The 276341-nt window shown below is 42.9% G+C and overlaps 3 protein-coding genes across 13 annotated transcripts; 1 reads left to right on the top strand and 2 right to left on the bottom strand.

Moving 5' to 3' along the window:
* Nucleotides 1-69091: 69091 nt before the first annotated feature.
* dntt (deoxynucleotidyltransferase, terminal) lies at nucleotides 69092-215090 on the bottom strand. Its single transcript, XM_021607961.3, has 11 exons — nucleotides 214748-215090; nucleotides 201799-201973; nucleotides 192468-192578; nucleotides 172211-172381; nucleotides 160061-160132; nucleotides 159713-159836; nucleotides 136228-136360; nucleotides 102987-103089; nucleotides 96833-97087; nucleotides 96074-96157; nucleotides 69092-69293 (listed from the first exon to the last, which is right to left on the bottom strand). The coding sequence occupies exons 1-11, from the start codon at nucleotides 214939-214941 to the stop codon at nucleotides 69207-69209; spliced, it is 1509 nt and encodes a 502-aa protein (XP_021463636.2). The 5' UTR covers nucleotides 214942-215090; the 3' UTR covers nucleotides 69092-69206.
* An 8503-nt stretch (nucleotides 215091-223593) lies between these two features.
* Nucleotides 223594-255795, top strand: blnk (B cell linker). Of its 11 annotated transcripts, XR_016496536.1 has the most exons (25): nucleotides 223692-224083; nucleotides 224278-224340; nucleotides 228872-228918; nucleotides 237199-237264; nucleotides 240837-240883; nucleotides 241061-241101; nucleotides 241271-241391; nucleotides 241631-241743; nucleotides 241875-241944; nucleotides 245361-245444; nucleotides 247500-247525; nucleotides 247629-247654; nucleotides 248193-248246; nucleotides 248404-248434; nucleotides 248579-248627; nucleotides 249161-249224; nucleotides 249351-249378; nucleotides 249478-249508; nucleotides 249695-249770; nucleotides 249989-250020; nucleotides 252150-252205; nucleotides 252383-253900; nucleotides 254000-254207; nucleotides 254936-255091; nucleotides 255199-255795. XR_016496536.1 is itself a non-coding variant. In XM_021607904.3 (24 exons), the coding sequence occupies exons 1-24, from the start codon at nucleotides 223910-223912 to the stop codon at nucleotides 255313-255315; spliced, it is 1656 nt and encodes a 551-aa protein (XP_021463579.2). In that variant the 5' UTR covers nucleotides 223594-223909; the 3' UTR covers nucleotides 255316-255795. The 11 variants fall into 11 exon arrangements, 6 of the variants coding, with proteins under 6 accessions (XP_021463579.2, XP_021463603.2, XP_021463607.2 ...); XM_021607904.3 differs by lacking the exon at nucleotides 254000-254207 and having other exon boundaries at nucleotides 223594-224083; nucleotides 252383-252466; XR_016496535.1 differs by having other exon boundaries at nucleotides 252383-254207.
* A 3996-nt stretch (nucleotides 255796-259791) lies between these two features.
* LOC110526727 (uncharacterized) lies at nucleotides 259792-265838 on the bottom strand. Its single transcript, XM_021607888.3, has 3 exons — nucleotides 265406-265838; nucleotides 261994-264405; nucleotides 259792-261780 (listed from the first exon to the last, which is right to left on the bottom strand). The coding sequence occupies exons 2-3, from the start codon at nucleotides 264389-264391 to the stop codon at nucleotides 261017-261019; spliced, it is 3162 nt and encodes a 1053-aa protein (XP_021463563.3). The 5' UTR covers nucleotides 264392-264405; nucleotides 265406-265838; the 3' UTR covers nucleotides 259792-261016.
* Nucleotides 265839-276341: the final 10503 nt, after the last annotated feature.

Here is a 276341-nt window from a genome sequence, read left to right as displayed (position 1 = left end):
AGAAGAGCTACCAGGGGGGCTGGTACATTATAATGACTCAATCGCCATGGTGACAAAGAGGCCATCTCATCAACCCCTCACATAGCGATGGAATACTTTTCCTTCCTAAAAGACAGGCTCAAGAGCTGTGAACCCTTGTTCCTCGCCCCCACTCACGCTCCCAATTCTGCCTCTCTCGCCCCAACACACAGAGAGGACACATAATGGAAAGCTCTCCCCTGCTATCCTGTTAACAAAGCGCAATCACTCCATAATGTCAAAAGGTGACCTTTGAATGTTTGAGGCTTGCACTCCCTTCCAGTGTACCATCCTGGAGGGACCGCTGGAGCTTCAAAATAGTTTAGAGTGGTATCATTCCAAATATTCTGCATGTAGAGGAAAATCATCAGCCTTGGGTTGTACATAAGCACCCTGCTCAGTAATGTGTTTTGTTGGAGGAGGTGAATCACAGCAAGACACTTCACCTTTCCAATGTTGGACCTTCATTTAGTGTTTGTTTGATACTGATGGCAATCCACCATTTACAGTGACTTGAGAAAGTATTCAATCCCCTTGGCATTTTCCCTATTTTGTTGCCTTACAACCTGGAATTAAAATAGCTTTTTGGGGCATTTGTATCATTTGATTTACACAACATGCCTACCATTTTGAAGATGCAAAATATTTTTTATTGTGAAACAAACAAGAATAAGACAAAAATACAGAAAACTTTAGCTTGCATAACTATCCCCCAAAGTCAATCATTTGTAGAGACACCTTTTGCAGCAATTACAGTTGCAAGTCTCTTGGGGTATGTCTCCATAAGCTTGGCACATCTAGCCACTGGGAATTTTGCCCATTCTTCAAGGCAAAACTGGTCCAGCTCCTTCAAGTTGGATTGGTTCCGCTTGTGTACAGCAATATGTAAGTCATACCACAGATTCTCAATTGGATTGAGATCTGGGCTTTGACTAGGCCATTCCAATACATTTAAATGTTTTCTCTTAAACCACTCGAGGTTTGCTTTAGCAGTATGCTTAGGGTCATTGTCCTGCTGGAAGGTGAACCTCTGTCCCAGTCTCAAATCTCTGAAAGACCGAAACAAGTTTCCCTCAAGAATGTCCCTGTATTTAGCGCCATAGAGGTGAAATAATTACAATTTAGCATTAAATTGTGATAGATGTGCAGATGATGATGTGCAAGTAGAGATACTGGGGTGCAAAAGAGCAAGAAGATAAATAACAATATGGAGATGAGGTAGTTGGGTGTGCTATTTACAGATTGGCTGTGTACATGTGCAGTGATCGGTAATCTGCTCTGACAGCTGATGCTTCAAGAGAGGGAGATATAAGTCTCCAGCTTCAGGGATTTTTGCAAATCATTCCAGTCATTGGCAGCAGAGAAGTGGAAGGAAAGGTGGCCAAAGGAAGTGTTGGCTTTGGGGATGACCAGTGAAATATACCTGCTGGAGCGCATGCTACGGGTGGGTGTTGCTATGGTGACCAGTGAGCTGAGAAAAGTTTGGGGCTTTACCTAGCAAAGACTATTAGATGACCTGGAGCCAGTGGGTTTGGCGGCGAATATGTAGCGAGAGCCAGACCACGAGAGCATACAGGTCTCAGTGGTGGGTAGTATATGCGGCTTTGGTGACAAAACGGATGGCACTGTGATAAACTACATCCAGTTTGCTGAGTAGAGTGTTGGAGACTATTTTGTAAATGACATCTCTTGGCAGCATGAGTGAATGAGGCTTTGTTGCGAAATAGGAAGCCGATTCTATATTTAATTTTGGATTGGAGATGCTTAATGTGAGTCTGGAAGGAGAGTTTACAGTCTAACCAGACACCTAGGTATTTGTAGTTGTCCACATATTCTAAGTCAGAACAGTCCAGAGTAGTGATGCTAGTCGGGCAGGCCGGTATGGACAGCAATCGGTTGAAGAGCAAGCATTTCATTTTATTAGCATTTAAAAGCAGTTGGAGGCCACGGAAGGAGTGTTGTATGGCATTGAAGGTCATTTGGGTGCTGATTCAGTAGTCGCTACTACGTTAGGCGAGCTGGAGACACAGCGATTCAGACAGCTAGCGGGCCGGGGCTAGTAGATGGGCCTTCGGCAACCTCGCAACGTTAGAGCCTGTTGAAACCACTTCAGACAATTACGTCGGCAGACCAGTCGTGATTGATCGGTGGGGCTCCATGTTGGCAGTAAAAGGTCCAGGCCAATTAGCAAAATAGGTATTGTAGCCCAATAATTAGCTGGTGGACCTTTTCGGCTAGCCGGGAGATGGGCCTAGCTCGAGGCTAGCTCAAGGCTAACTGGTGCTTGCTTTGGGACAGAGACGTTAGTCAGGAGTAGCTAGCTACCTGTGATGAATCCGGAATTGTGGTAGAGAAAAAGCAGTCCGATATGTTCTGGGTTAATATCGCGCTGTGAAGACTGGCAGGTATTGACCAAGCTGAGGCTGGCTGGTGTCCGAGTTAACGGTGAAGACCGCCAGCAGTGGCTAACTGACTACTAGCTAGTAGCTAGTTAGCTGGCTAGCTTCTGGTATGGGTTCCAGTTCTAAAGTATGATGACATCAGCAAACCGGTTGCCCACACTATTCCATACACGCTGACTGCCATCTGCCCGGTAGAGTAGGAAACCGGGATTCATCCATCCACTTCTATAGCATGCCAGTGGCCATCAAAGTTGTGCATTTGACTACTAAAGTGGGTTATGACGCCGTACGGCAGTCGGGTAAAGACCCTGGTGAGGACAATGATCTTCCCTAAAAACGGTTTCTGACAGTTTGTGCAGAAATTCTTAGGTTGTGCAAACCAACAGTTTCTGGGCATATTTCCTTTGGTGTTTTTCAGAGTCAGTAAAAAGGCCTTGTTAGTGTCATAAGTTTTCATAACTGTGACCTTAATTGCCTACTGACTGTAAGCTTAACGACCATTCCACAGGTACATGTGCATGAATTGTTTATGGTTCATTGAACAAGCATGTGAAACAGTGTTTAAACCCTTTACAACGAAGATCTGTGAAGTTTTTCGGATTTTTACAAATTATCTTTGAAAGACACTGTTCTGAAAAAAAGGACGTTTCTTAGTTAGCGGTGCTCTATATTTGCTTTTCAATCTGTGACATCACTTGCTCTGATAACTTAAAGTGGTTGTTTTGTGGAACTATATGCTTCGTGGGAGGCAGTTGGTTATGTGTTTAGAGGGTCTCTGGTTCAAGCCCAGGATGGAAGCGAAACAGTTACAGTTGAAGTCGGAAGTTTACATACACTTAGGTTGGAGTCATTAAAACTCATTTTTCAACCACTCCACAAATGTCTTGTTAACAAACTATAGTTTTGGGTTGTTGGTTAGGACATATACTTTGTGCATGACACAAGCAATTTGTCCAAGAATTGTTTACAGACAGATTATTTCACTTATAATTCACTGTATCACAATTCCAGTGGGTCAGAAGTTTACATACAGTAAGTTGACTGTGCCTTTAAACAGCTTGGAAAATACAGAAAATTATGTCATGGCTTTAGAAGCTTCTGATAGGCTAATTGACATAATTTGAGTCAATTGGAGGTGTACCTATGGATGTATTTCAAGGCCTACCTTCAAACTCAGTGCCTCTTTGCTTGACATCATGAGCAAATCAAAATAAATCAGCCAAGACCTCAGAAAATAAATGTAGACCTCTGCAAGTCTGGTTACTCATTGTGTGCAATTTCCAAGTGCCTGAAGGGACCACGTTCATCTGTACAAACAATGGTATGCAAGTATAAACACCATAGGACCATGCAGCTGTCATGCCGCTCAGGAAGGAGATGTGTTCTGTCTCCTAGAGATGAACGTACTTTGGTGCGAAAAGTGCAAATCAATCCCAGAACAACAGAAAAGGACCTTGTGAAGATGCTGGAGGAAACAGGTACAAAAGTATCTTTATCCACAGTAAAACAAGTCCTATATTGACATAATCTGAAAGGCCGCTCAGCAAGGATGAAGCCACTGCTCCAAAACCGCCATAAAAAGCCAGACTACGGTTTGCAACTGCACATGGGGACAAATATTGTACTTTTTGGAGAAATGTCCTCCGGTCTGATGAAACAAAAATAGAACTGTTTGGTCATGATGACCATTGTTATGTTTGGAGGAAAGCGGGGAAGGCTTGCAAGCCGAGAACACCATCCCAACCGTGAAGCACTTGGGTGGCAGCATAATGTTGTGGGGGTGCTTTGCTGCAGGAAGGACTGGTGCACTTCACAAAATAGTTTGGCATCATGAGGATGTACAATTATGTGGATATATTGAAGAAACATCTCAAGACATCAGTCAGGATGTTAAAGCTTGGTCACAAATGGGTCTTCCAAATGGACAATGACCCCAACCACACTTCCAGAGTTGTGGCAAAATGGCGTAAGGACAACAAAGTCAAGGTATTGGAGTGGCCATCACAAAGCCCTGACCTCAATCCTATATAAAATTTGTGGGAAGAACTGAAAAAGCGTGTGCGTGCAAGGAAGCCTACAAACCTGACTCAGTTATACCAGCTCTGTCAGGAGGAATGGGCCAAAATTCACCCAACTTATTGTGGGAAGCTTGTGGAAGGCTACCCGGAACGTTTGACTCAAGTTAAACAATTTAAATGAAATGCTACCAAATACTAATTGTGAGTGTATTGTGAGTGTATGTAAACTTCTGACCCACTGGGAATGTGATGAACGAAATAAAAGCTGAAATACAGTGCCTTGCGAAAGTATTCGGCCCCCTTGAACTTTGCGACCTTTTGCCACATTTCAGGCTTCAAACATAAAGATATAAAACTGTTTTTTTTTGTGAAGAATCAACAACAAGTGGGACACAATCATGAAAAGGAACGACATTTATTGGATATTTCAAACTTTTTTAACAAATCAAAAACTGAAAAATTTGGGCGTGCAAAATTATTCAGCCCCTTTACTTTCAGTGCAGCAAACTCTCTCCAGAAGTTCAGTGAGGATCTCTGAATGATCCAATGTTGACCTAAATGACTAATGATGATAAATACAATCCACCTGTGTGTAATCAAGTCTCCGTATAAATGCACCTGCACTGTTATAGTCTCAGAGGTCCGTTAAAAGCGCAGAGAGCATCATGAAGAACAAGGAACACACCAGGCAGGTCCGAGATACTGTTGTGAAGAAGTATAAAGCCGGATTTGGATACAAAAATATTTCCCAAGCTTTAAACATCCCAAGGAGCACTGTGCAAGCGATAATATTGAAATGGAAGGAGTATCAGACCACTGCAAATCTACCAAGACCTGGCCGTCCCTCTAAACTTTCAGCTCATACAAAGAGAAGACTGATCAGAGATGCATCCAAGAGGCCCATGATCACTCTGGATGAACTGCAGAGATCTACAGCTGAGGTGGGAGACTCTGTCCATAGGACAACAATCAGTCGTATATTGCACAAATCTGGCCTTTATGGAAGAGTGGCAAGAAGAAAGCCATTTCTTAAAGATATCCATAAAAAGTGTTGTTTAAAGTTTGCCACAAGCCACCTGGGAGACACACCAAACATGTGGAAGAAGGTGCTCTGGTCAGATGAAACCAAAATTGAACTTTTTGGCAACAATGCAAAACGTTATGTTTGGCGTAAAAGCAACACAGCTCATCACCCTGAACACACCATCCCCACTGTCAAACATGGTGGTGGCAGCATCATGGTTTGGGCCTGCTTTTCTTCAGCAGGGACAGGGAAGATGGTTAAAATTGATGGGAAGAGGGATGGAGCCAAATACAGGACCATTCTGGAAGAAAACCTGATGGAGTCTGCAAAAGACCTGAGACTGGGACGGAGATTTGTCTTCCAACAAGACAATGATCCAAAACATAAAGCAAAATCTACAATGGAATGATTCAAAAATAAACATATCCAGGTGTTAGAATGGCCAAGTCAAAGTCCAGACCTAAATCCAATCGAGAATCTGTGGAAAGAACTGAAAACCGCTGTTCACAAATGCTCTCCATCCAACCCCACTGAGCACGAGCTGTTTTGCAAGGAGGAATGGGAAAAAATGTCAGTCTCTCGATGTGCAAAACTGATAGAGACATGCCCCAAGCGACTTACAGCTGTAATCGCAGCAAAAGGTGGCGCTACAAAGTATTAACTTAAGGGGGCCGAATAATTTTGCACGCCCAATTTTTCAGTTTTTGATTTGTTAAAAAAGTTTGAAATATCCAATAAATGTCGTTCCACTTCATGATTGTGTCCCACTTGTTGTTGATTCTTCACAAAAAAATACAGTTTTATATCTTTATGTTTGAAGCCTGAAATGTGGCAAAAGGTCGCAAAGTTCAAGGGGGCCGAATACTTTCGCAAGGCACTGTAAATTCTCTCAACTACTATTCTGACATTTCACATTCTTAAAATAAAGTAGTGATCCTAACTGACCTAAGACTGGGAATTTCTACTAGGATTAAATGTCAGGAATTGTGAAAAACTGATTTGAAATGTGATTGGCTAAGGTGTTTGTAAACTTCCGACTTCGACTGTACATGTGCATGTGTGTGCAAACGTGTGTTTACATCGGTATACTGTTGTCACCATCATAACATTTTTATGCAAAGCACATTTAAATATCTAATGAGATGTTTTTCATATGCTACGTATGCATATTTTCAGCTTTTTGTTGCTTTTAGTTGGCGAAACAAACAAAACACAACATTGATGGGTCACTGTAGATATATAAAATGTCATTATGCAATGATACAAAGAATGTAAATGGTCTCATACCCTTATTGCTCATTGTAGTTGGTCCAGGAGTCAGAATTTACATATCACCAATGCTCTGGGCAAATGACACATATTTTGGGAGACTATTTGCTTGATATAGATTTGTTACAGGCCCTGTTGTACAGCAATGTCTCCCTAACACACAAAGCCATAGCACCATATTGATAATGCATAGCATATTGCTGCTGGTATGCAAAATGATTCTTGCTGACAATTTGTTATCTTGTCAGTGCTGGGGGCTGTCCAGACTATAGCTTTAATCACCTCTGCAGTCATAATCACTGAGGCTACGCCACCAGATATCCTCCCAAAGATGGCCCCAACCTCCCATTTTCGGTTCTGCCCTCAAACCGTTTCCCACCTCTTTTTTTGTCGCCTTTTTCCAGAGACCTTTGATGTTATTTGTGTCCTGAGGCGATCCAAAAGTACAGAGCAAGATGGCTTTTTATTCACTGTTAGATTTTGTTTTGTCTCGTTTCTCCTCCAAGTTTTTCACCAACATAGCACATTTATGGCTGAGGGGATTGAGGCAGAGCCTCAGGGAGGTATTGCTATAGAAGTGTCTCTCTGTGCAAACCACTTGAAAGGATCAGGTTTTAGTGGTGTGGCTCAAATGTCATCTCCTCAAAAGTTGTTGAAATGGAATAAGACCGTTGCCAAAAAATATTGTTTTTGCTTCAACATTGCATTTCAACCAAAGGGATGAGTCACTTGTACTTTCTCGAAAACTATCTCTGCTCTGCTTTGAGTGAGCCATGTTTTGAGTGAGCCATGTCTGTAAGGACCCTGATGTATGGCAGTAAGCCTGCGTCAACAAATCAATTTGACCTCTGTCATCAAAAGTGGCTGTCTGTTGTTGAATGGTACTAAGGGAACTCTGCTGTTATATAGCTCTGTACTATCGGCATCTAAACTGTAATGGGTTCACCAAGGCCACATCTTTGTTAGTGTTCCAACGCAATTCCAAGAAATTAGCTGAACCAGATAGAATATTGACCGGAACTGGGTTAATACCCAGTGCACAATATGCAACAAGACAAAGGGAGCTAGTGTGATGACACATGGGTTCCTTCTGCTGTTTTAGAAGGTAATTTCACTTGATCAACCATGGTAAGCAACAATCTCTGCAATTCTCTCCATCCCCTACATGGTTCATAGAAATGTAATAACCCACTGGGCACACACTGGTTGAATCAATATTGTTTCCAAATCCTTTCAATGAAATTACATTGAACCAACGTGGAATGTTGAATTGACGTCTGTGCTCAGTAGAAAAGTACAATAGCAAACCACACGCATGCAAATGTGCCCAGTTGCCCCCACACACAAAAACACAATGCAAATCATCACTTACACAAACACGTCAGAGGCTCACAGAAGAGTGTGCACACTGAGTTTTTCCACAAGCAACACCCACACACCGGTATTCAAATGAACAGGTGCCAATTGCTTCTCTAGCCAGCCATGGGAATACCGAGTCCACCTGCGCAGAACGCTTGTTTTATGAACTCTCTTTGACTCCAATGTGTGAATGTGCGCGGCAGCATACAGCCTCAATAATTTGTGGCCTGGCAGCTGATTTAGGGTAAATGCTCTTATAGCCCTTCAGTAGGGAGGCCCTGAGGGCAGATACAAGCTCCACAACACAACGAAAAAAACGTTTTGTCACAAAATGGACGCACGTGCGTGTGTACAACTATGAATGTTAAGTTCGTATCGGCCCTAAGGTGGAAAGTAGCTTTCAAAGCTGCATCCCGATAAGCTCAGAGGAAATATTCTGAATTTTGCACCACATCTGAGCTTCATGATTAAACCAAAACGGGGTCACAAAGTGGCAGTTATACATGTACATGTGTTTAAAAGTTTTATAAGAGCCCAATTCAGATTTTTTTCCTATCATGTCTTAAAGTAATGATGGACTGTCGTTTCTCTTTGCTTATTTGAGCTATTCTTCCCAAATAGGGCTATATTCTGTATACCACCGCTACCTTGTCACAACACAACTGATTGGCTCATTAACGCATTAAGAAGAAAATAAATTCCACAAATGAACTTTTAACAAGGCACACCTGTTAATTGAAATGCACTCCAGGTGACTACCTCATTAGGCTGGTTGAGAGGATGCCAAGAGTGTGCAAAGCTGTCATCAAGGCAAAGGGTGGCTACATTGAAGAATCAAAAATCTAAAATATATTTTGATTTGTTTAACACTTTTTTTGGTTATTCATTATTCTGTATGTGTAATTTAATAGTTTTGATGTCTACACTATTGTGCTACATATAATGTAGAAAATCATTGGAAAAAAAATAATAATAAAAAAAATAAACTTGAATGAGGAGCTGTGTCCAAACTTTTGACTGGTACTGTATATACAGGGGTCGTAAAATTCGAAATAAAATAGCTAAATGATCCTTGGTATGACCATCATAAAACAATTCCAAAGGTGAGGTTTTAATGCATACTTTAAACCGAACTGAATGTAAAAAAATAATAATAATAATGAACAACAGAACCATTCTTAAAGTCAAATTTGTTGATAGTACCCCATGTTACTGTCCCCACTACAACAAATAAATACTTAAATACATGTAATTTTGTCTGGAAACATATAACTGAAATACTGTAGAATTCCATTCATTCAAATGAAAAATCTTCCTTTTCCCTGTAACATTATTATGGTGGCGTTGGCTGTCTCATGATGAGGTATAATTTTCCCGCTCTGTACGCACCAGACTATAATCACAGACTCTTATCTCTCCCCACAATATATCACTAAGATGTAAAGCTCTCTGCTGATATGCTTTGTGAGTTGTAATTCATTCATCTGTGGGAGTTCCTATTGCGGTAAGCGATGGGCCATGGATGACAGAGTAGGAACAATGGGGATATCAATTAGAGCAGAAGGAATCGCCCACCTGTCTCCCTCTATACTCCAAACTCTCCATACACTCCAACACATGGGCGGGTTAACAGTAGAGTGCTGCTCTGCCACCTCCATCCCAACGAGAGATCTTCAAATGATCCAAATCGAAAAGAGGAAAGACTGGCTTCACACCCCATTTATCCCAATGCAAACATAAATCATTGGAATTAACTCACATTGCCAGCCAGGAAGCTCCATGCTGTGGTTCTACAACTCTCTGCATCCTCCCACTTTCCTTTCCTGTAAGTGCTTTAATTCAGGGGATTATTCTCTTTCTTCATAATTGCCTAGTGTTCTCATTTTTAGAAACACATTTTCTGTACATTTTTGCTCTAAAAACATTGTGATTGCTACATTTGGCTGCCAATCATTGGTGGAACAATGGGGGTGAAACATGTTGGAAGTGTTCGTGTAAAATTTTAACCCATAAGAGTCTAAACCCTGTCTAAGCCAGGGGGGTTCCACTAAGCTATATGGAATTGTTTTAAGAAGGTCATACAAAGGATCATTTAGCTATTTGTTTTAGAATTTTAAGGCCCTTTGAAGTATCAAAACAAAAAAATCTTAAAGAAGTGTCTGTCCTATATCTTAGAAATATAAGAAAGATCAGGAAATATACATACATATATATATATATACATTTTTTACATGTATTTATCTTCTTATTTTTGGCACTAAACATTCTCCATATATACATTTTTCAACTGGTACTGGGGGACCTTCAGACAAGTCTTATGAGGCTTGTGTGTTGAGGCCTGTGTGTTGAGGCCTGTGCATAATAGTTTCTAGGCCAAACCATTCAGACAGACGTTTTTGTGAGAAGACCGATTTTTCGTGTTGTCTCATGGTCTGATAAACACCGCTCTAGCTCTGTCACCTTTCACCGCAGATGCGGAAGTGAAACATAGAGAAATATCTCTATCTTAAACTGGCAGATTTTTATGGGGATTTTTTTATTATGCTAATTCAATTTCTGAGAGGCGCAGACATTGACTTTAGGAGGTTAATCACTGCCCTTAGTACTGTCTTGACTTTCTCTCTGCAAAGTAATGGGAAATTACATTTATGGGCCTTTTTTTTTATCTTGCCTAAGCATTTACCCAACATTTAGTGGAAAAATACATCAAAATATTGGGAGAATTACCTTACGCAAGCGATCAGCGTTGACCTAGTCTTGGAAATTCCAGATCTAGGGCAACAGCACTAGGTTTGGGAAACATGAGGGATTTTCTCTGCAAATTCAAAAGGGGAGAAAAAAAATCAGGGGAGGCTGTTCTTCAGACAGATCATTCTCCCAACAAATGATGAGTTTGGGTTGGTGAGTTTTAAATGTGAGCGGGAATTGTGTTCTTGAGAAATAATCCCCTCGGAAACATGACAGAGGTGGACACAATGCTGACGAAGATAGCTAGGCTAATTATAGCCAAAGCCCGTCAGTGGATGTAAACTCACTACGCTAACGTTAGCTGTTGTGGAGCATGCAAACTACTGACTTTCGAAATACATTAATTGAAAATATCCTCCACGAGCTCCATGTAAGCTAGCTACCAATTTTGTGTCCAGTGGGGATGTTAATACCAGGACACAAACTGATAAGGCTCTAGATAGATTTCCAGCACGTTCAGTTCCGCCTAGACCAACCAATGCTAGCACATGTGCAGACGTATAAAGCCACCCCCCGCCCCTACTTCGGCCAATCAGATCACGTCTCTCTGTTCCTACTCCCCACCTACAAGCAGCAACTGTAGAGGGAGTCACCAACACAGAGAATAGCGAGGCACTGGACAGAGGAGGCATACTCAGTACTGCAGGATTGTTTTAAGAATACTGATTGGAATATGTTCAAAGATTCATCCACCCAGGACTCATCCATCAACATTGGGGAATATACATGGACTTCATTAGGAAATGTGTTGATGATGTTGTACCCACAATAACAATCCGGACATACCCCAACCAAAAACCCTGGATGAATGAAGATATCCATATAATTCTGAGAGCCCTTACAGCAGCATTCAATGTCAGCAGAATGAACCCCGATGACTCGATCGCGCGCAACGCGTACAAGGCAAGCAGATCCATTAGGGACGCAAAAAGACAATGCAGACTCAAACTTTATATGATGTTTGACAACTCAGACTCGTGTCGCATGTGGCAAGGACTACAGACTATCCCAGACTACAAAGGCAAATCCAGCTGTGCAGTGCCCACCGAAGCCTCCCTAGCTTCGAGGCAGACAATACCAAGCCATTCAGGAAGACTCTCGCTGCACCGGACGACCAGGTGACATGAGGAAAACTCTCCAAAGAGTGAATATTCACAAAGCCGCCGACCCAGATGGCAGCCCTGGCGTGTCCTCAGAGTGTGTACTGACCAGCGGGCGGGAGTCTTCTCTTATCTTCAACCTGTCCCTGTCTCAGGCTGTAGTCCCCACCTGCTTTAAGGAGACCACCATCACCCTGTCATGCTCACCTTAGTCATCATGAAGTGCTTTGAGAGGCTGGTCATGGCCAAAATAAAGGTAGCGTGCCAGGCACACTGGACACACTCCAATTTACCTATCACTAACAGATCCACGGATTATGCCATTTCCATTGCTACTCACACGGCTGCAGCACATCTGGACAAAAGGAACACCTATGTGAGAATGCTGCTCATTGACTATAGTTCAGCATTCGACACTACTGTTCCCTCCAAGCTTGACAACAAGTTCAGAGCCTGGGTCTGCAACTGGATCCTGGAATTCCTGAAGGGCTCACCACAGGCTGTGAGGATTGGCAACAACACCTCTCCAAATACTACCGCTGCACCATTGAGAGGTGGTACGGGAATGGCTCCGTCCATTACCGCAAGGCCCTCCATTGGATGGTGATAACCCATAATGACAAAGCGAAAACAGGTTTTTAGAAGTGTTTGCAAATGTACCAAAAAACAAAAACACCTTATTTACATAAGTATTCAGACCCTTTGCTATGAGACTCAAAATTGAGCTCAGGTATATCCTGTTTCCATTGATCATCATGTTTCTACAACTTGATTGGAGTCCACCTGTGGTAAATTCAATTGATTGGACATGATCTGGAAAGGCACACACCTGTCTATATAAGGTCCCACAGTTGACAGAGCATGTCAGAGCAAAAACCAAGCCATGAGATTGAAAGAATTGTCCGTAGAGCTCCGAGACAGGATTGTGTTGAGTCACAATTTCTGCAGCATTCAAGGTCCGCAGGAATACAGTGGCTTCCATCATTCTTATTTGGAAGAACTTTGGAACCACCAAGACTCTTCCTAGAGCTGGCTGCCTGGCTAAACTGAACAATCGGGGGAGAAGGGCCTTGGGTAGGGAGGTGACCAAGAACCTGGTGGTGACTCTGACAGAGCTCCAGAGTTTTTCTGTGGAAATGGTAGAACCTTCCAGAAGGAAAACCATCTCTGCAGCACCTCACCAATCAGAGCTTTATGGTAGAGTGGCCAGACGGAAGCCACTACTCAGTAAAAGGCACATGACAGCCTGCTTGGAGTTTGACAAAAGGCACCTAAAGGATGCAGACCATGAGAAACAAGATTCCCTGGTCTGATGAAACCAAGGTTGAACTCTTTGGCCTGAATGCCAATCGTCACATCTGGAGGAAACCTGGCACCATCCCTACGGTGAAGCGTGGTGGCAGCATCATAATGTGGGGATGTTTTTCAGTGACAGGGACTGGGAGACTAGTCAGGATCGAGGGAAAGATGAACGGAGCAAAGTACAGAGTTCCTTGATGAAAATCTGTTCCACAGCGCTCAGGACCTCAGACTGGGGCGAAGGTTCACCTTCCAACAGGACAACGGCCCTAAGCACACAGGCAAGACAACACAGAAGTGGCTTTGGGACAAGTCTTTGCATGTCCATGAGTGGCACAGCCAGAGCCCGGACTTGAACCATATTGAAAATCTCTGGAGGGAGAGACCTGAAAATAGCTGTGCAGCGACGCTCCCCATCCAACCTGACAGCGCTTGAGAGGAGAGAAGAATGGGTGAAACTCCCCAAATACCAAGCTTGTAGCGTTTTATATACTTGGGAAAAAAACATGTTAACTGTTTTTGCTTTGTCATTGTGGGGTATTTTTGTATAGATTGATGAGGGAATTTTTTTTCTCTGCATTTTAGAAAAAGGCTGTAACGTAACACAATGTGGAAAAAGTCAAGGGGTCTGAATACTTTCCGAATGCATTGTATACATTCCTGCCACACACTCATCACAACTACTGCTAACAGATTCTTATTATTCTGCTCAATTTGTACACTTTCCCCCATCCCCCCCTTCCCCAATACATGTGTAAATTTTGGGCTACGAATTGTGCCTTCCTGTCTTATACTTATGCTAAAATGTGTTATTCTATTCTTCTGCCATTTACTTTATGTTCATATCTTTTATTATTTCTTATTGTTGTTTCAATGTCGAGAAGGAACCTGCAAGTAAGCATTTTGTTGGATGATGTACAGTATACCATGTGTATCCCATCCGGACGACTAATACAACTTTTCCTGACCAGAAAATAGGACAAAAGACCTCACTTGATTGTCAGGAATGCTGGCAAAGCTGGGGGGTTGGGGAGAATGTTGAGTCTGGTTTTCACATGAAGAAAGCAGCAATACACCCATGCAATGATGGATGAATTCAATCAAGCTCCAATAAAAAATATCCTAACTCAGTCCAGAGAGAGAGATATATATCATTTATTTAAGAACGACTGCCCCTAAAAAACAACTTCTCATTTTGAAAACGGCGATATGTCAGAAACATTGATTCTAGTTTCAAGCTTCAATACAAAGTGTAAATGTGATAATTTCGGTAAAAAATGATGATAGGAAAAAATATGTAAAGGAATGAGGGGTACAGTAACAGTTTTCCTTGGTAGCGCCCAAGTCGGGCCCGGTTCCACAAAGGGGCTAAAGGGGGCTTAGCCCCCTAAGTCCAAACTTTAGAACCCTCAGTTTTTGTTTTATGTCCCTATATAAAAATAGCTAAACAGTTAAGAGGATTGAGTGACAGGTTGGCGCGCTATCTCCGCTGGGTCAGCATGATGGACAGGGCACACCGCGGTGTGTGTAGGGAGGCAAGGGGTGCTAATGGAAAGCCACTGGGCAGTTACGTATGACTCCTTTGGGTACCCTAAAAAGTGTAAAAAAATGCTTCTCATCTTTCATTTTTGTGGTAGGCTAAGTGAATAACGTGATATGCCTCCACCTGTCATATTTGACTTTGTCGGTGTCAAGTTTACTGTTGAAGCTGTTTTACTCTTAGCTAGCTAGCTGTAAAAAGCATTAATGTTATTAGCCTTAGCCTATTTAACTAGCTTGAACCAGCTAATCGGCCACGATGGAGATCAGAAATGGGCTTTGCCAAAGTACCCAAACTAAGGAGAAGGAGAGCGATGAGCAGCAGCAGCATCAAACCACTGAGGCCGCGATGGTGTTGCCGAGCTCCAGCTAGCTCTGTGTGCATATCCTACACATTCTTCCACAAGAGCCACCAGGATAATTCTGGCTTCACAGTCGCCTCCACCTCCGACTGTTCTTGATGATATTGGAACAGAGAAGCCAGTCCAGGGTAGTATAGAATCATATCTTAACCGGTTTTCTGTCCAAAAACGCTTTTCCGGTTTACTAGCCACCTGTCCTGGCAACCATCATTACGTGCACCTGACATCAATAATTACGCGCACCTGTGCTTCATCATGAGGCACACCTGGACTCCATTGCCTCACTCATTACCTCCCCTTTATCTAGTACTCCCTTAGAAGCAATACTGCCTGCGGAAAGATCCTATGTTTTATGTCTAGACGCTACGCCTATGTTGCATCGTTCCATGTACTTTGTTATATTAAACTTACCACCTGCATGTGCCTCTCAACTCCCAGCGTCTACTTTACAGAATACTGCACGACCAGCTGGCGCAACTGGGGATGGCTATGGAAGAGGTTCTTTGCAGTGTTCAACGTCACGAACATACCCGAGAGGCATTGCATTCAACTAGTATACTCAACCACCAGTCGAGCCAGCACACCAGCCCATTCAGCAACCTGCAAAGGTTGGCGATGTCTGTTTGTCCCTCCCAGATAAATATTACGGCACCCCATCTAAATGCTGTGGCTTCATACTACAGTTCTTCCTCTACTTTGCACACCAGATGGGAGCCCCCACCACCGAAGAATTCCAAGGTTGCCACAATTATTTCTCTGCTGACTGGGCGGGCATTGGAATGGGCCACGGCCATCTGCGGGAGCGGAGGAGTTGGATTCATTTGAGGGGTTCATGGCTCTGTTCAGCTGTATCTTTGATCATCCACCGGAGGGCAGAGAGGGGGATCAGTGCCTACTATGGCAGGAGTACCAGACTAAAGGAACGAGCCGGCGCTTCGTACAATATTCAGAATAGGACTGCACGAGGAGGTCCAGATGGCACTGGCCTGTTGAGACAACCTCTCCTTGGATGCACTCATCGTGATGGCCATCCGTCTGGATAACCTACATCGGGAGCGTCGGCACTCATCGATTCTCTCCCTCCCTCAGTGAACACTTTGGATCCGTGCCTGAACCCATGGAGGTAGGGGTCACACTCCTCCCCACGGTGGAGCGTTGCAGACGGAGACAGCTGTGGCTCTGTCTCTATTGTGGTCAAGGAGGGCACCAGCTTCAGCAGTGTCTGATACGTCCTAACTTGGGATCCACGAGAGCCGAGGGATGGTCACGTGATCTTCCACCTCCTGGGGGGCAGGTGTGACTATCCCCTCTTCATCACTCTCTGCCATTTTTGGTGTCGATCACACTAGTTGACTGTCCCAATTGTACTGTTTCTACAGCGTTAGTGGATCAGGTGCCTCGGGAAACTTTATTGACCAGACCTTGCCTCCTATCTTAACATCACTTCATACCTGCTCTCCTCTCCTTTCCCAGTTCAAGCCCTCGATAATCGGCCATTAAGATCCGGAACCATCACACACATAACCAAACCACTCACCCTCACCATGGAGTCCGTACATCAGGAGAACATTCTCTTCTTCATCACCAGTGCACCAGCTCACAAGATCGTCCTCGGCCTCCCCTGGCTTCAAAGCCATAACCCCACCATCTCATGGTCGAGGAGGAAAATCAGACTAGGCACCCGAATATCGGAAGACCTGCTTTCCTGTTCCCTTTGGTTCCACGTCGGTTGAGAGTCCTGTGGTTGCCCTTCAGCCTAACGCCAGGTGGTCTTGTATATCGACGACATCCTGGTCTACTCGGCTACCTTGGAGGATCACATCGCTCATGTCCGAGTAGTCCTGGAACGCCTCTTGGCTAACCAACTGTTTTTTAAGTCTGACCTCTGCTCCATTGCTCAAACACCCAGATCCCATGAAATCCTTTGTGGTGGTGAACGCTTCAGAGATGGGAATTCCCACTGGGATAGTCTGCTAACCTGGGCGCATCAAGGTAATCCACAAAAATTGTATCTGTTTGCGTATTACTCTAAGAAACTGTCCCCTGCAGAGAGGAACTACGACGTTGGCGGTGAAGTTGGCATTAAAGGAGTGGAGACACTGGCTGGAGTGCGCCAAGGACCCATTCGTCATCCTTATGACCATCGGAACCTGGAGTACATATGGACAGCGAGGAGGCTGAATCCGAGCCAAGCAAGGTGGGCCCTTTTCTTTATGAGTTTTATAAAAAAAAAAAAAAAATTATTTTACCCCTTTTTCTCCCCAATTTCGTGGTATCCAATAGTTTTTTTAGTAGCTACTAGTACCTACTATCTTGTCTTATCGCTTGTCTTATCGCCTGAAAGTCAGGTTGAAAGTCATGCGTCCTCCGATACACAACCCAACCAAGCCAAGCCGCACTGCTTCTTAACACAGCGCGCATCCAACCCGGAAGCCAGCTGCACCAATGTGTCGGAGGAAACACTGAGCATCTGGCAACCTTGGTTAGCGTGCACTGCGCCCGGCCCGCCACAGGGTCTCTGGTGGCACAGCTGGCGCTGCAGTACAGCGCCCTTAACCACTGCGCCACCCGGGAGGCCCCTTCTTTATGAGTTTTGACTTTACGCTGACCTATTGCCCTGGTTTAAAGAACACCAAAGCCAATGCCCTGTCCCATATCTATGATTCGGGAGAGGGTCCTGTCCAGAATGCACCCATGATCCCTTATTCTCGAGTCATAGCCCCTGTGGTCTGGGACGTAGATGAGGACATTCGCCAGGCTCTGGAGAGAAAGCCTGCACAATCTACCTGTCCTCCTGAGCGCATCTACCTTCCCACTGGGATTGTCTGCTAACCTGGGTGCATCTACCTTCCCGCTGGGATTGTCTGCTAACCTGGGCGCATCTACCTTCCCACTGGGATTGTCTGCTAACCTGGGTGCATCTACCTTCCCACTGGGATTGTCTGCTAACCTGGGCGCATCTACCTTCCCACTGGGATTGTCTGCTAACCTGGGCGTGCACAGCTGTCGTCGCTGGACATCCAGGTATTTCCTGTACTACTCAATCTATCTCCGCAAAGTATTGATGGCCTACCTTGGCACAGAATGTTATTTGCTACATCCTGTTCTGTATGTGCTCAAACCAAATCCCTTACCGCTCTTCAGGTTGCTGAGGCACTATTCCAGCAGGTCTCTGACATTTTGGCCTTCTGGAGCACATCGCCTCTGACCGTGACCCCCAACTCACAACATGGGTATGGAGAGCCTTCATGGAGAAGCTTGAGGTCACGGTCAGTCTCACTTCTGGATATAGGACTCAGTCTAACAGGCAGGTGGGGAGGATGAACCAGGAGCTGGGGACGTTCCTGACGAGTCACTGCCAGGACGGGGGGGGGGGGGGGATTCCGGTGGAGGACATTCTGGATCCCAACATCATCCATGATTTCCATCTTCGAGGGGAGTACTGTTATGTCTACTCCCGCTTCTCACCTCCAGATTTGACGTTGCTGGTTCACTAACCACCGGTCCAGGCATCAATCATTACGCGTACATGCGCTTCATCATGAGGTACACCTGGACTCACCTGGACTTACCTCAGTCATTACCTCCTCTTAATCTGGCACACCGTTTAGGTTCTTTCCCCAGGCAGTACTGTTTCATGTCTAGATGCTACTCCTATGTTGTATCGTTCCAGGTTCTTTGTTATATTAAACTTACCACCTGCTTCTCGACTCCCAGCGTCTACGTTACAGCTGTCAACACAACACAGTTAATGATGGGCAGATTATGGACATTACTGAGTTCCTTGTTTCAATCCAGCAACCACTGAGGGGGACATTGGACGCAAGAGAGACAAGAAGGGAGGGGGGGAAGTGGAAATGTAACGTCGATTATCGGATATACTTTCAGAAAAGAAAATTAACTTTTCAAGGTGTTTAGTGCCATAAACCACAATACCACATCGATACAACTTCTGAAAAGGTAAGAAACAATCTAGCTGGTTGGTTTATCAAAATCTTGGTGGTATATCCAGTGGTGTCATTTCATGGTATGGAATGGCAAATCTAGGTTATGTAATGGCAATATGACTTCCTTACCCAGCTGAGGTTTTCAACGGCCCTGCTTAGTGTGTAGGGCGCTGTCCATGGCGCTGATAGGCCACAGCAGAGATTTTGCGCCAACCTGTATGGTCAAAAGCACTCAATGGTCTCAGCATTGACATTTTTATGTTTATTGTGGTAGTGTGATATATACAGAATTCAATATAATTCCACTGCATTACACAAATGACCTCCCTGGGTATAGTTACATGTTGGTATGATTCATCATAGAAATAGATATTCTATTATGGTTTTCTTGGTAGCCTGTTGGTTTTCGTGGTTGTAAATGGAACTGTATGTATTGGAATCGTGTTTATGGTAGGCTGGCATTGCTGAATTGGTGAATTGGTGGCGAATTGGTGGCATGCACTTTGTCATTTCAGAAGGTTTAGCTGAACTCATGAGCGGCATTATTTTCCATGTTTAAACAGGCCTATTTACTTGGCAAGTCAGCAGTGCGTTGCTGCATCTCACTGTTATTCACCTTTTGTATACTGCATGTTGTTTACTGTTAATTTAACGAGCTGTAACAAGTGCGCTGAGAGTCGGGTAGCAAGTTCAGGGAGTGAGTGATTTAATAAATAAATGAAACATGAAACACAAATGCACCGCCATGAAAATAGAGTCAATAACACCTGAGGAAAGAACCAAGGGGAGTGACAGATATAGGGAAGATAATCAAGGAGGTGACGGGAGTCCAGGTGAGTGTCATGAGGCGCTGGTGCGTGTGACTTGGGGACAGATGTGCAGGATAATCAGCAGCCGGATGAGCTTGAGGCCCGGAGAATGAGTATACGTGACACGAGCCTAAATAAAGATTGTGTCAAGGCTTTATCGATCTGATATTTTGATTATAGACCTATAGTACGCCTACCGCTGTTTTGTTCTGTTCACATTCATTCGTTCGCATTTCTATGCCAAACTGCTGTTCAGCATTTTTGTTTGCATGTATGAATAACCAAGCAAAAATATAATTTAGCTCTCTCATTTAGCTATTTGTGCCTTACGGAGTGTGGTTGTTGTGGATGGCTGTTCACAAATCGAAATATATATTTGAACCCAATAATGGTTGAATTTAAGCTGCCTATCAATCGTTGTTTTTGAAACAAGTGAAAAATGCGCTCTGGCAACAGCTGCATAGTGCGGATCCCAGCCTCTGAATTAAAAGTAGGGCCTTTATTACGCAATCTAAATCATGCTGATGAAAAACAAAAACACATCCACAGGCCTAATGGACATATGCTCAAGCTTACACACTTTTTCGATAGACTTAAAGGGGCAATCTGTAGTTGCTACATCCATTTTTGGACTTATAAATGTATACATGTAAAGATTTAATTGTATTAATATAAGTAATAGAATATAAGGGCACAAGGCGAGACCCAAATGCAGACACAGGAGGCAGATGTTAGAGCTCCGATATTTATTATAACAAAGGGAGTAGTCAGAGGCAGGTCGGGGACAGGCGAGAGTTCATAAACCAGGTCAGAGTCCAAACAGTACCAGACGATAGGCAGACTCGAGGTCAGGCCAGGCGGGTCAGAAACCAGATCCAAGTCCGAAACAGTACAAGGGGATAGGCAGGCTGCTGGTCAGAGCAGGCAGAGTGGTCAGGCAGGCGGGTTCAGAGTTAGGACAGGCAAGGGATGAAACCAGGAGGACTAGAAACAAACAGAGACTGGGAAAAATAGGAGCAAGGAAAACCGCTGGTTGACTTGGCAAACAAGACGAACTGGCACAGAGAGACAGGAAACACAGGGATATATATATATATAAATACACCCGGATAATAAGCGACGCCTGGAGGGGGTGGAGACAATCACAAGGACAGGTGAACCAGATCAGGGTGTCACAGCAGAAAGCAATGGGTTAGAAGAAGCCTACAAAACCACCCCGTAAAGTATAATTTTACATCTACAGTTGAAGTTGGAAGTTTACATACACCTTAGCCAAATACATTTAAACTCAGTTTTTCACAATTCCTGACATTTAATCCTTTGTTTTCCCTAAGCCATTTTTCCACAACTTTGGAAGTATGCTTGGGGTCATTGTCCATTTGGAAAACCCATTTGCAACCAAGCTTTAACTTCCTGACTGATGTCTTGAGATGTTGCTTCAGTACATCCACATAATTTCCTTCTCATGATGCCATCTATTTTGTGAAGTGCACCAGTCCCTCCTGCAGCAAAGTACCCCCACAAGACTGCTGCCACCCCCATGCTTCACGGTTAGGATGGTGTTCTTCGGCTTGCAAGCCTCCCTCGTTTTCCTCCAAACATAACAATGGTCATTATGGCCAAACAGTTCTATTTTTGATTCATCAGACCAGAGGACATTTATCCAAAAAGTATGATCTTACTCCCCATGTGCAGTTGCAAACAGCTGCAGACTTTTTATGGTGGTTTTGAAGCAGTGGTTTCTTCCTTGCTGAGCTGCCTTTCAGGTTCTGTCGATATAAGACTCATTTTACTGTGGATATAGATACTTTTGTATCCGTTTCCTCCAGCATCTTCACAAGGTCCTTTGCTGTTGTTCTGGGATTGATTTGCACTTTTCGCACCAAAGTACGTTCATCTCCAGGAGACAGAACGCGTCTCCTTCCTGAGCGGTATGACAGCTGCGTGGTCCCATGGTGTTTATACTTGCGTACTATTGTTTGTACAGATGAATGTGGTACCTTCACGCGTTTGGAAATTGCTCCCAAGGATGAACCAGACTTGTGGAGGTCTAAAATGTTTGATTTCTTTTGATTTTCCCATGATGTCAAGCAAAGAGGCACTGAGTTTGAAAGTAGGCCTTGAAATACATCCACAGGTACACCTCCAATAGGCTTAAATGATGTCAATTAGTATACAGAAGATAGCTCTATTTGGTAAAAGACCAAGTCCATTTTAAAGGCAAGAACAGTTCAAATAAGCAAAGGGAAATGAGTCCATCAATATTAAAACAGTTAATAGCTCCAAATTTCAATGACAACCTCAAACCAAGTATAAATGGTAGAAATTCATATACACATATTGAAAGCATTTAAAGAGACAACTAAAAGATGTGCATTTACATTGTGTAATTTATTGACAGTCCCTAACTAGCCCCAGCAATAGGCTATCCAGTGTCAAACCAACTTTGGTCAGCACACTAGCCAACTGAAGCTAAATGGTGAAAGAAGTTGGCTAGCATTAGCTAGCCTAGAATACTTCAAGACACGAGACCTGGTTAGACTGTTTCAATTTAGGAGAAGGGTGAATGACTGTAAGTGTCTACTGTTTTGGCAGAGTGAATGTGCAAACTCTTGCCATGTGCGAGCACAACCATATTAAACCCCCCACCCAAGACAACTCTCATTTGGCTTCAGTCATGGCCACTGCATTAATTAATGACAATGTTGATAATTAGGCCAAATCAAGAATTTCAGCCCAAATTAATTATCACCTTTTGGCAGAACCCCTATTTCCCTATCTCCCCCTGCACACCTGATTTATTGATTCCTCCCTGTCCACAGCACCCCAAACCAGCATTAAATATAGACAAAAGAGAATTAGAAAATGACCCTTCATCACTTTTTGAAAGTCTACCATTAAATATGAATGGCCTTTCTTCTCCTTTAGTCCACTGAAATGTAGACAGAGATTGTAGTCAAATCAAAGGCATTTGGAGAGAACATAAAACTTTACAAGTCCAGTTGCTGAACATAAATGTGTACTTTTAATTCCCCATTTGAAGGTCTATGTAGTAACAGTACGTCTTACAGTGAAGTATACTTCTATCCTATACCTCCAGTTTTGTTTTTTTACAATGGTTGTCCCCTATCATTCCTCTTGATACTGGTAAACCTAAAAGGTTTGTAGGGAGACGTGAAGACGGTATACAACAGGCTCAATTCATTCAAGCGTTGCCATTGTCAAACAAAACACGACCCAATCAAGTTATCCGTTATAACGCATTTGTATGGAAGCTGTATCCTTTTCCTTCAGAGAGCAGTAATAATGACAGAGGGTTCCCTGCTAACATATTTTGTTGCTTGGAAGTCGTGGGAACATGAGTTTCCTGACCGTTGAAACAAATATTTTTAAAGGTCCAATGCAGCCGTTTTTACGTCAACATTAAATCATTTTGAGGTATAGATTCTTAGCGAAAATAGCTTCTTAGCAAAAACCACATTTTCAAGAAAAAAAAAGCTAGAACTGTCTGGAAGATGTCTCAATTGGGAAGGGAAAACTGAAAACTACTCTAGCTGTTATTGCCAGAGGTTTGGTGCTCTTTTTCTTATTGGTCTATTAATTGGTGATGTCACCAGGAAGGCCAAAACTTCAACCCCCCGCAACAGGCTGAACTTTCAGGCTGTCTTTTCAAACAGCTCTTACACTAAAAGGGAATTATCATCATTTCACAGTAATATTCTAACCTCAGTGTGGACGGACGGACGGACATACATACAACTCAGGGAAATCACGTTTTTGACACGCTGGGCCTTTAATCATTCGTAAAACAAAAGCTATCATTCCAAACTGTTCTGGGAACGTTTGTTTTTAGGTTACAGGAAGGATATGTGAACATTTCATTGGAGTTCCTTGAAGGTTTACCTGGAACGTTCCCACAATACAGAGAGAAGATACATAATAACATTAGGAATACAGTGCAATCGGAAAGTATTCAGACCCCTTGACTTTTTTCCACATTTTGTTACGTTACAGCCTTATTCTAAAATGGATGAAATATTTTTTTCCCCCTCATCAATCTACACACAATAATGATAAAGCAAAAACAGGTATTTAGAAATGTTTGCAAATGTATCTTATTTACATAAGTTTTCCGACCCTTTACTCAGTACTTTATTAAATAGCCTTTGGCAGCGATTACAGCCTTGAGTCTTCTTGGGTATGACGCTACGAGCTTGGCACACCTGAATTTGGGGAGTTTCTTCCCAAATACAAAGTCATCAGTAATTTGATTTTCTCTAAATAATCAGGGTATTAAAGCCAATGACGAATTATTTTAAACTGCTGCTTTGCCTACTTGTGTTCTGGCTCTGGCCCAACCCATTGGTTTCTGGACCAATCAGGCGGCCTATAATTTGTTCGCATTCGGTGAAGGGTTGGGGAGGTACTCAGATCGAGACTCATTGCGGAGAAACTAACGTCCGTGGGCATGGTGTTGCATGGTGGCTGGAGCAAGGAGTCTGGGTAGCCAGGCAACAACCATCCTGCAACATTTCCAGAAAGTTGTGGGAAGGTCTTATGCCAAATTACCATAGTACAACCATTCTCTAACCATGCTCTAATTGTTCTTTTAACGTTTTGTGCTAGCTGGGTGATTACAGGTGCAGTCTGCTTCAGGTGCACCCATAGTTATGGTTTGGGGTCAAGGAGCGTTAAACAGGCCTCCATCGTTTCCCACTGAATATTAAAGGCTTTCTCGTGAATTTGTGTGTTAATGCTGCAAAGAATCTCAGGCTCACAAATGCATGAGTTCACACGTAAACACAATATCACAGATATACACAAACATGCTGTCTTTTAGATTGTGAGTTCTAATGATTTCTGCATTTCTGAGTGTTTCTGGTCCAAGTCAAGGTTCTAGCGGGACTGCAGAGGAATTCCAAACTAAACTCATAGGGAGGAGGAGGCTTTGGAGAAGGGGCAGAGGTGGGGGGGTCCAGACATCAGAGGATGAAGGCTGCAAAAAAAATGTATCTTTAGTCGTGCAGCTGTTTATACTTCATCCCACTTGTAGTGGAAAAGCCTGTGCGGTGCAGAAACCTCTGCATTAATTATGCTCAATTTCACGATGATGCGTGGAGGAGAGCGCCCTTGGTAAACAAAGTCTTTACACCGCCTGCAATGAAAGTTACATCAAAGTGGCATCAAGAGCTCTTCACAGAGCTAATTACCTTCAAGTTAAACTGTTGGATGTCACTCACAAAGCATTGTCACTCACTCACTTAACTGGGGCACATAATCTGACTGAAACAAACAGAAGAGTGAGAACAGGGTGGATAATGGATCGCAGTGCTGCCACCAAATGTGAGAACAGACAAGTGTCATTGTGGCTGAGATCTAGGTAATTTGCTGGGATAAGAAATTAGTACTTAGATCGTTAACAATCTCATGTTGAAGCAGAGATTTATCTAATTCTTCAGACAAATTAACAGATGGCGTAAGCATACCAAAACCATGGGAACACAAACCTTTTGCTTAATTAATAGTAATGATGAGAATAATATTGTTATAATAATTGGTGCTATAAATGTCAAAAACTTTACTGAAAGAGTGCTGTCAAATCCATTTAGATTTTATAGGCAATTAAAGTATTTGATTTCAGGCATTTATAAATAATAATAACCCACTGGGCACAGATGTCAGTTCAACCTTTTCATTAACATGTGATTGAGTTGTCAACCAACGTGAATTCAAAGTAAAATCAAGAAAAATGTTAACGATGTCATTGGATTTAGGTTAAAAAAACAATCATTCAAAAACAATTCCTTCATATTGATGCTTTTTTTTGCAAATCCAATCAGTTTTTCACGTTGATTCAACATCAAACATATACATTTTAAATGGCGTGGAAATGTCGTTTCAACCAGTTTGTGCTCACTGTGAACTCTGAACTCAAATCATAAAGTTGGCTCAGCAAGTATGATCAATTTAACCATTCATAAACACGCATCATTTTCACACAAGTGACGGCGCAGTGAAACAATTAACAAAGATGCAAGAAGATATTACATTGTTAATAGTCCAATTAAATTTCCTCTCCTATTTTGTCCCGTACCATGTTGCTTGACTTTTGTGCTCTGCTGTACTGTGTCAAGGAGCAGCAGTCTTCTGATTGGTAGAAGGTGATCCAATCGCTGACAAATGTGGTTGGCAAAACACCACTCATTACAAACATAGGAACAAGTGTGTGTTGATGGAGGCATAAGCAGACTGAATCAGGGAAGTTAAACAGTAATGAAATAGACAAATTCCGCCTGGATTCTGTACAAGGCCCAAGACGGTGTGAAAAAACTGGCTGCTGCCCATCACTAATGACAACCACGTCAATCGGTGAACGTATGTCAATGAGATGAGCGAAGAGATTGAGTGTTGTACGTCTTCCCACGGTGGCAGCACGGCTAACATGATGACACTCGCTATAGGTGAGGATGACAAAACACCATGTCCAGATTGCTGCCATGAATACACTTCATCATTGTTTATCCGCTAACATGATCTATCCTCTATCAGAACAAAGTAAACATCTATGGTGAAACATTCACATTCATCAGACTCTTAGTGGTACATTGATTGGGAATGTTTTTTTAATATATTTTTTATTAATTTAACTAGGCAAGTCAGTTAGGAACAAATTCATTTTTTACAATGACAGCCTAGGAACAGTGGGTTAACTACCTTGTTCAGGGACAGAACGACAGATTTTTACATTGTCAGCTTGGGGATTCAATCTAGCAACCTTTCGGTTACTGGCCCTACGCTCTAACCACTAGGCTACCTAATGTGACAGATTATTATTGTCATTACATGAAAGGACACTAAATAATATGAATACACTATTATTAAGACACGCATCCAGTGATACAGAAAGGTGCATGTTGGTAATGATAAGGGTGATGCATGAATCCCATGGTGTCCATTCTAAATAGAGACAGGAAATGATCCTCAAATGCAGCTGTCTACACAACCAGACCTATTTTTCGCATTATGGCAGTGCATTGTTATTATAATTTAACCCCCCCCCCACCCAATAAAATCTAGACTCTATTGTCCCCAAGTAATTGTTCTTATCTAGGAAGTAACAATAGAATTAACTGATGCCAATGAGATACAGTACACTGACACTGAAAATACGATATAAGAGAGGAAATATGGCATGTAAGTCAATAATTGTCAATTGTTCTATGGGTGGGTGGGTGGGTGTGTGCGTGTATGTGTCTGTGAATATGAATATGAGGGCGGGAGAGAGAGTGTGTGTGTGTGTGCGTGCGTGCGTGCGTGCGTGCGTGCGTGTGTGTGTGTGTGAATGAAAGAGAATGGATGAGTAAGTAGATGAATAGAGTGGTGTAAATGTGTTTGAGAAGAAGAGGGCGGGAAGACAGAGGTTGAGATGAACGTGGCCTGGGTGGTTAAGGGAGGGCAAGGAGGGGAGGTGGTGGTAAACTTGGCCAGGGGGGGGAGGGAGCAAGTGAGGGTAAGGATGGGAGGGTGGGACAAGCTTGGCTTGAGGGGGGGAAAGGGCGAGTAAAGATGGGGAGTGGGGATAAGCTTGGCTTGGGTGGGGTAAAGGGTGGAGAAGAGGGAGGGGGGAGAAAAGGGATGGATCTGGTGGTTTGGGAGAGAGAGAAGGAAGGACTTAATTATACTACAATGTCATATATATTTTTTTATGACTTGTAAACCAGTTGCAAAATTAAGACGAGTTCTGGACAGATTAGGAAAGGATGTCGAATCAATATTATTCCTTGTTTGTCATTACAACTAAGATTTAGTGGTGGTTATTGGTGAGAATGGAGAGGTGCTATATTCGGGGGATTGGGATGGGGTGACTGGGAGGGCATCAGACACTTTTCTGAGGTGTGTGTGGGGCCTCTACTCATCCCATTTCAGTCTCTTGGAGGAAAACACAACATGGTAGCAACACATGACAACATGGTAGCAACACAACCTGGCAGCAGCACAACATGGTACCAGCACAAAACATGGTACAAACATCATGCAATTTATAAAGCATTACAAACAAACTACAGTACGACCTTTTACTGCAGTGGGCCAAATCAGGGTCACACAGTGTTTCTTCGTAGTCTTCAACAAATCTACTTTGAAACAAAAGTCTACACCTCACACACATTGATATGGGCAAAAAAGAACTGTACCATTTCAGATATAGAGTTTAAATGTACTCACATTTTTTATACCAATATTCCACTTTACAGTGCATTTGGAAAGAATGCAGACGCCTTGAATTTTTCCCAAAAATGTTACGTTACAGCCTTATTCTAAAATTGATTAAATTAAATTGTTTTCCTCATCAATCTACACATAATACCTCATAAATGTTTAAACATTTATTTAAAAAAAAACATAAATACCTCATTTACATAAGTATTCAGACCCTTTGCTATGAGACTCTAAATTGAACTAGGTGCATCCTGTTTCTATTGATCATCCATGAGATGTTTCTATAACTTGATTGGAGTACACCTGTGGTAAATTCATTTGATTGGACATGATTTGGAAAAGCACACACCTGTCTATATAAGGTCCCAGAGTTGACAGTGTTACGGTGCGTGAATGAGGACCCAAAAGCGAATTAACTTAAACAGAGCTTCTTTAATTACCAAACATAGGTAGGCTCAGACGGACCGGCAGATTCCGACAGGACAAGACAAGGTTACAGCAAACATGACGACAGTCTGGTTCAGGCATGAAACACAACAAACAAGAATCCGACAAGGACAGGAACAAAAACAGAGAGAGATATAGGGACCTAATCAGAGGGAAAAAGGGAACAGGTGGGAAACGGGGTGACGAGGTGGTTAGGAGGAGACAAGGCACAGCTGGGGGAAAGAGGGGGAGAAAAGGTAACCTAACAACGACCAGCAGAGGGAGACAGGGTGAAGGGAAAGGACAGAGACAAGACACAACATGACAGTACATGACAGTACCCCCCCACTCACCGAGCGCCTCCTGGCGCACTCGAGGAGGAAACCTGGCGGCAACGGAGGAAATCCTCGATCAGCGCACGGTCCAGCACGTCCCGAGAGGGAACCCAACTCCTCTCCTCAGGACCGTACCCCTCCCAATCTACGAGGTACTGGTGACCACGGCCCCGAGGACGCATGTCCAAAATTCTACGGACCCTGTAGATGGGTGCGCCCTCGACAAGGATGGGGGGGGGGGGGGAAGACGAGCGGGGGCGCGAAGGACGGGCTTGATGCAGGAGACATGGAAGACCGGGTGGACGCGACGAAGGTATCGCGGAAGAAGAAGTCGAACTGCGACAGGATTAATGACCCGAGAAATACGGAACGGACCAATGAACCGCGGGGTCAACTTGCGAGAAGCCGTCTTAAGGGGAAGGTTCTGAGTGGAGAGCCAAACTCTCTGACCGCGACAATATCTAGGACTCTTAGTTCTACGCTTATTAGCAGCCCTCACAGTCTGCGTCCTATAACGGCAAAGTGCAGACCTGACCCTCTTCCAGGTGCGCTCGCAACGTTGGACAAAAGCCTGAGCGGAGGGGACGCTGGACTCGGCGAACTGAGATGAGAACAGCGGAGGCTGGTACCCGAGGCTACTCTGAAAAGGAGATAGCCCGGTCGCAGACGAAGGAAGCGAGTTGTGGGCGTATTCTGCCCAGGGGAGCTGTTCTGACCAAGACGCAGGGTTGCGAAAAGAAAGACTGCGTAAGATGCGACCAATAGTCTGATTGGCCCGTTCTGCTTGACCGTTAGACTGGGGGTGAAAGCCGGAAGAGAGACTGACGGAAACCCCAATCAAACGGCAAAACTCCCTCCAAAATTGAGACGTGAATTGCGGACCTCTGTCCGAAACGACGTCTGACGGAAGGCCATGAATTCTGAAAACATTCTCGATGATGATTTGTGCCGTCTCTTTAGCAGAAGGAAGCTTAGCAAGGGGAATGAAATGAGCCGCCTTAGAGAACCTATCGACAACCGTAAGAATAACAGTCTTCCCCGCTGACGAAGGCAGTCCGGTGACAAAATCTAAGGCGATGTGAGACCACGGTCGAGAGGGAATAGGAAGCGGCCTGAGACGGCCGGCAGGAGGAGAGTTACCGGACTTAGTCTGCGCGCAGACCGAACAAGCAGCCACGAAACGACGCGTGTCATGCTCCCGGGTGGGCCACCAAAAACGCTGGCGAATGGAAGCAAGCGTACCCCGAACGCCAGGGTGGCCGGCTAACTTGGCAGAGTGAGCCCACTGAAGAACGGCCAGACGAGTAGGAACGGGAACGAAAAGAAGGTTCCTAGGACAAGCGCGCGGCGACGGAGTGTGAGTGAGCGCTTGTTTTACCTGCCTCTCAATTCCCCAGACAGTCAACCCGACAACACGCCCCTCAGGGAGAATCCCCTCGGGGTCAGTGGAGGCTACTGAAGAACTGAAGAGACGAGACAAAGCATCAGGCTTGGTGTTCTTAGAGCCCGGACGATAAGAAATCACGAACTCGAAACGAGCGAAAAACAGCGCCCAACGCGCCTGACGCGCATTAAGTCGTTTGGCAGAACGGATGTACTCAAGGTTCCTATGGTCAGTCCAAACGACAAAAGGAACGGTCGCCCCCTCCAACCACTGTCGCCATTCGCCTAGGGCTAACCGGATGGCGAGCAGTTCGCGGTTACCCACATCATAGTTACGTTCCGACGGCGACAGGCGATGAGAAAAATACGCGCATGGGTGGACCTTGTCGTCAGAGAGGGAGCGCTGAGAAAGAATGGCTCCCACGCCCACCTCTGACGCGTCAACCTCGACAACGAACTGTCTAGAGACGTCAGGTGTAACAAGGATAGGAGCGGATGTAAAACGATTCTTGAGGAAATCAAAAGCTCCCTGGGCGGAAACGGACCACTCAAAGCACGTCTTGACAGAAGTAAGGGCTGTGAGAGGAGCTGCCACCTGACCGAAATTACGGATGAAACGACGATAGAAGTTCGCGAAGCCGAGAAAGCGCTGCAGCTCGACGCGTGACTTAGGGACGGGCCAATCAATGACAGCTTGGACTTTAGCGGGATCCATCTTAATGCCTTCAGCGGAAATAACAGAACCGAGAAATGTGACGGAGGAGGCATGAAAAGTGCACTTCTCAGCCTTCACAAAAAGACAATTCTCTAAAAGGCGCTGGAGGACACGTCGAACGTGCTGAACATGAATCTGGAGTGACGGTGAAAAAAATCAGGATATCGTCAAGGTAAACGAAAACAAAGATGTTCAGCATGTCTCTCAGGACATCATTGACTAATGCCTGAAAGACAGCTGGAGCGTTAGCGAGGCCGAAAGGAAGAACCCGGTATTCAAAGTGCCCTAACGGAGTGTTAAACGCCGTCTTCCACTCGTCCCCCTCCCTGATGCGCACGAGATGGTAAGCGTTACGAAGGTCCAACTTAGTGAAAAACCTGGCTCCCTGCAGGATCTCGAAGGCTGAAGACATAAGAGGAAGCGGATAACGATTCTTCACTGTTATGTCATTCAGCCCTCGATAATCTATGCAGGGACGCAGAGACCCGTCCTTCTTCTTGACAAAAAAAAACCCCGCTCCGGCGGGAGAGGAGGAGGGGACTATGGTACCGGCGTCAAGAGCTACAGACAAATAATCTTCGAGAGCCTTACGTTCGGGAGCCGACAGAGAGTATAGTCTACCCCGGGGGGGGGGTGGTTCCCGGAAGGAGATCAATACTACAATCATACGACCGGTGTGGAGGAAGAGAGGTGGCCCTGGACCGACTGAACACCGTGCGCAGATCGTGATATTCCTCCGGCACCCCTGTCAAATCACCAGGCTCCTCCTGTGAAGAAGAGACAGAGGAAACAGGAGGGATAGCAGACATTAAACATTTCACATGACAAGAGACGTTCCAGGAGAGGATAGAATTACTAGACCAATTAATGGAAGGATTATGACAAACTAGCCAGGGATGGCCCAAAACAACAGGTGTAAAAGGTGAACGAAAAATTAAAAAAGAAATGGTTTCACTATGATTACCAGAAACAGTGAGGGTTAAAGGTAGCGTCTCACGCTGAATCCTGGGGAGAGGACTACCATCCAGGGCGAACAAGGCCGTGGGCTCCTTTAACTGTCTGAGAGGAATGTCATGTTCCCGAGCCCAGGTCTCGTCCATAAAACAGCCCTCCGCCCCAGAGTCTATTAAGGCACTGCAGGAAGCTGACGAACCGGTCCAGCGTAGATGGACCGACAAGGTAGTGCAGGATCTTGAAGGAGAGACAGGAGTAGTAGCGCTCACCAGTAGCCCTCCGCTTACTGACGAGCTCTGGCCTTTTACTGGACATGAAGTGACAAAATGACCAGCGGAACCGCAATAGAGACAGAGGCGGTTGGTGATTCTCCGTTCCCTCTCCTTAGTCGAGATGCGGATACCTCCCAGCTGCATGGGCTCAGCACCCGAGCCAGCAGAGGAAGATGGTAGTGATGCGGAGAGGGGGGCGACGGAGAGCGCGAGCTCCTTTCCACGAGCTCGGTGACGAAGATCAACCCGTCGCTCAATGCGAATAGCGAGTTCAATCAAGGAATCCACGCTGGAAGGAACCTCCCGGGAGAGAATCTCATCCTTTACCTCTGCGCGGAGACCCTCCAGAAGACGAGCGAGCAAGGCCGGCTCGTTCCAGCCACTGGAGACAGCAAGAGTGCGAAACTCAATAGAGTAGTCTGTTATGGATCGATTGCCTTGACATAGGGAAGACAGGGCCCTGGAAGCCTCCTCCCCAAAAACAGATCGATCAAAAACCCGTATCATCTCCTCCTTAAAGTCCTGATACTGGTTAGTACACTCAGCCCTTGCCTCCCAGATTGCCGTGCCCCACTCACGAGCCCGTCCAATAAGGAGAGATATGACGTAGGCGACACGAGCAGTGCTCCTGGAGTAAGTGTTGGGCTGGAGAGAAAACACAATATCACACTGGGTGAGGAACGAGCGGCATTCAGTGGGCTCCCCAGAGTAACACGGCGGGTTATTGATTCTGGGCTCCGGAGATTCGAAAGCCCTGGAAGTGGCCGGTGGATCGAGGCGGAGATGGTGAACCTGTTCTGTGAGGTTGGAGACTTGGGTGGCCAGGGTCTCAACGGCATGTCGAGCAGCAGACACTTCCTGCTCGTGTCTGCCTAGCATCGCTCCCTGGATCCCGACGGCTGAGTGGAGAGGATCCGAAGTCGCTGGGTCCATTCTTGGTCGGATTCTTCTGTTACGGTGCGTGAATGAGGACCCAAAAGCGAATTAACTTAAACAGAGCTTCTTTAATTACCAAACATAGGTAGGCTCAGACGGACCGGCAGATTCCGACAGGACAAGACAAGGTTACAGCAAACATGACGACAGTCTGGTTCAGGCATGAAACACAACAAACAAGAATCCGACAAGGACAGGAACAAAAACAGAGAGAGATATAGGGACCTAATCAGAGGGAAAAAGGGAACAGGTGGGAAACGGGGTGACGAGGTGGTTAGGAGGAGACAAGGCACAGCTGGGGGAAAGAGGGGGAGAAAAGGTAACCTAACAACGACCAGCAGAGGGAGACAGGGTGAAGGGAAAGGACAGAGACAAGACACAACATGACAGTACATGACAGACAGAGCATGTCAGAGCAAAAACCAAGCCAGGAGTTCAAATGAATTGTCCGTAGAGCTCAGAGACAGGACTGTGTTGAGGCACAGATCTGGGGAAGGGTGCGCAAAAAGGTCACTGAAGGTCACTAAGAACACAGTGGCCGCCATCATTCTTAAATGGAAGAAGTTGGGAACCACCAACACTCTTCCTGGAGCTGGCTGCCTGGCCAAACTGAGCAATCTGTGGAGAAGGACATTGGTCAGGGAGGTGACCAAGAGCCCAATGGTCACTCTGAGAGAGCTTCAGACCTCCTCTTTGACCTCCTCTTTGGAGATGGAAGAACCTTCCAGAAGGACAACCATCTCTGCAGCACTCCACCAATCAGGCATTATGGTAGAGTGGCCAGATGGAAGCAACTCCTCAGCAAAAGGCACATGACAGCCTTTATGGAGTTCGCCAAGAGGCACCTAAAATACTCTCAGACCATGAGAAACAAGATTCTCTGGTCTGATGAAACCAAGATTGAACTCTTTGTCCTGAATGCCAAGCATCACGTCTGGAGCAAACCTGGCATCATCCCTACAGTGAAGCATGGTGGTGGCAGCATCATGCTGTGGGGATGTTTTTCATTGGCAGGGACTGGGAGACTAGTCAGGATCGAGGGAAAGATGAACGGAGCAAAGTACAGAGATCCTTGATGAAAACCTGCTCCAGAGTGCTCAGGACCTCAGACTGGGGTGAAGGTTCACATTCCAACAGGACAGAAATCCTAAGCACACAGCCAATACAATGCAGGACTGGCTTCGGGACAAGTCACTGTCTGTCTCCAAGATGGCGTAGCAGTAGGACGTATTGTCGTGTTGTGTTGTGTCCCTTGTATATATCGTTTGTTTTCGTTTTTTTTTCTTCACATATCTTTAAAACTTTTTGCTGAACCTCAACTTCTTCTAAATACTCTCCTGCAACCCGCCTCACCCAACGTAGCTATTTTTCCTAAAGTATTTATATTTACTTCGGACCTTGGAACCCCTCAACTGAAGCTAGCCAACGAACTACCAGCTTCAGCAAAACATTGCTAGCGGTCTTCAGCTAACCGGTCATCAGCTAACCTTTAGCTCGGAAAGCTCTCGCCAGTTCGAACAACGCGACTCTAACCAGAGCATAACGGACCTATTTATTATTTTATTTTATTTTTCATCCCCGGATTCCCATCGCAAACGGAACATTTTGAGCTCCTGGGCTACAATATCCAGACCCACGACCGGTCCATCGATGTCACTGCATGAAGAGGAATAAACAGATACCCCCATCGCGACGTCCCCAAAGACTAACTCTCTAGCCCTTGCTATCTCCTTGCTTGCAAATTCGGCCTGCTAACTGCTAGCTTGTTTAGCCCGGTCCGCTAACTGCTACCGTGTTTAGCACCGTCTACTAACTGTTAGCTTGTTAGCACAGGCCTGCTAACCGTCTGAATCGCCGCGTCCCAAACACTCACTGAACCCATATTTACTTTCTATCCCTTTTCGATTTTTAATTTGTTTATACTTTCCGGTAACCTGCCTCACCCAATGTGATACGGAACCGCTATTATCTTTACATTTTTAGAACACACTCAAGAACCTCCAGAAGCTAACCAGCTAACTGGCTACAAGCTATTTGGTCATTGTTAGTTTTCTAACCTGGATAACACTCGCCAGTCCAGCTTCCCTGCCCCATCCACCGCTGCCCCTTGGACACTGATCACTTGGCTACATAGCTGATGCATGCTGGACTGTCCATTAATCACGGTAATCCATTCTGCTTGTTTATGTTTTATCTGTCGGCCCCAGCCGCACTTAGGCTCTGTGTGTAGTTAATCCGACCCTCTCTGCCTAATCAATCGCCATTCTACCTGCTGTTGTTGTGCTAGCTGATTAGCTGTTGTCTCACCTACTGTTTTAGCTAGCTCTCCCAATTCAACACCTGTGATTACTGTATGCCTCGCTGTATGTCTTTCTCAAATGTCAATATGCCTTGTATACTGTTGTGCAGGTTAGTTATCATTGTTTTAGTTTACAATGGAGCCCCTAGTTCCACTCTTTATACCCCTGTTACCTCCTTTGTCCCACCCCCCACACATGCGGTGACCTCACCCATTACAACCAGCATGTCCAGAGATACAACCTCTCTCATCATCACCCAGTGCCTGGGCTTACCTCCGCTGTACCCGCACCCCACCATACCCCTGTTTGTGCATTATGCCCTGAATATATTCTACCATGCCCAGAAACCTGCTCCTCTTATTCTCTGTCCCCAACGCCCTAGGCGACCAGTTTTGATAGCCTTCAGCCGCACCCTCATACTACTCCTTCTCTGTTCCGCGGGTGATGTGGAGGTAAACCCAGGCCCTGCATGTCCCCAGGCACCCTCATTTGTTGACTTCTGTGATCGAAAAAGCCTTGGTTTCATGCATGTCAACATCAGAAGCCTCCTCCCTAAGTTTGTCTTACTCACTGCTCTAGCACACTCTGCTAACCCTGATGTCCTTGCCGTGTCTGAATCCTGGCTCAGGAAGGCCACCAAAAATTCTGAGATTTCCATACCCAACTATAACATCTTCCGTCAAGATAGAACTGCCAAAGGAGGAGGAGTTGCAGTCTACTGCAGAGATAGCCTGCAAAGTAATGTCATACTTTCCAGGTCCATACCCAAACAGTTCGAACTACTAATTTTGAAAATTACTCTCTCCAGAAATAAGTCTCTCACTGTTGCCGCCTGCTACCGACCCCCCTCAGCTCCCAGCTGTGCCCTGGACACCATTTGTGAATTGATCGCCCCCCATCTAGCTTCAGAGTTTGTTCTGTTAGGTGACCTAAACTGGGATATGCTTAACACCCCGGCAGTCCTACAATCTAAGCTAGATGCCCTCAATCTCACTCAAATCATCAAGGAACCCACCAGGTACAACCCTAACTCAGTAAACAAGGGCACCCTCATTGACGTCATCCTGACCAACTGGCCCTCCAAATACACCTCCGCTGTCTTCAACCAGGATCTCAGCGATCACTGCCTCATTGCCTGTATCCGCTATGGAGCCGCAGTCAAACGACCACCCCTCATCACTGTCAAACGCTCCCTAAAACACTTCTGTGAGCAGGCCTTTCTAATCGACCTGGCCCGGGTATCCTGGAAGGACATTGACCTCATCCCGTCAGTTGAGGATGCCTGGTCTTTCTTTAAAAGTAACTTCCTCACCATTTTAGATAAGCATGCTCCGTTCAAAAAATGCAGAACTAAGAACAGATATAGCCCCTGGTTCACTCCAGACCTGACTGCCCTCGACCAGCACAAAAACATCCTGTGGCGGACTGCACTAACATCGAACAGTCCCCGCGATATGCAACTGTTCAGGGAAGTCAGGAACCAATACACACAGTCAGTCAGGAAAGCTAAAGCCAACTTCTTCAGGCAGAAGTTTGCATCCTGTAGCTCCAACTCCAAAAAGTTCTGGGACACTGTGAAGTCCATGGAGAACAAGAGCACCTCCTCCCAGCTGCCCACTGCACTGAGGCTAGGTAACACGGTCACCACCGATAAATCCATGATTATCGAAAACTTCAACAAGCATTTCTCAACGGCTGGCCATGCCTTCCGCCTGGCTACTCCAACCTCGTCCAACAGCTCCCCCCCCCCGCAGCTACTCGCCCAAGCCTCTCCAGGTTCTCCTTTACCCAAATCCAGATAGCAGATGTTCTGAAAGAGCTGCAAAACCTGGACCCGTACAAATCAGCTGGGCTTGACAATCTGGACCCTCTATTCCTGAAACTATCCGCCGCCATTGTCGCAACCCCTATTACCAGCCTGTTCAACCTCTCTTTCATATCGTCTGAGATCCCCAAGGATTGGAAAGCTGCCGCAGTCATCCCCCTCTTCAAAGGGGGCGACACCCTGGACCCAAACTGTTACAGACCAATATCCATCCTGCCCTGCCTATCTAAGGTCTTCGAAAGCCAAGTCAACAAACAGATCACTGACCATCTTGAATCCCACCGTACCTTCTCCGCTGTGCAATCTGGTTTCCGAGCCGGTCACGGGTGTACCTCAGCCACGCTCAAGGTACTAAACGATATCATAACCGCCATCGATAAAAGACAGTACTGTGCAGCCGTCTTCATAGACCTTGCCAAGGCTTTCGACTCTGTCAATCACCGCATTCTTATCGGCAGACTCAGTAGCCTCGGTTTTTCGGATGACTGCCTTGCCTGGTTCACCAATTACTTTGCAGACAGAGTTCAGTGTGTCAAATCGGAGGGCATGCTGTCCGGTCCTCTGGCAGTCTCTATGGGGGTGCCACAGGGTTCAATTCTCGGGCCGACTCTTTTCTCTGTATATATCAATGATGTTTCTCATGCTGCGGGCGATTCCCTGATCCACCTCTACGCAGACGACACCATTCTATATACTTCCGGCCCGTCCTTGGACACTGTGCTATCTAACCTCCAAACGAGCTTCAATGCCATACAGCACTCCTTCCGTGGCCTCCAACTGCTCTTAAACGCTAGTAAAACCAAATGCATGCTTTTCAACCGTTCGCTGCCTGCACCCGCACGCCTGACCAGCATCACCACCCTGGATGGTTCCGACCTTGAATATGTGGACATCTATAAGTACCTAGGTGTCTGGCTAGACTCTAAACTCTCCTTCCAGACCCATATCAAACATCTCCAATCGAAAATCAAATCAAGAGTCGGCTTTCTATTCCGCAACAAAGCCTCCTTCACTCACGCCGCCAAACTTACCCTAGTAAAACTGACTATCCTACCGATCCTCGACTTCAGCGATGTCATCTACAAAATTGCTTCCAACACTCTACTCAGCAAACTGGATGCAGTTTATCACAGTGCCATCCGTTTTGTCACTAAAGCACCTTATACCACCCACCACTGCGACTTGTATGCTCTAGTCGGCTGGCCCTCGCTACATATTCGTCGCCAGACCCACTGGCTCCAGGTCATCTACAAGTCCATGCTAGGTAAAGCTCCGCCTTATCTCAGTTCACTGGTTACGATGGCAACACCCATCCGTAGCACGCGCTCCAGCAGGTGTATCTCACTGATCATCCCTAAAGCCAAAACCTCATTTGGCCGCCTTTCGTTCCAGTTCTCTGCTGCCTGTGATTGGAACGAATTGCAAAAATCGCTGAAGTTGGAGACTTTTATCTCCCTCACCAACTTCAAACATCTGCTATCTGAGCAGCTAACCGATCGCTGCAGCTGTACATAGTCTATTGGTAAATAGCCCACCCATTTTCACCTACCTCATCCCCATACTGTTTTTATTTATTTATTTTTCTGCTCTTTTGCACACCAATATCTCTATCTCTACCTTTACATAACCATCTGATCATTTATCACTCCAGTGTTAATCTGCATAATTGTAATTATTTGCCTACCTTCTCATGCCTTTTGCACACAATGTATATATAGACTCCCCTTTTTTCTACTGTGTTATTGACTTGTTAATTGTTTACTCCATGTGTAACTCTGTGTTGTCTGTTCACACTGCTATGCCTTATCTTGGCCAGGTCGCAGTTGCAAATGAGAACTTGTTCTCAACTAGCCTACCTGGTTAAATAAAGGTGAAATAAAAAAAATAAAAAAAAATAAAAAAAAGTCTCTGAATGTCCTTGAGTGGCACAGCCAGAGCCCGGACTTAAACCCAATCGAACGTCTCTGGAGGGACCTGAAAAAGTCAAGAGGCCTGATGGCATTCCGTATGCACTGTATATAAAGATAGCTTTATTCCGTTACTCAACAATATAATAGCAGATTTAATGAAATGGAATTATCTTCCCATCAATCTTAAAGGTAGAAAAAAACTATTTAGAATGGCATAGCTACCAAAGTAATTGGTAATACCAATTACCCCACCGAATACATTCTTTAAAAAAGTATAATCAGTCTTAAGGTCATAACAGACTTTATTAGGGCAAATCAAATTCATATAATTATTTTCTTAAATGTTTTAAAATGTTCCTACATCTGAGGGAGGTTTTAACCTTCCAGACCTGGAATTGTATCACCTACACAAGGCTGTTACTTACGACATATAGTTAAATACACTAAAGAGGAACAATGGGTACAAATTGAAGAAGCACATGCTCATTCACAGAATGTTTTTACATGTCTATTTTCAAAAGTATAACGCTAAGAACATTCATATCTTCATAGTTAAGAACACTAGGGCCTCCCGAGTGGCGCAGCAGTCTAAGGCACTGCATGCTTGAGGCGTCACTACAGCCCCAGGTTCGATCCCAGTCTGTCACAGCCTGCCGTGACCCGGGAGACCTATGAGGAGGCGCACAATTGGCCCAGCGTTGTCCAGGTTACGGAAGGTTTGGCCGGCTAGGATTTCCTTGTATCATCGCGCTCTAGCGACTCTTTGTGGTGGCCAGCCTGAAAAGCTGACATCGGTCGCCAGTTGGACAGTGTTTCCTCCGACACGTTGGTGCGGCTGGCTTCCGGGTTAAGCGAGCATTGTCAAGAAGCAGTGCGGCTTTGCAGTGTCACGTTTCGAAGGACGCATGGCTCTCGACTTTCACCTCTCCCGAGTCCGTAGGAGAGTTTCAGCAATGGAACAAAACTGTAACTACCAATTGGATGTCAGGAAATTGGGGAGAAAAAGGGGTAAAAGTACAAGAAAATAGGAACACTAGTTGAGAACACAATATGGAACGAAATGTATTCTACAAGGACCACTTCCTAAGTACATAACCTTATGGAACAACCCTTGGATAGCTTTTCAGAATTCACAGATACATTTGTCCACATGGAAAACCTAAAGTCATAGAAACCGTAAATGACTTGGTAACAGGAGAAACATTTATTTCCATGACAGAATTCAAAAGTAATTGTGTAGTGCCTTCAGAAAGTATTCAGTCTCCTTGATTTATTCCAAATTTTGTTGTTACAGCCTGCATTAAAAATGGATTAAAGATTTGTTTTTTTCTCTCCCATCTACACGCAATACCCCATAATTACAAAGTGATAACATTCTTTTAAAAATGTTGGCTAACTTATTGAAAAGGAACTTTTTGAAATATCTAATTGACATAAGTATTCACACCCCTGAGTCAATACTCTGTAGAAACACCTTTGGCAGCGATTACAGCTGTGAGTTTCTGGGAACACCTGGATAGTGCAACATTACTTGAGTGTCTTGTGGCAAACAGGATGCATGTTTTGGAATATTTTTTTCTGTACTGACTTCCTTCTTTTGACTTGGTCAATAAGGTTTGTATTAGTACAATGTTGTTGATCATTCCTCAATTTTCTCCTATCACAGCCATTAAATACAAACTGCTTTAAAGTCCCCATTGGCCTCATGGTGAAATCTGAGTGGTTTCCTTCCTCTCCAGCAACTGAGTTAGGAAGGACGCTTGTATCTTTGTGTAATTCACCATGCTTTTGCGAGGCATTGGGCAACTTCCCTGGTCTTTGTGGTTGAATTGTTTGAGATTCACTGCTTGACTGAGGGACCTTACAGATAATTGTATGGGTGGGGTACAGAGACTAGGCAGTAATTTAAGAAATATATTTTTAAACACTATTATTGCACACAGAGTGAGTCCATGGAACATTTTTACTCCTGAACTTATTTAGGCTTGCCATAACAAAGGGATTGAATACTTATTGACTCAATATAGATTTTCATATTTAATTAATTTGCAAACATTTCAATAAACATCATTCCACTTTGACATTATGGGGTAATGTGTGTAGGCCAGTGACAAAATTAAATTCAGACTATAACACAACAAAAAATTCAAGGGGTGTGAATATTTTTCTGAAGGCACTGTAGATAGGCAACTTTTAAGTTGCATGTATTTGAAACTATCACAAAATGTTGATTTTTAAATCTTTTGGACAACCTTGCAGAGAGCATATCTAACTGACAATCTCTTGGAAAAAAATATAAACTATTGGAACCGAGACTTTAAAAGAACTGACGTTGGCACAAGATGGAGGGAAAGTTGGATCATAACTAACGAAATGACATTAAATTAAAATGTATGCTTTATCCAGTATGAATGAGCGTATTATACAAGAGACAAAATTCAGAAACTCTACAGCACAATGGAGGAGTCATGTCTTAATTGTAAAACAAATAATTTCTGTATAATCCATGCTTTCTCGGAATCCTATGAAATCCAGAAGTTGTGGGTTTTAGCGAGAAATTTGAAAGTATTACAATGTAAACTTACTTTTAATCTGTCTGTCTGTATATTTCAACACATGGCATAAGGGAGTGCAGTGAGATACCCGACAATTCTCTTCTCATCCCTCATCTTGAAAAAACATATACTAAAAACTTGGTAATCAATCCGCCATCATTAACACAATGAAAAAATTCTAAATATTTATTGTTGAAATATTGCAAGAGTGTATGCTACGGAGACAAACAAAATGGTCCAGTTTCAGGCCATGTGGCAGAAAGTGATGTGGGCACTGGAGAGGGGGGGGGGGGGGGGGGGGGCTGGGCAGGTGTGATGTAGCTCATGTTTATGACGTTTTCGTTTGCACGTTTTGTATTGTTTAAAAAAGACATTAAAATCTTAAACCTCAAAAATCACGATCATTATCCATAATCATTGTAGCATTCACATGAATGCAGAAGGGTTCAGAAATATATTCTATTCTGAAAACGTGACTCCAAAATGACAAGACATTATTAAGTATTCAGTTCCTATTCGGCAAAACACAACCAAAACAAACTGAAAATGCGCCCAACGAATTTGTAGACTCACAAGTTGTCATTGCATACAAGGAATATGGCACCAAATACTAAACATATGACTACTTTAATACACTACACTCTTAGGAAAGAAAGTGCTATGTAGAACCTTAAAGGCTTAAATGGTTCTTCGGCTGTCCCCATAGCAACCATTTTTGGTTGCAGGTAGAACCATTTTGGGTTCCATGTGGAACCCTTTCTACAAAGTTCTACATGGAACCAAAATTGTTCTACCTGGAACCAAAAATGGTTTTCCTATGTGGACAGCCGAATAACCCTTTTGGAACCCGTTTTTCTAAGAGTGTGTATACACTACATGACCAAACGTATGTGGACACATCTCATTCCAAAATCAAGGGCATTAATAAGGAGTTGGTCCCCCCTTTGCTGCTATAACAGTCTCCACTCTACTGGGAAGGCTTTCCACTAGATGTTGGAACATTGCTGGGGGACTTACTTCCATTCAGCCAGAAGTGCATTAGTGAGGTTGGGTCTGATGTTGGCCGATTAGGCCTGGTGAGCAGTCAGCGTTCCAATTAATCTCAAAGCTGTTAGATGGGGCTGAGGTCAGGGTTCTGTGCAGGCCAGTCAAGACATTCCACACCGATCTTGACAAACCATTTCTGTATGGACCTCGCTTTGTGCAGGGGAGCATTGTCATGCTGAAACAGGAACGGGCCTTCCCCAAACTGTTGCCACAAAATTGGAAGCTCAGAATAATCTAGCATGTCATTGTATGCTGTAGCGCTAAGATTTCCCTTCAATGGAACTAAGAGGCCTAGCCCGAACCATGAAAAAAAAACCCAGACCACTATTCCTCCTCCACCAAGCTTTACAGGTGGCACTATGCATTAGGGCAGGTAGCGTTCTCCTGGCATCAGCCAAACCCAGATTCATCTGCCAGATGGTGAAGCATGATTCATCACTCCAGAGAATGCATTTCCACTGCTTCAGAGTCCAATGGCGGCGAGCTTTACACCCCTCCAGCCGACGCTTGGCATTACGCATGGTGATCTTAGGCTTGTGTGCAGCTGCTCGGCCATGGAAACCCATTTCGTAAAGCTCCAGACGAACAGTTCTTGTGTTGACGTTGCATCCGGAGGCATTTTCTAACTCGGTATTGAGTGTAGCAACCGAGAACAGACGATTTTTGCGCACTACGCACTTCAGCACTCAACGGTCACATTCTGTGAGCTTGTATGACATTTCCACTTCATAATAACAGCACTGACAGTTGACTGGGGCAGCTCTAGCAGGGCAGACATTTTACGAACTGACTTGTTGGAAAGGTGGCATCCTACGTTGAAAGTCACTGAGCTCTTCAGAAAGGCCATTCTCGATTTTATAACTGTCAGCAGCAGGTGTGACTGAAATAGTCAAACTCACTAATTTGAAGGGGGTCCACATCATTTTGTATACAGTGCATTCGAAAAGTTATCAGACCCCTTGACTTTTTCCACGTCTTATTCTAAAATGGATGAAATCGTTTTATTCCCCTCATCAATCTACAAACAATACTCCATAAAGATAAAGCAAAACAGGTTTAGACATTTTTGCAAATTTATTAAAAATAAAAAACTGAAATGCCCCATTAACATAAGTATTCAGAACCTTTACTCAGTACTTTGTTGAAGCACTTTTGGCAGCGATTACAGCCTCAAGTTTTCATAGGTATGACACTACAAGCTTGGCACACCTGTATTTGGGGAGTTTCTCCCATTCTTCTCTGTAGATCCTCTCAAGCTCTGTCAAGTTGGATGGGTAGCGTCGCTGCACAGCTATTTTCAGGTGTCTTCAAAGATGTTCGATCAGGTTCAAGTACGTGCTCTGGGTGGGCCCCTCACAGACATTCAGAGACTTGTCCCGAAGCAACTCCTGTGTTGACTTGGCTGTGTGCTTAGGGTTGTTGTCCTGTTGGAAGGAGAACCTTCGCCCCAGTCTGAGATCCTGAGCGCTCTGGAGCAGGTTTTCATCAAGTATGTCTCTGTACATTGTTCCGTTAGTCTTTCCCTCGATCCTGACTAGTCTCCCAGTCCCCGCCACTGAAAAACATCCCCGCAGCATGATCTGTCACCACCATGCTTCACCGTAGGCATGGTGCTAGGTTTCCTCCAGATGTGACACTTGGCATTCAGGTCAAATGTTCATTTGGATTGGCAAACCAGATAAAGGGGTACAATTGTTGAGTACTACGGCAGTAAACCTCTCTTAATCTGTTTACAAATGTTTCCCAGACATGCCACTATGCAAATCTTATGCCATTAGTAACCATTACATGTAATCCATGTTGCCTTTTAAAAATATAATACTGAAAAGTATGTGAAAAAAGTATGTTTAATTTTCACAATTGTGACTGATAAAATTAACAGACATTTACACCTATTCCTCAGCCCCAATATCAAAATATCTCAGTCCACTTACCTACACGCCTTATCCCAATTCACCACGCACCCCAGCCCTGTTACCCCAATTCCCTAATCCTAACACCCACATGCCAACACCGTAATATTGTACAATCAAGATATATAGCCACATCCTAGCCCTATTTCTTACCCAGACTCCAGTTCCTTTGCCAAAACACCTCAGCCCTGTTACTTGCCTATCTCAGCTCTGTTACACACTTTGCCAAGGCCTGTATTCCTCCAAGTCACCAATATTGACCTATATCCAACTATTCACTGTACCATGCCTTCACTACATGCATCTTCTTTGTATTTGTCAAGGTAGGCTATAGCCAGGGTTGTTGGAGTAACAGTACTGATTTTTTTTGTAAATACAAGCTGGTTGGGTTGTGTATCGGAGGACGCATGACATTCAGCCTTCGTCTCTCCCGAGCCCGTACGGGAGTTGTAGCAATGAGACAAGCTACTACAACAAACCACGAAATTGGGGAGAAAAAGGGGTAAAATTAAAAAAAATAAAAATAAATACTCCCTCGCTATGAGGTGGGGATGAAAAATACAATCGCTGGTGAAATAGTCAGCCAAACATTTAGGCTAACATTAGCTATTAGCTAATATTTTAAAAACATATACACACACACACACACACAAAGAAGGGGCTCTCTTCCTATTCAAAACGCTGAATGTCGCCTCCCGGGTGGCGCAGTGGTTAAGGGCGCTGTACTGCAGCGCCAGCTGTGCCATCAGAGTCCCTGGGTTCGCGCCCAGGCTCTGTCGTAAACGGCCGCGACCGGGAGGTCCGTGGGGCAACGCACAATTGGCCTAGCTTCGTCAGGTTTAGGGAGGGATTGGTCGGTAGGGATCTCCTTGTCTCATCGCGCACCAGCGACTCCTGTGGCAGGCCGGGCGCAGTGCGCGCTAGCCAAGGTTGCCAGGTGCACGGTGTAGCCTCTGACACATTGGTGCGGCTGGCTTCCGGGTTGGATGCGTGCTGTGTTAAGAAGCAGTACGGCTGGTTGGGTTGTGTATCGAAGGCTGAATGTCATGCGTCCATCCAATGTTTGGCTGACTATTTCACCAGCGATTGTATTTTTCATCCCCACCTCATAGCGAGGGAGTATTTTTATTTTATTTTTTTAATTTTACCCCTTTTTCTCCCCAATTTCGTGGTTTGTTGTAGTAGCTTGTCTCATTGCTACAACTCCCGTACGGGCTCGGGAGAGACGAAGGCTGAATGTTATGCGTCCTCCGATACACAACCCAACCAGCCGTACTGCTTCTTAACACAGCACGCATCCAACCCGGAAGCCAGCCGCACCAATGTGTCAGAGGCTACACCGTGCACCTGGCAACCTTGGCTAGCGCGCACTGCGCCCGGCCTGCCACAGGAGTCGCTGGTGCGCGATGAGACAAGGAGATCCCTACCGACCAATCCCTCCCTAAACCTGACGAAGCTAGGCCAATTGTGCGTTGCCCCACGGACCTCCCGGTCGCGGCCGGTTACGACAGAGCCTGGGCGCGAACCCAGGGACTCTGATGGCACAGCTGGCGCTGCAGTACAGCGCCCTTAACCACTGCGCCACCCGGGAGGCGACATTCAACATTTTGAATAGGAAGAGAGCCCCTTCTTTGTGTGTGTGTGTGTATATGTTTTTAAAACATTTGTGTCTTCATGACAATTTACTTTATTGTGTACACAAATAAATCACACTTAATAAAGCACAGAAAAAATGCTTTTTTTCCCTCAGGGTAAGATCATGAAGGGAAAGGGAATGGGCTCATGGATCTGGTGGCTAGCGCTGGAACCAAGGTGGTTGTCACCATGGAGCACTCAGCTAAGGTACAAATGATGACCTAGTTTGTGTTTGTGTGTGTTTGAGATTGAAAAATTGTATGGTTGAGAGGAATGAGGCAAAAGGAATGGCAATAAGTCTGGCTGCACAACAGATTGGCAAACGTACTGCAACTTGAGAAAGCATGTGACTAAACTGAATAAAAGTAGAAGAAATTATACTATGAAATAAAGATAAATTATATAAAGAATGATAGTAAAAAATCTTTGGAACAGCTTAAATAAAGTTTTGGGCAAAAAGTCAAACTTAGCTCCATCATTCTTTGAATCAGATTAATCACAAAATCCACTGATATTGCCAACTCCGTTTAGTGATTTTTTTTCATTGGCAAGATTAGCAAATTTAGGCATGATATGGCAGCAACAAAGGCCGACCCTATAACCCAAGTATAACTGACCAAATTATGAAGGATAGCATTTACATTTTTTTATTCCATAAAGTGAGTGTGGAAGAGGTGAAAGACAACAATATTTTTTATCAACACTGACAAACCGCCTGGGTCTGATAACTTGGATGAAAATGACTGAGGATAATAGCGGACGATATTGCCACTCTTATTTGCCATATCTTCAATCTAAGCCTACAACAAAGTGTGTGTCCTCAGGCCTGGAGGGAAGCAAGCCATTCCACTACCCAAGAATAGTAAAGCTCCCTTTACTGGCTCAAATAGCCGACCAATCAGCCTGTTACCAGCCATTAATAAACTTTTGGAAAAAATTGTGTTTGACCAGATAGATACTATTTTACTGTAAACAAATTGACAACAGACTTTCAGCAAGCTTTATAAGGAAGGCATTCAACATGCACAGCACTTAGCCAAATGACTGATGATTGGCTGAGAGAATTTAATGATAAAAAGATTGTAGGAGCTGTTTTGTTAGACTTCAGTGCAGCTTTTGACATTATCCATCATAGTCTGCTGCTGGAAAAATGTATATGTTATGCCTTTACACCCCCTGCTATATTGTGAATAAAGAGTTACCTGTCTAACAGAACACAGGGTGTTTTTTTAGCTCTCCAACACAATCCAGGTAGAATCAGGCATTCCCCAGGGAAGCTGTATAGACCTCTTCAATCTTTACTAATGACCTGCCACTGGCTTTGAGTAAAGTGTGTCTATGTATGTGGATGAATCAACACTATACACGTCAGTTAGTACAGCGAGTGAAATCACTGCAACACTTAACAAAGGGCTGCAGTCAGTTTCAGAACGGATGGCAAGAAGTAAGTTAGTCCTAAGTATTTCAAAAACTAAAAGCATTGTATTCGGGACAAATCATTCACTAAACCTAAACTAATTATTGTAATGAATTTTTTTTAAATTGAGCAAGTTGAAGTGACTAAACTGCTTGGAGTAACCCTGGGTTGTAAACTGTCATAGTCAAAACATGTTGATGCAACAGTAGCTAAGCTGGGGATAAGTCAGCTCTGCCTTCTTAACAACACTATCAACCAGGCAGGTTCTACAGGCCCTAAGTTTGTCGCACCTGGACTACTGTCCAGTCGTGTGGTCAGGTGCCACTAAGAGGGAATTGGCTCAGAACAGGGCAGCACGGCTGGCCATTAAATGTACACAGAGAGCTAACATGAATAATATGCATGTCAATCTCATGGCTCAAAGTGTATTTGTAAGACGCATTGAATGACATGTTGAATGCACCGAGCTGTCTGTTTAAACTACTAGCACACACCTCAGACACCCATGCATACCCCACAAGACATGCCACCAGAGTTCTCTTCACAGTCCCCAAGTTCAGAACAGACCATGGGAGGAACACAGTACTACATAGAGCCATGGCCATATGGAGCTTTATTTCACATTAGGTAACTTGATGCAAGCAGTGGAATCAGATTTTTTTTAAACAGATGAAAATACACATGGAACAGCAGGGACTGTGAAGAGACACACATATGCACACACACACACACACACACACACACACAGATACATATGCTAACACACACACACTCCACACACGCATGGATTTTTGTATTGTACACTCGTGTAATGTGTTGTGAAAAGGGTTATGAAATGCAACGTCAACTCATATTGTTAATTGAATATAACTGCCTTAATGTTGCTGGATCCCAGGAAGAGTAGCTGCTGCCTTGGCTAATGGGGTTCATTAATACATACAAATACAAATCTCTTTGTGTTTGTTTGTCAGAGAGAGAGAGAGTCAAATGAATTCATACCAATATGAATTAAATCCTTCTTGCCCACTACTATCTGGGTCTTCAACAACACCAGGTCGCATTCAACACATACTGTCACACTACACAGTCACCGTATTTGCTTTTGCACACTAGTACTGTACTGTTTTACTTGCTTCTCTACAGTTATATTTATGGTTTGTGTGATTGTCTTGTAGTGTTGTGAGCATTTGTATTGTTTTTTATTTACCCGTATGACAAACTCATTTTATCTTATATCTTGGCAGAAGAGATTGTTCCTCTTGGCAATGGAGACTTCGGTAAGTTGTTCCCATTCCTGCAAGCTGAATTTAAATAATTATAATTATTTTTTGCCATCTTTCATGCCATCCAGTGTTGTGTATATCAAATCAAATAGATCTTACTTTAATAAAGTCCCCTGGGTATTTTTTTTAGACCAGAGGAAAGAGTGCCTCCTACTGGCCCTCCAAACACCACTTCCAGCAGCATCTGGTCTCCCATCCAGGACCAACACTGCTTAGCTTCAGAAGCAAACCAGCAGTGGTATGCAGGGTGGTATGCTGCTGGCTCTTCCGACTGTCCATCAACTCCTGGCTGAACCCTATGGCACAGCCACTGACAAAGCACATTCCTGCAATGCTTACATCGTAGCGCAGTAGGAGAGAGTGGTTTTGTCACCCTAGCACAGTGATGGTAAACTCCAGTCCTTGGGGCCTGATTGGTGTCACACTTTTTCCCCTGCCCCAGCTAACACACCTTAATCCAATAATAAAATAATCATGATCTTCCGTTTAGAATGTAATTAGTTTAATCAGCTGTGTCTGCTAGCACCCGAGGACTGGAGTTTCCCATCCCTGCCCTAGCACATTCAGAAATCAATTTATAGCGAACTTGATCAAATTAATCTAAAATAATTAATAGATTTTAAACAAAAAACACTTTCTGTTTTTCAGACAATATATTTCAAATCAAATCAAATCCAATTTTATTTGTCACATACACATGGTTAGCAGATGTTAATGCGAGTGTAGCGAAATGCTTGTGCTTCTAGTTCCGACAATGCAGTAATAACCAACAAGTAATCTAGCTAACAATTCCAAAACTACTACCTTATAGACACAAGTGTAAGGGGATAAAGAATATGTACATAAAGATATATGAATGAGTGATGGTACAGAGCGTCATAGGCAAGATACAGTAGATGGTATTGAGTACAGTATATACATATGAGATGAGTATGTAAACAAAGTGGCATAGTTAAAGTGGCTAGTGATACATGTATTACATAAAGATGCAGTAGATGATATAGAGTACAGTATTTACGTATGCATATGAGATGGGTAATGTAGGGTATGTAAATATTATATTAGGTAGCATTGTTTAAAGTTTAAAGTGGCTAGTGATATATTTTACATCAATTCCCATTATTAAAGTGGCTGGAGTTGAGTCAGTGTGTTGGCAGCAGCCACTCAATGTTAGTGGTGGCTGTTTAACAGTCTGATGGCCTTGAGATAGAAGCTGTTTTTCAGTCTCTCGGTCCCAGCTTTGATGCACCTGTACTGACCTCGCCTTCTGGATGATAGCGGGGTGAACAGGCAGTGGCTCGGGTGGTTGTTGTCCTTGATGATCTTTATGGCCTTCCTGTGACATCGGGTGGTGTAGGTGTCCTGGAGGGCAGGTAGTTTGCCCCTGGTGATGCGTTGTGCAGACCTCACTACCCTCTGGAGAGCCTTACGGTTGTGGGCGGAGCAGTTGCCGTACCAGGCGGTGATACAGCCCGACAGGATGCTCTCGATTGTGCATCTGTAGAAGTTTGTGAGTGCTTTTTGTGACAAGCCAAATTTCTTCAGCCTCCTGAGGTTAAAGAGGCGCCGCTGCGCCTTCTTCACGATACTGTCTGTGTGGGTGGACCAATTCAGTTTGTCTGTGATGTGTATGCCGAGGAACTTAAAACTTACTACCCTCTCCACTACTGTTCCATCGATGTGGATAGGGGGGTGTTCCCTCTGCTGTTTCCTGAAGTCCACAATCATCTCCTTAGTTTTGTTGACGCTGAGTGTGAGGTTATTTTCCTGACACCACACTCCGAGGGCCCTCACCTCCTCCCTGTAGGCCGTCTCGTCGTTGTTGGTAATCAAGCCTACCACTGTTGTGTCGTCCGCTAACTTGATGATTGAGTTGGAGGTGTGCGTGGCCACACAGTCGTGGGTGAACAGGGAGTACAGGAGAGGGCTCAGAACGCACCCTTGTGGGGCCACAAAGTTGAGGATCAGCGGGGTGGAGATGTTGTTGCCTACCCTCACCACCTGGGGGCGGCCTGTCAGGAAGTCCAGTACCCAGCTGCACAGGGCGGGGTCGAGACCCAGGGTCTCGAGCTTGATGACGAGCTTGGAGGGCACTATGGTGTTAAATGCCGAGCTGTAGTCGATGAACAGCATTCTCACATAGGTATTCCTCTTGTCCAGATGGGTTAGGGCAGTGTGCAGTGTGGTTGAGATTGCATCGTCTGTGGACATATTTGGGTGGTAAGCAAATTGGAGTGGGTCTAGGGTGTCAGGTAGGGTGGAGGTGATATGGTCCTTGACTAGTCTCTCAAAGCACTTCATGATGACGGAAGTGAGTGCTACGGGGCGGTAGTCGTTTAGCTCAGTTACCTTAGCTTTCTTGGGAACAGGAACAATGGTGGCCCTCTTGAAGCATGTGGGAACAACAGACTGGGATAGGGATTGATTGAATATGTCCGTAAACACACCAGCCAGCTGGTCTGCGCATGCTCTGAGGGCGCGGGTGGGGATGCCGTCTGGGCCTGCAGCCTTGCGAGGGTTGACACGTTTAAATGTTTTCCTCACGTCGGCTGCAGTGAAGGAGAGTCCGCATGTTTTGGTTGCAGGCCGTGTCAGTGGCACTGTATTGTCCTCAAAGCGGGCAAAAAAGTTATTTAGTCTGCCTGGGAGCAAGACATCCTGGTCCGTGACGGGGCTGGTTTTCTTTTTGTAATCCGTGATTGACTGTAGACCCTGCCACATACCTCTTGTGTCTGAGCCATTGAATTGAGATTCTACTTTGTCTCTATACTGACGCTTAGCTTGTTTGATTGCCTTGCGGAGGGAATAGCTACACTGTTTGTATTCGGTCATGCTTCCGGTCACCTTGCCCTGATTAAAAGCAGTGGTTCGCGCTTTCAGTTTCACGCGAATGCTGCCATCAATCCACGGTTTCTGGTTTGGGAATGTTTTAATTGTTGCTATGGGAACGACATCTTCAACACACGTTCTAATGAACTCGCTCACCGAATCAGCGTATTCGTCAATGTTGTTGTTTGATGCAATACGAAACATATCCCAGTCCACGTGATGGAAGCAGTCTTGGAGCGTGGAATCAGATTGGTCGGACCAGCGTTGAACAGACCTCAGCGCGGGAGCTTCTTGTTTTAGTTTCTGTCTGTAGGCAGGGATCAACAAAATGGAGTCGTGGTCAGCTTTTCCAAAAGGAGAGCGGGGCAGGGCCTTATATGCGTCGCAGAAGTTAGAATAGCAATGATCCAAGGTTTTACCAGCCCTGGTTGCGCAATCGATATGCTGATACAATTTAGGGAGTTTTGTTTTCAGATTAGCCTTGTTAAAATCCCCAGCTACAATGAATGCAGCCACAGGATATATGGATTCCAGTTTGCAAAGAGTCAAATAAAGTTTGTTCAGAGCCATCGATGTGTCTGCTTGGGGGGGAATGTATACGGCTGTGATTATAATCAAAGAGAATTCCCTTGGTAGATAATGCGGTCGACATTTGATTGTGAGGAATTGTAAATCAGGTGAACAGAAGGACTTGAGTTCCTGTATGTTGTTGTGGCCACACCACGTCTCGTTAACCATAAAGCATACGCCCCCGCCCCTCTTCTTACCAGAAAGATGTTTGTTTCTGTCGGCGCGATGCGTGGAGAAACCAGCTGGCTGCACCGACTCCGATAGCGTCTCTCCAGTGAGCCATGTTTCCGTGAAGCAAAGAACGTTACAGTCTCTGATGTCCCCCTGGAATGCTACCCTTGCTCGGATTTCATCAACCTTGTTGTCAAGAGACTGGACATTGGTGAGTAGAATGCTAGGGAGTGGCGCGCGATGTGCCCGTCTCCGGAGCCTGACCAGAAGACCGCTTCGTTTCCCCCTTTTACGAAGTCGTTTTTTGGGGTCGCCGGCTGGGATACATTCCGTTGTCCTGGGTGAAAGGCAGAACACAGGATATTCTTAGTCATATTCTTGGTCGTACTGATGGTGAGTTGACGCTGCTCTTATATTCAGTAGTTCTTCTCGACTGTATGTAATGAAACCTAAGATGACCTGGGGTACCAATGTAAGAAACAACACGTAAAAAACCTAAAAACTGCATAGTTTCCTAGGAACGCGAAGCGAGGCGGCCATCTCTGTCGGCGCCGGAATATACAATGGAAGGTGAAAGGTGAGTTCCTACTGAGTTCAGGAAGCCAAGCTATCGCTCTATGTGATGTTCACAGCAGTGGGGGCAGATGTTTTGATCAAGAGAGATCTTTAGAAAATATGCACAATATCTCTAACACTAAACATACAAATATGTATTTTAGAGTTATAAGGAAGGCGAAATCTTATCAGTTGTCATTTTATAATTTGATTGTACTATATTTTTAAAGGTGATTTATATGTGATTTCAAGCCTTATTCATACAGTTTTGTTGAACATCATATTCAATATTTTATTTTCGTATCATATTTGTACTGTGTTCTTGAGCTTGTGTCCTCAAAAGTGACGACACCTCAGCAATTTATAATTTTTTTTACCAGAAACGTGAGAATTGAACCTCTCTTGGGGTATGCAGCATTATTCCATAAGAATATACAGTATGTATAATTAGTTAAGAATATGTACCATACATGTGAGCGAAAATTGCTGTAAGTACTGTAGCAGTAGAAGTAGTGTTGTCTGTAAGTTTACTCCAATCAGGGGAGGTGTAGTAGGGTTGGGAAAAAAATAACAAAATAATTTGCGAAAGAATGGCTCTTTTTGAATGGCTTTTTTTTGGTGAACATCGGGAACCGAATCGCATCGTGAAAGAGACGATAATTTTCTTCCCTGATTTGCATACTGCTACTACTGCTCTTTGAGCTCCAGACAACGATTATCTACAGATAAGATAAGAAATATTCTCTGAAGATGCTGAATCCTCACTGCAGAAACAATAAATAGCTGGGAGAGCGCATCATCCTGGTACATGCCCATTGCTGTTCGAAAAATAATGTATATATTTTTGCCGGCGATCTAATAATTTGCCCATGTACATTTTGTTTTAAATGCACTTTTCCTGATCCAACATAATGTTTGGCCACTTTTTTGGCTTTACAGATTAGCATTTGTTTCATGGTTCTAAGTCAATTTTGAAACATAACTGAACAGAGCCTTTTGGGAGCCAAATGAATGGCTCTTAGGTGAATGGCGCCAAATGAACTGACTCACAGAAAAACTGAATGCCTATCATCAAAATGTATATCTTCAAAATGTCTCTGTTTAAAAGTCATTCACCTACCAATATGATGGCTTTTGTTTCTGGACAGTTAAACAATTTTGTAAATGTGTATGTGAGGACTGTGTGTTTTTAAGAATAAATGTGACTTGGTCCTAGTTGTGGAATGTATAGGATGATCAGATATATCTATAACCATTTCCAATAAAGTTGTACATTTTGGCGACTACTAAGTCTTTTTAAACCTTCCGCCTTTGGGCTGGATGTGTTAATGTGTAGTTCATACATGAATGGAAATATTAACGCAACATGTAAGGTGTTGGTCCAATGTTTCGTGAGCTGAATGAAAATATCACAGAAATCACATCCCTGTTAGTGAGCATTTCTTCTTGGCCAAGATAATTAATCTACCCGACAGGTGTGGCATGTCAACAAGCTGATTAAACAGCATGATCATTAGACAGGTGCACCTTGTGCTGGGGACAATAAGGCCACTCTAAAATGTACAGATTTGTCACAACACAATGCCACCGATTTCAAGTTTGGAGGGAGCGTACAATTGGTATGCTGACTGCCGGAATGTACACCGGAGTTGTTGCCAGAGAAGTGAATGTTAACCATAAGCCGCCCCAACGTCGTTTTAGAGAATTTAGCAGTACGTCCAACCGGCCTCACAACCCACAGATCACGTGTGTAGCGTTGTGTGGGAGAGCGGTTTGCTGATGTCAACGTTGTGAACAGAGTACCCCATGGTTGCGGTGGGGTTATGGTATGGGCAGGCATAAGCTACAGACAACAAACACAACTGCATTTTATTTATGGTAATTTGAATGCACAGAGATACCGTGACGAGATCCTGAGGCCCATTGTCGTGCCATTCATCTGCCGCCATCACCTCATGCTTCAGCATGATAATGCACGGCCCCATGTTAATAATGATAATGCACGGACCCACGGCCACATGCCAGGATGTGTGCACGATTCCTGCAAGCTGAAAATGTCCCAGTTCTTCCATGGCCTGCATACTCACCAGACATGTCACCCATTGAGCATGTTTGGGATATTCTGGATTGACGTGTGTGACAGTGTGTTCCAGTTCCCACCAATATCCAGCAACTTCGCACAGCTATAGAAGAGGATTGGGACAACATTACACAGGTCACAATCAACAGTCTGATCAACTCCCTACTCCCTTCTTTAAAGCTATCTGTGACCAAAAGATGCATACCTATATTCCCAGTCATGTGAAATCCATAGATTAGGGGCTAATGAATTGTAACTCAGTAAAATCTTTGAAATTGTTGCGTGCTGCGTTTGTATTTTAATTCAGTATATGAGCAGAATTACTCTTACCTCTATTAGCCACAAAATCCCTAGTTTGAAATCGACTGTTTTTCTGGAAGTTGTGCTGCGCCATTTTCCATCATGTGGGCCAGCCAACTAGCAATTCAAGTTCTAGCCAATGAGCTTCAGCCCCTTGCCATTTGAGTGACAGCTAGCAAGATGCACACTTTTATTTTTTTATTTCACCTCTATTTAACCATGAAGGCCAGTTGAGAACCAGTTCTCATTTACAACTGCGACCTGGCCAAGATAAAGCAAAGCAGTGCAACAAAAACAGCAACACAGAGTTACACATAAACAAACATACAGTCAATAACACAACGCAGAGCAGAGGCAGAGAGAAAGCAATGACGTGGTGCACATACTGTATCTACACATATGTGATGTAGTTTGCAATTTTCAGGGTCCACTTTTAGCTTGTGAGCTCTATTTTCAGAACTACTGGCTAAAAGGTATACAAAATTACTGGAGAATTACTTCAGGACTTTTTAACAACTCCAGACAGAAATCTTGTACAACGCTGTGTACTACTCCCTTCACAGAGCAGCGCAAACTGGCTCTAACCAGAATAGAAAGAGGAGTGGGAGGCCCCGGTGCACAACTGAGCAAGAGGACAAGTACATTATAGTGTCTAGTTTGAGAAACCGACGTCTCACAAGTCCTCAACTGGCTTCATTAAATAGTACACGCAAAACACCAGTCTCACGTCAACAGTGAATAGGCGACTCTGGGATAATGGTCTTCTAAGCAGAGTTGCAAAGAAAAAGCCATATCTCAGACTGGCCAATAAAACGAAAAGATTAAGGCAAAAGAACACAGGCACTGGACAGAGGAACTCTGCCTAGAAGGCCAGCATCCCGGAGTCGCCTCTTCACTGTTGACGTTGAGACTGGTGTTTTGCAGGTGCTATTTAATGAAGCTACCTTGTGTCTTGTTGCTGTGCTCAGTCTTGCCATGGTGTATGACTTTTGACAGTAAACTGTTTTCAGCAACCTCACCTTGTTAGCTGAGTTTGGCTGTTCCTCACCCAGTTTTGTTCCTCCTACACAGCTGTTTCTGTTTCAGTTAATGATTGTGTTTCAACCTACATATTGAATTGATGATCATTAGCACCTGTTTGGTATAATTGTTTAATCATACACCTGACTATATGCTTACAAAATCCCTGACTTTGTGCAAGTGTACATACAAGAATTGATGCTGTTTTGAAGGCTAAGGGTGGTCACACCAAATATGGATTTGATTTAGATTTTTCTTCCATTCATTAACTTTGCATTTAGTTAATTGATAAATATAATCTATTAACATGTCTATTTTTGAAAGCATTCTTACTTAACAGTATTTTTTCACACCTGCCTAAAACTTTTGCAAAGTTCGTGTTGATCTACACACAATACTCCATATTGATAACCATCATCTTTGCCCATGTTGCCAAAGCAAAACATTTTTTTAAATATTTTTTTTACGTATATAAAAATAAAAACGGATACCATTTACATAAGTATTTAGACCCTTTACTCTGTACTTTGTTGAAGCATCTTTGGCAGCGATTACAGCCTCGAGTCGTCTTGGGTATGACGCTACAATATTGGCACACCTGCATTTGGGGAGTTTATAACATTCTTCTCTACATATCCTCTTAAGCTCTGTCACATTGGATGTGTAGCATCGCTGCACACCTATTTTCAGGTCTCTCCAAATATGTTCGATCGGGTTCAAGTCCGAGTACTGGCCGGGCCACTGTCTTATCTGTGTGCTTAGGGTCATTGTACTGTTGGGAGGTGAACCTTTGCCCCAGTCTTAGATTCTGAGTGCTCTGGAGCAGGTTTTCATCAAGGATCTTGTACTTTGCTTCTTTCATCTTTCCCTCGATCCTGACTAGCATCCCTGTCCCTGCTGCTGAAAAACATCCCCACAGCATGAGGCTGCCACCACCATGCTTCACCGTAGGGATGGTATTGGCCAGGTGATGAGCGCTGCCTGGTTTCCTACAGGCGTGAAGCTTGGCATTCAGGCCAAACAGTTCTATCTTGGTTTCATAAGACCAGCTAATCTTGTTTCTTTTGGTCTGGGAGTCTTCAGGTGCCTTTCGGCAAACTCCAAGCGGGCTGTCATGTGCCTTTTACTGAGGAGTGGCTTCTGTCTGGCCACTCTGTCATAATGGCCTGATTGGTGGAATGATGCACGGATGGTTTTCCGCAGAGGAACTCTGGAGTTATGTCAGAGTGACCATTGGGTTCTTGGTCACCTCCCTGACCAAGGCCCTTCTCCCCCGATTGCTCCGTTGGGCCCGGGTGGCCAGCTCTAGGAAGAGTCTTGGTGGTTCCCACCTTCTTCCATTTAAGAATGATGGATGCCACTGTGTTCTTGGGGACCTTCAATGCTGCAGACATTTTTTGGTAACCTTCCCCAGATCTGTGCCTCGACACAATCCTGACCTCAGAGCTCTATAGGCAATTCCTTCAACCTCATTACTTGGATTTTGCTCTGACATGCACTGTCAATTGTGGGACCATAATGTGCCTTTCCAAATCATGTCCAATTAATTTAATTTACCACAGGTGGACTCCAATCAAGTTGTAGAAACATCTCAAGGATGATCAATGGAAACAGAATGCACCTGAGCTCAATTTCGAGTCTCATAGCAAAGGGTCTGAATACTTATATGAATAAGGTGTTTCTGTTTTTAATTTTTTTATACATTTGCAAAAATGTATAAAAAACTGTTTTTGCTTTGTTGTTATGGGGTGTTGTGTGTAGATTGCTGAGACATTTTTTATTTAATCAATTTTGTAATAAGGCTGTAACGTTAAAAAAGTGGAATAAGTCAAGGGGTCTGAATACTTTCTGAAGGCACTGGAACATTCTATTGGTTGCGAGAATTTTGTATAATTTAAATTGAACAATTCAACATTTTGAATCCAGCAACATTTTGGGTATCAGTTCATTTGGTTTCAACTAGAGAGACTATAAAACAGTATGTAGAGCCTCTATAAGGCTCTGCTAAAACAGAGGAATCTGTTTTATGTGCTCCACGATGATTTAATCTGCCTTCCTACAAATGCAGAGATACAGTCCTGAAAAGAGGAGCATCATCTCTGCCCGTACACACATTCCCAACTGCTGCATCTGATTTTGGAAAGGTCATCTCTCTTTAAAACGTAGATGTACTCTCGTAGAAATAGAATCACAACGTTCCATCCCGTGCCTTCAGGTGGATGATTTGATAGTGCTTGTTCTGAGCTCAAGATGAGCAGTAATACGTTATATTATCCGTGTGCCAAATGGCCTATGAAGTATGTTATCCATGACGGTGCACTCATCTCGCCGCAAGCCCTGTTGTCTCCAATCATGTCCCATGACTATAAAAGATACTCTGAAGGTCCTGCCGCTTATTTCATGTATCTTTAGAGTGGATCTGAGACCTCCCTTGTGTCATGGACAGGACAGTCAGAGTTATATCATCACTTAGTCATGGCCCGCACAGTAGTGCTGAATCTTGTATTTTTTCAATCGAGCGGGGATCTTATAGTACTGATCACGGTGGACCTATGATAAGGAAAAAAAAATTAAAGGCTACATCCATTTAGTTGAGGAGTCAGGTTCGGCATGAGTACATGAGTGGGGAATACAGCTGATGTTAGAATGGTTATTATAACAGAGACATAGAAAACCATGGTGGTCCTCTGTAGCTTAGTCCTCTGTAGCTCTTTTGCAACGGCAGGATAGTTAGTTTGATTCCCAGGACCACTGTCACGTCTAACCACTGGTCCTGGGATCCATCTCTACGCACACCTGCAGATCATTATGATACTCACCTGGACTCCATTACCTTCCTGATTTCCTCCCCTTCATCTCTCACTCCCTCTGGTTCCTTCCTGAGTTGGTATTGTTCCTGCGTTCTTGTGTTATCGCCACTGTTAGGTTGTCTCGTTTCATGTTTGTTGTTCTATTAAACGTTTCACCTGCACCTGCTTCTCGACTCACAGCGTCTCCGTTACAACCACCCACACATGAAACAAATGACTGTAAATCGCTTTGGATAAAAGCGTCTGCTAAATGGCATAGATTAAGAATCAAATTATTGCCAGTGAATTTACAGCTAAGCATAGGAAAAATAGTTAGTCTGCTATACCATTAGCGCTAAATAGTGAACTTCATGGTGTTAGGTTTCGTCGACAGTAATATGAGTGGTTGTTTGTCCACAGCATTGAACAAGCAGAGGTATTGCCGGTAAATATTTGTCTTGTCTGTGCAGCCATTATATAATCTGTCTTAATAAATAGGAGGGAAAACAAACCATGTGAGTGGTCTAGTACCTCCCAGCTATCTTTATCGCTCTGTGTGTGTGTGTGCATGTGTGTTTGTGTTTGCATGTGTGCATGCATATGTACGTGTGCATGTGTGTTTGTGTTTGCATGTGTGCATGCATATGTACGTGTGTGTGTGTGTGTGCATGTGTGTTTGTGTTTGCATGTGTGCATGCATAGGTACGTGTGTGTGTGTGTGCATGTGTTAATGGAAGACACAGGAAACCTTGGATTAACTCAACAGTAGCAGACGTTCACAATTCATTACCACACGTTGCAACAATATTAATTGGATACAAGTCACCCCAAGGAAATAGTAATGTACAGTAATTGGTAAGGTTTCATTTGATTTTCACTGGTGATAACAAGTCTTAACAATTACTTTTTAACCTCGCAAGTCCTGGGTTCGATTTGCAGTAAGTCATTCTGGGAGGCAATTCTTTCTGTTACTATTTTGGGTTGCAGTATCATGTGACAAATGATCATCGTTATTGTCATCATTGTCCAAGGTCCATCACGCTCAATGTGAAATCATCTCAAAGCAAACCATAGTGTTACTGACAGAATGTTACTGCACATCGTGATTCAGGTATCAGTCAACACAGACCTAATACATTACACAGTTGTATATTAATTACTACTTATGAGGATGAACAGATCACACTGAGATGCATTTTAATTTCTGTAATTGAATTACTAAGTAAATCCATTACATCAAACGCCACTAATAGCTGGACGTAACAGTTTAGGAGTAATTGGATAAGGGCATATTTCATAGGGACAAACGAATGGATTGAGAAGCAAAGGAACAGAACAACTGAGTAAGGGAAAGGGATTATTTTTCTCTGCTGGATACAGTAATAAGAAAAGAAAATGTTTAATTCCATGCGGGTATGGGCTGTGTAGGCCTGTCTTCACATGATGATCAATAGCTCTGCATAAGGTCTGTTCCCATGCTCGTCTTAATAATGAGACCTGAACACAGCCAAATTCTCTCATTTTGTTTGGCTTTGAAGAATAACAAGGTTGTTAGTTGTAAAGGTTACATTGATTAATATCTCTTTTCTCCCAGCCGTAGATGAGTAATTCTCAGTAATGGAACTTGCTTTGCGGGAAGAATCGATTGGGATTCATGAGAATGATGAAAATCTATCTGTGTGGGATATGGGAGAAATTAACCAGGAGACCAATAGAGGAGGAGATCCAGGCAGAAAATACCTCTGCCCCTTTCTAACACTTTGCATGCTTAACTGAGGAACATGCTGGGAGAAGGTAGTTTATTTTCTCACATTAACAGTATCTAAAAAACGATTTATGGTCATGGGCATTGGCCGTACAGTATTCACTAAGATGCGGCCTCTGCAGGAGTCAAGGCATCCATATTTCTTGCGCTCCACGGAGCAGAGCAAAGCTGTTGTGGAAGAAGTTGTCAAGGAAGTGAGTTTGTGTTTATCTAGGATGTACCGCCCCCAACCAATCATGTCAATGCAGAGCTATACGGAACCCTCTGCATTGTTACAAAATTTGGGAGGAGCACCGGGATGTGGTACGGAGCTTGATTTGGCCTCCGTAAGCCACTGGAGGTTCCACATTTGCGTCAAACGGTGCCTCCAGGCCGCACATTCTCTGGATCACGCAGAAATCTGCTTTAAGCATAGGTGAGACACATTATGCCTTACAAGATGTTTTCTAAATAAATTATATATTCAGGGCTATACAATAACTATTGTAAGCACACTACCAGAATCAGAGTAACAGTCGAACCATATGGTTAGGCTTATGAAGATGGTATTTGTAAAGATGAGGTCACGTTGAGTGTGTTTATAAGGATAAACCACGTTAACCCAAAAGGCACGTTTTGCTGGTGCGTTTCAGTGATGTAGCCAGTTTTCAATGAGAACAAAACCTTGCTGCAGATTTATTTTGGCTCATACACGGACGGCACTCCTCTTGAGTTAGAGGAGCAGAATCAGCATACCGTCTTGAGTGATGCCATCCATCGATCCTCCCCCTTCGCTGCGTCTGAAGCGCCAGACACCGGTGGAGAGCCAGATGGTGTGTGTTACACTTGTTTTCTTGTCGTCGCGGTAACTGTTATTTATACGCTACCACAGCAATGACTGGGCCCTCCAGACTAGAGCTTTTGTTCTCCTCCGAGCTGGAGAGGAGTGGAGGAAAGGAAAGGAGGAGAGGAGCGAGAAATGAGTGGGAGACAAAAAACAAATGTCCCGATTAGATTATCACCTCCTCAGCCCCATGTGGAACAAGTCATTTCTGGCTTTCTGTAACTCTGGCTGTGTGGGCGTGGGCCCTGCCAGGAAAGTAGAACAAAAAAAAATCCTGATAACTCAATATCACTTCTATTAGCTGGGGGGTACAAGGCCATGGATCCTTATCATGTCACCATGTACAGGAAGCTTAGGGTTGGAGATCAATGATAGATTTTGCACCAAGATCTAGCACCCCAACCTTTACATTCGCTAATCCCCTTCTGTAAGCTCTGGGAAAAAGCAATATCACTCTTGAAGGCAGCAAAATATGATGAATTATTTCGCTTAGACATAATCATCAGCAGTGAGCGAAGTAAGGCAAACTGAATTACCCGGCGCTGCCATAACCTTTCTCCAGGGCTCTGGAGCACAGTGTCAGGGGCCCGCTGTTCTAAATATCTATGATGTTCATAATAGGGGATAGGGGATGGGAGGTGGAAGGAAACTTGTTTTGCTTTCCCAAGTAACATTCTAGCAATTGGTCATCTGTCTCAGCATGACAGGTAAGGTTGTCTTCCAGTCTACCTCCTGATATTACAGCAAGGGACAAACTTAGTGAGAGGGCTTTAACACTTCTACCGGTATTGTTGGCAATGGCATGATTCTTTGCACGAGTTTGTTCTGCGACACAAACAGGGACTACTGGGGATGAAAGTTTGGTATTTTGTTAACTCTGGCATATTTAAATTGATTTGGAAACTGAAATGTTGATTCATGCCATTCGTGATTTGATTTGATGTAAACTGTCCCTGTCACATAAATGCCAAAATAAGTAAATGTGCTGATTGTGGTTCAGAATGACTGATTCAATGTCTTTGCTACTCAGCTCGCTTAATTCTCAGTGTGTCTGTGCCTCACACCTCCTGTGATTAGTCTGTGAGAACAGTGTTTTGCGTGTTGATAAGAGAGACATGGAAGGTCACAAGCTTAGTCAATTCAAAGATGCCATTTACTCGGTTAATCCCACACATTATTACATCTCCTGTTATTGTCAGAGAGAACTGTATGGAGGGGTGGGGTTGGTGAGAAAGTTATACACACTGTCATTATACAATCTTTAACCTTACTTATTGAATTGTCATGGGTTTTTGCGGTCCAACTGCAAAATAACACTGTGGCTCAGAAGGAGGTTTGAGCTTTATGCCATTTATTTAGTTAATCCCACATATCCTTACATATTCTGTTTTTTTGCAGAGAGCACTGTATGGAGGGGCGGGGTGGTGAGAAAATCATACACACGGTCAATTCGAAAGCTTTACCCTTACTTATTGAAATGGCATGGGTTTTTGCAGTCCAACTGCAAAATAACACTGTGGCTCGGAAGGAATCGTGAGCTTTCGCAAGCCCTACACAGTTGAGCAAATGTGAGATGCAAGGGGAAGGTGATATGAGATGAGAGACAAGAAAGGAGAGGGAGAGAGAGAGCGAGAGAGAGAGAGAGAGAGAGAGAGAGGCATACTGCTTAGGCCTGTGTTTGTCTCTCTGATTGCTTTGATCCTGGCTTTGGACAGTACATCTGAGCTTTGCTTTTTCAAAGTCCTTGACTAATGATGGGCACAATAACAGTACAGACCTCCACACTAAAATTAGTCAAATCAAGAGGCAGCTTGAGTGCTAAGAATAGCGTGGGCACGAACATACATAATGCCCATTCTCTTGATGAGCTCTCATGTGAATGAATGAGAAGTGTGTTGAAAAATGAAGCTACATGAATTGGGACAGGGACAGGCACAGCACTAGATTGACAATGAAAGTTCCCTAGAGATACATTTAGTGATTCAAGTCTAGGATATAATGGTGTTAATCAGGTGCCATCATTTCACATTAAAATGACAAGAATGACAGAATGAGTGCCTTAGATAATTGATTTTTACTTTGTGTGTGCAGGCTTTCCCTGATGCTGGTAACTGTCTTCTCTTGCCTAATTATCACCATCACCTTAAAAGTTCAAACCAAACTGACTTTGGGAGTATAGCAGTCCTAGCAAAATGGCAATTTTTTTTGTCACTTAGTGTTACAATCTGTACAATTGTTGCTAGCTTGTTTTATTTTAGTGTGTCTTGGCACAAGTGTCTCTGCTTAGGGGGTCAAACTGGTTGAGTTGTCAGGTCAATGGAACACAGGCAGAACAGAGGGAAACGGTCCATAGAGAATCTCCATAGAGAATCTCAGCCACTCATACACGTTGGAGTGAATTACCCGTGGAAAGAGGTTGACCCTAATGCAGGAGCTACTACTCATTGAATACATATCACGGACATTATTCGGCTGAGTATTTCTGATTCAGATATCCACCTACTCTGATAGATAATATGCACTTACTCACACAGCCACAGTCATGTAGCCTAAATGCACATTCGTAAATGCCCTCTTGTTCCAACATGCTAATGGCTCGATTTTCAAATGAATCTGAGGACTTCATTTTCCCAAAATCCACCCCGTCGAATTGTGGCCTTACCCCTGACGTTCCTGCTGAAGGTGTTTACCATGGCGTGAAATGTGGTGATGTCTAAAAATACAACAGGTCAACAGGGGGGTTTGGGAGGGGTTAAACGATTGGCCCTCTATTCAAAGAGTGTCAAAATGACTATCTCGAGAAGGCGTGGGCCTATCCGGTTATTCTTGGGGCGTGGCTGCCGGACCAGACAGCAGGCTGAGAGAGGGGTAGAGAAGGGGGGGGGGGTCGAAGACAGCTTGAGGATGGGCAAGAAGGTCACCACAGCCCCTCTTTTAGACACAGCAGAAGGTAGAGGGCAGCGAGGTGACGTGCTGGAGCAGGTGGCATAGCTCCTCTTTTCTCCCTCCATTTTCTCTTTCCATTCTTGTCCTCTTCCACCTGTGGAAGCGGACTCTTCCTGAGGCTCGGCCCAACTTCCCCAGGAATCCAGGATCCAGGTCATTTATCACTGAGATCTACACACACTGTGCAGTGGCTCCATGCAAGACGACTCCACAGCCAGCTCCGTATCGTTGTCAGGTCAAGCGAGGAGTCCCTTTCTGAGCCCCTTTCATTTACCCTTTCATGAACAAGATAAGACTCCTAAAGAAAACATGAACCCTCTCCTTTGAGTCAATCATATCTGTTTGTAATGAGACAATATGAATGGAGACAAATGGCATCTTTCCTAGAATGACAGTGTTGGCTGTAGCCAACAACTCTGTTGGATTTCTTGAATGTCTGTTCAATAGTTGTCAATGGCAGAATGCAGATTTGTAAAACTACCGTCGTGAAAGAAAACTGGTGAACGGATCTGGGTGTTGTTGGGTGAGTATTTAGGGAATGTAGTTCTACGTGGATGTGCACAGTTTCATTCTGGAATACGGAGGATTGACAACAAAAAAAGACGAGAGTCTTTCTAACAGGCATTGCCCAATCAAGACTATCGTCGCCATTATAATGATTGGTTAGAGTACAAATCAGATTGATTGACTGTTTTCCCCCCAGTGAAAAACCATCCAACAGGCACCTGGAGACATTTACAGGGCTACGAGTAGCTCTCTCTCAAACTGTCTGTTATTTTTTTGTGTGGGTGACTCTAACCATGTGAGCTACGAAGCCAGGCACTCTTGAGTATTTCCCCCTTCTCTCCTCTCTTGTTCCACATAAACTGCAGCCATGTATCGGTTTCACTTCTCTCCGGGTGAGTTGACAGTCTGACAAGACTTGAGAGGCAAGGATACACAGCGTCCTTATTCTGTCACCCTCCTCCACTGGCTTTGACTGGCCCAGACACAATACATTCTAGCCTGTACAGCACATCTAATAAATCACTGTCCTCTGATACAATAACGAAGAGTTTACTCAAGGAGCTATGAAATTACCAGCCTTCAACCTGATCTATTTCTGTCTCCTCTCCTCTATTAGTTTAGGGGATGGCTGAGTTGAAAGATAACTTTTGTCAGTAAGTGAAAGCAGGACAGTGATATTGTGACAGCGTTGCTGCATGCACAGTAATGCGCCACATTGCAGTTGGAGTGGAAGCCCATACATTTATTGTTACAGCTATTCTCTAGGCTATAATATGCAAACCTAAGTGATCTTGGGTAGTGTAGTGTAATACAAACATACACACATACAGTATGCCAATACTTTTTAAAAAAGGATTTCAAATATAGCACACAAAAGCATCCATGAATGTCAAGTTCATTTTATACATCCATGAATGTCAAGTTCATGATAAAAGTGTAGTGTCCTGTTTGCTGGTGCATGAGCTGTGGCTGATCCACTGTCTTATTGAGTGGGCCGGTCATCAATCTAACGGCCCCCACCTCAATCTCCCGCACCAGCTTTCAATGCAAACTGTCCTGATATCATCACCTCCCTCAATCACCCCCATAATCTGCATGCTGACACATTGATAGAGCTGTAGAATGACCTTAGATCTTTTTCCATGGCGGTTTATATTGGGATATTTCAGAGTGCAGAGGCTCTTTAAAAGGTCAGGGAAAAGGGTTTGCAACTAAAATCACGCAGTGGGACCAGCCTACATGGTATACCCACCACCAATCTTCAATTTAAATGTTCCCTTCCGTGCTGAGTTAATAGGATGGGTGCCAGTAGAATGTTGCTGAGAGTAAAGTGCTGTTTAAAAAGGATTGCATAGGGAGAAATGTAAACTGTTTGGACTTCAAAACACAACCTTTTTTTCTCAGCGAATCAAGCTGCTTTTATTCACACACATCATTTTTAAGTCATGAATTTGCCAAGTTGCCAAAATGCACGTAATTGCCAAAATAAAGGAAACACCAACATGAAGTGTCTTCATAGGGCGTTGGTCCAACCCGAGCTGCCAGAACAGCTTCAGTGAGCCTTTGCATGGATTCTACAAGTGTCTGGAACTCTATTGGAGGGATGCGACACCATTGTTCCATGAGAAATTCCATAATTTTGTTATTTGTTGATGGTGGTGGAAAACGCTGTCTCAGGCACGGCTCCAGAATCTCCCATAAGTGTTCAATTGGTTTGAGATATGGGGACTGACACACACACACACACACACACACACACACACACACACACACACACACACACACACACACACACACACACACACACACACACACACACACACACACACACACACACACACACACAAGCATCTGTGTGGAAGCACCTGCTTTCAAAATACTTTGTATCCCTCATTTACTCAACTGTTTCCTTTATTTTAGCAGTTTGACCTGTATGCCAATAACACAGAGGGGAAGTCTTTATTTTTACATTTTTATTTTGAATTAAATTAATTATTTGAATTTTTTATTATCATATTAAATTATCTGAAACAGGTGTACAGAATGATAGTATGCAAGGTTATTACACGTGTAGTGCTGAATTCACGTGCAAAGACCACCTGGTTGCTATTCTATTGTAATTATTTTAATCCAGATTTACTGAATGATTTTATTGAAGAGTTGATACTGCACTGTACCACTGTTTATTGACCTTATTTTGGTATAGTCAACTAATGGGGACGCCTGTTCTATTCATTCTATTTCTATGGATTTCCTGTTAAGCGATTGCCAAAATCTGATCAGATTACTTTTGAAGCACTGGGCCCTGGACAACATGCATTTTCAGGATTGGATAATTGGTTGATGCTCCCTTGTAATTTTGTTTATTGAAGTTCTGAACATATTATAATAACAGTGAACAGTTTATTTCACTGGTGGTAGCAATGAGAGTCTGTTGAATGGTCTGTTGATTCATTGCAAAGCAGAGCAAACAAACACGACAATGTATGAATGAAATGGCCAGTAATACACTTCCATAAACAGTGGTATCTGTCACATGTGTGTACTTTTAGTATATTCCTCACCTTGTACCACAGAAAACACACTTGAATGTGTGTGATATGTGGGAGCACTCCTCTTTAATTGTTAAGGCAGACAGGACCCTTTCAGGTCAGAACGAATGGGATTTAAATCCTAGAAAATTGCTAAAAGATTGTGAAACTGTTAGGACTAAATCCCATAGTAATTACATCACAGCTTTAAAAGTATTTGTCCATGCAGTATTAGTTACGCTTCCTCCACTGGACCTTCACAGTGATGTTGAAACTGTGAGCTCAATCTCTCTGTTTGACCGACCAGCCTGGATAGGGGAGAGAGGGTAAAGGGAGTGAGAGCTAGGCCCTGGGGTCGACTCCTCAATGTGCCTGGGATGCTCTACTTAAAGATCTTTAAATAGGGTTCTTCACTAGGATGCGATAGCCCCAGTGACGTACAGTATATCTGCACTTACCATGGGGAAGAATAATACCATGCTTCCTAACAAAAGTGCATTAAAACGGCTACACTCACTAAGTTACTGTATATTGGGATAAATGTTTGCAAATGTCAACATCTATCTTAATAACCAACATTGCATTTACAATGTGAACTGACTTGTCATATGAACCCTGGTCACTGCAGCTTGTCCAGCTCAGTTGATTGGCCTTAATCAGCACAATTCAGTCCTGTGCCCGGGAAAGGGATTGATTGTGACAGTGGACTGAGTGGAGAAGGCTGTAGCTGTTGCGAGCGGTTGCTAAATGATCTCCAGTGGATGTGGAGGCTCAAACGGAGGCTAAACGGGGATGCTGAATGCTCCCCTATCTGCAGCTCATTACCCACCTCTCCATTCCCAGGAGGCTTGGCTCCGGTTCGTGCTGAGCGCTCTCCTGCCAGGAGGAGGTTGATTACAACCATTTTTCTCGATGAGGCTTTCTCTCTCTCGCCCACGCTTATACCCCTCTCCTCTCTCCCTTTTTACCTTGCAGCCACCACAGGCAATTCATTTGTTGATTTAGCTTTGTATCAGTCACATAGACAAGAATGCTCAGAGAAAAGTGTGTTGTGAATGACAGAGCAGAATGTTTACTCGCTAAGAGGCTAACAGAAAGCAGCCAGGCATGATGAAAAGACTAAAATGATGAATCATACATCAGCATCTAGTCCAACAACAGAACACAAGTATAGAAATCAACCCAGATTAGGCTCTTTGAAATGAGATTGCAGTAGTGTGTAGCCGAGCGGGTAGACAGATGGGAGTGATGTACTGTATGTAGCCAAGGTGGCATTGTATGGGTGTCTGTGAGGGAAACATGCTTATGCGTTTCTCTGCCAGGGCTCCACATACTCCAAACCCAGATGGGCAAAGATATCCTCCTCTGAAGTTGCCGGTAGGAATAGTTTCTGGAGAAAGAACAAAGACAAAATTGATGGTTGGATTCAGAAACATTGTAGACATAAAATATACACTACATGTCCAAAAGAATGTGGACACCCCTTCAAATTAGTGGATTTGGCTATTTCAGCAACACCTGTTTCACACCGGTTTCACACCCGAGCACACAGCCATGCAATCTCCATAGACAAACATTGGCAGTAAAATGGCTCAGTGACTTTCAATGTGGCAATGTCATAGGATGCCACCTTTCCAACAAGTCAGTTCATCAAATTTCTGCCCTGCTAGAGCTGCCCTGGTCAACTGTCAGTGCTGTTAATGTGAAGTAGAAACGTATAGGAGCAACAACGGCTCATCCGCAAAGTGGTAGGCCACACAAGCTCACAGAACGGGACCGCCAAGTGCAACACTCACTACCGAGTTCCAAACTGCATCTGAAAGCAACGTCAGCACAATACCTGTTTGTCCAGTGAAGGGAGTTCCAGTGAAGGGAAATCTTAACGCAACAGCATACAATGACATTCTAGATTATTCTGTGCTTCCAATTTTGTGGCAACAGTTTGGGGAAGTCCCTTTCCTGTTTCATCATGACAATGCCCCTGTGTACAAAGCGAGGTCCATACAGAAATGGTTTGTCGAGATCGGTGTGGAATAACTTGACTGGCCTGCACAGAGCCCTGACCTCAACCCCATTGAACACCTTTGGGATTATTTGGAACGCTGACTGCGAGCCAGGCCTGATCGCCCAACACTAGTGCCAGACCTCACTAATGTTCTTGTGGTTGAATGCTGCAGGGCCTTGCTTCCAATCTTCCAACATTTAGTGGAAAGCCTTCCCAGAAAAGTGGAGACTGTTATAGTAGTATTAATGTCCATGATTTTGGAATGAGATGTTCAACGAGCAGGTGTCAGGTGTCTCATGTACTGTTTGTTGTCTGCAACATTACAAACACATACATAGACTGTGAGAGTTAACATGGCTTGACGGCAAGAGGCCACGCACGCACTGAAAACATCTCAAGGGTCAAACCATAGAAGCACAAGTATGATTAGATCAGTAACTCAAGATGAGATCACTATATCAATGAGTCAACATAGTCAGTTACTAGACTTTTCTCTTCTGACTCACAACAGTACCCCTTGAACCAAAAATACACAGTTGCTATGATTTGATGAAAATCTAACAAGATGTTCATTAACTCATATAAAGTAGAATGGAGGCCATCATTCTTATGGCCAACATTTGCTACTGAACAGTAAATGTGCCAACTCTGACCATAGCGTGAACACCCAGATTTATATCCAGCTACCTGCGTCCTCCTCACAGTCATAAAAAACTCTGACCTTGCTCTAAGTAACGCTATGTTTCAGTGGTGAGCCTGACTCACCTTGTGAGTGTGAGAGGCCCGGTGAAAAGCTTTAACCCTGACACATTCTGCCTTGAAGTGCTAAACTAGACCTGACACACAGAAATGAGAAGAGAGAAAAAATGTGGCCTTTCCTGCCAGCTAACGGCAGATGATAACCAAGCATAACTGGTAGGAGAGAGTGAAAAGCACTTCTAGGCATGTATCCCGCCATGCCAACTCGTTATTTACAATGCAAATGACAAGGGGGATGTTAGAGGCCCTAAGTGCATGCTGGGTAAAAGCAGTCAGGCCAGCCACGGTCCAGTCTGTTTAAACACTTTTTCAGTCTTCATTTGACTTCTATCTCTGTTGACAAGATCTATCTTACAAACAGTCAAGGCTTGAATCTTGATCCTGTCAATTTGATTATCACCTGACTCTCAGCAAATGCAGCCGTGCCCGCAAGGCACACACACACACATACAAAACATATAGAAAACAAAGACTTTACCGTGAAATGCTTGCTTACGAGTCCCAACAATGCAAAACAAAAAAATAGTAACACAAGAAGAATACAATAAAATACACAAGAATGGAGCTACAGGGAGTACCAGTACCAGATCAACATGTAGAGGAACGAGGTATTTGAGGTGGATATGTACACGAAGGCAGGTTAAAGTGACTAAGCATCAGGATAGATAATTCGAGTAAAATGAAGAACAGAGAAGCAGCAGCAAATGATGAGTGTAAAACTGTGTGTGAGTGTGCGTGCGTGTGTAATGTGTATGTATGTGTGTTTGTGTTATATTGGTCTGCGTGTGTGGTGGTGTATGTGTGTGGGCTTTGTGTGGGAATGTCAATATGGGACTCACAAACTGGATTTGGTCTTATCATTTGAAATTGTGTTTTTTACATTGGATAAAAGTAGAGACGATGCTACAAAATTGCATTTCATACACTGCATTTTGAGGAACAATGGGAAAGTAATTCTGCTTTGAAAGTTGATAAACTTGTAAACTCACTTTTGAGAAAATGGCTTTGAATGTTTTGGTATCTAGTGAAGAGTTCTTCTTTGTCTACACCCATTCAGCATCATTCACACCCTCTTAAGCTTCAGCCCCACCCATTTAGTTTTGCTCTCGGAGCGTTCAGAGCACACTAGACGCTCTGGCCAATGATTTGTTTACCTCATGAAAACAGCCTAACCAGCACTGCTGTCAACAATTTCATTACGTTTGTTTTTTTGCCGATGTTTACTGACACCGGCCATATTCAAAGGGTGTTGTGCACTTTAGCTTAAGACATGAAGCTAGCTAGCAAGGTAAACAACGTGTAAGATCACACACTTCACGTAATGTTAGCTAACGAGCCAGCCAGCTAACGTTAGCTAGTTAAACAACAATGAACATAGTGTCAAATCATCTCATTACTACCCTGCATGAATCTGTTGGGAACTAACCAACCAGGTTCAATGTAGCTATCTAGCTAACAGATTACCAATACAGACTGAACAGCTCAAATAGACAGAAGCCTTCTATATGGCAGACAAACACTGAACTCTCAGCATGTCCAGCCCACTCATTACCTCATCCAATCATGGCTAGTGGGAAGGTTGCTGACTTTTTCTGTGGCTTAACCAACAAAGCTAACAATTTTATTCATATTTACAGATGGCATACAAGTTTGTTATTAAGTCACAGGAAAGTTCACATGTTCCAGAAGGCATTTCAAGCCAAAAAAAACGTGTTATGATAAAAAAAATACAAATAATGTTCAAATGGCTCTCCTGTGAAGTCGTGACTTGTGACATAGGCCTAGTTTCCTGAAGCGGGTCACATATAGTGTGTGTGATTGAGTGTGTAAATGTTTTGTCGGAAGTTTACATACACCTTAGCCAGATACATTTAATCTCAGTTTTTCACAATTCCTGACATTAGATCCTAGTAAAAATGTCCTGTCTTAGGTCAGTTAGGATCACCACTTTATTTTAAGAATGTGAAATGTCAGAAAAATAGTAGACAGAATGATTTGTTTCAGCTTTCATTTTTTTCATCACATTCCCAGTGGGTCAGAAGTTTACATGCACTCAAATAGTATTTGTGTCACGACTCCGACCGAAGGTGGCTCCCCTTCCCGTTCGGGTGGCGCTCGGCGGTCGTCGTCGCCGGCCTACTAGCTGCCACTGATTATTTCCTCCCCCTCCTTATGTGTTTATTGAGTGCACCTGTTTTGAGTTGGGTATAATTAGTGAGGCTTTATTAGACAGCCGGCCCGCCTGGTTCCTTGTGCGGGATTAATTATTGTGACCTTCTGTGTTGTGTAAACTTGTGTGCACGTCTGTGAGTTACTTGCTTTCCCATTTTCATGGGTTTTTTCTGGACAGTTTAAGTCCCCCTGTTTGGGGCGTTTGTGTTGTATTACGCCCTGTGTTTTCGTGGGGTTGGCTTATGTTCCCCGTTGTTGTGCATTAAAATAGCACTCCCCTGAACTCTCTGCTTCCTGCGCCTGACTTCTCACCCACTACACTCAGAACGTTACAATTTGGTAGCATTGCCCTTTGAATTGTTTAACTTGGGTCAAAGGTTTTGGGTAGCCTTCCACAAGCTTCCCACAATAAGTTTGGGGAATTTTGGCTCATTCCTTCTAACTGAGCTGTTGTAACTAAGTCAGGTATGTAGGACTCCTTGCTCACACACGCTTTTTCAGTTCTGCCCATAAATGTTCTATGGGCTTGAGGTCAGGGCTTTGTGATGGCCACTCCAATACCTTGACTTTGTTGCCATTTTACCACAACTTTGGAAGTATGCTTGGGGTCATTTGGAAGACCAATTTGCGACCAAGATTTAACTTCCTGACTGATGTCTTGAGATATTGCTTCAATATATCCACATCATTTTCCTTCTCATGATGCCATCTATTTTGTGAAGTGCACTAGACCCTCCTGCAGCAAAGCACCCCCACAACATGATGCTGCCACCCCCGTGCTTCACGGTTGGGATGGTGTTCTTTGGCTTGCAAGCCCCCCTTTTCCTCCAAACATAACAATGGTTATTATGGCCAAACAGTTCTAATTTTGTTTCATCAGACCAGAGGACATTTCTCCAAAAAGTACCATCTTTGACCCCATGTGCAGTTGCAAACTGTAGTCTGGCTTTTTATGGCGGTTTCGGAGCAGTGGCTTCTTCCTTTCTTCCGGCCTTTCAGGTTATGTCGATTATAGGACTCGTTTGACTGTGGATAAAGATACTTTTGTACCTGTTTCCTCCAGCATCTTCACAAGGTCCTTTGCTGTTGTTCTGGGATTGATTTGCACTTTTCGCACCAAAGTACGTTCATCCCTAGGAGACAGAATGCATCTCCTTCCTGAACGGTATGACGGCTGCGTGGTCCCATGGTGTTTATACTTGCGTACTATTGTTTGTACAGATGAACGTGGTACCTTCAGGCATTTGGAAATTGCTCCCAAGGATGTACCAGACTTCTGGAGGTCTAAACATTTTTTTTCTGAGGTCTTGGCTGATATCTTTTGATTTTCCCATGATGTCAAGCAAAGAGGCACTGAGTTTGAAGGTAGGCCTTCAAATACATCCACAGGTACACCTCCAATTGAGTCAAATTATGTCAATTAGCCTATCAGAAGCTTCTAAAGCCATGACATCCTTTTCTGGAATTTTCCAAGCTGTTTAAAGGCACAGTCAACTTAGTGTATGTAAACTTCTGACCCACTGGATTTGTGATACAGTGAATTATAAGTGAAATGATCTGTCTATAAACAATTGTTGGAAAAATGACTTGTGTCGTGCACAAAGTAGATGTCCTAATTGACTTGCCAAAACTATAGTTGGTTACTAAGAAATATGTGGAGTGGTTGAAAAACGAGTTTTAATGAAGTCTATGTAAACTTCCGACTTCAACTGTATGTAGTCTAACAAGCGTGCGTAGGGTCAGTGGAAGATCGAGTTACAGCATTAAAGCCTTTCCACAGAGATTGACAGTGCACAGAGAGTGCTACTGGCTTTATTCTTCCCAACTCCATAGTTCCAGAGCAGACAGATTTCAGGAAGCAAATAAGTCAAAATACACACAGTGACTGGGAAACTGGTTGTTACATATAAGAGCTTTGGGACAGTCAGTTCTAAAGGTGATTTAGCTCATGGTTCAGGCATCCGTAACAAGATGCATGCTGGCTGTTCAAAAGGCTCTATGGAGAGCTATGGTAAACTCTAAGGTCCAGCTTAACAAAGGAAACAGTACAGACAAGGATCAGCTCCAACTACTGACCAATTTAGCCATGGTCCTCGATCAAGTCGAAGCCTGGCCTGTGAAATGTGAGCTCTGTCCAATCCCCTCTGGGGATAACATTGCTTTACTTACTGGCCACCTTAAAGCTTTGACCAAGAACAAATTGTTGCTTTTCTGAGACTTGACTTAAACCCTTTTACTCCAATAAGGAGCATATGTCATGCACAAATGATCCTACCTTCCATGTACTACAATAAGTACTACTTTATTCTGCCACAACACAACTATAGTAAGCACTCCACTTCCAACAGAGTAAGTGTAGCAGTACCAACTCAGGCCAGAGGGCAGAGGAGCTGGAGTTTGCGTTCCAGCATTTCAGCATTTCAGTGTCCTTGCCTTAATATATGAGCAGCTAATCAGCTGTGTATTTTCTCTGTCCACTGCGTAATTACAGATCTCATGGATGTGAACACAGACATCAGGCCCTCTAAACACCTGCCCCAACTCTGCTCTATGTCACTGCCTTCCTGCCATGACACACAGCCTGATGGATGGGCCTGATGAAAATGGTTGGCTGCCACTCAAGACGATAGGCCTGATGGAAATACTTGGCTGCCACTCAAATAGCCATGCCCACACACACACACACACACACACACACACACACACACACACACACACACACACACACACACACACACACACACACACACACACACACACACACACACACACACACACACACACACACACACACACACACACACACACACACACACACACACACACACACACCTCTACACAATTGAAAAGAACACACTACAAACACACCTGGTCAAACACTTTCAAACCCACCCCACAACCTCCCTCAGCATCACTGGTCTGGAGATGAAAGCTTCCGGTACCATAACCCAGAGAAGAGCAGCTGCATCCAGGTGGATAGCCAAACTTAATCTTGTCTGGACTTTGCTTCAATGCTAAAGAATAATATACAGCCTTGACCTGTAGGAGTCGGTGGGGGCCCAATTAGGAGAGCCAGAGGGGCCACCAACACCAGGAGAAGTTCAGAAAAAAAAGTGTTTATTTGCCCTGTCTTGTTTTGTCTTTGGTTTTGTCCTTTACATTTATTTAATTTTCTTATATTCACCGATTTAACATAGCACTTATTTGTGTAGCATCGAATCCCTCAATCCCTTTATCACTTGGTGTGATTTGACATAAATTAATTGACCAGTTGCATGATTTATTATTATAATATTTTTTTTCTACTAGATTACCCTCAGCACTTAATCAACCCTCGTCTTCCTCTTATTGTTGTCTTCCTGTCATTGAACTGTCGCAAGTGACCCATCTGAGCCATCAACCTCCATTGATCCCTCAGGTAAATAACCACCCCATGTTCCCCCACCCTCACCCCCTGACTTTCAATATGCGGACAGAGCAGGAAGTTGCAATAGGCACATACAACCAAGGTTTGATACCAGCACAAACATAAACCCTCTTAAACCTTAACCTAACCCCTAAGCCTAAAATTAGCATCTTCTTTTTTTTCCTTTCTTTTTTTTTTACTTGTGGGGACCGACGAGACTTCTGGTACCCACAAGAATAGTAAAACCAAACACACACACACGCACACCGCACACACATACTACAACAGACCTGCTGTTTTGTGGGTCCTTAGACACAGGGATATGCAAACGGTTGAATAATATGCAAATTCACACACAAAAAAAACAACTAATAGGAACATGTAAATTTACAAAGGCTACACAAATACGACAAACACACACAACAGGTGGCATGTCGGAGAGTAGGCTACTTTATTTTTTAAAGTAATCTCAGTGTTGATATTCATCATCTAGAGTACATATAATACATTGGCAGAGATAAGTATGTCTGAAGGACATGGCAATTCAGGACTGTTGTGTTTGTTTTCCTCTGTTGGACAGCAAGCAATGCATTTCATGTATTGAAAGGAAAATAAGTATTTCGAAATAGTCACCTTTTCAAAAATAAACCATTTACATTTGACACCTCTAAAAAGGTTTCCCCTGGACTGAAGAACATATTGTTTCAGTAAGGAAGACACACATTCACCTATAGCTTACCGTATCATATTTCTACAGTCCCCGTCATACTATTCATGTGGGTCTTTCCATTAGAAATCTATAGATACTGTATCAAACCACATCAAGGCTATTACATAAGGCATACCAGCGTGGGCCACATCCTTCCTCCCTCCCTTTGTTTGGATAGTTTCCTCCTTACTGTCACCACCTTGAACCAGGTTGTTATTGCCTAGAGATTGATGAATCGAAAATATTTGGATTGTCTCTAAATGAATCTATCTTTATTGCAGCTTACAGGAAAGGGCTGACAGTGGCGGAAAAGAGGGAGTCGATTTGGGCCTCTGCTGTCCTACTGAAATGATCCACCCACGATCAGAACACACACACACACACACGAGCGCACACCCCCAGCCTTCTTCAGGCACCCTAGAGCAACAGAATAGAACCACAGAGAGAGGAGACAACTCAGACACCTAACTAATCAACCCAGCAATTAGTGTTAGCATCATAAACCACTCTGAACCATAAAAAGGCTATTGAGCTGAATGTGGTTTTCATTACCTAACTCTCTCAGCCTGCTAATCAGCCCAATGCACTGGGCAGTAAGGGAAAACAGTGCCAGATAATCAACCTTTTAATCATACACACAGAATGAGTTTATTTGGCCACCATGGTTTCATACGTTTTGGTTTCATCTGTATTTATGTAGCCACATAAACATCCAGTAAATGACCGTTATTTGTTCATGGTTGTCCAAATATAATGAACATAGGAAGATAAAGGCATTTACATCTCATTGCCTATTAAGCAGAATGCTCTATTTCTTTCCTCTGTAACACGTTCCTTCCACCCTAAGTCATAAGGCCTAGATAACACATGACTGTCATATGACTAACGCAAGCCCAAATCACACGGAGGGACGTTCGTCAACGGTGTGAATTTGCGTGTACAAGAGTATTGTTTTCAAACAGGTAGCCTATTTGTCAGATCAACCATAACCTATACAGACTAATATATTTTTTTACCATTCAACTTTAGCAAGGTAGGGAAAATCATAAAAAAATCCTCTAATTTCCTTTCTACAAATGACCCACTCAATCTCTAGACCAGATTGATTCATTTTTTAACCAAGGCACTCAATAACCATGCACTATGTTTGAACTTTATTAATCAATTGTCTGTAAACAAAAACGGCGACACTGTCAAGAAATTCCATTAACAACGTGACATGTATGGATTCGAACCAGGGCTCCAGAGTGGCGTAGCGGTCTAAGGCACCGCATCTCAGTGCTAGACGCATCACTACAGACACCCTGTTTTGAATCCAGGCTGTATCACATCCGGCAGCGATTGGGAGTCCCATAGGGCGGAGCACAATTGGCCCAGCGTCATCTGGGTTTGGCCGGCGTAGGCCATCACTGGAAATAAGAATTTATTCTTAACTGACTTGCCAAGTTAAATAAAGGTTTAATAAATGAAAAAAATAATAATAATGTATATAAATATATATAATTCTGAAACACAACCCAGTTGAATGTTGTTGCATTCTATTATTGATAGACATGTTTTATTAAAGCACTACCCTATACATAATATTGGCTTATCATCACTAAATAGACACAAAATTCCAGAGGTAACAATGCACAAAAGTATTTTTCTAACAATTTCTCAGTGCACTGTACCAAAATGTCTATGCATAAACATGAGCAAAATAAACTTGCTATCATATTTCAGGTAAGACCCAAATGCAGACTGTGTTGAAGTAACAATGTTTATTACAGCAACAGAGACAGGCAAATGACAGGTCAAGGCAGGCGGGAGTCGATAATCCAGAGTAGTGACAAAGGCACAGGAAGGCAAGCAGGCTCAGGGTCAGGTCAGGCAGAGGTTGGTAATCCAGAGTAGGGGCAAAGGCACAGGATGGCAGGCAGGCTCAGGGTCAGGGGCAGGCAGAGTGGTCAGGCAGGCCGGCTCAGAGTCAGGACAGGTCATAAAGTCAGGGGAAATAGAATGCACAGGAAATAGAAAGGTCATAACCAGGAGAGCGAGAAAAAGAGAGACTGGGGAAAAGCAGGAGCTGAGACAAAATGCTGAATGACTTGACCAACAAGACGAACTGGCAACAGACAAACAGAGAACACAGGTATAAGTACCCAGGGGATAATGGGGAAGATGGGCAACACCTGGAGCAGGGTGGAGACAAGCACAAGGACAGGTGAAACAGATCAGGGCGTGACACTTGCTGCCTAATTTAACGTGCTATACGCTCAAGACGCCGTTGATGCTCGCGGCCCTTCCGTTTCCCCTTTTTCACTCCCATGCATTCTATTTCCCGTGTTAGCACGCTGGTTGACACGTGTATAAAAAAAATTCTACCTGTATGATTTGGGCTGTAGACAACAGATGTCAGTAAGAGATGAAAACTGCACCTCAAGTCTGTATAACACCCCTTGCATCGTGGATTATTTCCAAAGAACTCCACAGCCGTTCCTTGATTATACCTGACTTACATGACACTGTCAAGTTGGAGAGTTTCAGAGTTCCCTCATACAGTAAATCCATATTGTCAATTGGTATTGTTGATTAGGCTTTATTTTCCAATGTATTCTGATGCAATAACAATAGAATGCTGAAGTTAGGAAATATCCATGAAGTTCTAGGAAGTACACTAAACTGCTGCAGTGTTATGAAGTTCTCGGCTAACTAATGAGCCTTTTGCCCGGTTCTCTCTTGTACGGACCCAACCAGAACGCTCCTTTAATGATAACAATAAATTAAGTTTCTCTGCTCTACTGAAGCCTGTAAATAATTAATTGGTTTCTTCAAAAGGGGATGGTTTTGCATGACCAATCTACTTCTTCCTGCATTGTGATCCAATGCTGCTGTATCAGCACTAGGAGGATTCTGATTAATGAAAAAATTATCTGGAAAATATGAGCTATTTGGAAGGCTTTTTTTTTTTAACTGTATTTTCATCTTAAAATGAGTTAAGATATGTAACTGATTTCAATGTGTATGGCTATTGTATTGGAACAGTTAATGTTGCAGTAACAAAATATTAAGCTAGTGGGCATGCTACCTTGAACTCTCTCATACACACACATACGGTCATTGTTGCCTCTAGTTTTTTTTACTGTAGTCACAGTAAATGGTAATGTCATGCTTGCAGGAATAGCACACAATAGCAGGAAATCGGAGCTATGGATGGATGGTGCCTGTGTCACCGCAAGGGCCATGTCAATTCATGTTATATGACATTCAGATAGACCCAACATCAGAGCCAGAGTGAAAACCTCTGCCATTCACTTTCATCAATAATGGAGCAAGATCCGTCTCTAGAGTTAGCCCGAGCGACGACACCACACTCCTATCGTTACCCCCTTCCTTCCCCTGTCTCTTTCATCCTCCCCCTCCTATTCTCTTCTGAAATCTTCTGAGTTCGGAACTAATTTCTTCTCTTTATGATTCCATAAGAATAGATTGTAGGTTGTGGATTCAAGGATAATAGCTTGGCATTGAATTCCATTTTTGACAGAAAAACATTGACAGATCTATAAATACCCCTCGTTTTCTCTCCCAGGAAAGACTGGTAATGGGCCTTGTGTGGGAGGAAGGGAGGATGGGAAGGGAGGGGGGAGGTGGGGAAATAAGGGACGATGTTGAGAGGAGTGGCAGAGAGGGGATGTGAGAGAAACTTTGGTGTTATTCACGTGGTATTATTCACCCTCGTTTGGGGACTGTTTTAATCAATGTTTTCCCCCTATCTGTCTCTCCCTCTGTCTCACTCTGTCTTAAGTCTCTGTTCTCTCTTTCTCTCACAAGGTTTCTTGACCTCTCCGTCCATAGCTCGAACTCAGTTTCATTGCTTCCCTCAAAGGCATTGACCTTCAGAATAATTCATTTTGACGAACATACACTGAGTGTACAAAACACTAGGAACACCTGCTCTTTCCCTGACATAGACTGACCAAGTGAATCCAGGTGAAAGCTATGATCCCTTATTAATGTCACCTGTTAAATCCACTTCAATCAGTGTAGACGAAGGGCAGGAAACAGGTTATAGGATTGTTAAGCCTTGAGACAATAGAGACATGGATTGTGAATGTGTGCCATTCAGAAGGTGAAGGGGCAAGACAAAATATTTAAGTGCCTTTTGAAAGGGGTATGGTAGATGGTGCTAGGCTTACCGGTTTGAGTGTGTCAAGAACTGCAACGCTGCTGGGTTTTTCACAGTCAACAGTTTCCCTTGTGTATCAAGAATGGTCCACCACCCAAAGGACATCCAGCCAAGTTGACACAACTCTGGAAAGCATTGGAGTCAACATGGGCCAGCATCCCCATGGAACGCTTTCGACACCTTGTAGAGTCCATGCCCCATCGAATTGAGGCTGTTCTGAGGTGAAAAGGGGGTGCAACTCAATATTAGGAAGGTGTCCCTAATGCTTTGCACACTCAGTGTAAGGTCCCTCGATAGAATATGATCACACATGACATTGCTTAGCGTGGCCTTACCAGGAACCCTCTGTACAGATCTGGAAGTTAAATATCAACTTAATAAGTTAATGGTTTAATAAAGTTCAATGTATAACATTATCCATGTATTATTTATTATTATTGTTAGAACATATTTAACATGGACACTGTATACCTGTGGTTTCTGATCTTTCAGTAAAAGTCAAATCTCAACCCAGAAAAAACGTACAGTCATACACACACACATACCACTTCCTGATATCTCAGTGCTACCAGCATCATCACCACCACCTGCTTTCAGCACTTTGCCCACACGGAGACTCAGTAGTCTCAGTAATCTACCACCACAGGCCAACAGTTCAACACCCTGCTCCTGTCACTCTCTCATTGCACACCATCAATTTCCCTGTAGCTCTCTCTCCCCGACTCTCCCCTATCACTCCTATTACACCAGCCTTAATTGTGTCTCTGACCTCCATGGAAAATGACCCAATCACACGGCAATTGTAGCCTGAAATGAGAGTCCATATTTGCATTGTTCCCCTGTCACTGGGGGTGGGATTTCTTTGGTGGATGGAGAGAAAAGGCTCCATGTTCAAGGAGAGGGAGATTGAGAGGCATTGTGAAGGGTTGGCTTTGAAGAGATCTCTGTGTAAAAAGCATGACAATCTCCTCACAATGGAAATTGGCAGACTATATATAGTCATGGAAAATCCTTACGCTGGCTCGAGTTTTTATGTGCTTTCACTGAGTTTGCTTACAGTAACTTTATTCACATTTTAAATGCTTAAAGGACTTAAGTGAAGTATATTGCCACATTTGAAACTGAATCTACAGCAAATGTGAGCTTCATTATGTAAATCAACCTAGTGTCATACCATCTCCACTAATACCTGACACTCTGCCCTCTCAAAGCCACAGCTTTCAGACCTGTTCTTAACGTCAACACCCAGTGATAAACCATAGAAAATGTCAAAAGAATGTCCTTGAACTGCTCTTGACGGCCAGAATATTATACATGTTTAAAGGTTTTAAGGTAAACTGCCTCTTGGTCTTTCTTATCCAGAGCGGACAGTTTCTCCTGGTCAAGGAGAATGAATGAGAGAGTTTTAATCTGGGTTGTATTCATTAGGGCACGCAGTAGAAATCATTTAAAAACGGAAATCAAAAATGCGCATTTATAGGCACAGTGCAGGCACATCAAGCGGGTCTCAGAGCACTTCATATTATTCCGTATGTAAATCCGAGATACTTCATTGAGTATGATATGTTACGTTTTGTATGGTATGTATTAATTTGTGGATGTCCATCACCCATTTCGCATAATATGTCACAAATTACAATTCGTATTATATGTTACAAATTTGCAAAACGTACAATATGTTACGAATCTGCAAAATGTATAATATGTCATTACTTCTAGCTAGGTGCCTAACGTTAGCTAGCTGGCATACTTTAGCTAGTTTAGGGTTATGTTTAGGAGTTAGGTTAAAAGGTTAAGGTTAGGGTTAGAGGAAGAGTTAGCTAAAATGGTTTTAAGGTTAGGGTTAGGGGAAGGGTTAACTAAAATGCTAAGTAGTTACAAAGCTTCAAAAAAGTAGTAAGTAGTTTAATTTTCTAAAATGGTCCATAATGAAATTAAAACTCGTAACCTTTGGGTTGCTAGACGTTTGTGTTAAACGCCCAACCAACCACCCTACTTCAGTGTTTTGCCTTAGCCATCTGTCTTATGTAACCACACCAAACATAATACATCATACTAATTTGAGTGTGTCCTGTATTTACGTTTACTATGTTACATCTAATCTATGAGACCAGGTTGAATGAACATGACCCAGGCTGTAAGCAGAGAGACAGACCTGTTGCAGGGCTGCAGCCAGATAAACTGACTGTGCCATAAAGGCTGGTCAGGTCCAAGCCAGAAGAGCAGGCCCTGATTACAGCAGCTGCACTCAGATTGAATTCAGGAGGTAGCAAATAAGAATCAATCAGTGCTGAAGACCAGGCGGCCCAAGTGGACTATAAGAGGACCCAACCAAGAAGAAGCTGTCTGTGTGTGTGTGTGTGTGTGTGTGTGTGTGTGTGTGTGTGTGTGTGTGTGTGTGTGTGTGTGTGTGTGTGTGTGTGTGTGTGTGTGTGTGTGTGCATACAGACAGTTTCTAATAGCAATCATGCACTTCAGGGTTTGTGGTATACAGTATGGCCAATATACAATGGCTAAGGGCTGGATACAGGCAGTCCGCTTCTGGTTGTGCTTTAGAACAACCCTTAGCCATTGTTTATTTAAGCAATAGGGCCCTAGGGGTGCGGTGTTTTGGCCAATATACCACGCCTAAGGGTTGTTCTTATGCACGATGTGAAGCAGAGTGCCTGGACACAGCACTTAGCCTTGGTATATTGGTCATATACCACAAAACCCTGAGGTGCCTTATTGCTTGAACATGTGCAAGATTGAATGAACTCAGCCGATTATCAAGATGTTTTGGAGTGCAATTGTCACGTTTTGACCTTAGTTCTTTTGTTATGTCTTTGTTTTAGTATGGTCAGGGAGTGAGTTGAGTGGGTTGTCTATGTTAGTTTTTCTATGATTTGCTATTTCTGTGTTTGGCCTGGTATGGTTCTCAATCAGAGGCAGCTGTCAATCGTTGTCCCTGATTGAGAAGCATATTTGGGGAGCCTGTTTTCTGTTAGCGCTAAAGCACCTTATACCACCCACCACTGTGACCTGTATGCTTTAGTCGGCTGGACCTCGCTACATATTCGTTGCCAGACCCACTGGCTCCAGGTCATCTACAAGTCCATGCTAGGCAAAGCTCCGCCTTATCTCAGTTCACTGGTCACGATGGCAACACCCACCTGTAGCACGCGCTCCAGCAGGTGTATCTCACTGATCATCCCTAAAGCCAACACCTCATTTGGCCGCCTTTCCTTCCAGTTCTCTGTTGCCTGTGACTGGAACGAATTGCAAAAATCGTTGAAGTTGGAGACTTTTATTTCCCTCGCCAACTTTTTTTTTCTACTGTGTTATTGACTTGTTTATTGTTTACTCCATGTGTAACTCTGTGTTGTTGTCTGTTCACACTGCTGTGCTTTATCTTGGCCAGGTCACAATTGTAAATGAGAACTTGTTCTCAACTAGCCTACCTGGTTAAATAAAGGTGAAATAAAAAAGATAACAAATATTGTGTTTTGTGGGTGATTATTTTCTGTTTAGTGTGTGTTGCACCTGACGGGGCTGTTTCGTTTGTTCTCTTTTGTTACTTTGTATTTAGTGTTCAGTTCAGTTTATTAAAAGGATGAACACTTACCACGCTGCACCTTGGTCCTCCTCCTCTCTCTCCCAACGATGAGCGTTACAGCAATGTTCAACACAGTCTCCAAAAACTTTGTCTCTCTTGAAGGTCTTCCAGCAGGACAACAACCCAAACACACATCAAAAAGATCCCAGGAATGTTTGAAGACTGTTCTAGAGTGGCCAGCAATGAGTCCAGATCTGAATCCCATCAGAAACCTATGGTGATATCTGAAGACAGCAGTTGTTGGAAGGCACCCCTCAAACTTTGAAGAATTGGAGTAGTGTGCAGCTGAAGTGTGGGATAAATTGCCAGTGACAGGTGCAGCAAGCTCCTGGGTGCCAAGAAGCTGACGGCTACAAAAAGCTTATTTTTGGAGTTATCTTCGCCAAAGGCTGTCTAACCAAGTAGTAGCTCCTAGGTGCCAATAATCGTGTCCATGCCATTCATTTGAATTTTCTTAATTAACATTGGAACTTAAGTCTCCCCCCCCCCCCCCTCAATGGCTTACCAGTCTACACGTATTGTAACATGTGTGACCCACTGTCAAATAAAAGTTGAAATCCACATTTTTACGAAGCTCACGCCTTAGTCTCTATACTACATAGTAGTTGTCCCTCGAGATTACGAGATCACAGATGGCTTCGCAACTTTAGAGATGTATGGAGTTCATTCAGTGAGCTCAGGAAAAGTTGGATTTAACACAGGTTTCAGTAACAATTTACTTTGACTAATTCATTTCTTACACACTTATAAGCATTTCATTAATGTGTTATAACAGGTCCTAACCGCATTATTAAAGTGAAATGAGACTGTTTTAACACGCTTAAATGTCTTATTCACGTCGGCCATGGAGAACGAGAACCCAGAGTCCTTGGGAGTCCATGGCTGGTTTTCCCTTTGTAATCCGTGATTTTCTGTAGACCTTGCCACATACGTCTCGTGTCAGAGCCGTTGAGCCACTGTCTCTGAACTTACGTTTTGCCTATTTGATTGCCTTATGGAAGGAATACCTACACTATTTGACCATATTCCCAGTCACCTTTCCATGGTTAAATGCGGTGTTTCAGCTTTCAGTTTTGCGAGAATGCTGCCATCTATCCTCGGTTTATGATTTGGGTAGGTTTTAATAGTCGCCGTTGGAACAACATCCCCTATACACTTCTTGAGGAACTCAGTCACCGTGCCAGTGTAAGCGCCAATTTTGTATTTTTATTTTTAAATTTAACCTTTATTTAACCAGGAAGGGCTCATTGAGATTTAAAATCTATTTTTCAAGAGTGTCCTGGCCAAGATAGGCAGCACCAAGTCATGACAAAAATTACAGACAAACAACATGAAAAACTACAAGTAATCTAGTAAAAACCATAGAATTCACAAGAGTATAACAAAATCAAAACAACATTTTGATTCTGCGTGATCAAAACAATCATGAAGCATGGATTCCAATTGGTCAGACGAGCGTTGAATAGACCTTAGCACAGGTTATTCCTGTTTGAGTTTCTGCCTATAGGAAGGGAAGAGCAAAATGGAGTCGTCATCTGATTTGCCGAAGGGAGGGCGGGGGAGGGCCTTGTTGGCATCTCGAAACGGCAAGTAGCAGTGATCTAGTGTTTTCCCTAAATGAGTACTACAGTCAATGTTTTATAGAACTTCGGTAGCTTTTTCCTCAAATTTGCTTATTTAAAATCCGCAGCTACAATAAATGCGGCCTAAGGATATGTAGTTTCCAGTTAAATAAAGTCCAGTGTAGTTCCTTGAGGGCTGTCATGGTATCGGCTTGAGGGAAATATACATGGATGTGACTATAACCAAAGATAATTATCTTGGGAGGTAATACGGTCAGCATTTTATTGTGAGGTATTCTAGGTTGGGTGAACAAAATGACTGTATTTTTCTGTATGTTATCACAATCACACCGTGAGTAGCTAATCATGAAGCATACACCCCCGCCTATCTTATTCCCGGAGAGCTCTTTATTCCTATCTGCTCTGAGAACCCAGCTGGCTGTATGGACGGGGAAAGTATTTCCCAAGAGAGCCATGATTCCATGAAACAGAGTATGTTACAGTCCTTGATGTCTTTCTGGAAGGAGACCCTCACCCTTAGCTCGTCTACTTTATTGTCCGACACTGAATATTAGTGAGTAATATACAGCACTCAGAAGTGGTGGATGGTGTGCCCACCTCCACCCTGAATACCTCTTCTCCGCCAGCGGCAACTTGGAGCAGCCTCTGGGATAAGTTCAATTTCCCTGTGGGGTATGAACAAAAGATCCAATTTGGGAAAGTCGAATTCCTGGTCGTAATGCTGGTATCCAAAAGTTATTCCCGGCTGTATGTAATAACACAAAAAACGTTCTGGGCTAATAATGTAAGAAATAATTCTGCAAAAAAAAGAAAAACACTGCAAAGTTGCTTAGGAGCTAGAAGCAGAGGTGCCATGTCTGTTGGCACGTCAGACTCATTGAATAAAAAAATCTTTGTCCAATTCGAGGTGAGTAATCACTCTTCTAATATCCAGAGGATCTTTTCGGTCATAAGAGACAGAGGTAGCAGCAACATTATGTACAAAATAAAAAACACAAAATAGCACAAATGGCAGCCATCCCCTCCAGCGCCAATACTGTATGTATGAGTCTGAAATGGGGAATTTCATTGAAAGTTTTGAACGTGAATATTTGTGAAAAGTCCAACAGAAAAATGTCAATAGCAGGATTCTTTGGTGATGTCCTCAGCAGTTGTTTTTTTATGCTACATCTGGAAAATGTAGATAAAATGTTCCTATCTGCGTTGTGTCTGTATTAGTTTGATAAGTGAGGCATGTTTATACATACTTTATGAATGCTGTTTGAGATCCCGGAATGCCTTGTCAGCAGCTGGGGAGAGGTAAGTGGAGACAGGGCGGAAGCCAGGTTGCAGTAGCCCCGGATAAAGCTTCATTAAAAGTTAGCAAACACCAGGAAACGTTGCAGCTGTACTCTGGATGTAGGCTGTGACCAATATACCACCACTCTCACCATCCCAGGATCCATCTCTATACTCCCGGCAGAGATGATGTAACCCAGAAAGGGGATGGTGGAGCGATGAAATTCGCACTTCTCTGCTTTTACAAAAAGCTGGATCTCCAGGAGGCTTTGGAGAACCTGTCGGACGTGGATCACATGTTCTTGAGTGGAGCGGGAGAAGACAAGGATGTCATCAAGGTAGACAAAGACGAACTAGTTCAACATGTCATGGAGAACATCCTTAACCAGAGCCTGGAAAACAGTAGGGGCGTTGGTAAGGCCAAATGGCATGACCAGATACTCATAGTGACCACTGGACGTGTTGAAGGCAGTCTTCCACTCATTCCCTTCCTGAATCCGCACCAGGTGGTAGGTGTTCCATAGGTCCAGCTTGGAAAACACGGTGGCCCCCTGGAGCGGCTCAAAGGCCAAGGAGATGAGGTAGCGGGTGCTGGTTCTTCACCGTGATGTCGTTAAGACCCCGGTAGTTGTTCCATGGGCCCAGGGTTTTGTCCTTCTCCACTAAGAAGAATCCTGCTCCAGTGGGGGAGGCAGAAGGATGGATGAACACTGCAGCTAGGAGGTCTCAATGTAGGTCTCCATAGCCTTGGTGTCCAGACCTGACAGTCATCCCCTGGGTGGAGTGGTGTCTGGGAGAAGGTCAATCCCACAGTCATATGGTCGGTGCAGCGGCAGCGAAGTGGGCAGTGCCTTACTGAACACCTGCCGGAGGTCCTAGTACTCCTCGGGAATGGTGGAGAGGTCCAGGGCAACTTCCGAGCCCCCAGGAAGAGATCCCAGGGCAGGCTGCACTGACTTCAGGCAATGGGCGTGACAAAACGTGCTCCAGCCCATGATAGCACTGGCAGACCAGTCAATGAGGGGATTGTACCATTGGAACCAGGAGAATCCCAATACCACGGGAACCTGAGGAGACGTAATGATCAGGAACTAGATCATCTCACTGTGGTTCCCTGACACATGTAGGTTGATGGGGGTTGTATTGTGGTCTATAGAGCGCCCGTCCAGTGCTCTAACGTCCATGGAAATTAAAGAGAGGCTGAGTGGGTATAACCAACTCGGAAGCGTCCATAAAGCTCTCATAAAGTTCCCCCACAGCAACCTGGCATGAAAAGGGATGCAAGTAAGGGGAGAAGAAAAGTTCTCCGTAAGGCCCGTCCGGTTCTCTCTGCAACGGAGCCGTCGGGGACTTCCGGGATACCTCGAAGGCGAGGTGGAATCCTTGGACGGGTGAGTGAAATCGAATCTCCTCTCCTTCCTTAGTTCCCCTAGTTGCCCATCGATCTGAATGGTCAAGGCAATGAGTGAGTTGAGAATTGTTGGTAGTTCCCGGGCTGCAAGCTCATCCTTTACTTTCTCCGATACTCCGCGTAGGAACATGTCGAACAGCGCTTCCGGGTTCCAAGCACTCTCAGCCGCCAAAGTGCTGAACTCCACCGCGTAGTCTGCCACACTGCGGGAGTCTTGACGCAGCTAGAGCAGCTTGCGAGCAGCCTTTCTCACGGATAACAGAGAATCAAACACCTTCCGATCCTCCTCCACAAACTCCTCCGGACTGAGGCAGACGGCGGGCGGATTGTTGCTCCCACACCACCGTGACCAAAGGCGATTGCCCTCCCGGACATCAGCGTTATGATGTATGCTATCCTCAAGCAGTCCGAGGGGAACGAAGAAAGCTGCAGCCCCAAAATTCTCCAGCGTAGCGCGCCGGAGGAGGTAAGTGGGGTTCTCGGGACACTAGGGTAGGCTGGGAGATTACGGGTGTGATGCTCTGCCCAGTGGAGAATCTAAGGAATTGCTCCAGCAAGGTAACGAATGCCTGGTTATGGTATTCTGTCACAGTATGAAGTCCCTCCATAAGACCTTGAAGACTCCTTGTGTTTTCCAAGGGCGGCTCCTTGCAGGGAGACAGCATTGTGGAGCTGGTCTGAGTCTACTAGGTCAGTCATAGCGAGTTTGTGCTATCAGGTTTCAGGTATGACCCAGATGCAGACAGTGTCAAAGAAACAAAATATTATTTATAGTACAGGGGCAGGCAAATGAGTGGTCAAAGGCAGGCAGAGGTCAGTAATCCATAGAGGGTGCAAAAGGTCCAGAACGACAGGCAGTCTCAGGGTCTGGGCAGGCAGAGGTCAGTAATCCATAGAGGGTGCAAAAGGTCCAGAACGACAGGCAGTCTCAGGGTCTGGGCAGGCAGGTGTCAGTAATCCAGTGAGGTGGGGCAAGGTATAGAACGACAGGCTCAGGGTCAGGGCAGGCAGAACAGTCAAAACCGGGAAGGACTGGAATACAGGAGCAAGAACAGACAGGAGCAGGGGAACAAACTCTGGTAGGTTTCACGTAACAAAAATAACTGTCAGTAGACAAACAGAGAACACAGGTTTCTTTTCTCACATTTTACAACCTGTGATGACTGGTAAGGCGTTCCGGATTATAGACATGCCTTCGGTGACTGGATTTTTTTCCCCCGGAAACAGGTAAACCAGAGGGCTTGTAAATATTTGGGTCTGGGGGAGACCAATGTGTCAGGTCTCCCTCGCGAAGAGGCTACTGTCCCAGAACACCATGTTATTGGCGGTATGCCCATTATTATATAATGGAGGAGCAAATGGGGATTTGCATCGAAAGTAGATCAACAAAATCGACATACTTACAGTTTTTATTTATTTTTTATCCAGGAGGCTTTTGCACCATGTTTGTTTAATAAATGTCAATGCTGTATGAGGGGTCCGTCAAGCATTGCATTGAGTACCGCACACGCTACAAAATCTATCCCGCCAATTTAAGTGCCTCCTTCACCCAAAGCTAATACATCCAAATAACCGGTGATGAAAAACCCAGGCAAAAGAACTACTGGTGCTCGTTAACGGTTGCATCCCATAGTCTCTTGACAGATCAAATCAAATCACATTTAATTTGTCACATGCGCCGAATACAACAGGTGAAATGCTTACAGTGAAATGCTTACTTGCAAGCCCTTAACCAACAATGCTTTCAGTTTTATGAAGTTTTATGAAGTGTTAAGTAAAGAATAGATATGTAAATAAATGTAACAAATAATTCAACAGCAGCAGTAAAATAAACAGTAAAGAGGCTATATACAGGGGGTACCGGTACAGAGTCAATGTACCATGTAGGTAGAGTTAGTGACAATGCATATATAATAAACAGAGAGTAGCTGCAGTGTAAAAGAGGGGTCTGGGTATCGCTTTGATTAGCTGTTCAGGGGTCTTATGGCTTGGGGGTAGAAGCTGTTAAGAAGCCTTTTGGACCTAGACTTGGAGCTCCGGTACTCCGCCGCACAGAGAACAGTCTATGGCTAGGGTGGCTGGAGTCTTTTACAATTTTTAGGACCTTCCTCTGATCTACGGTACCATTTATGTTTACGTAGTCTATCCACGAGAGGTTATAAAAAGGTGAACGCTCAAAATCTCAAACTGCCTCTCCTGATGCGTAAAGACACTCTACCCTCCTTTGTCTGTTCACCTGTCTGTATGTTTGTCTGTCACACCTCACAGGTGTATGTGTGACTCTCTGAGGGACAAAACATTAAACCCAGAGCATTTCCTCTCGATACTCTCCTCCCTTCACTCTCCTTTTTGAGAATGGCCTCTTTCCAAGCAGTTTTATCCTCTCTGCAAACAGTGCCTTTCAGCACCAGCTAGGGAGTGTTCAAAAAACACCGCTCCCCAAAGCCCAGTGCAATTGCCCCGGTATTGTCCACACACCCGCTGCTCTGAGAATGGAGGGAGGGGGAGGAAGACAGAGTTGTGAACACTCCACATGCTGCATCTGAAATATGACAGGCAGCTCTACACACAACTCACTGTAAACTAGAGTGTTTCCGGAGGATTTTTTAAATTTTTTTACTGAATGTTACAAACTGCAACAGATGTGAACTTCACTGAGAGGGAATAAGATTGGATTCTTGTGTTGAGAATTTCCTCTGAATGTCTGACAACAGAGGTGGCATTGGGGAATTTTGGTCCCAAAACACTTTCTTTTTACAGTGTGAAATGTCTATTAAATGGGTAAATTGTCAATTCAAATACTAGCTCTGCATATTTGCTAGGCAAAATGTAGTGCTGAGTTTCAGACCCACCTCTAACCTTAAATGCAGTACACCAGGTTTTGAGCTCAGAAGCCGCCCTGCTCCACACTTGGGAACAGTGATTGTTTCATAGTGTTAAAATATTCTGATAAAGCCTAGTTCATCTTAGTTTTATCACTGTCCTTCCAACTCAATGACACTTCAAAAGCACAGTTTGGCTCCAGTTCCTGTTGTTTTCAGAGGAGAGGTGGATAGTGAGACTCCTAGGAGGTGATAGAATATACATGTCTCCTCTCATATCACCACACTGCTACAGCTAAAGCCAGGATATCAGACTCCAAAACGTCCTGACCACCACATCATTAATCACACTGTTACATTTGGCTTTGAGTAATTACCCTCTGTGAGATACTTCTTCACACACACGCACACGCACACACACACTGCATGACACACACACACACACACACACACACACACACACACACACACACACACACACACACACACACACACACACACACACACACACACACACACACACACACACAAACACACACACACACACACACACACACACACACACACAAAAAGAGACTCACATACTGATAAATAGTAATAATCACACATACATTACTTATGCAGCATACATTCATACTTACACACTAGCACATACAGTAGAGAAACACATTTGCATATGCATTTGTGTCGGCAAATACTCATACTTTTCTTTACACATACGCACTCTAGCTCACGCACACATACTCCCACACGCAGGGAATTTCAAGGGTACACCGTGCAGTAGAGGGCTGTGTTTAGGAGGTGTTGGACAGGTCATGGAGCCCTCCTGCTCGGGGAGGGGGTCAGTAAGTCTGGGCCTGATGAAATCCTCCACCTGTCCTCATTCATCAAGCCCACAACACATATTAATTATCCCACACCTTCAGCCTAACAGCAGAGGACAGACGCTCACCCAACTCCCCGCTCTTCGCTCCCATAGAACCCAAGCCCTCACTCACATACTAGGCTAATGTACTCTTTAAATACAGCTGCAGTACTACTATATTGATCTGAGGCCTTGGGAGTATGTCTCTGTCCTAATATGGACACCGTACAGAATGACTGTAATATGTATAAAAATACGCCATTTAGAAGACACTTTTATTCAAAATGAACTACAGTCATGTGTGCATACATTTTTTGGATGGGTGGACCCAGTGGGAATTGAACCCACAATCCTTGGCGGTGCAAGCGCCATGCTCTACGAACTGAACCACACAGGACTGTAGTACTCCAAAGCTGTGATGTTTGTATAGTAAGTCAAACTGCAAGTTATTGCTACTGCCTTCTAACAAGCTGTCTTGAAAGGCATTTACTCTCATTCTCAAGGTTATTCCCCTGAGCCCCTTCCTTAATTGGGAGTGGATCATTAGTGTGTTAAGACATCTTTTTTTAAAACCACATAACATATTACAGTGAGACAGAGAAAGTCGTGCATCCGTGCAGCGAGGGCTCTTTGAAGCACATGACAAGATAAAAGTCCTCCAAATGACTGTGCTTGGGCTTCAATGGTTGGGTGGCGACAAGTAACCCCCCTCGCTCCGAACCCCCCCCCCCCCCCCCCCCTCCTAATCAGCCCATTCCCATATCTCCCATTTTGTCTTGCCACAAGTCAGATGCAGAGCACCGACTCACTGGGAAAAGATTGGTCAATTAGGACGGCCACAAAGATAAAAGTCCCATTATCTGAGCAGTAGCGGCCATACGTTGATCCAATTAATGAGGGCTTTTCAACAGTGACGAGGGCCGGACAGAGAGGGACCACTCCTCCCTGCCTAGAGCGAACAGAAGAACAGAAAGAATGATCAATTATCTATGGAGTTGGAGGCAGCACGGTGACTTAGACAGTTAATTGATCTTCATTACCTTAATTATGGCTGCAATGTGGAGCGGAGAGCTGAAAAACACTGTTGAATGATTCCGTCAGAACCTATACCCTTTTAAGTGATCTGCCGACCTTGAAACTAGCAGTGAAACTGCAGTCTGTGTCAAAGTGAGCCTAAATAAGTGAGGTATGTGTGCGAGTGTGTGTGTGTGTATATATATATATATATATATATGCATACATACGTGTGTAGGCAGATAACAAAAAACATCTACATTTATCAAAAGTTCACAACCATCAAAAGAAAACTCAACCATACACTCCATCCCACCAGATCCCAAATCTCCTTGTGAGTGTAAATGTATGTGATCGGATCACTCATATCCTCCCGGCACACGGTTCACTGCACAGCCTGTGTGCTTCTCTCTGTCCTTGTGTTTGAATAAACAACATCTGAGATGGCAGCGTCTGTACAATATGTGTCATGAAGCTGCCACCCTGCTCTCTTTATGTCCTGACCCCTGTTCCCCAGGGAGGGGGTTATGGGAACATTGTGGTGACAGGTCAGTGACATTCCTGGCACCCCTGTCCCGCTCCACTCACTCCTCAAGATGCCCGCCCCCCCCCCCCCCCCCCCCCGCCGCCCCTGTAAATGTACATGAGACGAGATACATTTTAGGGTAAGCTTTAGGATGATCCTTAAAGGGAAAGATATATTTTGAATGTGTGTGTTTTATTGTTCAAACACTTAAAGAGACACTTCAAAATGTTTCAACTTCATATTCATCATCTCCAGCACCACCCCAACATCAACATATGTGAAAATGGTTTCTACGTTTTGTAGTAAAAAATATATAGAGAAAGATAAGTGTTTCCAATGACGTCAGTTGTGTGCATCATGTGATTTTAACCAATCATGAGTAGGCATTGCCTACTAATTGCCTTCTAATTGTCTACTAATTGGTTGATGATGTTGGGGTGGTGCTGGAGATGATGAATATGAATATGAAGTTGAAACATTTTGAAGTTTCCCTTTTAAGTGGTTGAAAAATGAAGCACACTTATTCAAAATGTATCTACCACAACTTCACACCATAGTATGTAGCTTATAGTGCAGTAGTAACAGAGCAATAATAGTATCCCTCTGTGAATCCAAACAAAGGGGATATTGTCCTTAAACTGAGTGTAATAAGGTCTGGCTGTGTGGGCAAGTGAGGGGTTAATGTGATGAAGTCTAACGAGATGTAAACGAATATAACGGAGACGCAATTGAATACATTCTGAAATGTGTAAATGAACCTTGTGCTTCCCAGCGAAATTAACTTCGCCTAGCAAGCTTCTACCAGATAAAATTAAACTGTTTCGAAGGATTTTATTCACTTACAACGGCAAAGCTGATTATTTTAGATTGCTTCTTGTTTTAGTGTGTATTTCGGGAATGGGTGTGTGTATTGCTGATGTGCGTGCATGCATGCATCTGTCTGCGTGTGCATTTGTACGCACGCGTGTTTGTGCATGTGTGTTTTTTTCTGTGTGCGTGGCTTCGTATGTACGTGCACGTGCGTGTGTGTGGTGCATCATGGCCCCTCACAGCAAGCAAAAAAAAAGTTTGTCCTCACGCCAATATCGAGTTTCTGCTCACTCAGAGGAGGCATCAAATATTTTAAGATAATGTGTCTGTGTATTCCCAGCCCACGCATTCTAACACCCAAGCCTAATCCCTCCAATAACCTTTGAGGACAAGGGCTTTGCTGTAATTCACCACCTAAATTCATAAACACGCACTGTGTGTGGAGGCTAAACTTTTGTGCAAATCCCACCTGAAACTGCACTCTGCACAAAACCACAGATAGACGTTTTTACTCAGTACAATGCAGTGCAAGGACTGCTCTCTCTCTCTCTCTCTCTCTACCAGGATCAAGTGAGGGGAAATTTGAATGACTTCATGGAGTTGCTGCTCTCGTTCAGTTTACTCTCAGAATAAGCTCAAGCTTGGTTTCCACATGTTTTCAATACGTTTGCAAAAGCACACAGAAATACAGGCACAGCTACTGTACTTGCACAACACTAGGTGACTTTAAAAATAGTAAAGATATATTGAGCATTTTTTTTTTTTTTTTTGTACCTTTATTTAACTAGGCAAGTCAGTTAAGAACAAATTCTTATTTTCAATGACGGCCTAGGAACAGTGGGTTAACTGCCTGTTCAGGGGCAGAACGACAGATTTGTACCTTGTCAGCTCAGGGGTTTGAACTTGCAACCTTCCGGTTACTAGTCCAACGCTCTAACCACTAGGCTATCCTGCCGCCCCATCACCACAGCTGGGACAGAACTGGCCTATAACAAATGGCTGCACCTTGTATTCTTGTTGCACTCTATCTGAAGGAACACACAGTACCTTGGTTTTGTCATACAGGGCGTGGTTGTCAAGACTCATCCCCCTCTCCTTCCTGGCAAACCTCCTCAGATCTCTCTCAAACTGCTGTGGAAGAATATAATCACAATTCATATCTCTTCTTATCCTTTTTCATTTCATTTATCTCCCTTTTCCGCCACCCTCGGGTTACTTTATTCCTCAACAGCAAGACGTCTGCCATATTAGATCAGTTCCTGGGATTTAGCTATGTATTCATTCATAGCTGCGGGATGATGTTTGGGTTGTGGGGGTGCTGCAATTTTTATAGCCGCTACAGACGGCTATATCAGTCCGCTCATGCAGGACTAGAAAAGGAACAGTACACAAATTCAGTGAATTTTATAATGCATTTTTATTGTTACTTTTTTAAAATTTAGATTTGTTTTTAATTCAGATTTTTCAGGGGGTAATGCGGCACCCTCAGCACCCCTACTTCCCATTGCTATGTATGTATTTCTCATCATCAATGTTTTGTTTTTTTGGTTATTGACTACTCTGTCGAGCACTATGTGAATTGGATCATTTTTTTCCCCCAAATTGAATTTTTCCTTATTCAAACGTGTCCTGAGAGCAGCTCTGCCTCGGGAGCAGAAACAAATGTGAATCGTTGCCCTCAGAACAAGATTGAATAAGGAAATCTCCACCAAGCTTGTTTTTGTTATGGTTTTAGTCAATGGAGGAATGAATGTGGATGTCTTGGCGTCCACATTAATTTTTTACATGAATTTGATCCATGCCTACCCTGGAGCCGGTCCAGCCCAGGAGGGCAAAGGCATAGTGGTCAACAGGTGGGGCCACCAGGTCCACCCGTACGGCCCTCCAGCCCCTGCTCTCCCCTGGGTCCTTCTGCAGCCCTCCATCCCCCTCCATCTGTCCCTCCTCCAGTCTCAGGATCAGGAAGCACTTCTCGAAGTGGTCCATGGCCTCGAACCTGCGACTAGGCAGCTTGCTCATGTCAACGGTGGAGCCCTGGTGCTCACAGTATAGCAGAATGCCCTTGTGAGGAGATAATATTAATAATTGTGGACATAGAGGCACTGTTATATAATAAAATAAATATTGACATTATAAATGTAATATAGGTATTGACATTGTACATTTTATGCTGCTACTGTACTTCAGTGCCTGGTGTATTTTATTATGAATATTGAGTTGTGAATTTGCACATTTCTATATAGCCTCGCAGTAGAAGCATATCATTATGCAAATATCAAAGTAAAAATTGCCTGAAAATCAAGCAAGTTTAATCACAGGGCTGTTAGGTAAGCCAAGTAACATGAAACATCTGGAACCATTGGAAACAGATGTCTAGACCTGCCACCAGTTTATGGTCTGCCACTGTGTTAAATAAGCCAACTGTGAGATCCCAACTAAATAACAACCTTCAAAATCTCGAACAATAGGGGGCCAGTCTGACTCACTGGCACACGGTTCCACTTCATGGAAAATAGAATCACTCCCAAGTAAGACATCCCTTTTAAGCGGAAGGAAAGAAAGTAAGAGAGAGGGAGAGGGAGAGAGAGAGAGAGAGAGAAAGAAAGAGAGAGAGAGAGAGAGAGAGAGAGAGAGAGCGAATTGGGTGAGAGATGCTAGAGAAAGAGAGAGTGGGAGATATAGATAGAAAGAGGAAGATCTTTGGGGGATGACAACAGAGAAGAAAGAGATATATGAGGAGAGATACGGTTGGATAAGAGAAAAGGGAGAGCGGGAGCTGAGTAGATCAGATGAGATGGGGGACAGATAGTGGAGAGTAAGGCAGTAGCAGGAAGAGGATTGATTTCCTCTGGGCTTTGGCCCGGGTGGTTATGTAGCTTCCCCAAGTCCAGGCGCGCTAAAGAGATTAACATTACAAATTGTCAATTTAATTCCAGCACCCACAGTAATTGTGGGGATGCTGTGTTCCTCTTGCTGCCCATAAATCTGCCAGGCTCTTCTTAAAACGGCAATCAGCAGTAGAAATAATAGCAAAGCGGCCTCGCCACCCCTTGTTTGGTCAAAAGCTGAGGGATGAGGCTGGATAAATTGAACCACTCTCAAATTCATAGACATAGCTATGAATTCAAGCATTGACCATCCACAAAATCAAAATGACAGTTCTACCCATGTTTTGAGGCATGTATCCTTGCTGTTTTTCTTTGATCACAAACATTAGAGTAATACAAGCTTATATTTTGGGTTCAGACGGGGAAGGACAGTTGAACTAAGCTCATGAGGCATTTATAAGCTATAATCTTTAAGATTCAATGGGTACATGTTATTGGATGTAACGACTCCTGATTGCCCCTTGAAGAGCAATAATGGCAGGAGAAAGTGCAGCTATAACCACTCCTCCTGTCCAACCAAGAGACTGAGGTCAATCAAGAGACAAACACTACTGAGCCGGTTCTTTCCGAACTTGTTCGACTGCGTCGCCCTACTTCATCAAAAGGAAACAGCGTTTCCCAGAGGTCATTGGGAGAGGAGATGACGACTGAGTCATTAACTGATGACATTGGAGGAACATTAACATTTTGGTCATTTAGCAGAGGCTCTTATCCAGAGAGACTTACAGTAGTGAGTGCATACATGTTTCTACTGGTCCACTGAACCCACGACCCTGGCATTGAAAGCGCCATGCTCTACCAACTGAGCCACACGGGATGCCCAGGGACTGTGCTCAGAGAAGTTGTCCTCGCCCCCTGCCCCTCGTCCCTGACGCCTCTGCTCCCCTTATTAGCTTCAGGCGCCAATCAGCTTGTCGTCAGAACCAAGAACCAACCATTCACTTCCCACTAGGATAGGAACAGATTAAAAATCCTCCAACTCTTTCACATACTGGATACATGATCGTTCACACTACCAACATCCTCACTACCTACATTCCACATACTGAATACATGATCGTTCACACTACCAACATCCTCACTACCTACATTCCACATACTGAATACATGATCGTTCACACTACCAACATCCTCACTACCTACATTCCACATACTGAATACATGATCGTTCACACTAGCAACATCCTCACTACCTACATTCCGCATACTGAATACATGATCGTTCACACTACCAACATCCTCACTACCTACATTCCACATACTGAATACATGATCGTTCACACTACCAACATCCTCACTACCTACATTCCACATGGATTATGAAGCAAAAGCAGCTGTAATATGACTTAAATACGGGTTAAAAACAATCTTACATCAAAATGTATAGCCTAGGCAATTTCCTGTCACAAGTCGGTTGATGAAGAGAAACATACATCTTTTAAAACGCTTTAATGTAGGCCACTTATTCATACACCACTAGATATTTCTGTCCCTTTCTGGCTGTACATTTCCTTCCTTTTGAGCTTTGAATCACTAAGGATGCCTTGAGCCAAAGGATTAATGAGTAGGCAACAGTTTTACAGACCATTAAGTGTCTGAACACGGGGGCCCTTCATTTAATGAAGCCTCCGGCCACACATGCACAAATCCACCGTTAAAAAAAGGGGACGTCTTAAAAGTTTCCGTCTCTCGGCAGCGCTGAGGGCTGTTTAGCGCAACGCAGCGCTGTAATCATCTCCTACACAGCAGGTAATGTCAGCAAGCATCCCAAAGTAAGCTTATTTCGCCATAACTGTTTACAGAGGGAATTACAGAGGCGGACGTGTTGCAGGGAGTTCATCTTTGAAGGAAGTTAAGCTGTGCCTTTCGGAGAGAGAGAAAACAACAACACAAACGCAGTTGTGTGGCTTGTCAAATGTGATCTAAAAGCGTTTTTTCTTATTTGATTATTTATTTGGTTTCGTACTTTTCAAGTGTGTGACAAACAGCTGACAAGCAGGCTGCCACCCTGGCCACATGCCCCAGAGGACAAAGCGAGAGGCGGTCACGGCGGCGACAGGACACGGGCTGCTGTGATCTAATGTCATATCCGCTCTGACTCAGAGCGAGAGACTTCAAACCCTCCCTTCAAGCCCCAGATTAGCGTGTGTTAGCAGGCTGTGTTTGAACCGTGTTTTCCTTTGATTCAGAGCTTTACCGGAACGGTCCGGTCTGATTGCTGAAATTAAAGTGAATCATTTTTTTTTAAGTCAGTATGTGTGTGTTTGTGGGGGGAGGGATGTGTGTGTGTGTGTGTGTGTGTGTGTGTGTGTGTGTGTGTGTGTGTGTGTGTGTGTGTGTGTGTGTGTGTGTGTGTGTGTGTGTGTGCGTGTGCGTGTGTGTGTGTGCGTGTGTGTTCATCCAATGTCAGTACAAGTTTTAAAAAATCAGCTGCAGTTCTCTTTTAGGCAACACAACATCCATAGCAAATGGAGACATAAGGTTAGGTTTAAGGTTTGGGATAGGGTTAAAACAGATATACAAAAGTTACAATATTATTAACTTTTGTACTGGGATTAAACCCTCAATGCTTGGAGCCATAGCTTGCGGTTTAAGCCCACCCTCAACCTCATCCCCATTGCGCTAGCTTGTTGCGAGCCTACTAGATGGTAACAGGCACTCGTGTTGCCCCTAGTGGACATTTGGAAATTGTCATGGAAATAAAATGCCACGCCAAACCATAACTTCACCATTCTAAATATAGCGGGACAGTGAATAAACGACTGCCGACTGGGCTGCATCGATTGTGATTTTATTAAACCCCAAAAATGTCCCTGACTTTCCAATAACCCCAGTATCATGGTGATCGGTCATAGTCTCTCATTGAATGAGTTATTCAACCAGAAGGCAAATCTACCGTACATACAGGTCCTAACCTCACAGTTTTCAGCTTACGTGACTCAAATCCCACAACATAACTAATTCATGCAGCCCCTGGTCCAATATATCCATAATCATATAATATCATTACATCAGTACTCAATTTAGCCAGTTAGCAACGAGCAAGCAGCAGGCAGGTGGCCTTCCGATACGATTCTGGTGTGCCGACAGCAGACTTGCTCACCGGCCTTACTGGTGGGGCGCCTGCTTTTAGATGCAAATCAACTCACCAGAGATGCAAATCTCGTCATAAGCGGCAAACTTTGCTCACCCGCTGGTGGTAGGACATGATAGCCTTCTGTGTTAGGAAGGCGAAAAATAGCAAGCGTGTACTACCATGGCAATTAATCTACAACCACCACCCGGACAGTTAGAGTGGATGATTAGTGTATGGCGGATGAGGCATCGCTCTCTCACGTTCTCTGTTGCTATTACCAGGGCAAATAGCTGCATCTCATCCATCTACTATAGAAAAGTCTGGCTGAGCTTGCACGTGCCCCCAAGTTATACTTTCATAACCAACAGAAAAAATGATGAAGCCCCTTTTAACAAGGACATTTCAAGATAGATGTATTTTTTACCTCCCCCAGGCTAAAGTTGAAAAAATGGCCATGATATTCGGCCTCGGCAAAGACATGTGGCCCCCGGAGGACCAGATCACAGATGACAAGGTTACACGACTTAGAGTCAACCTCTGCTACCTCCACTTAATCACGGTCTCTGGTGTTCCTTCCCCGTGGACTCGTCACATTCTTCCGCCATGCCAAGGGACCCATTATGGGGAAGTTCCTTCCCACCCTCCCCTCTCTTCTCCCAAGGGTGGGAAGAACCAGCAGTAACCATCAGCAAGTTTTGTAGACCTTAGACCTGTGTGTGTGTGTGTGTGTGTGTGTGTGTGTGTGTGTGTGTGTGTGTGTGTGTGTGTGTGTGTGTGTGTGTGTGTGTGTGTGTGTGTGTGTGTGTGTGTGTGTGTGTGTGTGCGTGCGTGCATAAGAGGGCACACGTTAGCATAGGAGGTAATTATCAGCAGGATGGCCTTCTGAAGAAAATGAAGGCTGGGGCGGATGGAAGGGGTGGAAGGAGGGAGGGTGATGTATTTTTAAACACAGGCAGCGATGACAAAGAGAGGCCTGCAGCAAGACCCGCAGCCCTGCTCTTCATCAAACACTCCTCTCTTTTTAGCCTCTCCAACGCGACATCCATTGAGGAGGGATGACTGTCTCAGCCCACCCCATCCCTCCCCCTCCCTCCCTCCCCCCTCCCTCCCTCGCTGTTTCACTTCTCTCTCTCTCTCTCACTCTCTCAAACTGTATAAACTAAGGCCAAATTGTAATAATTTTCCTTTACCAAGGCCCCCGATATTGGTGTGAATTTTATTATATTGCCTCCTTACGTGTCAACTCATATGCACTTGGCTCTGTAATCATCCTCTCCTCCAATAATTTTCTCCCTCTCCACACTGTACAGGTCACGAACCCAATTCGTCTCGGCCCTCGTCTTCTCCTCTGCTCTTATTACCCTCAACTCCACAAACAGGGGATAGACTTTCGTAATCTCTGTCTATTGTACTTTGTGATCATTATTTTCATCCTTTTTCTGAAAATTCTGTGTCTGAAAAGAATGATTTCAGTTATGTTTAAGAGGGTTAGGCACATCATTCTCTGTCGTTGCGGTAGTTTGTGTGCACTAGGATGGTGGGGGGAGGAATCACAATTTTCATACCTTGTGGGAGACAAAACATTTGTTCTTTGTCAGCACTGAGTAAGCTGCTATCAAGGGTTTTAAGCTCTTTTCAACTATTAGTTTGATGTCTTGACATTTCAAGGATGCAAGGAAGTAGAATTGACCTTTATAATAAAACAGACTCTAAGGTAGAGTCAACCTTTACCGTAACTCCACACTCCAACCTTTACTGAAGTGAAACTCGAAACTCCACTCGATGTCTTAAAACCGTTGAGGATGCCATAATCCAAATACCACGGTGCTGTGCTTTTTTTTTTTACTATTGATCTTGGTAAAGAGTAACTAACCACTCTGTAACCTTCTATCTCTGAGGAGACTGATATTTCTTTTTGTACTGTATATCGTGTATAATTGCTATAATTTTGTTATTACATTGAGATGTTTATGTACACAGTAGTACACCAACTTACCTGGTCTCTAAGTCTGTCGATCACACGAACCAGTAGCCCCTTTTCTTTTCCCATCTCAGGCATGGTCAACAGGAAGTCCACATCGTGCCCGTACTCCTTCCCCCTGTGGGACAGAAAGTGACTTAAAGACGTCCTCCATCAATTTTTTTCAATTTTACTGTTGAAAAGCGATATCCAAAGTATAAATACAGTGAAGTACACACACTAAAGGGTAAATATATATGTTTTGAGCAAATAGTGTTATTAGGCATAACTGCAAGGGCATTCAAAGAGTTTTTCTGATTGGGATTGCGTGATGTCATCAGCCTCCCCTGTCTGTGATGTCATCAGCCCCCCTCTTCCTTGAGGAAAAATAGAGGAGCAATAGAGAACAAAAAGAGGAACGTTTTGTCTCCCAGTGTCTATTGGAAAGCAGACTGAACCAGGTTTCTATAGGACTTTGCATGTGCTTAACTTTATTCCGTTTATTTTAATCATAAAGATACTCTCTTGTCCTTGGCAATGACAAGCATACTCCTAACATGAAGCAGCCACCACCATGCTTGAAAATATGAAGAGTCAGTGATGTATTGGATTTGCTCCAAATATAATGCTTTGTATTCAGGAAATAAAGCAAATTTCTTCACCACATTTCTTTGCAGTTTAACTTTAGTGCCTTATTGCAAACAGGATGCATGTTTTGGAATATTTAATTTTTCGTTAGTCTTCCTTCTTTTCACTGTAATTTATGTTAGTATTGTGGAGTAACTACAGTGTTGTTGGTCCATCCTCAGCGATCTCCTATCACAGTCATTGAACTGTGTAACTGTTTACATTGGTCTCAGGCAACTGAGTTAAGAAGGACACCTGTATCTTTGTACTGCTGACTGGGTGTGAAAGGGATAGTCAATGTCTGCTTTGTTATTTTTTTACCCATCTACCAACACGTACCCTTCTTTGTGAGGAACTGGAAAGCAGTCTTTGTGGTTGAATATGTGTCTGAAATTCAATGCTCGACTGAGGGACCTTACAGATAATTGTATGTGTGGGGTATAGACATGAAGTAGTAATTCCAAAATAAAATAAAATAAAAATATATTTGTCACGTGTGAAATGCTTACTTACAAGCCCTTAACCAACAATGCAGTTTTAAGAAACATTCCTAAAAAAAGGAAGGAATAAAAGTAACAAATAATTAAAGGGCAGCAGTAAAATAACAATAGCGAGGCTATATACAGGGGGTACCGGTACAGAGTCAATGTATGTGGGTACCAGTTAGTCAAGGTAATTGAGGTAATAAACTCCCCTTTTCAGGACCCTGTCTTTCAAAGATAATTCATAGAAATCCAAATAACTTCACAGATCTTCATTGTAAAGGGTTTAAACACTGTTTCCCATGCTTGTTCAATGAACCATAAACAATTAATGATCATGCACCTGTGGAACGGTCGTTAAGACACTAACAGCTTACAGACGGTAGGCAATTAAGGCCACAGATGTGAAAACTTAGGACACTAAAGAAGCCTTTCTACTGACTCTGAAAAACACCAAAAGAAAGATGCCCAGGGTCCCTGCTCATCTGCGTGAACGTGCTTTCGGCTTGCTGCAAGGAGGCATGAGGACTGCAGATGTGGCCAGGGCAATAAATTGCAATTTCTGTACTGTGAAACGCCTAAGACAGCTCTAGAGGGAGACTGGATGGACAGCTGATCATCCTTGCAGTGGCAGATCACGTGTAACAACAACTGCACAGGGTCGGTACATCCGAACATCACACCTGCGGGACAGGTACAGGATGGCAACAAGAATTACACTAGGAACGGACAATCCCTCCATCAGTGCTCAGACTGTACGCAATAGCCTGAGAGAGGCTGGACTGAGGGCCTGTAGTCCTGTTGTAAGGCTGGTCCTCACCTGCAAGACAGGAATGTCAGTGTTCTGCCATGGTCAGCGACGAGCCTGGATCTCAATCCCATTGAGCACGTCTGGGACCTGTTGGATCGGAGGGTGAGGGCTAGGGTCATTCCCCCCAGAAATGTTCGGGAAATTGCAGGTGCCTTGGTGGAAGAGTGGGGTAACATCTCACAGCAAGAACTGGTAAATCTGCTCTCATGCATGTTTCAGTGTTACTTGCCTCGAAGTGAGCATAGAAGTCATTTAGCTCATCTGGTAGGGTCGTGTTACTGGGCAGCTCTCGGCTGTGCTGCCCCTTATAATTTGGGATCAAATATGCTCTGAAAGCAAACATGTTGACATGAGTACCCTGATATCGGGGAATTTGTGCCATTCTGAAAAAATTGTTAGATTTTGTTGTCTGTAAAAGTTTGCAAACCCTGCCACATCCAAAAAACATCAGAGCCGGTGTAGTATGATTTGATCTTTGTCCTGAGTTGACCCTTTGCCTGTTTGATGGTTCATCAGAAGGAATAGCGGGATTTCTTATAAGCTTCCGGGTTAGAGTCCCGCTCCTTGAAAGCGGCAGCTCTACCCTTTAGCTCAGTGCGGATGCTGCCTGTAATCCACTTCTGGGTATGTACGTTCAGTCACTGTGGGGATGACATCATCGATGCACTGATTAAGCCTGTGACTTATGTGCTGTAATCCTCAATGCCATCGGAAGAATCCTGTAACATATTCCAGTCTGTGCTAGCAAAACAGTCCTGTAGCTTAGCATCTGCTTCATCTGACCACTTTTTTTACTGACTGAGTCACTGGTGTTCCCTGCTTAAATGTTTGCTTGTAAGCAGGAATCAGGAGGAAATAATTATGGTCAGATTTGTCAAATGGAGGGTGAGGGTGAGCTTTGAATACGTCTCTGTGTGTGGAGTAAAGTTGGTCTAGAGTTTTTTTCCTTCTGGTTGCACATTTAACATGCTGGTAGAAATTAGGTCAAATGGATTTCAGCCACTAGGAGCACCGCCTCTTGATTAACATTTTCCTGTTTGCTTATAGCTCATTGAGTGTGGTCTTAGTGTCAGCATACGTTTGTGGTGGTAACTAGACAGCTTTGAAGAATATAGATGAAAGCTCTCTTGGTAGAGAGTGTGGTCTACAGTTTATCATGAGATACTCTACCTCAGGCGAGTAAAACCTTGAGACTTCCTTAGATATCGTGCACCAGCTGTTGTTTACAAATATACATAGACCGTCACCCCTTGTCTTACCAGAGGCTGCTGTTCTATCCTGCCGGTACAATGTATAACCCGTCAGATGTATATTATTAGTATCGTCATTCAGCCACAACTCGGTGAAACATAAGATATTACTTTCAATGTCTCGTGCTTTTAGGTCATCCATTTTATTATCCAGCGATTGTACGTTGGCCAATAGTACCGATGGCAAAGGCAGATTAGCCACTCGTCGCCCAATCCTCACAAGGCACTCCCATCTCCGTCCATGAAACCTCACCGTCACTTTCTCCTGCGAATGACGGGGATGAGGGCCTGTTTGGGTGTCTGGAGTAAATCCCTCTCTTCTGACTCAATTAAAGAAAAATTCTTCATCCAATTCAAAGTGAGTAATCATTTATAAGAGACGGTAGCAGCAACATTATGTACAAAATAAGTTACAAACAATGTGAAAAAAAATCAAAATTACACAGTTGGTTAAGAGCCCATAAAACGTCAGCCATCCTCTCTGGCACCATTATTACAAACCATGTTAAACAATATTATTGCACACAGAGTGAGTCCATGCAACTTATTATGTACTCCTGCCAAAACAAAGGGGTTGAATACTGACACAAAACAATTCTGCTTTCATTTTTAATGAATAAACATTTCAAAAATCATGGTTCTACTTTGACATTATGGGGTATTGTGCGTAGGCCAGTGACAAAACATCTCAGTTTAATCCATTCTAAATTCAGGCTGTAAATACAACAAAATGTGGAAAGGTCAAGGGGTGTGAATACTTTCTGAAAGCACTATATGTCATGACATACCGGTAAATCCGTTGTTAAATGAGATGAAAAGGAGACTAGAGTGCCACTTTAAGACCATTGTCACCAGTCAGCGAAACAGGAAATAATTAAAGGAGACAATCTTTAGTAACACTGGATACCCGTTACATGGCAGCCTGACCATTGGGAGCAGGGAGCCTTTCAACAAGCTCTCACAGTCTCACAGCAGAATTAGACGTTCATCCATGTTACTCAAAATGTAGAAGTTTCTCCCAAATTTCAAATTTTGTAGTGTTTAAGGTTACGTTTCGGCATTTACAAATTACAATTATTAGGCATTAACTCTGAATTCCTATTGTTAGGAATGAACTTTTAATGATAAAGGTAAGGGTTAAGGTTTGGGGTAGGCTTAAATCAAAAACGTAAAAAACGACATTCTATTGCTGGATTCAAACATGCAACCTCTCAAACCCGGGGCAGGTGCTTTTGACCATCTACTCTACCCGAAACCTACTTGAAGGTAACAGCTCTCACTGTTGCCCCTAGTGGTCGGTTTTTACGTCACCTCCCGACGTCCTCAGACATGGACGGATGTCGAATACTGACTTGTATCATGGGTGACTTGCCTTGCCTATTAATTGGCTTTGACTTTTTTTATTATTATTCAAACAAGCAATTTATGCTGTGTAATGAAGTTCAAAAGCACTCTTTTTGTTGCCTCGGTTGTCAGCAAAGCCTTCACTTTTATGAGAATCATCATTTTCGACTTGTAATAAAGAGCACTCGTACTGAGCATGGCTGCCTCTCAACGTCAGCAGAAATGTGGGCAGTGAACAGATAGACAGACATAAGTGAATATCATTTTTTTTTATTGTAAGGCTATTTAATAGATTCATGGGTATACGTGTCGTGCTTATCTGACATGTACCGAGGCTTTGAGACGTATCTACCACAGATGTGCCCTTGAATGCCAGATAAGCTGAGTGAAATATGTCAATTCCTATTAGGGCAACCTCAGCAAACTCTTTCTGGACCACAAGGCCTGAAGACCTGATTCAACCAACCAATCAGAGAAGAGATCTGGATGCCTCTATTCTTCTGCTAGGATTTGATTTTAATTGGAACCATCTTCCCTGAGAGGATGATCTACGGAGCATATCCAAATCATGAACATTTCCAAATCATGGGAACCCACCCGCTCGACTAGATTCTCAGGCTCAGATGACATCAACAGTGTGGCTTTTCCACTAGACATGGGAGGAGCAAAGAGTACACTGCGCTGTATCAGCACCATGGTCAGAGCTCGCAACAGAGTGTGTGTTTGTGTGTAGAGGGGCTATGGAAAGCCACTGGGCGCTTAGGTGTGACTCCTTTCCATAAAAAGCGAGGGGGGGGGGGGGGGGGGGGGGCGCTGCTCATCTGTGGTAGGCTACGTGAATCACGTGCTAGGCTGCGTGAAATACGAGATACACTTGCTAGGCTACATGAAATACGAGATACACTTCCGCATGTAATTTTTGATTTATACGATTTGTAAGGACGGGGTCAAGTTTACGGTTGAAGCTGCTTCACTCAACTCTGCTTTGCCCAACCACTAGTAGTTTACATAGCTTCTTAGCTAGCTGTAAAAGGCATTAGTGTTATTAGCCTATTTAGCGCTAACCAGTTTATCTGCCACTGCCACAATGGATATCACAAATAAAACCAGCTATCCACACGCAATACCCCATAATGACAAAGTGAAAAAAATGTTTTTAGAAATGTTTGCACATTTATTGAAAATGAAATATAGAAATATCTATTTTACATAAATATTCACACCCCTGAGTTACTACTTTGTATTAGCACCTTTGGCAGCGATTACAGCTGTCTTCACGGGTAAATCTGTAAGAGCTTTTCACACCTGGATTGTGTAACGTTTGCCCATTATTCTTTTCAAAATGATATCTTGTGGCCTATATTCATTGCCAAATAGGCTTTGCTTTACTGTGTAGGGTGCTGTCCATTGTGCTGATACAGTGCAACGGAGATGGGTTACAGATTTCACGCCAGCGCTCAAGGTCTCAGAGTCTCTGCATTTGAACATTATGTTTATTGTGGTATAGCGTGATATAAGCAGAATTCAATATAATTCCAATGCAAGCACCCCCCAAAATTGTGACCCCCCCACCGATTTCAACTGCCCCTTTAGTCACTTTATCCTGGCGCCGGGTCTGGTTGGCCCTTAAAGGTTATGGCGAAGTTACTCCTGATTGTGATCCCATAGGTATTGTACAGAGGAGCATGCCCCCTCAGAACCTGGGCTTAGGTGGCTCTATGTAATCCTGTTGGTGTCAGACCAGGGCACTGAGGCAAACCACGAGTTTATTTCAGTTCCTGATCAACAGGTGCCCAAAATCATGCAGTCATAAGTGCCCATCTCACAGTTAACAACAAGGCTGGACAAGAACAAAATGGCCCCTGTGTCTTAAAGCTCTGGCCGCGGCAAGGAACCTAGTTTGATCTTGTGCGCTGCCGCCACCTCCGCCATCTGAATTTTCAGAGGTGCTAATTCATGCGAATGCTTCGCTAGCTCAGCTGTAGCACAGAGGGGATGTATACCTTGCCGACACAGTTTCTTGCTCACATGTTTAGTCTGACTGAAGAAAAAGTAGCAACGGTCATCGAAATTGTTAAAAGGTTTGAAAAACAATTGTAAAATGTGCAACAGCTGGAAAATGGATGAAGATACTCAAAACTCTTATAATTTTTATAATCAATCAGATATTGACTGAATTACAACACATAAAACATTTTCAGGGATTTTGGTGGGAATCCAGGTGTTCATTGTGTTTTCAAATTGCACTTTATTTTCGTAGAATGCACTCATATACATTTTCTTATTGTGTAAGGTATTTAATAAATGTGTTTTGTGTTAAAATACAGAAAAGTATGTGCTGAATTGGCATAAATACACCGGGTGTATTTGCATATACAAATATATTAATATTAAAGGGATGTAACAGGTGCAACCACCAAACACTTGCTCGGTCTACCCTTCCAGGACTCACCTGTGCTGTCTAGACTGCCTCATTAATTGTTGTCGCGTTCTCTTGCATAATTCAAAAAGTGTATCAATAGCAGGGTACCCTTCAATAAAAAGTCTACATGCTTGGCTCTAGATTACATCCATCTAAACGTTATGCCCACAAGATCAGACATAACGTCAACATAGAGAGCAATAGTAATGGCATATTTTTGTAGTCACTAACTCCGCCATGTATCGTTGGACAAAGCCTATGGAAAAAGGAATGGAGTTCATTGGAGTTAAAAGCCAAAAATCAGGTCTGTGGTAAACACAGGCATAGATTAAGCGTTTTGTTCTATGAGATAATCTTCGTCAGCTAACATTACCGTTTTGTGAATTTTAAAGCATTTATGTAATCAAAAAAAGCACTTAAGGCACATAATAGGCTTGATAATTCATAAAGGTCATGTTAACTGACTGATATTATCTCATAGAACAAAACAAGATCTCCTAATATTATCTCATAGAACAAAACAAGATCTCCTAAACCTGTTTTAAACCTCAGGCCTTATTTTCGGTGGTTATCCCAGAACTCTATCCCCATTTGTTTTCCCCATAGGAATGGTTGAACCAACCAGAGGTAAATTATTTCAGTTTTTTAGGACTACAAGATGGCGAGTTGTATGATCGGAGTGTTCATTTTCGGAAGTTGCTTTAATTTCAGTGCATCTAATTAGTAAACATTTGAACTGTGTTAAATTAATACTTTTTTCAATTCCACAAAACAATATCTCTTCTCTTTCTGTAAGGGTCGAGACGATGCGTTAAGTCCCTGTGACCATGTTGCGGTAGGAGGTAGGTGAAGGATGTTGGTAGGAGGTAGGTGAAGGATGTTGGTAGGAGGTAGGTGAAGGAGTCAGGCGCAGGAAAGCAGAGATGTCTGAGATGCGTGTTTTTAATAGGCAAGTCCACCAAATACAAGTATGGCACAGTCCAAAAGTCAAACGCCCTCGACAACAGAGACACCCGTTACTCACGCAAGGAGGAACAAACAAAGCTCCTAAATAACACACTCTTATTCAATGCGTGAAACAAAAAAATAGGGCACAACCTTACCGAGCTACATCACAAAATAAAAAACCATCCCGCACAAAACTAGGCAGGGAACAGGGTAAATATATACACACAGAAATTAAGGCAAATGAAACCAGGCGTGAATGAACCAAAGACAAAACAAACAGAAAAGGAAAAAAGGATCGGTGATGGCTAGTAGGCCGTCGAAGCTGAGCGCCGAGCGCCGAGTCTTGACAGTCCCCTTGACGAAGCTTTAGCTTATAAATGCAACGGAAAGCCAATGTATTCCATTGAGCCCATTTCAGCTATTACCGGGGTGTGTTTGACAGGTCATTACAAACATTTCCGTGGTCGTAAGGTTAGTGTGGAAAAATGACAGGCAGAAGCAAGAGTATAAAAGAGTTGCAGGAGTAAAATGACAGTAATCAAGCCAGCAAGATTTAAGTGACGAGTGGATTTTGCACCCCTGAAAAACAGGAAATAGATTGCTGAAAAAGACAGATCCTCAGGTGGGCGGGGCATTCACGTTGTTAGACAAAGTCACAGCTTTATTGTGAGAGATTGGTTCAGGGCGTGATATGCTTTGAAATCGCTATGGCCACTTTGACACAGGCATACATAATCACTGCCAATCTCTTGCGCAAGCCGATTGAAAAACACTTCCCTCTAACGATTTACCAATATTATGACTTACGACTGAGTATAAATATCATTATGTGCCAAATTGAAAAGTTGAAGTAAGTTAAAGTGAAACGCCATGGACTGAGGCCTATCTTTCTGAGTTCCACATTCTGATTCAATGAGAGACAGTAGCTGCAACGTGAGAAAGATAGCTAGGATTTGTAGCCTTTTTGGAAACACACAGCAAATTACTATCTGCTGAATGGGCACTACTTTATTCAACATTCTTAATTAGCAACGCAAAGATGCCACAACACAATTCTGCCTAATACTAAGGCAGTGTGGTTAAGTGAATCTCTGAGCTAGCCTCTGCTGTGCTAGCAAAATGTACTCGACTGCACCACGTAAGTGTGTGTCATGAATAGCAAAACTGGAGGGGGAAGATCATCAGCATAAATTCAGTTTACCTCCAATCAAGTCTCAAACACCAAGGGGTTTATCTAAGTGTGTGCTCCAGGAGCTAATTTAGGATGAGAGCTCCGATACCAAGGAGAAGCAGCTTTTACAGTCCAGTCAGCTCATAATGGCATCAGTTTAGAGGCTTTCTTTCGTCTACAGTAGGCAGATACTTCCTATGAATAAACCCCAGTCAGCGGAAAAAGAGATGACAGCATGTCAGAGTCTTTCTCTCCCAGCAAAGAGATTTTTTATGGTATGCCTTGACAACACTATATTCTTACTTAGCTTTAAGCATCCACTCCAACCCAACGGTATGGCTCTAAAAGTGCCCTTCGATGACTTCTTGGAAAGAAAGACGGATGGCCTTTTTAAAGGCTGTACTTAGAAACCCTGGCTGTGTTCCAGTTCTGCGACCTAAACAACAACAGTTGCTGAGATACCTTCATCTACTACAGTAAGCTTGTATACCTGATGTGTAGTTACAGACAGTTTATAACGCTATTGAGCGAGGAAAATTTGTAAAGAACATGTAAAATATACATGGATATTTACAAGTAGATGACGAGGGTGACCATAGGAAAATAGTTGAGTTGTCAGATGTGTTGCTGTGCTTAAAAACACCTTTTAAGTTAGCTATAGTAGGGCAGCTAGAAATACCTGTCAAGAGAACCAACCGCTGTGTTTTCCTGATTCATTTAATGTGGTGTCTTTATTAACAGCTCCGATCTCCTATTTTCCTGAGCATTTTGGGGAACAGTTGCTTTGTTGGCTAAGATGACACACCTGAACATACTGTAGTGGGCAAGTCCACATACTGTTACTACACTAAGTGATACGTGTAATTGCATCTAGCAATATGTTGTTTTCCAAACTTCCTAACAAAATTGCCAATAAGTGATGACTTATCATCAAAAACTTTCTTAACATGCCAGAGAGAACTCTATAAACACTATAAGTAATTCAAATAATCCCTATACGACTCCACAAATCAGAGACATTTTCAGATAAATGCAGCAAGTGGAGCTAATGCATTTTTTAAGTGAAAAAGTCAGACAAAAATGCAAAGTCATGGCTGTGATCTGTGATAACATCATTGCAAATAAAAACAGCACCTTATTGACACCTCAGTCTTTTCACACTCTGAAGTGGCAGAGGCAGTTTTTCTCTTTATCTATTTATAATCCTCCCAACAAACCGCTCTAAGCCTTGTACCCGCCTTCCATAGCTGTCCTCTCAATAAGGCTAATGTCACAAGCATCAAATCACTAGCATCAACGAATCCTCAACACGCATCTACAACTGAAGTGTCATGACAGTTATAGGCTATAGAGTTTGCAGGAACACAAGGGCATCAAGAAACGATTATATTATATATTACTGTATTGTCGACATAGCTCATTCTAATGCTTCTATTACTGTAAGTTGCATTTTAGTTACACTCACTTCTGTCCTCATTAAGTGCTTTGAGAAGCTAGTTAACAATAATTTCACCTCCACCTTACCTGACACCCTAGACCCAAATAAATTTGCATACCGCAACAATAAATCGACAGATGATGCAATCGCCATCACACTGCACACTTCCCTATCCCATCTGGATAAGAGGAATACCTATGTAAGAATGCTGTTCATTGACTACAGCTCAGCCTTCAACACCACAGTACCCTCCAAGCTCATCAATAAGCTTGGGGCCCTTGGTCTGTACCCCGCCCCGTGCAACTGGGTCCTGGACTTCCTGACGGGCCGCCCCGGGTGGTGAAGGTGGTAAACAACCCCTCCACTTCACTGATCCTCAACACAGGGGCCCCACAAGGGTGCGTGCTCAGACCCCTTGTGTAATCCCTGTTCACCCATGACTGGGTCCATCTCAATCATTAAGTTTGGAGATGACACAATAGTAGTAGGCCTGATTGGCAACAATGACGAGACAGCCTTCAGGTAGGAGGTGAGTGCCCTGGTGAAGTGGTGCCAGGAACAATGTCAACAAAACGGAGGAGCTGATTGTGAACTTCACCTAGTTCCTAGGTGTACACATCACTGACAATCTGAAATGTGGTGAAGAAGCCACAACATCGCCTCTTCAACCTCAGGAGGCTGAAGAAATTTGGCTTGGCCCCTAAGACCCTCACAAACTTTTACAGACGCACAATTGAGAGCATCCTGTTGGGCTGTATCTCCACCTGGTACAGCAACTTCACCGTCCACAACCTCAGGGCTCTCCAGAGGGTGGTGTGGTCTGCCCAACGCATCATCGGAGGCACACTTTTTGCCCTTCCGATGTCACAGGAAGGGCAAAAAGATAATCGAGGACATCATTCACCCGAGCCACGGCCTGTTCACCCCGCTGTCATCGAGAAGACGAGGTCAGTACAGGGGCATCAAAGCTGGGACTGAGAGACTGAAAACAGCTTCTATCTCAAAGCCATCAGACTGTTAGCCGGGCTCCACCCAGTAACTTGCCCTGAATTTAGTCACCACCACTAGCTGGCTACCACCCGTTTACACAGCCCTGCACCTTAGAGGCTGCTGCCCTATGTACATAGACATGGAATCACTGGTCACTTTAATAATTGAACACTGGTCACTTGAATAATGTTTACATACTGTTTTATTCATTTCATATGCATATATTGTATATATATTGTATTCTAGTCAATGCTGTTCCAACATTGCTCGTCCTAATATTTATATATTTCTTAATTCTAGTCTTTTACTTTTAGATTTGTATGTATTGTTGTCAATTTTTAGATACTATTGCATTGTTGGAGCTAGGAACACAAGCATTTCGCTACACCCGCAATAACATCTGCTAAATATGTGTATGTGACCAATAACATTTTATTTTATTTGACACTGTTTATACACACCGCATATTTATTTATATTTCTTTTGTAATTTGTCATTTTAATTCACCTTAATTTAACCAGGTAAGCCAGTTGAGAACAAGTTCTCATTTACAACTGCGACCTGGCCAAGATAAAGCAAAGCAGTGTGACACAAACAACACAGAGTTACACATGGGATAAACAAACATACAGTCAATAACACAATAGAACAATCTATATACAGAGTGTGCAAATGTAGTTAGAATAGGGAGGTAAGGCGATAAATAGGCCACAGTGGCGAAATAATTACAATAACATTTCTGTTGGAAAAATCTAGCCTTTGCTTTCCTAACTGTCCGTGTAGATTTGTTCCCTGAAAAGTTGCATATCGTGGGGGCTATTCGATGCTAATGCAGTACACCACAGGATGTTTTTGTGCTGGTCAAGGGCAGTCAAGTCTGGAGTGAACCAAGGGCTATATCTGTTCTTAGTTCTACATTTTTTGAATGGAGCATGCTTATTTATGGTGAGGAAAGCACTTTTGACGAATAGCTAGGCATCCTCTACTGACGGAATGAAGTCAATATCCTTCCAGGATACCCGGGCCAGGTCAATTAGAAAGGCCTGCTCGCTGAAATGTTTTAGGGAGCGTTTGACAGTGATGAGGGGTGGTCGTTTGACTGCAGACCCATTACAAACGCAGGCAATGAGGCAGTGATCACTGAGATCCTGGTTGAAGACAGCAGAGGTGCATTTATAGGGCAGGTTGGTCAGTATGATATCTATGAGGGTGCCCATGTTTACGGATTTAGGGTTGTACCTGGTAGGTTCCTTGATAATTTGTGTGAGATTGAGGGCATCTAGTTTAGATTGTAAGACGGCCGGGGTGTTAAGAATGTCCCAGTTTAGGTCACCTAACAATACAAACTCTGATCATCACAAACTTTGTGGCTAGCTCCTGGCCAGATGGAGAGCCCGTCGAGCAGCAGCACCCGGTGTACCAAGAGTGGGCCCTGCCCTTCCGGCAGCACCCGAGAAGACATGGGCTCAACCGACAAGAAAGGTTTTCATTTTCTCGCAGCCGAGAGGCACTCAGAAGAGACAACGACCATGACGGGACGAGGGGCAGAGGACCGAAGAGAGCGCAGCACTTCTTGTGACAGCGCTCACTGTTCATCCCCCACCCTTGCAAAGGGATGGAGGAGTCAATGTGTCTTGGTTAATAAAGAATGTGTTGCATCTGACTTCTTCACAAGATAACCTCTTTTCCATAACAAAAATTGGACCGCTCAGATTTCTTCTCTCTCTATCTCTCTCTCTTCCTCTAACCACTCTGCATGTAGCACAGCCCACTATGAGTGCATAGCTGAGCACACACAGATGCACGTTGTGAGTGGGAATGACATAAGGAAAGCAAGACAGACGCTCTTAATGAGCCATCATGCTATACCTCACAAAAACCCTACACTACACACTCTTAGGAGTGAAGAACAGTGCCTTGCAAAAGTATTCATGCACCTTGGCATTTTTCCTATTTTGTTGCATGACAACCTGTAATTTAAATGGATTTTTATTTGGATTTCATCTAATGGACATACACAAAATACGCGCATATGTATTTACCCTTTGCTATGAAGTCCCTAAATAAGATCCGGTGCAACCAATTATCTTCAGAAGTCAAATAATTAGTTAAATAAAGTCCACCTGTGTGCAATCTAAGTGTCACATGATCTGTTACATGATCTCAGTAACAAAAAGGTATGTGGGAGACTCCCCAAACATATGGAAGAAGGTACTCTGGTCAGATGAGACAAAAATTGAGATTTTTGGCCATCAAGGAAAACGCAATGTCTTGCGCAAACCCAACACCTCTCATCACCCCGAGAACGTCTTCCCCACAGTGAAGCATGGTGATGACAGCATCATTCTTGGGGATGTTTTTCATCGGCAGGGACTGGGAAACTGGTCAGAATTGAAGGAATGATGGGTGGTGCTAAATCTTCCAGAGATTTGAGACTGGGATGCAACACTCAAGTGGTTTAGGAGAAACATGTAAATGTCTTGGAATGGCCTAGTCAAGGCCCAGACCTCAATCCAATTGAGAATCTATGGTATGACTTAAATATTGCTGTACACCAGCAGAACCCATCCAACTTGAAGGAGCTGGAGCAGTTTTGTTTCAAAGAATGGGCAAAAATCTCAGTGGCTAGATGTGCCACGCTTTAGGGCTAGGAGTCCCGTTAGTGGGACAACTTCCGGTGATACTGGAGGGCACGTAATTCAAATAAATTATCATTAAAATTATGGATATTAAACATTTAGGTACATATAAGTGTCTTATATCAGTTGAAAGCTTAAATTCTTGTTAATCTAACTGCACTGTCCGATTTACAGTAGCTATTACAGCGAAAGCATGCCATGCAATTGTTTGAGGACGCTGCCCCATATCAAAATATTTTTCTACCAGCATAGGTTTCATAAATTCCCAAATAGCGATTAAATATTCTTACTTTTTGAAAATCTTCCTCTGATTTGTCATCCAAAGTTTATAGCAGCTGTAACATGTAGTGTCGTTTTGTTAGATAAAATCCTTCTTTATATCCCAAAAAGTATGTTTAGTTGGCGCCATCGATTTGAGTGATCCACTCGTTCAACATGCAGAGAAAGGAATCCGAAAATCTACCCCTAAACTTTGTTTCAACAAGTCAAAATACATTTCTATTCACTCCTCAGATACCCTAAAATGTAATCATATGGAAAGAAGTATGTTTAATAGGAAACCAATTTTAGCAGGTGCGTCCTTTCTTCATGTCGCGAGCAAACATGAATTTCCAAAACTGTGTCCCTGTAGTAAAACTGATATTTCCTATTTGTTTTGGAAGCCTGAAAACTTGAACATAGACTGCTGACACCTTGTGGAAGCCATATGAATTGCATCCTGCAAGCTCATTTTCAGTATTGTCACGCCCTGGCCATAGAGAGGATTTTATTCTCTATTTTGGTTAGGCCAGGGTGTGACTAGGGTGGGCATTCTAGTTTCTTTATTTCTATGTTTTTCTATGTTTTGGCCGGGTATGGTTCTCAATCAGGGACAGCTGTCTATCATTGTCTCTGATTGGGAATCATACTTAGGCAGCCTGTTTTGCCATCTTAGTTGTGGGTAGTTGTCTGTGTTAGTGGCCTGTATAGCCCTAGTCATGCTTCACGTTCGTTTTTGGTGTTTCTTGTTTTGTTGGTGACATTCTTAATAAAGGATAATGTACGCTCACCACGCTGCACCTTGGTCCAGTCATTTCCCTGACAACGTTTGTGACTGAACTACCCACCACAAACGGACCAAGCGGCGTGGCCGGGAGGAGCAGCGTTTTCTGGAGGAATGGACATGGGAGAACATCCTGAATGGGAAAGGATCCTGGACGTGGGATTATATCCTGGTGGGAAAGGATCGCCTGCCGTGGGAGCAGGTGGAAGCAGCGAGGAAGGCGGAGGCAGCGAGTAAAAGAGCCCAGGATTACACAGGGTCACGGCTGGCATGAGGGGATTGGCTGAGTCAGGTTGGAGACCTGAGCCAACTCCTCGTGCTTACCGTAGGGAGCGTGGTACTGGTCAGGCACCGTGTTATGCGGTGGAGCGCACAGTGTCTCCAGTGCGCGTTCACAGCCCGGTGCGCTACAGCGAAGGTCGAAGGTAACCATCCAGCCAGGACGGGTTGTGCAGGCTCTATGCTCAAGACCTCCAGTGCGCCTCCACGGTCCAGTGTATCTGGTGCCTGCTCCAAGAACCAGGCCTCCTGTATGTCTCCCTAGCCTGGTGAGTCCTGTGTCTGCTCCCAGAACCAGGCCTCCTGTATGTCTTCCCAGCCTGGTCCGCCTTGTGGCAGCTCCACGCACCAGGCTGTCCATACGTCTCCTCACTCCAGTGATGATCCATGGCACGAAGCCTCCAGTGATGATCCATGGCACGAAGCCTTCAGTGATGATCCATGGCACGAAGCCTCCAGTGATGATCCATGGCACGAAGCCTCCAGTGATGATCCATGGCACGAAGCCTCCAGTGATGATCCATGGCACGAAGCCTCCAGTGATGATCCATGGCAAGAAGCCTCCAGTGATGATTCATGGCACGAAGCCTCCAGTGATGGTCCATGGCCCGGAGCCTGCAGTGAGGATCCATGGCATGAAGCCTCCAGTATAGATCTGCGGTCCGGAGCCTCCGGTGATGATCCATGGCACGAAGCCTCCAGTGATGATCCATGGCACGAAGCGTCCAGTGATGATCCATGGCACGAAGCCTCCAGGGATGATCCATGGCACGAAGCCTCCAGTGATGATCCATGGCAAGAAGCCTCCAGTGATGATTCATGGCACAAAGCCTCCAGTGATGGTCCATGGCCCGGAGCCTGCAGTGAGGATCCATGGCATGAAGCCTCCAGTATAGATCTGCGGTCCGGAGCCTGCAGCGGCGGTCTCCAGTCCGGAGCATCCAGCGACGGTTCCCAGTCCGGGGCCTGCAGCAAGGGTCCCCAGTCCGGGGCCTGCAGCGAGGGTCCCCAGTCCAGAGGCGCCACCAAAGTGGGGGGAGCCAGAGGTGGAGTGGGGTCGGCCAGGGTGTGACTAGGGTGGACATTCTAGTTTCTTTATTTCTATGTTTTCTGTTTCTATGTTTTGGCCGGGTATGGTTCTCAATCAGGGACAGTTGTCTTTCATTGTCTCTGATTGGGAATCATACTTAGGCAGCCTGTTTTGCCACCTTAGTTGTGGGTAGTTGTCTGTGTTAGTGGCCTGTATAGCCCTAGTCATGCTTCACGTTCGTTTTTGGTGTTTCTTGTTTTGTTGGCTACATTCTTAATAAAGGATAATGTACGCTCACCATGCTGCACCTTGGTCCAGTCATTTCCCTGACGACGTTCGTGACAAGTATGCCCTTATACATGCCATTGTAAGAGCATGGTCTCTAAAAAAACAAATTCTGTTTGGTTTTTCATTGGATTTACTCCTACCATGTCTATTGTGTTATATTCTCCTACATTATTTTAACATTTCTACAAACGTCAAAATTTTCTTTCCAATGGTACCAATTATATGCATATCCTGGCTTCAGGGCCTGAGCAACAGGCAGTTTACTTTGGGCACGTCATTCAGACAGGAAGTGGAGAAAAAAGGGGCCGATCTCTAAGAATATTTATAGAGACATACCCCAGAGACTTGCAGCTGTAATTGCTGCAAAAGGTGGCTCTACAAAGTATTGACTTTGGGGGGGTGAATAGATATGCACACTCAAGTTTTTTTCTTATTTCTTGTTTGTTTCACAATAAAAAATATTTTGCATCTTCAAAGTGGTAGGCATGTTGTGTATATCACATGATACAAACCCCCCCAAAATACTTTTTAATTCCAGGTTGTAAGGCAACCAAATAGGGAAAATGCCAGGAGTGGTGAAAACTTTCGCAAGTCACTGTAGCTAAGGGTTTAAAGAGCAGCCTGCATACACAGCCCCATGTTGGGCCGATCATGCAATCGCTGTTGGGAGACGGCACACTAACTCAGGCAGACGCCTCAGTTAGTGTCGCTCAGACCTGTGCTGCATTCACGGGGGGCTGGAACCACAAGGTTACACATATAACCGAAGTGTCGGCGCCCCCGCTTCTCACAGCCCACCCTAGGCTGTCCCACCATTTCAGTGTTGGGGGACAGTGGCGGCTTGGGCCATAGAGGAATACAGGTCCTTCCTACTGTCTGTACAGAGCACTATATTGGGAGTGGCACCCTCTACTCCTCTATTCCTGGCTAAGTCAGACGCTGAAGAAGGGTTATGCCATTCAATTAGAATTTCCTGTAATCGGCCAGCCACTGAGGGTCTGGTCCCAGAGAGGAACAGGTTAAAGCGCCGTGCGTTATCTGATTCGGTAATCAGAACCATACAGGGCTTGCGAGCCAGTTCCACATACAGGATGTTTGCCAGCAGATGGAACGTGTTTTCACAATGGTGTGCCACAGAAAATGTGGACCTCCGTGTGTTGTCAGGTTGAGAGTGTGCCCTCTTTCCTACAGTTCATGTTTGACAAGCAGCGCTCACCCGCCACCATCAAGGTGTTCATGGCAGCGATTTCAGCTTGTCATGAGGGTTTTGGCAGAGACACCGTCTTCAGTCACCCTCTAGTGAAATGGTTTCTATTGGGAACGTGGCGCTCCACCTTAAACCACTAGAGCAGGGCTCCCCTATGGGGCAGAGCTCCACGATATAGAATGATAGTTACCAGAGTTGTAACTGCAGTTCTATGAGCGGCGCCCCATAGGACTTAAAGCCCCCAGACTCGCTGAAGATAATTTTTCGGGATGCTGATTGAAGGGAAGCGTCCCCTAATATGGGGTCACCTGTACTCCTGGTTGGAGGTGTGTGCATAATTTTCTCTCAGGCTGTTCGTTGCCTAGGCAGCAGGGTGAACCACTAGGAGCAGAGCTCCCCTATGGGGCTCCGCTCCACTCATAGAACTGGAGTTACAATGTCGGTAACTATCGTTGTCTGAGTTCAATCAGTAGCACACATAAACTCAATGTCTCATTGTGTGTGTATCTTTGTGGTTTTTGTGGTTTGTAAATGATTTTATAACTGCCAGGTCAAAAATGACCCTAAGACAGTCTTTGAACCCTGGTGATGTACAGCTTTCATGGAAATATGAACAAAGGCAATGTTTAACTTTTTGTAACGTTGGGGTCACTCTAGAAAAAGTCAACAAATTTCAAGTTGAAAAAATATCATTTAGGGGGTTTTCTCTTCTTTTAAACATAGTGGCAGGTCATTTTTGACCCTTAAGATAACACAAGGGTTAAGCATTGAGTGTTTGTTCTTTTGGGTTGTACCATTGGATTAGCCTACTGTATTTCTTCTCCATCTGTTGGTACCAACCATTAGTCTGTGTAATTACCGGGGGCTGTGCTAGGGTGGTGTTTGTTAGATAAGGGCCAGGTGCTGAGTCTTTTTACAAAAACGTCAGTGGAGTCCGAAGAGTTTGCCGTATAAACTATTGAAAACTATTTATGAAAAGCTGAGACTCTCACAAACACGAACATGTTTTGCTTCATGACGGTCACAAGCTACACAAGAGTTATTAGAAAGTAAGGGGTTCTTCCACATAGAAGATCATAATGAATCTAAGGACATAGTGTCTATAATACTGTAATAAGTGTCTATAATATGATAATATATAGAAGACCAGACCTGCCATAATTAGAAATAAATAAATAACTGCACATATAAATAGATAAATAAATAATAATTAAATAAATTACCAAGAAAAAAGAAAAATACTGACTATATATATATATATATATATATATATATATATATATATATGTATTTAATTATTTATATATTTATTCAAACTTTAATTCATTTTATTCATTTATATATTTGTTTATTTCTGTATTTCTTCCTCCAATATGACAATGTGGGAGTGTCAATCAAAGTCTGTCGGTGGTATCTAACACACCATTGGTTGATCAATGTCACGGCACTTTGCTTGACTGCTTTGGCCTGCTTTTGCACCACCTATGCGAAGCTAGCCACAATAACGATTAGCCCTAATAGTAGAATTTGTGGTTCGCATTGAAACTGCCGCAAACATATACAAATTGTAGAATCATGGTATATTTGGACTAGATAATGCTTAACAAGTTTAGATTGTGATAGAAATTCAACAAAAGACAATAATTAGTTCATTTGACCAAAAACAGTCAAAGTTCGGCAATAAGAACTATGATGCTAATATGTGTAAACTCTTCACACCTGTGTTTTCCAGGTGTCATTGAGTAGGCTGATACCCCATTTCATGGACCCAAGATCCATAGATAAGGTTGTACAATACATTGCAATATGAATGTTCAATAAACCCTAGGTTGACTGGTGAGCTAATGTGGCTCATTTCACAGTGGTGTCAAAGTCTTGCATTAAGAGGTGTGACGCTGATACCCCATTTCATTGAACCAAAATCCATAGGTAAGGTTGTACAGTGAAATATGAGTATGCCTCAATGCAATTGGGAAGTCTAATACATCCACAGTGCAATTGACAAGCATTATTTAGTGCAAATATGGCATGATTCCAGTATTTGTATCCGTTTTGATGCGTGACCTTTATTTTAAAGGCAAACCAGAAATGTCATTATTGGGCTCATCTTTATTGTGGTTAGCTTCACAATCAGTGTGGGCCGCTGCTGAAAATGACATATCTCCAGATTACCTGGCATGCATCAAAAACTTGGGTCAGCTATTCTGAAGTGATGAAGCGTGTGGCGCATAAAAATCAATTGTCCTCTGTTGCAACACTCACTACCAAGATCCAAACTGCCTTTGGAAGCAACGTCAGCACAATAACTGTTCGTCTGGAGCTTCATGAAATGGGTCTCCATGCCCAAGCAGCTGCACACGAGCCTAAGATCACCATGAGCAAAGCCACGCGTTGGCTGGAGTGGTGTAAAGCTCACTGCCATTGGACTTGAGAGCAGTGGAAACGCGTTCTCTGGAGTTGATGAATCATGCTTCACCATCTGGCAGTCTGACAGACACATTTGGGTTTGGTGAATGCCAGGAGAACGCTACCTGCAAGAATGCATAATGCCAACTGTAAAGTTTGGTGGAGGAGGAATAATGGTCTGGGTGTCACATTCTGACCATCGTTCTTGTGTGTTTTCCTTGTATTAGTGTTGGTCAGGATGTGAGCTGGGTGGGCATTCTATGTTGTGTCTGGTTTGTCTATTTCTATGTTTGGCCTGACATGGTTCTCAATCAGAGGCAGGTGTTAGTCATTGTCTCTGATTGGGAACCATATTTAGGTAGCCTGTTTTGTGTTGGGTTTTGTGGGTGGTTGTCTCCTGTGTCAGTGTTTGTACCACACGGGCACAACGGGTTTTCATGTTTCTTGTTTTGTAGTCTATTTCATGTGTAGTTTTCGTTATTATAAGAACCATGAATGATAACTACGCTGCGTCTTGGTCCGATCCCTACTACACCTCTTCTTCAGAGGAAGAGGAAGAAGAGAACCATTACACTGGGGCTGTTCTTCATGGTTCGGGCTAGGCTCCTTATTTCCGGTGAAGGGATATCTTAACGCTACAGCATTCAATAACATTCTAGATGATTTTGTGCTTGAATGGGAACATCGACTGCGAGCCAGGCCTAATCGCCCAACATCAGTACTCAACCTCATTAATGATCTTGTGGCTGGATGGAAGAAAGTCCCCGTAGTACTGTTCCAATATCTAGTGGAAAGCCTTCCCAGAAGAGTGGAGGTTGTTATAGCAGCAAAAGGGGAGACCAACTCCATACTAATGCTCATGATTTTTGGAATGAGATGTTCGACCAGCAGATGTCTATATACTTTTAGTCATGTAGTGTATTAGTCAATGCTTTTGAACTGAATATGTGAATTTTCATATATTAATGACACTAACAAAAGCAATGAATTGTTCAGCAACGTGTAGTAAATGCTAACACAGCTTTGGTGATGAAAGGTACATAATGCATCCATTGTCATCTCCTATCAGGCCACTGCATGCTGTGAGATTGTCCTGGATGGTGACACATCTTCAAGCTGTCTGACTGAAGACTGTGGCCTTCAGTGGTACCAGAAGCAAAGGGAGTAAAGCTACAGTCTCTCTCTGTCTCACAGCCATTCTGTAAGCATGCATTGTATGTAACCTAACCACTCAAATTCATACCAACAGCTACAGACACAAGCACTAATTTATATTCACTTTGTCCACTTGTCCAATTCTTCAATCTTGCCTGGGATATATATTTTAGTTGACACACCTGTGAGATGTCTGATATACATGAATAAAAGTGTATTCACCTTAGACATGGACTTTGCATTTACTTTAGACCTTTAGAATCATAAGCTCCAAAAGTTGTTTAAATTACCACAGAAGTTGGTTATAGTTGTTTTGGTTAGTGCGTTAGTTGGTTATAGACTTTTACAGGAAGGAGAGAGTATGAGTTTTGGCGTGAGTGCAGTAAATCCAATCCAACCAGTGTCTCTGGAAAATATGCCATGTCATCACACAGGCAGACTGCCACAGTGAATGAGGTTACTAATACACTTTTATTCATGTATATCAGACATCTCACAGTTTACCACGCTTTTCTGGACAACTGGACATTCCTCTCACCCATCCGGTCGACTCCTTTTTGCCTGCTGCCGTCTCTTGGTCTTCTTCTAGGTTCAAACCTATATGTCTGTAGTCCAGTGCCTTACTGTCAAAAGCAACCCACTGGTAACACAGCCACCTTGTGCAGCTCAGTGTCCCAAAACTGTTCACCTGTTTCTACGTCAAGCAAGTAAAATGTTCCATTTGTTTTTTTTTTTGTGTGTTTTTATGGTGCATGTGCCGCAAAGCAACATATAATAGATGTTACCGTTCGAATCTCCATGTCGACAAGGTGAAACATCTATCGATGTGCTCTTAGGTAAGGCACTTAAACCAAATTATTGCAGGGTCACTGACCCTGGCCTTGACCCCATTCTCTGAGGGTGTCTCGACGGAGTTGGGATATGCAAAAAACAAATGATAATAATTGCTAAAGGCATGTATTCTTTACATTTATTGTCCAACAATAAATGTAAAAATGTGTTTAACCTCGAAGGAATCAGTGTTCCTAAACCGGGACAGTTGTTGCTCAATATGCAGTAATGTCACTATATATAACCAACATTGTAAACAACAGCCAACTTTCCGGGACATAGACATGTCTTATATAGGCAGAAATCTTACATTAGTGTTAATCTAACTGCAGTGTCCAATTTACAGTAGTTGTTACAGAAACAAATACCATGCTATTGTTTGAGGATAGTGCACAACAACAAAACACTTTTATCATGGCAACTGGTTTGATACATTCACCTCTGAAGGTAAATAGTGTACTTACATTCAGTAGTCTTTCTCTGATTTGTCATCTAAGTGTTTCCTATCAAATGGTATCAAGAATATGCATATCCTTGCTTCAGGTCCTGAGCTACAGGCAGTTAGATTTGGATATGTCTATTTAGGAAAAAAAAGGGTCAGATTCTTAAAGTCATTGATTGTTATAATATACTGTAGAATGCTCCAGCACTAATTTCATTCGCATATTGGCATGTTTTTGTAGTTTCAGAAATATACAACAACATTTATGGAGCAAACATTATCCCAAGGTCTAGCAAAGAAAATACTTAAACACTTAAACTTACAATGAGTATACAAATCATCAAGAATACTCTACTCTTTCCGTGACATAGACTGACCAGGTGAATCCAGGTGAAACTATGATCCCTTATTGATGTCACCTGTTATATCCACTTCAATCAGTGTAGATGAAGGGGAGGAGAGAGGTTAAATAATCATTTTTAAGCCTTGAGACAACTGAGACATGGATTGCGTGTGTGTGTCATTCAGAGGGTAAATTGGCAAGACAAAAGATTGCAATGCCTTTGAACGGGATATGGCAGTAGAGTATGGTAGTACAGGCGCAACGGTTTGTGTCAAGAACTTCAACGCTGCTGGGTTTTTCACGCTCAACAGTTTCCCGTGTGAATCAAGAATGGCCCACCACCCAAAGGACATCCAACCAACTTGCTGTAACTATGGGAAGCATTGGAGTCAACACGAGGCAGTATCCCTGTGGAACGCTTCGACACCTTGTAGAGTCCATGCCCCGAGGAATTTAGGCTCGTCTGAAGTCAAAACGGGGTGTGCAACTCAATATTAGGATGTTACTAATGTTTTGTATACCTAGTGTAAATTACAGAACAGTGATAAACATATTTCAGAATACTTACAAACATATTTCAGAATACTTACAAACATATTTCAGAATACTTACAAAAATATTATCTTAAAGGGAGATCTTTAAGAAGGGTCACCCTTTTTCAACTTCATATTCATCATCACCAGCACCACCCTAACATCAAAATATGTGAAAATGGCACTTTTCTATGTTTTGAAGTAAAAAAGATAGAGGAAGATAAGTGTTTCCAATGACATCAGAAACCAATTAGTAGACAATTAGTAGGCAATTAGTATCAAATCAAGTGTTATTTGTCACATACAGATGTTAATTATGCAGTTATTATTGCGGGTGAAGCAAAATGCATGTGTTTCTCTCTCCAACAGTGCAGTAATATCTAACAATTCACAACAACACACACATCCTAAAAGTAAAATAATGGAATTAAGGAATATATAGGATGAGCAATGTCGGGGTGGCAAAGATTAAATGCAATAGAATAGAATACAGTATATACACATATATACAACCAAAAATATGTAAACATTATTCAAGTGACTAGTGTTCCATTATTAAAGTGGCCAGTGATTTCAAGTCTATGTATATAAGGCTGGCTATATATAACCCTGCCTCTAAGGGGCAGGGTTACGTAATCGGGTGGAAGCCGCCTAGTGATGGATTTTCAACAGTCTTGAGATAGAAGGCGCCTAGTGATGGGTATTTAACAGTCTTGAGAGAGAAGCTGTTTTTCAGTCTCTCGGTCCCAGCTTTAATGCACCTGTACTGACATCGCCTTCTGGAAAATAAGGGGTGTACAGGCAGTGGCTCGGGTGGATGTTGTCCTTAATGATCTTTTTGGCCTTCCTGTGACATCGAGTGCTGTGGGTGTCCTAGAGGGCAGGTAGTTTGCCCCCGATGATGCATTGGGCAGACCGCCCCACCCTCTGGCGAGCCCTGCGGTTGCGGGCTGTGCAGTTGCCGTATCAGGCGGTGATACAGCCCGACAGGATGCTCTCAATTGTGCATCTGTAAAAGTTTGTAAATGTTTTAGGTACCGCGCCAAAGCCTCCTGAGGTTGAAGAGGAGCTGTTGCACCTTCTTCACCACAATGTCTGTGTGGGTGGACCATTTTAGATCGTCTTGAAGCTTCCCACCTACTCCACTGCGGTCCCGTCGATGTGGAGAGGGCGTGCTCCCTCTGCTTTTTCCTAAAGTCCAAGATCAGCTCCTTTGTTTTGTCGACATTGATTGAGAGGTTATTTTCCTGGCCCAACACTCCCAGGGCCCTCACCTGCTCTCTGTAGGCTGTCTCGTCATTGTTGGTAATTAGGCCTACTACTGTTGAGTTGTCTGCAAACTTGATTGATGATTGAGTTAGAGGCATGTGTAGCCACACAGTCATGGGTGAACATGGCGTACAAGAGGGGGCTGGGCACGCACCCTTGTGGGGCGTTGGTGTCACACTCTTTCTCCATCCCTAGCAAACACACCTGATTAATCAAATTGCAGTCTAAACTGAAGATCATGATTAGGTGATTATTGGAGTCAGGTGTGTTAGCTGGAGCTGGGGCAAAACTGTGACACCAATCAGGCCCTCAAGGACTGGAATGGCCCACCCCTGGTCTAGGGTGTCAGGTAAGGTAGAGGTAATATGATCCTTAACTAGCCTCTCAAAGCACTTCATGATGACAGAAGTGAGTGCTATAGTCATTTTGTTTCGCTTTCTTGCGGTACAGGAACAATGCTGGACATCTTGAAGAGATTGAAGGGAGAGATTGAATATGTCCATAAACACTCCAGCCTGCTGGTCTGCACATGCTCTGAGGACGCAGCTGGGGATGCCGTCTGGGCCAGCAGCCTTGCAAGGATTAACACACTTAAATGACTTACTCACGTCGGCCACGAAGAAGGAGAGCCCACAGTCCTTGGTAGTGGGCCGTGTCGGCGGCACTGTGTTATCCTCAAAGCGGGCGAAGAAGGTGTTTAGCTTGTCCGGAAGCAAGACGTTGGTGTCTGCAATGTGGCTGGTTTCCCCTTTCGAGTCCGTGATTGTCTATAGATCCTGCCACATAAGTCTCGTATCTGAGCCGTTGAATTGCAAATCCATTTTGTCTCTATAGTGACATTTTGCCTGTTTGATTGCCTTACGGAGGGAATAACTACACTGTTTGTATTCTGCCATATTCCCAGTCACCTTGTCATGGTTAAATTATGTGGTTTGCGCTTACAGTGTTGTGCGAATGCTGTCCATGGTTTCTGGTTAGGGTAGGTTTTAATGGTAACTATGCATACAACATCTCATACACTTTCTGATAAACTGTATCTATTTATTCGTCGGCGTTATTCTTAGAGGCTACCCGGAACATAACCCAGTCCGCGTGATCAAAACAATCTTGAAGCGTGGATTCTGATTTGTCAGACCATCGTTGAATAGTCCTTGGGTGCTACCTGTTTGAGTTTCTGCCTATAGGGTGGGAGGAGCAAAATAGAGTTGTGATCAGATTTGCCAAAGGGAGGGCAGGGGAGGGCCTTGTAGGCATTGCGAACAGCTGTGGTCTAATGTTTTCTCAGAGCGAGTGATACAGTCAATGTGTTGGTAGGACTTCGGTCGTGTTTTCCTCAAATTTGCGTTAAAATCCCCAACTACAATAAATTTGGACTCAGGATATGTGGTTTCCAGTTTGCATAAAGTCCAGTGGCTATAACCAAAGATAATTCTCTTGGGAGGCATTTGATTGTGCGGTATTCCAGATTGGGTGAACAAAAGGACTTGAGTTTCAGTATGTTATCACAATCACACAATGTGTGGTTAATCTTGAAACATACACCCCCGCCTTTCGTCTTCCCAGAGAGTTCATTATTGAGAACCCAGCTGGCTTTATGGACAAAGACAGTATATCCCGACTGAACCATGTTTCCGTGAAACAGAGTATGTTACGATCCCTGAAGGAAGTTCTCGCCCTGTGCTCATCTATCTTTTTACCCATAGACTGAACATTAGCGAGTAATATACTCGGAAGCGGTGGATGCGTGCCTCGTGAGTCAGACTAGATGTCTACTTCGAATACCTCTTCTCCGGCGGTGATGTGTTCGATCAGCCTCTGGAATCAGTTCAATTGCCCTGGGAGGTATGAAGAAGGTATTCAATTCGGGAAAGTCATATTCCCGGTCGTAATGCTGGTGAGTTACCAGCGCTCTGATATGCAAAAGTTATTTCCGGATGTATGTAATAACACAAAAATGCCCTGGGCTAATAATGTAAAAAAATAACACACACAAAAAAACAAAATACTGCAAAGTTGCTTAGGAGCTAGAAGCAGAGCTGCCCTATCTGTCGGCGCCATCTTTTAATTGTTTAAAATCACATGATGCACACCAATGAAACATTTATCTTTCGCCATCTTTTTTCCCACAAAACATAGAAATGCACCATTTTCACATATGTTGATGGTGGGGTGGTGCTGGAGATGATAATGAAGTTTACAATTTTAGAAATGCCCCAATAAGTGTCACACCCTGATCTGTTTCACCTGTCTTTGTGCTTGTCTCCACCCCTCTCCAGGTGTCGCCCATCTTCCCCATTATCACCAATGTATTTCTACCTCTGGTCACTGTTTGTCTGTTGCCAGTTTGTCTTGTCTTGTCAGGTCTTACCAGCGTGTTTTCCCATCTCCCTGCTTTCTCAAGTTTTGTTTCCTAGTTTCCCCATTCTGCCTGTCCTGACCCCGAGCCTGCCTGCTGTTCTGTACCTTATTGTCACTGCCCTAAACATCTGTGGCTATAGCTGTCTACATCTGGGTCTTATCCTGAGTTCTGATATTAAGAGGGAGAAATATTCCTACAAGTCACAAAAGATCAGATTTAATTTCTGCCTGTTTTTGCTCAGGACAAAGGGTCTTCCTACATGGAAATTAATAATATGGAAAATATTTTTGAAAAATACAATCCTCCTAAATGTAATTTTTCTGTTAAAATAATGCAACAAAATCTATTATTTTCGACTATAAAATGTTTTAGTTTCCCTGCCGGACAAGGATTGTCCCGACTTTCAAGAATCTCTGAGGTACAATGGGTGTGTATGGTTATTCTCACTTTTAATAATGGCTAGAGAGTTTATATGAATTATACATCTAGGACAGTATGACTAGCATGGATGGATGGGTAGATAAAAAGGTCTACCAGGGTTTAGAATTAACATTCTGTACATTGAACTCCTTTATGTTATCAAGTGATGTAAAGGAGCATGAGTGGAAGGCGCCATACTGTTCGGAACATTTGAATTATTTATGTAATAACATTTATTTTTGGTCTAATAGGTCTCCACTGCAGAGGTGTTTCATCAACCCTGAGATTATCTCCATGGTGATGCACATGTTCTCTTTCCAGTGCGATGTAAGGGTCAATGATGAACTTGATGGGGTCACCTGTCTCCAAGAACAATACCATAGCAACAAGTTCATGATGCAAATGAGATTATTTTATGCCTCATAGACCCTTCAACATCAACTCATCCTTCAACAAATACATCAAATATACTGAACAAATATATAAATGCAACATGCAACAATTTCATTAATTTTACTGATTTTTAAAGTTCATATGAGGGAATCAGTTAATCTATGGATTTAACATGACTGGGAATATGGATATGTTGGTCACAGATACCTTAAAAAAAATGGTCCTCACAATGGACCTCAGGATCTGGTCAGGGTATTTTTGTGCATTCATATTGTCATCGATAAAATGCTTATGCCTGCCTATACCATAACCCCACTGCCATCATAGGGCACTCTGTTCAGAACGTTGACATCAGCAAATCGCTCGCCCATACAACACCATACACGTGGTCTGCGGTTGTATGGACGGTTGGATGTACTGCCAAATTCTCTAAAACGCCGTTGGAGGCGACTTATGGTAGAGAAATTAACATTCAATTCTCTGGTAACAGCTCTGGTGGACATTCCTGCAGTCATCATGCCAATTGCAAGCTCCCTCAAAACTTGAGAAATCTGTGCCATTGTGTTTTGTGGCAAAATTGCACATTTTAGTGTGGTCTTTTATTATCGCCAGCACAAGTGGCACCTGTGTAATGATCATGCTGTTTAATCAGCTTCTTGATAGGCTCCACCTCTCAGGCGGATGGATTTTCTTGGCAAAGGAGAAATGCTCACTAAATTAGAGAGATAAGATTTTTGTGTTAATGGAAAATATCTGGGATCTTTTATTTCATCTCATGAAACACAGGACCAATACTTTACATGTTGCGTTTATATTTTTGTTCAGTATAAATAATCTACGGTTTCATCCTCTCATCTCTAATCATAATGTTAGCCACCCATGATCATCACTTTTTCCTTCTCTTCCTCTTTCCCCCACGAAGACAATATTTACATAATCAAATATCATTCCAGCTGTCATCCCTCCTTAGGGTACAAGAGTAATGTGGCATTGCCAGCTGTTTCCAGAAGAACAACCACACTGGAGTAGAGAGGTTATTGGCACACTGGCCACACACTGGCCACACAGTATGCTTGTGTGGCCGCCCAGAGCTTTTACAAAGAACGATACTTCCACAATTGTTTATAAATTGAGGTTTCTAAAATTAAGGTGACTGGAATCTTTTCAGAAATAACCTGAGGGGAGTGTGACTTTCCTAAAATAGACAAATAAGAAAGATCATTTTATTAGACTTTTTTAATCACCAAGTTTGTGTCGCTTTCCACTGATTTTTACCTACATTATATTATTTTACTATACATTATAACTACCATTCAAAAGTTTGGGGTCACTTAGAAATGCACGTTTTTTGTCCAATAAAATAAAATTGATCCGAAATACAGTGTAGACATGGTTAATGTTGTAAATTACTATTGTAGCTGGAAACGGCTGACTTTTAACGGAATATCTACATAGGCGTACAAAGGCCCATTATCAGCAACCATCACGCCCGTGGTCCAATGGCACATTGTGTAAGGTCCAAGGTCATCATTTTAAAAGGCTAATTGATCATTAGATAACCCTTTTGCAAATATGTTAGCACAGCTAAAAACTGTTGTTCTGATTAAAGAAGCAATAAAACGGAGCCTTCTTTAGTCTAGTTGAGTATCCGTAGCATCAGCGTTTGTGGGTTCGATTTCAGGCTCGAAATGGCCAGAAACAAATAACTTTCTTCTGAAACTCATTAGTCTATTCTTGTTCTGAGAAATGAAGGCTATTCCATGCGAGAAATTGACAAGAAACTGAAGATGCACAACTGAACAAGAGGACAAGTACATTAGTGTCTAGCTTGAGAAACAGACGCCTCACAAGTCCTCAACTGGCAGCTTCATTAAATAGTACCAGCAAAACACCAGTCTCAACGTCAACAGTGAAGAGGCAACTCTGTGATGCTGGCCTTCTAGGCAGAGTTGCAAAGAAAAAGTCATATCACAGACTGGCCAATAAAAAGAAAAGATTAAGATGGGCAAAATAACACAGACGCTGGACAGAGGAACTCTGCCTAGAAGGCCAGCATCCCGGAGTCGCCTCTCCACTGTTGACGTTGAGACTGGTGTTTTGTGGGTACTATTTAATGAAGCTGCCAGTTGAGGACTTGTGAGGCGTCTACCATTCAAACTTTTGAATGGTAGTACACAAAGAGAGAGAGAGCGAGAGAGAGAGAGAGAGATAGAGATAGAGATAGAGAGAGACACAAAGAGACACAGAGACAGAGAGAGAGTGAGTGGGAGATACAGAAACAGGTTGAAGTTTATTGTCATGAATCTTGCCCTGTAGGCAAAACTGAGCAATTTCCGCTAGATGGGCCAGCTGCAAGTCAAAATCGTCTATATCATAAACATTTATGAATGCAAAAACTAGGGTCAGGCATTAGGGTTAGCAGTGTGGTTAAGGTTAAATACCCATACCAGTAGAAACACCAGTAGAAATTCCACTTTTTGACTGAGATCCAAACAGTCATTCTCTGTAGCCTACACTTTGGTTTCCACTAGATAAAACAGCCAATAAGTAACAATTGGACACGTTGTGGCTGTTAACTTGTGATGACGCTACACTTGGCCACCTTGCCATGGAGCAAATTAAAATAGGGGGTGCAAACTAATATTCTTGCACCTCCCGTTTTTTTTACCAGCAGATTATCATAATCCATTGGATAGTTTGTAAAGTTTCACTTATTTTTGAGCTAGTCTTCATAAAGAAAACACATTACCATTTAATAAATGGTCAAATTGTGTGATATGATTGTATTTTAGAATCCCGCTCCCCCCATCACCCCAAGATGAATGGTTTTGACCACTAACGTTTGGGGCTAATTCGTTTTGCATGGCCCTGTGCCCAAGGTGTCAGAGAAGTTTACCAATCACTGTACCTGTACACAGCCCATCTGTAAATAGCACACCCAACTACCTCATCCCCATATTGTTCTTTAATTTAATTTTGCCCCCTAGTATCTCTACTTGCACATCATCATCTGTACATCTATCACTCCAGTGTTAATGCTAAATTGTCATTTTTTGCCACTATGGCCTATTTATTGCCTTACCTCCCTAATCTTACTACATTTGCACACACTGTATACAGATTTTCCTATTGTGTTATTGACTGTACGTTTGCTTATCCCATGTGTAACTCTGTATCGTTGTTGTTGTCGCGTTGCTTTGCTTTATCTTGGCCAAGTCGCAGTTGTTAATGAGAAGTTGTTCTCAACATGCCTACCTGGTTAAATAAAGAGGAAATAAAACATTTAAAAAAATGTTTGCAGGGTTTGCACATTTTTGACAATTCCATTGATTCTAAAGAATCAGTGTCGCACTGGGTAATGGGCCGTACAATACAAACTTGCCCATTGCTTCAATACACACTCCAAACCATTCAATAGTTAGGCTATCCATATTACCAGAGCTTATATTAGTTCTATTTCTATGGCAGATTCCCTTTCTCAATTTAGATAATGCATTGATATACTGTATAGCTGCACAATTTAGATGATGCATTGATATATAGGTGTGCAATTTAGATAATGCATTGATATATAGCTGCACAATTTAGATAGTATATTGATATACAGTATAGCTGTGCAATTTAGAAAATACATTGATATATAGCTGCACAATTTAGATAATGCACTGATATTTGCTAGCTAGCTTGCTGAAATGATAACAGAGAGAAAGAAGAATATAGCTATTCGATCATGTCTGTGTGCGTTTCCAAATATGAATGACGTCTGGAATCCGACACTGTTTCAATGGAATTGTAAAATGGCAAGAGTCAGACAAATCTCAACCCTCAACATGTCAACAGCTTTTATTAGCTTGCTAAGGTTAGCATGCTAGGTAGTTACACTGACAGCTGTCAGTCAGTGGCCTATATATTGTTATTTCTCTGCTAAATGTGAAAATCACCACAACGTTCCCACCCCCAATTCCTGAATATGTATTACCAGCCTGCGTCAGTCTTCGAGGTGAAACATAAACAAGAAATTTCGTTGTAGGACAGGAATTACTCTAAATATATTGCGGCAACTTCCTCTAAGGTGGGCCTTTAAGGTGAGGGTTAGGTTAAAAAATCTGATTTTATGACTTTGTGACTGTGGCAGCTAATGACCACTCTGCAGAGCATGCCTCCATGTCACGCCCTGACCTTAGAGAGCCTTTTTTATTTCTCTATTTGGTTAGGTCGGGGTGTGATTTGGGTGGGCATTCTAGTTTTTTTATTTCTTTGTTGGCCGGGTATAGTTCCCGATCAGAGGCAGCTGCAGCTATCGTTGTCTCTGATTTGGGATCATACTTAGACAACCTTTTTTCCAACTTTAGTTTGTGAGATCTTGTTTTCCTGTAGTGCCTGTGAGCACTGCAGTCGTCACGTTTCGTTTGGCTGTTTATTGTTTTTGTTGGCGAGTGTCATTTTAATAAACACGTGGAACTCTATGCACGCTGCGCCTTGGTCCGCTCATTTCAACGGGTGCATGAGTCAGGACAAGAAATGCCCCAACCTGCAATACAGAAAGAAAGAGAGCGATGATTGCGGAACGAAGACAGATCAGAAAGAGCTATAAGAGATATAAGTGGAACAGACTGTTGACGAAGCAGCAGAAGGCCTGTCACTCCTGTAGAGAAGAGAGGCGCACGTCCTTATTGCCAGACTGCTCATGCATTATTTAACCACACACCGCCACCAGTCACGGCAACATTTTTACAATACCATAGAGCCCAGTGCTTGGAGCACACTGAAGCACACTGTGCCACACACAAATAGAGCACAAAGGAAACTGACATAAAGAGAAAGTGATGGCGCAGGATGTGAACAAATGGACCCACGTTGTACCCGCCTAGCTGGCCTTTTAAGTTGATATAGCCGTTCATTGGGAACATGGTAATGTCATGTAAGTGACATTGATTTAGATGCTGAATGTAATGACTGTAGTGTAACACACGATTGATGCCTCTGTACACACTCTTCTCTTTTGCGTGGCAGGAACGAAAGAACCATGTCTGTCATGTGTAGAATGAAAACAACAAGGAACTAAGACTACGACCGTTGCAATGGCGCACTGTTTCAAACTCCATAACATACACAAATACATCCACACTGACAAGCTGAGATAAGAGTTGTACTGTACCTGCGAAAGCCACCTGTCAGAGCCAGTATAGAATCGGGTGCGATCCAATGGGCAGTCTCTTCAATGATGCTTCTAAGAGCTTTGGCCTCGGCTTTACTGACAGCCTTGGAGATGTCCCTGTAATACAGGAAACCTGAGGGGAAAGTATAAAAAGCACTATGAGCTGTCTATCTGAAGTGGACAATAGTTACAGAGTTACAGTAGCATTAGCATTGTGGACTATATATAGGGTTGCAAAGGCAGGTAATATTCACAGTAACTTTCAAAATGTACCAGTAATTTACCTGTCATTTTTCATATGAAAACTAGAATCACAAATCTTTAAAACGTTTTCCTAAGTATAACCCATAAACTTTGTGAACATTGTAGCTTTTTAATATGAAGATTACGGCATGGAATATATTGTATATGTTTAAAACGTTCTGTTTCAAACTGATTATGCTGCACGGCACAATAATGTGCAAATAAAATGTGTCATGCATGCGGATGCATTTAACAATATACACTGAAGTGCTAAAGCCCTAAAAAAGAGTGGGAATATCAGCTAATTGATGTTCAAGGAGTACACGCTAAAAAAATGTTGTTGGGGGGGGTTCTTTGTCAGGGGTCAGAGTGACATAATAAGTGTAACAATTGTTTTGCATTTTAAGAAGGGCTCTTTATTGCTGTGATGGTTGTGAAGAACCATCCTGTTCTTTCCCTCTACACCATGTTTTCCTTTATGCCATGAAATGCTACACTGTTAAAAAGTTCCTGTAGTACACTACAGTCTACCGGTTGCGGTGAAAGTACAGTAAACAACAACAAGTTCCTGAATTCTGTGTATTTGTGCCAAGCGTCAGTGGAAGTGTTGTACCAGTTTAAGTGGTTGATGATTATGTTGTCAAAGGTTGAGCATGTCTTTTAACACTGTCAGTTCTGCTGTATTTGTAAGAGAATGTGACAAAGAGCCCCACTGTCCTTTTACTGCAGTGGGCTAAATCAGGGTCACACAGAGTGTTACCTGGTCAAACATGTGGTTTTGGGCTTTAAAAAAAAGAAGACACCTGTATCATCCCAGAGTTGAAAAGTATTACATTTTGAGTTTGCGTCCCAATATTACACTTTAAAAACTTAACAGAAGACTGAAATATAACAAAACAGTTTGACATGGAAACACCAGATTTTTTGACAGGTTTAAAAAAAATCATGTTTACCAAGAAATGTTTACAAATATGAATAACATTCCACCCATGAGGCCAGAAGGTCATTTGACAGCAGGAAAGTACTACTAAGCATTCTTTCTGGTTTGACAACAAACTGACCATCCTGCCACACCATCGGGTAAGTGAGGCTGCCACAAATCAGCCACAGAAAGTTACTGTGAAGTTTAGAATAGCTACAGTACGTACAGAAAGTGTTCATACATTTTGATTTATTCCACATTTTGTTGTGTTACAGCCTGAATTCAAAATGGCTTAAATGCATGTTTTTCCTCACCCATTTACTCACAATGATAACATGTATTTATATATTTTTTTACAAATGTATTGAATATCAAATACATAAGTAGTCACACCCCTGAGTCAATACATGTTAGAATCACCTATGGCAGTGTCACGTTCTGACCTCTATTTCCTTTGTTTTGTATGTAGTTAGTATGGTCAGGGCGTGAGTTGGGTGGGCAGTCTATGTTTGTTTTTCTATGATTTGGGTATTTCTATGTTTCGGCCTAGTATGGTTCTCAATCAGAGGCAGGTGTCATTAGTTGTCTCTGATTGAGAATCATACTTAGGTAGCCTGGGTGTCACTGTGTGTTTGTGGGTGATTGTTCCTGTCACTGTGTTTGTCGTCACAGGATAGGACTGTTTTGCGTTCTCACATTTCTTGTTTTCGTTAGTTTGTTCATGTGTAGTGATTTATTAAAATATGACCAACCACCACGCTGCGCTTTGGTCCGCTTCTCCTCCTCCTACAGACGAACGCCCTTACAGGCAACAAATACAGCTGTGAGTCTCTCTGGGTAAGTCTCTAAGCTTTGTACACCTGGATTGTACAATATTTGCACATTCTTTTTTAAATTCTTCAAGCTCTGTCACGTTAGCTGCTGATCATTACTAGAGAGCCATTTTCAAGTCTTGCCATAGATTTTCAAACCAATTTAAGTCAAAACTGTAACTAGACCACTCAGGAACAATCCATGTCATCTTGGTGAGCAAAACCAGGGTATATTTAGCCTTGTGTTTTAGGTTATTGTCCTGTTGAAAGGTATGTTTGTCTCCCAGTGTCTGTTGGAAAGTTTTGCTCTATGATTTTGCCTGTGCTTAGCTTTCTTTAGTTTATTTTTATAACCAAAAACTCCCTAGTCCTTGCCGATGACAAGCATACCCATAACATGATGCAGACACCATTTGCCCCAAACAGTACTCTTTGTATTAAGGACATAAAGTTTTAAAAAATTGCCACATTTTTCTGCAGTTTTACTTTAGTGCCTTATTGCAACAGGATACATGTTTTGGAATACTGTATTTTATTCTGTACATACTTCCTTCTTCTAACTCTGTCATTTTGGTTAGTATTGTGGAGTAACTACAATGTTGTTGATCCCTACTCCTAAGTGTTGTCCTATCACAGCCAATAAAATATGTAACTGTTTTAAAGTCACCAATGACCTCATCCCTGAGTACTGTCCTTCCTCTCTGGCAACTGAGTTAGGAGGGACTTTGTAGTGACTGGGTGTATTGATATACCATCCAAAGTGTAATTAATAACTTCACCATACTCAAAGGGATATTCAATGTCTGCTTTTTTATTCTTACCAATCTGCCAATAGGTGCCCTTTTCGAGACATTGGAAAACCTCCCTGGTCTTTGTGGTTAAATCTGTGTTGGAAATTCACTAGTCAATTGAGGAACCTTGCAGATAATTGTATGTGTGGGGTACAGCAATGAGGTAGTCATGCAAAAATCCTGTTAAACCATGTTATTGCACATAAAGTTAGTTCATGCAACTTTAATGTGACTTTAAGCACATTTTTACTCCTGATTTTATTTAAGCTTGCCATAACAAAGGGATTGAATACTTATTGACTCAAGACATTTCAACTTTTCATTTATTATTAATTTGAAAATCCTTCTAAAAACATAATTCCACTTTGACAAAATGGGGTATTGTGTGTAGGCCAGTGATCTAAATTTAATCCATTTTAAATTCAGACTGTAACTCAACAAAATGTGGAAGAAGTCAACATTGCAAAAATCTGACGCAGACTTTGTCTCGACCTTTACATCTTTACTGAAAACTCATCTCTCCAGTAGGTCCTATGATTGACTGTAGTCTGGCCCAACGGTGTGAAGGTGAACGGCAAGCCTCTGGGGTGACGAACCACCATTGCTGTCTCTGGCTGGCCGGCTCCCCTTTCTCCACTGGGATTCTCTGCCTCTGACCCTATTACTGGGGAGTCACTGGCTTACTAATGCTCTTCCATGCCGTCTCTAGGAGGGGTGCGTCACGTCGTGCCAGGCTTTTTCGTTATACTTCACTTGAGTGGGTTGAGTCACTTACGTGATCTTCCTGTCTGGTTTTGCGTCCCCTCCAGCTTGTGCCGTGGAGGAGATCTTCGTGGGCTGTTCTCAACCTTGGCTCAGAGTAGTACTGTAAGTTGGTGGTCTGTTGATTTCCCTTTAGTGGTGTGGGGGCTGTGCTTTGGCAATAGTATTAATACTGTGCTTTGGCTATGCTGCAATAGTCTATATACCCGGGGGCTAGGATCAGTCTGTTCTCTGGTGAAATTCTCCTGTCTGCAATCCCACTACCGGGATGGATATGACAACTACCAGTGAAAATAGAGGGCGCCAAATTCAAACCACAGAAATCTCATAATTACAATTCCTAAAACATACGTGTTTTATATAATTTTAAAGTTAATCTTGTTGTTAATCCCACCAAAGTGTCCGAATTCAAATAGGCTTTTCAGCGAAAGCACTACAAATGATTATGTTAGGTCTCCACCAAACCACAATAAGCACAGCCATTTTCCAGCGAAATATAGCAGTCACAAAAAGCAGAAAGAGATCAAATTAATCACTAACCTTGAATTAGCTTCATCAGATGACAGTCATGTTACACAATACATGCATGTTTTGTTTGATAAAGCTCATATTTATATAAAAAAAATCTGAGTTTACATTGGCGCATTACATTCACTAGTTCCAAAAACATCAAGTGATTTTGCATAGCCACATTGTTTCAACAGAAATACTCATAAATGTAGATGATAATACAAGTTATACACATGGAATTATAGTTATACCTCTCCTTAATGCAACCACTGTGTCATATTTCAAAAAAACATTACGGAAAAAGCAACCCATGCAATAATCTGAGACGGAGCTCAGAACAATAGCCAAATTAGCCACCATGTTGGAGTCAACAGAAACCAGAAAATACATGATAAATGTTTCCTTATCTTTGATGAACTTCATCAGAATGCAGTCCTAGGAATCCCAGGTCCCCTATAAATGCTTGATTTGTTCGAAAATGTCCATTATTTATGTCCAATTAGCTACTTTGGTTAGCGCGTTTGGTAAACAATTTCAAAGTCCCAAAGTGCGTCCACTATAACATGACGAAATGTCCAAAAGTTCCGTAACAGTCAGTAGAAACATGTCAAACGATGTACTGAATCAATCTTTAGAATGTTGTTTACATACATCTTGAATAACGTTCCAACCGGAGAATTAGAATGATTTCAGATGACCGGTGGAACGCAGGCCCTTCCCCTGTGAAAGCGCATGGTGAAAGCATGGTCAACTCGTGGCAGTGGTGACTATCTCCTGTCTCATTCGAACCCCTTCACATTAGATGTTGACATCTAGTGGAAGGCGTAGGAAGTGCAAACTCATCCATATCTCGCTGTAATTTCAATGAGAGCTTGGTTGAAAAACTGCCACCCCCAGAAAAAATCCAAACAGGAAGTGGAATTTCTCAGGTTTTTGCCTGCAATATGAGTTCTGTTATACTCACAGACATAATTCAAACAGTTTGTTTTCAGAGTGTTTTCTATCCAATAATAATAATAATAATAATATGCAAATATTAGCTCTATATTAGCACTATGACTGAGGAGCAGGCCATTTACTATGGGCAACTCTCATCCAAGCTACTCAATACCCCTGCCCCTGCTGCCCCTGCAGCCATAAGAAGTTAAGTACGCTCCCTCTAATTCTCTTTCTGTCTTCCATCTCTCTCTCGCTGTCTCTCCCCACCCTGAGAACCTGAGCCCTAGGACCATGCCTCAGAACTACCTGGCCTGATGACTCCTTGCTGTCCCCGTCCCCAGTCCACCTGGTCGTGCTGCTGATCCAGGTTCTGCTGTTTTGCCGGCGACTATGGAACCCTGACTTGTTCATCGGACGTGCTACCTTGTCCCGTACCTGCTGTTTTTGACCCCCTCTCTCTCCCTCTCTCTCCCTCTCTCTCCCTCTCTCTCCCTCTCTCTCCCTCTCTCTCCCTCTCTCTCCCTCTCTCTCCCTCTCTCTCCCTCTCTCTCCCTCTCTCTCCCTCTCTCCCTCTCTCTCCCTCTCTCTCCCTCTCTCTCCCTCTCTCTCCCTCTCTCTCCCTCTCTCTCCCTCTCTCTCCCTCTCTCTCCCTCTCTCTCCCTCTCTCTCCCTCTCTCTCCCTCTCTCTCCCTCTCTCTCCCTCTCTCTCCCTCTCTCTCCCTCTCTCTCCCTCTCTCTCCCTCTCTCTCCCTCTCTCTCCCTCTCTCTCCCTCTCTCTCCCTCTCTCTCCCTCTCTCTCCCTCTCTCTCCCTCTCTCTCCCTCTCTCTCCCTCTCTCTCCCTCTCTCTCTCTCTCTCTCTCTCCCTCTCTCTCTCCCTCTCTCTCCCTCTCTCTCCCTCTCTCTCCCTCTCTCTCCCTCCATACAGCACCTGCTTTCTTGACCTCTGAATGCTCGGCTATGAAAAGCCAACTGATATTTGCTCCTGAGCTGCTGACCTGTTGTACATTTTACAACCACTATGAGTATTATTTGACCCTGCTGGTCATCTATGAACAGTTGAACATCTTGAAGAACGCCTCTGGCCTTAATGTCCATGTACTCTTATAATCTCCACCCAGCACAGCCAGAAGAGGATTGGCCACCCCTCAGGGCCTGGTTCCTCTCTAGGTTTCTTTCTTGGTTCCTGCCTTTTATAGGGAGTTTTTCCTAGCCACCATGCTTCTACATCTGCATTGCTTGCTGTTTGAGGTTTTAGGCTGGGATTATGTATAAGCACTTTGTGAGATCTGCTGATGCAAAAAGGGCTTATAAATAAATACAATTGATTGATGATTTGTTGAATACTTTCTGAAGGTAGTGTACTTGCAGCAAACTCACAGTACATTATTAAAAAATAAACACAAACTTCCTTGTGACCAACTGCCATTAAGTTAATCGCAAAATGCATAGTATCCTCAACCTCTAAAAGGACCGTACCCTTTTAAAAAAAATCAAACTGAACTGATATACCCAAATCTAACTGCCTGTAGCTCAGGATCTGAAGCAAAGATATGCATGTTCTTGATACCATTTGAAAGGAAACACGTTGAAGTTTGTGGAAGGGGTTCAAACTACCAGTTCCTACATTTTAATATAAAAATTGGATTTTATCAAACAAAACTATGCTACATGTTATCTCTGGGACCCTCAGGATGACAAATCAGAGAAAGATTACTGAATGTAAGTACATTATTTACCTTCAGCGGTGAATGTATCAAACCAGTTGCCTTAATAAAAGTGTTTTGTTGTTGTGCACTCTCCTCAAACAATAGCATGGTATTTTTTCATTGTAATAGCTACTGAAAATTGGACACTGCAGTTAATTTAAGCTTTCTGCCCATATAAGACATGTCTATGTCACAGACAGTTGGCTGTTTTTTATAAAGTCATTCTAGTCACATTAGCGCACGTTAGCAACAACTGTCCCGGTGTCGAGGTTCAGTGCAGCCCTTGATTTTTACAAGCTATTACAAAGATTGCAGAACTGGGGAGTAGAGAATTTAGTTGCTCAAACTTTATCAATATAATGATAATTCCACTTAAATTGGTACAACGCTTCCACTAATGGTTGGCACAAATCCAACATATTTTAGACCATGCCTGTAAATATGCTAATGAGTGCAGTAATGATTGTATCTTATATTGAACATATTGGGTAGAAAAATGTCCCTATATATTAGATTTTGCACACATTTACCCATAAAGATACCGACCCGTACCATGTGAGTACCTAACAGTGTGTGCCATAAGCGCATCTGAAGTATCCTACAAGTATAACTGTAGAGCCTGTTATTGGTTCTACCTGGAACCAGATGGTTCTTCATGAGATAGTTCTAAATGGAACCCCATTGGGACAAATGACAAACTCTATTGGTTCTAATATTTTTTTAAATGTATATTATACCTACAGACTCGGGGGTGTACAGTAAATTCAGGTCAATATCAACTGAGAGGTTGTGAGTTCAAATCCCAAGTGAGGATTACTTCCAGGTTATCAGAATACAGAAGGATACTGTCCCTTACAGCAAAAATACCTTAATCCAACTCTAAAAATACAGTTGCTTTTTGAATATTTACCATATTTTCACTGCAACCAGTAGCCAGAAAATTTTCAACAGTGTAATAAAGAACCCTCTGGTTCTAACAATGTAATGAAGAACCATACAAATAGTTATACAAAGGGTTATTAAAAAAAAACGAAACAAAAAGCTTCTCCACAGCCCAAAAAAGGGTTACCCTACAGCGACAAAATGAAGAACCCTTTCTTTGTACTAACTACCCTCTCTTCTGAGAGTATACAGGTATAACTCACAATTCATGTGACACTAAGGAATATGCTATTTTATCTCGCCTGACCTGCCCTATTATACTCGCCTCTCTATCTTTCTCCTCCACTCTCCCAAGTTGGCAGTCATGGGTATTTCATATAAGAACTTTGAAGTATTGCTAAGAAAAAGTTGCTATTCTAGGTTGCTCTTTCACATAAACTACTCTAAAGCGACAGAGAATGCTAAACCTCTCTTAACCCTAAAATGGACTATGACCTAATGGAAGCTCAAAAATTATCGCTTTCAATTCATGTAATACAAAATGCAATTTTCTCTCCCCTGATTTACACTGCCCTCTCTCCTCGCCTCTCATCTCTATGTTTCAAGTTTTATTAGTCGTATGTACAGGATACACACGGTACACACCGTCCAACAAAAATGCTTACTTCCAACAGTCTTGCCTTGGTACTGCAGCTGAATTGACGCCCGGCCCAGAAAGATCATTTCCATAAATGGCCACATAGAGTCAGATTAGAAATAAAGTCAGATTAGAAAATTCCTAATAAGACACTTTAGTCATCACCTTTGTGCACAAAACATTTATTGAATTTTTCAAATAATTTTTGCTGAGGCCGATTTTGTTTTCCATCACTCACAGCCATATTCATCCAATGCCTGACATGTTTTTGGGTGACGTGATGACGTCTTTGCAGCTCACACCGCTTGCTGTGCACAGAGTGCTAGTGTGCATGTAATGTTGGACCCGGATATAGACAGTCCACTGGTTTTTGGTGTAAATTGTGCAGTATTTAGTAATAATAATAAGAGCCAGACTAGCAGCTGCTGTGATGTGTGTGTAGCATGATTGTTTATATACTGTGTGTGTGTGTGTGTGTGTGTGTGTGTGTGTGTGTGTTTGTAGAGAGTCAGTGCAGGTGGTCAGCTAGTTACCATGTACAGAATAGACTTTGATCTTATGACTCCAGTGCTAGCCTCTCTACACTGGCTTCCTGTTAAGGTTAGGGCTGATTTTAAGGTTTTATTGCTAACCTACAAAGCATTACATGGGCTTGCTCCTACCTATTTTTCTGATTTGGTCCTGTCGTACATACCTACACGTAAGCTACGGTCACAAGACGCAGGCTTCCTTTACTGTCCCTAGAATTTCTAAGCAAACAGCTGGAGGAAGGGCTTTCTCCTATAGAGCTCAATTTTTATGGAATGGTCTGCCTATCCATGTGAGAGACACAGACTCAGTCTCAACCTTTAAGTATTTATTGAAGACTCATCTCTTCAGTAGGTCCTATGATTGAGTGTAGTCTGGCCCAGGGGTGTGAAGGTGAACGGAAAGGCACTGGAGCGGCCAACTGCCCTTGCAATCTCTGCCTGGCCAGTTACCCTCTCTCCACTGGGATTCTCTGCATCTAGCCCTATTACGGGGGCTGAGTCACTGGCTTACTGGTGCTCTACCATGCGTCAATAGTTTATGTGTCGGGGGGCTAGGGTCAGTCTGTTATATCTGTAGTATTTCTCCTGTCTCCTCTGGTGTCCTGTTTGAGTATGCTCCCTCTAATTCTCTCTCTCTTTTCTCTTTTTCTCTCTCTCTCTCTCTTTCTCTCGGAGGACCTGAGCTCTAGGACCATGCCTCAGGACTATCTGGCCTGATAGCTCCTTGCTGTTCCCAGTCCACCAGGTCATGCTGCTGCTCCAGTTTCAACTGTTCTTCCTGCGGCTACGGAACCGTGCTTCTACATCTGCATTGTTTGCTGTTTGGGGTTTTAGGCTGAGTTTCTGTACAGCACTTTGTGACATCGGCTAAATTTGATTGATTGATTGTGTAAAATTTGTTGTGTTTTTTTGGATTAGCTAGCATGCTAGCTAGCTAGCTAGCTAGTTTTCTAGCCTTGATCAGCTAGCTAGCTACCTAAAGCTGGCAAATATTATATGGTCGCTACTCTCTAGATAACTAGCTAGCTAAAGTTAGCTTGGCTCAATGGTCTTATCTTCCCTGAATCTTGTTCTCAGGGTATCTGTACCCCAAGGGTATTACAGTATGTGAAACACACCCAGCATGTTAACTTTAGCTAGCTAGCTACTTGTGTCAACACAAGTTATATTATTGCTAGCCCAATAATGGACTAAACGTGCGTAACGTTACTCCTTATAGTCCAAGGACCTTACATGTTCTGTAAAAGGCGATTTGGCTCTGGAAGTCAAACCACCAAATACTCCATCTAAACGTGAATCGATTCTCAATTGCGGCACGGTTCTAGGAACATACATCCCGCCATTTTAGTATCACATCAAAATGATTTCACAAATGCAAAACACACACTTACACGGTTTTAACCGGTTTCAACACAGTTGCAGTTGACAATATTTTTCAGTGACGCCACGTTTGTGGAGTCCTTCTTCCGTTTACACACAGGTGTTAGGAGACACAGATAGCTAATTAGCACAGGTAGACCAAAACTGTCTTACGTCTGTTTTCCATGAAAACACGCATTGTAAAATTGAGTTATGGGCATCTGGGAAGACTAACCCTAACACTATAAATGTGAAAGATATGGTCTTCCAAAACCGTACCGCAAGTGATGCATGTTAATATTCACACCGAGCCTCGGGGCTCTTAACAAAACTCCCCCATACAGAAGACGCCTTCATCAAATTACTCTTATGTGTAATGTAATGGAACTGAAAGTCATGATCAAGGGCTATATTATTGCTAGCTGGATAACACAACAACTCGTTAGGTAGTTACCGTTACGCCTTAACTATAGAACTCATGATAATGATAACTAGGGGTAATGTAGAGTGTCTATGCTAAATTGCCATACACTCTTCTTCTTTACCATAGATTCCCACAAGGTCTCAGACTCCAGGATGGGAAATGCTGACAAGAAATGAACAGATGAAGACAGAGTCAGAGACAGAGTTCTCGACGTCCATTGTTACTTGTAATGTTAAAAAGGGAAGAAAAAGACAATCTCATTATTTTTCTAAGTTAGCTAGCTATCTAGGCTACTCACAATACTGTAGGCTACATATTTGAGTCACCACTGGAATAGTTATTTTCATGTTACTGAGTAGGCCTATATCTTTGTTTAATCGAATTAATCAAATTATTAATCTAATGATAAAAACCCTCGTTATTTTGTAAGAAATGTAAGGTATTTTTTACATGCAATAAAGCTGACTAAAATAGAAGCTTCTTTTTTTGTTTGCATGTATTTTCACTTGTTAATGAGTAATACGCAATTATATACAACTTGCTCATTGGTATCTATAAAGTTACACATCACTTTAAATAGCTAAAGGCTGTGTAACAACTGGTGACAACCTTTGTACTTATGCAGATATTACAGATACAGTGGGACAAAACAAGTATTTAGTCAGCCACCAATTGGGCCACCAGAATTTTCGCCTCGGCATCTCCAGTGTCCGATTAACCTCTGGATGCCCAGTTAATTTCGAGAAGCATCCCATTGTAGCACTCAAGAACGGGCTGATGGACAGTCTGTTAGTGGGACCCCCGCCGGGGTTAGATTCTCGGGTCTGGGCTTTCCCACCATGGTCTCAATACTCCATATCACAGGGGCCACTATGCGGGAGCTGGAGATGATGGGCTCGGAGTCTCTCTCCTCGTTAAAGACATCGTGTTGGCGGGACAGGTCATCTGCTTTCTGATCCCGGGCGATAGGCTACTGTGAAATTGAACCTGTTAAAAAACATAGACTTGTTCAACCTCTTGGCTTCTTGAATGGTGACCAAGTTCTTATGATCCTTCCAGATCACGAAAGGATGAGGTGCCCCCTCCAACCAGTGTCTCCACCCCTCAAAGGCCCACTTAACTGCCAAGAGCTCCCAGTTGCCTACATCGTAGTTGCGTTCTGCTGGCAAGAACCGCTTGGAGAGAAAGGCGCATGGGTGCAGTTTCTTGTCATCCTCGTTCCGCTGTGAAAGGAGGCATCCACCGCTACCACAAAGGGACGAGCAGGGTCAGGATGAACAAGGATGGGTCCGGAGGTGAAACGTCCCTTGAGCTACATGAATGCCCTGTCAGCCTCGGGAGTCCTGCAAAAACAGGTCTTGGACTTGTGGGTTAGGACCATGAGAGGCACTGCCACCGCACCAAAGTTGCATATAAAACACCTGTTAAAATTGGCAAACCCGAGGAACCGCTGGACCGGCTTGAGTGAGGTGGGACGGGTAGAGACAATGTGACCCAGGAAGGAAACTTGTGATACGTGGCACTCACACTCTATCTTGACATATAGTTGACTCTGCAGGATGCGTCTCAGGACTTGGCAGACTGTGTACTGTTTGTTAGGGGCGCGTGACCTGAAAGCCCACTCCACTTTGTTTTTATCCGCTATTGAACACAGTTTATCCCTTCTTAAATTTTATAGATTATTTACGTTAAAAAAATACCTAAAGTTGTATTAGGAAAGTTGTTTGAAATGTCTGGATCAAGTTTACAGGTAACTTATTAGATACTTTATAGTCATGTTGCACCAGTTGGAACCGGTGTGTTTTCAGAATCAAACGTGCCAAATAAATTGACATTTTGGGGATATAACGACAGAATTAATCGAACAAAAGGACCATTTGTGATGTTTAATGGACATATTGAAGTGCCAACAGAAGAAGATCTTCAAAGGCAAGGCATGAATTATATGTTATTTCTGACTTTTGTGTTGTGCCTGTCGGGTTGAATTATGATTTTCATGTGTATGTTTGATGGGGTGCTGTCCTCAGATAAGCATGGTTTGCTTTCGCCGTAAAGCCTTTTTGAAATCTGACACTGTGGCTGGATTAACAAGAAGTTCATATTTAATCTGTATAACACTTGTATGATTTATGAATTATTGTTAAGAGTGTTTCTGTTTTTGAATTTGGCGCGCTGCTATTTCACTGGGTGTTGTCAAATCAGTCCCGTTAACTGGATTGGCACACTAAGAAATGAACAGGGAAATCATGACGAGTAGTAGGACACATTAGATTGTCATTAATGAATTGAATCACTGTATGGTTTAAAAGAGATGGGGCAAAATAAGTGGCTAATAAGTCTGGCTGCACATCTGACTTGCTGACTTAATGCAAATTGAGAAATGATGTGATTAAATTCAACAAAAAGAAGACTAAACTGTTTAAAATACCAAGATCAATGATATAAAGAATGTTGATAATGGCGCAGGAGGAGATGGCTGGCGTTTTACTGTCCCCGACCAATTGTGCTATTGTGTGTTTGTGTGTATTTTTTTGTCACTTATTTTGAACATAATGTTTCTGCCATTGTCTCTTATGACCGAAAAGAGCTTCTAGATATCAGGACAGTGATTACTCACCCCGTACTGTAAGAATCATTTTTCTTTAACGAATCATAAGCAAAGGATTTACTCCAGACCCCCGAAAGGCCCTCACACCAGTCATTCGCAGGAGGAAGAAACAGATCCGACAGCGAGTGGGTAATCTGCCTTTACCATCAGTCCTATTAGCCAACGTACAATCATTAGATAATAAAATAGATGAGCTATGAGCATGTATATCCTTCCAACGGGTTTTAAAAACTGTAATATCTTATGTTTCACCGAATTATGGCTGAACAACGACATGAATAACATACAGCGGACGAGTTCTACGCTTTAAATGCAGGATAGAACAGGCGCCTCTGGTAAGACATGGGGTGGCGGTCTATGTATATTTGTAAACAACAGCTGATGCACTAAATCAAAGGAAGTTTCTAGGTTTTCCTCACTTGAGGTAGAGTATCTCATGATAAGCTGTAGACCAGAGTTTTATATTCTTTGTAGCTGTCTATTTACCACCACAAACCGATGCTGGCACTAAGAACGCACTCAATGTGCTGTATACAGCAATAAGTAAACAGGAAAACAAATATCCAGAAGTGGCGCTCCTAGTGGCTGTGGACTTTAATGCAGGGAAACTTAAATTAGTTTTACCTCATTTCTACCAGCATGTTAAATGTGCAACCAGAAGGAAACAAACTGTGGGCCACCTGTACTCCACACAGAGAGACGCAAACAAAGCTCTCCCTCACTGTCCATTTTGCAAATGTGACCATAATTATATCCTCCTGACTCCTGCTTACAAGCAAAAACTAAAGCAGGATGCACCAGTGACTCGGTCAATAAAAAAGTGGTCAGATGACGCAGATGCTAAGCTACAGGACTGTTTTGCTAGCATAGACTGGAATATGTTCAGGGATTCTTCCGATGGAATTGAGGAGTACACCACATCAGTCACTAGCTTCGTCAATAAGTGCATTGATGACATTGTCCCCACAGTGACTGTACATACCCCAACCAGAACCCATGGATTAGAGGCAACATCCGCACTGAGCTAAAGGGTATATCTGCCGCTTTCAAGGAGTGTGACTCTAACCCGGAAGCTTATAAGAAATCCCGTTATGTCCTCAGACGAACCATCAAACAGGCAAAGCATCAATACAGGACCAAGATTGAATCTTACTACACCGGCTCCGTCGCTCAACGGATGTGGCAGGGCTTACAAACTATTACAAACTACAAAGGGAAGCACAGCCACGAGCTGTCTAGTGGTACGAGCCTACCAGATGAGCTATATTACTTTTATGATCGCTTGGAGGCAAGTAACACTGAAACATGCATGAGAGCATCTGTGTGATCTGTGTGATCACACTATCCGTAGACGATGTGAGTAAGACATTTAAACAGGTCAACATTCATAAGGCCGCAGGGCCAGACAGATTACCAGGACGTGTACTCCGAGCATGAACTGACCAACTGGCAAGTGTCTTCACTGACATTTTCTCCCTCTTCCTAGTCGAGTCTGTAATACCAACATGTTTCAAACAGACCAGCATAGTCCCTTTTCCGAAGAAAAGCGCTGGTAACCTGCCTAAATGATTCCTGTCCTGTAGAACCCGCTTCGGTAACCGGGAAATGCTTTGAAAGGTTTGTCATGGCTCACATCAACACCTTAACGCCAAAAACCCTAGACACATTCCAATTGGTATGCAGTCCCAAACAGATCCACAGATGACGCAATCTCAATTGCACTGCAAAACTGCCCTTTTCCACCTGGAAAAAAGGAACACCTATGTGAGAATGCTGTTTATTGACTACAGCACAGCGTTCAACACCATAGTGCCCTCAAAGCTCATCACTAAGCTAAGGACCCTGGGACTAAACACCTCCCTCTGCAACTGGATCATGGACTTCCTGACGGGCTGCCCCCAGGTGGTAAAGGTTGGAAACAACACATCCGCCACGCTGATCCTCAACAAGGGGGGCCCTTGGTAGGCCTAATCACCGACAATGACGAGACAGCCAATATGGAGGAGATCAGAGACCTGGCTGTGTGGTGCCAGGACAACAACTTCTCCCTCAAAGTGATCAAGACAAAGGAGATGATTGTGGACTACAGGAAACGTAGGGTCGAGCACGCCCCCATTCTCATCAATGGGCTGTAGTGGAGTAGGTTGAGAGCTTCACGTTCCTTGGTGTCCACATCACCAACAAACTATCATGGTCCAAACACACCAAGACAGTTGTGAAAAGAGCACGACAAATCCTATTCCCTCTCAGGAGACTGAAAAGATTTGGCATGGGTCCTCAGATCCTCAAAAAGTTATACAGCTGCACCATCGAGAGCATCCTGACTGGTTGCATCACTGCCTGGTATGGCAACTGCTCTGCCTCCGACCACAAGGCACTACAGAGGGTAGTGCGTACAGCCCAGTACATCACTGGGTCCAAGCTTCCTGCCATCCAGGACTTCTATACCAGGCGGTGTCAGAGGATGGCCCTAAAAATTGTCAAAGACTCCAGCCACCTTAGTCATAGACTGTTCTCTCTGCTACCACACAGCAAGTGGTACCGGAGCTCCAAGTCTAGGTCCAAGAGTCTTCTTAACAGCTTTTGCCCGCAAGCCATAAGACTCCTGAACATCTAATAAAAGGGTTACGCAGACTATTTTCATTGCCCCCCCTCTTTTACACTGGTGCTACACTCTGATTATTATCTGTGTATAGTCACTTTGTCTACCTACAATACATGTACATATTACCTCAATTTCCTCGACTAACTGGTGCCCCCGCACATTGACTCTGTACCAGTACTCTCTACGGAGCCTAGAAGAAAGTCTTTGTCCTCAGTCCTGGAGGGAAATACAAAAGTTATTCCGCTACCCAAGTGGTAAAGCGGCCTTTACTGATTCTAACAGCAGACCTATTTGGCTTCCTGCCAGCTCTTAGCAAACTGTTGGAAAAATGGTGTTTGAGCAAATGCAATGGTATTTTTCTGTAAACAAAATAACAACAGACTTTCAGCATGCTTATAGAGAAGGGCACTCAACATGTACTGCACTGACACAAATATCTGATGATTGGTTGAAAGAAATTGATAACAAGAAGATTGTGGGAGCTGTACTGTTAGATTTCAGTGCAGCCTTTGATATCATTGACCTTAACCTTTTGTTGAAAAAAACGTATGTGTTATGGCTGCGCAACCTCTGCCATATCGTGGATTCAGAGCTATTTATCTAATAGAACTAGAAGTGTTTTTCTTTAATGGCAGCTTCTATAATGTTATACATGTAAAACGTGGTGTATCGCAGGGCAGCTAAGAGCATTGTATTTGGTACAAATATTCCCTAAGTTCTAGACCTCAGCTGAATCTGGTAGTGAATGGTCTGGCTGTTGAACAAGTTGAGGAGACTAAATTACTTGGTGTTACCTTAGGTTATAAACTGTCATGGTCAGAGGTCTGTCTGTAATAAAGAGATGCTCTGCTTTGTTGACACCACACTCCAAAAAGCAAGTACTGCAGGTTCTAGTTTAGTCTTATCTTGATTATTATCCAGTCGTGTTATCGAGTGCTGCAAGGAAATAACTAGTTAAACTGCAGATGCCCCAGAATTGAGAGGCACGTCTTGCTCCTCATTGTAATCAGAGGTCTGATATAAATACTGTGCATGTCAGTCTCTCTTGGCTATGAGTTGAGGAGAGACTGACTGCATGACTTCTTGCTTTTATAAGAAACATTAAAATCCCAAAATGTTTGCTTAGTCAATTTAAACATAGCTCTGACACACACACACACTTGGTCCACTCACACAGACAGCATCGTGAAGAAGGCGCAGCAGCGCCTCTTCAACCTCAGGAGGCTGAAGAAATTTGGCTTGTCACCAAAAGCACTCACAAACTTCTACAGATGCACAATCGAGAGCATCCTGGTGGGCTGTATCACCGCCTGGTACGGCAACTGCTCCGCCCTCAACCGTAAGGCTCTCCAGAGGGCAGTGAGGTCTGCACAACGCATCACCGGGGGCAAACTACCTGCCCTCCAGGACACCTACACCACCCGATGTCACAGGAAGGCCATAAAGATCATCAAGGACATAAACCACCCGAGCCACTGCCTGTTCACCCCGCTATCATCCAGAAGGCGAGGTCAGTACAGGTGCATCAAAGCTGGTACCGAGAGACTGAAAAACAGCTTCTATCTCAAGGCCATCAGACTGTTAAACAGCCACCACTAACATTGAGTGGCTGCTGCCAACACACTGACACTGACTCAACTCCAGCCACTTTAATAATGGGAATTGATGGGAAATGATGTAAATATATCACTAGCCACTTTAAACAATGCTACCTTATATAATGTTACTTACCCTACATTATTCATCTCATATGCATACGTATATACTGTACTCTATATCATCGACTGTATCCTTATGTAATACATGTATCACTAGCCACTTTAACTATGCCACTTTGTTTACATACTCATCTCATATGTATATACTGTACTCGATACCATCTACTGTATCTTGCCTATGCTGCTCTGTACCATCACTCATTCATATATCCTTATGTACATATTCTTTATCCCCTTACACTGTGTACAAGACAGTAGTTTTGGAATTGTTAGTTAGATTACTCGTTGGTTATTACTGCATTGTCGGAACTAGAAGCACAAGCATTTCGCTACACTCGCATTAACATCTGCTAACCATGTCTAATTTTATTTGATTTGATTTGACTTACCCCACCAGACATGCCACCAGTTGACATTCTACAGTCCCCAAATTCAAGAAAGCTTACAGTATTATATAGAGAATTTATGGCATAGTACTTTGTTCCATCTCATATTGCTCAAATAAGCAGCAGACCTGATTTAAAAGAACAGATAAAGCAACACCTCACGGCACAACGCCTCTCCCCTATTTGAACTAGATAGTTTGTGTGTATGTATTGATACAGTTGAAGTTGGAAGTTTACATACAGTTAGGTTGGAGTCATTAAAACTCGTTTTTCAACTACTCCACAAATTTCTTGTTAACAAACTATAGTTTTGGCAAGTTGGTTAGGACATCTGCTTTGTGCATGACACAAGTCATTTTTCCAACAATTGTTTACAGGCAGACTATTTCACTTATAATTCAATGTATCACAATTCCAGTAGGTCAGAAATGTACATACACTACGTTGACTGTGCCTTTAATAAACAGCTTGGAAAATTCCAGAAAATGTCATGGCTTTAGAAGCTTCTGATACGCTAACTGACATCATTTGAGTCAATTGGAGGTGTACCTGTGGATGTATTTCAAGGCCTACCTTCAAACTCAGTGCCTCTTTGCTTGACATCATGGGAAAATCAAAAGAAATCAGCCAAGACCTCAGAATTTCTTTTAGACCTCCACAAGTCTGGTTCATCATTGGGAGCAATTTCCAAACGCCTGAAGGTACCACGTTCATCTATACAAACAATAGTATGCAAGTATAAACACCATGGGTGTGTTTATACCGCTCAGGAAGGAAAAGCGTTCTGTCTCCTAGAGATGAACGTACTTTGGTGTGAAAAGTGCAAATCAATCCCAGAACAACAGCAAAGGATCCTGTGAAGATGCTGGAGGAAACAGGTACAAAATTATCTATATCCATAGTAAAACGAGTCCTATATTGACATAACCTGAAAGGCCGTTCAGCATGGAAGAAGCCACTGCTCCAAAACCGGCATAAAAAAGCCAGGCTACGGTTTGCAACTGCACATGGGACAAAGATTGTACTTTTTGGAGAAATGTCCTCTGGTCTGATGAAACAAAAATATAACTGTTTGGCCATAATGACCATCATTATGTTCGGAGGAAAAAGGGGTAGGCTTGCAAGCCGAAGAATACCATCCCAACCGTGAAACACAGGGGTGGCTGCATCATCTTGTGGGGGTACTTTGCTGTAGGCGGGACTGGCGCACTTCACAAAATAGATGGCATCATGAGGTAGGAAAATTATGTGGATATGTTGAAGCAACATCTAAAGACATCAGTCAGGAAGTTAAAGCTTGGTCGCAAATGGGTCTTCCAAATGGACAATGACCCCAAGCATACTTCCAAAGTTGTGACAAAATGGCTTAAGGACAACAAAGTCAAGGTATTGGAGTGGCCATCACAAAGCCCTGACCTCAATCCTATAGAATATTTGTGGGGAGAACTGAAAAAGCGTGTGCGAGCAAGGAGGCCTACAAACCTGACTCAGTTACACCAGCTCTGTCAGGAGGAATGGGCCAAAATTCACCCAACTTATTATGGGAAGCTTGTGGAAGGCTACCTGAAACATTTGACCCAAGTAAACAATTTAAAGGCAATGCTACCAAATACTAATTGAGTGTATGTAAACTTCTGACCCACTGGGAATGTGATGAAATAAATAAAAGCTGATATAAATCATTCTCTCTACTATTATTCTTACATTTCACATTCTTAAAATAAAGTGTTGATCCTAACTAACCTAAAACAGGGAATTTTTACTAGGATTAAATGTCAGGAATTGCGATTAAACTGTGTTTAATTGTATTTGGCTAAGGTGTATGTAAACTTCCGAGTTCAACTGTATGTAGGCTGTGTGCGCCTTTAAAAAAAAGATGTAGTTTTGTCCTTGAGCTGTTCTTCTCTATTAATGTTCTCTATTATGTCAAGCTTCATGTTTTGTGTGGACCCTAGGAAGAGTATTTGGGGATCAGCTATTGGGGATCCTAATAAAATACCAAATTAACAAAAATAAGGGCCAGGTTGTCACGATGGGTTATGTACTATATAAGTACACATTAATTACAAGTAAGTACCCCTCAAGATACACAGGATTTAGCTACACAAAAATAAGTGTAACACCTAGTAATTATGGTCTACTTATGCAGATATTACATGCACTCTGTAGTGTACTTGTGGGTTTATAATGGGTAATTTACACATTAATTATACATTTTTTAAATGTTTTATCTGGGATGACACCTGAATATAGACTTTAGTCAGTGAGGTTGACCTACATCTGATCTGTTTTTGTAAACTCTACCAAGTTAACCCAGTTTGTACACTTTTTGGGGCGCACGGGTAGGTAATTAGAGCCCAGTGAGCCTCCAACCTTTGTAATCCCAGACACCCAGTGTATCTGTCCAATCTTGTGACAGAAGAAAGAAACTAAAACACAACATTTATGAATTGTAACAAGCATGGTAACAAGCATTTGTTTTTACACCTCTATAATTACAGACTGCAATTACCATCAGTTACATTTTGTTGTTACAGTGTAACTATGAGTCATTACAATTAACCACAACAGTTGTTATTGTAATTACACATGTAGTTACACTGTAATAAGGACCTCTTAAAATGAAGTGTTACCGAACGTTACGCTCTTGCTAAGAAGTCCTTGTGCTGGGTTTCTCTCTCACAAAAAAACCCCACTCAAGAGCAACTGAGAAAGAGGGCGAGTAAACACAACCTAATAGCTCTCTAATACTCTACAATAAGTGGGAATTTAACTTAATGGATGTTCAAGGACCCCTGCCTGGCCATCCTCTCCCCAAAATAAAATCTCCTCTTCTCGCCTCACCTCACTGTCAAATGGCATCATTGTTGATTAGATGTTTGTTTGTTTTTTCATTAGGCTATTACATCTGGAACCATGGGGCCCATTTACTGGACACTCATCGACAACATGGACACAAATATAAATAATCTGAGGTAAAAAAATATATATATTAAAAAGTAGAATGTAAAAAAAATAAAGATAATTCAAGTGTACATTCTCAAAGTGTCCATAGAATCGGCAAATTACCTGTTAAGTATCATAGTTTTTTTTAAATGTCCTTAAGTCCGTTGAGACACTTTGAAGTTGTTCATTTCAACTATTATTCTCCCAACAAGATTGCACCATTTTGTATATGTGACATGCATCAATAAGGTTATGGAATAATCCATTCCCCTGTTGACAGTGAAAACTGAATCGAACTTTGTGGCTTTTCCCCACCAGTCTGAATAACACATGTTAATCCCGGCCTCCATCTTTCTGCTCCTACCTACTTCTACCCCCACACTGAAATGTTGACTCTCCCCCTCCTCTAAGTTTAGGAAACGGTTCCATGTCAGCCAGTAATCCCACGGTACACCATCTTGATTTCACTGGGATTTCACAAGGGGAGAGATTTGGTTATCATTACTGCTTAGTAACTGGATATTGCTGTAGAACAGAAAATAAAATAGTGTATTATGACTTTGCAAAGCCAATGGTAGAATCACAAAAATAAAATATGTACTGTACAATACCATATACAGTGCCCTCAGAAAGTATTCACACTCTTTGACGTTTTCAAGATGTTGTTGTATTACAACCTGCATTTTAAATTGATCAATAGAGATTTTGTGTTTTTGGACAAAAATAAACAGAATAGAGCTAAGCACAGGCAAAATCCAAAGGAACACTTCCAACAGACACACAATACCACATAATGTTAAAGTGGAATTATGTTTTTAGAAATGTTTACATATTTATGTGCAAAACTGATAGAGACATACCCCAAGCGACTTACAGCTGTAATCGCAGCAAAAGGTGGCGCTACAAAGTATTAACTTAAGAGGGCTGAATAATTTTGCACGCCCAATTTTTCAGTTTTTGATTTGTTAAAAAAAGTTTGAAATATCCAATAAATGTCGTTCCACTTCATGATTGTGTCCCACTTGTTGTTGATTCTTCACAAAAAAATACAGTTTTATATCTTTATGTTTGAAGCCTGAAATGTGGCAAAAGGTCGCAAAGTTCAAGGGGGCCGAATACTTTCGCAAGGCACTGTAACTTCCAACAGACACTGGGAGACTAATTCACCTTCCAACAGACAATTACCTAAAACACAAGGCCAAATATACACCGGAGTAGCTTACCAAGACGACATTGAATGTTCCTGAGTGGCCTAGTTACAGTTTGAAAGTCTATGCCAAGACTTGAATGATCTTGCAATGATCACCAACCAACTTGACAGAGCTTGAAGAATTTTTTTAAGAATAATGGGAAAATATTGTACAATCCAGATGTGCAATGCTCATAGTCTCACTCAGACAGGCTCACAGCAGTAATCTCTGCCAAAGGTGATTCTGACTTGTATTGACTCAGGGGTTTAAATACTTATCTAATCAAGTTAAATTTGTGTTTTTTTTATCACTCAAAAAATTTCAATAAATCTTCCATTTTGACATTACAGAGTATTTTCTGTAGATCGTTGACACAAAAAAAGACAATTAAAGCCATTTTAATCCCACTTTGTAACAACAAAATGTGTAAAAATGAATGGGGGGGGAATACTTTCTGAACGCACTGTAGTTACCTACTACCATGTCCTGTAGCAGAGTTTTTAGAAAAGACCATCTTGAAAGTATATTTTTATTTTATTGTACTCTTTCCTTTACCTTTTAGGCTCCATGTTGTGACTATGGTATTGTATTTCATTGTTGTTTCATTTTTTGCAAGAAAATAAATGTAATTGTTGCAAGCTATAGAAGCATGCTGGAGTCTAGTCCCTTTTTTTTGCTAGTCTTTAAAAAATAAAATATTGGTATGTAACTGTTATGAAAGTTGTATTGCCAAATTGGTTTTGTATTTAAACGCAACTTTAAACGTGTACATGACACTGCAACAAAATTTCCCCACGGTGACAATAAAATCAGTAAGTAAGTCTGGTCAAGTGGTAACGCCGCTGACTCTGGTCCACATATCACCCCATAGGCGCTGGTACGATCTGCCACTTTATGGCCCAGTCCCATCTGTCTCCACTTTAATTTATTTAATCTCTTAACCCCAAATGGCTGCTTGCCAAAGACTTCCAAACCTGGCTAAACAACTTAAAAATATAATATAATATGTGACAAGCAAATCATCATTCTCATATTGAAAGTCAGGGAACGTTTTTGGGCTTTATGTTAATGAGGGCCTTCTCTCCCAAGCTGATTGATGAGTGTCAAGGTTTACTCTTTATAACAACTAATTGATTTGCATTATGAATCCCCCTTGTTAGGTTCTCATTGTGTTCCTTCACCTACGGTCTCAGCTTATCACTGTAAAGTGCCAACTGTCTGGGGGTCAACTGCTACTTTTAGAGCATCGGATATAGAACCTACTCTGGGACATTACCTTAACAGAATGAGAGACTGGGGCCCGTAAAAGCGTATCAGGTTAGAAGTGCTGATTTAGGATCAGGTCCTCCCTTTTCATAGAATCGTATTCCGCGACCTTTTGTGAATGCAATCCCAGAGACAGAGATACCAGCAATTAAGGCAATATCAAAACTAAGATAATTTAAGAGCAGCTACATATTAGTGTTCTGATATCAAAACAAAGGGAGGAGGTTGTGTGCTACTCCTGTTCATACCAGCTCTCTGCATCCTGTTCAACTGGATGTTGGGCTCGGCCAGAATCTCCTTGAGTGAGCGCAGCCCTCTGCGGTACCACTTCTCAGCAGTTTTGGGTCCAACCCCGAACACACTGGTGAACAGCTGGCAAGAAAACATTGATGTACACAAAATAACATGTTGTCAGATGGGATCTCTTTGGGGGGAGGAATTACTGGTATGGGTTCTATTTAAGTCTTGCTGGCAGCGTTTGTATGGCGTATAAAATTAGAATTTGGCAGAAATGTATAGCAAATTAAACTATGATATCTATCACTTAAAAATAATTTCACAAGAAAATTGAAAAGAGTTCCTTTTGATCCACTTACCTTAAGTGCCTGATATCGTTCATCACTCTGTACCTCTTCAACTTTAAAGGAGCGGCCAAATATAAGGATCTCCTGTAAAACAAAATCAAATAGACGGCATTACTATGTTGATTTATCCTTCCAAACTTCTGTTGAGTCATTTGTGGTTTAAATTTAAAAAAAAACTTCTATAGCTTGATTGCTCTTCATTTTTAGAATAGATGTATTTTTTATATTTTTTTATTATTTAACCTTTATTTTATCAGGGAGTCATACTGAGACCAAGGTTTCTTTTATAGATAAGACCTGAAGTACAGAAATTACAGAAAATATATGCATCAAAATATAAATACAAAATGCAAGCAGAAAGAAAAACACAGTCATAAAAAACAAGCGCGTTCATCAGTAATAAGGTCCTCAATCAGCTTTATGAATCGCCCCAGAGGCACCAGAACATCACATTCATCAGTAATAAGGTCCTCAATCAGCTTTCTGAATTACCCTAGAGGCTCCAGAACATCACATTCATCAGTAATAAGGTCCTCAATCAGCTTTCTGAATTACCACAGAGGCTCCAGAACATCACATTCATCAGTAATAAGGTCCTCAATCAGCTTTATGAATTACCCTAGAGGCACCAGAACATTACATTCATCAGTAATATGGTCCTCAATCAGCTTTATGAATCGCCCCAGAGGCACCACAACATCACATTCATCAGTAATAAGGTCCTCAATCAGCTTTATGAATCGCCCCAGAGGCACCACAACATCACATTCATCAGTAATAAGGTCCTCAATCAGCTTTATGAATCGCCCCAGAGGCACCACAACATCACATTCATCAGTAATAAGGTCCTCAATCAGCTTTATGAATCGCCCCAGAGGCACCACAACATCACATTCATCAGTAATATGGTCCTCAATCAGCTTTATGAATCGCCCCAGAGGCACCACAACATCACATTCATCAGTAATAAGGTCCTCAATCAGCTTTATGAATCGCCCCAGAGGCACCACAACATCACATTCATCAGTAATAAGGTCCTCAATCAGCTTTATGAATCGCCCCAGAGGCACCACAACATCACATTCATCAGTAATAAGGTCCTCAATAAGCTTTCTGAATTACCCCAGAGGTACTAGAACATCCCATTCATCAGTAATAAGGTCCTCAATCAGCTTTCTGAATTACCCCAGAGGCACCAAAACATCACATTCATCAGTAATAAGGTCCTCATATAAGCTTTCTGAATTAACCCAGAGGCATCAGAACATCACATTCATCAGTAATAAGGTCCTCAATCAGCTTTCTGAATTACCCAAGAATTACATTCATCATTTATAAGGTCCTCAATCAGCTTTCTGAATTACCCCAGAGGTACTAGAACATCCCATTCATCAGTAATAAGGTCCTCAATCAGCTTTCTGAATTACCCCAGAGGTACCAGAACATCACATTCATCAGTAATAAGGTCCTCAATCAGCTTTCTGAATTACCCCAGAGGCACCAGAACATCACATTCATCAGTAATAAGGTCCTCAATCAGCTTTATGAATCGCCCCAGAGGCACCACAACATCACATTCATCAGTAATAAGTTCCTCAATCAGCTTTCTGAATTACCTAAGAGGCACCACAACATCACATTCATCAGTAATAAGGTCCTCAATCAGCTTTCTGAATTACCCCAGAGGCACCAGAACATCACATTCATCAGTAATAAGGTCCTCAATCAGCTTTATGAATCGCCCCAGAGGCTCCAGAACATCACATTCATCAGTAATAAGGTCCTCAGTCAGCTTTCTGGATTACCCCAGAGGCACCAGAACATCACATTCATCAGTAATAAGGTCCTCAATCAGCTTTATGAATCGCCCCAGAGGCACCACAACATCACATTCATCAGTAATAAGGTCCTCAATCAGCTTTATGAATCGCCCCAGAGGCACCACAACATCACATTCATCAGTAATAAGGTCCTCAATAAGCTTTCTGAATTACCCCAGAGGTACTAGAACATCCCATTCATCAGTAATAAGGTCCTCAATCAGCTTTCTGAATTACCCCAGAGGCACCAGAACATCACATTCATCAGTAATAAGGTCCTCATATAAACTTTCTGAATTACCCCAGAGGCACCAGAACATCACATTCATCAGTAATAAGGTCCTCAATCAGCTTTCTGAATTACCCAAGAATTACATTCATCATTTATAAGGTCCTCAATCAGCTTTCTGAATCGCCCCAGAGGCACCAGAACATCACATTCATCAGTAATAAGGTCCTCAGTCAGCTTTATGAATCGCCCCAGAGGCACCACAACATCACATCCATCAGTAATATGGTCCTCAATCAGCTTTATGAATCGCCCCAGAGGCTCCAGAACATCACATTCATCAGTAATAAGGTCCTCAATCAGCTTTCTGAATTACCCAAGAGGCACCACAACATCACGTTCATCAGTAATAAGGTCCTCAATCAGCTTTATGAATTTCCCTTGAGGCACCAAAACATCACGTTCATCAGTAATAAGGTCCTCAATCAGCTTTCTGAATTACCCTAGAGGCACCACAACATCACGTTCATCAGTAATAAGGTCCTCAATCAGCTTTATGAATTTCCCTTGAGGCACCAAAACATCACGTTCATCAGTAATAAGGTCCTCAATCAGCTTTCTGAATTACCCAAGAGGCACCACAACATCACGTTCATCAGTAATAAGGTCCTCAATCAGCTTTATGAATTTCCCTTGAGGCACCAAAACATCACGTTCATCAGTAATAAGGTCCTCAATCAGCTTTATGAATTTCCCTTGAGGCACCACAACATCACGTTCATCAGTAATAAGGTCCTCAATCAGCTTTATGAATTTCCCTAGAGGCACCACAACATCACGTTCATCAGTAATAAGGTCCTCAATCAGCTTTATGAATTTCCCTTGAGGCACCAAAACATCACGTTCATCAGTAATAAGGTCCTCAATCAGCTTTCTGAATTACCCAAGAGGCACCACAACATCACGTTCATCAGTAATAAGGTCCTCAATCAGCTTTATGAATTTCCCTTGAGGCACCAAAACATCACGTTCATCAGTAATAAGGTCCTCAATCAGCTTTATGAATTTCCCTTGAGGCACCAAAACATCACGTTCATCAGTAATAAGGTCCTCAATCAGCTTTATGAATTTCCCTTGAGGCACCAAAACATCAAATTCAACAACATTTTGAAGATCTGTAGTTTATTTGTGGAACAGAAAACTAAAAGCTGATTTCTTAAAAGGAATTTCCAGAGTTAGCCATCCCGGAGACCAGACATGGTAACTCATAAGTCTAAAGTTTAGTAGTCATTTATTAAGGTAGGTACAGTGGGAGTTTTTGTAAAAGGGCTTTAAACATGAAAACATAGCAATGTATCAACCTACGTGACATCAAAGAGGGCCAACCAACTTTCTGGTGGAGAATGCAGTGATGAGTACTAAAACATAGTCCAGGACCGATAGGAACATCGACTGAATAATCTGCTTTCTACTATTTAGCGAGAGGCAGGACCTATTTCTAAAGAAGAAGCCCATTTTTATTCTCAGCTTATTAACTAACTCATCAATATGCTTTTTAAAAAGTCAGCTTTTCATCTATCCAGATGCCCAGATATTTGTACGCAAGGAAATGATCAATATGGACACCATCCAAAGATGTTTAAATCATCAAGAGTTATTTATATGAGCTTTAGATCTCGAAATATGCAGTACCTTCAGAAAGTATTCATACCCCTTGAAGTATTCCACATTTTGTTGGTTTACAGCCTGAATTCAAAATTAATTAAATATTTTTTTCCCGCTACACACAATACCCCATATTGAGAAAATTAAAACATGTTTTTATAAATGTTAGAAAATGTGTTGAAAATGAAATACAGAAAAATTACATTTACAGACGTATTCACACCCTTGAGTCAAAACTTTATACAATCACCTTTGGCAGCGATTACAAATGTGAGTCTTTCTGGGTAAGCCTCTTAAGAGCTTTCCACACATGGATTGTGCAACTTTTGCCCATCATTATAAAAAAAAAAAATGATTCAAGCTCTGTCAAATTGGTTGTTGATCATTGCTACACAACCATTCAGGACTTGCGATAGATTTTCAAGTAGATCCTTTAGAGTCTATTGACGAACCCCATCAAAATCTATCCATCATTAAGAGTCTGTTGACGCACCTGTGTGTCAATCTACAATGGTGTTTGTCAGACCGTGAAACATCCCGAAAATCGCTCTTTTCACGAAAACGTCTGTAGCGTCCCAACGGTTTGGGCTACAAACTATTATGACCACCCTATGGAAAGGGGAGACAAGTGTCACAGGACTCATCTGAAGGTAACCCATACAAACAAATGGAAGTATGGAGGTAGTTGTGTGCCAACAAAACTAAAGGGTTAAATATGTGTCCAAAAAAAACAAAAATATTTCCTGAGCTTTCTTATATCTCCTAGGTGTAGAATCAATCAATCAAATGTATTTATAAAGCCCTTTTTACATCAGCAGATGTCACAAAGTGCTATACAGAAACCCAGCATAAAAACCCAAACAGCAAACAATGGAGATGTTGAAGTACGGTGGCTAGGAAAAACTCCCTAGAAAGGCAGGAACCGAGGAAGAAACCTAGAGAGGAACCAGGCTCTGAGGGGTGGCCATTCCTCTTCTGGCTGTGCCTTGGTGGAAAGTACATGGCCATAAGAGTACATGGCCATTTAAAGCCAGATTGTTCTTCAAGATGTTCAAACATTCCTAGATGACCAGCAGGGTCAAATAACAAAAACAGCAGTTGTAGAGGGTGGAACAGGTCAGTACCTCAGGAGTAAATGTCAGTTGGCTTTTCATAGCTGATCATTCAGAGGTCGACCCTTCAAAACCTTATTCCTTATAATTTATTTTTTGAATGTCTTTCTTGCCATTAATGAATGTGTTATTCAATGCGTTGCTATTGGCTATAGTAGTAAAGGCCAAATTCAAACATGTTTTTATATAATGTTTTTATACCTGAAGGGGTTGTGAAATTCAAAATCAAATAGCTAAATGATCCATGGTATGGCCATCTTAAAGCAATTCCATATGTTAGCTTAGTACCCCCTAGGTTTTCCTCTCAGATTTTGCCTGTGCTTAGCTCCATTCCGTTTCTTTTTTATCATGAGAAACTCCCTAGTCCTTAACAATTACAAGCATACCCATAACATTACGCAGCCACCACTATGCTTGAAAATATGGAGAGTGGTAAACAACGATGTGTTGTATTTTATTTGCCCCAAACATAGCACTTTGTATTCAAGAGAAAAAGTTCATTAGTGCTGTGTTGCAAACAGGATGCATGTTTTGGAATATTTGTATTCTGTACAGGCTGCCTTCTTTTCACACTGTCAATTAGGTTATTATTGTGCAGTAACTACAATGTTGTTGATCTATCCTCAGTTTCTTCTACACAGTTTTAAAGTCAATATTGGCCTTATGGTGAAATCCCTGAGTGATTTCCTTCCTCTTCGGTAACTGAGTTAGGAAAGATGCCTGTATCTTTATAGTGACTGGGTGTATCGATAGACCATCCAAAGTGTCATGAATTGTCACGCCCTGACCTGAGAGAGCCTTTTTATGTCTCTATTTTGGTTTGGTCAGGGTGTGATTTGGGTGGGCATTCTATGTTCTGTATTCTATGTTCTTTAGTTCTATGTTTTGGCCGTGTATGGTTCTCAATCAGGGACAGCTGTCTATCGTTGTCTCTGATTGGGAATCATACTTAGGCAGCCTTTTCCCCTTTGTTATTTGTGGGAAGTTGACTTTGTTAGGGGCATTATAGCCGAAGTTAAGCTTCACGGTCGTTTCCTTGTTTTCTTGTTTTGTTGGCGACATTCATTCTATTAAAAAGGAATATGTACGCTCACAACGCTGCACTTTGGTCCACTTATTCCTTCCAGGAAGACGGCCGTGACATGAATAATTGAATAATGCCACCATGCTCAAAGGGATATTGAATGTCTGCTTTTTTTGCCATCTACCAATAGGTCCCCTCCTCTGCGAAGCATTGGACAACATCCCTGGTTTTTGTTGATGAATCTGTATTTGAAATTAACTGCTCGATTGAGGGACCTAACCGATAATTGTATGTGTGGGGTACAAAGATGATGTAGTCATTCAAAAACCATATTAAACACCATTATCAGACACATAGTGAGTCCATGCAACACACTATGTGACTTTTTCAGCACATTTTTACTCCTGATCTTATTTAAGCTTGCCAAAAAAAAGGGGTTGAATTCTCAAGACATATCAGCTTTTCATTTGTAATTAATTTGTAAAAATGTCCAAAAACATAATTACACTTTGACGTCATTGCGTATTGTGTGTAGTGACAGAAATCTAAATGTAATCCATTTTAAATTCAGGCTGTAACACAACAAAATGTGGAAAAAGTCCAGGGGTGTGAATACTCTGAGGGCACTGTACTTAGTTTATCCTGCATTCAAAACTAATTTCAGTTGAATGACTTTTTTCTGTAATACAATTAAGGCATACTGCAGTTATACGTACATAGCATATAATCGACATACAAGTGCAGTGTTGGTAATGTAAACAGTAAAAAGTACAGGGCTCAGAATTGACCCCTGCAGGACAAATGTTATTATGTCTAAAAAAAACGTATTTAACACTATCAGTAGATACACATTGAATTCTATCTGTTAAGTCATTTTTAAACCAGTTACATGTAGCCTGATCTAGGCCAATGGAGGATACCCTCTGCATTAGCAATGAGTGATCAACTGTATTGAAGGCCTTTGACAGGTTAATTAAAAGGGCAGCACAATGGTGCCTTTTATCCATACAGTTAACCACATCATTTATACCTAGGGATGCAGCAGAGATAGTCCTACAACCTGGTGTAAAGCCCAACTGATGTACATTTAGAATATATTTCAAAAATAGGAACGATCTTAGCTGAGAATTAATCAAGGATTCTAATATTTTAGATAGGCAACAAAGTTTAGAAATAGGGCAATAACTAATTAGGTCATAAGGGTCACCACCTCTGTGAAGAGGGAGTACATGGGCCACCTTTCAAACCTTGGGGATAGTACGAGATATAATTGTAAGGTAAAAAGTATGGGTTAATGATACAGCAATCAGGGGGGCAGAGAGCTGAAGTAAAAAATGGATCAAGCATATCAGCCCCAGTGGATTTTTTACAACTTTAATCTTAAGCAAGGCATCTAGCACATCACAGGTAGTAAATTGTTGAAATGAAAACAAAGATTCACTAGAAGTCGGCGAGTTAACCGTCAAGTAAGCTAGAGACTGGCAGAGGGAAGAGCAATTGATTGACTGACCAGGGTCAATTAAACCACAGCTTCTCTCAAATCAAAAGGCTACCGAGATAAAATTACGATTAAAAGCATCACTTATCCCATTCTTCTCAGTTATGATGCCAAAGTCAGACAGAACTTGTATGCTTCAGTGCATTTACTGTCCAACATTTTGAAGGACCACAAGCAGAGTCAGAGATAGAGCTTAAAAGTAGCTTGATTTAGCTTTCTTAATCGAGATTGTAAATCTGTTTCTCAGTTGTCTGAAAGATTGCCAGTACAGATTTCCTTGCTTTGTCCCAGGCGAGATTTCTTATCTCAATGAATTCAGATAGCTCTGAAGAAAACCAAAGGTTAGATCTATCTTTGACTCTGGTTAAGGGTGCCTTGAATTTTAAATACATCACAGACAGTGTCACTAGCTCCCACACCATACCTCCTCCTCCATGCTTCACGGTGGGAACCACACATGTGGAGATCATCCGTTCACTCACTCTGCGTCTCACAAAGATACAGCGGTTGGAACCAAAAAGCTCACATTTGGACTCATCAGACCAAAGGAGAGATTTATAATGTCCATTGCTCATGTTTCTTGGTCCAAGCAAGTCTCTTCTTGTTGGTGTCATTGAGTGGTGGTTTCTTTGCAGCAATTCGACTATGAAGGCCTGATTCACGCAGTCTCCTCTGAACAGTTGAAGTTGAGATGTGTCTCCTACTTGAACTCTGTGAAGCATTTATTTGGGCTGCAATCTGAGGTGCAGTTAACAATGAACTTATCCTCTGCAGCAGAGGTAACTCTGTGTCTTCCTTTCCTGTGGCTGTCCTCATGAGAGCCAGTTTCATCATCGTGCTTGATGGTTTTTGCAAATGCACTTGAAGAAACTTTCAAAGTTCTTGAAATTTTCCATATTCAAATAATGATGGACAGTCATTTCTTTTTGGTTATTTGAGCTGGTCTTGCCATAATATGGACTTGGTCTTTACCAAATTGTGATATCTTCTGTATACCTCCCCTACCTTGTCACAACACAACTGATTGTCTCAAACTCATTAAGAAGGAAAGAACTTCCACATATTGACTTTTAACAAGGCACACCTGTTAATTGAAATGCATTCCAGGTGACTACCTCATGAAGCTGGTTGAGAGAATGCCAAGAGTGTGCAAAGCTGTCATCAAGGCAAAGGGTGGCTACTTTGAAGAATCTCAAATATAAAATATATTTTGATTTACTTTTTTGGTTACTACATGATTAAAAAAAAAATATTCCATAGTTTTGATGTCTTCACTATTATTCTTTAATGTAGAAAATAGTCAAAGTAAAGAAAAACCCTGGAATGAGTAGGTGTGTCCAAACTTTTGATGGGTACTGTACTTCAATGTCTCTTTTAATCATGTTTCCAAAAGAACCAGAATGTCAATTGTCTCCATTTTAGCCCAACCCCCTAGGATATTTAAAGCCAGAGGTGGTATTCAGCTCATTCCCATAAGAGCTAATTTGTTATTTGCTATTTGTTGAGTGAGCTGAGACTTTGCCAAGGTCTCTGGCCAACCACGTGAGAGCAATTCAGACGGAACATTCGACAGACCTACCCCAAGTTGCTGGATACAGGGGGTGGGGCGGGATCTGGGTGAGCAGTGTTGGCAGAGCTCAGTCCACCCTGACGAAGCTCTTGCCAACTGAGTGGAACTGCTGTATTGGACCGGATTTTCTTCCGATGCTCCATTCTGGGTGTGCACAGGAGCCTTGCTGTGGCTTCTGTTGCAGGGTTGGGACTGCCATTCGGGGCCGGAGTGTTCTAGGCCTATCCTGGGGATGGGAGTAGGGGGGGTAACCAGAACTAGCCTGTGAGAGAGGTTGTGTGGGAATTGAGGAGGGTGGTATGGAGTGTTGTGGCACTGGGAAAGCTCCAAACCCTCAGCATATGAGGGCTGATTATATTAATGATACATGTATCTCAGTTGGTAGAGCATGACGCTTGTAACGGCAGGGTAGTGGGTTCCATTCCCGGGACCACCCATACATAAGAATGTATCCACGCTTGAATGTAAGTCGCTTTGGATAAAAGCATCTGCTAAATGGCTGTGTGACTGATACATGGTGTGGACTACATCATGTGGTGCACTATCCTCAACAGTCTTTTGCCAGACCCTAGGTTGTGGTCGGTGCTGTGTAGAGCTGGGCTGAGTTGAGGTGGGCCTGGTCTGGGGCAGTGTTCCTGGCTGTTCTCCAGTCTCTGTGAAGCACCACCGGAGGCATGTCTAAAGGAGTGTCCAACTTGTCTCAGGAAGTTGTTAGCTGGTCTGCTGCTCCTATGGGGTGAGGTGGACTAGCCACCCAGAGAAACAGACTCTTTGAACAAGTGTGTATTATCATACAGTCAGTCCAGAATAAGGGTGGGATGGTAGACCGATTTTATATTTGGCCATTTAGCACAATCCCGGGAGAGGCTGGCATTTAATACTTTCGATAGTGGCAGGGTGAAAATCTCTCCTCCGGGAGAAAGATGGACATTACAATCATGGCATCTGGGAAGGTGGTAGAGAACCTCTCCACCACCCTTGAAAGTGATGTGGCCACCTTTTCCTGCTGAGCATGCAGGTCATTGGTTCCAGTATGCACAATGACAAGGCTCGGTGAGCCAAGCTGGGCCACTGTCAGGAGCTGCATGGGTCTGTAAGATGTGGGGCACCACAACTTAGCCACCACCCTATTTTTAAAAAAAAGTTAATGCTCATTCATTCATTTTCCAATGGAGTCCATCGTCAAAACAATGTCAGGCTTCTTCTCAAGCCTGTGGAGGACGGCAGGAGTGAGAGCAATCACAGGCCGTGAGACTGGGGTGGATGGGGTCAGCTGGGTTGGTGGATAGGTTGATTGGGTTGGCTGAATGTTTGGGACAGTTGATGGGTCCTTGTTCAACAGTTTGCTGGGTTCTAGGTTTTTACTGGACTCTTTAAGGGCTAATTCCTGCCTTAGGTCCTGGAGATGGCTTATATTGACTTTGGTGGACAGTTCCTCTCGTATTCTGTGTACTTCCGTCCTGAGAGACTGGTTGTCCTCCTCAATGCACCTGATAGCATAATGTAACTAACGCATTTCATCCCTATGCTGCCGCACCAGGCTGATCTCCTCTTCTGAAATGCTGTGATACTGCAAGTGTCACATGTAAGAGTGGCATGCTGAGATCTATGTCTGCTGCCGGAAGGGGAAGGAGAGGGACAACATCCTGGGACACAAAGGAAGTGGACGCTGTTGTAGGCAGTTTTGGTGGAGAGGTTTTGAGTTTGGTAAATTGACAAATGTATCCAGACTAGCCTCCGAAACTTGAACCATCACAGTGCCGTAATTATAATATTAATGTTACATTTGGGGGTGGAATCAATGTGTAATTGCCTCATTGTTAAATTTTCGGACATTTTAAGTACATTATTGGCCTTGTGAAGAGCGGTGTGCCAAGCATTGGGATCATCTGTGTAGAACAGAAGGTCTCCTTTGATTTCCTTGTTCGCTTTTAGGATGAAGTCTACCCTCAACTGTTCACATATAATAAAATAACAACAAATAAAAATAAAAAAATGCAATTTAAAGGAGGAGCTCTTCCTAAGTGCTGCTGCTCATGGAATTTGTTGCTAGGAGTACTTAAAGTACCCCTCTGATACTCATTTCCATTCCTATTATATAAATAATAGCTTTGGTATAGTAAAGCATCGGATTAATTCCAGTTTTATAGCTGTAATGAAAAGCTCAGGGTGTAATTTTACACAGCTCCGACTGTTTGTTTTGAACAGGCTTTGTTCCCGGGCCTAATAGTGTTCTAATCTCCAGGGAGCACAACTCATTTGCTGGTCACATTTTAACTGTCTCCATATCACATTTATCAAAGATGTAAAAGCAGTAGGCACCAAGGCGCTGCATAGGGTGTAGGATGAAAACTCCAAACAACATCACAGTTATGTAACAGTAGCATCATTGGACATCTCAGAGGACACAACTATCGGAGAAGCGTTTATTTAAAAAAAACTTTGAGGTTGTTCTGTTGTAATTTGCTGTCATCTGCTTCCACTCTGTTTCGACTGTGTGTGTGTGTGTGTTTGTGTGTGTGTGTGTGTGTGTGTGCATGAAAAAAGACTACAAAGCAGTATTTTGGTTTACTTTACTATTTTAACAACGAACATCAGCTAAAGCAGAGTAGACATTTCTGCCTTGAGTCCACTGCTCAACACAGGAGGTTGGTGGCACCTTAATTGGGGAGAACAGGCTCATGGTAATGTCTGGTGCGGAATCAGTACATCAAACACATGGTTTCCAGGTGTTCGATGAAATGCCATTTGCTCCGTTCCGGCCATTATTATGAGCCGTCCTCCCCTCAGTAGCCTCCACTGCTGCATCTCCCCACTGGTTTTCAACCCTCAAGCCAAGGCCAAACCTCATCAAGCTCAGGGATACTGCTCTGACTTACTTTCTCATTGGGGTGCACACACACACACACCAATTGTTCATCACTACAACGGCCTCAGTGCTTGCTAAGCTACTGTTTAATCTCAGTGGGTCTTTACATTTTTCCCCTCTGATGTTCACTCAACAATACTCAACTCAGCGGTTGCTTACTGAGTGTCACTCCAATGTCCACGGACATGTGAAACGTTTGGGCTTCACTCTGTTTATTTTACTCTGTCTGTCTGTCTGTCTGTCTGTCTGTCTGTCTGTCTGTCTGTCTGTCTGTCTGTCTGTCTGTCTGTCTGTCTGTCTGTCTGTCTGTCTGTCTGTCTGTCTGTCTGTCTGTCTGTCTGTCTGTGTGAATTTATGCAGTGGAGCTGATGTTACCTCCATGACAGCCTTGGTGTGCTCACCCAGGCAGGGGAGGCCCTGGATGGCCCCCAGACAGTGCACTGCTGATGGCAGACTCTTCAGGACTGAGGCTGCTCGCCGGAATGCCAGACATGGACCCTTACTTTCATTGAACTCAGAATTCTCCGCCAGCTCCTCCAACACATCCTAAAGAGGAGGGGAAGGGGGAGGGAGAATAAAGAGAGATAAATAGAGAGAGGGGCACAATGAAAGGAGAGGGAAATATAAATATGTCAATGAGAAACAAAGATGGAAAAGGAAACACAAAATAATTGCAGTATGAGGTCAGAGAAATATAGGAAAAGGAGAGGAAATAAACCCAATTGAGGTATAGTGTGAGGAAAGAGAAAGAGAGAGAAAGAGAGAGAAACAAACAGAGATAGAGAGAGAAAGAGAGAGAGAGAGAGAGCGAGAGAGATGTGTCAGGTGTGCAATCACACGTCAGATGCATTGACCTGTGGTGGCAGTTAGACAGGGATCGGAGCACACAATCCCCCTCTCCCTCTCTCCTTCCCCTCTACCTCTTCCCCCCATCCATCTCTCTCCCCGCCGCGGTAGACCCCGACACACAGGCCTCTTCCGTATGACCGCACAGCGATATTTGGGTCGGTGTGCGCCGGAGAGGAACCTGTCATTTTCCACTTGTTCACAACAGGCCCCCGAGGGGCCTGCGGTGCTGCTGTGGACTTTCCTCTCTGAAGCAACATGGTGGTCCAACGAAAGGAAAGAACAACTGTCAGGAGTTTTCAATTTTGGTTTTTTCAATAGAAGGATATTGCCAGGAGGGAGAGAGGGGGGGATTTATGCATGAGCAGTCTCAGAGGACATCGTGTTCCGGGGAAGAGAAGCTTCCTTACTCACTGAGCAGTCCCAGAGGACACCATGTTCTAGAGAAGAGAAGCTTCCTTTCTGCTCTGCATTGATATACAGTACAGTAAAGTACAGACTAATGGTAAATGTAGGGATGTATATTAGGCATATTGCGCAGATAGAATAAACATAAGTAGCCGATAAAAAATATGTAGGCAATTAATGACTTTTAATACAGAATGCAAAGCATATTGTAATAAAAATATAAAGAGCAGTGGCGGCTCATCCGTTAGGGGCAGTGCCCCACTTGTGTTTGGTCCAAAAAATAAGACAAAATATCTAAGAAAAAAACATACAAAAAAAATCTTCTAAAATATATATTATATATACTGAACAAAAATATAAATGCAACATATAAAGTGCTGGTCCCATGTTTCATGAGTTTGTTTACATCCCTGTTAGTGAGCACTTCTCCTTTGCCAAGATAATCCATCCACCTGACAGGTGTGGCATATCAAGAAGCTGATAAAACAGCATGATCACTACACAGGTGCACTTGTGCTGTGGACAATAAAAGGCCACTTTAAAATGTGCAGTTTCGTCACACAACGCCACAGATTGGAATGCTGACTGCAGGAATGTCCACCAAAGCTGTTGCCAGAGAATTTCATGTTCTTTTCTCTACCATAAGCCGGCTCCAACGTAGTTTTAGAAAATTTGGCAGTACGTCCAACCGGCCTCACAACTGCAGACCATGTGTAACCACGCCAGCCCAGGACCTCCACATCTGGCTTCTTCACCTGTAGGATTGTCTGAGACCAGCCACCCGGACAGCTGATGAAACTGAGGAGTATTTCTGTCTGTAATAAAGCCCTTTTGTGAGGAAAAACTAATTATATGAAGAGTAACTCAGTAAAATGTCGACAGTAAAGCTGTCCCCATTCTACCGTATCTGATCTCATCCTCATCAGTGGCACTTTGCGAATGGCTGAATTATCCCCCCACCCCACCCCACCCCACCCACCCAGGTATTCACAAGGTGCCACTGATGAGGACGAGATCAGATAGGGTAAAATGGGGACATTTTTACTGTAGCTAATCCAACCTTTAAAACAGTGTTTCTCTTCAGTAGATCATGTTAGCAGTCGTGGCCAAGTTGGCAGGTTTCTTTTCTCCTGGTTTGGTTGAGTAGTGAGCTAGATCAGTGCAGTCACCCACAGCGTGGCCAGGCCATGGGTGATCTGTCCAGACATGCTGCTTCGGGTCAGCAGGCAAGACCTGAGCCCAGCCTGGCAGGAGACTCCACTGACCCATTTACAACACGTAGCGAGAGGATGACCTCAAACACACCGACAAGTATGCGCGCACACACACACACAGGAGTTCACACGCATGCATGCACACTCACACAACATACCAACACATATACACACACACACACACAGCTGGGCTCTGTTCACAGAGGGAGATAATGAGAGGATTGAGGCCTTAATTGAGAGGGGTGAGAGGGCAGGCTCCTGCTGTGGTGGGATACTCTGTCTGCACTGTGGGTCTGCCTGGAGAAGCTAGCTAGCTGGCTACTGTAGCAGAGGGAGCCTTAGCCATAATTCACATAGAACTACCATACAGTATGGGGCAACTTTCCACTGATTATGGGGGAAAATATCTCAGCTCCAATTGTTTGGTACAGGCATCTGCAACTTATGGCATAGGTGCCACAGCTGGCATGCAAGGGTATTTGCCTTGGCACACCAAGCAATTTTATAAAAATGTTGCATTAGTCCCAACACTGCATCCAATATATTATTACAGCCATTTATCATTCTCAATCTCGGAGTGGACAAGTTGTTTGCAGAGCTCACAACCCATGCTACACTTGTGAGAAACAAGTTTTGGTTTGTTTCCTTTTTGTCTTGGAGCACTCCATGTGAACATGTGTCTGGTTCTTTGTTCTGCCTGAGCAAGCATAGAGGTACATGGCCTGCGCCCAATCTATAAAAGTGCTCATTTGGGAATGTCTGATAGTATTTCTGATTGTCTTAACTCACCACCACTAATGAGCTGCGGAGCTTCTCAAAGTAATTTTTAATTGATCTCTGTTTTTTACACCCATTGAGAATGACAATAATTCCTTCTTCATTTAATATTTTTTAAACCAAGTTTATATTTATTTTGTCATTTTTTTGTTTGGGGTGGGGGAGGGGGCTATACGGGCACATTATTCATTTCAAATTATACATTTATAAAACATGTACCAGCAGGCTGCCACTCAAAATACAAATAACAGTAAGAAATGCATACAGAGTATTACCAATAATACATTCAGCATGAATACTGTGCTTTGCAAAAGTATTCATCCCCCTTGGTGTTTTTCCTATTTTCTTGCATTACAACCTGTAATTTAAATTGATTTTTATTTGGATTTCATGTAAAGGACATACACAAAATAGTCCAAATTGGTGAAGTGAAATTGCTATGAAGCCCCTAAATAAGATCTGGTGCAACCAATTACCTTCAGAAGTCACATAATTAGTTCAATAAAGTACATCTGTGAGCAATCTATCTGATCTGTTACATGATCTCAGTATATATACACGTGTTCTGAAAGGCCCCAGAGTCTGCAACACCACTAAGCAAGGGGCACCACCAAGCAAGCGACAACATGAAGACCAAAAAGCTCTCCAAACCGGTCAGGGACAAAGTTGTGGAGAAGTACAGATCGGGGTTGGGTTATAAAACACGGAGCACAATTTAAATACATTATTAAAAAATGGAAAGAATATGGCACCACAGCAAACCTGCCAAGAGAGGGCCGCCCACCAAAACTCACAGACCAGGCAAGGAGGGCATTAATCAGAGAGGCAACAAAGAGACCAAAGATAACAGCAGAGATGGGAGTATCTGTCCATTGGACCACTTTAAGCCGTACCCTCCACAGAGCTGGGCTTTAAGGAATTGTGGCCAGAAAAAAAGCCATTGCTTAAAGAAAAAAATATGTTTGGTGTTCACCAAAATGCATGTGGGAGACTCCCCAAACATATGGAAGAAGGTACTCTGGTCAGATGAGACTAAAATTGAGCTTTTTGGCCATCAATGAAACCCAACACCTCTCATCTCCCCGAGAACACCATCCTCACAGTGAAGCATGGTGGTGGCAACATCATGCCGTAGGGATGTTTTTCATCGGCAGGGACTGGGAAACTGGTCAGAATTGAAGGAATGGTGGATGCCGCTAAATACAGGGAAATTCTTGAGAGAAACCTGTTTCAGTCTTCCAGAGATTTGAGACTGGGACAGAGGTTCACCTTCCAGCAGGGCAATAACTTTAAGCATACTGCTAAAGCAACACTCGAGTGGTTTAAGGGGAAACATTTTAATGTTTTGGAATGGCTTGGTCAAAGCCCAGACCTCAATCCAATTGAGAATCTGTGGTATGACTTAAAGATTGCTGTACACCAGAGGAACCCATCCAACTTGAAGGAGCTGAAGCAGTTTTGCCTTGAAGAATGGGCAAAAATCCCAGTGGCTAGATGTGTCAAGCTTATAGAGACATACCACAAGAGACTTGCAGATGTAATTGCTGCAAAAGGTGGCTCTACAAAGTATAGAGTTTGTGGAGGTGAATAGTTATGCACGCTGAAGTTTTCCATTTTTTTGTCTTGTTTCTTGTTTGTTTCACAATAAAAAAAATATTTTGTATCTTCAAAAGAAATTGGGGTCACTCTCTTTTCAATGAGTTTTCTATGGGGATCTAGATTTCTGTGGCACTTGCTTGCAGTTCCAATCGCTTCCAATGGATGTCAACAGTCTTTAGAAATTGGTTGACGTTTTTCCTTTGAGAAATGAAGAAGTAGGGCAGTTCAGAATGAGGGTCGAGTGAAGTGTACTGTTTGTTGTTTTCGTCCTGTATTGAACACAGTTTATCCCGTCTTAAATTGTATTGATTATTTATGTTAACAAATACCTAAAGTTGTATTAGGAAAGTTGTTTGAAATGTTTGGAACAAGTTTACAGGTAACTTATTAGATATTTTGTATTCATGTTGCGCGAGTTGGAACCAGTGTTTTTCTGAATCAAACGCGCCAAATAAATTGACATTTTGGAGATATAACGACGGAACCACCATTTGTGATATTTATGGGACATATTGGATTGCCAACAAAAGAAGATCTTCAAAGGTAAGGCATGAATTATATCGTTATTTCTGTGTTTTGTGTCGCGCCTGGCAGGTTGAAATATGAATGTCATGTGTTTGTTTGGTGGGGTGCTATCCTCAGATAATCGCATGGTTTGCTTTCGCCGTAAAGCCTTTTTGAAATCTGACACGTTGGCTGGATATACAACAAGTGTAGCTTTAATTTGGTGTATTGCATGTGTGATTTCATGAAAGTTTAATATTTATAGTCATTTGAATTTGGCGCTCTGCCATTTCACCGGATGTTGTCGAGGGGTTCTGCTAGCGGAACGTCTAGACGTAACAAGTTAAACAAAACTACTTTAAAGAAAGATATACTCCTCACGCACATGGTTATTGGATAAAAAAAGACCATGTCAGACAGAGTTGAAATGTATTACATTTTGACTTTGCATCCCAATATTACAATTACAATATTACAATTTCTATACCTCACAGAAGACTGAAATATAACAACTGTTATAGAAACACAAACATAGAAACACCAGATTTTCATCGTTTTTTAATTAAAAATATGAATTCCATTCCACCCATGAGGCCAAAGAGAGCGCTTTTGGTTGTTGACTGCAGGAAAGGGCTACAGCAACTGGGATATTATTCCATCTTCTGAGGTCAGATTGAATTGATTTGAGTGTTCCGTTAATGTTTCTGGCATTAGTTTTATCTAAGGATGGACATACATCTACTCACAAGTATTTAAAATGTGAAATGATTGGGATTCCATAAATAGAGATGGAGTCCTCCATCGGGGTCTTGAGAGGCCCGATAGATTTATTTTATAACTTGAGATGAAGCTGAATTCATTTATGAACTTCAATGCATTTGGGAGTGATTGAGATACATTGTCTCAATATAATAAAATATTGTTTGTGTATAAAGAGATTTTAGTGACTTTGGAGGTCCTTCAATTGATGACTTGCCTTGGTCAGGGGTTCCGTGGATAATAACAATAGCAAAGGTGAAATTGGATCCCCTTGCCTGCTGCTGCTAGGGATTCTGAAGGTAGCAGAGCAGATATTGTCAGCCCTTTCCTACATTCAATGACCATAAGTGCCCGCTTTGGCCTCATGGGTGGAATGTTATTAATATATTTCATAATTTCATAAGAATATATACATTATTTATTTTTACGATGAAAATCCGGTGTTTCTATGTCAAACAATTGTGTTAGATTTCAGTCTTCTGTGATGTATATAAAGTGGAATATTGGGATACTAACTCAAAATTGAATACATTTCAACTCTATATCTGACATGGTATAGGTATCTTATTTTTTAAGCCCATAACCATGTGTGTGAGGTGTATACTTTGTTTCAAAGTAGATTTGTTTAAGACTTCCAGGAACCACTCTGTGTGACCCTGATTTAGCCCACTGCAGTAAAAAGTTAATGAAATTGGAGCCAATTCCCATATGTTCCAAGACAAACCAGAGATATGACCATTCTAGTCTATCAAAAGCTTTTTCTGCATCGAGAGATAATACAGCACAAGGAGCTGTTGTTTCTGATGAAGAATTTAAGATATGTAATAGTCTACGGAGGTTATCTGAGGAGAACGTTTTTTTAACAAACCTGCTTTGGTCCGTGTGGACTAATTTTGGTCTCAAGATGGGACAATAACCTTTTGGAAAACAGTTTCATATTTGTGTTTATCAAAGATAGGGGGTGATAGTGAGAACACTGGGTGGCATCCTTATAATTTCTAAATAAAAGCTAAATTAGTCATATATTCACATCTCTCTCAAAGGAACCTTTGTGAACAGCTGTTAACTCATTTCGACTAATAGTGGACCTAATTGATTCTAAACTTTAAATAGACCTCAGGAAAAATACCATCCCATCCAGGTTATTTCCATTTATTCATGATATCCAATGCCCCTTTGAGTTCATTAAGAGAGATTTGGACTTCCTCTGTTGAGAAAGGACTTTGCCTAGCTTGGTGTGGATTCACAATCAGAGGTGTACAGTTCTTTATAGAAGTTAAGTTCTGTCTTGACTTTGGAAAGAATAATAACTACCTGGTCTGAAAAGAGTGTTTGTAGAGAACACTCTTTTAAATGTTGTTAACTGCATAGTTAACAACATTTCCAATTATGATATCTTCTTTAGTAGTGATCTATTCAACCCACATGCAAACGCAGTTGCATAATGTTTTTATAAAACCTTTGGTGGCATCCCATAGAATCAACTGAATTTCTATAGATCATTATGAATTAGTGAGTTGAATGTCAAATTGATCATAGAGTGTAGGATTTTGTAGTAATGAAACGTTGAAATGGCATCTTGTGGCTCTTTTAGCACATTCTAATATTTGCCGTTTGCAGTAGTAGTTGTGGTTGCCAGGTATCACATTTTTATTTTCTTCGGCTATAATGGTGCCAGAAGAGAGGGCTGCCGTTTTATAGGCTCCCAACCAACAATATTCTTCTTCTTTTTTTTGCATTGTTTGTAATTAACTTTGTACATAATGTTGCTGCTACCTTCTCTTGTGACCGAAAAGAGATTCTGGACATCAGTACAGTGATCACTCACCTCGAACTAGACGAAGATATTTTCTTTAATGAGTCCGACGCAAAGGATATACTGCTGGACAAGGCCCAAATCCCCTTCATCAGCGTGAAGAAAATATGGAGAAAAAGGGGGATAAGGGTGGGGTGCCTTGTAAGAATTTGCAGACGAATAGGTAAACCAAAACTACCCTCAGTATTATTGGCCAATGTGCAATCATTGGAAAACAAACTGGACGATCTACGATTAAGACTATCCTACCAACGGGACATTAAAAACTGTAATATCTTATGATTCACAGAGACTTGAATGAACGATGACACAGATAATATAGAGCTGGCTGGTTCATTTCCTAATTTCTACCAGCATGTCACATGTGCAACCAGAGGAAAAAAACTCTAGACCACCTTTACTCCACACACAGCGATGCATACAAAGCTCTCACTAGCCCTCCCTTTGGCAAATCTGACCATAATTCTATCCTCCTGATTCCTGCTTACAAGCAAAAACTAAAGCAGGAGGTACCAGCAACTCGCTCAATACGGAAGTGGTCAGATGACGCGGATGCTACGCTATGGGACTGTTTTGCTAGCACAGACTGGAATATGTTCCGGGATTCATCCGATGACATTGAGGAGTATACCACCTCAGTCACCGGCTTCATCAATAAGTGCATCGACGACGTCGTACCCACAGTGACTGTAACGTACATTTCCCAACCAGAAGCCATGGATAACAGGTAACATCTTCATCGAACTAAAGGCCAGAGCTGCCGCTTTCAAGGAACGGGACACTAATCCAGACACTTATAAGAAATCCCGCTATGACCTCAGACAAACCATCAAACAGGCAAAGCATCAGTTCAGGACTAAGATTGAACCAGATGTTCCAGACAACTGTGTGATCACGATCTTCATAGCTGATGTGAGCAAGACCTTTAAAAAGGTCAACATTCACAAAGCTGCAGGGCAAGACGGATTACCAGGGCAAGACGGATTACCAGGACAAGTACTCAAGGCATGTGCGGTGTCTTCACTGATATTGCTGTTCATTGACAACAGCTCAGCGTTCAAAACCATGACGCCCACAAAGATCATCGCTAAGCTAAGGACCCTGGGACTAAACACCTCCCTCTGCAACTGGATGCTGAACATCCTGACGGGCCGCCCCCAAGTGGTAAGGGTAGGCAACAACACATCTGCCACGCTGATCCTCAACACTGTGGCCCCTCAGGGGTGCATGCTTAGTCCCCTCCTGTGCTCCCTGTTCACCCATGACTGCGTAGCCAAGCACGACTCCAACACCATCATTAAGTTTGCTGACGACACAACAGTGGTAGGCCTGATCACCGGCAGCGATGAGACAGCCGATAGGGAGGAGGTCAGAGACCTGGCAGTGTGGTGCCAGGACAACAACCTCTCTCTCAATGTGTTGTATTTGGAGCATTTAACATATAACATTTTAATTGATTTGATTAAAGAAAATGGTGTAGATTATAGTATGAAATCCATTTGTGAGAATGTGTTATGCCTGTTTGAGTAGAAAGTGTACTCTTTTGATTTAGGATTATTGACTCTCAAGGCATCAATCAGGTTGTAATCAAATATCATATTCTGGAGAGCCTTGGTTGTATGTGGATTGTAGTTGTTCTTATTAGATTTGTCTCGCATGTCCAAAATGGCATTCATGTCTGTCCCAACAACCAGATGGAATTCAGTTCATTCTATCTGTTACAGAATCCCCCTTCCGAGGGCGCTGTGGGACTCATTTCCAGTGTGTGTGTTGTTGTTTATATCTCGCAGTCTAGCTCCCCCTCATGTGAGAGAAATCGATCACCCCCAGCTCGTGGTTTCAGCCAATCAGACTCTCCCCATGCACTCCACACTCTGTCCATGCACCGATCACACATTATCTGATTAGTCAGATGCTCATAGCTAGCCCTGCACAGGCCAGACAGGCCCATTGCATGCTCCCGCAAGGGCATAAATATTGCCCTGAGCCTGACAGTGTTATCATGGGTGGAGTTATATGCATGGGATGCGTGAACACAAAGTAAGTTGTAGTTGCTGTTTAACTTGGCTTTGTATGCATCTATAAGTAGTCATCGTAATTGTTATATTATGTTGTGTATGTTTGCTGTCTCCTTTACTTGTAGCTCGGCATTAGGTAACTTACCGTCATGTAAATACAGTCCTTTCTCACACTGTCGTTGTTTATTCCTTGTTAGCAAACAATGCTAGTCATTAGCCTACTCTACTATGTAATGTATGCTTAGATACAGTCCTTAGGTACGGTCCTTGTTATCGAGTATTGCTCTGTAATAGCCTAGTGTTTATTGCTGCAGTGTATTATAATATGTTGCTATTATAGTTCTATACCATTACATGACATGGGTATAGCTCATTCATGTCCATTCACTACTCTGCTCTGCCAACACCAAAGATATTTGACCAACATACAGCCTACGAGGAGGAGGTGAGGGCCCTGGCGGAGTGGTGCCAAGAAAATAACCTCTCCCTCAACGTCAACAAAACAAAGGAGTTGACCGTGGACGTCAAGAGACAGCAGAGAGAGCACGCACCCATCCACATCGACGTCGGCGAGGCCGCAGGGGAGAAGGTGAAAAGTTTCAAGTTCTTTGGCGTACACATCGATCTGAAATGCTCCACCCACACAGAGTGTGGTGAAGAAGGCACAACAGCGCCTCGTCGACCTCAGGAGGCTGAAGAAATGTGTCTTATCCCCGCACCTTAGAGGCTGCTGCCCTATCTACATAGAGATGGAACACTGGTCACTTGGATAATGTTTGCATACTGTTTTACCTATTGCATATGTATACTGTACGCTGCACTCTAGTCAATATTCTGTACATATGCTATTCTACCCATGTATTCTTCAGGTATACTATGTACTGTATTCTATCCACATACTGTCCATAATGTCTGTACATCACACCACATATTTATACTCCGGACACCGACATTGCTCGTCTAAATATTTCTATTTTTTCTTTTACTTTTAGATTTGTATGTATTGTTGTGCATTGTTAGATATTACTGCGCTGTTGGAGCTAAGAACACAAGCATTTTGCCTCACCCACAATAACATCTGCCACACACGTGTATGCGACCATAAAAGGGTATTTGATTTGTAGCCTGTATGTGAATATTCATTGTACCTTTGAGAAGTATCCCTATGTACATCCCCATTTCCATCCCAATGTTCATTTTCTCCTCTGTGTCAACAACGTTTCTGTGTGTTAACTCTTGGGCTGCTTTATTCCCCTCTAACAGGGGGTGGTGTCATTGAGTCATAAACCAGTCAAATCCGTAAAGCCAGGTCGTTACCTTTCACACACGCGTACACATTAATAAAAGGCCATTTTCTTTCCGTTATGGATGCCTTCTTGGTCTTAGTGCAAAAAAAAGTGTTAATGTAGTTAGACCGGATAGCCATTTGATGAGCTATTTAGCGGTCTTGTTTAGCAGTCTTATGGCTTGGATGTAGAAGCTGTTCAGGGTCCTGTTGTTTCCAGACTTTGTGCACTGGTACAGCTTGCCATGTGGTAACAGAGAGAGCAATCTATGGCTTGGGTGGCTGGAGTCTGACAATTGTTTGGGCCTTCCTATAACGCCTGGTGTAGAGGTACTGGATGGCACGGCGCTTGGCCCCAGTCTTGTATTGGGCCATATTCATCATTATCTGTAGCGTCTTGTGGTCGGGTGCCTTGCAGTTGCCATACCAGACGGTGTTACAACCAGTCAGGATGCTCTCAATGGTGCAGCTGTAAAAGTTCCTGAGGATCTGAGGGGCCATGTCAAATAGTTTCAGCCTCCTGAGGGAGAAGGGGCATTGCCGTACCTTCTTCACGACAGTTCTGGAGTGAGAGGACCATGTTAAGTCCTCAGTGATGTGGACAGAGGAACTTGAAGCTCTTGGCCCTCTCCACTGCGGCCCCATCGATGTGGATGGGGGAGTGCACCCCCCTCTGTTTCCTCTAGCTAAGGCCCAAAAAATTGCCTAAGACTTCAGCCACCCGAGACATGCACTGTTCTCCAAGCTCCCATCCTGCAGGTGGTACCGGTGCATGAAGGCTCAGACAAAGACTCCTAAACAGCTTCTATCCCCATGTTAAATGGCGAACAACCACTGGTCTCCCTCTCCCACAGACTATCCACACTAAGTATACCCATCCACAGGTCTCCACCCACCCAGACAAACCTACGCGGCTGCTAAAATGATTATTGATGAGATGTATTACTCCATTACGTTGCTGTCCATTATTATTGATTGCCATTAACACTATTTATTTATACCACTACTGGTCACTATTACTCCTGTTTACATGTATATTCTACTACCAGTCACATTTAATGTATAAACCCACCTCAACCACTCCAGTACCCCTGCACATTGAATAATGTACTGGCACTGACCTGGATATACTTCTCGTGTTTCTTTAACTCACATCGTAGTTTGTGTCGTTTTTATTTGTACATTTTATTCTATTTTCTATTATTATCTATACTATCATTATCACTGCATTGCAAAGAGCTCTTAAGATAAGAATTTCACTGTACAGTTTTACACCTTGTCACGTTGGTACGAAGGATCAGGAGACAGGTGCAGGAATGCGTAATCGTTTTTTTTATTCATCCCAATATACGGTGTGCCGTGTAAAGGCATTTGGGGGCGAAGACCAAACAAACACATAACAAAACACAGGGTAGATACCCAAAACAAAAGAGTGAGGAGCACCTCAAATAAATAACACACACGCACAATGATTAACGCATGGGATGAGACCCATAATCATCTGTGCAATCCACAAGGGGCGAAAGCCCAAAACACCCAGCACAGGTACTCACACGCACCAACGGACATTGTAACAATAATCGACAAGACCATGGTGAACAAGGGGCACAAAAATAAAAATACAATCAGTGGGAATAGGGGCCAGGTGTGCGCAATGATTCTAGTAGAATCCCTTAAAGGAATGTAGACCTACAGAGTGGTTTTCCCACCGGCTCATGCTAAAATATTTGCTCTGTTTGTCCACTAGAAGCACTGTACAGTAACATAAGACTTCAGAGCAGCATACTCACCAACTCATACTAACAGCTTACAGTAGGTCCTTTTGTCAGCTACATCTAAATGACATTTCACTGACGTCTCACCTTAGTCTCACCTAGAGCTCGAGGAGACAGATGGCTCTGTGCTGAGTCGCAACCAGCAGAGTCGTACAGAGACTGTGCTGCAGTCAGCGGGCTCCTAAAGCGCCCGACCTGCTCCTGAACCAACCTGAACAGATGAGCAGCACCAACACACCCTGGCCCTCTCATCTCCCTTGGAGGCCAGTCTGTCAGCTGTCAGGTTTCCTACCTCCAGCACAGAGCCAACGCTGGGGAGGACAGGCAAATTTGTTTTGGTCTAATTAATGAAAAGTAAAGGCTGGAGGGAGAGTTAGTTCATGCAGAGTTGATGTAGCATCCCCGTTTACCACCCAGCACTGTCTACAATGTGTCTGAGAGGCCAAGAGTCTGTCGAAGCCAAGATAGAAAGAGCCCATAGTCAGGACTGGTTGTATTCAGTCAGACTGCTGTTTGGTACTTGCTATGTTTGTGTAAGTTGCACCTACACAGGGTGATGCAGTTGAAGATCAGTCAAGCACACTGACTGTCTTCCTGCTGCTATCGACATGCTGGACAATCACCAGAGGCCGAATGATGAAAGGAAACAAAATCAAAGACCTTTAGCCCTTTATCTCTTCCTCTCTCTACCTCGATTCCTCTCCTCTCATTAGTAACAGAGGCCAGTGTGTGTGTGTGTGTGTGTGTGTGTGGGTGTTGGGGTGTGTGTGTGTGTAGCGATCTCTGTGTTGCCATCAGTTTGAAAGTCGTTAATGTAGCATGTCAATCAACCGGGACACACATGTCAATATTTGGATCAGTGTGTGGCAGGCTGGGAGTAGAATTATGACTGAGGAAGATTGACTGAATGATGGAGATGAGGGGTAGGCTAGACCTGAATGAACAGGAGAGGAGATTCTGTGTGTGGGCGTGTGCACAAGCGTGTATGTGTGAGTGAGAGAGAGTAAATTACAGTACAGCAACATAGGCAGTGAGAGAAATTTGACCCCAATAACCTTGGGAAAATGGGAAAATGCTCAGCATTATCATTAACCTACACGGGATCGGTGTCCCTATACCGGGACGGTTGTTGCTAACGTGCACTAATGTGACTATAATGACGTTGTAAGTCACAGCCAACTTTCCAGGACATAGACATGTCTTATATGTGCAGAAAGCTTAAAAGCTCGTGTTAATCTAACTGCACTGTCCAATTTACAGTAGCTATTACAGTGAAAAAATACCATGCTATTGTTTGAGGAGAGTGCACAACAACAAAAACATTTTACCATGGCAACTGGTTTGATACATTCACCTCTGGTAAATAATGTACTTACGTTCAGTAATCTGTGGGTCCCAGAGATAAAATTAAGCATACTTTTGTTTGATAAATCCATTTCTATTCAAATTTAGGAACTGGGTTCTACAGTTTGAACCCCTGCTGTTTCATGCTTTTTTGACTTCAAATAAGCTTTTGACTAAATTTGGCATGAGGGTCTGCGATACAAATTGATGGAAAGTGGTGTTGGGGGAAAAAACATACGACATAATAAAATCCATGTACGCAAACAAAAAGCTTTAAGCCCCACCCTCTTCAATATACACTGCTCAAAAAAATAAAGGGAACACTTAAACAACACAACGTAACTCCAAATCAATCACACTTCTGTGAAATCAAACTGTCCAACTGGAAGCAACACTGAATGACAATACATTCACATGCTGTTGTGCAAATGGAATAGACAACAGGTGGAAATTATAGGCAATTAGCAAGACACCCCCAATAAAGGAGTGGTTCTGCAGGTGATAACCACAGACCACTTCTCAGTTCCTATGCTTCCTGGCTGATGTTTTGGTCACTTTTGAATGCTGGCGGTGCTTTCACTCTAGCGGTAGCATGAGACTGATTCTGCAACCCACACAAGTGGCTCAGGTAGTGCAGCTCATCCAGGATGGCACATCAATGCGAGCTGTGGCAAGAAGGTTTGCTGTGTCTGTCAGCGTAGTGTCCAGAGCATGGAGGCGCTACCAGGAGACAGGCCAGTACATCAGGAGACGTGGAGGAGGCCATAGGAGGGCAACAACCCAGCAGCATGACCGCTACCTCTGCCTTTGTGAAAGGAGGAGCAGGAGGAGCACTGCCAGAGCCCTGCAAAATGACCTCCAGCAGGCCACAAATGTGCATGTGTCTGCTCAAACGGTCAGAAACAGACTCCCTGAGGGTGGTATGCGGGCCCGACGTCCACAGGTGGGGGTTGTGCTTACAGCCCAACACCGTGCAGGACGTTTGGCATTTGCCAGAGAACACCAAGATTGGCAAATTCGCCACTGGCGCCCTGTGCTCTTCACAGATGAAAGCAGGTTCACACTGAGCACGTGACAGATGTGAAAATCTGGAGACGCCGTGGAGAACGTTCTGCTGCATGCAACATCCTCCAGCATGACCGGTTTGGCGATGGGTCAGTCATGGTGTGGGGTGGCATTTCTTTGGGGGGCCGCACAGCCCTCCATGTGCTCGCCAGAGGTAGCCTGACTGCCGTTAGGTACCGAGATGAGATCCTCAGACCCCTGGTGAAACCATATGCTGGTGCGGTTGGCCCTGGGTTCCTCCTAATGCAAGACAATGCTAGACCTCATGTGGCTGGAGTGTGTCAGCAGTTCCTGCAAGAGGAAGGCATTGATGCTATGGACTGGCCCGCCCGTTCCCCAGACCTGAATCGAATTGAGCACATCTGGGACATCATGTCTCGCTCCATCCACCAACGCCACAGACTGTCCAGGAGTTGGCGGATGCTTTAGTCCAGGTCTGGGAGAAGATCCCTCAGGAGACCATCCGCCACCTTATCAGGAGCATGCCCAGGCGTTACATCAAAGTTGGATCAGCCTGTAGTGTGGTTTTCCACTTTAATTATGAGTGTGACTCCAAATCCAGTCCTCCATGGGTTGATAAATTTGATTTCCATTGATCATTTTTGTGTGATTTTGTTGTCAGCACATTCAACTATGTAAAGAAAAAAGTATTTAATAAGAATATTTCATTCATTCAGATCTATGATGTTTTAGTGTTCCCTTTGTTTTTTTGAGCAGTGTATATATCAACAAATTGGCGAGGACACTAAGAACAGTCTGTAGCACCCGGCCTCACCCTACTAGAATCTGAAGTCAAATACTATGTACTGTTTGCTGATGATTTGGTGCTTCTGTTCCCAATCAAGGAGGGCCTACAGCAGCACCTAGATCTGTTCCCAACCAAGGAAGGCCTACAGCAGCACCTAGATCTGTTCCCAACCAAGGAGGGCCTACAGCAGCACCTAGATCTGTTCCCAACCAAGGAAGGCCTACAGCAGCACCTAGATCTGTTCCCAACCAAGGAGGGCCTACAGCAGCACCTAGATCTGTTCCCAACCAAGGAAGGCCTACAAGCAGCACCTAGATCTTCTGCACAGATTCTGTCAGACCAGGGCCCGGACAGTAAATCTCAGTTAGACAAAAATAATGGTGTTCAAAAAAAGGTCCACAAATACAAATTCCATCTAGACACTGTTGTCCTAGAGCACACAAAAAAACATACAAACATCGGTCTAAACATCAGCGCCACAGGTAACTTTCACAAAGCTGTGAACGATCTGAGAGACAAGGCAAGAAGGCCCTTCTATGCCATCAAAGCAACATAACATTTGACATACCAATTAGGGTTTGGCAAAAAATACTTGAATCAGTTATAGAACCCATGGCTTATGGCTATGAGGTCTGGGGTCCGCTCACCATCCAAGAATTCACAAAACGGGACAAACACCAAATTGAGACTGCATGAATAATTATCCTAAGCAAGCTGGTCCTGGGGCTCTGTTCACAAACAGAAACAGACCCCACAGAGCCCCAGGACCGCAACACAATTAGACCCAAACAAATAATGAGAAAACAAAAAAGATAATTACTTCACACATTGGGAAGAATTAACAAAACACTGAGCAAACTAGAATGCTATTTTTGGCCCTAAACAGAGAGTACACAGTGGCAGAATACCTGACCAATATGACTGACCCAAAATGAAAGAAAGCTTTGACTATGTACAGACTTAGTGAGCATAGCCTTGTCATTGAGAAAGGTCGCTGTAGGCAGACCTGGCTCTTAAGAGAAGACAGGCTATGTGCACACTGCCAACAAAATGAGGTTGGAACTGAGCTGCACTTCCTGACCTCTTGCCAAATGTATGACCATATTAGAGACACATGTTTCCTTTAGATTACACAGACCGACAAAGACTTAGAAAAGCAAGTCCAATTTTGATATTGTGTGAAATACCAGAGCGTGCAATCACGGCAGCAAGATTTATGACCTGTTGCCACAAGAAAAGGGCAACTAGTGAAGAACAAACACCATTGTAAATACATCCCATATTTATGTTTATTTATTTATCGCACATAATATGACATTTTAAATGTCTTTTGGAACTTTTGTGAGTGTAATATTTCTGTTCACTTTTTATTGTTTATTTCACTTTTGTGAAATATGTTTCGCATGCCAATAAAGCCCCTTGAATTGAATTGAACCTACGCAAGACACAAGGGGAGAGAGAGAAGTAATGACTGAAAAAGTGAGATTAGAGAGAGAGAGAGAGAGAGAATTAATGTGTGGCCCTGGGGAGGGGCTTCTGTCAGCTGATTGACAGCCACCTGGGGTGCTGTTGGGAAGATCATACTCATCCTCTTTTCCTGATCCTGACACTTCTTGGTTCCTAGTGCTTCCTCCTCCTACACCTTGTGGCTCCTCCCATGGCAGCATGGGCTGCTTCCTCTCACACTTCCTCTCAACCTGACGGATCTCCTACAGCAGTAGTTCTCAACTGGTTTTGCCTTGGGACCCAAATTGAACCAGGTTGAGGTTGTCTCAGTCGCAATCCAATATTTGCATTGCGTTTTTTTGTTGTTGCCAAAATACTATCTGGAAAATTATTTGTAATGCTATATTGGTCAGTAAATATACCAAGGAAACACCAGTCCCATCTTTTTCAATGTCCATTTTTACCATATTCTTGATGAAGAATGTCAAGCACACTGGTTTGAGACCACAAAATCAACCACATCTGCTAAATAGCACTGCTAATAACTCTATATTGGAAAAAAAAACTGATTGAAGAAAAAATAGGTTTATTATAAAAGTGTAAAATAAATAGGTTTGTAATCATTTCTACACACTTTTTCTACCTGCTTTGAGTCATTTAAGTTCAGACTGGAATATTTTTAATAAAATTATTATTATTATTTTATTTTTTTACTCAGACATTCATGGCCATTCAAAACCTCCCATGACCTACATTTGGGTCGTGACCCACCGGTTGAGAATAGCTGCCCTACAGTACGTCTGATGCTTTTACACAGGCCTGATGACAGGTACACATACACACACACTCACCCACCAGTTTTCTCTTATATGTTGAATGTTTGCAGAGATAATGTGCTTTTCATACTGTATACATTGAATTTACAGCAAATTAAACAGAATATTATCTCCACATTTTTAGCTGTGTTGCTCCCTGTATAGAAACCTCTCAGGTGATGACGTTTTGTCGTTCATTCATGATCTTTGATATTTCACCAGACCTCCCTGGTCTTAAACCCTACTGATGATCAAAGCCATAACAGCAGAATTGACATCTAAAAGCTCAACATCTCTCGGGATATTAGGATTTAGTTTAATTACCTGCATCTCACCTCCACAGCCACAGGTTAAACTGACATTTATTAGCACCAATAACACTGGTGAGTGATGTATGTTGAAGGAGAATAATGAGGGAATCATCAGCCAGGTGATTAGAGAGCTAATGCGGTGGAAAGGAACAGGAGAAGGGGAACCGAGCACCACTCCCAGTTGACGCGCGCGCGCGCGCGTGTGTGTGTGTGTGTCACATGAATATGCCTGCGTTCTTACATGCATGTCTGCAAGTGTGAGAGTGTGCATGTGTAGTCAGTCAGGGAGAAGTGAAACTCATTATGAAACAGATGTCTCCATAGGCTCCGAGTAAGCTCTGCTTTATAAGGCTTGGAGGAACTCATCATCACCAAGCCACCAACCTCCCACACACACAGCCCCAACTGGAAGTTTGGAATCGCATCAGCGGAAGAATCAGATACAATATGCTTCCATGCAATATCTCTCAAATGTATTCCCTAACTCTGACTATTCTTTAAAGGTGCTTTTTGATCACCTTGGACTGTCAGCACAACAGCCCTCACAGTGCACATAAAGACTATATTACACACTGGCAGCGAGTATTAAATACTGTCCGTGAGATTTATCGGGAAACTTCTTTTTTAATAATGTTTGTGAGAAGCGGCATTGTTGTTGTGCAGCTAAACATTACCGCACACAGTGCAATGGCAAGCTGCAGTATTACCCTCTATCACAGCCAGTCTGAAAACGTGTGCTATAAACACCCCCCCCCCCCCTTCCCCTGGTGTTGGCGTTGGCCACTAGCTGCCCAATGGCATGGAGAAAGATCCATCATTGTTGGTGAGAAGCGACACATCCACTGCCCATATCAGTGTGGCATGCCCAGCATAAGGGTCAGCCCTTTCCAGCCCTTGCGGGCACCTCAGCTGTTGTGCCTTCATCATGACATACCTGCAGATGCTTCTCATTTGCAGGTTAATGTATCTGATGGGGGCCAGAGTCAGTGCATTGGTATGTGAAGCAAGGCAGACCCACATAAAAAAAAGACTAAATACTATAGTATTCACTGTAGTGTTTTTGTGGACTACCACTGTTAATGTGGACTAAAGTACAAAAACACTACAATGAATACTGATACTGTAGTATTTACTGTAGTATAATCTATTATACTGTAGTATTTATAGTTAACTGGTATAAATAATATAGTAAAATAAAACTATAGTATATACTGTAGTAATTAATGTTGTGTTTTTGCAGACTGTACTATAATGTAGTATTTTTGCAGACAATACTGTAGCATTTAGTATAGCGTTCCTGTTTTATTATCTTTGAAATAGAAGTGGAAGCTTTCACCTTCAAGAAACCTACTGGAAAAATAATAACAGAGCAAATTTTCCATGACTGACAGACAGACAGACAGACAGACAGACAGACAGACAGACAGACAGACAGACAGACAGACAGACAGACAGACAGACAGACAGACAGACAGATAGACAGACAGACAGACAGACAGACAGACAGACAGACAGACAGGCAGACAGGCAGACAGACAGGCAGACAGGCAGACAGGCAGGCAGGCAGGCAGACAGACAGACAGACAGGCAGACAGGCAGGCAGGCAGGCAGGCAGGACTGGGGTCCGAATAAATTGTTCAGGCTTTCTCCTTTCATAAACTGAACTAAATGTTCAGAGCTTCTGCTCTTTTCTATAACCTGTAGGGAACACAATACTATATGGTATATACTTGGCATGTAGGTTTCTCCCTTAATGGTGGCATAAATTGCGATATGGGGAGGGGAATGGGCAGGGTATATGCAAGTAAGATCCTGTAGTATTTACTAGGATATATGCTTTGTGGCAGCAATAAAGGTGGAATAGCTTAACAAAGGCTGATTGTATATGTTGTTTTTCCTTACCGTGAATATCTTGTTGTGATTTTCCGTGGTTGTCCGTCTCAGACATGCGTATTGAGAAACGTTGGCAGCAGCAGTGGGTGGAGAACATTCTGTCACTGTGGATGAAGTATCCTGTATACAAAAACAAAAATACAGTAGATTTGAATTCATTGCAAAAAGTATCCGTGGGAGTCATATTCACCAGCAATCAAATGAAAAATCACAGTTGAAGAGATTCTGGATCATAGAAAATGTGCCAAAAGTGGGTTTCAAAAGTTATGTGAGTTCGTTCCACATCACCAGGGCAACAGTCTAATGACACTCATCACACAGTCTGGTGGTATCCAAATCCATTACTCCAGCTAACCTGTAACACATCAAGAATTCTGAAAACCCATAATCCAATTTGCCATTTGTAAATTGCATTTTCAGTCCGACAGAAGAAATTGCTCAATTGTAATATTTCAAAAGGATTACAGATGAAATGTTAATGTTCTCGTAGACAATTAGACATCTACAATGGAACATTGTGTCTGTGAAAATTACCCATGGTATTTTCAGGCAGTTTGGGTATACTGTGACACAGATGAGAATTGTAGGGAGGTCATGTCACCATGCCATGTTGACAGAGACTTTTAAAGAAGGAACAGGGGTGTTAAGACGAAGACAATGAAAAAGTGCTTGGCATCTCTCCAGGACTCCCACATTGAGAGGGTTAAATCAATCAAAATTGTAAAAAAAAAATCTAAAATCTGCAAAAAGATAATTCTCAGATAATTGGCTTTAAAGTTCCAAACCCTTATTGGTTTGAATGGTGTCAGCAATTTTTATATTGTACTCTTGAACTCAACAAAATTAAATTGGGGTATTTAGAGTACTATATACATTAGGTAGAGAACATTGAACAGAACAAGGCTATGTCAATAACTCAGGAACCTTTAAGTCCCAAGCTCTCAAAATGTTCATCAGTTCTTCCCTTACCAGAAGTCTCTAATGTTCTTAAAAAGTGTTGAAAAGCTCTGAATATATTTCATGGCACCAGATTTTCTGCCAATCGAAAGTGAAACGTACCTTTTCCTCTCTTACACAGATCAGAATAGAACATACTTAAAAAAAAAAAAAAAGTATGCACAGGGAGTTGGAGGTAGGCATGATACAATTGGGTTTAGTTATTATACAGGCCTATAATGTATCCAGCTCTAACAGACTTCCATGTTGTACACTCCCTTCTGCCCTTCTCTCCCCAAGGCTCACTTCCTGCTAAACTCAGAGAGGATCTATTGATTAAATGTCCACATTTAAAAGTCTGCTGAATTTATAAAGTTGGACACCTATGCTCCACGGTCTCGACCCTTTCACAGACCCTTTCACATCTGCTGCTAGTGGGAGAGGTGAGTGATGCTGGACCCCAGATGCCCGCTCCTCAGACTAGCTGTGAGTGTGTGTGTGTGGAATGAACACACCTCTCCGTCTGTGTGAATACAATTAACCTGAACAGACAGCCCCTGTCTGTATCTGTAGACACACACACAAGCATGCACAGGCCCGCCTGCTCGCCCGCACCCATAAAAGCAAGCGGGCAGGAACACAAGCACATACGCATGCACGCACCAGGCACGCTCGCATGCACATGTGTGTTCGTGCGTGCATGCCCGGTATGTACGTGCGTGCGTTCCTGACTGGTCTGTGTGTGTGTCTACACTGTCTGTTCAGGTTAATTGTATACACACAGACGGAGAGGTGTGTTCAGGCAGGTTAATTAATTCTTCACGGACTACCGATCAGGGTTAGGGGTCACAGAGGCCGCCACTCCTACGGGGGGCACTAGCCCTTCTTAAGAGAAGATTGATGACCGCCACCGCACAGGGACAACACATGTCTGTGTTCCCAGGCCTGACACATCTCTCTCCGATCCAGCAATCATTCCCACAATCTCTTGCACACTGCCTCCTCTCTCCTTGTTCTCACCAGCCTACCACCTATTACACATCCCATTCAACTTACGCAAAACAGCCTCTGTAGCCCATTGTATGCATGCTGGTAAGTAACCAATGGAAATAGTACATTTCAATGGGTTTTTAAAATGTGTATTTCTCCATAGTAGCAGCATTTAGGGTACAAGGTGGAATATTTCTGGTTGTAAAACACATAACGTTTTTAGAGTGGAAGGAAGAGCCTGAGGCAAATGTGTTAGCGAAGCCAGCTCTGCGAATATTGTGTCTCTTCACAAGGCTCTTAAATTAGATTTATAACTCATAAAAAACAATCTATTGGAAGTACGGCACACATAAATGCCACAGTCTATTGCCTTGTTGTATATAGAAAAGGGATACATCACAGGAGAAGCAGTAAAAGAGCCCTGTGGTTACCTTAGGAGAAAGGCTGATAAATGTCAACATTGCATCATTAGCTCAGCTGCTTAAATGACATAGGCAAAATACATCTATTGATGGGCCACATTTTAGCATGTCATATGGACTAGCACGAATGGGTGCTCAGGAATGGGAAATACGCATGTTCATATCTGTTGTATAACTCAGGCACACGCTTGTTGTCATAACTCTGCACAACGCTGTCAGAGAGCCATTCTTTTGAACACTGTTGTGCTAAGGTTGGTAGGAAGTGGACCTGGGTTCAAAAACCATCTGAAATATTTCAAATATTTTCAGCGTTTGGTTTAGCCTTTGCCAGATGGGCGGGGTTTGCACTTTTGGGACTTTTATATTGGTTGCACTGCGCCAGGCAATCTGAGTCAAGCCCAGCCCAGCTAAAGTATTTGAAGTGATTTCAAATGTTATTTGAACCCAGGGATGGTGGGAAGAAGGGAAGAACGTCTGTCTCTGTTTTCCCCACTGAGGGTAGAGAGATAGACTGTCCATCTAAACCAGGCAGCATATTTCTTTATTTTAGGCCCATATGTTGCGGAGGCTCCCACAGTGCCATCCAGGAGAAACAAATCTGTCTGTGTGTTGGTTAGCGGTGAGCGCCGAGCTGATGGGTCTATTTGGCACGCGAAAGCATTATGGGGGATCCTTCTGCTGCTGTCAAGCAAAACTGAAATGTGATAATGTGAGCGTAGGCTATAGAAAGGTAAATGTGTTCTCGTCTACAATTCCTCTCTGGTAGGTATATTTGACAGACACACACGCACGCACACGCACACACACAACACACACACACACACACACACACGTACGCGCACATGCACATGCACACACACAATAAAGCTCCCATTTGACAGATGTTAGCATTTAATATTGATATAGCATTGAACTTTGGATAAAGGATTTATCTTGTATTACTCATTTGCTGAGCATCAACAATAGATTTGACATACTGACTTGTCAAGTCTTGCCATATGGTAATTAGTATTGCAAATGTCGTTGAGAAAATGGACTCAGTATGTTCAAGGTCACATTGTATTGTTCGCCTGTCCTTGTCATATCTATGATTCTAGTGCCCATCATTCTTTCATGGACTTTACAGGCCATTCATCTCTATATCTGCAGTCTACCATAAATGAACATTTTTGTTCTGTTGCATATTTAAAATCATAACTGATTAGTTCCCCTTATTATGTTCATTAATAAAACCTCCCTTTACAGTTTACAGCACCATATACTGCTCAGTCCATGGCCATTGCACTCACACTCACACACACACACACACACACAAAAACAAGTACATCACGGCAGGTATAGTTAAACTCTAATTAATTTACTGATAATATAATAATACTATTCATATTTAACTCTGTGTGTGCGTGTGCGTGTGTGCGTGCATGTGTGTGTGTGTCCAACTTACACTTATCGAACGTACCTGGCCTACCAATTTTCTAGCCTCAATCATTGTGAGCTAGGTGACTAGTCTGAAAAAGACAGGAGGCCCATGGCCTTAACCAGTTCCAACACCTCCTGGTCATCCGAGCTCACCCGCTGCCTGCCCTGTAGAGATTCCACTACCTCATCCGCACACTGAACCCAAGCTGCTCTCTTCCACTGCTGGATGACTCATACGAGACTCTTGTCAAACTTGGCGATGCGCCTCATCTCCTTTGAGGAGGTGGGAAGCTGGTTGTAGAAGCAGGTGAGGAGCTGGTTGTAATAGTACAAGATCTGAGTTACTGTATCGGTCTGCACAGGCCTTCCCAGTGTTTTTACAACTGGATATCTCAGAGAGAGACTGGACCTCGCCTGCGCTGGTACATCACGCCAGGTAGAGGTAGCAGGCTGGAAAACATGAAGCCATGGCAAGATTTGAGGTTTTCTACTCAGATAATGAATAGGTTAACAGTGTAGATAGTGGGGTACAGTAGGTAGAGAGGCACTTACTGTGCACACCTGCCTCCCATCCCTGTAGCAGAGGATGCCTGAGAGAGTGGGCTTGGGGGTGTTGAGGTGGGATTCTGTGGGGAGGAGACTTTCAGGCCAGGAAAACACTGGTGTCCCTGTCCCCTCCACAGTATATACTGGTCAATTCGCTCAACGTAGATGGCTATTTTTGACAAATGGATAATCTCAGATAGCAGAAACAAGTCGCATGCCTGGTCTTGAGGTTGTTACCACAAAACTGAGTTCCAACCAATCAAACATTCCAAATTCTACATAATTTACTGTGTGTGCTTGTGTGATTTCATTCTGAATTGCCATGGCAATGTAGAGGCCTGACAATGGCCAGGGTGACAGGTAGCCGAGGGGTTAAGTCTTGAAGCGTGGAATCAGATTGGTCGGACCAGCGTTGAACAGACCTGAGCGACTGAGCTTCTTGTTTTAGTTTCTGTCTGTAGGCAGGGAGCAACAAAATGGAGTCATGGTCAGCTTTTCCGAAAGGAGGGCGGGGGAGGGCCGCCCATGGCAGCCATGGGGATTTGTAAGGGATAGTCATTATTTTCCATAGAACACATAGCCCCTCATTGATTATCCTTTTTTTTATTATTTTTTTTACCTTGGCTATAATTTAACACATTTGCCACTAGAAATGTGTTCAACATCCACTGAAGTAGCTAGCAAGTGGTAACCAAACAAACTACTTGTTTCTGATTGGCTTGAAGGGCCTTCTACAGCATGCATTATTTTCCTATAACTTACGGTATAATTCAATGACTATAGTTCATTCTTAGTTTGAGCTGCTTTTGAATGCAAAAGTCGAATTGAAAACATTATTGGCATTGTTAAATTCGATTTTCATAATGGCAAACTAGGACAGATTGTTGTGTTGTTAGCTACAGTACATTTGTAATGCCCTGGCCATAGAGAGGCTTTTACTCTCTATTTTGGTTAGGCCAGGGTGTCACTAGGGTAGGCATTCTAGTTTCTTTATTTCTATGTTTTCTGTTTCTATGGTTTGGCCGGGTATGGTTCTCAATCAGGGACAGCTGTCTATCGTTGTCTCTGATTGGGAAACACACTTAGATAGCCTGTTTTGTCACCTTAGTTGTGGGTAGTTGGCTGTGTTAGTGGCCTGCATAGCCCTAGTTCGTTTTTGTTGTGTTTTGTTTTTGTTGGCGACATTATCTGGTAAAAAGAAATATACGCTTACCACGCTGCACCTTGGTCCAGTCATTTTCCTGAAGACGATTGAGACAGAACTACTCATCACAAACGGATCCTGGCGGGAAAGGATCGCCTGCCGTGGGAGCAGGTGGAAGCAGCGAGGAAGGCGGAGGCAGCGAGTAAAAGTGCCCAGGATTACGCAGGGTCACGGCTGGCATGAAAGACCGGGAGTCCACTCCAAAAACATTTTGGGGGGTGGCACACGAAGAAATTGGCTGAGTCAGATTGGAGACCTGAGCCAACTCCTCGTGCTTACTGTAGGGAGCGTGGTATTGGTCAGGCACCGTGTTATGCGGTGGAGCCCACGGTGTCTACAGTGCGCACTCATAGCCCTGTGCACTATATTCCAGCTCCCCGCATCTGCCGGGCTAGAGTGGGCATCCAGCCAGGACGAAGGGTGCCGGCTCAGCGCATCTGGCATCCAGTGCGTCTCTACGGCCCAGGATATCCTGCGCCGGCTCTGCGCACTGTGTGCACAGCCTAGTGCTTCCTGTGCTAGTGCCCCACATTTGCCGGGCGAAATGAACCCTCCAGCCAGGACGGGTTGGGCCGGCTCTACGCTTGAGACCTCCAGTGCGCCTCCACGGCCCGGTGAGTTCTGTGCCTGCTCCCAGAACCAGGCCTCCTGTATGTCTCCCCAGCCTGGTGAGTCCTGTGCCATCTCCCAGAACCAGGCCTCCAGTAGGTCTCCTCAGCCTGGTGAGCCCTGTGGCAGCTCCACTCACCAGGCCTCCTGTACGTCTCCTCAGTCCAGTGATGATCCATGGCACAAAGCCTCCAGTGATGATCCATGGCACGAAGCCTCCAGTGATGATCCATGGCACGAAGCCTCCAGTGATGATCCATGGCACGAAGCCTCCAGTGATGATCCATGGCACAAAGCCTCCAGTGATGATCCATGGCATGAAGCCTCCAGTGATGATCCATAGCACGAAGCCTCGTTTTTCCAAAAAAGGGAAGTTTGCACTAAATTCACCAATTTAGTGTTGTTTTTCTTCTCAGCTGCATCCAATTCAGTATCAACTATCACAAGGTTGTAACCTCTTGTGTATAGATGCACTGGGTGTCCCAAGATTACATAGGCAATAATTACCTACCCGGGAATGCACACTCTTCAAATTTCCACAGAATTTTTTGCTAGCATTTGCCCCCAAAAAGCGTACCATCTGAGTTACAAAACCTATAACATATAGGTCCACCTGGCTTCCCGAGTAGTGCAACAGTCTATTGCACTGCATCGCAGTGCTAGAGGCGTCACTACAGACCTGGGTTCGATCCCAGAATGTATCACCACCGGCCGTGATCGGGAGTCCCATAGGGTGGCTCGCACAATTGGCCCAGCGTCGGAGGGTTTGGCCGGGGGGACTTTACTTGGCTCATCGAGCTCTAATGATTCCTTGTGGCGGTCCGGGCGCCTGCAGGCTGACCTCAGTAGTCAGGTGAACAGTGTTTCCTCTGACACATTGGTGCGGCTGGTTTCCGAGATAAGCGGGCGGGTATTAAGAAGCAAGGTTTGGCGGGTCATGTTTCGTGGGATGCATGACTTGACCTTCATCTCCCGAGCCCATTGGGGAGTTGCAGCAATGAGACAAGATAGAAATTTGGGAGAAGGGGGTAAAATGCAAAAATCTTTAAAAAACTCAAAATGATATAGGTCAACCTCACTGACTGGGGTCTACCATACTGGTGTCATCCTTAAGTGTGTGTCTTCCTCAACTGGGATGATAAACACACAAGTGCACCACAGAGTACATGCAAAATCTGCATAATTACTAGTGTTAAAGAATTTAGCTAGTTAAAATTAACTGTATCTTGAGGGGTACTTACAGTACTTAATATGTACTTACTGTAAATAGTACATTACCCATCGTGACAACCCTGGCCATTATTTTAATGCTTCCGGAAGCAGCATCCAAGTGGGAGGATAAATACACCAGTACACCACAGAGCACATGTAATATCTGCATAAGTACAATGTAATTACTAGGTGTTACAAGGCATTTTTCTAGTTAAAATGAAGTGTATCTTGAAGGGTATTTACTTGTAACTATTGTGTACCTACAAAGTATGTTATCCATCCTGACAAACTAATCGCCGGCTTCTAAAAGCACCATCCAAGTGAGAAAATAAACACACTAATACAACACAGAGTACGTATCTGCAATATCTGCATAAGTACAAGGATTTAGCTATTGAAATTGAAGTCTAATTTACCATTTTCCTATGACCTATTTCTATATAATTACTTACTACTCATGACCAAGTAAAAATACCTTCAAACAAAAGATGACCTTTTCCTTTAATCAACTTTATTACAATGTAAAAAGACCTTACATTTCTTACAAAATTTGAAGTATTTTTTTAGTTAGATTAATAAATTGGTTAATAATTAGATTAAACAAAGATATGCCTACTCAGTAACATAAAAAAAAACTATTCTAGTGGTGGTGAGTAGTAGTCTAGATGGTTAAAAAAAACTAGTTAGCTAGCTAGCATGCTAACTTATCCCAAAAAAATCTCAACAGATTGCACGGAAGGTCTATTCTGTAGATGGTAACTAGTTAGCTAGCTAGCCTAGTTGGTAGGCCTAACAAAAACACCAGAGAAGCTAACATTAACTAGCTAGAGTTAACTAACTAGCCAACACTAGGCTAGCTAGCTGCTAGTTAGCTACATCATTAACTACCTCGTAGTTTTTAACTACCTACTACCACGTATACATATTTATCAGATGTTATTGCGGTGTAGCAAAATGCTTGTGTTCCTAGCTCCAACAGTGCAATAGTATCTAACAATTCACAACATTACAAACAAATATACAATACCGTTCAAAAGTTTGGGGTCACTTAGAAATGTACTTGTTTTTTTCAAATTAAAGCACACTTTTTGGCCATTAAAATAACATCAAATTGATCAGAAATACAGTGTAGACATTGTTAATGTTGTAAATGACTATTGTAGTTGGAAACGGCAGATTTTTTTAATGGAATATCTACATAGGCGTACAGAGGCCATTATGAGCAACCATCACTCCTGTGTTCCAATGGCACGTTGTGTTAGCTAATCCAGGTTTATCATTTTAAAAGGCTAATTGATCATTAGAAAACCCTTTTGCAATTATGTTAGCACAGGTAAAAAAACTGTTGTTCTGATTAAAGAAACAATAAACCTGGCCTTCTTTAGACTAGGAGAGGAGTCTTGAGGCACCTTAGCAAGCAAGAGGACAATTACATTTGAGTGTCTAGTTTGAGAAACAGACAAGTCCTCAACTGGCAGCTTCATTAAATAGTACCTGCAAAACACCAGTCTCAACGTCAACAGTGAAGAGGCAACTCCGGGAGGATGGCCTTCTAGGCAGAGTTGCAAATAAAAAGCCATATCTCAGACTGGCCAATCAAAAGAAAAGATTAAGATGGGCAAAAGAACACAGACACTGGACAGAGGAACTCTGCCTAGAAGGCCAGCATCCGGGGTCGCCTCTTCACTGTTGACGTTGAGACTGGTGTTTTGCGGGTACTATTTAATGAAACTAGACACTCTAATGTACTTGTCCTCTTGCTCAGTTGTGCACCAGGGCTTCCCACTCCTCTTTCTATTCTGTTTATTCTGCTGATGCTCCAGTCTGTATGTTTTCAGAACTACAAAATACTATATCAGTATAACAGTATCTATACAGTATTTAAATTGTTTTCCAAAATAATCTCTCTATTGAACACACACATGTACACACGTGCAAACACACACACACATATAGCGGGGAAATGCCCACCGACACTCAAACTGACCACAGGTTCCCTCACCGGAATACAGTGCCTGGTCTCCACAGTGACAGGTCTCCCCTCTCTCATGCTGTCCGTGAACCAGGAGATGTCCAGCACCTGCAGTCTGGAGACATCCCTCAGACCACTCCCCCGTAGCCACGCCCACAATGCCCCGGCCTGGTTATCCTCTGCCACCACGTGGGTGACCTCATCACTGCACAGGGAACAAGAAGAAGGGGGTCACAGGTCAGTAAGTCTGCAGGTATAATGCATGATTATGTGGTTACAAGTGGCAGTATACATCGCCACTGTAGAAGAGGTCCAGTGGTTACATAGAGCTGAGGACCCGAGGACAACGTCAGGAATGGCGAGCCAACTCTAGCACCGACATCACCATCATCAAACCACCAACTCGGCTGTCAGCAGAATAGAGACCTTCACCAAGAGCAGAAAACATCCGTCCGAAGCTGTCAAGACTAGAATTACTTCTTTTTTTTAAAACAAACTTATCTTCTTTTTTCTTCTGTATACTGCAATTCAGCTTTAAGATGTACATTTGTACCAGACAGCCTAACTAATAATAAATAAATAATGTATATGTATTGTAAGGCTTGTCATAAGCGGTGGTGTAAAGTACTTCAGTAAAAATACTTTAAAGTACAATGTAAGTAGTATTTTAGGGTATCTGTACTCCTAAAGCAAATATATACTTTTACTCCTATACATTTTCCTTGACACCCAAAAGCACTCGTTACAATTCAAATGCTCTGGCAGGACAGCAATATGGTCCAATTCACGCACCTAGCAATATAACGTGTTGTCTTCCCTAACTGCCTCTGATCTGGTGGACTCACTTAACACAAATATTGCATTTGTAAATTATGTCTCAGTGTTGGAGTGTGCCACTGGCTGTCCATAAAAATGTTACTTTAAAAAACTGTACTGTCTGGTTTGCTTAACATAAGTAATTTTATGTACAGCATTTACTTTGAACTTTTACTAAAGTATGCCATTTGAGTACCCTGTCCACCACTGTACTTCAGTACATTTAAAACCAGATACTTTTAGACTTTTACTCAAGTAGTATTATACTGGGTGACTTTCGCTCATTTTTGATTAAGGTACTGTATCTTTACTTTTACTCAAGTGTGTCAAATTAGTACTTTTTCCATCACTGGTCATAAGCAGTATGACACCCTCATGATGTCTTATTATCACTTCTCTGGATCAAAGGTCCCACTGAAGTGTTTAAAATGTCTATATCTATATGGCTCTAAAATGTCCCCTTTGCTTGGAACTTGCCTTGATCTGTAGATTGTGAATCTGTCTGATTGTAACATCAGTGGTTCCTTTTATGTCATAGAATTTAGTTGGAGTAGAAAGAGAACAACTTCACTGTCTTTATTCCTATTGTTTTAGAGAAATATATAAAGGTTTCAGATCCAGTGTGAGTCTTAGAAGGGACTACTATAACGTGCCATATATGGACTAGCACTGACTGAACAACATGCACCACAGCCTCCTCAGCAGGACCTCTGAGCATCATTCAGATATTTATGACTGAAAATACGCCCCTAAGAGTGGAGATATGCATTCACATAGTGTATCACACAGATCCATAGGAATCCTCACAACAGACATGTCTGGTTTTCCCCCAAAAGGATACCCTCTCTGTTTAAGTACCATACCAATGAGCCAATCAGAGCGCCCGTGCGTGCATAATTATCCTCCCCATGCTCCTCCTTCTCCTCGCAGGTAAAACAGCATAACGGCTCCTTACGGCCCTCCCAGGACATCCCAACAGTCTAGCAGAATGTCGCTTCTGGAGCCTAATCGGCCAAATCAGCGGTGAGACTAATCCTCTGTCTGACTGCACTGTGTACTGGTTGGCTGGTTGGCCTGCCACTGAGACCAGGTTTAGAGAGGCTCCACAACAATAACAGCCCCAGAGTGAGGCTCATCAGATAACACAAACAGTATGAGTGGGTAGAGCATATGAGCATATTCAATGGCTTTGCTCAGGTTTGAATATGACTATACGATTACAAAAAAGGAAAGTAATAATTCTGCACACTGCCAACACCAACTTTAGATGTATATTGGGGTGAATTGAATCTTGATTTTTGCAGAAAAATAAATGGTATCACCCATCATCTTGGAAAAAGGAAAAAGAAAGTGTCCTTCAGACTGACAGCCTTGTTGATTCTAACAAGACAGGAAGTCCTTCACACGGCCGCAATCGAATGTTGATTGATGTAGACATCCAACCCTGTGGTTAAATTGATAGGTACTGAATTTAGCCATGGTGGGTTTGTTCTTATAAACACGGGGTAAAGAAAATGGTGCTCTCTCTCTCTCACACATGATCTTTTACACTCTGCCCTCCTTACAGAAACATAGCTCCTATAATCCAACCCTAACTTAGATATTTTTCCAACTTGTGTGAATGTAAAATGGCACAGCAGATGCAAATGAGCTAGCACGAAGCACTGCACCCGAAGAGAGTTCCAGGAACAGCGGGACCCTGAGCCCCAGTGCAGTGAGCAAGGATATGCTATATTCAACGGGGTTCAGACAGGGAGAGATGACGCTTGTGCTAAATGAAGTCTCTCTACACTGCCTCCCACTAGGAGAGCCAAGATCAAGATTACGGAAAGTGTGTATCGCATAACATAATAATCGAAACGCCATTAATTTTACACCAGCTAAAGACAAAATCACAGACTAGCTCGGCACAAAAAAAATCTGACAATAAGCTCACGATTCAGAAAACTTGATCATGTTGTTGTGTTGATCATGTTGTTGCATTTTAGAGTTGAAATTAGAAAGGTGAAACTAAACAGATGATAAATGAGGGTTTGTGCCTCTCGTCCACCTCACAAACAGCATTCACACCGAAACAATGTGTGTGCGCCTGCGTGCTTGTGTGTGTGTGTGTAACATTCAACAGAACGCATATCTTGTTTGTGAAAGGCTGAATTATTACATTTAATTTTTTTTTAGATCCTTTAGGATACAGTGCCTTGCTAAAGTATTCACCCCTCTTGGCATTTTTCCTATTTTGTTGCCTTACAACCTGGAATTCATTTTTTTTTTTTTTTGGGGGGGGGGGGGGGGTTGTATCATTCGATTTACACAACATGCCTACCACTTTGAAGATGCAAAATATTTTTCATTGTGAAACAAACAAGAGATAAGACAAAAAAAACAGAAACCTTCAGCTTGTATAACTACCACCCCCCCCCCCCCCCCCCCCCCAAAAGGCAAGACTTTTACCTTAAACCATCCGAGTGTTACTTAGGATCATTGTCCTGCTAGAAGGTGAACCTCTGTTGCAGTCTCAAATCTCTGGAAGACTGAAACAGGTTTCTCCTTAAGAATTTCCCTTTATTTAAAGCCATCCATCATTCCTTCAATTCTGACCAGTTTCTCAGTTGGTAGGGATCAATGAAAAACATGATGCTGCCACCACCATGCTTCACTGTGGGGATTGTGATCTCGGGGTGATGAGAGGTGTTGGGTTTGCGCCAAACATAGCATTTTCATTGATGGCCAAAAAAGCTCAATTTTAGTCTCATCTGACCAGTGAACCTCCTTCCATGTGTTTGGGGAGTCTCCCACATGCCTTTTAGCGAACACCAAAAGTGTGCTTACGCAATGGCGTTTTTCTGGCCACTCTTCTGTAAAGCCCAGACCTGTGGATTGTACGGCTTCAAGTGGTCCTATGGACAGATAACCCTGAAGCTCCACAGAGGAGTATCTTTGGTCTCTTTGTTGCCTCTCTGATTAATGCCCTCATTGCCTGGTCCATGAGTTTTGGTGGGCGGCCCTCTCTTGGCAGGTTTGTTGTGATGCCGTATTCTTTGCATTTTTTAATAATGGATTTAATGGTGCTTCGTGGGATGTTCAAAGTTTCTGATTTTTTTTTTATAACACAACCCTGATCTGTACTTCAAACCCCTGCTGTCTCTGGCTCCACACCCACCCCGCCCGGCCATCGAGATGTGTGAAAGTTATTGTATAACATTTCTGTATTTCTGTAAATTTTGTATTACCATATAATTTTTGTATGTTTTCTATAGTTGAAAATGACCAATTTGACCAATTTGAGCAGACTTGATAGAAACTATTGTGCAGTATTGCAGTGCTTCACTGGATCAATCTGAAACTTTGCACACACACTGCTGCTGTCTAGTGGTCAAAATCTAAATTGCGCCTAGCCTCCTATATTATATTATGGCCTTTATCTTGCATTTCAAAGATGATGGAACATCTTTTACCAGATCTATTCTCCCACATTAACCAAATGTTATATTCTCCTACATTAACTTCACATTTCCACTAACTTCAAAGTGTTTACTTTCAAATGGTATCAAGAATATGCATATACTTGCTTCAGGTCCTGAGCTACAGGCAGTTAGATTTGGGTACGTCACATTTTATTGTGTTACAAAGTGGGATTGAAATGTATTTGATTGTCATTTTTCTGTGAACAATATACATATAATAGTCTGTAATGTCAAAGTGGAAGAAAAATTAAGATATAATTGTTGTTGCAGAAATATTCAGCCCCTTTTGTTTAGGCAAGCCTAAATTAGTTCAGTAGTCAAATTTGGCTTAAGAAATAACATAAAAAGTTACATAGACTCACTTTGTGTGAAATAATAGGGCATGACATGATTATTAAACGAATAACCCTTCCTCTGTCCACCATACATATAACATCTGGAAGGTTCCTCAGTCAAATATTGAATTCCAAGCCCAGATTCAACTCCAAAGTCCAGAGAGCTTTTTGAAAGCCAACAAAAAAAGTGCAGTGATTGGTTAATGGGTAACAATAACCACAATAAGGTCAGACAATGAATATATTTTTAAGCATGCTCTAGTTCAGGGATCATCAACTAGATTCAGCCGTGGGTCAATTTTTTCTTGATGGGATGGTGTGGGGCTGGGACATAATAAAACAGCATTTTTACACAGCTAATTGACCGCAAGAAGCCTAAACGGTTATAATATTTGACTAAAACATAATCATCTCGAACCTTGATTACATTTGGGAACATTGTCCTGTGTAGGGTGCCGTCTTTTTGGATGGGATGCTAAAATGAGTGTCCTGACTCTCTGTGGTCATTCAAAATCCCATGCCACTTATTGTAAGAGTAGGGGGTATTCACCCTGGTGTCATGGCTAAATTCCCAACCTGGCTACATTCCATCAAGGCCGCCAAATCATCCCCCTCATTCCTAATTGGCATATATCACTTCTCACCTCTCCACCTGATAGCTGATATGTGTGGAGAGGTCTGGCGCAAAAATGGTCGCCGAGTATTATAGAGAATGATGTCCAACAATGAAAATTCAACAATTCTTTGTTCGTTTTTATAATTTTTCCCAGGAAACTTGGGAGGCCAAATAAAACCACTCCGAGCAGCAGGACAGGAATGAAACTGCCGTGATGTTATAATGAGGTCATTGTTGATTTTAAACATCTACAGAGTTAAATGGGAGAGATTTGAGGATGGATCAACAACATTGTAGTGACTTCACAATAATGACCTAAATGACAGAGTGAAAAGAAGAGCACAAATATACAAAATATTCCAAAACATGCAACAAGGAATTAAAGTAATACTGCAAAACAACATGGCAAAGGAATACACTTTTTGGCCTAAATGCAAAGTCCTATGTTCAGGGCTAGGAACATATCTGTATGTTCCTAGGTTTGGGGCAAATCTGAGTAACTGCCTCCTTATTTTCAAGTGATTCCAAGGTGGCTGCGTCATGGTATGGGTACACTTGACATCGGCAAGTACAGGATAAAAATAAACGGGATAGGGCTAAGCACAGTCAAAATCCTAGAGCCAATCCTGCTTCAGTCTGCTTTACACCAGACACCGGGAGAGGAATTCACCTTTCAGTATGTCAATAACCTAGAACACAAGGCCAAATCTACACTGGAGTTGCTTACCAATAAGACAGTGAATGTTCCTAAATGGCCAATTTACAATTCTGACTTAAATCTGCCTGAAATTCTATGGCCAGATGAAAAATGGCTGTCTAGCCATAATCCCAAAAATATTCTGGCATGGTTTAGATCTTGTCTGTCGGAAAGATATCAGTTTGTCTCTGTGGATGGTTTGTCCTCTGACAAAGCAACATGCATTTCGGTGTTCCGCAAGGCTCCGTTTTAAGACCACTATTGTTTTCACTATATATTTTACCTCTTCGTGATATCATTCGGAAACATGATGTTAACTTTCACTGCTTTGCGGACGACACACAGCTGTACATTTCGATGAAACATAGTGAAGCCCCAAAATTGCCCTCCCTGGAAGCTTGTGTTTGAGACATAAGGAAGGAGATGGCGGCAAATGTTATACTTTTAAACTCGGACAAAAGAGAGATGCTAGTTCTAGGTCCCAAGAAACAAAGAGATCTTCTGTTGAATCTGACAATTAATCTTGATGGTTGTACAGTCGTCTCAAATAAAACTGTGAAGGACCTCGGCGTTACTCTGGACCCTGATCTCTCTTTTGACAAACATATCAAGATTGTTTCACGGGCAGCTTTTTTCCATCTACAGCAACAACAACAAAGAAACGCCCCTTTTTCAGGACCCTGTCTTTCAAAGATAATTTGTAAAAATCCAAATAACTTCACAGATCTTCAGTGAAAAGGGTTTAAACACTGTTTCCAATGCTTGTTCAATGAACCACAAACAATTAATGAACATGCACCTGTGGAATGGTCATTAAGACACTAACAGCTTACGGACGGTAGGCAATTAAGGTCACAGTTATGAAAACTTAGGACACTAAAGAGGCCTTTCTACTGACTCTGGGAAAAACACCAAAAGAAAGATGCCCAGGGTCCCTGCTCATCTGCGTGAACGTGCCTTAGGCATGCTGCAAGGAGGCATGAGGACTGCAGATGTGGCCAGGGCAATAAACTGCAATGTCGTGCTGTGAGACGCCTAAGTTAGCGCTACAGGGAGACAGGATGGACAGCTGATCGTCTTCGCAGTGGCAGACCACGTGTAGCAACACCTGCACATCCGAACATCAGACCTGCAGGACAGGTACAGGATGGCAACAACAACTGCCCGAGTGAAACCTGGAATGCACAATCCCTCCATCAGTGCTCAGACTGTCCGCAATAGGCTGAGAGAGGCTGGACTGAGGGCTTGTAGGACTGTTGTAAGGCAGGTCCTCACCAGACATCCCCGGCAACAACGTCGCCTATGGGCACAAACCCATCGTCGCTGGACCAGACAGGACTGGCAAAAAGTGCTTTTCTCTGACGAGTCGCAGTTTTGTCTCACCAGAGGTGAAGGTCAGATTCGCGTTTATCGCCGAAGGAATGAGCATTACACTGAGGCCTGTACTCTGGAGCGGGATCGATTTGGATGTGGAGGATCCGTCATAGTCTGGGGCGGTGTGTCACAGCATCATCGGACTGAGCTTGCCTGCAATGACAGCAATCTCAATGCTGTGCTTTACAGGGAAGGCATCCTTCTCCCTCATGTGATACCCGTCCTGCTGTCTCACCCTGACATGACACTCCAGCATGACAATGCCACCAGCCATACTGTTCGTTCTGTGCATGATTTCCTGCAAGACAGGATGTATGTATGGCAAAAAATACATATAATCCAACTCATATTGCAACACAATGTTGACTGTTTTAACGATAAACCTTTAGCAAGCTTTATTAACATGAACTGGTAGTGTAGAACATTCTTAACAACTTATAACAGAACACATGAACTTGCATGACCATCCGTCTCGTGGGAGCACAAAAAGCACTAAGACAAAGCCAAGCCCCAACAAGCCACGCATCCAAGGCTTCAAATAGGCTGCCGCTGCTACAACATTTTGTCAAAAGGCTTGTTATTGTACTTAACAGATACCAAAAGCATACCAAAAGCCCTAACATGCATTTCAATTCATTTAAATGACTACAAAAATGATTACAAACATGATACATTATCGGTCATGAAGTGACTCCATGTTTTCATTTGTACATGACAAACAAACAAACTTGACGAGAGCATTGCAAACAACATCTAACAGGCAGATCTTAACGTGTACTGGGTTGCACCCGAAAATGAGTACCTTCTATATGATAAATAGAAATTATGCAGCGATAGTATATTTTTATTAAAAGCTTGTTTTATTAAATTAATTTCCCTTTAATATAGACCACATGGAGAATTCAATAATTCCGATGTTCAATATGAATAAAGACATATTCCGGGCATTCTCGGTGACAACTAAGAGGATTAGTAGTCACCAAAAGTCAGAAACATTAATTATAGTGTTCGATGTACTACAAAGTGTAAATAGATCAGTCTCATCCAAAACTGAGATTTGTAAGTGAGTTCATCGTGACTTATTGGAAGGTTGATCATGCCCACTTTCCCAGTCCCCACTAACATGAGAGAAGCAGCTGTGCTGATTGTGCTCTATCAGCTGTGCACACTCTATCCAATCATAGCAGCCAGAAACTCCAGAGAGTGAGATAGACTTGCCCAATACGCAGCGCCTCAGACTTGTTTACATAAGACAACACATCGCAATGTTATGCTGAAATAACCCTTTGCCCTAAGCCCTTTATGGAGTGGTCACTTGCTGATGTGTTTTTGATAGTGTCAATCACTCGAATCTGCCACTTTTGTGGTCAAAATGAGAATTGAGCTGATCAGAGCGCACTTGTATCACAACTGCAACTTGTGAATATTCCAAAACCCACTCGTTAGCATCTTGCTTGTCCCCCCCACGCGAACAATTTTGTAACATGATTACCTATTAGACACTGCCAGACAGACTCACACTCTAGTAATAGATAGTGAGAAAGTTGTAAAAAAAAACTAAATGGCATGTCGCCACTCGCCAGTGACTTCATTAGATGATTTTGGCCTGGCTGCACAATGTGCCTGCTAGCTACTACTTGCTATCTTCATTGACAAACACAGAGTTGGAACATAGCAGGCTAGCAAGTTATTTGGGGCACTGATAAACCGTGTTAGGCTTGTGCTTTATTTCAATAGTTTGACAGCTTGCAGATGATGAAGTTGTAGACATGTAATGTATCTCAGAAATCAGTCCTGAGTACACAGCCAGACTTTCCCGCAATTACTAGTTTTTCATGCACATTTTTTTACTTGAGAAATACTGCATCAAACAACTTAGCTAAATGTAAAATTGTGCAACTAAAACCTCTTCGGCAAAACGTCTAAATTAATTACAGGTTTCATGATTTCTTGACTATTTTAAGGAAGTGGCTATGTTGTTGCTACAGTGACTCAGGAGGGACAAACAACAGTACAGGGTACAATATGCAAACATAAAACAACCACATAAAACCACACCCCCAAGACAACTCTCGTTTAGCTTCAGTTATGGCCACTAGCATTTCTTCAAAGCAATCTTCAAAACTGCTTGAGGCGTTGCCTTCAACTAGCAGAGGATACTCTGCCACCAGTCGACTCAGCACACCAGCCCATTCAGCAACCCGCCCAGGTCAGCGATGCCCATTTGTCCCTCCCGGATAGACATGATGGCACCCCATCTCAATGCCGTGGCTTCCTACTACAGTGCTCCCTCTACTTTGCGCACCAGATGGGAGCCCCCATTACCAAGAGGTCCAAGGTTGCCACGGTTATTTCTCTGCTGACTGGGCGGGCGTTGGAATGGGCCACGGCCATCTGGGAGAAAGGAGAGGAGGAGCTGGATTCACATGAGGGGTTCAGAGGTGTCTTCAATCATCCACAGGAGGGCAGAGAGGGGTTGAGCGCCTACACCAACTACGGAAGGAGGACCAGACTGCTGCCGGGTACACGCTCACTTTCCGGATAGTAGCAGCATCCAGAGGATGGAATGAGACAGCACTTCGTACGCTATTCAGAAGAGGACTGCGCAAGGAGGTCCAAACGGAACTGACTTGTCGAGACGACAACCTCTCCTTGGACGTACTCATTGGATGGCTATCTGTCTACATAACCTACTTCGGGAGTGTCAGCACTCTCATCACTTTTCTCCTTCCCTCAGTGTACACTTTGGATTAGAGCCTGAACCCATGGAAGTAGGGGTCATTCTGGTCAAGGAGGTCACCAGCTCCAGCAGTGTCCGGTACGTCCCAACTCGAGATCCACGAGAACCGAGGGACTGTCACGTGATGTTCCACCTCCTTGGTCAAGTGTGAATATCCCCTCTTCATCACTTTACGGGGAACTTTATTGATCAGACCCTTGCCTCCTCTCTTAACATCACCTCACACCAGCACTCTTCTGCTTTCCCGGTTCAAGCCTTCGATAATCGGCCATTAGGTTCAGGGATCATCACACACATATCCAAACCACTCACCCTCAAAAGGGAGTCCATCCATCAGGAGAACATTCCCTTCTTCATCACCAGTGCACCAGCTCACAAGATCATCCTCGGCCTCCCTTGGCTTCAACGCCCTAATCCCACCATCTCATGGATGAGGATGAAAATCACGGACTGGGCACCCGAATCCCATCCCCTGTGGTTCCAAGTCAGTTGAGAGTCCTGTGGTTGCCCTTCAGCCCAACATCCCGGAGGTATACCAGGACCTGCGGGAGATATTGTTCAAGACCTGCGCCACCTGTCTCCCTCCTCATCGCCCCTGGGACTGTGCTACCGACCTGCTTGCAGGCTCTGAGCCCCCGCGCAGACGCATATACCCTCTGTCGGTGGCTGAAACCAAGGCCATGGAGTACATCCATGAGGCGCTCCAACAAGGTTTCATCGGCACGTCCACTTCTCCTGTGTCTGCAGGCTTCTTATTCATTGGTAGGGCAGCCAGCTCTAGGAATAATCTTGGTGGTTCAAAACTTCTTCCATTTAAGAATGATGGAGGCAACTGTGTTCTTGGGGACCTCTGAGCTCTACGGACAATTTCATTGACCTCATGGCTAGGTTTTTGCTCTGACGTGCACTGTCAACTGTGGGACCTTATGTAGACAGGTGTGTGCCTTTCCAAATCATGTCAATTGAATTTACCACAGGTGGACTTCAATCAAGTTGTAGAAACATCTCAAGGATGATCAATGGAAACAGGTTGCAACTGAGTTCAATTTCAAGTCTCATAGCAAAAGGTATGAATACTTGTGTAAATTATGTACATTTCTCTTTTTTTTGTATAAATTTGCAAAAATGTAAAAAAATATATTTTCGGTTTGTCATTATGGTTTATTGTGTGTAGATTGCCTAGGAGTTTTTCAAAATACATTTTAGATTAAGGCTGTAATGTAACAAAATGTGGAAAAAGTAAAGGGGTCTGAATACTTTCCGAAGGCACAGTATATTCATCTCTGGAATGCAGTTTAAAGTATTACATACATTTTAAAATGTATTTGAAATACATTTTACATGATGTTAAATATACTGAAAAAATACATAAACTCAATATGTAGAGTGTTGGTCCCATGTTTCATGAGCTGAAATAAAAAATCCCAGACATGTTCCATACGAACAAAAAGCTTATTTCTCTCAAATTTTGTGTTAAAATGTGTTTACATCCATGTTATTGAGCATTTCTCCTTTGCCAAAATAATCAATCCACATGACAGGTGGGGCATATCAAGAAGCTGATTAAACACCATGATCATTCCACAGGTGCACCTTGTGCTAGGGACAATAAAATGCCACTCTAAAATGTTCAGTTTTGTCATACAACAGAAAGTCACAGATGTTTTGCCAGAGAATTGAACGTTATTTTCTCTCCAATATCATTTTAGAGAAATTGGCATTACTTCCAACAAGCCTTACAAACGCAGACCACATGTAACCACGCCAGTCCAGGACCTCAACATCCGGCTTCTTCACCTGCGGGATCATCAGTGACCTGCCACCTGTACAGCTAACGACTCTGAGGAGTATTTCTGTCTGTAATAAAGCCCTTTTATGGGGAAAACTAATTCTGATTGACTGGGCCGGCTCCCCAGTGGGTGGACCTGGCTCACAAGTGGTTGGCCTACCACCCTCCCAGGCCCACCCATGGCTGCTCCCCTGCCCAGTCATGTGGAATCCATAGATTAAGGCCTAATGAATTCATTTCAATTGACTGATTTCCTTATGATCTGGAACTCAGTAAAATCGTTAAAATTGCTGCATGTTGTGTTTATATTTTTGTTCAGTATCTAAAAATGTATGGTTGCAGCTGATATCAAATAGTCTGCAAGGCAGAATGTCAGTTTGAGGCATGCGCGCACACGCGCACGCACGCAGACGCGCACGCACGCACACACGCACACGCGCACACGCACACACACACGCACACACACACACACGCACACACACACACACACACACACACAACTTCCTAGCTGTGGTTTGTTTCAAACAATTGTATCAGGCCAAGTGTAACCGTAGGAGCATTCAAGCTGTGTTTCTGGGAATGCTGCCATCAGCCCCAGCCTGGCTTGATGCGGCGTTGGCAGCAGGTCTGTTCTACAGCCTCCCAGCTCAGCTACTCCCACCGGTGCCCCTCAGGCAGGCCCATACAGCTGGGTCTGCCTGGCTGAGCTCGATCAGCTCAGTTTTTCTCTGCCACCCAGCTATGGCACAATGGATCCCTATTAGCATGGAGAGGCCGTATAAGCAGCCTTAAATGAACGTGTGGCTAGGTGCTCTGTTATACAGGCTATGGTGCGGTAGCTGGTGGACGATTCCGTCTGTGTGGGTTCTCTTGCATCGTAAGTCTTGTTAAACACAGGTTATGCAAGTTATGGGATTATATGGGATCAAGTAATAATCTTTGCACTCTGCTTAATGCACAATGTCCTCACTTGGAACCAAGAAAATTCTCACAATCAGACATAGAGCAGCAAAACTATGACCAGGAACTTATGTCAAACAATCACATAGGGCCTACCATAACATGATCAATCCCTTTATTTGATCACTAAGGAAAAACAATAAGAGAATCTATTTGACTTGAGAAAGAGAATTGGCTGGTTGGCCTACCTGAGGGCGTATTCCACTCTAAAGCCTTTTGACCTGGCCAGGCTGGTCAGAAAGCTCCTTCTACTGCTGCCCATCTTCCTCTCCACCAGGTACACCGTCACCTCATTGAACTTGACCTCTTCTTGACCCCGAGCACCAGCCTCAACTGGCCTTGGCCTTTTCTTCACACGTGGCAGAATGCTAGCATGGATCATCTCTTTGGGATGAGCTTCAAAAAGTGCAGCACCTAAACACGGCACTTGTTTTTGCTACTTTCTAACGATAGTCTGTGTTGTGCCCCACACCTCTTGCCTTGTTTTGGTGATGCCACAATTGTTGGTCTCTTATTTGTCGACACAGGGACAAACTGGCAGTTTGAATGAGGTCTCTGAGAGGCTGGCTGACAGGAAACCTCTGGCAAAGCAACAGGTGTTTATGATTAGGGTTTTATTAGGCAGAGATCAACTGCCAAAATCCAAAAATGACAGTGAATGGAGTTCAACCAAGGATACCTCAATGGTTCAAATGAATCAACAGATAAAACGTTCAGTATTAGAGAGACTTCATGAATCCACATTGAATGGATCGAAAGTTAGTCCACATAGAGTCCAGAGAGGAAAAGCAAAGCCATGTAATCAACACTAATGAAACTTTTGTGAAACATCACAGCACAGTTGAAAAACATATGGCAGATAGAAATTAAAAATGGATGGCGTAAAGAGATAGACGGGAGGGGTTGAGTGGAGCTGAAGGGTGGGATTAATAACAACAAGATGACTAACGTAAAATATACTGTGTCTGTAAAATATATGTAGGTTCAGAAATGTTGTGAAACAGCACAGTTAAAAATATACGGATGGGCTTCAATATACTGGATGGGCTTCAGAGATAGATGTATGGAAGCTGAAGGATGTGATTAAAAACAATCAAAAGTTAACTATTGTAAAATACTTAGTGTATAAATTGGAAGTAGAGGTCTAAGTGTTGTTGTCCATTAGTTCACTCCAATTAGGAGAGGGGTGATATATATATATATATATATATATATATATATAAAATATATATATGGGGGATTGGAATCTACAATCTATCTGCACTATTGAAGCTGATCTACCCCCTGAAAAAATAATAATAATAATGAATCTGGGCCAGAAAAAGTTGCATTTAGATTATTGTTAATCAGGATTCTGGACTGCAGGTTAGAGCAAAACCTTGCTTCAGGGGACTGCTGGGATACTGGTCACCTCACAAGACCCCCACAGCTGTCCAACCACAACGTCCAGTCCACCTCCTCATCCCTGCATCTCATTATGTCCAGACCACGCTTCCACCATCTGCTCCAACACTTAATTAGCTTACAGCTTCACATGGGATTCCTGGTCAGCCATCCCCTTGAGATACCTTATACAGAAGATTTGCACTCGTGTAGGTAGGTATGCCATGGCCCATCGGTCAATGATTAGGACTATTTGGTCCAAATTGAGGGTGTAGAGAGTAGAGAGAAGAAATTACTTTATTGATCCCAACTTGGAAAATTGTTTAATCACTCAGCATCGTCAATAAGGACAAGACACGTATCAATGACAAACGCATGATAAGAAACACAGAAGACACATATGAAGGCACCTGCGTCTTAGTAGTAGAGTCTAATTAAAAGGAGGTAAGAAATGTTGTTGTCTATCCTACCTTGGGGAAACAAGCAACAGCAACATTCACATTAAGAATACATGAATCAGTTAATAATTACAAAAGCTTACCCAAAAGCCTCGTGGCTGTGGGTAAGCTCTCTGTGCAGCTTCTGGGGGTGGGGGTGAGCCTGTGCTGCATTACAGTGCTGTGGAGTGGGTGTGTGTCATTGTCCATGATCATGTGTGCCTTTTCTGTCATGTACTGTCATGTTGTGTCTTGTCTCTGTCCTTTCCCTTCACCCTGTCTCCCTCTGCTGGTCGTTGTTAGGTTACCTTTTCTCCCCCGCTTTCCCCCAGCTGTTCCTTGTCTCCTCGTTTCCCACCTGTTCCCTTTTTCCCTCTGATTAGGTCCCTATATCTCTCTCTGTTTCTGTTCCTGTCCTTGTCGGATTCTTGTTTGTTGTGTTTCATGCCTGAGCCAGACTATCGTCATGTTTGCTGTAACCTTGTCCTGTCCTGTCGGAATCTGCCGGTCTATCTGAGCCTACCTATGTTTGGTTATTAAAGAAGCTCTGTTTAAGTTAGTTCGCTTTTGGGTCCTCATTCACTCACCATAACAGAAGAATCCGACCAAGAATGGACCCAGCGACTTCGGATCCTCTCCACTCAGCCGTCGGGATCCAGGGAGCGATGCTAGGCAGACACGAGCAGGAAGTGTCTGCTGCTCGACATGCCGTTGAGACCCTGGCCACCCAAGTCTCCAACCTCACAGAACAGGTTCACCATCTCCGCCTCGATCCACCGGCCACTTCCAGGGCTTTCGAATCTCCGGAGCCCAGAATCAATAACCCGCCGTGTTACTCTGGGGAGCCCACTGAATGCCGCTCGTTCCTCACCCAGTGTGATATTGTGTTTTCTCTCCAGCCCAACACTTACTCCAGGAGCACTGCTCGTGTCGCCTACGTCATATCTCTCCTTATTGGACGGGCTCGTGAGTGGGGCACGGCAATCTGGGAGGCAAGGGCTGAGTGTACTAACCAGTATCAAGACTTTAAGGAGGAGATGATACGGGTTTTTGATCGATCTGTTTTTGGGGAGGAGGCTTCCAGGGCCCTGTCTTCCCTATGTCAAGGCAATCGATCCATAACAGACTACTCTATTGAGTTTCGCACTCTTGCTGTCTCCAGTGGCTGGAACGAGCCGGCCTTGCTCGCTCGTCTTCTGGAGGGTTTCCGCGCAGAGGTAAAGGATGAGATTCTCTCCCGGGAGGTTCCTTCCAGCGTGGATTCCTTGATTGAACTCGCTATTCGCATTGAGCGACGGGTTGATCTTCGTCACCGAGCTCGTGGAAAGGAGCTCGCGCTCTCCGTCGCCTCCCTCTCCGCATCACTACCATCTTCCTCTGCCGGCTCGGGTGCTGAGCCCATGCAGCTGGGAGGTATCCGCATCTCGACTAAGGAGAGGGAACGGAGAATCACCAACCGCCTCTGTCTCTATTGCGGTTCCGCTGGTCATTTTGTCACTTCATGTCCAGTAAAAGGCCAGAGCTCGTCAGTAAGCGGAGGGCTACTGGTGAGCGCTACTACTCCTGTCTCTCCTTCAAGATCCTGCACTACCTTGTCGGTCCATCTACGCTGGACCGGTTCGTCAGCTTCCTGCAGTGCCTTAATAGACTCTGGGGCGGAGGGCTGTTTTATGGACGAGACCTGGGCTCGGGAACATGACATTCCTCTCAGACAGTTAAAGGAGCCCACGGCCTTGTTCGCCCTGGATGGTAGTCCTCTCCCCAGGATTCAGCGTGAGACGCTACCTTTAACCCTCACTGTTTCTGGTAATCATAGTGAAACCATTTCTTTTTTAATTTTTCGTTCACCTTTTACACCTGTTGTTTTGGGCCATCCCTGGCTAGTTTGTCATAATCCTTCCATTAATTGGTCTAGTAATTCTATCCTCTCCTGGAACGTCTCTTGTCATGTGAAATGTTTAATGTCTGCTATCCCTCCTGTTTCCTCTGTCTCTTCTTCACAGGAGGAGCCTGGTGATTTGACAGGGGTGCCAGAGGAATATCACGATCTGCGCACGGTGTTCAGTCGGTCCAGGGCCACCTCTCTTCCTCCACACCGGTCGTATGATTGTAGTATTGATCTCCTTCCGGGAACCACCCCCTCCCGGGGTAGACTATACTCTCTGTCGGCTCCCGAACGTAAGGCTCTCGAAGATTATTTGTCTGTAGCTCTTGACGCCGGTACCATAGTCCCCTCCTCCTCTCCCGCCGGAGCGGGGTTTTTTTTTGTCAAGAAGAAGGACGGGTCTCTGCGCCCCTGCATAGATTATCGAGGGCTGAATGACATAACAGTGAAGAATCGTTATCCGCTTCCTCTTATGTCTTCAGCCTTCGAGATCCTGCAGGGAGCCAGGTTTTTCACTAAGTTGGACCTTCGTAACGCTTACCATCTCGTGCGCATCAGGGAGGGGGACGAGTGGAAGACGGCGTTTAACACTCCGTTAGGGCACTTTGAATACCGGGTTCTTCCTTTCGGCCTCGCTAACGCTCCAGCTGTCTTTCAGGCATTAGTCAATGATGTCCTGAGAGACATGCTGAACATCTTTGTTTTCGTTTACCTTGACGATATCCTGATTTTTTTCACCGTCACTCCAGATTCATGTTCAGCACGTTCGACGTGTCCTCCAGCGCCTTTTAGAGAATTGTCTTTTTGTGAAGGCTGAGAAGTGCACTTTTCATGCCTCCTCCGTCACATTTCTCGGTTCTGTTATTTCCGCTGAAGGCATTAAGATGGATCCCGCTAAGGTCCAAGCTGTCATTGATTGGCCCGTCCCTAAGTCACGCGTCGAGCTGCAGCGCTTTCTCGGCTTTGCGAACTTCTATCGTCGTTTCATCCGTAATTTCGGTCAGGTGGCAGCTCCTCTCACAGCCCTTACTTCTGTCAAGACGTGCTTTAAGTGGTCCGTTTCCGCCCAGGGAGCTTTTGATCTCCTCAAGAATCGTTTTACATCCGCTCCTATCCTTGTTACACCTGACGTCTCTAGACAGTTCGTTGTCGAGGTTACGCGTCAGAGGTGGGCGTGGGAGCCATCCTTTCTCAGCGCTCCCTCTCTGACGACAAGGTCCACCCATGCGCGTATTTTTCTCATCGCCTGTCGCCGTCGGAACGTAACTATGATGTGGGTAACCGCGAACTGCTCGCCATCCGGTTAGCCCTAGGCGAATGGCGACAGTGGTTGGAGGGGGCGACCGTTCCTTTTGTCGTTTGGACTGACCATAGGAACCTTGAGTACATCCGTTCTGCCAAACGACTTAATGCGCGTCAGGCGCGTTGGGCGCTGTTTTTCGCTCGTTTCGAGTTCGTGATTTCTTATCGTCCGGGCTCTAAGAACACCAAGCCTGATGCTTTGTCTCGTCTCTTCAGTTCTTCAGTAGCCTCCACTGACCCCGAGGGGATTCTCCCTGAGGGGCGTGTTGTCGGGTTGACTGTCTGGGGAATTGAGAGGCAGGTAAAACAAGCGCTCACTCACACTCCGTCGCCGCGCGCTTGTCCTAGGAACCTTCTTTTCGTTCCCGTTCCTACTCGTCTGGCCGTTCTTCAGTGGGCTCACTCTGCCAAGTTAGCCGGCCACCCTGGCGTTCGGGGTACGCTTGCTTCCATTCGCCAGCGTTTTTGGTGGCCCACCCGGGAGCATGACACGCGTCGTTTCGTGGCTGCTTGTTCGGTCTGCGCGCAGACTAAGTCCGGTAACTCTCCTCCTGCCGGCCGTCTCAGGCCGCTTCCTATTCCCTCTCGACCGTGGTCTCACATCGCCTTAGATTTTGTCACCGGACTGCCTTCGTCAGCGGGGAAGACTGTTATTCTTACGGTTGTCGATAGGTTCTCTAAGGCGGCTCATTTCATTCCCCTTGCTAAGCTTCCTTCTGCTAAAGAGACGGCACAAATCATCATCGAGAATGTTTTCAGAATTCATGGCCTTCCGTCAGACGTCGTTTCGGACAGAGGTCCGCAATTCACGTCTCAATTTTGGAGGGAGTTTTGCCGTTTGATTGGGGCTTCCGTCAGTCTCTCTTCCGGCTTTCACCCCCAGTCTAACGGTCAAGCAGAACGGGCCAATCAGACTATTGGTCGCATCTTACGCAGTCTTTCTTTTCGTAACCCTGCGTCTTGGTCAGAACAGCTCCCCTGGGCAGAATACGCCCACAACTCGCTTCCTTCGTCTGCGACCGGGCTATCTCCTTTTCAGAGTAGCCTCGGGTACCAGCCTCCGCTGTTCTCATCTCAGTTCGCCGAGTCCAGCGTCCCCTCCGCTCAGGCTTTTGTCCAACGTTGCGAGCGCACCTGGAAGAGGGTCAGGTCTGCACTTTGCCGTTATAGGACGCAGACTGTGAGGGCTGCTAATAAGCGTAGAACTAAGAGTCCTAGATATTGTCGCGGTCAGAGAGTTTGGCTCTCCACTCAGAACCTTCCCCTTAAGACGGCTTCTCGCAAGTTGACCCCGCGGTTCATTGGTCCGTTCCGTATTTCTCGGGTCATTAATCCTGTCGCAGTTCGACTTCTTCTTCCGCGATACCTTCGTCGCGTCCACCCGGTCTTCCATGTCTCCTGCATCAAGCCCGTCCTTCGCGCCCCCGCTCGTCTTCCCCCCCCCCCCCATCCTTGTCGAGGGCGCACCCATCTACAGGGTCCGTAGAATTTTGGACATGCGTCCTCGGGGCCGTGGTCACCAGTACCTCGTAGATTGGGAGGGGTACGGTCCTGAGGAGAGGAGTTGGGTTCCCTCTCGGGACGTGCTGGACCGTGCGCTGATCGAGGATTTCCTCCGTTGCCGCCAGGTTTCCTCCTCGAGTGCGCCAGGAGGCGCTCGGTGAGTGGGGGGGTACTGTCATGTACTGTCATGTTGTGTCTTGTCTCTGTCCTTTCCCTTCACCCTGTCTCCCTCTGCTGGTCGTTGTTAGGTTACCTTTTCTCCCCCGCTTTCCCCCAGCTGTTCCTTGTCTCCTCGTTTCCCACATGTTCCCTTTTTCCCTCTGATTAGGTCCCTATATCTCTCTCTGTTTCTGTTCCTGTCCTTGTCGGATTCTTGTTTGTTGTGTTTCATGCCTGAGCCAGACTATCGTCATGTTTGCTGTAACCTTGTCCTGTCCTGTCGGAATCTGCCGGTCTATCTGAGCCTACCTATGTTTGGTTATTAAAGAAGCTCTGTTTAAGTTAGTTCGCTTTTGGGTCCTCATTCACTCACCATAACATTTTCTCTCAGCCTTTTTATGAACATGCACTGGCTTTCTTGATGATTTTGTCGAGCTTATTTAAGTCCTCCTTGGCTAAGTTCCCTTTCCAAAATACAAGGGCATAGCTCACCACGCTAGCCACGATGCTGCTCTAGAACATGCAAAAGATTTTGTCACGTAGATTAAAATTAAGTGCAATCCAAACTTGCTTCAAAAAGTCTAGTCTGGATTGAGCTTTTTTTTGTAGACACTAGCTAGGATTCCATCCAATTGTGGACAGATTTCCATGCAAATATTTGAAAAATGTTTCACCTTGGGTAGGTTTCCATCAAGCGGACTTGATAAATGAGTGCACACAAAATGTACTTTTTTTGCTCAAGTTTTCATGTCCCAAATACAAATCTAAAGTTCAATGTTTTTCCATCGCATTTTCAGCTAGTTTTGTCACAAAAACTGTTGCGTTAAACAGCAAATGTGCACTCTAGCCAACAGCTCGCAGATACTAATATATGCCATTTAGCAGACGCTTTAATCCAAAGCGATTTACAGTCACGCGTTTATACATTTTACCTACTGGTGGTCCCAGGAATCTAACACACTATCCTGGCGTTGCAAGCAACATGCTCAACCAGCAGAAGACCAGGCTGTTTGGGTAGGCTAGTCTGTTAGGCTGTTTGTGCAAAAGCATATATTATGGTATCTGTTACCACCAGTACTGGAAAAAGTACCCAATTGTCATTTTTTAGTAAAAGTATAGATTCCTTAAAAGAAAGTTACTCAAGTAAAAGTGAAAGAAAAATACTACTTGAGTAAATGTCTAAAAGTATTTGGTTTTAAACATACTTAAGTATGAAAAGTAAATTGAATTGCTAAAATATACTTAAGTATCAAAAGTTGAAGTCAAAGTATAAATCATTTCAAATTCCTTATATTAAGCAAAGTGGACGGCACCTTGTTCTTGATTTTAAAATGTACGGATAGCCAGGGGCACACTCCAACACTCAGACATTGTTTACAAAAGATGCATTTGTGTTTAGTGAGTCCGCCAGAACATAGGCAGTAGGGATGACCACTTGATAAATTTGTGAATTTCACAATTGTTCTGTTCTGCTAAGCATTCAAAATGTAAGGAGTACTTTGGGTTGTACAGGAAAATGTATAAGTGGTCATAAATGTAAATAGTAAAGCAAAGTACAGATACCCAAGTAAACAACTTTAAGTAGTACTTTCAAGAATTTTTAATGAAGTACTTTACACCACTGGTTATCACATAATAATATCTGACTGTAAGAGCTCTGAACAAAATACATGAAACACACCAGCGTATGTCAAGGCATGTGGTGAACCAGCAGTGTCTAACGTTTCCCTTAAGCAAGCATGCCTTGATCAGAGTGAACCCACCGATGGGGCCAACAGCCTGTATGCCTGGCGGAATGTATTCAGCCACATTACAACTCTCATTAGCCTGATGCTTGAGGGTTAAGTAGTGTCACAGGCCAGGCTTTGTCTAATTGTCCGCCCGCTTCCCTCCTGATCACTCAGCTGTGTGCCGTGCTGGCCCAAGTCCAACAGTGTGATCTGATGAAACACACATACGCACACGCAAAGACTCAGCCGGGCACACTCACAGTTCGCAACCAGCTCCTATCAGATTTCAACAATTACTCTCCGTTCGCATCTGACTCACGATGAAGATGCTGGTAAATTCAATTATATGACCTGAATCAATTATTTCATTTCATTTTTATGTGTATTATATATTGGAGATGTTACAACAATAAGCCCCCCCCCCCCCTCCCTACATAATTGTCTCACTAAAAGAAATGTATTCGTTTTTCCCCCCAGCTGTATTAAAAATGACTGATTGTTCAGCAAAAAACGGCAAGGTTGTTGTTGTCAAATGTAATGGAGATTGGAGAGTGCTTTTGGCTTTTGGTGACAAGGGCTGTGGTGTCAGACACGGAGTGGGCTGTCGTTATCAAGTTTCTGTTGAAGTGAAACATGACAGTTTTAGACACATACAGGTTGACTAAATATAAATGAGGTCAGCCTCATCCGTAAAAAAAAGGAGAACGTTGTCATGCAATAGTGTCATGTAGTCAATGAAAGTCCCCTTTCAAATGTAATATCTCACTTTGACTTTGAGGAAGTTTTTATTTCCCATTTTCTCCCTGCAGATTAAGGGGAATTTGTTTCAGAAATATGACTTTTTTTTTTTAGAGCACGAGAGAGAGAAAGTGGGAGAGATAGAGTGTGAGAGAGAGAATGGCCTGCCCCGGTGAGAGATGACCTCCCCTCCTCCCCCTTGTCCACTTCCTGATGTGGGACTTGAGTGCTGTAGTGGAGTCATGGTGTGAGAGAGAGGTCAGTCCATCACTTTCTATCAGAGCCTGGACTTCAGAGCTCCCTTTGGTGGTGACAGTGATGAACTTGCCGACCAGGGAGCAGTGTGAGGACTGGAGTTCAGCTCAGGTGGCCAGCTTACTGCGCCAGGTGAGTGGGAGGAGAAATTCTTTCCTTGGCGTCTCCAAGGAACTGTGTGTGTGTGTGTGTTTATTTTGGGAAGGTACTGCTAGTTACACCAATGAGCAAAGAACAACTACATTATTGTAAGCAACTGAAAGTATTCACCAAACCACAGCAAATGATGCGTTGATCATTAGGATGTATGTCATACTGCTTTTCAGAATCAAATGCGAGAATGTGCTGCAACTGTTGAAAGAATGAGGATTAACGGACAGAGGTTTATGGTACGTTATTTTGTTATACACTCTCTCCCTTGACATCTCAATACTACCTGACTACTACTTCCAATACTACCACAACATTTTATCACCAAACCACAGCAAACCCACATGATTCGATATCAACAGGTACATAATAACTTTTTGCTTTTGGCCAAATTGAGTGTGGTGTCCTAATGATGTAAGAGTAGACAATAGACTTGGACTCTAAATTCCCTTCAAATTCCTATGGCAATTATGGCGTTGAAAGGAGTGCAATAATTAAAAATTTCCTAATGCTAATTTCAGCCATAGGTTGCTGAAATTAGTGGACATTATTTATCCATTCTCACTAAATCCTAAATCCTTAATTAACTGGTATTGTTCATTTAGGGGAGACAAAATCTGACAGGTTTGCAACATCGTTGGTAAACATGAGATTTGCAAGACAAAAACTTCCAATCCTTTCGAAATGCATAATGGACATAATGGATTTTCCAGCAGTATGCTGAGTGTATGAGACAGGGTAAAGCAACAGTCAAGTTGACAGAGTCTGGTGAAAGTTTACAGGAAGTGACCAATTATTAGTTATTTTTTTAAATCGCCACCTTTACTTCCCAGAATGACATAAATAGTGAGGCATCAAATCAACTTCCACTTTGAGAATACCACAGCGCAACAGGAAGTAGTAACACTGTGGGACATTTCTCTCCATTTCTCCCCACATTAACAGACGTTTGTACAAAACAATCATTTCTTGCTACGTGCTATCGCTAGTCCCTACATTGAGTGAACACCAACGCCAGAGTCTGGTTACCATTATCAATTAGCTATAACAAAATATTTACCATTTGGTCTTTTGTTTTGGTATCACCAACTAGGCCTACTCACCACCGCTGTTGAACAAGCTTCTAGGTAGGCCTCTTTCTTTGGTTTCTCCTGTGTTTTCATTTGATATGAGAAACGCTAATGTTTAATACAAACAATGCTTTTGTTTTCAGTATTAAGTTAAGTATTGGCTATTGTAATGTAAAGTGTGCGGTACCGTTAAGGTGTAGCCTATAATCACTGTTAGTGAAGGATTTACCTGTTCGAAGGTGTGAACGGTTTATTCACAGTGTTCTGCATTCTGGGTGAGCCGCTTGTCTAGGTGGTGGGCCTGATCTAGGTAACATGCTGCAAAGTCATTCGCCGCGGCAGTGACTAAGGAGTTCTTGTCGTCTAAGGGTTTTATTTATGTGAGCTTTGCTACTGTATCTAGTTTTCGATGCATTATTCAGTGACCCTGCACAGCTTTCATTTGGAGGTAGGATACCACAGCAGTACTACCTACGAGGGATTTTGATAAACTGAACATTAACTTTCAAGTTGTCCGTCTATGCCTCCAAGCTAGTTTTAACTCCCCCAAATAAGGTCAATGGGGATTTCAAGGTGAATCAATCAAAGTCATTAATGTTTCAAAGGATTCGCTTTTGATGTGTGGGTTACCAGACCAGATCTAAAACATAGACCTACATGTATTGATTGATATAGCATTTATTGATCTAGTCAGAACACCTGGGTTCAGCTAAGACTCGTGTAACCCCAAGCTTCATAGTTTGCACTCTCACTCTCTGCAATGCCAACTTGCCATATTCAAGCTCTGGAGCTTTGAGGATTAAACTCAAAATGAGACAGACACATTGTCCCCAGTCACTGCCCTAGTATCCGTTCTCCCATTCAGTTAGACTTAAAAAACACTAAACTAGCTTTGGAACTAGATCGTGTTCAAGATGATTCTCTACTACTATTGTGACAATGCTTGACCCTGTTATTGTAAACAGTGCAAATCCCGGCAGCGACCAAGAGAAGAATCAGGTGTGCAGTCGGGCGCATGCACGCAAAATGCACGCAGAATAATAAATAAGATTGAAAAAGCAATGCTGAAAACATTTTCAGTCTACTGATACATGCATACCAAAGGCCCAGTGCCCAAATTTTGTGAAAAAAATATTTTTTTAAATATATTTTTAAAGTTATACTTGCTAACATTCTCATTGTAAAACAGCAATGGTGAGATTAAGGCTACTGCTATTCATGGGTTTATTATGTGTTGTCTGCATGTATCCAATCTATTTAGTCAGGCAATGTCCACATTATTCTCACATATTTTAGAATGTCATAATAATTGAATTATTTTTAAAGTGGTAATGGCCTACTTTTTCTTTTATACTTTTTGCATGATGTTTTGTGGGAGTGGGGGGGCGTTCTATATTAGGCCCTGTACGTTTCAATTCTATAAATTATACAAACAATTGTATAACATTGAGGTCCTTGAACACTACAATTAAGCGCATGAAAGATTCCCTGAAAGTCCTTGAATTTGACTTGCCAATGTCTGTATAAACCCTGCTTAAAGGATGTATAGTCCTAGGCCTGTGTTGCTGTATAGGTGGAGTTATGAGCCAATTTGCATTTATTCATTTTTTTTCCTCAAAAGTACACATGTGGAACTGCATTTAAAAAAATCATTTTTGTTTCAAACCGTTTTGAAATGTGTATCCCAATGTCACACATTGGCCCCATTATTTATAGAAAGACTCGTGTCCATGTTGCTAGCGTACACACTTAAAAGTGTGTAGCAACTTTTAAGTAAAATTGTTCTATATAGTTGTTGTTCTATATAGTTCCAAATAAGGATTCTTTGGCTCATATTGACAGCTTTTCCCTTTTTGGTGCAAAAAAGAAACCATTGTTTAAGGTTATATGATGAACCATGCTCATAGGGTTCTAAATGGAGCCTTTATGGTGCTATGGAAAATATTTTCCTAATGTTCTTTAAAGAACCATTAAAAAAGGTTCTATAGAGCACCAATATCAGTACAAATACAGTACTTTTTGGTTTTGCATAGAAGGGCAGAGAGGACCTGCTCTTGCCGTGCTGCATGACCTCTGTATGTCAGCCTGTGTAGGTGCTGCGGGTGCTTTTTTAGATGGATTTGCATATTCATGTGGTATTTATAGCCTTAAACATAATATGACATATTGACATATTATGGTTGGCTGTGCATGCAGCTCTAAGAAAGTGAGCCGGTATTTTCTCTCATGTTTCCCATGTGACTTATTATCATATCTCCACAGGCACAACCGAGGGCAGGGCGGCAGAGGGTCCGGCTTTCCACATCATGTGTGGGTAGTAGCAAGTCCTGGATGGTGTTTGAAGCTGTAGCGGTTCAACATTCCTCCATGCACTTTATATGGTGATGATGTGGAGTGCCTTACTTCACTCAGCAGAGGGGTATTTTAGTATGTGAGGCATGGGAGATGTGGTTGGAGAGAAGGCAAGTGTCTTGTAACAGAGGGAGTTAACAACACTATCATTGAGGTCTGAGATCCTCCCGTATTTCCTTGGCAGAGTGCTAAATGAAAAAACGTTGCGTTGCTATGTTGATTTTAGGTGGAGGGCAGGCTGGGTCAGACTGTGGTTCCACCGCTCTCTCTTTCCTCGAGCTGATTTAGATTTCAAACAAGTCTTCAAAACCTAGTTAGAATAGGAGCTTTGAGGTCCTGCGGAGTGCAGAAGCTCTAGTGTCTTCTGTAGCGGGGACTGCTGGTCTTCAATATGCAGGAGTGGTTTCAGGGCATAGGGCCTATTGTGTTTCATTCAAACACTGGGAGAAACTTGCCATAAATAATTCAATCTGGGAGCAGCATATGCAAAGGCACTCAGGCGAAATATTTGATATTTTATTCAGTGTCAAAAAGTTAAGCCTGAATTTAGGTGGAGACGCTTTTCCTCCTATAAGTGAGTGAAATGATCAAGTGTGCACCTTCATGTGTGTGTGGGGGTCTGTTTCTCTGTGAGGAAGGGGATGCCTCTCATATTAAGGAATCTGACTGATTTACAGATGATTCAATCATGAACCTGCGTACTAAAGTTCATTATGCTGAAAATCAATTCAACCTAATACAAGCAAGGGATAACAAGAAAGGAGAGCAAGTGAGACCAAAGGAGGACCCTGAAGCAATCAATTATGAATGAAGAGAGAAATGCATAATTTAGCATGATTTAGAGCACATTTTATATTTTTGTGTAATTTTACTCTGGAATTCAGGGCAACTGCTTCCCTTCAAAGAGAACCATGAAAATACAATTTATTGAGGGATGTGAGTAGACATTGGAGACATCATTGTCATTTTTTCAAAGGTAATGTCACAGGGCACTGGAATGACATATTTAGTAAACAAATTAGGGACAACATAAGATTGAGTGTAATCTGCACCGGATCAAGGGTACACAAGTAGGGCCATAAAGTAACAATAATTTTCCTATTAAAAAGCAGGCATGCTTCAAAGGCTTTTGGCTGTTTTAGCGTCATGCTGCCATCTGGTGTAAGCTACGAAGTGATACATTTCATAACCAGCGCAACATGGTGTGTAAAACTGAATTACAGATTGTAATGTTATTTTGCAAAACCCAACATAAGAACCATTCAGTTACAGTACACACAGATTTGTAAAAAAAATAATAAAAAACGTATAATTCTCTTGTATTTTTCTGCTTCTTTTACTTTAACAGAATCTGTCTGACAGTGATATGAGCAGGTTCAGCCTCATCCACCAGCCGTGAGTAACCCTCTATTTCTCTGTTCTCTCTTCCCTCACACTCTCTCTGTCCTCCTCTTGTGTTCTTCCCTCATGTGAACACAGCAGATAGCTGAGGCCTTTGAGGGGGAATACCAAGAGAGCACTGCAAAGCAGGTGTGGGTGTGCGTGTGCATGTGTAGGTGTGCCCTCCGAGGGGGAAATGTTCAGTCTATTTTAGTAGGCTGATAGATTTGTGAACTCTTTCCTTATGAGTTCCCGTTTTCATGTAGTTAATCATAAACTTTTGCAAATAGGAAGTTGCATAAGCAATTCCAGAATTGAGCCTCACACGTGCTCATGATTTCCTTGCCTTGTTTCAGTGTTTCCACTGTTTGGTTTTGTTTGACATCTGATGAAGAAACATGTGGATTATTAGGGAGCCAGAGCTTTAGAGGGAAATGTAAAATGGGCTCCCCTTCTGATCAGGTCTGCTAGTGTTAAAATACTGTAGTTACTATTGTCAATACACTTCCTGGCAAACTAACCAGAGTTCCAGATATAGCTACTCTACTGAATAAGCGACATGAGTCAACTGACAAGGTATGTAAACCATAAACCATACTTAGAGTAACACTAGTGTACTATAACCTGTGACTCATTTCTGCTCATATGGGTAGGCTTGAGGCTAGTGGGTCAAAGAGGTCCCGAACAGGTTCACCGTTCATGTTATCACATGTGTTGCCTTGCAAGTTGACAGGACACATTACCCCACAAATAGAAACAGAACATTCTAACAATTAGGAACGCGAGCCATTTTACTTTGATACAGTAGCCTACAGTGCAGCACTGTAGTGATGTCCTCTGGGTTCATATTGTGCATTTTGTTGCCCAAAATAAATTCAATCCAACCCATGTAATTTGAAAGTTTAATCACACATGTTCCACTGCAAATTGGGCCTAATAACAATGCTGGAACCCTGACTAGAACCCTTTTTGAAAATATAATACCCAACAGCCTGAGCATTGCACAGTAAAAGATTCAGGCAATTTATTACAACTTTCGAATAGTGGCGTCGGAGAATGTTCACTCAGTATTTTAGCAACCATTGGGTGTTTCCATCTATTGAGAAATTGCAGTTGTTTCACCACAGTTCCTCAGATAATTCTAAACTCATGTCAGTGAAGGCTACCCTCTGTTTACTGTGCTGGCTGTTCAGAGGCTGTTCACAGCAGGGGGCAATATTTCCCTTTATAAACTGCCAAGTTGTGTGATGGGAATGTTGTGTCAATCCCAATGACACAGAAAAGGCATCATATTCACTCCCTCTGATAATAAACCTATACGCACAGATAAGATAGCTGGTAACGAGACCCGTAACATAACTCATGCAAAGTATAGTGACAAAGTAACAGTGAGAACAAAAACCACAGACAACTAAAAGTTACCGTCAAACACTCAGGGTTTATTTCTAAACACACGGTAAAGGGGGGCGGGAAAAGGGGCTGAGCTGGACCCAAGGAAAGAAACAAATATCCCAAAACTAGACTAGCCTACTTCAAGACAGCTAACTAACCAAAAATACAGTGGGTGGTCCATCCACTTTTAACTAGTGTATTTAGACAAAGTTTACCTACGGGTAGTGTACGCCCATGGGTGACTTGTCTTGGTACCCCCTTTTCCCACCAATAAACAGTCACACACCATAACAATACTCACAGGTGGGGACAAAGTGACATGTAGACATAAACCAAACAAGACATCAACAGAGAGATTGCATGACAGAGAGATGGAGCTCCAGAGGAAACTGAATGGGTTTTTAAACCAAGGGAAAGGGGATGTGATTGGGTAATGGAAACAGGTGTCTTCTGATAAGCGACTGATTGATGACTAATTGGGGAATGATGATTGCCACCTGTGAGGGGAGAAGGAGATAAAAGAAATACACAGAATACTTGTATCCTTAACACCCCCACCCTTTTAAGCAACCCTAGGGAGGATTGCGACCACAGTATTTACAAAACATACAAAAGCACTTGTTTTTACACGAGACAGCATCTGCCAACACATTTTCAGAACCTTTTTTATGCTGCCTCCTGGGTAGGTCCGTGGGGCAACGCACAATTGGCCTAGCGTCGTTAGGGAGGGCTTGGCCGGTAGGGATATCCTTGTCTCATCGCGCACCAGCGACTCCTGTGGTGGGCCGGGCGCAGTGCACGCTAACCAAGGTCACCAGGTGCACGGTGTTTCCTCCGACACATTGGTGAGGCTGACTTCCGGGTTGGATGCGCGCTGTGTTAAGAAGCAGTGCGGCTTGGTTGGGTTGTGTATCAGAGGATGCAAGACTCTTAACCGTCGTCTCTCCCGAGCCTGTACGGGAGTTGTAGCGATGAGACAAGATAGTAGCTACTAAAAATGTTAAAATATATATTTTAAAAAACAAATAAGGGCCCAATGCATTAGGCACGGGTTCTGGTTGTACATCCGGCAGTATATACACAATCACTGGTAGTCCAATGGAACCAATATAAACTTAAGTGTTGTAGAGATAACAAAACAAGAGCTTCTTGTTCAATAGTTGCATAATTTGTCTGACATTTGTTAAACTTACGAGAAAAACAACAGGATGTTCCACTCCACTTTTGTCCTGCTGCAGTAGAGAAGCACCAGCACCTCTGGCACTAGCATCTAACTCAAGTTTAAACGGAACAACCGGAGCAGCAAGTACAGGGGTATTACATAAGAGTGCTTTAGCAGATTCAAAAGCGATCTTACAATCAGGGGACCACACAAATGATCTAGCCAGACTGAGCAAATCGGTCAATGGAGCAACTACAGCAGAGACATTTTTACAGAAACTACAGTAGTAGCCAACCATCCCTAAAAAAGCAGCGTAGCTCTCGTCTGGTGGTAGGTGCAGGGAATGCAGACCTTGGCATCAACAAGGCGCACCTGTCCATGGCCAACCTCTTTCCGAGATAGGTAACCGTAGCTTTCCCAAACTCGCACTTTGACAAGTTCAGGGTTAGAGAAGCAGCTGCCAAACGTTCACATACTACCCTTAGAGAGGCAACATGATCTGACCACTCAGATGAATAAATTACTAGGTCATCAAGGTATGCACTACAATTGGGAACGCCAGCTAATACAGAGTTAACCAGTCGTTGGAAAGTGGCTGGTGCATTTCGCATCCCAAAAGCCATGACTGAGTACTGTAGGAAGTTGTCTGTGGTTACAAAGGCAGAAGCACGGGAGGTTAACGGAACCTGCCAGTAACCTTTTAAGAGGTCCAACTTAGTTACATAAGTGGCAGCACCAAGTGTCAATACAGTCGTCCAGTCTGGGTAACGTAAACGAATCTGGCATTGACAGAATTTACCTTTCGATAATCCGTACATAACCTGGACGTACCATCAGGTTTAGGAACCAGAATGCAAGGAGAACTCCAAGGACTTGAACTTGGCGTAGCCAGGTCATTCTCCAACAAATATATTTCACTTCATCCCTCATTATCTTACTCTTAGAAGCATTAATACGATATGGGTGTTGCTTGATAGGGGCAGCATTTCCAACATTAATGTCATGTTCCAACACGTTTGTGCAAATAGGAACGTCATTAAAGAGACATGGAAAACTGTAGCAGCCTCACAATATCGTCGGCCTGTCCATCCGTTAAATGAACCAGACCTGATGGGAGAGACAGCAGCATTTCGGAGTTTGGCAATCTAATGCACTGCTGCTGAGTATTGCGCAACTCCAATCCATCAACAATATGACTTTCCTCTATCATAGCAGTAGAAGCAGAAGAGACAGCAGTACCTTGCGCTGTTTTTGAACTATCTAACTGGGTGATGGGTCGGGTGTGATATGCTTTCAACATGTTAACGTGGCACACACACACACGAGATTGGCATTTTCTATCAGGAGTTTGAAGCACATAATCAGTTTCACTTAATTTCTTTCAATGAAATAAGAACCAGAGAAACGAGCTGACAGTAAAGATCCTGGAACAGGTAGTAACACCAGTACTTGGTCACCTGGCTGTAGTGGACGAGAAACAGCCTCTTTATCAGTGTCTTTTCATACTCTGTGAGGAACAGAGCTTCCTTTGCGAGAGCACAGGCTTGGTGTTTTGAGCTCATGAAAGCAACTAACATAGTCCAACACATTCTCATCTCCTGTACACAACTCTTGGGACAAAAACTGTTCTTTAAGAACTTGCATCGGTCCTCTCACTGTGTGACCAAACACTAGTTCAGCCGGACTGAACCCTAGGGACTCCTGCAGTTTCACGAGCAGCAAACAAAACTAGAGGAACTCCCTCATCTCAATCTTTCTCAGATCCAAATAATATTTACCTAGCATAGACTTCAGTGTCTGATGCTATCGTTCAAGCGCACCCTGAGACGCTGGGTGATATGCTCTTGCCACACGGTGCATAATTGATAAGGATTTTAACACCTGCTTGAAGAGCTTTGATAGGAAATTGGTACCTTGATCACTTTGTACCACCTTAGGTAACCCAAATGTTGTGAAGAATTTAATTAAGGCTTTACTCACTACCGGGGCTGTAATCCTTCACAGAGGAATGGCCTCGGGGTATCTTGTTGCCATACACAACCGTTAACAGAAACTGGTTACCCGATTTTGTCTTCGGTAATGGTCCAACACAATCAACCACCACATGTTCGAATGGTTCACCTATGACAGATATGGGACAAAGAGGAGCGGGAGGAATAACCGGATTTGGTTTTCCTGTTGTCTGACATGTGGCACGTCCTACAGAACTGAGCCACATCTTGTTTTAAACCTGGCCAAAATAAATGTAGAAGGACCCGATCATAAGTCTTGGTGATTCCTAAATGACCAGACCACTGGTGATCATGAGCAAGGGATAACACATTTTGTCGAAAGGCTGTAGGAATCACTATTCGGTAAACAGCATGCCAATCTCCGTCCGCGTCTACATGGGATGTCCATTTACGCATGAAGAGATTACCATCAATGAAGTAAGCCACATTCTTCTTCTTCACCTCTTCTAATGAGACAACACTAGAAAAACATTTAGCAAGCTTGTCAACCTTTTGGTTAGCAATCAGCTGCTCACGAGTGACTGGTAACTGTATTGCATCAGCAATAAGTTCAACAAACTTCAATTCTTCCCTGGGCTATTTGTCAGAGGTGATCAGCTTCCCAGAGGTAGCACACAACCCATCCTCTTGATCAACCTCTTTGAACAGAACAGTGTTCGACAAATCGTCACCCACTTGTCGTGCCTGAGCAGGAGTGACAGCACAAGCGGGGAACACATGTGGGTAACTCTGTGCCAGCTCATTGGAGAGAGAGTGGTCACTTTTATCCAATACGGGTACTACCTTTCCTCCGGCAATATGGTTACCCATTATAAAAGGTAACACCTTTTACTGGCAACATTGGACGTACCCCCACTCTGAATATGCCACTGATTAACTCAGAGTGGACTTTCAAAGTGCAATGGCACTGGGCCAAAATCCATGTCAATACCCTGAACTAACACACTGGAACCACAGTATGTATCGTTGGATAAGGGAAACACATCAGACATGGTGGCTTGGCACGAAGAGGCATCCCTTGTTTGCGTTTTAGCAGGAAGCAATCATTAATCATATGTCCCACTTTATGACAATAGAAACAGGGACGCTCATTCTTCTGGCGTGCTTCTGGCCGACTAGGGCTAAAAGTAGGCAAGTCAGTGGCTCTACTCAGTATGAGCCGAAAACACTTGTGCGTCAACACAAGCTTGTCTGCCAACACGACGCTTGACAGGGAGGATGCTTTCTGTTCGTTTCGGTAAACTACAATGTGGTCAGGTAAGCAATTTTAAAACTCTTCCAACAAGATTAACTCCCGGAGAGAGTTGAAATCAGTTACCTCCTTACTAGCAGCATGCCATTTATCAAACAGATTTCCATTGTCTCTAGAAAATTACTAGAAGACTTCTAATGAGACCTAAGTCTGTCGGTATGCCTCAGGCACAAGCTCATAGGCATGAAGAACAGTAGCTTTGACCGCTTCATCATTCAAACTGTCTTCAAGAGGTAGCGCTGACAAAACCTCTTGGGATTTACCAGTTAATTTACACTGAAGTAATAGGCACCATACCTCTGCAGGCCATTTCAATGCTACGGCTATACCCTCAAAAACACAAATATAGGGGTCAACCTCTGACTCTCTGAACAAAGGTACCAAGGAAATCTGCCTACTAATGCCAAAAGTGTTGGAAGACACAGCTGGTGAGGACGGCTCACTAACAGGCACAGCAGTAACGGAGGCTAACCTCGCTGTCTCTGCCTTATGAGACCCGTAACATAACTAATGCAAAGTATAGTGACAAAGTAAGAGTGAGAACAAAAACCACAGACAACTAAAAATTAACATCAAACACTCAGCGTTTATTTCTAAACACACGGTAAAGGGAAGCGGGAAAAGGGGCTGAGCTGGACCCAAGGAAAGAAACAAATATCCAAAAACACTCCTAAGCTAGACTAGCCTGCTTCAATACAGATAACTAACCAAAAATACAGTGAGTGGTCCACCCAATTCTAACTAGTGTATTTAGACTAAGTTTACCCACGGGTAGTGTACGCCCATGGGCGACTTTTCTTGGTACCCCCTTTTCCCACCAACAAGCAAACAGTCACACACCATAACAATACTCACATGTGGGGACAAAGTGACATGTAGACATAAACCAAACAAGAGCTCTACAGAGAGATTGCATGACAGAGAGATGGCACTCCAGAGGAAACAACTGAAAGGGTAAGTAAGGGTAACTAAGTTTAAACCAAGGGAAAGGGGATGTGATTGGGTAATGGAAACAGGAGGTGTGTCTTCTGATTAGCGACTGATTGATGACTGATTGGGGAATGATGATTGCCACCTGTGAAGAGGGGGGAAGGAGAGAAAAGAAATACACACAGAATACTTGTATCCGTAACAGGGGGCAATCCAAAACTCACTTAGGACCCCCAAAAGGCTAGAGCCAGCCCTGGGTTATGTGAAACTCATTTGGAAGCATTACGGGAAATAGCGTTGTGTTCAAATTGATCATGAAGAAGAAAGAAATTTCAAGGAGAGTTTCACCCACAACAAAATACTGCAAAATAGTGTGGTCAAACTCATGGAATGGAAAGGAGAAGTGATTGTTCTTGCAGAGGTGTTATTTTTTTCCCCTCCGCTATGATCACTGATTGCTGTATGACTTGTTCAGTAGAGTAATCTTAGGCAGGCAGCCAATGCCAGTGAATTCATTCACAACGCAGACATTGAGCTGGATAGTAGCTAGACGCAGAAGGTGGCCTCTCTGGTCAATTGCCTGATTAATATATGGATACATTTAACAAGTTCACAGCTCCTGCAACTGTAAAACTTCGGTAAGAGATACCCATATTTCTATGTTGGGCTATGTATTTGTAAAACTGGGAAAGATGTTTAATGGTTAACCTTTGTGATCAGAACAACCTAAAATCTGACTATGTTTCAATGGTTATGATGACGTAGTGGCAACTGGCAAGTAAAGAAATGCCTACAGTAAATATATAGTATAATTATATGCACAAAGTGCCAACCATTTATAATACTGTACATATGTTCAATTATTTTCTGCCATGCTCACAAGAATAGATTTACCCAACAATAGCTTATTGTAGGCGCCAATTATTTTATTTTTTTTATCAAATGTTGCATCTAGATGAAGTTAAACAGTAAAAATGGGTTTATTGTATAGTATTTTCTTTTATGAAGGAGCTGGGTGGCTGTTACATAATTTTTTTTTTAAAGTGCTAGTGATGCAACATTTGAAAGGGAGAGGGAATGTGGTAAGAGAAGGCTGACTAATGTGGATGTTCCTGTAATTACACCTGTCTCACACCCGTCTCCCTCATGCTCTCAATCTGTAATTGCATGTAGGCTACAGTGAGTAAGTAAGTTCTAGTGTGTGCGGGTGTGTACTTGACTCAGAACTACAGTTAACCTTCACCTCCAAGTGCTAGCCAACATGGAAAGTTGACTCTGAAAAAGTTATTCCATGTTATTCCATGTTGAAGTTAACATATTTTCAGTGTTTCTGCAATAAACTCGGCCGGGACCATATATTTAGACTACGCCATATTCTAGTATTAACATACATGATTGAGCTATAAAATTATTGTCTAGCGCCTGTTATTACTTCCAAATTGTATCAATAGTTATGTCCTGTATTACGTTCATGAACAGTACATGGTTTTTGTTGAATATGTTAGGATAACTTAATGAGAATGAGAAGCTTTAAACGTGTCTTCCAGCCAGCTTCAGAAGATGGTCCAGGATATCAAGAAGAATGATGGCAGTATCCTGAACAGGCTGAGAAGGTCAGTCTATTAAAATGAATGTTTGACACACTCCATACACAGAGAGCATTACTCAACACTATTCTCTGTGACCCACAAGTTAGCAGGGACACCAGTTGTGCCCCATAGTTCAATATTTTCAGTACACTACACTGAATGGAGCGGTAGGAATTTATCTGAAATGCAGTATAGAGGAATGAGAGTCCAGCCCATGTTGCAGCTCTATAGGTGGGAACAAGAACAGAGATGTGTAGTGTATTGGAACTACGTACATCTCAGTTCAGCTGAGAGTGCAGTGCGCTCACATGGTATAATTAGGGGTTCAGAGCACAGCGTCGCTGCAAAACCTATTGTTATTCTTAGATCACTTTGTTAGTAATGCCACTTTAATAATGTTTACATATCTTGCATTACTCATCTCATATGTATATACTGTATTTTATACCATCTATTGTATCTTGCCTATGCCACTCTGTCATTGCTCATCCATATATTTATATGTATATTTTCTTATTCCATTCCTATACTTAGATTGGTGTGTATTAGGTAGTTGTTGTGGAATTGTCAGATTACTTGTTAGATATTGCTGCACTGTCGGAACTAGAAGCACAAGCATTTCGCAATAACATCTGCTAACCATGTGTATGTGACCAATACAATACAATTTGATTTTATTGTTTTTTTTTACTTTTGAAAAACTTCTACTCATGAATCATAAGTCCAAATAACACCAAATTTGGGTTCATCAAATACATGATGAACCATGTTAAGTTTGGCATTGAAATGTCAAAAAATAAGGAAACTATTAGCAATGAACTTTTTTGTCTATGTCACGCTAATGATTAAAATAATCATTCAAAATCAGATTCACTCCAAATATGTTCTTTGGACTCATCACAATAGTCCCTAAAGAGTTGAGAAAATCATGCTGATGCATTCAAAGATGGCCACACCATACCTAATTTGCTTCTTCTCGTGAACCATAGGACCAAATATCACCAAATGTAGAAGAATGTAGGCCCATGGTACATGTCTTAACTTAGTTTGAGAAAAGCTAAGGGATTGGTCAAAAGATGTCTGAGTTATTATTTACAAATCAAAAATATTGTATGTGTCCATTAAAACCACTGTAATTCCACTCTACAGTTGCCTATCAACTTGAATGGACATCCCTAAAATGAACCACACTGAACAATACAATGGTGTCAGACAAGATGGCTGACGTTTTACGGTCCCCCAAACCAATTGTGTTATTGAGTGTTTTTTCGCGTTATTTGTGACTTATTTTGTACATATTGTTACTGCCACCGTCTCTTATGACCGAAAAGAGCTTCTAGATATCAGGACAGCGATTACTTACTTCGTACTGGAAGAAGATTTTTTCTTTAACGAGTCGGAGGCGAAGGATTTACTTCAGACACCCGACAGGGCCCTCATCCCCGTCATTCGCAGGAGAAAGAGATGAAGATATCTGGGACGTAGGTAGGGGTGCCTTGTAAGGATCCGACGGTGAGTGGGAAATCTGCCTTTACTATCAGTCCTATTAGCCAACGTACAATCATAACAAACTAGATGAACTACGATCACGTATATCCCACCAACGGGATATTAAAAACTGTAATATCCTATGTTTCACCGAGTTGTGGCTGAACAGTGACGTGAATAACATACAGCTGGTGGGTTTTACGCTGCATCGGCAAGATAGAACAGCTGCCTCCGGTAAGACGAGGGGTGGCGGTGTGTATATTTTGTAAATGACAGCTGGTGCACAAAATCTATTAGTAAGGAAGCCTCGAGGGTTTGCTCACATGAGGTAGAGTATCTCATGATAAGCTGTAGACCACACTATTTACCAATTTACCAATATATTCTTCGTAGCTGTCTATTTACCACCACAAACCGATGCCGGCACTAAGACCACACTCAATGAGCTGTATATGGCAAAAAGCAAACAGGAAAAAGCGAATCCAGGGCGGCGCTCCTAGTGGCCGGGACATTAATGCAGGGAAACATAAATCTGTTTTGCCTCATTTCTATCAGCATGTGAAATGTGCAACCAGAGGGAAAAAAACACTAGACCACCTTTACTCCACACACAGAGACGCATACAAAGCTCTGCCTCGCCCTCATTAAGTTAAATTAAGTTTGCCAATGACACAACAGTGGTAGGCCCGATCACCGACAACGATGAGACAGCCAATAGGGACGAGGTCAGAGACCTGGCCATGTGGGGCCAGGATAACAACCTCTCCCTCAACGTGATCAAGACAAAGGAGATGATTGTGGACTACAGGAAAAGGAGAACCAAGCATTCCCCCATTCTCATCGACAGGGCTGTAGTGGAGCAGGTTGAGAGCTTCAAGTTCCTTGGTCTCCATTTCACCAACAAATGATCATGGTCCAAACACACCAAGACAGCCGTGAAGAGGGCACGACAAAGCCTATTCCCCCTCAAGAGACAGAAAAGATTTGGCATGGTTCCTCAGATCCTCAAAGTTATACAGCTGCACCATCATTAGCATCCTGAGTAGTTGCATTACTGTCTGGAATGGCATCACTGGGGCCAAGCTTCCTGCCATCCAGGACCTCTATACCAGACGATGTCAGAGGAAGGCCCTAAAAATTGTCAAAGACTCCAGCCACCCTAGTCATAGACTGTTCTCTCTGCTACCGCACGGCAAGCGGTACCGGAGCTAATCAAATGGCTACCCAGACTATTTGCCTTTGCATTATATGCTGCTGCTACTCTCTGTTTATTATCTATGCATAGTCACTTTAAACCTACATACGTATTACATATTACCTCAATTACTTCGACTAAAATGTGTTTCTCCGCACATTGACTCTATACGGGTAACCCCTGTATATAGCCTCGTTACTGTTAATTTTACTGCAGTCTTTAATTTTTGTTGATCTTAACACTTTTTTTTTGATAAAACTGCATTACAATTTACAAATTTTTTAATTTGGTATTGATAGCTCAAAAAACAAGGACACTTAACAACTCCTATTTAACACTAATGCACAAAATCATCTTCTTCTCGTGAACCATACATCAGATTCAATCCAGATTTTGTACGTAAGACTCATGATGGCACATAAGGGTAGGTGGTTCCTACATGATTGAGTGCTTGCTTTGTCATCTATCTGATATTGTGTCTGTTTCTGTCCTCCTGTGAACCTTGTTCATTGCTGCTCGCAGTTCTGTTTTCTTCAATGTTTTTTTTTTGTGGTGAAAGTTGGTTATTCCTCTTTCTTCAACTATTAGAAAAACATAAGTAGTCCTTCAAGCTGAAAATAGACAAGCAGAAGGACAGATGGCTCTTCTTCTCACTTTCCTTTCTTGAAAAGGGACCATCCACTGGCACAACACAGGAAGGTATTTAGTGTGATAGATGATGAAAAAAAAGTACATAGGTTTCAGAATGAGCAGGTTGCGATACTACACATAACTGAGAGGGGTACCATTGACGTGTACAATCACTCTTCAGGCCCAAAGTGTAAGGTCTAAAATAAGTTACACTCGTGGTCAAGTCCATTCTTGTTTCTAAAACTTTTGACTTCAACTCCTAACTGGTCTTTCTGTACTGCAGATTTAAAAACAAATCTGCTCCAAAAGTACCTGTAAGAGACTATCAAGGTAAGACCTTTCTTCTAGTCTCACAATGTGGCCCTTGAAGTACTACTGTATATCATAGTGAGATTGGCTAATATGTTCAGAATATGATTCGGAAGCTATCATGCATGTCTTCCCAATATTGTAATTTCCAATGACTTTGCATCATGCGGGGCCCTTTTTTGATACTTCTCTATACAGGTGATGACTTGGATGGTGAACAGTGGTCTGAAAATGAGTTTGTGAGTTCAATCCACATGCCTTACTGATTCTAAAAACCTTCAATATTAAAATGCTTCTAAAATAATCTTTGTTTGACATTGTTTTCCGCAGTCATTTGACTTCTGTCAGAAGCTTTCCATCACACAAAGCTGTGGGGCTGAACACCTTAACAATATTATGATGTTTCAGGATAGTGACACTTATGAGGAACCTCAAGGGGAGCAGGATGATAGCTATGAGCCTCCTCCCAGTCAGAGTGTCTTCACCACCACCACCTCATCTGCCTGCTTCCCCAGGGGGGACTACGTAGGTGAGAACTCTTCCACCCTGCCACACACGTGCGTGCGCATCCAAGCGGGCACGCACGCACGCACGCACATACTCACTCACACCCACTCGCCTTGTTGAGGCACCACTCATAGATCTTTGTGTTGATGAAAGCCACTAGTCAGTGGACTGTGACAGACACAGAGTGCCACAAAGACAGTGTGTTGTTGCGTTATGCAAATACTGACGTCCTGTTTCTGATTTTGCTTCTTTTTTTTTCAGACAGCTGCCGTGACAGGCCAACCCACCCACCCAGGAAGCCCATCTGCCTACCAAAACTCACCAGACCATCACCATCCCTTCCCCCCAAACCCAACCAGCAGGACGACAATGAGGTACTGTGTAGTTATTAGGCAAAATAATAATTATTCTTATTCTTGTTGGTTTCTGTACATTTATGACAGTATATTGACAGATTCTTTGCCTCATATTTTTCTTGACACATTGTATGATCTGCTCTCTTCAGGAAGACTACGTCATCCCAAAAAGTGATGATGAAGACAACTATATAGACCCCACAGAGGAACCTCCTGCTAGTAAGTTATTCCAATAAATGAATCCCTTTAGTTCCACCTCCCACACATGCGGTGACCTCATCTGGTTTAAATTATGTTTCTAGAGACAATATCTCTCTCATCATCACTCAATGCATAGGTTTACCTCCACTGTACTCACATCCTACCATACCTTTGTCTATACATTATGCTTTGAATCTATTCTACCGTGCCCAGAAACATGCTCCTTTTACTCTATATTCCGAAAATACTAGACGACCAGTTCTTATAGCCTTTAGGCATACCCTTATCCTACTCCTCCTCTGTCCCTCTGGTGATGTAGAGGTTAATCCAGGCCCCGCAAGCCTAGCTCCACTCCCATTCCCCAGGCGCTCTCATTTGTTGACTTCTGTAACTGTGAAAGCCTTGGTTTCATGCATGTTAACATCAGAAACCTCCTCTCTAAGTTTGTTTTATTCACTGCTTTAGCACACTCTGTCAACCCGAATGTCCTAGCCATGCCTGAATCCTGGTTTAGGAAGACCACCAAAACCCTGACATTTCCATTCCTAACTATAACATTTTCCGACAAGATAGAACTGCCAAAGGGGACGGAGTTTCAATCTACTGCAGAGTTCTGTCTTACTATCCAGGTCTGTGCCCAAACAATTTGAGCTTTCCAGAAACAAGTCTCTCACCGTTGCCACTTGCTATAGACCACCTTCAGTCCCCTGGACACCATATGTGAATTGATTTCCCCCCATCTATCTTCAGAGCTCGTGCTGTGAGGTGACCTAAACTGGGACATGCTTAAACCTCTCTGGGATATGTGGGACGGTAGTGTCCCACTTGGCCAAAAGCCAGAGAAAATGCAGAGCGCCAAATTCAAATAATTTCCGATAAAAATCAAACTTTCATGAAATCACACATGTAAATTAAAGCTACACGTGTTGTGAATCCAGCCAACATGTCAGATTTCAAAAAGGCTTTTTGGCGAAAGCAAATGATGCTATTATCTGAGGATAGCACCAAAGTAAACAAAAGAGAGAGAACATTTAAACCCTGCACGCGCGACGCAGAAATACAAATATAAATCATGCCTTTCATTTGACGAGCTTCTTCTTCTGCACTCCACTATGTCCCATAAACATCACAAATGTTCCTTTCGTTCGATTAATTCCGTCCATATATATCCAAAATGTCCATTTATTTGGAGCGTTTGATCCAGAAAAACACCGGTTCCAACTTGCGACTGCAAAATATCTCAAAAGTTACCTGTAAATTTTGCCTAAACATTTCAAACTACTTTTGTAATACAACTTTATTTTTTTAAAGTAAATAATTGATCAAATTGAAGACGGGGTGATCTGTGATCAATACAGGAAGAAAACAAACTCAAGCATGCTTTCTGGTCATTCGCCTCTATCAAACAGTACACATGAAGTGACCCTCGTTCAAGATGGCCGTACTTCTTCATTACACAAAGGAATAACCTCAACCAATTTCTAAAGACTGGTGACATCCAGTCGAAGCGGTAGGAACTGCAAGCAAGTCCCTCAAAATCTGGATTCCCAATGAAAACTCATTGAAAAGAGGGTGACCTCAAAAGAAAATCTGAATGGTTTGTCCTCGGGGTCTCGCCTGTTACTCACAGACATGATTCAAACAGTTTTAGAAACTTCTGAGTGTTTTCTATCCAAATCTACTAATAATATGCGTATCTTATCTTCTGGGGATGAGTAGCAGGCAGTTGAATTTGGGCATGCTTTTCATCCAAAATTCCAAATGCTGCCCCCTATCCTAGAGAAGTTTTTAACACCCCGGCCATCAATCTCACACAAATTATCAATGTACCTTCTCCGCTATGCAATCTGGTTTCCGAGCTGGTCATGGGTGCAGCTCAGCCACGCTCAAGGTCCTAAACAATATCATAAACGCCATCGATAAGAGACAATACTGTGCAGCTGTATTCATCGACCTGGCCAAGGCTTTCGACTCCTTCAATCACCCAGTTCTTATCGGCAGACTCAATAGCCTTTGTTTCTCAAATGACTGCCTCGCCTGGTTCACCAACTACTTCTCAGATAGAGTTCAGTGTGTCAAATCGGAGGGTCTGTTGTCCGGACCTCTGGAAGTCTCTATGGGGGTGCCACAGGGTTCAATTCTCGGGCCGACACTCTTCTCTGTATACATCAATGATGTCGCTCTTGCTGCTGGTGATTCTCTGATCCACCTCTGGACAGTTCTGACTTCGAATATGTGGACAACTACAAATACCTATGTGTCTGGTTAGACTGTAAACTCTCCTTCCAGACTCGCAACAAAGCATCCTTCACTCATGCTGCCAAACATACCGTTGTAAAAATGACTATCCTACTGATCCTTGACTTCGGGGATGTAATTTACAAAATAGCCTCCAAGACTCTATTCAGCCAATTGGATGCAGTCTATCACAGTGCCATCCGTTTTGTCACCAAAGCCCCATATACTACCCACCACTGCGACCTGTACGCTCTCGTTGGCTGGCCCTCACTTCATATTCGCCACCAAACCCACTGGCTCCAGGTCATCTATAAGTCTTTGCTAGGTAATGCCCTGCCTTATCTTAGCTCATTGGTCACCATAGCACCACCCACCCGTAGCACGCGCTCCAGCAGGTATATTTATTACATTTATTAATTATACATTTATTATTTATTATTTATTATACATTTATTACAATTATATTACACTGGTCAGTCCCAAAGCCAATTCCTACTTTGGCCGCCTTTCCTTCCAGTTCTCTGCTGCCAATGATTGGAACGAACTGCAAAAATCACTGAAGCTGGACACTCATATCTCCCTCATTAACTTTAAGCATCAGATGTCAGAGTAGCTTACAGATCACTGCACCTGTACATAGCTTATCTGTAAATAGGCCATCCAACTACCTCATCCCCATACTGTTATTTTTTTGAATCTATTTTGCTCCTTTGCACCCCAGTATCTCTACTTGCACATTCATCTTCTGCACATCTATCACTCCAGTGTTTAATTGCCATATTGTAATTATTTCACCACTATGGCCTATTTATTGACTTACCTCCCTTATCTTACCTCATTTGCACACACTGTATATAGAAATGTTCTATTGTATTATCGACTGTATGTTTGTTTATTCCATGTGTAACTCTGTGTTGTTGTTTGTGACGCACTGCTTTGCTTTATTCTTGGCCAGGTCACAGTTGTAAATGAGAACTTGTTCTCAACTAGCCTACCTGGTTAAATAAAGGTGAAATAAATAAAAATCTGGCACTGGAAATAAGACCAAGTGCACTATGTGCATCAATTAAATTGTCTTCAACATACAGGTGTCATGAAACCCACTGCACATGTTCATCTGTTGCCAATCACTGTCAGACAAACCTTACCAAGACACCCCAATGTCAACATACAATACAAATGTAAACTTCCTTCAGACCGTCCAATGCACGAAAGAGGCAAACCCGTAGGGAGCAGTCCTTCGATGTCTAAGACTGTGCCAGAGCGCTCAAATAGCCCAGGTATGTAAATGCATCTCAGCAGGAGCACTGGATATACAGTTGCATGAAAAAGTATGGGATCCTTTGGAATTACCTGGATTTCTGATCTTCATCTAAGTCACTTTATTGAAAACACTGTGTAACCATTCACAGTGCAGGGTGGGAAAAGTATGTGAACCCTTGGATTTAATAACTGGTTGATCCTCCTTTTTGCAGCAATAACCTCAACCAAACATTTTCTGTAGTTGTGGATCAGACCTGCAATATGGTCAGGAGGAATTTTGGACCATTCCTCTTTACAAAACTGTATCAGTTCAGCAATATTCTTGGGATGTCTGATGTGAACCGCTCTTTTGAGGTCATGCCACAGAATCTCAATCGGGTTGAGGTCAGGACTCTGACTGGGCCACTCCAGAATGAGTATTTTCTTCTGTTGAAGCCATTCTGTTGTTTATCTACTTCTGTGTTTTTTGTTGTTATCCTGTTGCATCACCCAATTTCTGTTGAGCTTCAATTGGTGGACAGATAGCCTTAGCCTTGCAAAATGTCTAGATAAGGCCTCCTGAGTGGCACAGTGGTCTAAGGCACTGCATCGCAGTGCAAGCTGTGCCACTAGAGATTCTGGGTTCATGTCCAGGGTCTGTCGCAGTCGACAGGGAGACCCATGGGGCACCACACAATTGGCCCAGCGTCATCCGGGTTAGGGGAGGGTTTGGCCGACAGGGATGTCCTTGTCCTATCGTGCACTAGTGACTCTTGTAGCGGGTCGGGTGCAGTGCACGTTTCCTCCGACACATTGGTGCAGCTGGCTTCCAGGTTAAGTGGGCATTGTCATGAAGCAGTGCGGCTTGATTGGGTTGTGTTTCGGGGGACGCACGCCTCTTGACCCTCGCCTATCCTGAGTCCGTACGGGAGTTGCAGTGATGAGACAAGACTGTAACTACCAATTGGAGAGAAAAGGGGGTTAATGATAATAATGTCTTGATAAACTTGGGTATTTATTTTTCCGTCGACAATAGCCCCAAACCATGATGCTCCCTTGACCATACTATACAGTGGGGATGAGGTTTTGATGTTGGTGTGCTGTGCCTTTTTTTTCTCCACACACAGTGTTATGTGTTCCTTCCAAACAATTCAACTTAGTTTAATCTATCCAAATAATATTTTTGACAGTAGCGCTGTGGAACATCCAGGTGCTCTTTTGCGAACCTCAGACGTGCAGCAAAGTATTTTTTAACACCATTCTTGTTTAGTGTTTTACATATCGTAGACTCGTCAACAGAGATGTTAGCATGTCCCAGAGATTTCTGTAAGTCTTTCGCTGACATTCTAGGACTCTTCTTAACCTCATTGAGCATTCTGCACTGTGTACTTGTAATCATCTTTGCAGGACAGCCACTTCTAGGGAGAGTAGCAACAGTGCTGAACTTTCTCCATTTATAGACAATTTGTCTTACCATGGACTGATGAACATCAAGGCTTTTAGAGATACTTTTGTAACTATTTCCTGCATTATGAAAGTCAACAATTCTTAGTCTTAGATCTTTTGAGATCTCTTTTCTTCAAGGCATGGTTCACATCAGGCAATGCTTCTTGTGAATAGCACACTAAAATGTTGTGAGTGTTTTTTTATAGGGCAGGGCAGCTCTAACCAACATCTCCAATCTCGTCTCATTGATTGGACTCAAGGTTAGCTGACTCCTGACTCCAATTAGCTTTTGGAGAAGACATTAGCCAAGGGGTTCACATACTTTTTCCAACCTACACTGTGAAAGTTTAAATGATGTATTCAATATAGACAAGACAAATACAATAATTGGGGTGTTATTAGTTTATGCACACTGTGTTTGTCTATTGTGGTGACTTAGACGAAGATCAGATCAAATTTATGTCAAATATGTGCAGAAATCCGAGTAATTCCAAAGGGTTCACATACTTTGTCTTGCCACTGTATGTCATTGTTTTGGGGGGTTTAATAAATGTATTGTGCTTAATGTGAACGACTGGGTTAGAACCCGGCTCTCCTGTAATTCCTAACTTTGAGGCTTAGTCTTTTTTTTTTTTTTTTTTTTTTAGATGTGTATGAAGTTCCTGACATTGAGGTGGGTTTGATAACCAATACGTTACAATTAATAGTATAGTTAATGACTACGCAATGACTGTAGGATTATGCTTGATGTGTCCCATTCTCTCTTTTATCTTAAGGAAAACTCTCCTCCCCCAGTGAGCAGGTCAGGCACTTTTCAGACAGGGATCAACATTTCCTCTAAGGGAAATATGTAAAGATACACTGAGTATATCAAACATTAGGAACACCTTCCTAATATTGAGTTGCACTCCCCTTTTGCCCTCATAACGGCCTCAATTTGACAGGGTATGGACACGACAAGGTGCGAAAGCGTTCCACAGGAATGCTGGCCCATGTTGACTCCAATGCTTCCCACGGTTGTGTCATGATGTCTGGATGTCCTTTGAGTGGTGGACCATTCTTGATACACAGGGGAATTGTTGAACGTAACAAACCCAGCAGCATTGCAGTTCTTGACAAACCGGATCTCCTCCCCTTCATCTACACTGATTTAAGTGGATTTAGCAAGTGACATCAATAAGGGATCATAGCTTTCAGCTGGATTCACCTGATCCGTCCGTCTATGTCATGGAAAGAGCAGTGTTCTTTAATGTTTTGTAAACTCAGTGTATATTCATTGCTTAAAATGATGGATGAGATACCAAAATGACTATTTATTTCTAACATATTTCTTTTCACAGACCTTCCACACTCAAAGTCCCTGCACAGGGTTTTCCCCCTAGAGCCAGCCCAAGGTGCTAATAACGACTACAACTTATTCAAGAGACCGGGGAAATGATTTTACCCATGATAGCCATTTCAAGATAAACTATTCGCTAAACACAAGGTTGTTTCCTTCAGTGTCATTGTCACACTTACATGAATCCTTTACATTTGATCTTCTCTCTGTAGAATGCACCTAAAGACATGTCCACCCAACCCAGTAAGTGTTACTGTACCAAAGAGAATCTAGGCTTTGTACCTGACCACAAATAGTTTATTTGACGAGATACTAATAGAAAAGTAAAGAAAACATTGAATATTATCAACACGGGAATCATATACGTTTATATGTATTGTCATCCAGGTCCAGGAGCCCATAGATGATGAATATGAAGTGTGCGATCCAGGTGAAAGTATGTAATTCATCCATAATACTACCATCAGCCCAAATGACTGAACGTTCAAACCATAATATGCCACTAACAAGTTCCAAAAGACTTCAAGCAACTATTGACAAAGAACATTGTTCCAGATCCTGTAAATATTTGAAGTACTGTATTGGTAGTTACTTCACTTGGCTTATCATGCCATCTAGTGGATTGCCAACGTTTTGTATTTAACGCAAAACGGAACCATCTCATTCCCAATTGCCAACACTACTCTGCTATTTCCATGATTATTTATTCATCTTTCATTTAACCTGATAATTCACCTTGAAATGTACATCTCTTTTTTTTCAAGTGAGCCCTGAAAGCAGCATACATATAGTTACACGTACATGAGACACAACACAACATACAGTACAGAACAATGAATAGAAGTTAAAAGAGCGGCTGTTTGATACATCTTAAAAGAGCATTGTGTTCCTTAAGAGAACTCCCAAGTGTAAGATACTATGAGTACTGTATATGTGTGCACGTTTTGTATGTCATCTCTGTTCTTCCAGGTGGCAGTACAAACTCTGCTGAGAAGGCCCTGCCTGTGCTTCCCAAACCAATGCCCAGAGAGACGTACGTGTTGTGTAAAATCATGTATAATTTATTTTCGGTTGATTGCTGGCCGCTCGTTCAATTAAGAGTGCCGGAAAGGTTTGGTTCCAGGTATTACTTAACTCACATAAACCTCTCTATTTTTAGGAAGCCATTGAAGCCACCTTTAAGGCCGGTAGGACACCTGTAAAATATATTGTTGGAGAAAAAAAACTAGTGGAATTCAAAATGTTATGGGAAATGATGTAGGATGATCATGTCTGTATTTTTTCAGAGGCAAGATATTGCATCCAGGGAAAATGAAGGTAACTACTCCTAAAATATTAGAGTGCTCAATTGGATCAAAGCTTCATTTTGTTTTCATTGGATGTTCAAAGATGTAATGCATTTACCAAAATCCATTTCACGTTGTACATTTTTTATGCAGTCTTCCACTTGCATAATAGTAGGCTACTGTAACACACACTCTTGCTATGTCTGCTTTTCGACAGGCCCAGCACTGGCCATGAGGCACAGTACCCAAAAACCCACGACCACACCCCAGCCCTCTGAATACAAACGTGCCAAGTAAGAAACACCATGACCTCATAAGTCACTATTTTGCACGCACATATCACTTTTCCGGCCTGGTCCCAGATCTGTTTGCAAGACAGCACAAACACAGACAAGGCCAATATCAATTATCTTGGAATGAAGGAATTCTGTTTGTAACCACAGCACCGTATGTTTACTCAAACCGCAGTGCCCTGGCAAATTACAGTATATTCTTGTTTTCTCTACTGCAGGATTCCTCTGCCACAGATGTTTACCTCACCTAGTAAGTACAGGTCTGAGAGACGTGTGTCCATCACCCGCGGGAAGTAGGGGTGCTAAAGGGTGCTGCAGCACCAGAACAGAGCGGCACGTTTTGCTCTTCATTGTAATCTGAGTGCTAATATAAATACTATGCATGCCAGTCTCTCTTGGCTAAGAGTTGAGGAAGGACTGACTGCATCACTTCATCTTTTTATAAGAAACATGAATGTGTTGAAAATCCCAAATTGTTTGCATAGTCAACTGACACACAGCTCTGACACACACACTTATCCCACCAGACATTCCACCAGGGGTCTTTTCAGTCACCAAATTCAAGAAAGCGTACAGTATTATATAGAGCCATAATTGCAGAGAACCTCCTTCCATCTCATATTGCTCAAATAAACAGCAAACCTGGTTTCAAAAAACAATTTGCGGGTATTTGACCTACATAGTTTGTGTGTATGCATTGATGTGTAGGCTACACCATTCTATATACTTCCGGCCCGTCCTTGGACACTGTGCTATCTAACCTCCAAACGAGCTTCAATGCCATACAGCACTCCTTCCGTGGCCTCCAACTGCTCTTAAACGCTAGTAAAACCAAATGCATGCTTTTCAACCGTTCGCTGCCTGCACCCGCACGCCTGACCAGCATCACCACCCTGGATGGTTCCGACCTTGAATATGTGGACATCTATAAGTACCTAGGTGTCTGGCTAGACTCTAAACTCTCCTTCCAGACCCATATCAAACATCTCCAATCGAAAATCAAATCAAGAGTCGGCTTTCTATTCCGCAACAAAGCCTCCTTCACTCACGCCGCCAAACTTACCCTAGTAAAACTGACTATCCTACCGATCCTCGACTTCGGCGATGTCATCTACAAAATTGCTTCCAACACTCTACTCAGCAAACTGGATGCAGTTTATCACAGTGCCATCCGTTTTGTCACTAAAGCACCTTATACCACCCACCACTGCGACTTGTATGCTCTAGTCGGCTGGCCCTCGCTACATATTCGTCGCCAGACCCACTGGCTCCAGGTCATCTACAAGTCCATGCTAGGTAAAGCTCCGCCTTATCTCAGTTCACTGGTTACGATGGCAACACCCATCCGTAGCACGCGCTCCAGCAGGTGTATCTCACTGATCATCCCTAAAGCCAACACCTCATTTGGCCGCCTTTCGTTCCAGTTCTCTGCTGCCTGTGACTGGAACGAATTGCAAAAATCGCTGAAGTTGGAGACTTTTATCTCCCTCACCAACTTCAAACATCTGCTATCTGAGCAGCTAACCGATCGCTGCAGCTGTACATAGTCTATTGGTAAATAGCCCACCCATTTTCACCTACCTCATCCCCATACTGTTTTTATTTATTTATTTTTCTGCTCTTTTGCACACCAATATCTCTACCTGTACATAACCATCTGATCATTTATCACTCCAGTGTTAATCTGCATAATTGTAATTATTTGCCTACCTTCTCATGCCTTTTGCACACTGTATATATAGACTCCCCTTTTTTCTACTGTGTTATTGACTTGTTAATTGTTTACTCCATGTGTAACTCTGTGTTGTCTGTTCACACTGCTATGCCTTATCTTGGCCAGGTCGCAGTTGCAAATGAGAACTTGTTCTCAACTAGCCTACCTGGTTAAATAAAGGTGAAATAAAATAAAATAAAATAAATACGCGTGCCTTTTCAAAAAAAAATGATGTAATTCTGTCTTTGAGCTGTTCTTGTCTATTGATGTTCTGTATTATGTCATTCTGTATTATGTTTCCTGTTTTGTGTGGACCCCAGGAAGAGTAGCTGCTGCTTTTGCAACAGCTAATGGGGATCCTAATAAAATACCAAAGATGACCATAACTTTGACACTGAAAGTGAAACAACCAGTGGAGGCTGCTGAGAGGAGGAAGGCTGGAACGTAGTCAATAGAAATGGTATCAAACATATGGTTTCCATGTGGTTAATACCGCTCCATTGACTGCAGCCGTTACTATGAGCCGTCCTCCTCTCAGCAGCCTCCACTGGAAACAACATAGGAAACAATGTATGTATTATGTAAATGGCTCTGCTGTGTCCACACAACATTCAATGATTATTTCACTTTTTGAATTTTTTCCTTCACTGTTCTCTAATTCTCAGAACCTGACAGAGGAACCGTACCCACAGCTGAAAAAAAGTTGACGGATGCTGAAGAGGTGATAAAGACCTGACCTGAATTTCACAATTTTATATACTATCAATATACTGGTACACGATGCATGGATGGATACACTATTATGTTTGTGGAGACTGTAAAGGCTGTATTTTCAGAGCCACATGGACTTGACTTTAAACCCACTCTCTTGTTGCTGTATTTTTGTTGTTGTTGTTAGGGGGCAGATGTCTTGAAGAAACCCTGGTATGCCAGCTCCTGTGACCGTAAGACAGCTGAGGATACTTTGGTTCGCTCAAATAAGGCGAGTCACACTCGCATGATTACGCACAAATGAACATACTCTTATTATTACATAGTCTTAAGACAGTGGTTCCCAAACTGTGGGACGGGTCGGCAGGGGTGGCGCAGGGCCCCACCCCCTTTTTGGAACTCGGTCCGGCTTTCAACAAAGTTGTAATAGTAGAATGCACAAGATGCACTTTCGAAACTGGGTAGTTTCCCTCTTGACATGTCAGTCAATGCATACCTTAGAGAGCTGTTTATAACTTGTCAGAAATGTCCAGATCAATGAGCCCATGTCACCTAACGTTTTTAGCTATGTTTTTTAGCCTTTAGATTTTGTGTGTTTTGAGTTACTCAAATATCTAAATAAAATATAACGTTGTTGGTCGCATACACATATTTAGCAGATGTTATTGCGGGTGTAGCAAAACGCTTGTGTTCCCAGCTCCAACAGTGCAGTAATATATCTAACAATACTCACAAATCTAAAAAGTTAAATAACGGGATTAAGAAATGTAGAAATAGTAGGACGAGTCCAGAGTATATATGTGCATTCGGAAAGTATTCAGACCCCTTGACTTACGTTACATACTTAATGGATTTTTAAAAAAATGTAACATCCTCATCAATTTACACACAATACCCCATAATGACAAATCAGAAAGAAGTTTTAAGAATTTTTGCAGATTTATGAAAAATAAAACACTGAAATATTACATTTACATAAGTATTCAGATCCTTTACTCAGTGCTTTGTTGAAGCACCTTTGGCAGTGATTACAGCCTTGAGTCTTCTTGGGTATGACGCTACAAGTTTGGCACACCTGTATTTGGACAGTTTCCCCACAGCATGATGCTGCCACCACCATTCCTCACTGTAGGGATGGTGCCAGGTTTCCTCCAGACGTGACGCTTGACATTCAGGCCAAAGAGTTCAATCTTGGTTTCATCAAATTCCAAGCGGGCCGTCTTATGCCTTTTACTGAAGTGGCTTCTGTCTGGCCACTCTACCATAACGTAACATAAAGTGGAAAAAGTCAAGGTGTCTGAATGCACTGAAGGTACCACGTTCATCTGTATAAACAATAATACGCAAGTATAAACACCATGGGACCACGCAGCAGTCATACCGCTCAGGAAGGAGACGCGTTCTGTCTCCTAAAACGAGTCCTATATCGACATAACCTGAAAGACCTCTCAGCAAGGAAGAAGCAATTGCTCCTAATCCGCCATAAAAAAAAAAAGCCAGACTACGGTTTGCAAATGCACATGGGGACAAAAATCGTACTTTTTGGGAGAAATGTCCTCTGGTCTGATGAAACAAAAATAGAACTGTTTGGCCATAATTACCATCTTTATGTTTGGAGGAAAAAGGGGGAGGCTTGCAAGCCGAAGAACACCATCCCAACTGTGAAGCACGGGAGGGAAGGGTACTGGGCGGAGGCCGGCTAGTGGTAACTATAAAAGTCTGACTGCCTTGAGATTGAAGATGTTTTTCAGTCTTTCATCCCAGCTTTGATGCACCTGTACTGACCTCGCCTTCTGGATGGTAGTGGGGTGAACAGGCCGTGGGTTCGGTGGCTGAGGTCCTTGATGATCTTCTTGGCCTTCCTTCCTGTGACACCCCTTCCTGTGACACATTGTCCTGGAGGGCAGACAGTGTGCCCCCGGTGATGCATTGGGCAAACCACAACGGTGCAGATGCTGTACCAGGCGGTGATACAGCCCCGACAGGATGCTCTCAATGGTGCATCTGTAAAGGTTTGTGAGGGTCTTAGGGGCCAAGCTGAATTTCTCCAGCCTCCTGAGGTTGAAGAGGCACTGTTGTTCCTTCTTCACCACACTGTCTGTGTGGGTGGACCATTTCAGATTGTCAGTGGAAAAAAAAGGGTTCCAAAAGGTTTCTACGGCTGTCCCCATAGGAGAACCCTTTTTGGTTCCAGGTAAAAACCCTTTTGCGGCTAGGGTTCTAAATGGAACCCAAAACAGTTGAACAAACAAGGATTCTTCAAAGGGTTCTCCTATGGGGACAGCTGAAGAACCATTTTAAGATCTAGATAGCACCTTTTTTTCAAAGTGTACACTGAGGAACTTGATGCTTTTCACCTTTCCCACTGCGGCCCCTTCGATGTAGATTAATAAACATGACAAAATGTATAGAATTGCAACAAAATTAGTTTTAAAACGGCTAAATGTTCTCTGCACCCCATGACAAAATGTGTACAATTGCAGGAAATAAGCCTTAAACCAGCTAAATGTTCTCTCCGCCAACAAGAAGTGCATGAACAGTTTGTGTCATGTACCGTGCTTGTGCCCATTGAAATAGACATGGTACGCATGCACGCGCAGGGTGGGCATGAATGAAAACGTTTGGGAACCCCTGTCTTAAAAATATACTCATATTTTTTTCATAAACTAAAATAATGGGGATTTGATTCAAAAGAGACCGATGCTCCAGCTGACTGCATTGTGTGTCTTTTCTGTGTCAGGATGGGGCATTTCTAATAAGGAAAAGCTCTGGTCAAGACAGACAGCAGCCATACACTTTAGTGGTGTATTATAACAGTAGAGTCTACAACATCCCAGTACGCTACATCCAAGCATCGCAGCAGTACACTCTTGGAAGGGAGAAGAAAGGAGAGGAGGTAGATGACGTCTCATTTTGCTCTATAACAATATTCTGATACGAATGTAATTTTGATGGTCTGATTGCTAACCCATAGGCCTGACACCTCTTAATGTATTCCCTCAGCGTTTCACCAGTGTTTCCCACATCATTGAGAACCACCAGAGGAACCCTCTGGTACTGATTGACAGCCAGAGGAACACCAAGGACTTCACCAAACTGTGCTATGCTGTGAAGCCTTAGGCCTCACTAGACCCTCACTAGTACTATGGACCATCCCAAATCAGTGTGTCTAGTGTTAGACCTGTGTGCAAATCAACAGGCAATTTGATGCTGCACTCAAGTCTGATCTTACAGAGCATCTGTTCAGGGTTTGTGAACAACAGTTTAGTCACATTCACCAGCCATGGCTATCCAAGCAAGACCAGCATGAAATGTACATAATGTACTGTGTTAGCTCAGTCAAATTGTTCATGTGTGGGAATCTTCAAACTTGTGTTGAACATTTTGCATTCTATGGGGTCTTTTCCAACAAGCATTATCCCATAGACAGTGCCATTATGTATTCTTACAGAATAACAGATTATAGAAATGTTATGAATAGAATGTAACGTAGTATACATACACTGAACAAAAATATAAAGGCAACATGCAACAATTTTTAAATGTTACACAGTTCATATAAGGAAATCTGTCAATTGAAATAAATGTATTAGGCAGTAACTTGTGGATTTCACATGACTGGGAATAAAGATATGCATCTGTTGGTCACAGATACCTTAAAAGGTAGGGGTGTGGATCAGAAAACCATCAGTATCTGGTGTGACCATCATTTGCCTCATGCAGTGTGACACATGCCTTTCACATGGAATTGATCAGGCTGCTGATTGTGGCCTGTGGAACGTTGTCCCACTCGTCTTCAATGGCTGTGTGAAGTTGCTGGATATTGTCGGGAACTGGAACACACTGTCGTACACGTCGATCCAGAGAATCCCAAACATGCTCAATGGGTGACATGTCTGGTAAGTATGCACACCATGGAAGAACTGGGACATTTTCAGCCTCCAGGAATTGTGTACAGATCCTTGCGACATGGGTTTGTGCATTATCATGCTGAAACATGAGGTGATGGCGGCGGATGAATGGCACGACAATGGGCCTCAGGATTTAGTCACGGTATCTCTGTGCACTCAAATTGCTATCGATGAAAAGCAAACGTGTTCCTTGTCCATAGCTTATGCCTGCCCGTACCATAACCCCACCGCCACCACGGGGCACTCTGTTCACAACGTTGGCATCAGCAAACCTCTCGCACACACACCGCCATTCATGCCATCTGCCCATTACAGTTGAAACTGGGATTAATCTGTGAAGAACACAGTTTGCCAGTGGCCATCGAAGGTAAGCCTTTGCCCACTGAAGTCGGTTACGGCGCCGAACTGCAATCAGGACAAGACCCTGGTGAGGACGATGAGCACGCAGATGAGCTTCCCTGAGACTGTTTCTGACAGTTTGGGCAGAAATACTTTGGTTGTGCAAACACAAAGTTTTGTCAGCTGTCCGGGTGGCTGGTTTCAGACGATCCTGCAGGTGAAGAAGCCAGTTGTGGAGGTTCCAACGTCTAAAAGGATGTTGGAGGCGGTTGATGGTAGAGAAATTAACATTAAATTGTCTGGCAACAGCTTTGGTGGACATTCCTGTGTTGTGTAACAAAACTGCACATTTTAGTGTGGCATTTTATTGTCCCCAGCACAAGGTGCACCTGTGTAATGATAATTCTGTTTAATCAGCTTCTTGATATGCCACACCTGTCAGGTGGATGGATTATCTTGGCAAAGGAGAAATGTTCAGTAACAGGGATGTATACAAATTTCTGCCCAAAATTTGAAAGAAATAACCTTTTGAGAGTATGAAAAATTTCTGGGATCTTTTATTTCAGCTTATGAAACTTGGGACCAACACTTTACATGTTACATTTTATCCAGCTGAAAGCAATGATCCCTTATTTATGTCACCTGTTAAATCCACGTCAATCAGTGTAGATAAAGGGAAGGAGACAGGTTAAATAAGCATTTTTAAGCCTTGAAACAATTGATACATTGATTGTGTATGTGTGCCATTCAGAGGGTGGTGAATGGGAAAGACAAAATATTTAAGTGCCTTTGAACAGGGTAGGGTAGTAGGTGCCTGGCGCACAAGTTTGAATGTGTGAAGAACTGCAACGCTGCTGGGTTTTTCACGTTCAACAGTTTCCCGTGTGTATCAGGAATGCTCCACCACCCAAAGGAAATCCAGCCAACTTGACACAACTATGGGAACCATTGGACTCAACCTTGTAGAGTCCATGCCTAACGTTTTGCACACAGTGTATTAAAAGTATTGCACTTTTCATGTGGTCTAATTTTGGCCAGCTAATAGCTTAATTACCAATGAAGCAACATTAAGGAATAAAACGCCTTAATCCTGTTGCTACAGGATTACTTTGTGGTGAAAATACAGGTAAAATGACAGTTTCTCAATTGTTTGAGCACATTTGTTCAAACATTATTCACTTTGCAAAACAATTAACACGCAGGCCCAAACTGAAACCCTTTGGCGAAAATGACACATTTAATTTTCTAAATGCATTAAAACTCTAAAAACATTAAATACATAACACAAAATAAACTACCTACAGTTGAAGTCGGAAGTTTACGTACACTTAGGTTGGAGTCATTGAAACTCGTTTTTCAACCACTCCACACATTTCTTGTTAACAAACTATAGTTGTGGCAAGTCGGTTAGGACACCTACTTTGTGCATGACACAAGTAATTCGTCCAACAATTGTTTAGACAGATTATTTCACTAATAACTCACTGTATCACAATTCCAGTGGGTCAGAAGTTTCCAAGTTGACTGTGCCTTTAAGTAGCTTGGAACATCCAGAAAATTATGTCATGTCTTTAGAAGCTTTTGATAGGCTAACTGACATAATTTGAGTCAATTGGAGGTGTACCAGTGGATGTATTTTAAGGTCTACCTTCAAACTCATTGCCTCTTTGCTTGACATCATGGAAAAATCAAAAGTAATCAGCCAAGACCTTCATCCTTAGGAGCAATATCCAAACGCCTGAAGGTACCACGTTCATCTGTACAAACAATAGTATGCAAGTATAAACACCATGGGACCACGCAGCCGTCATACCGCTCAGGAAGGAGACGCGTTCTGTCTCCTAGAGATAAACGTACTTTGGTGCGAAAAGTGCAAATCAATCCCAGAACAACAGCAAAGGACCTTGTAAAGATGCTGGAGGAAACAGGTACAAAAGTATCTATATCCACAGTAAAACGAGTCCTATATCGACATAATCTGAAAGGCCGCTCAGCAAGGAAGAAGCCACTGCTCCAAAACCGCCATAAAAAAGCCAGACTACTGTTTGCAACTGCACATGGGGACAAAGATCGTACTTTTTGGAGAAATGTCCTCTGGTCTGATGAAACAAAAAAAGAACTGTTTGGCCATAATGATCATCGTTAACGTTTGGAGGAAAAAGGAGGATGCTTGCAAGCCGAAGAACACCATCCCAACCATGAAGCATGGCTGTGGCAGCATCATGTTATGGGGGTGCTTTGTTGCAGGAGGGACTGGTGCACTTCACAAAATAGATGGCATCATGAGGAGGAAAATGATGTGGATATATTGAAGTAACATCTCAAGACATCAGTCAGGAAGTTAAAGCTTGATCGCAAATGGGTCTTCCAAATGGACAATGACCACAAGCATACTTCCAAAGTTGTGGCAAAATGGCTTAAGGACAACAAAGTCAAGGTATTGGAGTGGCCGTCACAAAGCCCTGACCTCAATCCTATAGACAATTGTGGGCAGAACTGAAAAGCGTGTGCGAGCAAGGTCTACAAACCTGACTCAGTAACACAAGCTCTGTCAGGAGGAATGGGCCAAAATTCACCCAACTTATTGTGGGAAGCTTGTGGAAGGCTACCCAAAACGTTTGACCCAAGTTAAACAATTTAAAGGCAATGCTACCAAATACTAATTGAGTGTATGTTAACTTCTGACCCACTGGGAATGTGATGAAAGACAAAAAAGCTGAAATAAATCATTCTCTCTACTATTATTCTGACATTTCACATTCTTAAAATAAAGTGGTCATCCTAACTGACCTAAGACAGGGATTTTTACTAGGAATAAAAACTGAGTTAAAAACTGAGTTTAAATGTATTTGGCTAAGGTGTATATAAACTTCCAACTTCAACTGTACATCAAAACATACAACTTGTCATCGAATGAAAAGTTATATGAATCAATCGTTGCACAACATTCCAATAAATTCTTTCAAACAGGTGAACTCTTTTAGTCATGAATAAGGACTGATTGCTGATTGAACAATTTAGCAAATAAGTTTTGCACAAAGGTTCACGTTCATGTGAGTAATTTGTATCAGCTGTGACCAAATGTTTAATTTTGTTTGTCATAATTTACTCAACTGAGTTTAGAGTCATTTGTAAAGAGTTGTATTTGCTGCTTTGCAAAAATGTGCTTCGCATTTGCATTGTGTGTGAAAGCAATTAGAAATTACTTACAGTTTTACACCAAATAATACTGTTGTGCTCATTAGGTTGATGGAGGTCAAGTGGACCCCAGTTAAATTAAAAGTGTCTTATCATTCGAGAAAAACTAAGATCCTACACCTGTTTATGTTCAATAATCACACATATATTTTCTAACTATTCGTATTTATTGATCGGTTCAACACATAATTCTACCAGGTGTGTGTCAAGATAAATACATATTCATTGTGGAACAGAAAAGGTCAGGCACTTGGTGGAAAAACAGATGTTTTCTAGGTTAGAATTGTGTTTCTTTCTCCGACTTATCAATACTCCTACAAACCAGTTATTTTCTGTTGATCTGAAGAAATAAATGATGGGTGACTAGAGGAAAGGGTATGCTCAGAAAGATGTGCTACATGTATTTGTGATTTGGGCCTCGACCTGGGCTGACTAACTACTGTAAAAGTATCCCTTGCCATGGATGCCGTGAGATCATCAGTACATAAGGATACATGCAAGAAAATGCATATCAAGACTGTCATAAGATTCATAAAGTGAAGTAATGGAAAGAAATATTCACTGTCCGTTCATAGTGCAATTAAAAAACAGATTATAATTTCAAATATATGCACAAATGCCATCAGTCAGCCATACTATACAATATTATACAAATTATAAAGAGGTATATTCTTTGGACTACTCCTGCTACTAGCTCAGACTAACTTAACAAAATTACTAGATTTGAAACCATTAATATTTTTGGTAAGTACTATATGCATACAAACACATTCACTCTTTTCTATGACCAATCACAGAAAAAAAAAGAAAACAGTGTACATCTGCAAATCAGCAATAAACATAAAATAGCTTTTTAAACAATGTTGGTATAGCCTAGTAACAAGGCAAACCTGCCATCCCCTCCCAAATGAATCATCTTAGCACACACACTATACATACCCGTATAACATTACATTTTCAGCTTCTGAGTGTGTCTAATTTGTGTCCTTATTACAGTGTTCTGTGAAAAATGCCTTATGACAGTGTACTTTGGTCAACTTAAATAGCATTGCAACTTGGCTAGACAATAACTGAAACAACAAATAGATTGCATCCAATCTAAAACAATGATAGCACTGAAGCATAAGTAGGTTTCAAATTAAATACTTTGATTTGAGCAACGGAAAATGCAAAAATGACTAGAGCCCTATTATTTGAGGCCTGTACTTTGGAAGAACTCACATTAAGTTATATTGATTTGGGACACTTATTAAGTCCTTATTAGCAACATATTTCTCTAATAAATTAAAGATAATTTCCATCTAGTATCTTTTCTGTCCATTGGTTTTGTACAGGGGCACCTTTCTCAACTTTGCATCCAGTGTAGGTGACATTTATGACTTTTCACTTTCCAGCTTCTCCCACTCTCTAGTAGATTCCATCAGATGGCGCTGGCCATGGCCAATCCAGACCTCCTGATCACTGAAGGCTCGGCCACAAAACCAGCAGCTAAATCTTAATAGAGGCTCAGTGCTGCGCGGGACTGCGTTCACCACTTTGTACTTCTTTCTGCTCATCTTTTTCAGCTTCATTTTCAAGATGAATCTCTCTTTCACTCTGCTCTCAGGGCACACACGTTCAATCGCCGGGGCATTTGCCCTAAACATATCACGACCCACGGCTGCAAGGGCCTTCAATGTTTTCCGAGACAGCACTACTTTTTGGACCTCTCCTTTGTACCTGTGGACTGTTTCCATTATATTTTTGACCTCTGGAATGTCTGTGTCTGGGTGATTTAGCACGACAACAGGCTGGTCTCCTCTTGGACGTGTTATGAGTTGAGTGGGACTTAATGGCAACAGCTTCAGGGTCCTCTCCACATCTCTAGGGCCTGGCTCCCATTGATGCGCGGCTGCTAGTGAGGCCTCTTCTTCTCCCACAACTTTCCTGAAGGCTTTTGAGAGTGGCTCAGGAGAGTCTTCTGTGGACGGTTCACACCACCTTTTTCCTTTAACTGTCTGTTCACTTGTCTGTGGTGAGAGGCAAATCCTGTCAAAGCCCTCCTGCTGTCCTACATCTCTTAGCGTGGTATTGGGAGGAACGTCCTGCAAACAAATGTCTGGAGTGTCGACCGGATTCTCTGACAAGTTTGTTATACCTGTTGAAATATTCAACACGAGAACAAAGCACAATTAGTCCAGTAAAAAAGGGAAGTGAACTGCTACAGGAATGTTGACTCCATTTATTGTCTATCGATAAAGCATAGAGTGGCATGGACAGAGTCATGCATGACAGGTAACGAGAAGTAAATATTTGGAAATACATTTAACAAATCAGGTTTTATACATTTCAGTAAGATAGTTTTGATTACCTTGTGGGGAAGTAAGGAAATGGAGTATGGGGGAGGGAGACATCATGGTGACCTGAGCTTCTGTAGTTCCAACCCCTTCTGGGTCATAGTTCACAGCCTCCAACTTCTCCTCCGTCATCTGGCCCAAATCATTTCCAGCTGATTTGGCTCCATTAGATACACGAGGTAAGCCTAACCTTGGACAATCTTGGCCATCCAGGACATGAGAATTATCGACCACGACTAAACTGTTCTGGCTCGTAGTGCAAGTTTTAGATGTGGTGTGGTCTTCCTTAGTCTCAATGGAATGCAAGGATGCCTTTGTTTTGTCAGAGGTCTCTTGCATTGTTGATGGTATAACCTTAAGAACCAAATGTTTTTTCCCGTCCACCATTTTTAAACCCATGGCCTCTGTAGTGCAATTGGGAGGAACTAAAATCTTATTAAGGTTGTTACCTCTGGGGCTGAAATGCCCAGGGTTTGGAATAAGGCCTCCCTCTGACGTTGACGACCTAGTGACCACTTTGGAGTTCTGTTTCTGGTCTGTCTTGGGACATTTGGACTGCTTCTTTTTGCCATTTTCAGCTGACAGTGCTCTTTTAAGAAATTGATGCGACTTTTCCAAAGTTTTCTGTGGGTGCTCTAGTCTATGGAAATCATTCAGCAAACCTCGTCCTAACAGGGGAAGAGGACCTTGTGGCATCCACTGCATTTCCTTGACTGGGTTCTTCTTCAGGAGGAGCTCTAATGTTGGTGATGATTTTTTCTCTACAGTTTTAGGGCCGACCACTTTCTTTCTCACCCTTTTTTTGTCCCCCATAGTCTTGGAAGAGCGCAGAGTTTCAGGAAAGGATTTTTGCTCTTTTTTACTTTTCTCCTTTGGCAACTTCGACATTTTGATTTCCTCTGCCGTATCTTCACAGTGATTTACATCTTTGGGTTCTGCATCATTTCTGTGCATTTGGCCAACCCTTGTTTCTTGGTTCTCTCTATTTTCTTGAGTTTGATCATATTTTACTAACTCGTTTAGGGTTGAAATAGTGGCAACATCATTTGGTGTCAAGAATGATCCTGGACAACTGGGTGGCTTGGTCTTTGGAGGGATACTTGAATTTGATTGGCATCCATTTGCATTGGAGTCCCCAGCACTAGTTTGAGAAGCAATATTCTCTGATTCCTGCTCAGTGACACACAATGACGTCTTTGTTGTGTCAGAGGTCTCTTGCGTTGCTGATGGTGTAACCTTGAGAACCAAATCTTTTTTGCCTTCCACAATTTTGAAAGCAATTGCTTCAGTAGTGCCATTCGGAGGAACTGCAATCTTGTTTTTGAGCATGAGGACAGTGAGGTCCTTGCCTGTGTTTGGGAATCCAGGGTTGGATATCATGCAGTTGTCACAGTTTGAAAAGGAAGTGATGGCTTTGGGTACATTTGAAAGTACAGTCTTAAGAGCTTCAGCAGGCACAGACTTCTCTAAAAATTGCTGGGTCTCCTCCAAAGCCCTCTCTGGATTTGACAGTCTGCAATATTTATCCAGGAATCCTTCCCCCGACAGAGAAAGACAGCCTTGTGACATCCAGTTATTTTCCCTCACTGTACTCCTTGTCACCACGTGCTTCAGTCTTGATGATGAATTTTTTTGGCTTGTCGCTTTACCATGGACGGTGGCCATGTGCTTTGTGATGATACCTTTTCGATGCGCTATAAAGTCACAGAACTGACAACTGAAGGGGAATTGTGCTGTTTTGGCCATGAGATGTCGCTGCAAATCTTGGTCAGCAGGATTTGAATGATCAGAAATGCCACTTGCTTGCGGCTCCATGTTATGTAGATACATATGCTCCAAAAATGATCCTACATCTCTGCTGGAGAACTTGCACTTCTCGCAAGTGTAGTGGCCATTCAAGCTGTGGTGCATGTTTAAATGTGTGGTGAGCTGCAAGAGTGTGTGCTGGACATTGTCATTGCATATGTTGCAGCTGACAAAAGTGTCTCTGTGGCCTAATTGGTGAACTTGAAGGTGGGAGAATTCCTGTGTAATAAAACTGCACACGTCACAAGGAAAGATTGGTTGGCTTCCTGGGTGAGTTTCCTGAAAGTGCCTCAGTAAGTCATTAGGGCTGAATTCTGTGCTGCCGTTGCATTCAAAACATCTAAACCTAAGTATATTTCCATAAACCTTTGTCACATGTTGACTCTTTTGTGTTTTAAAGGGTGTCTTCTTCAAATACCTCTGCTCTGTGCTTTTCTCCTTGTCCTCTATCTTCTTCGGCCCATGCTTATCTTCACTTTGCATAGTTGGGGGCTGAACGGCAGCTTTCCTGAGACGGAGTCGTTTGTGCCAATTGTTGTCCTCATCATCGATAACTTTAATATTACCTCCAGCAGGGACATCTAATTCAGCATGTGCTGGATCCATGTCAATTCAGGCCCCTGTAACAGATGTAAAATAAGCAATAGACAGTTGATTTGCAAGCCAGCAATTCATTATAAACTGGCAACCATCAAAGACCATATGCAAATGTCCCCTCAGAATCTACAGTCTACAGCCCACACAGAGACCAGACCTGAGAAAATAACATATTAGGATGCATGTTTGAAATAGTCATCAAATTATCCTGATCTGTTAATCAATTATATCAACTAGAATTATGTTGTGTTTGCCTTTGTTCTTACCACAGACACAGGCATGACAAATCTGTAGTGCAGTAGTCTTCACTATAAGGTTAGTAACTAGCAATATTCTCAATTCAAAACTGCTCTGTAGCCTACCTGTGTGACTAATTGCCAGTGTAGTGCATGATCTCACGATCCACCTGTTGCAGATTCAATGTAGCCTATTTACATTTGAGACTATTTACTATAGGGGAAATGTATAACTCAATTAGGCTATTGTTCACTCAAATGATTCACTCAAAGTTGTTCAATGTGACTGACCAAAGGACTTGCTACAATTCACAAAATCGGACCAAACTTGCAATTAAAACAGGTAAACAATCCCACCTGTTACCTATGGGTCTCAATCGAAGAAAATACTCAACGCTAAATTGATTGCTTGCCGTTAAAAAAAAGGTTATTACGGTATGTTACTGTTAACTTTGCATTAGACCAAAGCTATCAGCCATTTCTGTTGTGCTGTTTGGCTTGACCAAAACAAACTGACTGAGAAGCTTCATTAACATGTAACAAACAAACGCGTTAATTTGTTTTAAAGCAATTCATATTTTGCTTCGACGATCACTCATCATCACCTTTGCCTCACTGCCTGGTAAAACATTTACTGTGAAGTATGAGCTTTTGGACGGCTGGCTGACATGCCAGTTGATTGATTTGAATGAAATATACATAAACAGCTCATGTGAGAAAGTAGAAAGAAAAACATGCATGACAAAAAGTTAATACAATCAATATATGTGAACCGAAATATATTTACCGCAGAGTAAAGCTCCGATACAATTGGACTACGTCGATGTATAGTTCGAGACTTCGGTTGGTTTTTACATTTCTTTTGTAGACTTGACAGCTCAGCGAATGGCAGCCATGACAGCTTCATCCGGGGATTACGCACAGGAAAGCTCTTCAGCGGAGGACCAGAACGGATGAATAATGGCTCATGTACCGCTTTTAGCCGACATGACAGAGATACGGCCGTTGTCTACTTTCTACGCGTGTTTAATTATATGGCGAGTCGAAATAAAATAACAATTTAAACTTTGACTTTGAGACAAGTGCCCTCCATTAGTTTATACCAGTGTTATTACTGTTCGTGGGAGTCATAACAAGATTAGACTACACTTCCTTTGTCTCTCCAAATAGCCTACTGTTCACTGAACAGGGCGATATGGCCCATCTCTTCCTGGTGTTTTGTGCAGTCGGGGAGAAAATATTATTATGCAAAGCAACAAAAAAAATGGGAGATTGCATCCATTAAAATAATAATAAAACAATTTGAGGTCATTAATGCTCGGTAAATGTTCACTTGTATGTGATAGTCTTTTGGGGTAATATATTTGTTAGTTAACAAGGAATTACATAATTCCCCTTTGACCACCTTAAAGGGGCAATCTGCATTTCAAATATGAACAAAGTGGGCACTTTTGTGGGGGGCTGGAGAAATGTAACCACTCTCAAATTCATAGATAGAGCTATGGATGCAAGGACAGATCGTGCAGGATATCAAAATGATAGTGTTAACCGTGTTTTGAGGCTATACAGTGTTTGTTTACAATTTCATTGTTAACAGACAATGGAGTAAAAATAAGCTTATATTTCAGGTTCTGATGGGGTACGACAGTTTGACTAAGGTCATGGGGCATTTATAAGTCATATTCTACAAGAATCAATGGGCCGGTATTATTCATTTAATATTCAAAAAACTGGTGGAGCAGTCACAGATTGCCTCTTTAAACTTTGCTACACTGGTGTCAGGGGTGGGATGGTGCCTCAATCAGACCATAGAAGCATGCTGATAAAGTTACATGAGAGACCAGAGGTTCTGGATAGAGGAAGCAGGAGGGTACGTGCCCATTTCCTTTGCTGCTATGGGCAACGGAAAAGGTGTTGGACAAACAGATTAGGGATTTGGGTTAAAGACATGTTTGGGATACAGCGCTAATTGAAATATTTTCAACAGTCCTCTTTTGAAATCTGTGAAGACATTCATTTAGCTGCTTGAAATTATGGCAATACTTGACCTAAATCCTATAGTAATGCTTTATTATTTGTCACATACATGTATGAGGAGTTATAATGTCTTATAATACCCTAAGGTTTATAATAAGTTGTCTCTATGTAGGACTTTTAAACTGAGGATAATTATGAACTTATAATAAGCCATTATAAGACAAGTCTTACAGTTCATAATAACCACATCATGATGCATTATATGGGCTAAAAGTCAATACAGAGATGGCCAGGAAGACTAGTAAACATTTATATCTACAGAAAGATGGAGAGCTGTAGAATACAGCTCCATATTTGTGTGAGACTTCATCATAGATGAAAAATAATATTGAGTGTCAAATAAATGTAAATGAACTTGTCTTTTCACCCTTTGAATCCTTTCCATACATGGTTTCAAACACATGGTGCAAGAAAGAACATGAAGGATCCCCCCCCCCCCCCTCTGTCGGACACAGACAACCAATAGACATATACCAACCGATGCAAATTGAGCAGCCCATTTGTTTGGTATAATCTGTGTCCAAATCAGATTTATTTATTGAAATTTATTGAAAATGTTCTCGTATTTTTTGCTCAAAGGAGGTCTGATGTCAAGTCTGATAGCGACAAAATTTCATTGAACTCTTAAAGAGATGGGTGCCGATAAGGCTAAAGAGGGTGGGAACAATGCTGAAATATTGAAAGCATTTAATTGTTTTAATTGTTTTTATTTCAACTTTATTTAACCAGCTAGGCCAGTGGAGTTCTAATTTACAACTGCAACCTGGCCAAGATAAAGCAAAGGATAAATAATGGGATAGGATAAATAACAATATGGGGATGAGGTAGTTGGGTGTGATATTTACAGATTGGTTGTGTACAGGTACAGTGAGCTGCACTGACAGCTGATGGTTAAAGTTAGAGGGGGAGATATAAGACTCCAGCTTCAGTGATTTTTGCAATTCGTTCCAGTCATTGGCAGCAGAGAACTGGAAGGGAATGCGTCTAAAGGAAGAGTTGGCTTTGGGGATGACCAGTGAAATATACCGACTGGAGCGCGTGCCACGGGTGGGTGCTGCTATGGTGACCAGTGAGCTGAGATAAGGCGGGGCTTTACCAAGCAAAGACTTGTAGATGACTTGGAGCCAGTGGGTTTGGCGACGAATATTTAGTGAGGGCCAGCCAATGAGAGCATACAGGTCGCAGTGGTGGGTAGTATATGGGGCATTGGTGACAAAACAGGTGGCACTGTGATGGACTGCATCCAATTTGCTGAGTAGAGTGTTGGAGGCTATTTTGTAAATGACACGACGAAGTCAAGGATCGGTAGGATAGTCAGTTTTACGAGGGTATGTTTGGCAGCATGAGTGAAGGAGGCTTTGTTGCGAAATAGGAAGCCAATTCTAGATTTAATTTTGGATTGTAGATGCTTAATGTGAACCTGGAAGGAGAGTTTACTGTCTAACCAGACACCTAGGTATTTGTAGTTGTTCACATATTCTAAGTCAGAACCATCCAGAGTAGTGATGCTAGTCAGGCGGGCGAGTGCGGGCAGCAATCGGTTGAAGAGCATGCATTTAAAAGCAGCTGGAAGCCACGGAAGGAGAGTTGTATGGCATTGAAGCTCGTTTGGAGGTTTGTTAGCATAGTGTCCAAAGAAGGGCCAGATGTATACAGAATGGTGTTGTCTGCGTAGAGGTGAATCAGAGAATCACCAGCAGCAAGAGCGACATCATTGATACAGTGCCTTGCGAAAGTATTCGGCCCCCTTGAACTTTGCAACCTTTTGCCACATTTCAGGCTTCAAACATAAAGATATAAAACTGTATTTTTTTGTGAAGAATCAACAACAAGTGGGACACAATCATGAAGTGGAACGACATTTATTGGATATTTCAAACTTTTTTAACAAATCAAAAACTGAAAAATTGGGTGTGCAAAATTAGTAAGGCAACATGAAAATATTGTCCCATTTACATTGTGTAATTTATTAATGGTCCCTAACTATCCCCAGAGATAGACTATCCAAAGTCGAGCCAACTTTGCCACGTGTGCACAGGAGCCGGCTGAAGTTTATTGGCGAAATAATTTGGCTAACTCTTCCCACCTGCGAACACACACAAGAGACACCCACATCAAACCACACCCCCAAACCAACTCACGTTTGAATTCAGTCATGGCTGCTAGCATTTCTTTATGAACCAAATCTAAAATGAGACCAAATCAGGAAGTGCAGTTGCCCTTTAAATCTCATGAGCCACTGCATGTTACGAATTCCCTGCCAGTGACTCTAACAACATTTCACACACTGCACCAAATACCCTAGTTTTGTACTCCTAATTATCAGTATACCCATGAATGCTCCTGTCACTCCGTTGCCACTCAGAAGATCTACAGCCTTTGATGTGTCAACACTCAAAAGCAGCTTTTTCTCCCAACTGTTTGATAATGGGAACACGGGTGAACACCAGTCAATGGGGACTAACGAACCAGACAACCACTGTGTCCAGCCTTAGACATGCTCTCTACATGCAGGTAAGTGGCAGCACTAAAGAGATTTATAGATGCTGGAAAATACCCTGACACTCCCACCTTACCATTGCACTTGCACATGTCAATCTACAGCCCTACTCAGAGACAAAAACTTTCTGACTCTTCAGTAGGTGTCTCTCCACCGGCAGGAGCCTAGCAGGCTAGGGGGTCGTACATTGGCCCTTCACATCTATGACACTGGACACTGGTTGGTTGCTAGGGAGACAGACATTAGCCCATCCTTCTGGCTCTGCAGGTCACATTCATAGAATTAGGAATTTGAATTCTAGAATAGACATGAACCTTCTTATAATGGTATGAAGGTCAGCCATTTTGATCAGGGAATTGGTCAACCATGGTTGGCCTGTGCTGTGATAAGAAATTGTGTAAAATAATGAATTTGAAGAATGTATAGTGCTGTGAAAAATTATTTGCTACCTTTCACATTTTCTATACTTTTGCATATTTTTGATACTGAATGTTATTAGCTCTTCTACCAAAACCTAATATTAGATAAAGGGAACATGAATTAACAAATAACACAACAATTACATATTTATTTCATAAACAAAGTTATGCAATACCCAATGCCCCTGTGTGAAAAAGTAATTGTCCCCTTACAATCAATAACTGGTTGTGCCACCTTTAGCTGCAATTACTCCAGCCAAACACATCCAGTAGTTGTTGATCAGTCTCTCATGTCACTGTGGAGGAATTTTGGCCCACTCTTCTATGCAGAACTGCTGTAACTCAGCGACATTTGTTTGTTTTCAAGCATGAACTGCTCGTTTAAAGTCCTGCCACAACATATCAATTGGGTCTGGACATCTTTTTTTTTTTGCTTTTTAGAAATTTTCATGTAGACTTGATTATGTGTTTTGGATCATTGCCTTGCTGCATGACCCAGCTCTGCTTCTTCTTCTGTTTCAGCTCACAGACGGGTGGCCTGACATTCTCCTGTAGAATTCTCTGATACAGAGCAGAATTCATGGTTCCTTCTATTATGCAAGTCGTCCAGGTCCTGAGGCAGCAAAGCATCCCCAAACCATCACACTACCACCACCATGCTTGACCGTTGGTATGAAGTTCTTATTGTTGAATGCAGTGTTTAGTTTCTACCAGGCATAATGTGACCCATTTGTACTTTTGAATAATCTGTCCATAGAACATTCTTCCAAGACTCTTGATGATCATCTAGGTGCTTCCAGGTGCTTTTTGGCAAACTTGAGTGATCTTTTTGCACGACATAGATCCCATTATGCCTGGTGAAAACCAAACACTGCATTCCACAGAAAAAACCTCATACCAACGGAATGTGGAACGCGGGAGAACTTGGTTTGTTGTTTTGGAAAGTTTGTTGTTTTGGAATGTTTTGAAAGTCTTTTGAAAAGGTTTGGTGACTAACTAACTACTTTTGGAGTTTGGATCCCGCGATGCGGTTGGTATCAGTTGCTGGGACCCCTACTATCTGTCCAGTGATCCTGCTGTCCAAGGCCGGATCTGAGGAGCTGCTTGGCATAGCAGCTAGCCTTGCTGCTAGCTAGTTGCCTATCAAGCTGCCTGTCAAGCTAGCAGAGTTTTCTTAATAAAATAATGGACGACCTGACCAGAGAGGTCCAGGAGCTGAAGAACAGTTTGCAGTTCTCCCATGGTCAGCTCAATGATTTGACAAAAGATTGAGGTTGAGCGTGCCCACAGGACTGGAAAACCCACCACCGGCCATGGTAACATGCCCAGGCTAATAGTAGTCAAGTTCCTGAAGTTCAAGGACAAGGTAGCTGTTCTGGAAAGAGCCAAGAACTTGAGAGGAATGTACATCTTCCTCAACGAGGACTATCCTGAAACTGTCCAGAAGAGGAAAGAACTCCCTGCCATGAAAGATGCCAGAGCGCGTGGGGACATTGAGCCTGTCATAGCGGATGTAAGCATTGTCCACCCTCCCTCCCAAAAGCCTGGAAGGGATGAGAGAGCAAAGTCTATGGGTTCGTAGCATCAACCCTGCAGCACACACACATACTTACACACACCAACTGATTAATGACTGCTGAGTGTATATATATATTTTTTTGTCTTGCTTTGTTTGCTGTTTTCCATATTATGTCTATCTCTGATCAGCTACCCAAGAAAGTGCTGGAAATAGCCCACATTACTATTTGTAGCTTTAGAAATAAGGTTCAGGAAATCAATAACTTGCTAACATCAGATAACGTTCATATATTAGCCATTTCTGAGACTCACTTAGATAATTTGTTTGATGATACAGCATTAACCATACAAAGATGTAACACCTATAGAAGAGACAGGAATGCCTATGGGGGAGGTGTTGCTGTATATATTCAGAACCATGTAATGCTTAGAGAAGGTCTTATGTCGAGTGTTATTGAAGAGGGTGGTTGCAGGTTCACCTGGCACATCTAAAGCCTTTTCTTTAGGGGTGTTGCTATAGGCCAGTAAGTGTTAACAGTCAGTATCTAAATAATATATGTGAAATACTTGATAGTGTATGTGATGTAAACAGAGAGGTCTACTTTCTTGGGGACCTGAATATTGACTGGTTTTCATCAAGCTGTCCGCACAAGAGGAAGCTTCTCACTGTATCCAGTGCCTGTAATCTGGTTTAGGTTATTAATCAACCTACCAGTGTGTTTACAAAAACTACAGGAACAAGATAATCCACATGTATATCACATTTTTCTAATACTGTAGAACTTTGTTCTAAAGCTGTATCTGTACCCATTTAATGCAGTGATTACAATATAGTGACTATATCCAGGAAAGCCAAAGTTCCAAAAGCTGGGCCTAAAATACTATATAAGAGGTTATACAAAATATGTTGCTGAGATTTAAATGGATGATGATAAAAATATTTGTTGGCCTGATTCAATCAATCAATCAATCAATCAATCAAATGTATTTATAAAGCCCTTACATCAGCTGATGTCACAAAGTGCTGTACAGAAACCCAGCCTAAAAACCCAAACAGCAAGCAATGCAGGTGTAGAAGCACAGTGGCTAGGAAAAACTCCCTAGAAAGGCCAGAACCTAGGAAGAAACCTAGAGAGGAACCAGGCTATGAGGGGTGGCCAGTCCTCTTCTGGCTGTGCCGGGTGGAGATTATAACAGAACATGGCCAAGCTGTTCAAATGTTCATAGATGACCAGCAGGGTCAAATAATAATAATCACAGTGGTTGTCGAGGGTGCAACAGGTCAGCACTTCAGGAATAAATGTCAGTTGGCTTTTTATAGCCAATCATTCAGAGTATCTCTACCGCTCCTGCTGTCTAGAGAGTTGAAAATAGCAGGTCTGGGACAGATAGCATGTCCGGTGAACAGCTCGGGGTTTCATTGCCGCAGGCAGAACAGTTGAAACTGGAGCAGCAGCACGGCCAGGTAGACTGGGGACAGCAAGGAGTCATCATGCCAGGTAGTCCTGAGGCATGGTCCTAGGGCTCAGGTCATCCGAGAGAGAGAAAGAAAGAGAGAATTAGAGAGAGCATACTTAAATTCACACAGGACACCGGATAAGACAGGAGAAGTACTCCAGATATAACAGACTGACCCTAGCCACCCAACACATAAACTACTGGAGCATAAATACTGGAGGCTAAGACAGGAGGGGTTGGGAGACACTGTGGCCCCATCCGACAATACCGGCAGGATATAACCCCACCCACTTTGCCAAAGCACAGCCCCCACATCACTAGAGGGATATCTTCAACCACCAACTTACCATCCTGAGACAAGGCCGAGTATAGCCCATTGATTAATAAGGAGCATCCAGACGCTGCACTTAATGCATTTATGAAATTGTTTCTTCTTTTGATAAACCTGCACCTGTTAAGAAAGTGACTGTTAAGGCTTCATGGGTTGATGAGGAATTGAAAAACTGTACGGTTGAAAGAGATGGGGCAAAAGGAGTGGCGATCCTAGAGATCCTTTAAATTCTCTATTTGGTAGGTCAGGGTGTGACTAGGGTGGGAAATCTATGTTTATATTTGTTGGCTGATGGTTCCAAATCAGAGGCAGCTGTCTATCGTTGTCTCTTATTGGGGATAATATTTAGGCAGCCCTTTTTCCCCAACTTCTGGTGTGGGATCTTGTCTTTGTGTGTTTTCACTCCTATCTTTACGTTCATTGAGAACATTTAAAATTTAAAGAAAATGTTCACCTACCACGCTGCACCTAGGTCTTCATTTAACGACGAACGGTACACTAGCGGCACCTCTGACTGGCTGACTTACTGCAAATTGAGAAATTATGTGAATAAACTCACCAAAAAGAAAAATAAACTGTATTATGAATGCAAGATCAATGGTACAGTATAAAGAATGATGGTAAAAAAAAACTTTAGAGTACTTTAAATGAAATTATGGGCAGAAAGACAAATTCAACTCCATCTTTCATTGAATCAGATGGCTTATTCATCACAAAACCATTTGATGTTGCCAATTATTTTAATGATTACTTAATTGGCAAAGTTGGCAAACTTAGGCAGGAAATGCCAACATTGAGCCATCGTTCCCATGTATAATAAAATAATAATAATAAAAGAATGTAACGGATCTCTTCGTCGTCTGACGACGAGTATGAAATATCGGACCAATGCACAGCGTGGTAAGTGTCCATGTTAATTTATTAGCTGAACACACAAAACAAAATAACGAAGTGAATGGAAGAAACGAAACAGTTCTGCAAGGTGACATACACTGAACAGAAAACAACCACCCACAAACAGGAGTGGGAAAACAGGCTACCTAAGTATGGTTCTTAATCAGAGACAACGATTGAAAGCTGCCTCTGATTGGGAACCATACCAGGCCAAACACATAGAAATACCAAACACAGAACAAAAACATTGAATGCCCACCCCAACTCATGCAAATCAAAAGTAACAGTCAGTATGAAGGGATTGTGGGATTGTGCGTTCCTGGTGTAACTCGGGCAGTTGTTGTTGCCATCCTGTACCTGTCCCACAGGTGTGATGTTCGGATGTACCGATCCTGTGCAGGTGTTGTTACAAGCATTTCGCTACACTCGCATTAACATCTGCTAACCATGTGTATGTGACAAATAAAAAAAATATTTGACGTGGTCTGCCACTGCAAGGATGATCAGCTGTCCGTCCTGTCTCCCTGTAGAGCTGTCTTAGGAGCCTCACAGTATGGACATTGCAATTTATTGCCCTGGCCACATCTGCAGTCCTCATGCCTCCTTGCAGCATGCCTAAGGCACATTCACGCAGATGAGCAGGGACCCTGGGCATCTTTCTTTTGGTGTTTTTCAGAGTCAGTAGAAAGGCCTCTTTAGTGTCCTATGTTTTCATAACTGTGACCTTAATTGCCTACCGCCTGTAAGCTGTTAGTGTCCGTTCCACAGGTGCATGTTCATTAATTGTTTATGGTTAATTGACAAGCACGGGATGCCGTATTTAAACCCTTTACAATGAAGATCTGTGAAGATATTTGGATTTTTATAAATAATCTTTGAAAGACAGGATCCTGAAAAAGGGACGTTTATTTTTTTTTGCTGATTTTACATTTTCACAGCACTGTATGTTTGTTAGCTAGCTAGCCAGTCAGTTTTTGATGATTGATTCCATAAATGTTTCAAATTAAACTGCCAATATGCTAACATTCCATTCAAACAATCCAGTCAATCCACAGCCATGCACCTGCTGATCTAATTTGATGATCGTGTTAGGTTCTAAATAAAGAGTAAAAAACTCACAGACGACTGGTAAAAGCTCAAACCAAGTGTATTCACCCAATAGGTCAGACAGCTGAACAGACCAAGACATATTCACCCAAGCACTGGTATTGAACCATTTCTCCTATGCTGAGTCTTCTCCTTACACATCTGAACAGCCAATATACCTCTGTTGCTAGACAGAACTTTAGTGAGATCTGTTCTTCCTCACTTCATCTGACCTGACCTTGGCCCAAATTTCTCACTCCTCCCCAACTCACGGCTGTCCTATTGACTTGTACCAGATTGTGGCCCTTCTTCTTCCCATCAGATACCTGATGTATAACAAATAACCTATTCTGACAGAATGTAAACGTTCTACATTCCTCTCTCTCCCTCAGTGACATGAATAAGGAAATTTCCTATTTTCAAGTTTAGAAGACAGAACCCATCAATAGGATTTAGACAAGTTGTTAATGCAACAAGTACCTAGACAAGTTGTAAATTCAACAAGTAATAGGATCTCTATGGTCACACTCTCCTTGCAGTCTCCTCCAAGCAGTGGCAGAGAGAACAGCAAAGGTCACCTCTGGCCTGCACAGTAATATCACAATCATATCTCTGGACCTGTGGGATGGTGGGTTGGGCATGTTTAAAAAACACTACCATTCCCACCATTTCCATTCGATGTCTGTTATATGTAAATAAAGTATTCTTGTGTGTAACTTTGTGAGGTTGCCTCATTCCCCTCTGACCAGGGGAGGTGCTAGGGGGTCATGATCACAGATCAGCCCAAATGGAGAGTTGCACTCTAGCAGTGCACAATGCACACTCAGAGGTGTCTGGTTCTGACCTAAGCCTAAACTGATTCCTCCTATACTGCTTTTTAAATCCACCAGATCATGAACGTAGGACACTACGTATCACCTCCAGTGTACACAAGTGACAAATACTTTTAGGCCTATCTACCTCCTTCCAGCTGAAGCAACTCCGGGTGTTAGCTTTTTTGTATTTGAATGGGAGACATAAATTTACAATGGGCGTGTTCGAGAGGATCCCTTTTGTCAAGACATTGACCAATGTTGGTCACCACCTTTCAAAATTCGTTGCATTATGGGTATAAAAATGTTCTGACTTGCGACTACTGCATGATCTTTACAACAACCATGTGATCTAAGGTCATGAACTTTTGAATGCAGTCGACTGGAAATTACTGCAGTTGCTCCTCACTAACTGCAACTTGAAGTCGGAAGAAAATCATTGTGAGAGACAATCTTCATCTGTTTTTCTTTTAGAAGCAAAAGGCACTACATGCTCATAAATTGTTGATGTGGCCACCTATCATTGATCAACAATGCATGTTTACTGTTTTGGGTGGATTACTATACTGAAGAAAAATATAAAACACAACATGTAAAGTGTTGGTCTCATGTTTCATGAGCTGAAATAAAAGATCCCAGAAATGTTCCATAAGCACAAAAAGCTTATT

The sequence above is a fragment of the Oncorhynchus mykiss genome, chromosome 1 (genome assembly GCF_057628025.1).
Source record: "Oncorhynchus mykiss isolate SJ-2025 chromosome 1, ASM5762802v1, whole genome shotgun sequence".
Lineage (NCBI taxonomy): Eukaryota > Metazoa > Chordata > Actinopteri > Salmoniformes > Salmonidae > Oncorhynchus > Oncorhynchus mykiss.
This window is presented reverse-complemented; position numbering and strand designations above follow the sequence as displayed.

What these genes read in the sequence shown, in the direction of transcription:
- dntt (XM_021607961.3), bottom strand. Translation starts at nt 214,941, where the DNA reads ATGATCCATGCTAGCATTCTGCCACGTGTGAAGAAAAGGCCAAGGCCA. An exon ending in TCGACAGACTTAGAGACCAG is followed by an intron (nt 97,088 to 102,986) that starts GTAAGTTGGTGT and finishes TCTCCTCACAAG; the next exon opens with GGCATTCTGCTATACTGTGA. An exon ending in TGGGCTGGACCGGCTCCAGG is followed by an intron (nt 96,158 to 96,832) that starts GTAGGCATGGAT and finishes ATTCTTCCACAG; the next exon opens with CAGTTTGAGAGAGATCTGAG.
- blnk (XM_021607904.3), top strand. Translation starts at nt 223,910, where the DNA reads ATGTGGGACTTGAGTGCTGTAGTGGAGTCATGGTGTGAGAGAGAGGTC. An exon ending in ACCAGCAGGACGACAATGAG is followed by an intron (nt 241,744 to 241,874) that starts GTACTGTGTAGT and finishes TGCTCTCTTCAG; the next exon opens with GAAGACTACGTCATCCCAAA. An exon ending in CACAGAGGAACCTCCTGCTA is followed by an intron (nt 241,945 to 245,360) that starts GTAAGTTATTCC and finishes AACTTCCTTCAG; the next exon opens with ACCGTCCAATGCACGAAAGA.
- LOC110526727 (XM_021607888.3), bottom strand. Translation starts at nt 264,391, where the DNA reads ATGGATCCAGCACATGCTGAATTAGATGTCCCTGCTGGAGGTAATATT. An exon ending in TTTCCTTACTTCCCCACAAG is followed by an intron (nt 261,781 to 261,993) that starts GTAATCAAAACT and finishes ATATTTCAACAG; the next exon opens with GTATAACAAACTTGTCAGAG.